Genomic DNA, 288358 nt, shown 5'->3' on the forward strand with positions numbered 1-288358 from the left:
AGCTCCCTAGCCTGACATTCAAGGTCTTCCTCAGTGTGGTACCAAGCTACCTTTCTGTGTCCTCCCATCACATCTGTTAAACCTCCTCTGTCAAATCATGTAGTTTCAATCTATATTCATCCATTTGTTCACCTACCCTTCTGTTTACTCAATACATACTGCATGCCTACTATGAGACAGAGGCCAAATATTTTTTAACTGAATAAACTATATCTCTGCCCTTAAAAAGCTCTCAATAGAGGAGGCAGACAGGCAAACCAATGATTACAACATTACGTAATAAGTGCTATCAAAGAGGTGTCAACAAAATGCCACAGAATCATAGAGGAGGCTGATATTAGCAGCCCTCTCCTTTGACTCTTGTGCCCCCAGTCCACATTACCTTATTCAAATCCTAACCACTTTCAACAGCCTACTTTCCTGCCAGCTTTTCAACCCCAGACCACAGCACTCTCTTCTTCCCTCAACTCAAAGTCTTAATTGTACATATCAGTACTTGAGACTTAAATAAAGTTATAATAATCCATCAAACATTACTTTGCAGCATCTCTCATGTTTTGTCAGTTACTTAGCTTGTCATCTGAATATTCTATCTCCAAGCTCCTTGACCTCATATTAACAAATTATATCTGCAATGACTCTATTTCCAAATAAGGTCACATTCTAAGATAGTGGGAGTTTAAACTTCAGCTTGTCTTTGGAACAAATGACACAAGCCCATAACACCCTCAATTTCTGTAGGAGTGGGAAGGACTCTTGGAGGGTAGTTACTCCCAACAGAGTAAACTTGCTTTTAATGGACAGTATTGCAAAAATTCTAAAGCGTGGTCATAGTCTGGGGCAGCTGCAGGTGGCATTCTAACCATATTATCTGGATGTTATCCTGAAGCCCCACCATGCTCTTCTGACTCCTTTTCCCTCCCTGGGGAGGAGAGGGAAGGATGGTATAGTATGACTGAGTCATGGTCCAGGAGGAGCTGTTAGTACATCATCCATGATCAGCCATATCAATACCAAGGGATGAATGTTCAGACGAGATTGTCTTACATTAGACCAGTAACGGGACAATAAGGTGGTGGATGGCTACCGCATCTTCTCTTTCTGGTTCAATGGACACATTAAAAAGATCTCTTGGACTTCCCTGGTGGTGCAGTGGTTAAGAATCTGCCTGCCAATGCAGGGGACACGGGTTCGAGCCCTTGTCTGGGGAGACCCCACATGCTGCGGAGCAACTAAGCCTGTGTGCCATAACTACTGAGCCTGAGCTCTAGAGCCCTTGCTCTGCAACAAGAGAAGCCACCACAATGAGAAACCCACACACCACAACGAAGAGTAGTCTCCACTGGCCACAACTAGAGAAAGCCCACATGCAGCAACAAAGACACAATGTGACCAAAAATAAATAAATAAATAAAATTATATTAAATAAATAAATAAATAAATAAACAAATAAATTGTGACCTTTCTCTCAGGTCACACAGATTGTAACTTAAAAAAAAAAAATAGACCTCTTTCCCCTTTTTAAGTGTGTAATATAAAGAGTATTTAATTTAGTAAAAGCATGTGGTCGGGCTAAGGAGTACTTGAGTAAACTAATCCAGAAGTCATTCTACAACACATCCCTTACCTGACAAACCTTAGAGAGTCAGATTGGCCCAAGTTGGTAACCAGCACTGTCACAGAGAGATCTGAATATATAGAGCTGGAAAAGTTCTGGCTCACTGTAGGTGCTGAATTAACTCAATGTTCTATAAAGGAATGAATCTGCTTCACTAAAAAGTATTGATTTTGGAAATTATGGAAAGGTCACTAGAATACAAAGGAATACTTTTTAAAAGTCAACTTTAGAAACCAGATGAGATCTAGGGTTCAAGACGGCAGAGTAGAAGGACATGTGCTCACTTCCTCTTGCGACAGCACTGGAATCACAACTTACTGCTGAACAATCATTGACAGGAAGACACTAGAACTCACCAAAAAAGATACCCTACATCCAAAGACAAAAGAGAAGCCACAATGAGACGGTAGGAGGGGCACAATCACAGCAAAATCAAATCCCATACTGCTGGGTGGGTGACTCACAAACTGGAGAACACTTATACCACAGAAGTCCACCCACTGGACTTCCCAACCTGGGGGTCTGGCAATGGGAGGAGAAATTCCTAGAAAATCAGACTTTGAAGGCTAGTGGGATTTGATTGCAGGGCTTTGACAGGACTGGGAGAAACAGAGACTCCACTCTTGGAGGACACAAGCAGAGTAGTGTGCCCACTGGGACCCAGGGGAAGGAGCAGTGACCCCATAGGAGACTGAGCCAGACCTATCTGCTAGTGTTGGAGGGTCTCCTGCAGAGGTGGGACAGAGGTGACTGTGGCTCACCATGGGGACAAGGACACAGGCAGCAGAAGTTCTGGGAAGTACTCCTTGGGGTGAGCCCCCCCAGAGTCCGCCATTAGCCCCACCAAAGAGCCAGGTAGGCTCCAGTGCTGGGGTGCCTCAGGCCAAAAAACCAACAGGGAAGGAACCCAGCCTCACCCATCAGCAGACAAGTGGATTAAAATTTTACTGAGCTCTGCCCATCAGAGAAACACCCAACTCTACCCACCACCAGTCCCTCTGATCAGGAAGCTTGCACAAGCCTCTTAGACGGCCTCATCCACCAGAGGGCAGAAAGCAGAAGCAAAAAGAACTACAATTCTGCAGGCTGTGGAAGGAAATTCACAAAAAGATAGAAAGACAGACAGAAAGATAGACAAAATGAAAAGACAGAAGACTTTGTACCAGATGAAAGAACAAGATAAAACCCCAGTAAAACAACTAAATGGAGATAGGCAACCTTCCAGAAAAAGAATTCAGAAGAATGATAGTGAAGATGATCCAGGACCTCGGAAAAAGAATGGAGGCAAAGATTCAGAAGATGCAAGAAATGTTTAACAAAGACCTAGAAGAATTAAAGAAAAAACACCTAGAAGAATTAAAGAACAAACAAACAGAGATCAACAAAACAATAACTGAAGTGAAAAATACACTAGAAGGAATCAATAGCAGAATAACGGAGGCAGAAGAATGGGTAAGTGACGTGGAAGAGAGAATGGTGGAATTCATTGTCATGGAACAGAATAAAGAAAACGAAAAGAAATGAAGACAGCCTAAGAGACTTCTGGGACAACATTAAACGCGACAACATTCACATTATAAGGATCCCAGGAAGAGAAGAGAGAGAAAAAGAACCTGAGAAAATATTTGAAGAGACTACAGTTGAAAACGTCCCTAACATGGGAAAGGAAATAGCCACCCAACGCCAGGGGTGCAGAGAGTCCCAGGCAGGAAAACCCAAGGAGAAACATGCCGAGACACATAGTAATCAAACTGACAAAAATGAAAGACAAAGAAACAGTAAGGGAAACAACAAGGAAAAAACAACAAATAATATACAAGGGAACTCCCATAAGGTTAACAGCTGATTTCTCAGTAGAACTTCTACAAACCAGAAGGGAGTGGCACGGTATGTTTAAAGTAATGAAAGGGAAGAACCTACAACCAAGATTACTATACCCGGCAAGGATCTCATTCAGATTCGATGCAGAAGTCAAAAGCTTTACAGACAAGCAAAACCTAAGGGAATTCAGCACCATCAAACCAACTCTACAAAAATATGCTAAAGCAACTTCTCTAAATGGGAAACATAAGAGAAGAAAATGACCTACAAAACCAAATCCATAACAGTTAAGAAAAAGGTAATAGGGACATACATATCAATAATTACCTTAAATATGAATGGATTAAGTGCTCCAACCAAAAGACACAGGCTTGTGGAATGGATACAAAAACAAGACCCATATATATGCTGTCTACAAGAGACCCACTTCAGACCTAGGGACACATACAGACTGAAAGTGAGGGCATGGAAAAAGATATTCCATGCAAATGGAAATCAAAAGAAACCTGGAGTAGCAATACTCATATAAGATAAAAGAGACTTTAAAATAAAGAATGTTACAAGAGACAAGGAAGGACACTATATAATGATCAAGGGATCAATCCAAGAAGAAGATATAACAATTATAAACATATATGCATCCAACATAGGAGCACATCAACACATAAGGCAACTGTTAACAGCTATAAAAGAGGAAATCGACAGTAACACAATAATATTGGGGGACCTTAACACCTCATTTACACCAATGGACAGATCATCCAAACAGAAAATTAATAAGGAAACACAAGCTTTAAATAACACAATAGACCAGACAGATTTAATTGATATTTATAGCACATTCCTTCAAAAAACAGCAGATTATACTTTCTTCACAAGTGCACATGGAACATGCTCCAGGATAGATCACATCTTGGGTCACAAGTCAAGCCTTGGTAAATTTAAGAAAATTGAAATCATATCAAACATCTTTTCCAACCACAATGCTATGAGATTAGAAATCCATTACAGGGAAAAGAGCATAAAAGACACAAACATATGGAGGCTAAACAATATGTTACTAAAGGACCAAGAGATCACTGAAGACATCAAAGAGGAATTCAAAAAATACCTAGAGACAAATTACAATGAAGACACGATGATCCAAAACCTATGGACTGCAGCAAAAGCAGTTCTAAGAGGGAAGTTTATAGCTATACAAGCCTACATCAAGAAACAAGAAAAATCTCAAATAAACAATCTCACCTTACACCTAAAGGAACTAGAGAAAGAACAAACAAAACCCAAAGTTAGTAGAAGGAAAGAAATCATAAAGATCCGAGCAGAAATAAATGGAATAGAAACAAAGAAAACAATAGCAAAGATCAATAAAACTAAAACAGGTTCTTTGAGAAGTAAACTAAATTGGTTAACCTGTAGCCAGACTCATCAAGAAAAAGAAGGAGAAGACTCATATCCATAAAATTAGAAATGAAAAAGGAGAAGTTACAATGGACAATGCAGAAATACAAAGCAACAAGGATGTCCACTCTCGCCACTATTATTCAACATAGTTTTGGAAGAACTAGCCATGGCAATCAGAGAAGAAAAAGAAATAAAAGGAATACAAATTGGAAAAGAAGAAGTAAAACTGTCACTTTTGCAGATGACATGATACTATACATACAGAATCCTAAAGATGCCACCAGAAAACTACTAGAGCTAATCAGTGAATTTGGTAAAGTTGCAGGATACAAAATTAATGCACAGAAATCTCTTGCATTCCAATACACTAACAATGAAAGATCAGAAAGAGAAATTAAGGAAACAATCCCATTTACCATTGCAATAAAAAGAATAAAATACCTAGGAATAAACCTACCTAAGGAGGTAAAAGACCTGTACTCAAAAAACTATAAGACACTGGGGCTTCCCTGGTGGCAGAGCAGTTAAGAATCTGCCCGCCAGTGCAAGGGACATGGGTTAGAGCCCTGCCCCGGGAAAATCCCACATGCTGTGGAGCATGTAAGCCTGTGCACCACAACTACTGATCCTGTGCTCTAGAGCCCACGAGCCACAACTACTGAACCCACACACTTACAGCCCGTGCTCTGCAGCAAGAGAAGCCACCAACAATGAGAAGCCCGTGCACTGCAACAAAGAGTAGCCCCCACTCGCCGCAACTAGAGAAAAGCCTGCGCACAGCAACGAAGACACAACACAGAGAAAAATAAAATAAATAAAATTTAAAAAACAATTTGCAAGTATTATATAAAAATATATTTATAAAAACCAAAGCTATAAGACACTGATGAAAGAAATAAAAGATGACACAAACAGATGGAAAGATATACCATGTTCTTGGATTGGAAGAATCAATATTGTGAAAATGGCTATACTACACAAAGCAATCTACAGATTCAGTGCAATCCCTTTCAAATTACCAGTGGCATTTTTTACAGAACTAAAGCAAAAAATCTGAAAATTTGTATGGAGACACAAAAGACCCCAAATAGCCAAAGCAGTCTTGAGGGGAAAAAACAGAGCTGGAGGAATCAGACTCCCTGACTTCAGACGATACCACAAAGCTACAGTAAACAAGACAATATGGTACTGGCACAAAAACAGAAATATAGATCAATGGAACAGGATAGCAAGCCCAGAGATAAACCCACACACATATGGTCACCTTATCTTTGATAAAGGAGGCAGGAATGTAGAGTGGAGAAAGGACAGCCTCTTCAATAAGTGGTGCTGGGAAAACTGGACAGGTACATGTAAAAGTATGAGATTAGAACACTCCATAACACCATACACAAAAATAAGCTCAAAATGGATTAAAGACCTAAATGTAAGGCCAGAAACTATCAAACTCTTAGAGGAAAACATAGGAAGAACACTCTATGACATAAATCACAGCAAGATCCTTTCTGACCCACCTCCTAGAGTAATGGAAATAAAAACAAAAATAAACAAATGGGACCTAATGAAACTTCAAAGCTTTTGCATAGCAAAGGAAACCATAATCAAGACCAAAAGACAACCCTCAGAATGGGAGAGAATATTTGCAAATGAAGCAACTGACAAAGGATTAATCTCCAAAATTTACAAGCAGCTCATGCAGCTCAATAACAAAAAAACAAACAACCCAATCCAAAAATGCACAGAAGACCTAAATAGACATTTCTCCAAAGAAGATATACAGACTGCCAACACACACATGAAAGAATGCTCAACATCATTAATCATTAGAGAAATGCAAATCAAAACTATAATGAGATATCATTTCACACTGGTCAGAATGGCCATCATCAAAAAATCTAGAAACAATAAATGCTGGAGAGGATGTGGAGAAAAGGGAACACTCTTGCACTGCTGGTGGGAATGTGAATTGGTACAGCCACTATGGAGAACAGTATGGAGGTTCCTTAAAAAACTTTAAATAGAACTACCATATGACCCAGCAATCCCACTACTGGGCATATACCCTGAGAAAACCATAATTCAAAAAGAGTCATGTACCAAAATGTTCATTGCAGCTCTATTTACAATAGCCTGGAGATGGAAACAACCTAAATGCCCATGGTTGGATGAACTGATAAAGAAGATGTGGCACATATATACAAGGGAATATTATTCAGCCATAAAAAGAAACGAAATTGAGCTATTTGTAATGAGGTGGATAGACCTAGAGTCTGTCATACAGAGTGAAGTAAGTCAGAAACAGAAAGATAAATACCATACACTAACACATACATATGGAATTTAAGGGAAAAAAGTGTCATGAAGATCCTAGGGGTAAGACAGGGATAAAGACACAGACCTACTAGAGAAGGGACTTGAGGATATGGGGAGGCGGAAGGGTGAGCTGTGACAAAGCGAGAAAGAGGCATGGACATATATACACTACCAAACATAAGGTAGATAGCTAGTGCGAAGCAGCCGCATAGCACAGGGAGATCAGCTCGGTGCTTTGTGACCGCCTGGAGGGGTGGGATAGGGAGGGTGGGAGGGAGGGAGACGCAAGAGGGAGGAGATATGGGAACATATGTATATGTATAACTGATTCACTTTGTTATAAAGCAGAAACTAACACACCATTGTAAAGTAATTATGCTCCAATGAAGATGTAAAAAAAACCAAAAAAAACCAAAAGAAAAAAGAAATATCTATCAATGGAACAGGATAGAAAGCCCAGAGATAAACCCACACACCTATGGTCAACTAATCTATGAGAAAGGAGGAAGGATATACAATAGAAAAAAGACAGTCTCTTCAATAAATGGTGCTGGGAAAACTAGACAGCTACAAGTAAAAGAATGAAATGAGAACACTCCCTAACACCATACACAAAAATAAACTCAGAATGGATTAGAGACCTAAATGTAAGACCGGACACTATAAAACTCTTAGAGGAAAACATAGGAAGAACACTCTTCGACATAAATCACAGCAAGATCTTTTATGACCCACCTCCTAGAGAAATGGAAATAAAAACAAAAATAAACAAATGGGACCTAATGAATCTTAAAAGCTTTTGCACAGCAAAGGCAACACAAACAAGACAAAAAGACAACTCTCAGAATGGGATAAAATATTTGCAAATGAATCAATGGACAAAGGATTAATCTCCAAAATATATAAAAAGCTCAGGCAGCTCAATATTAAAAAAACAAACAACCCAATCCAAAAATGGGCAGAAAACCTAAACAGACATTTCTCCAAAGAAGACACACAGATGGCCAAGAAGCACATGAAAAGCTGCTCAACATCACTAATTATTAGAGAAATGCAAATCAAAACTACAATGAGGTATTACCTCACACCGGTTAGAATGGGCATCATCAGAAAATCTACAGACAACAAATGCTGGGGAGGGTGTGGAGAAAAGGGAACCCTCTTGCCCTGTTGGTGGGAATGTAAATTGATGCAGCCACTATGGAGAACAGTATGCAGGTTCCTTAAAAAACTAAAAATAAAATTAGCATATGATCCATCAATCCCACTACTGGGCATATACCCAGAGAAAACCATAATTTAAAAAGACATCTGCACCCCAATTTTCATTGCAGCACTATTTACAATAGCCAGGTCATGGAAGAAACCTAAATGCCCATCGACAGCCGAATGGATAAAGAATATGTGGTACATATATACGATGGAATATTACTCAGCCATAAAGAGGAACAAAATTGGGTCATTTGTAGAGACGTAGATGGATCTAGAGACTGTCATACAGAGTGAAGTAAGTCAAAAAGAAAAACAAATATCGTATATTAACACATACATGTGGAACCTAAAACTTGGTGCAGATGAACCGGTTTGCAGGGCAGAAATAGAGACATAGATGTAGAGAACAAACGTATGGACACCAAGTGGGGAAAGTGGCAGGGTGGTGGTGGTGGTGGGATGAATTGGGCTATTGGGATTGACATATATGCACTAATATGTATAAAATAGATAACTAATAAGAAGCTGCTGTTTAAAAAAGTAAATAAAATAAAATTAAAAAAAAAAAGATGGCATCTAAAAAAAAAAAACAGGTAAATTAGGACTTCCCTGGTGGTGCAGTGGTTAAGAATCTGCCTGCCAATGCAGGGGACACGGGTTTCGAGCCCTGGTCCGGGAAGATCCCACACACCGTGGAGCAACTAAGCCCATGCGCCACAACTACTGAAGCCTGTGCGCCTAGAGCCTGTGCTCTGGAACAAGAGAAGCCCCTGCAATGAGAAGCCTGCGCACAGCAGCAAAGAGGAGCCCTGGCTTGCTGCAACTAGAGAAAGGCTGCGCAGCAACGAAGACCCAACTCAGCCAATAATAAATAAATAAATTTCTATTTTAAAAAAAAATGAGATGAATCAGATTGAAAGGATAAGATTGGGGAAATGACAGAATGGGGGAAAATGAGAACAGTTAGGATAGAAAGAATGAAATAAACCAGATGAATCAAGAATGGACACGGCATAGGGCAGCATGGAGGAAAAGGAGGAATAAAAACAAGAGGAGAGGCTTCCCTGGTGGCGCAGTGGTTGAGTCTGCCTGCCGATGCAGGGGACACGGGTTCGTGCCCCGGTCCGGGAAGATCCCACATGCCGCGGAGCGGCTGGGCCCGTGAGCCATGGCCGCTGAGCCTGCGCATCCGGAGCCTGTGCTCCGCAACGGGAGAGGCCACAACAGTGAGAGGCCCGCGTACCGCAAAAAAAAAAAAAAAAAAAACAAGAGGAGAAGGAAACAAAGGGACAGGAGCAACTAATTCATTTTAAGTGTATATTCCATGCCATAATTTGGCCTGGAGAGCATCCCCCTTCGTAGCAGAGCCAAGTCCTACACTGCTTTCTGCAGAGTTAACTTCTTCACCAATTTCCTCTCTCTCATGCTGTTCGATGCTCCAAGCTTCTTTGGAGTTTAGCCCCTTGTCATTCCAACTTCCCCGTAGGCTGTGTACATATTTTGAAATCTGAAATAAATATTGTTCAACTATTTGCTCATTATCCTAAATCATTTGCAATTACAGACCCCAACGGCCTTGATGTAATTTACAAATGTCAAATGAGAAATCCCTTATTATATGTTCTTGTCATTTCTGTCAAAGATCAGATGATTGGGAGCACAGCTAAAATCCAGATGAAAACATCAGTGATGTGGTAAAACAAAAATCCTACCCTTCCCACCCTTCCACCCTCAAGAGAGAAGTATTTCTGAATTGAATTAGACACTTTCTCCTAAAAAAATGGTTGGGCTCACCAAGATTTTCTACCCTGACTGAGGGAAGTTACATAGTGTTGCAGAAGGGTTTTGGTTTTGGGGTTTTTTTTTTTTCCTCTTTTTCAATTACAAACTGTAGGTTAAGGTCTTGTTCCAGCCAGCACCTAGTGTGTGGCTTCTGTAGCATTAGCTCCTAAATTATTTTTTTATTCAATTTTTTAATCTCAATTTGATTAAGCTGACCTACCTAAAACCTCAGGGCATCAGGTAAATGTTTATTTGCCAGGAAGTCTCCTGCCTTGTCATGTTGTTTTTGATCTCATCTGAGAATGCTACAATACGGTTGGGAGTGTTCACCAGGATGCAGGAGCCTCTCGTGGGATTTTATTGCCTTTCCCAACAGGCTAAGCGCTTCTGACTTATTGAGATGATTGCCGCCGTCCTCTCACTTTCTCGTCAAGCATAAAGGGCAGATGAGTGGATGTCTCTGCTAAGTGATCACTCAGTGCATCAATTTGAGGCAATGGGCCGAAAGGGTTTTATCTTAAATGGTATTTTTGTACTTTCACAAGTTGAATGTCACTAGAAATCCTTGAGAGCAACACCTGACAGTTACCCACAGCTGCCAAATCTCCTTTCTCAAGATACAGGCTCTTCAGCCTCACTGACTGAATGCCTTAGTCTCTTAGCAAACCAGCAAAGGATGGAGTCTATCCACTGGGCTGGCATCAGACTGGGAGAGTCATCATTCTCCACAGTCATCCAGAACCACGAGGCAGGACTACGCAGGTAGGGGGCTCTGCTTCTGGACTCTCCTTATGATAAACCCACATCAGCTGAAGAAGTCTCTGTTCCTTACAAACACACTGAGGGTAGCATGGGGCCTGATACATAGCTGGTGCTCAGTAAATCTTGGCCAACGTATTAATTATTAATTAACAACATGTACTAATTACTATGAATTAATGAATACAACATTGCCAAAGACCTAGTTTCTCTATCCTTATTCCTTTTACCACAGGAGTATTAGAGACTGTTTTGTATTATATTATAGACTGGTTTGCTTCTCAGAATTAATTTTTGTGCCCAGAGAGAATACCGCTTTCACCTTACCCTAATTGAAAGATTCCAAAGAAAAAGAAAGATTTACATAATATTTACACAGCGTTGTAGGAATAATTCTGATCAAGAATCACGAGTTAAATAAAAAAGAATCATAGGTTAAACTCTCATACATAAAACAAGCTACCTTAAGTGTTGGTTACTTGTATACACAAGGGTGCTCCAGGATTGAGAAGGATCCAGAAAATCATCCATATCTGTGCTTTCCTGAATTACGAACAGGTGAGCTCTTCACTGTGTGTTCCCACTGGGGGAAGATGAAGTGTTAGTTGAGTACAGGGACAACGTCTTCACTTGTGTATCCCCCAGAACCTAGCAGTGTTCTTAGGATGGAGAAAGCCGTATTGATGGAATTCATAAAACTTTGGAATCATAATGTTCAGAGTTCAAATTCTAGTTCCCCCTTTTACAACTGTTCTACTTCCTTCGACATGTCTAATCCTCACTTTCCTGATCTGGAAAGTTATGTCAATACTCACCTTGCAGGATCATTATATGCATTAAAGGACATGAATTATATAGATTGCCCAGTATCTAGTAGGTGCTCAATAAATATCATTCAAGTGAAATTCCCCTGGGTCATTATTTTTCCCTTCAATTGTTCTGAAGCAGGGTTCCTTCTTTGACAGAGTTTCTCATTTTGCAGTTTATGTGAGTCAATCTCATCCCATCACAAGAGCGATGCAATGTTCTCCCAAAGAATTATTGTTCCAAGAATGTGGAACCAGAATGGCTCTTTAACTTTATCTGACAGAAGGCCATTTCGATATCTGTTTCATTAAATAAAGGTCAGTAGGGTAATATTCACCCTAAATCCATTTGAACCATATGAGTTGTATCCTTGCCCTTCAAAATGGCTTTACATTCTCAGCTCAGGGCTATGAAAGTTGACATATTTATTCTGAGAATATATAATAGGCTCATTGCCACATCAGAACTTTAATTTTGCTGAATGACAAATCAATTAACCACATTTTGCTTTAATTCTCTTGCCTAAGACATTCAAGTTGAATTCTGGAAATAATCATTTCTGTTCTGCTCCCATATTTTGTAATTTTTTTTTTTACAGCCGATGCTTCTGTTTTTACCAACTGTGTCAACTTCAGAGTCATTAACAAGCATGAATAGCTCATGGATTTAATGTGCTCTTTGGCAGAAATGAAAAATGCTGGGATTTCGAGCAAGGACCCAACAATCATAAAACTCCTTTGCAGCTGCTGAGGAAGAACATCAAGTTCCACCAACATCCTAGTAGATAGACGTTGTCTTTCAGAATATTCACAAATAGATTTGTTTTTTTTTTTTTTTTTTTTTTTTTTTTTGCGGTACGCAGGCCTCTCACCGCTGTGGCCTCTCCCGTTGCGGAGCACAGGCTCCGGACGCGCAGGCTCAGCGGCCATGGCTCACGGGCCCAGCCGCTCCGCGGCATGTGGGATCTTCCCGGACCGGGGCACGAACCCGTGTTCCCTGCATCGGCAGGAGGACTCCCAACCACTGCGCCACCAGGGAAGCCCCACAAATAGATTTTTAAAGTGATAATTCTGATGGAGTGTAGCGAAATGGCCTCACTTATCTTTTACAGGTGAGTGTAAACTGGTACTCTGGATAAAATTTGGCCATATTAATCAAAAATGGATATTTAGCATCTAGGAAATTATCCTAAGGAAATTATCATAAAGATACATCTGTAAAAAATTTTGTAGTATTAATTTTAATGGTGAAATTTGGAAACATTCTAAAATTTAACAATAAAGGATCAATTAAGTGAAATGTGGTACATCCATTCAATGGATTTTCAATGGGAAAGTATCCAGTCGTTCCATATAGAAGAGCTTTCAACATAGAAGGGATTACTTCCTCTTCCTGTTTTGTTGGGACATCCTCATGAGTCACATCCTCTTGTTTCTTGAGACGATATTTGCCCTTCGCTTTCTATGAAGCTTTAATGATGAACAGATTGTATCCAAGAGGAACTAGTTTCCTGCAAAAGGATAATGAAGATGGAGACACTCTAAAAATGTGATGCTGATTACATATGTATTTTAATATTCTATGATGATGGGCACTAAACTGTGGGCAGTGGTTATCCTGGATGATGGGATTAAGGAGAGTCATTCATGTTCCCTGAATTGTTCAGATATTTTACAAAGTTTTATCAAGAGGGGGAAAATGCTTATGTTGAAATTTAAAAATGGAAAAGTTATTATGCTGGTCCAATGCACAAATACTTTGAAGCTAGAGTGATAGTAAATTAAGTATGCTAAACATTAATTGAGATCAGTGTTATTAATAAAGCAGCAGCAAGATAATATAATAACTATAAGCCAACATCTCGAATCACTGTGCGCTTCCAAGGAGTATTGCCTCAGAGACTCATCTACTATGGGTTATGTCATAACTACTGGCAATACAAGGTAATTTTGACTTAATCATATATTTCAGAAAGGATTAGTGTTAGAAAATATTCAATTATCTTTCTTTTCTTTGTTGGGTGCACATGATGGCAAAGAACTGATTTGACATGGAAATTCCCATTTCTACAATTTACAGTATGTCACATCACATGGAGAAAAACTAAGCCTCAGAGGCCTAGAAGGAAACAACTCAGTTGGCCTCCTAACCGGTGGTTTGGATGGCATAATGGTGTCCCTGAGGAGACACAGTGTTTGCATAATGACTATTTAGAGTTTATTCTGCCTAAATCACCACTACTTGTAATTAGAAAGAATCATAGCATTCTAAGTAGATCTATCATTTGAGAGAGAAGAAAGTTGCTCTTTATTTTTCTTTTTGGCCGTGTGGCATGTGGGGTCTTAGTTCCCTGACCAGGGATCGGACCCATGCCCCTGCAGTGGAAGTGCAGAGGGACCACTGGGGAAGTTCCCAAAAGGTTGCTCTTTTCAAAAAATGGACTTGACTATACTCTGGATCCAATCAAACCATTAGATTATTTTGTGGAGCTGAAATGGGTAAAGAAACTATCAAGGATTGGCAACTGCCATTTGAAGTATTTCTTAAACATTGCTTGGGGACAGAGAATCTTACCTTGCTCAGGGCGTGTGGCGGCCTTATGCTTATTCACCATTGGCACAACATGAGGAAGATGGCCTTGAATCCATTCAAGAAGCTGGGCTGTTTAAATGGAGAAATTTAGCCTTCAAAATGTTCAAGGGAACTAGGTTTACAAAACAACCTGCAGGAATGATGTGCTCATTTCTGCCAATAGCACAATCATTTACATTTTAATCTTTGTGCTCTACAGTTACCATAGCAGTGAAAGACACACAGTCAACAGGATTATGTCAATTTCAATGAGGATCTAATCAGCAGTTAAGCTAATTTGTGTCCATGGCAATTAAATTTACTGTCAGCAATAGTGCTGCTGCCTACTATGTCATTAAAGTTTTCTGTAAATGTTAACTAAAATGGCAGCCTGCATGGAAACAAAAAGACAAGATCTTATGAAAAGTGAGCTTTGTGTTTCCATTACCAGAAGACCCAGCTTTAGTCACGGCTCTTGGTGGAAGGAATGATATAAAAAGTAGAGAACTGTGGCCTAGTTTGTCTGTCTGGAGTCAGACATTTTCTTAAATCATCTTTCTGTTCTTTAACATATCAGAGAACCAGAAATGGGACCTGCATTCACACTGCAGCCGGGTACAACCCTATTGATGGCATGTCTACAGATGTCACTAGCTTTTAGCAAATCTTTTTGTTTCTGTGATAACAAGGAGCCTTGATTCTGGTTCGTGGGTTGAGGCAACAGATGTGTGAAGTGGAGAGCTGGGTGTCTTGGTCCTGTCGGGGACCTGCAACCATCACCACGGAAAGTTTTGCACATTCCACGTCAAGGTGAGCTCTAACTACACTGACCAAATTTGGCCTTTTAAAAAGTAACTTGACATGTACACACTGCTATATTTAAAATAGATAGCCAACAAGGACCTACTGTATAGCACAGGGAACTCAGCTCATTACTCTGTAATAAACTAAATGGGAAAAGAAATTGAAAAAGAATAGATGCATGTGTATGTATAACTGAATCACTTTGCCGTATACCTGAAACTAACACAACATTGTTAATCAACTATACTCCAATTTAAAATAAAAAGTAACTTGAAAACAAACTTTTATGCATTTCTTTAAGATCTCGGGACTTCCCTGGTAGTCCAGTGGGTAAGACTCTGCTCCCAATGCAGGGGGCCCGGGTTTGATCCCTGGTTGGGGAACTAGATCTCACATGCATGCTGCAACTAAGAAGTCTGCGTGAAGCAACTAAGAAGTCCACATGCCTCAACTAAAAAGATCCCACGTGCCGCAACTAAAGATCCCAAGTGCCACAACTAAGTCCCAGACCAGCCAAAATAAACAAAGAAGTAAACAAATACATAAATAATAATAATCTTAAAAAATTTCAACCTCTAACCCTGTCTCCTAGAGGTCTAAGACTGAATAAGACTCCGAGACATGGATACCACAGGGATTTCTCAAATCACCCTTGCTCAAGTCCACCCAGGAAGGATCCGTCTTGAAATCCAAGCTGCTTCCTCATTGTTTTAACTCTTTTGGGTCCAGGCAGGTTAGGACAAGTGGTAAAGAGGCCAATACATTCTCATAATGGCACAAAGCAGAAGTTCCCGTGTCCAGTGTCCCCTAGCAAACATTCCCTGACCATCCAGGTCAGAGAACTCTTCCTTCAGAGGGTCCGAGTGAACACTGCTGTGATTTGGCCCTTAAACTTAAACAAACAACTAATGATACGAGGAGCTATCCAGTATATTGTTTGCTCAGCTAGACTGCAAATTCATTCAATTAAGAGCCACGTCCATATTTCGTTGTATCTCCTGGTTCATAATACAATTCCTTAAATATATTAGGAACTCAGTAAACTCTTGTTGACTGACTGATTACAGGGATGGTTTTCTAGTCATTTTCCTACATTCAGCACATAGATGGCTTTTGCTGATTACCAGGGCAGTTTTTGAATAAATAAATAAATGAAATAATAGAATGAGACATTAGGACCTTAGTTAGTAATACCTTAGGAAGAATTAGTGAGAGAGATTTAGCAGAAAGGCCATGTAATAGAAAGAAATGAGTGCTGCTCTGGGACCCTAGGAAGCTAGATTTAAATCCTCCTCCAAAACTTAATTTGCTAAATGCTGTTGGAGAAATCATTTCACCTTTAGTCTCCAGTATTATTCTAAAGAAAATACAGGGCTTGGAATAGGTGATTTCTCTAGGACTTTAGAAGAGAAAAAACAAGGAATGGAATATGAGTTCAAGTTTTACTCAGGGCTAGCTCTACAAGAGAATGGGTCCCCATAGAGCCCATCCAGCTAAAAAAAAAAAGAATTCTCTCAATAAAGAAAATGGCTCAAAAGTGGCCCATTCTAATACACTTTTGAAATACATTGTTAGATATTATTTTATTTAGAATTTTTCACATCTATGGTCCCAAGTGAAATCAGTCTAATTTTCTTTTTTTCATTCTTTTTTTTTGCGGTACGCGGGCCTCTCACTGTTGTGGTCTCTTCCATTGCGGAGCACAGGCTCCGGACGCGCAGGCTCAACGGCCATGGCTCACGGGCCCAGCCGCTCCGCGGCACGTGGGATCTTCCCAGAGCGGGGCACGAACCCGTGTCCCTTGCATCGGCAGGCGGACTCTCAACAACTGCGCCACCAGGGCATTTTCTTTTCTTATCCTTCTTGGGCTTTGGAATCAATGTTAAATTAGCCTTATGAGGTGGGTTGGACTCAATATGTTTGTCTTTCCCTAACAATTTCTTAAACTTATCAATATCTCTGTATTTCCTCCACACAGAACATTGTCCTTAGCACAGTCTCACCCATCGCTTTTTCTGCACTTCACACACGCCCTACTGGTATTGTCTAGAAGTTTAGTTTTGGATTGTTATAGATATAATTTTTCTCTCTCTGTTTTTTAGTTCTTTCTTATTTAAACAAGAATGAGATTTTCTAATTTATCCTTATTTCCCACAACAAATAGCATTTTCCTGGTAATATATTTTTCTAAGTGGAATATTCAATCCAACTGTGTTTTCAAATATGGCCTTTGTTAATATTTCTGTGTCACTTTGGGGCTTAAAAAATTAGTTAGCTATATAGAAAACTAGGTGTTCGATGCTGTTGTATTTTTTTCCCTTCAGCATCTTGAAAATATTACTTTATGCATCTGGGGTTACTATTGAGAAGTTCAATGTCTATCCGATTCTTTTTTCTTATATGTAATGAGCTTTTATTCTTTAAAATCTTTGAGAGTTTCCTATTTATTTTCAGTGGTCATATATTTCACTATAATGTATCCCACTGAGGGCTCCTATCATTTATTTTTTGGCACATTGTAAGTCTTTTAAAACTGAGTTCTTGGGCTTCCCTGGTGGTGCAGTGGTTGAGAGTCCGCCTGCCGATGCAGGGGACACGGGTTCATGCTCCGGTCCAGGAAGATCCCACATGCCGTGAAGCGGCTGCGCCCGTGAGCCATGGCCGCTGAGCCTGCACATCCAGAACCTGTGCTCCGCAACGGGAGAAGCCACAACAGTGAGAGGCCCCCATACTGCAAAAAAAAAAAAAAAAAAACTGAGCTCTTAGGTCTTTTCTTTTCTAATTCTGGGAAATTCTCAAAACTATTTCTTCAAATTTTTCCTCCCCTACCTTGATTTTTTTCCTTTGCTTCTGAGGTTTCAGCTATATGATTTTTGGCACATATCACTTAACGTTTCTTTTGTATTCCCATCTGTTGTACCTTTTTACAGAGTGTCTTATTTTAATATTCTAATTTATTAACTTGTTCTTTTTATCCATTCTACTATCAATCTGTATTTTATTTTATTTTATTTATTTATTGGCAGCACCTCGCATCTTGTGGTATCTTAGTTCCCTGACCAGAGATCGAACTCTTGCCCTTTGCAGTGGAGTCACGGAGTCCTAACTACTGGACTGCCTGGGAATTCCGTTTTATTTTATTTTTATTTTTTAAGAGACTTTATTTGATTTTTTGGGGGGCATTGGGTCTTTGTTGATGCGCACGGGCCTTCTCTAGTTGCGGCAAGCGGGCTTCTCATTGCGGTGGCTTCTCTTGCTGTGGCTTGTGGGCTCTAGAGCTCAGGCTCAGTAGCTGTGGCGCACAGGCTTAGTTGCTCTGCGGCATGTGGGATCTTCTCGGACCAGGGATCGAACCCGCATCCCCTGCATTGGCAGGCAGATTCTTAACTGCTGTACTGCCAGGGAAGTCCCTATTTTATTTTTTTATGTTTCATATCTCCAATTGGCTTTTTCTTCATAATGGAAGCAATAGCTTCAAGTTTCCAATATTTTCCCTTATCATTTTTAGTATGTTATTAGACTAATTGTAAATGATTCTTCTCTCTGGTCCACAAATTCCACTTCGTCTGGAAAGAGTGCTCCAGTGTGTCTTTAGATGACAGTACTTACACTCCTCAGGGGTCTTCCAGTTGCTGCTCGTGAGCTCACATTGCTCTGAGATTATCTGCTACCTTGACTGCAAATGCAAACTGGGGAAGAGGGAGAACGTCTCAGTCCCTAGCTTGGATCGATCCTGTTGGGAATATATATATGGAGCTGGAAATATATTGAGGCAAATTGTTTTTGGAATTACAGACTGGACTCTCTCATTCTCTGTTACTTCCTATCTCAATCCCAAGCACTCCAGGTAAACCTCCGTCCTGGGGCCTCACAGTTTTCAACACCCTCATCTCCAGGCTGTGAGCATCAGATGGGACTGAAGGGGTGGGGGAGCCTGCCAGGGCCAGTGGGATCATGTTGGGAGAAGAAAACGCCTGTGTGCTGGCAACCTGCTGTGTTACCTGCTCCTCCCTTCAGCTGGGCTCTGCACCACTCTAGATTGGGCTGCTTTTCCGCCTCTTAGTGTCTCCGGTACAGCAGTGGTGGAGCCAGGGCATGCGGGGAATAGCACAGGCATAGCCTGGAAGCACTCTCTCACACCTAGTCCCACACACCGCTGGTGGAGGTGATTTCCCATGCCCTCCACCTCCCAATCCCTAACAGGAAACTAACCACCTTCCACCTCTCACCAGGAACTTCCTCCCAGTTTTATTTCATTTTGGGTAGGGATCCATCAACCTCTCTCTCTTGCTTTTATGGCAAATCTAAGGTAAAGTTTGAGAAAGGAGTTCAGCTGCATGTTAATATAACATCTTTTCAGGAATGGACAATTCACCAGTGATTGAATTGGTCACTAGGGATCCTAGAGGATGAATTCCTGTTTTTTTTGTTTGTTTGTTTGTTTCGGTACGCGGGCCTCTCGCTGTTGTGGCCTCTCCCGTTGTGGAGCACAGGCTCCGGATGCGCAGGCTCAGCGGCCATGGCTCACAGGCCCAGCCACTCTGGGGCATGTGGGATCCTCCCAGACCGGGGCACGAACCGGCGTCTCCTGCACCGGCGGGTGGACTGTCAACCACTGCGCCACCAGGGAAGCCCCTCCTGTGTTTTTTTTTTAATATTAAAAGTCTTTAAAAATCTTATGCTGGATACTAATATATAAAATAGATAAAATGAGCAACGCTCTCATTGAAGCAGGAGTGGGGATCAGAATTCAGCCTCCTCCCCCCCCACCCCGGTCCCATGGGAATCCCACAGAACTCTCTATGGAAGGCTAGAACTGCAAAGAATGCAGTCTGAAAAATCATCATTCTACATCTGGAGTGTGGCAGTGTCTATATATTCATTTATTTTATTTTTTTCTTGTTAATTAACAATTCATTATATGAGTGAAAGACTATTCCTTTTCTTATTAAATGCATCACTTTTTAGAAAAAAATTTATTTACTTTTGGGTGATTTGGGTCTTCATTGCTGCGCGCAGGCTTTCTCTAGTTGCAGCAAGCGGGGGCTACTCTTCATTGCAGTGTGCGGGCTTCTCATTGCGGTGGCTTCTTTTGTTGCGGAGTGCGGGCTCTAGAGCGCAGGCTCAGTAGTTGTGGTGCACGGGCTTAGTTGCTCCGTGGCATGTGGTATCTTCCGGAGCCAGGGCTCAAAGCCGTGTCTCCTACACTGGCAGGCAGATTCTTAGCCACTGCACCACCAGGGAAGTCCCAAAATGAGTCACTTTTTTTTTTTTTCTTGTTTCTACTGGTAGGAAAGAGTAAGATGAGTTGGTGGTCCCCAGGCGTACTTGCCTACTTAAGTGTTCTGTGGATGAGAAAATGTTTAAAACCTTTCTCATCTTAGCTAGATCTCAGTCTTAGACAATGTCCAAGAGTCTTAGGGGGTTAGACCCTGTAAACAACTGTAAGAGAGCAATCTACGTTGCTTTCACTTCTGGCTAATGAAGAAACTGTATAAATGTCTGCATCAGACCCAGAATCTGGCCTGTGGGGATAAAGATTGTTGATACAGAATGGAAAAATGTTCTTTCCTTCAACTAATCATCACCCGTCTAGCCGATAAAACCACCCCTCCATCAGATAGTTCCTGAGCATCTACAGCAGAGCTCTTGAAGAGTTGGGGCGTCAGTTTGCTCATTCCTGTGTCCCCCCCAGAGTCTGGCATAATAAGCACAAGGTAGGTACTCAAAAAATATGTGGGAGCCAAAGACCTTGTCCTTGAACTCATGGGTTTAGGCTGTCAGAGTGGGCAAAACTGTTCCTAAACTTCTACTGCAATTGTCAAGATAAGCGATACAACCTTGCAAGGGCTTCCTCAAAGTTAACTTATATTTCTACTGCCACAGCTAGCTGGCCTCTTGAACGAAGTGGAGACCAGCCCTGCCGGCAAAGTCCCTAAGACGAGGAAGGAACTTTACACTTGAAGACACAAGACTAATTTGTTTATTAGGTGCGTTCTATAAGTTGAGGAGGGAAATTTTTGGCAAATAAATAAATAAATAAATAATCAGGTACATGAAGGCTTTCAGGGCAAAGAAGGAGCTCAGGAAGAGGAAGGAAGCGGAGTCTTTGCATAGTTCTAAATGAACAGAAGGTGGCAGCCGTAGGCAACGTGGATTCGCGGCAGAAATGCAGCACTTGCAAAAACCAGGGACAGGAGGCTTTGAGAAGAGAAGGTCAGAAGGTGACTAACTAACTATTTCTTTATCATAGAGACCATGGTGTGGCACGTTCGTCCTCTCTACTGGGTTGCGGGATGCAGCGTCTTACATGATTTGCCTGGGCATCCCATATCCGGTCATGCCTGCCTGGGAGGCCCCCTTGTTGCTGCCCATCTGCAGGCCTATGACGTTCTGTCCCTGGCGAAGCTGCTCCTCTGAAAATCCTCTCCGATTCTGCTGGGCTTTCCTGGGCAGAGGAAGTGAGGTGAAACAATGTCATTCTGTTTTCAAAACTTTTCCAAGATATGCAGTTACACAGGCTCTTCTGGGGGTCACCAAATAGAAAGGCAGGCCTTATACAGAACTATAGTCCTGCCATGAACTATGGCCCTACCCTGAGCTATGATCCTATCCTGGGCTATGGCCCTACCCTGGCCTTGGCCCTACCCTGGGCAGTGATCCTACCCTGGGCTATGGTCCTACCCTGGGCTATGATCCTATGAAATATGGCCCTACTCTGGGCTATGGTCCTACCACAAACGGGCCCTGCCATGAAACACGACCTCTCGACATCTTAGAAGCTCAGGTGATTTTCCAGAATTTCCACAGCAGAGAACAAGTGCTGCCTCTCTGGATACTTTACTCTCAGACAGCTTTCCTGTCCCCGCTTCTCACAGTTACCTCAAGCCCTTGTGAAAATTAAAATCAGCTCTTCTTACAAATCATGTCACTAATCCTACTCCACCTTCCCTGTGTGGGGCCAAGGATTAATGTCCCACTTTAAAGCTGAGGGATGTCGGTGTTAGGAGGGGAAATTTCCTACTCTAGACCAGAGGTTTGCAAACTTTGGTGAAGAGCCAGATAGTAAATAATGTTGGTTTTATGGGCCACATAGACCATGGTAGATCACTAACAAAATGGGGGCTAAAACCAGGGTTTCAGTTGGCCGATATCTAGGAGCTTTTCAGACCAGGTTCATTTAAAATGTCACAAGCTGGTACCTTTTCTTAACTGTCAAGAAGAGGAGGGGATTAGGGGAACGAAGAGTGAATTACCTGCTACAACATGCTCTTTTCATCACTCACTGAGCTAGGGGTGGAGTTTAAGCATCCTTGCTATCCCTCTCCCCCCCAAAAAACAAGCAACAAAGCAAATAATCTCTTTAGGGAAAGGCCCTTTACTGACATGACGATATAACTCATTATCCACTTCAGGCCTCCTCCGAGAGTGACAGACAGCACTATCAATGGATACACTGGGGTGACAGGACTGTCTCAGGACTCTCCTAGCAAACAAAACATGTTTTCCCTTCGTTACGTGAGGAAAATAATTAAATAAATAAGTAGATTCAAGGCTACTTGGCTCTTAGTGAAACCAAGTTCAAATCTCAAGAGAGACATAACCTGGGCAGAGCTGGAGGATCCAGGTATCTAGTAGGAAAGGCCCAACGACTTCTGCCCTGGGTGGTATATTGGCCTGAACAGGCAGCATCCGTCTTTCCTTGCTCCAGGGGATTCGGTTATGGGGCTGGGAGTGCTTGTTGCTAGGCTGGACTTTGTGTCGAAACAGCCTCCGGGGAGCTACAAGGCTTCAGATGCTCGAACTTGTTAAACTCATCCTTTGCCTGGGGAGGAGAGGGTGTGTGGCTGGGAAGGGATTTTTACCTGTGAAACCAGGATGGCTCTCCCCGGTAGCAGCCATCATCCTTGGTGACTGCAACGCTGCCTAGAGCCATCAGGGTCCTCTGCACGGCCGCCATGTCCTTCCCTGGAAGCCAAAGGAGAGATTAAAGCCAAGCATGTGTCAGGGCGAAGGAAGAGGGAAGGATGGGGCTGGACCTCTGGGAAGAAAGTTCTCATAGGAGGCTGTAGGCGAGCACATTCAAGGGAGAGGGATACAAGATACTCCTCAAAGTGGCCTGAAGACAACCACGGCCAAGCTTCTCAGAAAGGAGCAAAAAATCTGGCTAATTATTCTCTATATGGTACATGCCAGGGATAGTGAGTTTCTAATCCATTCACAGTCGCTACATGAATAACACATTCCAAACACTGAGCAGCTCAGACAGCGATAGGTCCCTGCCCTATGCAGAGGCCCCGGCCTCGGTGGGTTCTGCAGGCGGTGGTAAGGGGAGGTGCTGTGGGTGAGCTGGCATGAGGTCTGCACAAGAGGATTTTCGTAAGGACTGGAAAGAAAAAAGGAAACCGGAAAGAAATTTACTGGTGGGTCAACTACACCAAAGCCCAGGTGGCTTCTTTCTTTCACTTTATCTGGGTTAAAAGGGTCTAAAATCACCCATGTGCATCAAATTGAGTCTTCACTTGGCTTTTTTAGGCTGGAGGCCTGGCAGAAAAGCAAATAAACACAGAGCACTCCAACATGACACAATGAGAAGCTCTTCATTTTGTGCTGCTTGAGAAGAGCTAAAGGGAGACAATAAATAAATGGCTTGTGTGTGTGTGTGTGTGTGTGTGTGTGAGAGAGAGAGAGGTGTGGTGTGCTCCCTCACACAGTGGAGGGGGACATTGTCACCCGAGGAGCCCAGGCACCCTTCATCCACTGGGCTACAAGGCAGCCTCCTCTTCCCATCCTTTCTCCCCTCCCCCCTTCCAGCGGACCGACGTGTCCTGGACAAGGAAAGGGAAAGATGCTACTGTGTGGTTAGCCCCGCAATTTAGAACCAGATCGAAGGTCCACGCACGAGTGTGGAGTGCAAAAGCTAAAGGGCTAGGTGGGGGGAGGGTGGCTGCATTCAGCCTGGCAGGGGCTGTGAAAGTCAAGGGCAAACATTGAAGGTCCTCTTGAGACCGAGTGAACCATCTGTAATCTCCGGCTGGGCTGCTGCAGCCCGGTCACCGGGGGATACAGAATTACAGGGGAAAGGCAGACAGAAAGTGAGAATGGAGCATAACTCTAACAAAATAAACAATTAGGGCCCACAGAGGAAGTCCAGGTCAGGATGTCCATTTATTCAAAGAGGAGAGAGAGACAGCAGATCCTTCTTTCCTTGCTCTCTCCCCATCCCCCATCCCACATTAACCACAGGATGATTTCCTGGATCCTGAGGCCCTGGGGGATGGATTGATGGATACAAGGATGTGAGGTTCTCAGTGCAGAGCCCCCCAGGAGCCAGGAACAGCTGGGGTGGTGGAGAAAGGAGGACCTGGGCAGCAGATGGAAGGAGGAGGGCAAAGGGATACTGAGAAGGCAGAGAGAGGAAACGCAGAGGAGGTTATGAGAATGATCTTTCTCTTCCGCAGATGAAAAGCATTTCTGTAACTGTCACTGTATTACAGGATACATTTTTTTTTTGATAGAACTGGCATGATGATATTTTGAAGGATCACCGTGGGAAGAGGTAGGAAGAAGGTTTGCTTTCAAGCAGTGAGTCATTAAAGAGAACCTCAAGAAACTATGAAGCACACGGAGGCTTAGGAAGGTCCAGGTACATCACTCATCTCTACTCTGTACGTAAAGCACACCAGAAATCTGTTTCTGGTGGTTGGAAACAGCGCGCATCTGGCATGTCCAGGATCTGGGGAAATGTGGAGCCTGGCACCTGGCAACCAGCCACAGATACTACCCTGGAGACCGGGGTGGGAAGCAAACTCTGTTAAACCAAAGACCCAGTCCCCACCGCATATGGCTAAAGCATATAGATCTGCAGGAACCCAGAAAGGACACAGGGAATTAAGTTGGGGGCAAGGGTGAGATATCCAGGCCCCCTGACCTATAAATCTCACCCCACCCTCATCCTGGGAGAGTGCAAAAGGAAGTAATTGCACCATTGGGGCAGAAGAAGCTGGGGAAGGAGGCATTAGACAGGAACAAACTGGAAAAGCTTTTTTTTTTTTTAAAGAAAGGGCCAGAGACAAGAGATTTGTTATAAATGCTAGGCTAGACACTTTATTATAAGTGACCTTGCCCCTGTGGACTTGATATCATTCCTCCCAATGTGTGGATGGGAAAATTAACTCAGGGAGGTTAATTAATTTCCCAGAGCCACCCAACAAGTGAATCAGGGCCCAGATCTAGCTCAGGTCTGTCTGAACTCAAAGCCTGTAATCAGTCCAGGAGGCCACACTGCCATCTCCCATGGGTCCCCAGCACAGGTTGGTTGGGAGGCACGGTGCTCAGTTATCAGGAATGACCTGAAGGGTGGCAGTGGCTGCTTCAGTGCCAGGCCAGAGGGAGGCACTGGAGGGATACAAATGGGGAATAGTTCTTGGGCCCCACAAAATCTGGGGCACAAACTTCAAGTGACCGTAAGTCTATGTTTTGTCTGGAATAATTTCTCAAGGTCTCAACCTAAAGAAGATGAAAGCAAAAGAAAGCAGTTGGGGCCCAGAGTCCCCCATCAGTTTGCCCATCAAGTTAAAATAATTATTGTCAAGATTCTAAATAACATAACAAACAGAAATCTGCCTTCTGTAACCAGTTCATGTCTAGTTCATTTTCTAATAGACATTCCTTGGAAAGAATTCCAGTGTTTTGGGCTAACCAAATGGGAGGAGGGTCTCTTTCCAGCCTCATTTCTCTTGCCAGTTCAGAAGCCCAGATCAAGTGCTGTTGGGTAGAAGGGGGCGGTTTGTGGAGACTGAATCCTGTAGCTGAGGGTCAAAATTTGAAATGTCTGAAGGAGCAGTGAGATGAGGGAAGATCTGTGAAGCGAACCAGTTATAAAGCAACAAAAGCTGAACTTCTTGTATCACAACAATGTGTGCCATCTGCCTAGAACCCAGCCTGCTGCAGAACATGGTTTCCCAAGCTTCTGGGACTACTCATGGGCTGGGGTTGGAAGGCCTTTTTAAAAATATGAAATTTGAGGTCATCCCTGGACAGACTGATTTGGCAGTCCTGGGGTGGGGCCTGGGAGTTTGTATTTTTAATAATCTCCCCATGTGCTTCATGCCATCAGACAACTTTGAGATACATGGGTTTCACCTGGTGACTCCCAACTGGACTGAGCAGAAGAATTACCTGAGGCTCTTGAAAATTCAGATTCTGGGACAATATCCTGCAATGATTCTGATGCATAAGGAAGCACTGCCTCAGTACTTCAGCTTTTAATTTTTAAAAGCATCCCAACGTCTGGCATGTGGTAGGCACGAAATAAAAGTTGTTAAGCAGTAATTCCTTGCTTTAGAGCTATCGTCCACAAAGTCAGAAGTCACATCAATAGTTAAAGGGCTCTGATACAAGTTGGGAGCCTGCTCAGAGCTCCAGCAGCCCGGAATCTCTTTGTTCCCTGAAAGGTACCCCCAGAAACTTGGGCAAGACAGCTTGAAAACTGCTGCTCAAGCTAGTTTTCCAAGAAGAAGAAGAAGAGTTCTAAAGAAGTACCAACTAGGTGTTGGGAATTTTCTAGATGCTGGGAACGCAGGAATGAGACTGAGTCCAAGTGGTGATCTACAGATGAGACCGCTGGCCATAGAAGGAAGTGATACACGAAAGAGAGGGGTCAAATTTACACTAACAGCTCAGGATTTCCATCAGGTTCCTGGACTCTTCTAGCTCTCTATCATGGGGGGAAGCTAATATTAGACTCGAAGTTGTAAAAAGAGATGGTGGCACAGTAGCTCTCCTTGTCAGAACCTCAGAGAGCAACTGACACTTTGACTTGACAGTACTGTATTCCCTGTTTATTGCATTATCACAAAGCAGTGTCTCCCCAAGTGCGGTCTTACACTCCAGCTACTAAATGGTCATCTCTGGGGAGAGGGACCAAGGGTTCTGCACTATAAGTACCCCTTGCCCCGACCTAGGAATTCTTAGTGCCCATGAAGTTTAAAGACTTTTACCATAGAGATACTTGAACAAGGATTTTGTTCCCTTAATTTCTTTTTATTACTTTCATGCTATCTTATACATGTCTTTGGGAAGAAAAAATAAAAAGAAGGGTAAAGAGAAAGGAAAAGGCCAGAGAAGTTACATCTGGGCGGGTAAAGTCAGGTTGGACACTCTACTTTCAATACTAAAAATCAGTCTTACATTCAAAACTCTTTGCTTTGGAGTTACTTCTATTATACATTAGTCTTGACTCAACCTTGTAACTTAGAATACTTTTTTTTTTTTTCATCTTTCTGGGACTTACAGAGAAAGCGGTCAGTGGATGAAGAAACCACTTCTTATTTCCCTGAGTAACAACTTAGGCATAGCCCCCAATTCTCCACTCAGAGTAGAAAAATTATTGCTTTGGATAAGGGAGAAATGTCAGAGGGTAGGTTGGGCTGCTCTGTGGGCTTTATGAATTTTTGTTGCTTGCCTCCCTGGAGAAAATCTGTAAGGAAGTGGTTCTCATAGTGGGGTTCCCAGGCCAGCAGAAGCAGTATCACCTGTGAATTGGTAAGAAATGCAAATTCCTAGGCCCTACCCCAGACTTAATACTTCCGAAACTCTGGGGGCTGGGGTCCAGCAATCTGTGTTTTAACAAGCCTACCAGTAGATTCTGGCACACTGCAGGTGGAGGACCACCGCTGCAGGAAGAGCCTGCCAAACTCAAGTGTGGTATGAGCAGTGCTTGCAGGAAATGCGGTGATGGCTGCACTGAGAGAAAAGGAGGCTTCAGGCGGCAGGCATTTCTGTACTATCTTGAGTCACTACAGGTACCGTACAGTATCCCAAAACAGCTCTCACGTTGGGTGAAATGTCTCTTCTGTTCTTGCTATTGAGGAATGACACATACAGTGACACCTCCCAGAGGACATATTTGGACCTTCCAGGCACTCTGCCCACCCCCCCCAGTATAAATCAGCCTCCAACACCCAGTCATCAAGGAGGGGAACAGGGAGGCAGGACAAGGCCATGTGTCCCGGATCCTCGTCAGCAGGATTATGGAGAAGAGCACTCAGAGTTGATTGATCTTTGAGTCTTGCCTGCTCTGACATTCTAGAATTCTAGGTGGCTAATGCTCGTTGCCTGGTTAGGCATGGGAACCAAAAAGGCTAGTTGCCGATGGACTAACAACAGAGGAGAAAAAAGCCAACATTTATTAGGTGTCTCTTAACCGGGCATTGTGCTAGGCATTTTATATAGTTGATTCTTGAAAGACCCCTGCAAGGGAGGTGCTGTTTACAGGGAAGGGAACTGAGGCTCTGAGAAGCTCAGCAGCTTAACCAAGGTCACGTAGCTAGTATGTAGCTAGTTTCCAAAACTCATGCTCTTTCCACAGTACCACGATCCCAGGGTCTGTAATTGACAAAGCAATACTATATCGTGGGGAAAAACATAAAGGGTAACGACCACGAGGTGGAAAAAAGTCAATAAGGAGACCCATAAAGGTGGCCCCTCGTTTTGGAGAATGGTCAATGAGGTGAAGGCACCTCAGATGTCAAGAGAGGGCAAAGGTCATTCAGGCAACCCTACCAGCTGCTGCGTGAGGCGCTTCATGAAGTCCGTCTGTTCTGAGACAGAATATGTGCCCTTCCAACCTTGCTCCTGCCGCCCTTATTTTCTATTAGTCTTAAAAAAAATAAGCCAATGATAATAGTAATTTGAACATGGCTACCATATATTATGGTCTGTTCTTTCCAGCACGGTCTTAAGCACTTTTTTTTTTTTTTCTCTTAAGCACTTTTAATGCATTATCTCATTTACACCCCATATCAACCCTGTGAAACAGACACTATTATCCCCATTTTACAGCTGAGAAAACAGAAGCTTAGAAAAGTTCATTGACAGGTGGTGAAACAGAGGTTTGAACAGAGTGGTCTAATTTCTAACTTAGGAGCCTGTACTCTCCTACCTTCAGGGTAAGCTTTCTTTGCAGGCTTTCTGACGAGTACACTCACTCACTCACGAGAGTGAGACACACACACACACACACACACACACACACACCTCCTTTTCTGTCTCCTCCCTTTCTCTCCTTCCCCCTCTCCCTCCACCAAAGAGATGCTGAAAGCTAACCTCCGTTGTGCTCTCCTGAGTCACAGCTGAGACGGCCCCGCCCACCCTTTCCAGGTTCTCAGGGCGAATTCCAAAGTAACCTGCCCCGCATCTACCTTCTCTCTTCCATGAGAAAGACCTCTCCAGTCCCCTTCCACGGCTCTAAGCTGCCCTCACTTCTCCCCCATCATTGAAGGGAACTGGTCACCCCAGCTTCCTCTGAGGGGAACTCCAGGAGCCTTGTCTATATCTCTGAGGTTGGATTGTTTTTTTAGGCCATTCAGCCCTGGGTTCCTTCTTAAAGCCTTGAACCTTTCATTCTGGTTGCCCCTGAGTCCATTCCAAACATTTCGCCTTGCATCTAAAAAGGGTTTCAGGAGAGAGGGTACATCTGGGGCGCCTGCCTGTCTAAACAACTGAAGATAAATGAGAAGGCATTTGGCGAGCCCTGGCTCCTGCGGCGTTATTCATCTGCAACATAAGAGCAGCACAGAGTCATGGGCAGCCATGGGCAAGCAGAGGCCTACTGAGGAAGATGCCAAGCAGGGGAGATGGGAGACCGAGAGCTGCTGAGCATAAAATGCCTGCAGAGGAGAAGGAGAAGTTCCCAGGCAAGGAGGGCTGGCCACTCAGAGCCACAGCCACCATGCCCACAGTGCACGGGATCAGGAGTGAATGTGAGTAATCTGAAATTTGAGGACAGCATTAAGACCACAGCCCAGGTGCAGAAGAGTAGGAAGAATGTGAGACTAAGCTCAGGGGACGGCCGGTCCAACAGCTGAGCACACAAACACGGACAACCTCACACGCGCACAGGCACGTCAACACATGCCAGCCCGCCCAGTGGCATCCCTTTGATTCCAGCTTACTCATCCCTAAATTCACGGGTGACAAGCAGCTCTGGCAGAAGGATCCAGCCTCGCACTTCTCCGTGCTGCTGTTCCATGGGTCTCAGTGCTGGGCTCGCCCAAGGCCGCCGTCCCTCCCCGTTTCTCTGCTCAAAGCAACCCACTTTCCTGTCTCTTGCTTCACTGTATGGTCACCAGCTCCAGCCTGAGCTGCAGACAATGCACTTGGGGGATGTCAAGTATCCCCTCCAGCAAATAGAATGAATCTCCCAAACCTCAATCCTGACTTGCCTCTCCATGGAGGGGGCCGCCAGGCCCTGGTGCCTCTAGAGGCCATTTGGACCCTCCGAAGCATCTGTTCTATTGCCTGCTGTCCTGCCTATAGCATCTCAGCCACAACACCCTGGGAGTGGTCTCCTTCCTTATTTCCTTTAAAGCCCCATCTTTCTTTGCCTTGAGAATGAGACCCCTCAGTGTCTGCCTTGTTCCGCTTGTTCACCCTGCCCTGGAGCCCATCTGTCCACCACCCCATCTCAGGCTCCTGCAGTCACACTGATGCCTCTCAACTTCCCTCTTCCCTAAGAGGTACCTGACACACAGGGCTGGGGCAGGTGGTATAGACTTCCACCTACTCTGCTTATCAGGGACCTTTGTTTCCTCTCCTACTCCCCTTCACTACCAGCACCTCCTGGGTGTAAAGTTCACCCGTGTGGTCTTTGGAAAAAAGGGAAAGGCAAGCAAAGCTTCCTTAACACAGAAAAGCACCCTTGGGATCCCCATCTCCCATAGTCCTCCCAGTTTCTTCCTCCTCGTATATACTTCCTGTACTTGGAGGGTCTCACTGGGACCCCTTCCATTTATACAAACCTCCAAGTACTGGGTCTCTAACCTTCCATCCCGCACAGCCCTGAATCATCCTCCCCCTACTCTTCATCTCATCAGTCACTGTTATGACTCAAAAGCACACTCACGGTGTAGGATAAGGCAACAGCATCCTGGCCAAAGCATGGCATGGCAGACGAGTTAAGGCCCTACTCTTTGGCATCACGGAGCCTGGGTTTGAGTCCTGGCTCTGCTAATTACTAGCCAGTCATATGATCTATACGAGCGATAATGGGCGAGCTCCAGTTTCATCATCTATAAAATGGGGAAATTCCTAACACCCACCTCCTGGAATTGTTAGGAGAATTGATTGGCGTTATGCAGAAAGGCACGAGTACCATGTCTAGTGTAGAGGAAAATATCAATAAGCAGCAGGAATTTTTATTAGCAAGGGAAAGTCATCACAGCTTTGACCTAAAAAGCAGGGACCAAGTCTCAACTGTGACATTCTGTGAGGATTTGGAGGCAAGTGTCCATGAAGTCCAATAGCCTGGCCTGAAGGTCTGAATATCTGAGTTTCTAAATAATGGCAAAACATTACTGATAAACTGACTGGCGTCTTAGGATTTTAACTACTCATCTGTGAAGGAAACAGGAAATGCCTGCTCTGTGTATGACATGGAGAAGGGGGTGAGGATTAAGGAGGCAATGGCTTCTTTATAAGTTGTTTAGTAGAATGGTCCTCGGCTAGAAATCTGTTTCAACCAGCATCTGAATACCCCTTTAACTATTATTGTCTTGATCACAGGAGAGAGTTAGTCCATTCTCACTGTCAACAGAGCCACTTACGTCACTGCCCTGGGCACCGTCTTGGTCGGGCCACTGATGACAGCTAGTGACAATGAGCAGGAGAGCGCAGAGTCAACCTGGCAGCCCTGCTTGGACCTGTCTGTCCCCCCAGCAGGCCCGATGTGGAACAGTCGCATGGATGGTGTGCACATTTGGGCTCCGGGGGACACTAAGCCCTAAGACCACGGGTCCCAAATTCTCTGGCGGTACCTCCATCCACATCATTTGCCCTAATCATGGTGGATTGTTAAATATGTCCAGAAACCTGATTTCCTTTTTATGCCTTGTTAGATTTCTTACATCAATTCACGACTATGAAAGAAAAAAATCATTTGTCACCCTCTCTAAGAAAATACACATCTGGAAGGTATAGTCACAAAGCTTCCAGATAATCGTTTAGTAAAAGGGTGGGGTGCTATCTATTTCTCAGATTGAATGACAAACTTGCACCAGGCAGCTTTGTCTATAAGCCTGGCTACTGGTGAGTCAGAAGCATACTCGCCGCCCCCCTCTCCTCCAGAAGCTATCACTTGTGGGGAAAAAGTACATTGTGGGAGGAGTAAGAGGAAGGAGAAGCATCTGTGTAACCGTTCTAGCTTCCTCTCCACGGAGGCTTCTGTTTACCAGTTAGTTTGCTGGGGTCCCTGCCGTGTCCTGGGGTGTGTGCTCCTTAGAGGAGGAACCCTTTCAATATAGAACATCACAAAGTGGGAGGCTAACAGTGCTCGCGGGTAACAGCTGATAATCCCCTCTCACGCACACACACGCCTGGAGATACGTGGAAGAACACTGTGGGCAGGTTTCACAAAGAGAAAAGCAAAAGGGTGGGGGGAGGGAAGAATGATCCCAAAGGCACGAGGGCTTTACCTTCCCAAAGGTCCACGGTCTGAAAAATGTCAGTGGTCCTGACGCCATAGATCTCCGCAGCTTTTAGGAACTGGGAGATTTGCTCCATCTGCTTAAAAGCCATCTTTGACTCTGAGATCTTGGGAATGGGCTCTTGTCCGGGTGGGTATAAACTGTTTATCAGCTTGCACAAGACCTGAAGAGGGAAAGGGGGAGGTAGAATCAGCATTTCCCTTTGTATTTACCGCCCCCCCCAATGCAAAGTGAATCCTGGGCCTCACAGGGCACAGCCCACGGGTTTGAGCATGGGCCCATCTTGCACCCCAGGTGCAAGATGGCCAGGCTCCCATACCAAACCTCAAAGACCCGGGCAACTCCATTCTCAGGGCTGCTCCTGACCACAGAGAGCCCGGGAGTCCTCTTCCCTCCTTTCCTTTTGCTGGGTGAGCGAAAGAAGGTTTATGGAGAGGGAATGATGTGCAGTGATGAGGCCACGATTTCAGACTTTCGATGGAGGGAAGAGTTAGTGGCTCCCGGAGAGATTAAATGATGGACTCTAATATTATTTCTTCTTTCAAAAGGCAGATCAGAATCAGGCTTCAATAACTCATCCAGTAAAAATTAATGATGTGTAAAGGAGCTGAACTGGGTGGGTACCCCCAGATCTCTATAAACAAAGCGCTGGGCATAAGCGGACAGAAGCGTGAGATAGCAGTTATGTAACAGTAAATCACAGCCTGCGGGAAAAGACGGGCTTGTTGGAAACAGCAGAGCCTGTGGTCTCCAACCAAACACACGGGAGCATCTCCTTAGAAAAGCAGTTATCAAATAAGGATTCCCTTCAGTTTCAAGAGAATCCATCCATTCGACAAACAGGCATTAAGCATCCCCAAGGCGTGTGGCTCCAGGAAGAATGGGAAGGTGGTGAGTCCTGCCCCTCCAACCCTTCTTTTGTTTTACTAAGTATCTATTATCACAACCTATTCTCCTGGGGGAAGGAGTGCCGCCGCGCCCCCCACCCCCACCCGCCAGAGGAGCTGATGCACCAAGAAGGCTGGAGAGATCTCAGGGAAATACTTATCTCTATTCTCACTGGAAAAAGCAAAAAGACTTCGAAATTGCCAACAACTCAGGAGGAACCTGTGATGTCTGGGATGGGTGGAGAGTCCTCTAACCCAGCGAGGGAATTGAACAGGGAGCCCAGACCTTCCAGTCCCGAAGAGATAAAGGCATTCCCCTCCCCCTCCCCCCGAGAAGGAGCTTGGCAAGGCGCAGCTCCTCCGGTGGCCTCTCGTTAAAAGAGGAGACCCTGGAGGGTTTCCCAGCCCACCGCCCCAGCTTCCGAGATCGCTGCCCGCCCTTACCGTCCCGTCCATTAGCCATTTCTGAAAATGGGCCCTGCCAGGGGGCGGGTGCTGTATGTCCTCGGCGCACTGCAGGATGATCCAGTCCACCAGCTTGTTCTCCAGGTCCGCGTCGTACTTCTGCTCGATCTTCTCCTGCACCTCTCGGCTTAAGCCGTAGCTCGGGCCCCTGTTAGCCATCTCTGGAAGAGAAGAGAGGACACGCGGGGCATCCACACAATAGCAGCAGCAGCCCGGGCTCCCGGTAGACGGGGTTGGGATGTGGCTGGGCCGCCTGGCCCAGCAGCAGCAAAGCCGGCAGCAAGCCGGGCGTGGTTTAAATCAAGGAGCCAATGAAGCCACTGGAGTTTCACCTACAAACGGCAAGGAAGAGCGCAGCGCCAGTGACTCTTAGAATAAAGCCCCTGCCGGTCCAGGGGGGCTGGAAGCCCCCCTCTCAGTCCCGTCTATCAATGAGACGAAACGATGCACAATGACTCACAATCAAGCCTGAAGCCCCCAGGCAGCAAGGGGGCTGGGGGGGTGGTCGTTTCTTCCCTCCTCCCAGGAACACTATGCAAAGGCAGGAACCCTGAGATGGGAAAGAGCAGGTAATTAACAGGCCGGGAGGAAGGTCCCCTTGACGTAGGGCTGCGGATGCTGCATCGCGCCTGGAAGAATGGTACACTGATTCTATTTTCTCATGGCTGAGGAGGGTCAAACCAGGGCCGTTGCTAAGAGCCGTCCAAAAAGCCAGCCCTCTCGTGTGTCAGTCTAGCCCGCCCGCCTCCCTCCCGCTGAGAGCGGCTTTCTCAGCAGCACAATTCTTCCCCCTCCTCTGGGGAACAGCCGGTTGTACACAAGGCCAGCGCACAGCTGCACACGGAACGAGGCCTGTGGGAGGGTCCATTACGTCAGCTGTCCATCTGTCAGGAGTTGCCAGACCACTTTCCCCCTGCCTGGAGGGAACAGTTGTCTGGTGGGGCAGGAGGGGCGGGGCTGTGAGCTGCAACCATTAGCTTGTTCAGCTGTCAGCCAGATTTCATCCTGAAACTTCCAACCTGGTGGGAAACTTGTGCCTCAGTTTGACTTATTCAAGGAAAGTAGCGTTTTAATGCCATTTTTAATCGAAAGACACTGAGAGTACGTTTTATCAATTACAAGGAGCTCAACGTGCTAAGAACGCTTGGAGTGAAAGGTCTTGATAGAGTGTAAAGATTTCATCTGTTTAATTAAGGATCAGAAAGGCACCACTGACACACTGTCAGTGGTAACTGAGTATTTGGTGTGAGCAAACAAGACCTCGGGAGAAATCATTAGACCTAAGTTGGCCTGAAATTTTTATAAATACTGAAGGGCTTGGTAGTTTGTCTTCCTAGACTGTAAGCCACTTGGGAGTAAAGATTAAGTCTTGATGGTGTTGGGTAAGTCTTTGGGTACTTTTCATGGGAAAAAAACACCATAAATTTTGTCCTTTGGTTCATTCAACGAATATCTTTTTTGAGCACTTAACTGTGCCAAGTTCTGTACTGGAGAGAAATAAAATATAAATTTTTCCTCTAGAACAGATTGATCGATTGACTCAGAACATTAGATAAAATGATTTTAGTACGTGGGATAGTGATCTTTGTCGCTGTGGGAAATTGATTAGAAGCTATGCGGGAAATGACCTCAAACAATTCATGTATTGAGAAAAATCTCCTGCCAGCTGGGGCCTGGACTCTTGAAAATTTAATTACTTAGTAGATATGTGGGTGGTTTGCTTGAGAAAAGACTTAGTGGTCAGTAGTTGAAGGCATAGGAGAGAGAGCTCTGTGAAAACCGGTTGTGAGAGAATCAGAGCTTTGAGGAGAGCAGTAGGTTTAGAAAAAGGCATGACAAGGGCTGACGGATGCAGGTCTGGATGCTGCATGGAATCGTCAGTTGAAGGAGCTTTAAAGGCAGCAGAGCTGGCTCCAGAGACTTGGAGCTCAGGGGCAGAGTTCAGAGCAGGGAAGTTGTCAGCAGAATTTTGGAAGTCACTCAGTTGCATCTTGGTGGCAGCAATAAGGTCAGTTACAACCTGGGACTAAGGAAACAGAAGCCCAAACAGGAAGCATGTTATTTCCTCTGTGGCTGGAATTGCTCTAAGGAAGATGTTGGTTTGTTAAAGAAAAAAACAAAACAAAAAAAACGGAAACAATTCTAAAAGATGTACATTTGCCTTTTTTTTTTTCAGACTCTGTTTTGCAGATCTTTTGTACTCGAAGATTTTTTTGCCATTGTAACAAAATATGTGGGGCACTTTAAATGAATGATTGAAATCATGGTTCTGGAGAGGATACAATGGCAAAGAGGAGAGTCCAAGCAAGGCCTAGAAGGTTAGAAGTGTCCAGAAATCCATAGGAAATCATTAAAGAAAAACCACTTGATCCCCTGGGTGGTGACAGTGGAAACTGGCTCAAACGTCTGTTTACTGAGTGCTTATAAATATTATAATTTTTTCAACAACTTTTTAAAAGGGTCTATGTATCTGAGATTTACAAAGAAATGAATGAGATATGGCAACGTGGTCTACCAGCAACATTAAACTTGTAAACCATAAATGCCAACTAGGTGTCATGCTAAAAATATGCACAGGGTACTCAGGTACATTTATATCTGGAGGAAGAGGGTAGGAAATTAGCGAAAATATTTATGAATGGGATGACTTTAAGTCTCAAAAGAGACTTAGGTGTTTTAAAAACTTAGGTGTTTGCCTAGTGAATGGGATGAGGCAGGAGGGATTGGGAACGTTGCTAGCAAAGGCAGCTTATTTAAGAAGGTGAACATGTTCTAATATCAACAAAGCATAGGGTTAAAGGGAAGAGACACAGAAATAAAGTTGGAATGTCAGGCAGTCTCCAGATTACAAAGTAGAGTGCTTGCAAATGTCCATGGTTAAATTTTCAGGAATTTTGAAAGCCAGTTGTTAAACTCAGCCGCTGTAACCACTTAAATTATGTAAGCTTACACTTAAATATGTTATATTAAAAGCAAAGTTTAAATACTCAAAATGGATCACTTCCTAATTTATTTTGCTACATTTTACTATTACTTATGTTTTCGAGGATATTTATGCTTATTGCCTCTATATGGGGTATATACTATGTAACAGTCTGGTACTGGCCATGCCTTCCCAGCTTCCTTTTATTCAATGACGTCCCAGTGGTAGCTTTAAACCAGCTATGACAAGAGTATAGCTGGTTGTTGGCAAATGCTGCAAATCGGGGGTCCCCTTCCCACTCAGCTAGTTGTTGAATATTTACTGGCCTTGCCACTGGGCTTATGTATCACGCAAATGAGCTTGAGTGTTTTCATAGAGAAAAAGAACCATCAGATCTGATTTAGGTGCAGGAAAAGGAGAGGGTCAGAATGACCCAAGGGTTTGATTTGTATAACAGGGGTCATGGTTGCACCAATTATTGTAAGGGGACCATAAGTGGGGAGGTACATTAAGGGGGAAGATAATAGCGTTTGGACTTACTGCATTTGGGAGGGCCACCGCAATCCATCCCGGTCATTCAGTTTTATGCATCTGGAGCTAAAGAGAAAAATCTGGAATGAAGGAAAGTACTTGAATCATCTGTGTGCAGAGAGCAGTTAAAACCAGGAACCTGCGTGAAGTTGCTCAAGGTGAATAAGTAAGTTGCATGAGAAGAGTGCCAAGGTCAGAACAGAAGGGAATATTAACAATACAAAGTGCGTAAGGAGATGGTGTGACATGGTCAGGGACACCTGGGGTTAAAGAGTGTCAGAACGAAGCTCCTGATCTCAATGGTCCTTTGAGAGAGGGAGGTTGGCATATAAACGGAGAATTTCCATGTAGTAAGTTCTATCAAAAAGGCCTCAGCGGAGTGCTGTTCATGAGAGAGCACAGAGGACCCATCATTAAAATTCTTGGACACAGAGATGAGGATGAGGCAGGAAAGGCTTCAGTGAGAAGCTGAGATTTGAGCTTCTTTTCGAGTAGAAGTTTATCTGTCAGTAAAAATCTGCAAGCTCAAGAAAATAAAGAGGACAGTTTCTTCAAAAGACAAATTTCGTTTAAAAAAATTACCTACATTTTTCTAGGTATGTTCTCTAAATGTACCAAAGCATCATATTTTTTCATTAAACCAAGTTATGCATATTACATGATTGTGTTTCTAAACTAAAAAGTGACTTTAGGTCTGTAATGAAAGGGGATCTTAAAAAGGTATATTGGGACTTCCCTTGTGGCGCAGTGGTTAGGAATCCGCCTGCCGATGCAGGGGACACAGGTTTGAGCCCTGGTCCCGGTAGATCCCACATACTGCGGAGCAACTAAGCCTGTGCGCCACAACTACTGAGCCTACGCTCTAGAGCCCGTGCTCCGCAACAAGAGAAGCCACCGCAATGAGAAGCCTGCGCACCGCAACGAAGAGTAGCCCCTGCTCGCCGCAACTAGAGAGAAAGACCGCGCGCAGCAACGGAGACCCAAAACAGTCAAAAATAAATAAATACATACATTTACATTAAAAAAACAAGTTGGAAAATCTTACTGCTTCTTTCCTTTAAAAAAAAAAAGGTATATATAAATTCCACCGGTCTTCTTTCTTCCTTCAGAAAATGAGTTCCTTAGTTTTTTTTAACAGTTTAAAATGTAATGAGAAGTCGACATATCCCCTTTGGGCACTGCCTTGGGAATGGTTATGTCGCAAGTAATGTTCTCTTTGCTCTGTATCTCTGTGCTTTATAAAATTCAGCCTTGCCCAAAGCTCCTTTCCTTTTCTCCTCCTCACAGACCTTTCTATTGGCTGCTCAGAGAACAGCCTACCGTGTAGATTTGTGTCTGGAAGGACCCGTAAGCTCAACAGATGCCGCAAAAGCAAATGTATTCTGTGGTCTCATTAGCCTTCCTCTCCATTGGCATTGGCCTTATCCCCTTCCACTGCATGCACTGAGATTGTTTAGAGGGGTCATGTCGCTGCTTTTAAATCAGTGCAGGGCTTCCAGAGGATAGGCACTGACGGCCTGCTGGCTGTTCAAGCATTTACCATGTCACTGAATACAAGGCATGGAGTGGTTTTAGAAAAAAAAAAAAAAAAAGAGCTTTGGGAGAAAAATAGAAAAGCACACTAAAGGAATTAACAATGTACTAGAATACACTAAATCCCACTGCTTCAAACTCATTTGGTATTTATGATGCTAACCTCTGCAAAGCTAGATTAAATTTTAAGACAGCTTTTCATGCCTTTAGATAGTCAAGTTTCCTCCCCCTCCCTTTTCCTAGCCATTGATGGATACCATACAGCTAACATTCCAATTTGGGATCTTGAGGTTAGGAAGTTCCAATCCAGTTCAGTTTCAGAAGACCTACTCACTTCCTTGCCTCCACTTTCCTTCCTAAATCCCCAAGAATTGTGCCCTCCAATTTCTCACTGGACTGTGTTTTGTGCATATAAAAGTACAAGTGAAATGGTAGTGACTCCTATGTGTCATTTTTCTAAACGTGTTGTGCTCAACCCTTACACTTTATTAAGTAGGTTTATATTATGACATTTTACAGATGAGGAAACCTCAGGGAGGTTAAGTAAATGGCTCAGTCACAGGGCTAGTAAATGGTGAGCCAGGACTTAAACCCAAGTTCTAGAGTCTGTCTTTAACCACTATATGTACTGCCTCTACAGAAATACTATGTATCTCCAATCATATTTATCACATTTTATTATAATTATGTTTAACCCTAGAAAGCTCTAAAGGGCAGGGCCCTTTCCTCATCTTTCTAATCCTCATGCCTAGCAGTGTCTGGGCAGCTTAGGCCCCGGAAGAGGCACCCTGCCATCCTCTAATAACCCACTCTTGCACCAGGCAGTGTGGCACACTGATGGTTCATGTATTTTTGGTTTGTAAATGATTTTTGTTTGGTATGAAAGATATCTCCTAGACTATATTGTATTGCCCTGTAGGGTATTAATCTGCTTTGTATCTGTGTCGGGGTCCCCAAGACCACCCCCAGGTTTGACAATTTTTTAGGAGGACTCACAGCTATGATTTATTACAGTGAAAAGATACAAAGCAAAATCAGGAAAGGAAAAAGGCACACAAAGTGAAGTCTGGGAAAACTAGGCATGAGCTTCTAAGAATCCTCTCCTGGTACAGTCACATAAGTTGAGCTTAATTCCCCCAGCAAGGCATTGTGACAGCACATGTGAAATGTCCACCAGGGAAGCTTGTCAGAGACTCAGTGCCCAGTGTTTATTGGGAGCTGGCCACTTGGGTAGTCTCTGCTTGGCACCTACCAAAATTCCAGACTCATAGGAGAGCATTTGTCCAGCACAAACCACATTGTTTGTACAGACAATTTAGGCACAGTGAGCCACTTTGATCAGTTCTGGAATTGTTGCAGGAAGGCAGACCCCCTGCAGGGCCCGAGAGTGGGCTCTTGACTAGCACTCGGAAATGAATTGTCCGAGGAGACACACGTGCTGAAAAAGCAAGAGACTTTATTGGAAAGGGGCACCTGGGTGGAGAGCAGGAGGGTAAGGGAACCCAGGAGGACTGCTCTGCCACGTGGCTCGCAGTCATAGGTTTTTTTGTTTTTGTTTTTTTTGCGGTACGTGGGCCTCCCATGTTGTGGCCTCTCCGTTGCAGAGCAGAGGCTCCGGACGCACAGGCTCAACGGCCATGGCTCGCGGGCCTAGCCGCTCCACGGCATGTGGGATCTTCCCGGACTGGGGCACGAACCCGTGTCCCCTGCAACGGCAGGCGGACTCTCAACCACTGCGCCACCAGGGAAGCCCCATAGGTTTTACTGTGATGGGATTAGTTTCCAGGTTGCCTCTGGCCAATCATTCTGACTCAGGGTCCTTCCTGGTGGCACATGCACCTCTCAGCCAAGATGGATTTCAGCGTGAGGGTTTCTGGGAGGTAGGCAGGACATATCACCTCCTCCCTCCTCCTTTCGGCCCATCCCGAATTTTCCTGGTTAGTTTTCGGTGGCAGCACCTTGTTCTTTATTGGGACCTCCTGTTGTGAGACAACTCAGGCAAGTGGTTATCATTGTGTCTGGCCAAGGCTGGCGGTTTTGATCAACAGTTCCCTAACAGAATGCTGGGACACTCCTAAAATCCAAGTTCCCAGATGCTAGCCAAGGGCGAACTTTGTAAGCAGGTCTCTCTGAGGAGAAGCAGTCATCTGCTATGTTAACTCTTTTCAGCACGGGAATTTTATCCCAACATTCTTCAGAACCTATAAATGTTTCTTCAATTGTCCTTTGAACCAGGTTTGCCATTTGCTGGTTCTCTTATTAATGAGTTAAAGAAATTTTTGACACATGCAAGCTAAATAAAGTCCAGTCAAACTGAAAAGCTAAAAGATACCAATTCAATATCAAGGTTGATTACTGCACAAGCTTATTTTAGTTATTAAAAAAAGAACTTTGGGGCTTCCCTGGTGGCGCAGTGGTTGGGAGTCCGCCTGCTGATGCAGGGGACGCGGGTTCGTGCCCCGGTCCGGGAGGATTCCACATGCCGCGGAGCGGCTGGGCCCGTGGGCCATGGCCGCTGAGCCTGCGTGTCCAGAGCCTGTGCTCCGCAACGGGAGAGGCCTGTGTACCGCAAAAAAAAAAAAAAAGAACTTTGTAGTTCCCTTTCATATTTTCTTACTATCTCTACATTTTAGAAAGCCCTCTGATTTAGATGGCAATCACTTGGCTATTTGTACTTAAGCCACATATTAATAAAACAGGAATGTTTCTGCAGGTAGGTGATAATATATAGATTCATTTCTTCTTTGGAATATGAAAATATTACATCATCGCTTAAGATGAAATTCCCCCAGTTAACTATAAGACATATAAGCCAAAATTTAAAATGATATATATCCTTTATATATCTGTAAAGTTTTGAACCCTTAAAAAAGAATAACCTTGATTTTAAGTTCAAATATAACATGCAGAATATAATACATAAAGTAATAGCTTTATTTTGAACTTTATTATGCTTCAGTCATTTCTCTAGTCATTTTAGATTTATTTCAATAAACATTTTCCTATATCTTGTAAACTGCATTTTAAAATCAGAAATAATTTTGCAAATCTCCATATACAATGATACCAAACAAAAAATAAAAAAATCAACTTTTATTAGCAATTCTGGCACAGTTAACATAAGCATTAGAAGGTAAACACCTCGTGAATAAAAAAATAGGAAATATTTTAATGAAAAAAATCAAGGATTGAAGGAAGGAGAACATTTTTCAAACAGAAGCTGGTACTTTCTTCACAATCTGAATCACTTGTGCAAATACACCATTAAATACTCACATGATACCTACAAAGTAGAGATAAGAGAAACAAACCTTCTAAATTTCAGGGTCCTTCATCTGTTATCCAGCTTCCATCTTCTGGATCCATTACTTTACATTCCAACTAAAACTGTGATTCTACTTAACTACAGTTGAAAGCTTATCAATTAAGTCATCAATAGTGTAAACCAGCAGCTGAATGTCTGCTTTTTCCTTCATTCGGTGATCACTATTCTTTCGGAGGATGACATCTACATCTGTGCTGACTACTCGGTCAGCAACCTGCATGGACGTATGCCATGGTACAATGTCATCCTTCATGCCGTGGAGCAATCTTATAGGGCAGTTCACAGGAATAGGACTATGTAACAAGCAGTAGTGCTCTGCTTCTTTAATGACACTGTACTGAATGCGATAAAATCCTTCTTCACTGTATTTTGATGGCATGGACCACACACCTTTCATCTCTATTTCCTTTTTTGCCTATTGGGAAAAATGAGGAAAACAAAAGTATTTATGCAACATTAACACATACAATAGTCTTAAACAATTCAAGAAAAGCAGTCTTTGAAGAAGGGGAAAACAGATAAAAATATAATGATGATAATTATCAGTAATTAATTACTATGTGCAAGGAGCTGTGACAAGTATTTTCCACATAGTATCTCATACGATCCTGATACTATCTGTTCTTATTTCATTTTTACAAAAGAGGATATTAAAGTTAGAGTAATACATATGTTTAAAGTTGAAAGGTAGTTAACTGCTGTAACTAGGATTCAAACAGATTTAACTAACTTTAACGTGTAACGTCTTAAAAATCAGGTATTGCTTCATTCCAACTTGAAAGGGAAAATGAAGGGGAGAAAAGTACAATAATTTCTTGGAATCAGTACAGGTGGCATTCATATTACATAAAATCAAATCTTAGGAATAAAAATTGTTTACATTTAAAAATCATGAAACTAAAAGTGCATATACGAGAAGTTACTAAAATGGGGATGGGGTGGGAGGAGAAGAATAAAGCATAGTGCTAAAAAAGAAAAATAAGACAGTGGTTATTCTGGGGCAACCATACACACCCAATTTTATCCTGAATATAAAAAAAATGTAGTTTTTGCCTTTTAGAGTTCTATGGAATGAGAAAAAATTTGTTTGTTGTTGTGGATGACAAAGAAGTCTTCCAAATACTTCCTGAAAACTGAGCATCGTATCATTTCTATCCTTAAAATAAAACGCTGGGTATTCTTTGATTCTTGAAGAATTTCTATTTTTTAGATTATAATTTGTCTTAAACAATTTTTCTAGTTAAAGTAACATATACTTATTATAGAAACGTGGAAAATATAAAAAGGGACTTCCCTGGTGGTGCAGTGGTTAAGAATCCACCTGCCAATGCAGAGGACACGGGTTCAAGCCCTGGTCCAGGAAGATCTCACATGCCGCGGAGAAACTAATCCCGTGTGCCACAACTACTGAGCCTACGCTCTAGAGCCCATGAGCCACAACTACTGAGCCCTCGTGCCACAACTACTGAAGCCCGCATGCCTAGAGCCTCTGCTCCGCAACAAGAGAAGCCACGGCAATGAGAAGCACACACGCCGCAAGAAGAGTAGTCCCCACTCGCCGCAATTAGAGAAAGCTCACACGAGACCCAACGCAGTCAAAAATAAATTAAATAAATAAAAAACAAAACAGGGCTTCCTTGGTGGCGCAGTGGTTAAGAATCTGCCTGCCAGTTCAGGAGACACCGGTTCGAGCCCTGGTCCGGGAAGATCCCACGTGCCGCGGAGCAACTAAGCCCGTGCGCCCTAGAGCCCGTGCTCCGCAATGAGAAGCCACAACAATGAGAAGCCTACACACTGCAGGGAAGAGCAGACCCCGTTCGCCGCAACTAGAGAAAGCCGGTACACAGCAATGAAGACCCAACGCAGCCAAAAATAAATAAATAAATAAATTTATTAAAAACAAAACCAAAAAACTCTACCTTTTTTAAAAAAAAAAAGCATAAAAATAAATAAATCACCATAATCCTATTTCGTGGATATAACAACCATTATTATTCTGGCTTATTTCCTTCCAGTATTTTTCTACATGTGTTTGGTTTTCATATATACAGTATGTAAAACACTTAGCTATTACAATTCATATATAGTTTTCAGCGCTGGTTTATGTATTCAATATATATATTTCTGGGATTTAAAAGATTCTATTAAAAGTTTTTAAAGGCTGCATAATTGTCCACTATAATGCATCTAAGATAATTAACTTGACCATTCCCACACTGCTGAATACTTCCATGAACATCTTTGAACATAAAGGTTTATATGCATATAATAAATTCTTTGGAAAGATTATCACAACTTGAACTAGTAAATCAAGATGTAAATAGCTTTAAGCCTCTTGCAACCATATAATATGAAGGGCATTTCTGTCTATAAAAACAGATGGACATCTTATCAAAAATAAAGAAAAATATAAGGAAAGAAAAGCTACATACAATATATTTCAAAAATTTTGTATTTACATTTTCAATGAAAACATTATGATTTTTCCACATTTAAAATTGTTGACTTATTACAAAGAGGCAAAAATGAATTTAAACAGTAAAATATGTATGACATAATCTGTGTACTTAGGAATTTTAATGTCTTTTATAAAATTCCAAAGAGATTTGATTCAGTGAAAAAGCTGTATATCTGAAACCTAGACTTCTAAATATCTATATCCAAATGATTTAAAATTAGTGGAAGTCTAAAAAACTATAAAATATATGAACCTATATTAGTATCATGGGGTACTTTGCATTAAAGCAACATATGAATCAAATATTTAAAGTAAAAATGATATTCAGTTACCTTCAAGCTACTCATGACTGTTCCTGAATTGGTAATTTCAGTAATAAGAACTTAGTCTCATTGATTATTAGATGAAGTGGGAACTATGTTAATTACTGAGACATAATTAATAATAGTTTCATTTTAAGCATCATTGCCCACCCCAACTAGCTCTGTTATCTGCTATTGAGTTGAATGAATATTGTCCATTTGAAGAACAAACTTAACTTTACAAAATCTTATATGTCTCAAAGCCTCACAAAGTACAGAAATAGCAAAAACAGTATTAATCAGAGAAAATGTACAATATACATAATTTCTACACCAAGAAGAAACTAACAAGGCAATGTGGCTGTGAAGCTTAGACTCCAACAGCTGTGCAACCTGCCTGACGCCCTCTACTGTCCAAAGAAGCAGACAATGATTAGAGTTAGTTAAGAGGTAAGTCAAGTTCCTACATAAAGAGTAATGCTGGGTCTTAACATTCCCAGGGCTAAAGAAGATAGTAAAAACCTCCACCTCCATTCCCTTGACACTGCTAGTACTGGCTGCCTATGTGGAGAAGAAGAGATAGTGGTCCTAGGGTCCCTGCTCTTTCTTTACACATGCTTTTAAGTTAATAAGGGTCAACATGTTTCTGTTTAAGAATTTTTGCTGGTCTGATTTAGGATTAGCAAAGATATACCCTGATTTGCAGGCTATAGATCTTCTCAGTCACTTACAGGGTATCTACCATATCTTCCCTCTGAGTGATGGATACACACACATAAAAATAAATGTACACAGATCTTGTCATTTACCAATAACCTCCCAAAATTGTTTAATCAATTCTTTTCCAGTAGGCCATCTTCTTGAAATAATTTCCTACCATGAGAAGCGCTGCATTATTGAGTTAGAGAACAGAGTAAGGGGTCCAAGGTTTACATGCAGAAGGATACAATGGCAGGAAAATTTAGCAGCATGAGGACATGGAGCAACCACGTATAAGAAACAATCAAGAAAGTGAAAACAATTCAGAAATAGGAGGTAAGTGCAAAGAAGATCAGCTTTGTAATTTTAGCTCTGATAGGAAATCATATGAAGAACCTGACTATGCAGACAACGCCATTCTTAAGGAAATGGAAAGAACAATGTGAACTAAGAATAAACTTAGAACAGAGAGTACATGGCACTGAATTCAATGCAGAACTTGAGGCAAATTCAATGACATTCTACCATTCGACACCACACAGGCTTTTTTTCTTCTTTTGCTTTTCCTCCCCCTCCTGCTCCCCCACTCTGTAGAGCAGTGGTTCTCACACTTCACCTGCGGGCTTGGTTAAAACAGATTACTGGGCCCTACTCCCAGTTTCTGATTCAGCTGGTCTTGGTGAAGCTCAAGAATATCCATTTCTACAAGTTCTCAGGTGATGCTGTTGCTGCTGGCCTCGGGCCTACACTTTCTGAACCACTGCTCCGGACTGTTTTCTTTCTGCTAGGGTCTTAGTCCCACAAGTGAAATTTAGAGCCCTAGGAAACATATGCCCAAGGAGAACTTAATTGATTGCAAAACAAAAAAACAACACACACAAAAATAAACAGGTATTACCCACCATTTTTTTTATCCTTGCAGACAACTGAAGTGCTTAAACGTATGTCCAATAACAAAGTATAATAAACGAATTCCCTTCCCAATTATTCCAGAAACCTTATTTCTATCATGAGTTACTGAAGAACATGCTAATGGTGAAAAGCACCTTCTTTTTTTAAAGGTGAGAATTAGGAGTAGAAGAAGAATGCTAATTTAGTGTCTAGGCCAGGAATGGCAAGTCTCATCTCCTGTGTATGACTGACAGTGTGTGCTCAGAGAACTCTTCTGAGAGTGGATCTGAGGCTTTCAGGCTAAAAAAAAAAAAAAAAAAAGTTTCATAATTGATTAGCTGTCTTAACATGGTCATAGAATAGGTATTATTTCCCAGAAGCCACAAAATAAGACTAAGAGATCCAAAAAGAGATCACGATGTATGATCCAAATAAACAAACATGGTTAATAAAATGTTGCTAAAACAAGAAATTTAAAGTGTGATTTCATTCATGTGGCTCAAATATTTGGCAAAATGATTTGAAGTGACTGTGAAAAAAAAGAAAACCTTAAACAGGAGACCAAATAGTTAAAGAAGGCAAAGAAATGGTATACAAAAAGGCAGTTAAGACAAAAGATGGGCCAGTGTAACAAGTCAAAGGACAGATGACACATGAACAAAATTCAAAGAGGGAGCAAAAGAACGACAGGAGGGATACACGGAGGTTGCCTGGGACTTACCTCAACAGGAAGCTGATTAAACTGTGTCACTAGGCTATCCACAGCTGTTGCTACGCCAATAAGAGCTACAACCTTTTGTGGCCGTGCGATTGCAGCATGAAGCATAAGCCATCCACCGAGGCTAGATCCAACTAGTATCTAAACATAAAAACATGTAGTTTTAAAGAGGAATTTCTTTTTCTTTTCTGTAAGGAAGTGAATAATTTCATAGAATGTATATACTTTCTTTCTCTACATTCATTGGCTCCCAGACTTCTAATATTTGGCACAAAGTAAAATTAAGATTATGATTACTTTTTGTTAAAGTATTAGGTCTATAATAGAGAATAAACTAGACAAATAAAATTTGTAAAATGAAAAGTAAAATGCTACCTTCGTTTTATGAGAAAGTGAAAATAATAGAACTGATTGATTTGATATTGAAATATAAAAATGGATTGTTAAGACATTTAAAATATTAAATAAATTTTCACATCTAAAGAAACAGCTCAAATGTCATGAGGTTGCAGTCAACAATTATCATCATATTTAACAAAAATAGTCACCTGTGGTCCTTCAGCTAAGTCATCAATTATAGAAAGAACATCTTTTCTCCATTTTCCCACTGTGCATTCTTCTAAGTTACCATCTGAATTTCCAACTCCTGAGTAATCAAACCTGGAAAAAGAGAAAACATATCTATATTTAGATATCTATGTATTTGCTTCTCTCTTTTTTAAGGAAGACAGCACATTGATCATTATTATAATGTCTAAAATATATTAAAGTAAAACAGTGAAGTCAATATGTATTTCAGCAAATCCTACTGTCTTAACCTTCAAAGATCTCCCATAGCCACTTACTTTCTCACCTCCTCCACTGCTGCCAGCCTGGTCCAAATCACTATCCTCTCTTGACTGAACTAATGCAACAGTCTCCTAGTAGATCTCCATTTTCATTTTTCACCCTCAGAGTCTATTCCCCACACAGTAGTCAGTGATCCTTTTAAAACAAAAATCATGTCTTGCACAAACCCTCCAAAGGCTTTGTATAATCTTCAAGTAAAATCCAAAGTCCTTACCATCCTCTAGCCCCTAACTACCTCTCTGATCTCATTGCTTACTGTTCTCTCTCCCTCCCAGTTGTATGCTTACTTTCCTTTTTGAAGTTAATGGAATATACCACCCACATTCCTGCCTCAGGAGTTTTACAACAGCTTCTCCTTCCACATGGACTACTCTACTCCAGATATCCACTCAGATTGCTCCCTCACTTCATTTAGGCCTTTGGCTCAAATGTTACATCTCCGTAAGTCTTCTCTGACCATTCAAACTAAAGTTGTGCTTCTTTCAGCATTCTCTAGTTCCTTACCCTGCTTTATTCTCTTTATAGCAAATATTGCTACCTGACAATACACATATTTGATTATTGGTTTGTGGTCTACCTCCCACACTAGAATGGAAGCTCCATATGGGCAGATTGTTTTGTTCACACTGCTTTCCCAGTGCCTAGATCAGTCCCTTGCACATGGTAAGTGCTAACTGTTATGTTTACTCAATTAGTAGAAGGAAAAGAGAAGTCCAGAATCAAATTCATCATCACTAGCTCCTCCTCTTGGTTTTCTTTCCTTCCAACTTCCTAGTTCTCCAGGCTCAAAGTCTGTTTGATCTGTGAACTTTACCTCTCCTTCAAGGTCTCAATTCAATAAATCATGAAGTATCACACCACTCCTGCAGACTGCCCTAAACCCTAGTCATACTGAACTACTCCCAATTCCTGGATAAGCCCTTTCCTAACTTTGAGACTTTGCATGCTGTTCCACTGCCTAAAAAGCCTTCCTTCCCCAAACTCCTAGTCATCCTTTAAGTCATGTCACCTCCTTTGAGGAACTTTCTTTGACAGAATGTGTCGTTTAGTAGTAGTAGGTCACTTTCTTTGTACCCAATTAACACTTTTTTTTTTTTTTTTTAATGTGGTACGCGGGCCTCTCACTGTTGTGGCCTCTCCCGTTGTGGAGCACAGGCTCCGGATGCGCAGGCTCAGCGGCCACGGCTCACAGGCCCAGCCTCTCCGCGGCATGTGGGATATTCCCGGACTGGGGCACGAACCCGTGTCTCCTGCATCGGCAGGCGGACTCTCAACCACTGCGCCACCAGGGAAGCCCCCAATTAACACTTTTCATATTGCGTGTTGTAATCAAGTTTTAAATATATGTCTCTGACTAGAATGTCAGTTCTTCAAGGGCAGACTGTTTTATTTCAAGTTTGTTTTTCCGCAGGGTATAGAACACTGCCTGCCCTGTACTATCCTCACTCTCTCATTTTTTCTCACATGCACCCCTTTCTCCTCAGCTTGGTAAGACTGGTGTCTTGGTGCAGGTCTTTCTCATCTTAAACCTACCCTATCACAGCAGCCTCATCACTGTGTCATTCTTTCTCCAAATGGACCTACTTTATACTGTCAGGTTTTGTCTGACACATTGTATTGCTATGACATTAATTTCAATGGCTTCCTGTGATATATAACATAAAAATTTAGTGCTTTAGCCTGTTTTTAAAGAACATATTTTAGTCATCTCAGATTGAACTTTTATTTCTTCTGATGAAACTACTGCTTTAGTCAAACTGATCAACTTGCTGTTCCTAAAAAAGACTACGTTTTCTGTCTCTCTTTTACGCTTCACCCATTTCCTTCAAGTGGAATATCTTCTCCCATCACCTTCATTACTAATATCCCTCTCAGAGCTTAGTCCAAATGAAATTTTGCTGGAAAGACTTCCCAGACAAGCTGAAAAAAAAAACAAACCTCTACCTAATGAAACTTGGATAGAATTCACTTTTATTAGTCACAATCATTTTATTATATCCTGCTCTATAAGACAGCTTATGTATTTGTGTCTCATCATTCCTATGAGACTGTAAAAATCCTAGAGGGGAACTACCATCATCTTATTTTTGTTTCTGCATTCTCCATAGTGGCTAGCATGTGAACCTCACACACTGAGTACTATAATACATATTAAATGAATAGAAGTAGAACGTAAAAGTATAAAGAACTATTTTATTTAAATTTAAAGTTTTCAGTATTTTTCTGATTCTTAAAATCTGGTGAAAACTATTAAATCCTAATGTTTTTCATGTACTTGAAGAATATATATGTGATATATAGTGTATACTTATTTTCTTAGAGATAAGGGATTAAAAAGTAATGGAGGGACTTCCCTGGTGGTGCAGTGATTGGGAGTCCGCCTGCCAATGCAGGGTACACAGGTTCAATCCCTGATCTGGGAAGATCCCACATGGCACAGAGCAACTAAGCCCGCGTGCCACAACTGCTGAGCCTGCACTCTAGAGCCCACGAGCCACAACTACTGAGCCCGCATGCCACAACTACTGAAGCCCGTGCACCTAGAGCCCATGCTCCACAAGAGAAAACACCACAATGAGAAGCCTGCCAATCGCAACAAGGAGTGGCCCCCGCTCGCCACAACTAGAGAGCCCATGTGCAGCAATGAGGACCCAATGCAGTCACAAATAAATAAATAAAATAAAATTTAAAAATAAGTAAATAAAAGTGATGGAGAAAGAAATTAAAATTAGGTATGAAGTGAAGTGGTTTTGGATCCTAGGGAAATAGCGTAACAAGGCAGCTACTGAAGTCTAAATCTCGGTTATTATTTCTCCTCAATCCAGGGGATATAGAAGACAGATCAGGGAGAAGAGGGGATAAAGACACCAACTATTTCTCCTTTAGCCCTCTCCGTGGGCAATCACACATCTCTACTTGCTGTATTTTGTTTACAGTTGCCTTACAACTACATGGTGAAAATGCAAAACAGATGTAGAGGGCCTTCAAAAAGGAAAATATAAACATTCAGTGATACTAATAGGTGACAATATAGTTCATTCTTGCTGAACCCTAACCAAGTGACAAAGATAATTAAAAAACATTCAGCAGTTTAAAACTTTTAAACACAGTAATGCAATTCTGTCTTAGCAGCCCCAATACTCTGGAACATATTCCCAAATCTAAAATTTTAAATTTTATTAGAAATAATTATGAGAGAAGACCAGCTCTAAAACCATGTGTTCCTGAGCTCCGACTCAATCTTATTTTAGGCATGGTGGCAGGATATTAAAAAACCATTTACACAGAACCATATGTACTATTCCTTGTGTAATATACAGAACTAACCATTTCCTCATTCAAGATCTAAGTTTCACAGACAAAATCACAACAAAGGTAAACTGAGAAATTGGGAGTATAAATAGAAGATAAAATCTCTTATAACAAGTTAAAATGCAATCAGTAGCTAATAGTGATTAGATTGCGATGAAAGCAAATAAAAAGGAACCTGATCAAATTAAAAATTGTAACGAAGGGCTATACTTTATAAAGTTTTATAAAGATGCACTTCGGCTACATTTTAATACAGTATCACATAATTGTCTGTATACATTATAATTTCATCCTCATTACTTAATATACCTTTAAAAAGAAAATTTATTTCATATGCATCCAAAATGCAGAAAACTCCCTTATATGTCCTGTAGGGAGCTAGGAACTGGTTATAGCTCTCATAGTCTCAATTTAAATTCGAGAACTGATAAAATGGGGATTTCTTGAGTCAAATTCTTTTGGGGACAAAGAAGGAGAATGGTGGCAAGTTTTCTGATATCATCATGCTTTGCTCAGGGTAGTCCTCCCCTTCCTGGATAGCTCTTCCTTCTTACCCAAATCCTAACTATTTTTCAGTGTTCCTTTATAAAGTTTTTTCTATCTACTTCGACTCCTAGTTTTCTCTCACCTTATACAATTTAGTATCCGGCTCTTTGACATAATCACATTTTGATGAATATTTCTGTCTAATTTCCCATATGTATTTTATCTTGCATTTCCCCACCCTGATTAAAAGATCCTTACAGGCAACGACCATGTTTTATAATTCTTTGTATATTTCACAGCACCAGTATAGTGCTGGAAAGTCTACCTGTAAAAAATACTCCAGAGTTCTGATCATGAAAATGAAATAATTCAGTTAATTTGATAACAGGACTAAGACAAAATTCATACAACTGACATAATTTTTGCTAACATATTGAATAGATAAAAGTCTTATTTTTAATTCTAAAAGTTAAAAAATTTTTTATTTCTAATTATTTTTTATTTTATTTCTAAAAGCTGTATTTTCTAGACCTATTGAGTGAATGTTAGTGAAACTCTTCTAAAAACTAGATAAATAGATTTTTAGGTTGCTAGTGCTAGAAAAGAATTCAGAAATTATCTTTCGTCCTATCTCCTCCTTTTTATGATGAAGAAAATAGGTCCAGCATTTATTAACTGACTCATCTTGTCAGTTATTGCTAGCATTAATTCTACAGCCCATGTTTCCTGAATTCCAGGCCAGTGTTCTTTTTACTAAACCATACTATCTCTTCTGGCAAATCAGGCACTAAATAAATGATTGTTATAAGTAAACAAATCTAATAACAATGTAAACACATGATTTTAGTAAAATAATTATCAGTATGAAATATTAGGAACTGTGAAATCAAGTAGTAAACAACACATATCCTTATTTATGCTTATACATATTCAGGCTACAGAAGTGAAAGAAAAGAAACTCAGTGGAAATGCGAATTATACAATATTAATTTTACAATACTTTTAAACACATATATTATTTTAAACTACATATTTTAAAAGGAAATAAACAGTGGTCAAATAAATGTCCTTAAGTCCCCAAAGGAAAACCACAATTTAATTACGAGATTACAAGAAAGCCAATTAGTATACTGGTTTGTTGTCATGTTAGAATATTGTTTCTAAAGAGCTAAGTTACCACTAGTTTTTTTCTGCCACCATTGTCGGTGTGGCACAAAGACCTTTATTTATTTATTTTTGTTTTTTGTTTTGTTTTGGCAGCGTGGCTTGTGGGATCTTAGTTCCCAGACCACGGATTGAACCTGGGCCCTCAGCAGTAAGAGCTAGGAGTCCTATCCACTGGACTGACAAGGAATTCCCCACAAAGACCTATAAAAAAGGCCTTTTAAAGGCTGCACTTTACAAGAACCCTAAATCACAAGATGAAAGTTTACAGACCATTAAAATAAATTAATCCATAAAAATGCTGACATTTGTTCCAGTTGGTTAGAGCAGAAGTAATTCTCTACTGCCATAGTAAATGGTAGTAATATTTTCTCTAAAATGTGTTGTTCCTACCTTATATAGGCGTGACCTAGAGATTTGCAAAACTCCTCAATCGCCAATGCTTTTGTACCATTCATATTAGACATATAGCCAGGGATGAAGATAATTCCTGGACTTTTGCCTTTTAGCCTCTTATAAGCCAGGTTTGGAAGGTCTGGTCGACTAAGGAAAGAGATTGATGTCTTTTGTCTGCAAGCTAAACAAAATACACAAAACATAGTTTGCAAACACAGTTTTTTGAAAACCATACATATTTTTAATCTTAACTTTCTTAACTCATCAAATTGATGTCAAATACTATTTCCATTTAATAGAAAAAAATACAGATGTGAAGTATTAAAGTCACAAGTCTGTGCATGTTATCTTTTAAAATCATGTCACAATCGGTGTCTTCTCTGAGCAAGGTCCAATCAGGATTCTTCCAAAATACATAATGAGAAGGAAATTTGAAGGCAACAAAAGACAGAGAGACTTGTCAAAAATGTTTTTCTGTTGCTGCTATATCATCTGTCCCAAATAGTATCAATCAACATTAAGATTTACCTACACTAGTTTTAACCCTTTCTTGTGAGATTTGTCTTCTTTAAATTTTTTTTTAATGTTTAAGGGATTTCACATCCTCTACTTTTTAGTGGGAAGGGGGAGAAACAAGTTTGGTCTGCCCTTGGGAAGTTGTTTCAAAGGTAGAGGTGCTGTGCCCCTTTTATTACTGATTCCCTCTCCACCCATAAAATCATGGGCCATGGTAACAGCCAATCGTGATTCCATATCTGCTGAGGCAGGTTCAATGAGCAGTTTCTTTACAAGTAACCTTGAATAAATGCATGATAATACCATTTTTGGAAAAAGATTTCTCATAGGACTCCCAATCACTGTGTTTTATTTGTTGGCCTGGTTTTCTGTGAATGGTACACACAAATCTTAGTTCAAGTACAAAGGCACAATGGGTAAACCTTACAAGATTGTTCCATTTCATTATTTTTAAAGTTCCTTCCCTACTGTAAAATCAATACTTGCTCTTAAAAAATGTAAAGACATTAAAAAAAAAAAAGTCATTTATAATCCCACTTTCTTCCTCCAAAGAAACTAGGCTTGTGTACTCCCTTAACAGTCTTTTTCTGGACCAACGGAATCTCTTTTTTATTACATGAAACCTTTCTCTACTTTATTGTGGCTAATTAAAACTTCTCAGTCTCTTCCATGTAAGCTAATAAAGTTTTCCTCATTTTGGATTTGAGAAGTTGATTTTTTTAAAAACTGAATTGAAGCCCTTAAAGCTATCCCTTTTATATGTAATCCTGTTTCAGAGTTTCAATGTATAGTGAAATATGCCAAATTTAAAACTTTTAGTGAAAAACAAGGCTAGTAGGAGCCAGTTATGTTGGTTGACAGATTGCAGCAGCAAAAATGTTCATTTCCCATTTCCTTAGCACTCCAAAATTCCTTCATATCCTCTCTTCGATATTACTTTCCAACAGGAAATTCTCCATGAGATAATTACAACTTGTTTAATCTTGGTGAGTTATAAGTGGCCAGGTTCTTAACATTATATCCGTGAATGATCTTCGTACTGTAAGGATTAGCTCAAAGCCTGGGGCATAAGTGTTCAATGAATGTTTACTAACTAGTAAAAGAGTGTCATATTCTAGTTAATGTAATGACATACTATACTTTGCTAGAAAAACATATATAACAGCCTTTTGGTTGTGTACAATTAAATGTAAGTTAAACTGATAATATGCTTAAAATTTTTAACTCAAAGGGTATTTGCCATGACAATTCCCATTCCAAGCACTATGCATCCGACAGCTGTCTGGCAAGGGTGTGAACACAACAAAACAAAAAAATAAAAAGACATAATTCAGAAAGACAGACTACATATATGGGGGTTGGGAGTGGAGGTAGGGTGGGACAGAGAAGAATCAAGCACAAGGAACGGAAATATTCAGGGGCTCTAATTTTTCGTCCAAATTCTAGTTTCCTTTGTAGAGTAATGACTACGGTTTTTACTGGGCTGCGATCATGGAAAAAAAAAACAAAACAAAAAACTAGAAATTAGGCTTGATGACGGCGTTTATACTTTTCCAAAGAAAATGTTCATACTTTAAAATCGCTCAAGTCAAGAGAGGGCAGGTCTAAGCATCTTAACAGTCACGATCTGTAAACCCTTTAGAACTAGCAGAGAAGAGCAAAAGCAACTAATAATCAAACGCATTAAATGAACATCTGAATGTTTCCTAATGTTGGCGCTTAACAAAGGGGAGGCGGGCAGAGAGGATCCTTAGACTGCAGAGCGTAAAGCCACCAACGGCCCGGGCTGTCCAGAATACCCCAGGGTCCGGCAGAGCTCTCCTCACAGCCTTCACCAGAATTGTCGAAAGTGCCTAGAACTGGGGTACTGAGAACCGCGGAAGGGCATTTCTGAACGGGGCGCCAAAAACGCATGGCACAGGAACTGCCGGAATCCGGGATGTTCGAAAGTACGCGTCCTACTCCAGCCTTTCGGACACTGACCTGGGAGCCACCGTGGCGCCCGCTCGGCCTTCGGTGCAAGTAACGTGCTGAGCCCACGGTGGAAGCCGAAGGAGACGGCCATCCAGCCCCACCTGCGACAAGGTACCCAAGAGGTCAGACCCACCCTCGCCATCTTCCCAACGGCCCCTGCGCCCCGCGCCGACCTACAGAAACACGCACAACGCCCAGAAACTGAGCTTACGCATGCGCCGCCCTCTGGAGGACGCAACTTTAGGTAAACAGCGCCTGTCCGAGTTTCGACCCCCGGAGAGCGCACATGCGCGGAGCGTCGTCGCTCGTCCCAGCCTTTCGCTGTTGGGCTGTTCTGTCGGGGAGGTGCGGTCTGTGAGTTTGGGATGTTTTGAGCGCCATCTGTAGGCTGCTTTCTCGGTGGGTAGATACCCCAGGACTGGAAGCGAGGAGAGGAACCCCACCCATCGTTCCCAGATAGGAAACCATCTCATCATCCCGATGACAGTAGGGAGCTGAAACATAAAGTGCTAGGCTTGCTGCGTTACAAGTAGTTCTCACCCCCTGACAGTTTTGACCTGTACCGGAAATGGTTTGAAGATCTGACCTTAATCCTGCTTGTATAAACGCCTGGAGTGGAATCGAACATTCGCCGCTCATTCGCCCTTTTTCAGTTTCTTTTAGCTCTTTGTATGCCTGACTGTTGAAATACTCTGACCCCTGTCTCATACTATACGCAAAAATAAATTCCAGTAGATAAACAGTCTCAACAGAAGAATAAAACCGGAATAGTTCTGTTCACCCTGCTCCTAGAAATGATAAGAATAAATATATAATTCCAATAAAATTGGCCAACAGCTGTGATAGGCAGTTCATATATGTAAACATCATGATCAACCTCACTAACTGAAAAATTGGAATTAAAAAAATAACCCATGCCATTTTTCCTATCCATCAGATTGGCAAAAGTTAAAAAGAACAACTATTGTTCTTTTTAACTTTTTTCCGGCAAGGAAGCTGGGCAATGGGCACTCATGTATGGTTGGTGGGAGGGTATACTGACAAACTCTTTTTGTCAAGTAACCTGACCACCTATGGCAATTTAAAATATGCATCATTTTCAATGCCCTTTGACCCAATGGCCCCAATTTGTGACTATCCTATTGAAAATACTAGTTTATAAGGATGCATATTATCTACTAGAGCACCATTTTTAGAGGCAAACAGAAGAAAAAAATGGAATGGCCAATTTAAAAAAATGGTTAAATAAACTGTGGTACAAGGCTTTCTGGATTCCTGCTCTGACACCCTTCAAAGCAATTCTTGGAGGCCTCACGCATCAACAAGTAAGGACTAGGTTTTTTTGTTGTTGTTTGTTTTCTATTTAAAAGTTACTGTATGTAGCTGGTTTAATACTGGATACAGTGAATCCAGCCTATCTTTGGAGTCTTGAGAACCTGTCCTATTAGAACACACCAGAAAAGCTGGATAAATAAAAACTTAATAGATCTCTTTCTTGAGAGGTGTATTGCCAGAAACACCTCCTTGACAGCTGCTTGATTTAGCAACTTTCTCCAAAAGCTGCTGAGCTATTTTGCTAGTTCTCCATTAAGCCTGTTGTAGACCCTAAAGGGACTAATATCACTAAGGTGATGCCCAATGCACATCACTTCAGCATCCTTTGTATCTTAACAATAAACACTTCTCCCTATGGTTCTGGATATTTGCAAATATTCCCAATCATTCCTGTCCCTGTTCTGTCCCTTTATTTTTGCAGGTCTTCTTTCATTTTATGTGCAGAAAAAAAAAAAAACCTTACTTGTTCTCATAGTGGGAAAGGCACTGCACAAAAAATGCAGGGAAACCCATGGACCATTTTCTCCATCCACCTTCATCAGTATAACAAATCAGGAAAAATTGTAGCTAGAGTCAAGTGAAGATGCTTTTACTGACAGCAATGGGCCTGAAGTAGACAAATTTGTTTCCGTTAACCTACTATCAATGTTGCCTTCATTGACAGGTGTGAAAGGACATACTGTAGAGGGCGGTTTCTTCCTCTGAAATCTGCTGCCTTGTTCAGGGAAACAAATGATGTCCCCACCAAGTAAAGCCTTAGAGCTTTAACTTCATACCTGCATGATTTTTTTCCCCATCAGAGAGAAGGATAGGTAAACACAGTCCTTCAATCCCCAGTAGTAATTGCATCTGTGCAATTAGACAAAAAGATGTCAGGTTTCTCAGGGGTTATCTCATTTTGTTAGCAACAGGAATGTGTCTAGAGATATTTCTGATTACTTCAGTTTATAAACTACAAGTCATAATGTTAGCACACAACAACCTTTATGTCGATTCTACAATGGACTTTTGCTGATTAATCCATCCCCTGTCATGTAACCAATGGGTGACTTCCTAATGAGAGATGAGTTTATTTTCAAATGTGAAATCTGGTCAATATTTTAATCCAAACTCAACATATTTTAACACACATATTGGAAAGGTTTACTATATCATGCAAGGCATAAAGTTGATTAGAATATCTTTACAGTCCTATGAAGAAGGTAAAGTACAGTTCAGAAAAGTTATATCTTTACATTAACCAACAAAAGTTTAGCAATTGTATTTCACTCTCATTACAGGGTTTAGGGGTGATCTCTGAAAAAACAGATTATAAAAATGTCTTCTGCAATTGTGATTTTGTCCTTCACTGTTCAAGTAAAATCATGTGTCATCCAGTTGCAAAATCTTATTATTGGCAACATGTATACAAACCACTGCAAATAAAAAAAAAAAAAAAATTGTACCCAGGCAGGCCTGACAAAGATTTTACAGACACTTCTAATCTAATCATTTCGCTTGTACTAATAAGTAATGTCATTATTTTCTGCTTCTATTCTTTTGCCAATGTGTAGAAAGAGTACATTCATACTTACAAACGCACACAACATGACAAACCAGGATAAATGGCATTTGAAAATCATTATAAAAGGACTTTCCTGAAGTCATTTCATTCAACAAAAATTAATTTAACTCTAAAAAACAAAGGCTAATTGTAAAGAAAATACATAATAAAATAGTACATTACAGAGTACATTAAGTTGAACTTCATTTGCCTTTTAATGGAATCACAATACTTCTGTAAATAAGGATTTTAATTGGTCTGTTCTTTGGTGAAAACAGCTGTATTTCATAGTTATGTCATGTGAGGCTGCAACAAAGAGAAATCAGATAATATAAAGAAAATCAGCTACTGGTTGCCTTTATTCTCAGTACTGGGAATGGAGAAATCTTCATCAAAATAGCTCCTAAGTATTCTCTTTACTTTAAATTGCCCAATGTGACAGAATGTCTAAGACTGCTTCTTCCGAAAACACATAGCTTTTTGTTCTTCTTTTACAAAGAGTAGTTTGCTATATATGTACAGTAGCTTATACTGGTAGATTCTTCAAGGTCAACTTCCTGGGCACTTGTTGGCATCAAAGTACCATTTTAAAATGTAGAATAACACTAACTGCAGTTCATCACTTGAAACTACTAGTGTTAAACAGAGGTGATATCAAGTCTTTGGTTCTGGTGTAGTACTTTAAAAGTAGGGCCAAACTCCTCGTACAATATATTCCCTTCCAAGCCCTTATTTGCTTATATTTATAAAATAACATTCAGCAAAATACTCCTTTTTCAGCAAAGCCAGTTGATTACCAGTAAAGTCAATGCCAATGATTTGGGTGCTAAAATAATTTTATATTTTCCAAGTACATATAGACATTTGTAAACGGTTTAGTTTATTTCACCAAAATCAACAATTGATAAAAAAGAATTTATAAGAAATGTTCCTATAAGTGATGCTATTTACGAAAATAGTGTTTTCTTTCTCCTAGGTGCTTCAATTCTTTGCTATTTATGCTCAAGCTTTGAGTTATTTATGCTCAAGCTTTGAATTAAAATCCCTTCTTTCCCTTTTACAAATGACTTCCTGTTTATATGAAAACAGTTCTGAGTATCCATAGTTAAAGGGATGGGTCTGTTGGGTCTTTCCACCTGGTGTTGAATATGGCTTTATTCTTGTAAGAAATTATTGCAGTCTGCCCTGAAGTGGACTATTGCGTTAGTTCACTACAACAAGAAGTGAGTGTAACCTTCCGCCCCAGTAACTATAACATCCATCCAGATCCGCATGGCTTCTGGCGATGGGGCCACCATATAGTAGATTCTGTCATGCGTCTTGACGCTAAAGGTGAGTAATGGATTAGGACTCTAAAAAAAAAGGAAAAGAACATAAAACAAAATCTTGAAATTATAACATTAAATATAACACAGAGATATGCGAAGGCTTCTATGTGGCTATTATTTCTGTTCTAATGTAACCTATTCCCTCGCCCTCAACACCTTTCTCAAGATTGACCATATTTCTGGCCTTTCTGCACAAGATCTCTCACAGTGAGCTCACCAATCATTTTAGCAGCTACTTGTAAAGCTCCAGCAGGGTATCTAGCTGATAGTGGGTGCTCTAAAAATAGCTCAATAAATGTTATTCTTAGCCCTACTAAGATGTTTCCTTATGATCTTCCTCATAAGTAGGTAGTAGCTCCTCCTTAGAAGCCTAGCAAAGAGTTACTTGGCAGGGTCTCCCAAACCAATATATCCAGAATATTTTCTCATTTTGTCATGATTTATTTTTTCACGAAAAGATCAGCTGCATTAATTACTTTACTTCCATGTTTACTTTTCCAACACCATTCTGATCATATCTACCCATTATGTCAGAATAACAAATCGAAATTAATTAGAATTCAAAAAAATACCTTTCCCCCTACTTAATTATGCATTCAAATCGTAGGAATCTGAAATTCAATGTTTACCTTATTAGCATTCTTGAGGTGGTCATAATATACTTCTTCAATGGCTTGGAAGTATATTACTCCTTTTAATTTAGCTTCATGCTTGTCTGCAATGGTAGATGAGTGTTAAAACAAATACTTTATCACCACTGATGGACAGGAAAACTTATAATTTCATTATAACTATCATCATTAAAATATTTATCTAGCATTTAAATTATCTAAGATTAATTAAGATAACCTAGGTTAGTACATTAGCCGCACTCTATCCTGAAAAAAGAAAAAAAAAAAAGGTTGGAATTAGCAACCCTAAACAAAAGAGACTACGTGACTTTACTCAAGGCTCTTCACAAATTAGCAGTCAAAAGGTAACCCAGAATACTGACTGTCAGGTTAGCACACCAAGTGTAAACACCATTGACATCAAGATAAATTATTTCCCCACATTCTCCAAGATAGTAGTTGTAATGAAAATATTAATATGCAGCTCTGTTGCAATGAAATTTGTAACAAGTGTGTTTTTTGATTTCTAATTTAAAATAATATTCTACTTATGTTTCTTTCCTATCAAATTTCTTGTCTAGTATACTTGATATTTTATCCTGTTCTCAACAGAGTTTCATGTCAATAATTTAATGTCCTTTCAGTGCAGCGTTTTCCAAACCGCTTCCAAAGATTTCGTCAGATTTGCCATAAAAACCAAACAGAGCATAAAACAAAACAAAAACAAACAACCAAACCACCGACCAAACAGCATCACTCTGTGATGACTAATAACACCAATATGTTCTTGAGACATTTTGTAATTTAAACTCTGCAGGGATGATAACACATGCAAGCACATTAAAGAATCTCAAAATTATGGATGAGGATACAGGAGTACAGAGACTCTGTCATACCCTGTTGGTGGAAATGCAAATGAGAAAGTCTCTTTTGGAAGTCAATTTGGTAAAACATACACAATGAAAAATGCCAGAATTCTTACTCAGCAATTCTGCTTCTAAAACTGTATCGTATAAGACCTACTCATGCACAGGCACATGTATTTGGGACCGTTAGAGCACAAGCTGCAAAAGATCTGCTGGAGCTTTAATAGGGAATTGATTTAGTTCTAGACCAGCCGTACACTGCAATCTACACAGCCACTGAAAAGACTGAGGTAAATCTGCAAGTGCTCAAAGAGAAAAATCTTGAAATACTGTTATGTGAAGAAAGGTATGAACAGAGTGCATAATTTGGTCCTAACTGTATTGAAGAAGAAAGAATACCTATATAGACTGAAACATACATGAAAAGGAATGGAGAAAGTCTGAAAGGATATTTCTGGCTTAACAGTGTTAGAAAAGGTAGAACTTTTGTGATGGCAAGAGACTTACTTTCATTATATAGACTTAGCTCCTAGGGAAACTCTGTTTTAATTAATACCATGTTCGGTGGGTTTCCACCAGTTTCTGTGAAAGAGAAGGTCAATGTGTCTCTCAAACATTTGGTGGAAAAGGTCCGGCAATAATGAATTCATGGGAAAACAATAATACTTTTTTTTTTGGAAACAGAGGTAAAATAAAATCTGGAGATAAAAGTAAACCTTGTCAGTGTTTCAAAGCAGGCAGAAAACTGGGGAAGAAAACTTTTGTTTGTAGGGCACTTCAGATATGAGAAAGAATCTGAAAAATACAAGCATAAGAATGAAATACAAATTCCAGAGAAAAGGAGCAGAAAAGAGTGAAGCTGTTTTGTCTGAGTTATTTTAAAATTTTATTTTTGGAAAATTCTGGCTGAGGTTGTCTTTGGAGACTAGCACATAGCAAAGTTTTGTTTATGCATTTTGCAGACACTGAATTGGCATTTATTACATAGGCATCTTTTCTATTGTAGTAACTAAAGAGACTGTCTCTGGATTCTTATAAAACCCAAGGTCAGAAAGCCCAAGAGAGGCAACCTGTGAGGGTTAGTAGACCATTTACTTCAGGCCACTCGCCCCTGTAGCAACTGGAACCCCACCCAAAAAGCCCCTAACTGAAAGGCATGCACCCCCTGCCCTTTCCTCACACCGATTCTGGGGCTTCATTGCCAGTGTTTCCTTTCTTCCACATGCTTCTTGGTTGCTCACACCCCTATTCATAAACATATCCTGACCTCACACTACAGATTAAATGACTGGACTGTTATTTTTTTATTACCTTGATACACTTTGTAACAATTCCCAACAATGCTCATAAATGCTGATACAGTCACCCCAAGGCAGGGTCTCTTCATAACCTCTAGTCTGATTCTCCTCTTACTCAGCAGTTGAAAAGACGGCAGAGCTATTCTTATGCTGCTAATGGACATATTTCATATGTGATCTATGTGTAAATAAGGGGCTTCTTAATAAGTAAACCTGTTACACAAATACTCCTGTATTTATAGAAGATTCAGCAGGGTATCGTTCTCATAATCCATCATTTAAAGAATCCAAAAATATTCCAGTCACTTAATAAATACTTACTTATTCACTAGTTCACTGATAAGCTTCACTCTCTGTGCTGAAATTGTCATTCTAGTGTATAAACTACAGTTGAATGACTGTCAGTTAAGCTGCCTAATTGTGTGTGACTTTAGAGCATATGACCATAGAGAAATAAATAGAAACCTTTTTTTTCTGATTTCATGGTTTAAAAGATAATATTTTGGTCTAAAAAATAAATTCCATTTAATATTTATTTGGGCTTGAGCTTATTTCAGAACTAGAATAGACTAACTCACACTTTTTAAATAACATAATTTTTATTATTTCTAGAGGAAATTCATATCAGGTGGACCATATAATCTGAATAGAAAATAATATACATCTATCAAGCTAATATTGCCATTAATTCTATTACTTATCACTCTAATTATTTATTCTGAATTTTATTGCCTTTGTTCTTTAACAGAGAATTCCTGATTTGAATATATCACTCAGATGTTTTTTATCACCCACCTGCATAATAAGAGAAGGTGCGCTTGTTCCGATCAAAAACAAACCAACGTTTTTTCCAAGTTTTAATTTTTCCACCCATTTTGATGAGGAATCCTCTGCAGGTCTTCTCTGTGATTGACACATGATAACAGGTATCAATATTGTGGCCAGCAGTCTCCACGTGGCTGCGCAAATCAAAGTCTTCCTTCCGGATAGGCAGATAACGGGTCAGAGGTCGAGCCTGGAAAAGCACAAGCCCATCTCATCTATAGCTAATTATTTGTTTTGTTTTAGGTCACAGATATTTAGAAGTGAACGTGAACTGAAAAGCCTAAGTGTTAAAATGTCCATGTGATTATGAGAACTTAAGCTAAACATTGTCATTTGGAATCTAAAAAGCGAATGGCATTTTAAGAAGGATGCTATGGTATGGGGGGGGGGAAATGTGGATAAACTCAGGCCAACAGATTCTATTCCTTGAAATGGCCCGATGAGAAAATGGAAACATGTCATTTACCTTAGCTTTAACAGAGGTACTTAGCACTTAAAAACACAGGGAAATAAGGCATGAAGTTATCTGGGCTGCTCCTTACAGATGAGGCCTCCTCCTCTGTAACGTATCCAGGAGTTCTCCCTGCCACAACTCAACAATAGTTCTCCTTAAATAACCTCATACATTACACAATTGACTGAACATTATTTAGTAAGTCCAGTCCCCAAGGATGTATGTACATGTCGGCTTGCATACACCCTGTGATAGAAATTGAAGGCAGAGATGTATGTTTTGAAAAGTGAAGCTAAAGTAAGGTAAGAAGTGGAATCAAAGCCGTACCCAATGAACTGTCCAGGACGAGACACTGAAGAGATGTACATAGATGTCTTTTATTTTACTATGCCTGGAGTAGAGGTTCATCGAATCTAGGAAGCATATATTGCCACGGGTAGTATTTCTAAAATAGTCTTTTATTCTATCCTGTTAAATAACCCCACCCCTTTGCCCTGGGGGAAAATAACCTAATCATACACTTGGAAGCAAAAGTTATAATTGGGATTAAAATAGAATTGTGCCTTTTGGTTTTGGCTTCAGATATAAAACAGGCATGGATGACCTTTACACTAAATCAAAATGTGACAGAGGTTTGGCATAATGAAATAAAATGAACAAGTTTTACTTTGTATTTTGCCTTTGATTTTGTGGTACTTTGATGTTAGACAGATGCCACAGATTTACTGAGCCCTCAAAGCACATGAAGTCTTAAGGCGAGTCTCCAACTGTTGTACTTCAGACTGCCAGCAACTGTGAGGAATAAGGGAATTGGTACCTTTTTCCATGAAGTCTAGTAAGCTTTGGTAAAACTGATTTGAACTTTAAATTACATGGCACTTAAAATTTTATTTTAGTTTCTCAGAAAACATACATTATGTAAGCAGTTCTAGTGACAAGAACAGAGACTCAGACTCTACTGACTGAGACAGGAAATCGAACAAAGTGGATGGTTTTCCTGAGTTTTGCTTGAGTTCAGGAATCCTGTGCACATGTGTGTGGACTGATGCAGCAAAGGGGAAACGTGTGACAACACAGTGGTTAGGGAAAAAAAACCCAAAACATGAACACCACCACCAAAAAACCGGGCTGGTAAAAGTATCCTGTTCTGAAGTGTTCGCTTCCAAAAGATGTCTTAATAGAATCCCTTCTCTTTCTCAACTTAGTTTGGGTGTTGTATTTGTTTTCAGTAATGAATCCAGCTGCATTTTCAAAGCTGCTCAAGAAGACATTCTCCTTTTAAATATACTCCAAAAAAAATGGGTAGAAGAAAAAGTGCCTCTCCAATCAAGATGTGCCGCATATAACTAAAGAAAAATATCATTTTGTTAGTAGTTCCCAGTGGGTTCTGAAATAAACACACATTTTTTTGGCCCATTGATGCACATCTTTCTCTCAGCCATTACAGGTCAAGGGCTAATAGGCAGCACACCCAAAGGCATCCTCAGACATAGCATGACCGTCTTCTGAAAAACGACCACCAGGGGGCAACCTACTCCAATCCATCCAGATTGACCAACCAACCTGTGCTCTTTGTTTCTCCCTTATTTTTACTTCCTTTTCAATTAACTTCTGCCTCTGGCTGGTTTCTTCCTGCAATCGTTTTTCCAGGAGTTCTCGGCGTCGTTTTTCTTCTTCCAGAGCTCGTTTCTTGGCTTCCATTTCCCGTTCCTAAATATCATTATGCAGAAAAAATTTTCAGACATACTGGTTATACTTGAATGATTCCAATACGAAAACAAATACTTCTCACTATACAATTCCTGATTTTATAGCCCAGTATATATCTAAGACTAAAACACCCGTAATCACCATTCACAGAACTTTCAAAAGCATCCTGTGCAGAAATGCAACCACTACATTTAATTAAAAATGAAATATTAAGTGAAACACAGCTTGTGACTCTATTCAGTCATTTCATACTAATGACCCCATATATTAAAAACTCTCCATTTTTAATATAAAAAAGGCTCACTAATTGTGACCCAACACCAGTCACGACTTTCGGCCCTTCTTTGATGGCCGTAGGTCCTTCCAATTCCTGTTGTTGCTCTGTGGCTTCCTGGCCGACGGTCACAGAGGAAGTGCCCAGGGAAGTTAGAAGAGGAAAGGAGGTGCCCTTTCAGGCAGGATGCAAAGGCATTTGGGGAATTCCTAAGGAAGTTCAGATTCTGGCTTGAAATACAGTCACAATAACATGGGAGTTTTAATATTACAATAGTGTCTTTACCACGAACTGGCAAGGCAGGGAGAATGCGTAAAGACCTGCCATTCTTCCTGTTCCCTGGCAGGCAAAACAAAGGCGCCATTGAAGGGAAAATGTAATACAAAGCATTCATTTCAGTTTATGTCCACACAATATACATTTTACATTATGAAAAATGGTAGTGCAGTAAAGAGCCGTAGAGAATATCTCTCTAACACCCTCACTTTTCAGAAGAGGAAACGGGGCCAGTGGGAATTCCCTGGCAGTCCAGTGGTTAGGACTCTGTGCTTTCACTGACAAGGACCTGGGGTTCAATCCCTGGCCAGGAAACTAAGATCCCACAAGCCATGTGGCACGGCCAAAAAAAAAAAAAAGAAAATGAGGCCAAGAAAGGTGGAGTGACTACTCCAAGATCACGCTGCTTACTGAAGCCTGAAAACAGTTTCCCAGTGTCAAGTGCAGGGCATCTTGAACTACTACATGAAAGATATTAGGCCTACCCTGGATTCAAGAAGCCTTGTCTTCTCTGCATGAGCCTGCTTCAAAAGTCTCTCCATTTCTTCTATTCGGGCAATATTTGAAGTGCTGGCACTGAAGAAAACACAAAAGCCTTTCAAGAATACTGCTTCTTACTGATATCTCTTCAAACACACACACACACACACACACACACACACACACACACACACACGACACGATCCGATACAATTTAAAGGATGTTACTTACAAGAATCACTGGTCTGAAGAGGCAAGTCAATTCAACTCTGAAAACTGTAGGTGAAACTTAACTTACCTCAGTTTTAAGAGATAAAACATAGGCAAGGAAAATAATACCAAGTAAAGTGCTTTACTCATAAATAAACCAAAACCAACTCCTACAAACTGTGTTCTCAAAATGTTTCCTCCAAAGTCTAAAAATTTTGGCTTGCGGGAAGTCTTCCCGTTAGTTTAATTATTCAGGGATGCCAGACCAACAACATATCACCAAAGTTCTACGTAGATGACCCCTAAGTTTGGAAGTCACTTTATTTGGTTTGGGATCATGTATCACCAGCTACTTTTTTGTTATGCCTTTTTGCTTGTGGACATTTTATTTCTTAAATGGTGATCTAAGATGGCCAATTAAAAAAATGAATTCTCTTACAGGTGCAATAGAAGGGTAGTGGCCAGTTTTGCCAATAAAGCCCATCCACCGTACGAACGAGGAAACTGCATTAAGGGATTCAAGAGCTTCAAAAGTAATGCACCTTGAGAAAGACATCACATAACACATGAAGGAAAAAACCAAAGGGAGCAAAAGCTGCAAGACCAGATAGGATAACTAACAGAGAAGGAGAAGAACTTAGAAATGTTTAACATTAAACAAAATATATTATTTTTCCCTTGTTTACATTTTATTTGACTATTCTGGAAAAAAAGGACCATGGCCTAAGTCAAAACTTATTTATTTTGATGTTCCAGCCATGGAGAACCAATGCTATTTCTCATGCATGTTTATTTGCATAGTCACTTAAATGTATCTTCTTTTCTAGACTCTCTTGGCTATAGAGAGGCTTTTGTGCCTGTATCCTCTGTAGCATAAAGCCTGGCACACAGTAGGGGTTCATGTTTGCTACACACATTCATATAAAAATTAATTCATATAAAAATGAATAAGATAATCATTAGTATAGTCTCCCTAAATCATATTGTTGAGCAACTCAAACCTAGGATGTTTGAGGGCTAAGAGTTCTTTTGAAGAGAAACATGACCACAGTAATGTAGGACATGTGGTTTATCTTAAAATCAGTACTGTGCACACATGTTTATAGCAGCTTTATTCATAAATGCCAAAATTTGGAAGCAACTAAGATATCCTTTAGTAGGTAAATGAATAAATAAACCATACTACATCCAGGCTATGGAATATTATTCAGTACTAAAAAGAAACGAGCTATCAAGCCATGGAAAGACATGGAGAAACTATACATGCATATTACTGAGTGAAAGAAGCCAATCGGAAACGCTAAATACTTTATTACTCCAACTATATGACATTCTGGAAAAGACAAAACTATGGAGGCAGAAAAAAAAATTATATTTTATATACTTTAAAAGCTACTTTGGTTATTTTGTTTTAAAATAATTAATTTTTATCCATGGACACCTACTTGTTCTCTATAGCTACACTTTTGCTATTGATTTAATATTTCCTTGACATGTAAACCACTTTTATTCAGCAAAATTTTTGCTGCTCTATGATACTGTGTTGCCACTACCTGATACTTTTGGGGGGATCAGAACTGCACCTGCAGTGAAAAGCAAAAGCAATTACTATAGAAATTTAGGGTGAAGACTTGTCAATACAATGGCATGGAACAAATGAAATGCCATTTGGCTAGCACCTGTCATGCCAAGGGAGAGCCTGAAGTCACTGAAGATACACTTTGTAATGCATTACCTGTAGCACAAGACACTCATCATTGGTTTCTCCAGCCCACCTAAATTACAAGAGGAGCAATGCTTCCTCCCATTGCTCCAAATTCTGACCTTCAGAAGGCAGGCACATTTCTGATCTCATATGTAATTACTGTATGATACTGAATAATACTGAATCACTTGGTCATTAATGGTATAAAGATGACTAGTTTTGGGCTTCCCTGGTGGCACAGTGGTTGGGAGTCCGCCTGCCGATGCAGGGGACACGGGTTCGTAACCCGGTCCAGGAAGATCCCACATGCCGCGGAGCGGCTGGGCCCGTGAGCCATGGCCGCTGAGCCTGTGCGTCCGGAGCCTGTGCTCCGCACCGGGAGAGGCCACAACAGAGAGAGGCCTGCATAACGCAAAAAAAAAAGATGACTAGTTTTGCCTCCTTTCTCTACTTAGCCATATTCTATTTTATCAACTGAAGATTACTTTTTTTATGTAACCAACTTTGGTAAAAACCCATATTCATAAAGAAAAATGAAACTTCAGTCAAGGGTACAGGAATCTAAATAGCAGATTTAGTTTTCAGTGGTGAATAATACCTTTCAGCAACATTTGAATTTGCTTTTTAGAATATTCACTTTAGGGGCAAAGGCAAAAACAGGAAAAGGAAGGAAAAAAAGTAAACAAGAACATTGTCATACAACAAACAAATAAATAAGCAAAACACAAAACAAAATTCTCCATAAAGACATAAAACTTTTCCAAGACTGCCTTCAGCATACCAATGTTGCCACTAAATGAAAAGCCAGTGTCCCAGAATATTTATTTTCAATTCATTATCTCAAGCATTTTTTCAGGTTAAGCAAATTATTACTCCTTATAAAATGTCTAATCTTTCTCTATTCAAAAAGATTAGACTATCTGGTCTCTTTGACAGCTGTCTGCCCTCCTCTGAAATCCTCTGGTTTTCAGTATCTCTTCTGAAAGAATTCCCTAGAATAAAATGCAAACACTGGGTGTTGACTAGGGTAGAAAGCAGAATACAAACCTTTGCCTGAAACGAAGGGATTAGAAGTATCTGAAATTCTGGTTGATGTATCTCTTAAAACCAAGCTCAGCCTTGGATGCCCTCAACCCCATACCCAGTCTTGTCCCCGCTCCATACACACACCGCTGGTGGGTAATAACTATAATGAGAGATCAACTTCCTTAACATTTTCTCAAAGCATGAACACAAGGTCAGGGCTTATTAGCAATGGTAATAAGAACATATAATTTTAGGTGGTATTCAGAACACTATACTCTATGAGCTCATTCAATAATTTTAGCAGAAAACAGACTTTATGAAGAACTGACCTTCAGCTGCTGTTTTCTACGACCCAAGACCTGTTTTCTTAGCTTTATATTTGTGTACAGTGTAAGTAATGATGTTGTAAAAGCAAAAACACTGTCTGACTCAAAGAACTTTCTGCTGGACACGAAAATGATGTCTCAACAAAAAGTGTAAGGCAAAGGTACCCACAACTCTGAGTAATTCGATAATTCTACCAATGGCTTTTTGTGACATAATAAACCACAAGACTAAGTTTATGTTGCTAGAACTTCAGCATGGAATTACCTCTTTAAAATGTGTATAATTTCAGGATATTTTAATACATAATTTTTTAAAAATCTAAAAAAAGAGAAAAATTTTAGTTCTTTATTTCTTTTTCTACCTGTCTTCAAAAAGTTCCCATTTAGGATGTGCTGTCATACTATACATGCCAAACATTAGTTCCCTATTACCATTTTCCTGATGTTTATCACATCATTTTCCTTCATAAAAATAGGTACAAGCTTATCTTAGGGCAGCATGAATTTTTTTTAGGTAGATGGTGGCACAAAAGAGAAATGATTGTTTTTTCTCTCTCTGTCCCTTTTATTTATACTAGACCTTTTGTAGGCATCTTCTACTTTGGCTTCAATTTTTTGACATTCAGAGAATCTGACAGCATATTTAAATAACTACTATTAGTAATTTCTGACCATGGTGATTGGTTAGTTATCTATAACTGCTAGCAGCACTGGGTCAGTTCTCTGTGAAGTAACTATGGAAAATGATCATGGCCACATGTAGCTACCTTCCAGGAATGATCACTCTGCAATAATGCTATCCTCTTAATATGGCACATTTAGTGGAGTCAATTCTCATTTTCTACCTTTGGAAACCATTTAAAGAAAAAGTAAGTAGGTGAACAAATAAAATTAAATTAAGATTTTGGTGGCCACTGTGCTTAAGTCTCTAGACCTAAACTTCTAATGCTTGGTAAATCTAACTGAAGTGGCTCCCTTTAAGGTAATTTCCTGTACTTACTGCTGCACTGTGGCTGTTACCACCTTTAAATATGAGAGATGGGGTTTGAGGAGTGATCATTTGAAGGGATGCATATTTACTTTCAGTTTTTGGTGGGGATGAAGAGGCAGGGAGCAGAAAATGGAGCAGAAAAAGCCACCAAGATAGGAAAACTATAATATAGAGTGTATTTATTTATTAAAGATGGCTCAAAAATAGACAAAAAAAAATAGTCAAACCATCAGGAGTTCACCACAGGAATACTGCTTTAAAATGTTCACAATTATTTGGGAAAGTAGTCTGATGTTTTCAAAATAACAACTTGCAAAAGTGCAGAGTGCCTAAGAAACCCCTCTGAGATCCCTATACTTGGAAATGAAACGGCTGCACTGTCAACTTTTATTCCTCCCATCATCGTTATACAATAGTTGCCGAGTTGCTGACTTTTGTTTGTGTCCTGTTATTCAAAAGTAACACATTTAATCGGTCGGTTTACTGGCATTTATGAATAAGTACTCAAAGTTCTAGGCTTTCTGTCCTGAGAACATGAGCTCCCGGCACCCCTGCATGACTCTCTGACGTCCTCCTGGGATAAGCGGGTATTACGAGAGCTCCTTCAGAGCAAGAGATGGATGGTTTGATGCCCAATTGTTCCACACACTCAAGTGTCTTTCATTTTTTAAAAAGTGAGATACCGGGCTTCCCTGGTGGCGCAGTGGTTGAGGGTCCGCCTGCCGATGCAGGGGACGCGGGTTTGTGCCCCAGTCCGGGAGGATCCCACATGCCGCGGAGCGGCTGGGCCCGTGAGCCATGGCCGCTGAGCCTGCGCGTCCGGAGCCTGTGCTCCGCAACAGGAGAGGCCACAACAGTGAGAGGCCCGCGTGCCGCAAAAAAAAAAAAAAGTGAGATACCGTATCTTCTAATATTGAATGAAGTGAAATACTAACCCTTCTGACATTAAAAAATAATGGCAGCAAAAATTTAGCTTTATTCTTTATTATTATATAACTCCTTACTTAAATTTAAATTAAATTAAGTTTTCCGTTGTAACAAGGAGAAATATCTATAATTCTCACGGTTGCTTTAGTGTTTTTCCCAAGGGACTCCTTTCCTTCTCTGACAGGATATATCCAGTAATATCAATATTTCAAACATTATGATGCCAGAATTAAAATACACTATATTTTATTTACCACAAACTGTAGCCTCTCTCCTTTTCTTCTTTTCTTCCACTCCCCAGATTTCCCGGCTATAATATCTGGTTAGATTGAGGTCTCTCATATTCTTTTCATTTATGAGACACTAACCCAAAGCTAAGTATACCTTGCTGATATTACTTTCCCTCTGTCTCTGTCACTCCTTTTTTGGGGGGCGGGGATGAGGAGCAAATGATTCAAACCTTTGTAAAGAAAGAAATGCTATATACACGATGGTAATTTTCCACCCAAATATTTTAAAATCCATCATCCTCTTGCATTCGAGAAACAATCCTCCACTTAGCAGATGAGCAAATCAGGACCGAGAGAGTTCTGTGATCTGCTTGCCGTAGCACAACAGTTGTCAGGTCGAGCCCCCAAAGCTCCTGTCCCAGCCTGTGACTTCATTGCAATAGAGCAAAGTTTTTTTTTTTTTTTTTTTTTTTTTTTTTGCGGTATGCGGGCCTCTCACTGTTGTGGCCTCTCCCATTGCGGAGCACAGGCTCCGGACGCGCAGGCCCAGCGGCCATGGTTCACGGGCCCAGCCACTCCGTGGCATGCGGGATCCTCCCGGACCGGGGCACGAACCGGTATCCCCTGCATCGGCAGGCGGACTCTCAACCACTGCGCCACCAGGGAAGCCCGAGCAAAGTTTTTTTGATGGCCATTATTCAACTAGACATTTTCACTTGAGACACACAATTGCTCAATGAACACTGATTAAATATTGGATGCTTGGGGGGTTGAACTCATAATGGTTCTCAGCCAATTGAAATAGATCAAACAAAGAAAAAAAAATCAAATATCCCGAGGTATTTATTCAGCCGACACTTACTGAATGCCTACTATGTGCCCAGATCTCTGCTGAATGTGGAAACCAAAAGATAATTAGACATCCTCCTTGACACTGAGGAATGTACCAATTAATTATTGAAGAAAAAATCTGTATGCTGCAATGTGATCAGTGATATAATAGAAAAAAGTATCAAGTTCCATGGAAACATGAAAGAAAAATGCCCTGAAAGGAGAAATTCTCATGAGTTTCCAACTTAAGTTTCAGCTTAAAGGAAGAGAAGACTTTCTCCAGGCTAAAATGGGAGGGTTTGGGGGAAGGTAAAGACATTTTGCAACGCCAGACACTCTCAATGCTCAGTAAGTACAGGTTGAGGGAATAAACAAATGAGAGGATGAATTGACTCTAGATAGTGGTGTGCTGGTAAACTAGCTCTCCGGAGAAAAACAAAACCCCTGATATGCAGCAAATGTCTATTTATGTGGAGTAAATACTCCCACCGTGGCCAATTTCAAGCTACCAACATGACATCACTGATCACAGAGTTAGGAGGAGATGTGCACCTCTGGCTCTTGCCAGCCAGTTTGAGCTGACTCCAGCTCACTGTTAACTGTAGAATATTCTATAAGGATTTGTGGAATGAATGAGCATATAAATAAAAGAAAGAACAGATTACATGAGCCCAAAGCTAGAACCAATATGGTCAAAGGCACAGAGATCTGAGAATTCTTCGCCCTCTCAATGAATAAGAAGCTCTGGGAGGTGTATCAGGAGGAGAGAATGAATAGGGAGTTGGGCTGGATCTAGAATGCCAGGCTCTGGGGTCTGACTTTATTCAACAGGTAGTAGGGCAGGGCTTCCCTGGTGGCGCAGTGGTTGAGAGTCCGCCAGCCGATGCAGGGGACACGGGTTCGTGCCCTGGTCCAGGAAGGTCCCACATGCCGCGGAGCGGCTGGGCCCGTGAGCCATGGCCGCTGAGCCTGCGCATCTGGAGCCTGTGTTCCGCAACGGGAGAGGCCACAACAGTGAGAGACCCGCGTACCACAAATAAAAAAAAAAAAAAAAAAGGTAGTAGGGCATCATCACAAGCATTTTTTCTTTTTCAATTAATTAATTAATATTTGGCTGCGTTGGGTCTTCGTTGCTATGCGCGGGCTTTCTCTACCTGTGGCGAGCGGGGGCTACTCTTCGTTGTGGTGCACGGGTTTCTCACTGCGGTGGCTTCTCTTGTTGCAGAACATGGGCTCTAGGCACGTAGGCTTCAGTGATTGTGGCGCACAGGCTTAGCTGCTCCACAGCATGTGGTATCTTCCCGGACCAGGGCTCGAACCCGTGTCCCCGGCATTGGCAGGTGGATTCTTAACCAGTGTGCCACCAGGGAAGTCCCCATCACAAGCTTTTGAAAGAGCGCTCTGACTAGATCCATATTTTAGATGCACCTTTGGCCATAATCCCCTAAGACCACCTTTGCTTGCCTCAAAGTATGAACACGAATGTGAATGGTTAAATCCTTACAAAATTTTAATATGCAGAACAGCTAATGTCTTCCTTGCAACAAAACATAAGGGTAAGATATCCTTCAAATTCTTACTCTGTTGCTGGAAATTACTTCTTTACTGAATCAAAAGTAGTCCTAATGAAGGTGGAGTCAACCAACAGAGGCAAATCCATTTTGAAGCACAGTATATGCGTGAAGTCAAATGTAAAGAATAGAGTAAAGGAGAAAATGGATTAGATGGTGTGTGACTGGCTCAGTCACACAGGATACAAAGAAACTACTTTCAAAGACCACCATGACACCCAGCCCTCTTCTCTACTGCAGAGTCTTTATGTTTCAGAAATTTGGGCTTGTACATATACATGGCCCCAAATTGATGGCTTTACTTTTTGAAACCGACAGGTGCTTTTCCAAACCAGAAACCTTCCCCAGGAATACATCTTACCTAGAGATATTGTCAGGTGAGCAGGCAGAGATGCTTGTCTCCATGCTGTCAGAGCTGTCTAGGCTCAGAGTATCAAAGGCCTGGTCCTTGTAGCTGTGATCTGGGTAGTGGAAACTGTTCAAGTAGACATTTGATTCAGATGCTGTGCGGCTGTAAAATTCAGAAGACTTCTGCCTTTGACCTTCACTCATCTGTTGGTGATTATATCCTAAGGAGAGAGCCATAAATACGTCAGTATGCCTCATTTTTTTCAGTCTTAGATCTTCTAAGGCTTAAACCAGGAACCCAAAACATCTGCCTATGAAACTGGGGCCTTGGTCTAATTTGTTTTGAAGCCAAGAAGATCAAAGAAATGGCATAATGCTCAGTGCAAGGAAGAGTTTCAAAGAAGTGGTCTTGGGAATGATCTTTTCTGTCAGCAGATCACTTGACACTTTCCTATACCATTTCTACATCTCAGCACAACCGAGAAGAACACATCAGCGCACACACACACACACACACACACACACACACACACACAAAACCAAAACAGAAACACATTTAAAGGCCGTGAATCCTCTGATAATAACTGGGTTTAAGTGAAGCAAGACGACTCTGGTGACAAGCAACACCAGGGTTTACGGGCAGTCACTTCTTCAGTGGCATTGCAATTTAAAGGGTACTGGATCTGGTCATAAAATAGGTGGATCATCTAGGTGTAGGATTTGAGAAACCTGTGTCTCACTCATATCACTCACACTTTTAATCTGGTTAATGTTCAAACTGACATTTTCCTCATCCTTTTTTTTCAAATTCCCTTGTCTGCCAGTTACTTATTTAAAATACTCAGAATCAACAATCCTTCCAATGGCTGTACTCCTCCTAATTAGTGTATATATAGCTCTCTTCTTTTTCTGCCTCAACAGTCAGCCTTCAGCTAGTTGGTGATATCAACCGTATGAAAACATAGGGATCCCACCAACAGGAGCAAAAGTTGCCACTAATAAGAGGGGTTTTCCTTACCCTGGTACCTGGTCAGCTGGCACATTAGGCCACTGGCTCGACTTTGTGTTATTCTATGGCTTTCTTCTGGTAGTTGATTTTGGGCATCACAAATCGAGTTATTCTTCCTTTCAATTCTCTATTTAGCATGTATTCGGGAATCAGGGGTCATAGTGATAAACAAATCCCTTAATTCATTAAAAAGATGTTTCTTTAACCAGTACCATAGTTTGCAGTCACTTTCTCCTTGATCAAATTTACTTACCAGACCTATGAAGAGTTTACAGTTGGACCATCTGGATTTTCCCTGTTTTCTTGTACTTTACCTACCTTTCTATGAGGCTTTTAATTAGTAATGGAATGGCAAAAAGCAGGCCAGAGGGCAGAAGAAGGCAAGTAATTCCAAACAGCTTCCTCAGCTGTTAATTAAATATTTCCATTTAAAAACGGAAGCCACATCCATGATGCTTTAACAAAGCATTACAGACCAAAACTAAATCTGTAAAATGATTAGAGTTCCATGAGGAGTTTGCATGCCGTTAGTATTTAGAGCAGTTTTACATGTCTAAGTGAAAATATGTTAGTTCAGGTTAAGGCATTTCTGGGAAGATAAGTTTCCTTGATATAAGATGTAATTATAAGTTATAAATATACACGTATGTAAAAACTACACATCACTTTGCTAAGGAAAGATGCAAAACATAATAGCACACCATGAGACTTTAGAGAGAGAGAATATTATTAATTGTAATGATTAATGCATAAAAGCATTACACAAAGCCAGTTCGTTCATAAGCATGGAGCTTGTGCCTTTTTTTTTTTGTCTTAAGAATGGCAAAATAATTCATTACTCAAATATTTACCTTTGATACTTGAACTTTTGGAATCACTAACTGCTCCTGTTAAATCGTTTCCAATTATTCATTATGAAAAAAAAGGGGGACGATAAAAAAAAAAAAAACACCAGAAATTATTTGAAAAGCTCACACGCATATCTTTCCTTATACTTTCAAAAAAGGTTCGTTGGCAAGGAAACCTTCACACTGGCACCAACGACATGGAAGACATTTCCTTGTTTTAGTATGAACAAAACATCCCTAAAAGACAGCCCTGTCATTTCAAACATATAAGACTTATCTCCTTGGTGATGACAGGTGCCACAACCTCCCTTCCCTTCAGTTTTTCGCTATGAGGAAAAGCCAGTTCCTACAATGCAATTAACACTTTTTTGGAAAAGCAGAAAAGAGGGGGAACGTATTTCTTCTTAAAGCAACTGTATGCCCTGCTTCTCAGATGTTCCAGGATTTTTTTTTTCCCCCAAAAGTACCACAGAATAAGAAAATGAACTTACCACCTTCAGGTGAGGCAGACAGTAAACTAAACTGGCTCCAAGTTTTCAGATGCGGCCATAAGGGAGAGCCGTGTTACAATGTGTGCTGTGCTAAGGACTGTGAATGTAAATTCCCTAGATCACCTCACTACGTGATTTATTTTTATTTTATTTCTTTGCTCGACGTCTGAGAAAACCTTGCATCACTCCGGTGGTAGGATAAGCACCTTGCATTTTCATGGCAACTGAAACGAAAAAGGCTGCTTCTAACAAGTAGCTTCCAAGGCAAGATTTTAGTCTCCTGTGGATCCAGTGTGAGTGGGAATGCCCATCTTATGCAGTCCCTTCTATCCCCGCAACCGGCAATATTTTACTGATCTCAGGGAACTCAGCTGTCACCTGGCTTAGCCTCCTCCCTCCTGAACAATTCCAAAGAAACAAGTTACCCCTGCAATTACAATCGAGGGCATGGACCTCTCCCTCGTGACCCCAGAATTGCACCAGCGTGATTCCTAAGAGCTGGCTTTAGGATCCAGGCTCTGGCCTGGCCATTTAAAGGTTCAGATACTTTCAACAGAAGGACACCATAGAAGCTCAGGAGACGGAAGGAGCGTTCCTGGTAGGAGGCCCAAGAAGAGCTGCTGTGCATGAAGCAGCACCAGAACAGGTGTGAGCTGGATTAAGCCACTGCTCAAGCATAAGTTATCAGGGAGGGGGTCATATATGTCCTGTTCACCACAGAATCCCCATTTGTTTAGCATTCAGATGTCACAAAATAAAGAGTCACTGACTGAATGCACTTGTTCAAGAAATTCCAAAAAAAGTTTGCTCAGGTTTTTCCATAAGATGTTACTGAAAAACCCAAATGAACTTTTTGGCCAACCCAATATATTAGTGACTAAATAAGGAAGTGGAATGCATCTACTGTTTCGGATGGGGCAAAGTAAGTGGACTGGAAAAAATGAGACTTCCCCAAATCCCTGAGACTGCTTGGTTTTAAATTATGTAGCAAGAATAATGTTCAGCAGTGGGACAGCATCTGAAAAGTAAAAAGGGCCTTGTAAATGCTCTAAATCCTTCCTGTCCAGATAGAAATGGCTGTTTGAATAGGGTATTTTATAAAGTTTATAAAGTAAGACCTGATAATATCTGAGGCTGATCACTAAGCATAGCACATACCCGGAATCCTAATCAACTCAACTCTCTTCACTGCCCCGGAAGAGCCAATAGGTTGGACGTTCAAGGCCCATTTATTATTATTATTGTTATCATTATTTTTAATGTCAATCTCTATGAATTCTGGCTAATTGTACCTGAAAAGTGCTTTGTGAGTTAACCATTGTGGGATATATAATCTTGCCAATATTTTCCAAATGTGTGTTATATACCTTAAAATGGTTATCTGGGCCTTAATACAGAAAATGAGATGACTTAAAATTATAACCTCGGTTTAAGAGGATAAAATTAATCAGTATTTCTGACAATTTCTCACCTGCTGAGACATTCATTCTTCCTAACCATAGTCCACAGCCAGAAGACGAAGGTGCAGGACAAGTCAGGAATGAGGAGGAGAATGATAGAGAAAGGGAAAAAGATACAAGATCAAAAAGGATGACAAAGGGCCAGGGAAAATAAACGTCTTCCAACATGCAGTCATTGACCGTGTTAGTAACAATACCAGCTTGACAAGGTAAGATATTCACATTTTTAGATTAAATTTGAGTTTATAGAGACGAACTCAAGAAGTTAACAAAACAAAAACAAGCTTCTGATACATGCACACAGTCAAAAATGATTTGTTACAGGAGAAAAGAATTTTTCACACATGTTCAACTAGAAAATAGGGAGAATAAAAACAAGATTATATCTATGAAACAATTCTTTTTTCCAAGAAGACATTAACAAATAGTTTTTAAGACTTAAGGTTTGTAAAATGCCATTCAATGATTTGAAGCACAGTCCATCAAACTTTATAACAAGTCAGTCTTTTAATGCCCTACATTTCTGTCTCCCAGCCACATAAGAATCATTTATTCTAGCCAGCAGTTTAGGCTGTTCTTCACTCTTTACTAAGTCTCAAGGCTTAAATGGAATGAATAGGTAGGAGCCTCCTAAATCCTTCCATCTCCTCACATAGCCTGCCGCCTGCCTTATTTATACCTGGCCTTTATAAAGGGGAAACATCATATTTTACACTTAGCCTACACACATCACAAGGCCCACTCTTTTCTTTATCTAGATCCTGAGTCTTACGGAACGGTGCTTCCGAAGCACTCGTGTTTCCTGCATGGTCTGACCTTGCAATAAAAAAATCAAAACAAAGAGGGTCATGCAGCTGCCGGTCAACGAACAGCAGCTGCACGCAGCATTCTGCTTCTAGCAAATGTGCAACAATTTTCCTCTGATGTGTAAAAAGGAATAATCATTAGACTAAAAGTCCACCATTGTACAGTTTTAAATCTGATCATTTCTTAAAGATGACAATGACCTTTCATTATTTGCTGGAAACAAAAACACCACACAGGGAGGTTGTCATACCTTTCTTGGACTTTCCTGCATGGAACAGAAGATAAAAGGACAAAGATTTCATTCATTCTAAAGCTTACAAAGGAATAGTTCACAAGTTGTACAAAAGCCAATAACCATTACAACTTTAGGATCTGAGTCCCTGGACTCTTTGCTTTAAACTCTGCTCTCAGAGATCTTTGTTTGCATGATTCACGCTGTCAGGTCTACTAAAAAAGTGCTTACTGAAGGAAGGCTTATACTTACACCATCGTCCTTGATGTATCCATTACGAATAAGCAGCAAAAAAATAGTTCATTTAAGTTAATTTGTGTAAGTCATAAAAATGATAAGACCTATTTAATTTGAGTTAATGAAAAATGTGTGAGGTCTGATTTTTTCAAAACCATGGACTTTTACTTGGTGTTTGCTATTTTAATGGAGCCAACAAGTAGTAGTGAAACACAATTCCAAATGAAATTATGAGTCATCCTCCCTGGTCCTTGTGGGCCACCTGTATGGGCTTAGTAGAAAATCCTGCCAATTTTAAAAACTGCAGTCCCTGACCCTTCCTCCTCTGGGCAGGGAAGCCAAGGGTGGCAGGCTGGCCTCACAAGATACATCACATCCTCTTGGATCAGCACACATATGAGGCTTCTCTATTTCCTTGGAAGCTGTCTCATCATCACCACATGAAACTCTTTAAGAGGAACACCACTCAGAGCTGCAGCAGGGAAGGACAGGCTGCAGACTTCTGGGATGTACAAAAGACCCAACAGTGAAGAACAGGGGCACAAAAGACAGGTCAAAGACAATAGATTTTGTAGACGGTACCTAATGTGACCTAAGGGAACTGGCTCAGTTCTTCTTCATGGACCTAACATGGGGATTCCCATTATTTGGGGGGAACACAGATGAGAAAAATAGAGATCAAACATCCCTCCAGTTTCACCATATTCTCACAAGAATCCTCTTACACAGTATTGTTTACAGGTTTGTTTGGTATAAAGGACTAGTTTTTCTTGCTCTCTATCTTAAGGCAAAAACTTTCAACATAAAGCATGGGTGCTGTGTCCAGTCCAAACTTTTATGCCTTCAGCCAGTGGGAAAAATCCATTTAAAAAGAAGTCTATAAATATCACAGAGAAATGCATCAGCAGAAAACAGACTTGACCCACAAGCGAACAGTGATTAATGAGAGCCAAAATATACTCATTTATGTTTATTATTTATATACCATAAGAGATATTTTTAGTTTATTAAGAAATTATGATAAAATAAAAGAGAAGTTCAATCAAATGTATTTTATTCAAAGGTTAACACTGTAAACCTCTCATATATTATAAACCACTTTTAGGAACACCATAGCTTCTATTAACTCTTAAATCACTCTGGTAATGATAGGAAATCCTCATTCAAGTGATATATATATAGCTCACTTATCCACACACATATACACATTAGGTATACATGCATATATATACACCAATATATAAACATATTTCTAATGGTACTAGTGATTATTCCCTGGTGACATTAGCAAAGAGGCCGAGCAGTCAGAATTGCCTCTAAGCTGGCTTAGAGGGAAGGGTTTCAATCCCACTAATGAACACATTGAGAGGCCAGACGCTCATCACTCTGTCAGCATCCCCATTCACATCCCGGGCATACATCCATCACTGCATTTACCACATTTTATTGAAAGCATCTGTTTGTTTTTCTCTTCCTCATGAGACTCTAGGCATTTCAAGGGCAAAGATCATGTAATTTATTTGTATTTTTGCTGTCTAGCACCATGCCTGCTCAAAAGTTAGGGCCAATATAAGCTGACCTAAACTACCGTGTTAACACAATAAATCTAATCTGCACGAGAAGCTCACCTCTGGAACTGCCTTACAGTATTTTCTTCTAGCCCCACAAAGACTACTTGAGAACCCCATTAGAAATGCAACATATTATTACAAAGAAACAGAACATGCTGAGAGTCCAAGTCTACCTGAAACCTAACAACCACATAGAATAAAAGCTCAACCCAGGCTTCCCTGGTGGCGCAGTGGTTGAGAGTCCGCCTGCCGATGCAGGGGACACGGGTTCGTGCCCCGGTCCGGGAAGATCCCACATGCTGCGGAGTGGCTGGGCCCGTGAGCCATGGCCGCTGAGCCTGCGCGTCCGGAGCCTGTGCTCCGCAACGGGAGAGGCCACAACAGTGAGAGGCCTGCGTACCGCCAAAAAAAAAAAAAAGCTCAACCCACTTTAAAGGCCTAAGGGAAGTCTGTCCTAGGCCACTAGTGCTCTGTGTCAGCTCAATGAGTCTTTAGCACGTGTTCAACAGGGCGGCTCAGCCACAAACCAGGCGAGTGATCTGACTTGGTTAAGTGCCTTGGTAATCTCTCAGGATCTCAGGGGTCTCTTTTTTCCTTCTCCCAATCAAATGGGAAGGTTAGTATTCTCTGTGGGCCTTTCTGATTGGAGATGTCTACTGAATTTATAAAATACAATGGTTATGTACCAGCCAAATGTGCATATAGGAAAACTTACCTCAGTACAACAATAAGGAAGTATACATATATATATCCCTCCCCTAAGTGGACACATGAAGAGTAAAGTTGACTGAATCACTTTGCTGTACAGCAGAAATTAACACAACATTGTAAATCAACTATACTTCAATAAAATTTAAAAAAAATGAAAAGAGTAAAGTTGAGGACTTAGGTTGATCCCCTCCCTAACGAGCCCCAACTCTGTTTGGTCTCCCTCTCCCTGAGGAATTCTAATGCTTGACAAAGGACATGACACTGGGCTTAAAAGGTACCTACCTCTGAGCATCCTCCGAGATTCTGAGTCTTTGGTCATGGTTGCCAGCGAGTGGGGGAGCACACTGCCACAGCTGTTGCTCTGTCCCAGGGGCAGGTGGCCCTGTGAGAAACAGGAGGAAAAACTCAGGCAAACTGCAGGCCCAATGGTCCTTCTGGACATGGTCACATCGCTGATTCCTAGCTCCTATCTAAGCGCAGAAGGCAGCGAAGGTAGGTCTTTGCACCCCGTGTGTTGATGCTAAATGGTAAAGCCCAGTCGCTGTCCCTCCCCAGGAGCTCCACAGCAGTCTCAACATCACAGCCATTCCTCCAGTGGCAGCAGTTCCAAAAGTGAAGACAGATAGGGAAAACACTGTCCAAAACCACCTTGGAGAACAACTCAAAGTCCTTCATGCGCGAGGAGCAGATGCAGGGACAAGAACGCATGCACATCATGCACAAGGACAGAGGAGATCCACACACGTTACAAGGGCACCAATTTCCATCTGCTCCAAGTGATCGAGTGGGCTGAAAACTGGAGACACGTAATATTAACTATCCCGGTGGTTTTAGCACACTTTCAAAATAGCAAATTCCTTGGAACACCAGTTTATAAAATAGATGAAAACAAAGTGATTAAGGACAAGGGAAGGACTCCGAAGTCTGCCCCACTCAAAACCTCCTTCTCACTTGCCCTTCCCCTCTTCCTGCCATGACCCCTTGGTAAGGCAGCAGACAGGCGTGAGGGCAGCTCAGGCATCAGACCACATGGATCCACTTGCTAGCTTCAGGGCCGACCAGCTTCAGGTGACCAGGTGGACCAGTCACCTAGCTTCTTTCCACCTCAGTTTTATCCATGTATACAATGGGGATACTAATTAGTACCTCTACTACCTAGTGTTGTTGGGTTTTACAAAGAAACAATCCATGTCAAAGGCTTAGCCCAGTGTCAGGCTCCAATAAATGGTTCGATAAATATTTTTTGCCATTATTCCTGGAATCCAGAGCTTATGTCCTCCAATTTCCATATCTGGGATACAGCTACGGGAGTGTGTCACATAAGTGAAGGCTACTCACCACTTGTGTGGTGGTAGAAAATACCCTGGACCAGGTGCTTCGGTCCCAGAGCGTATAATTCCAAACATCCTCTGAATAGGATAGAAAATGCAATTTAGTTATGACGTCTGCCCAACAAGCAAACTTAATGGTATATTATTTAGCATTTTCTTTAGGGGCCTTTGCATGTCAGTCAACATAAGGACAAAAAGACTCACTGAAGGTGAAGCCCGTGGTTCTCCCCATGTCCTACCTTTGGGGCGGTGCTTCTCCCCATAGTAGCACTGCTGAAATGAGGGGATATGGAAGGTGTGGTTTTCTTTCGAGGCAAAGTGTCACTCAGATAGAGGCCTTCTTGGTGCTGTTTTTTCCTTTCTTCCAGACTTCTAAAATGCTTTAAATGCAAATGTAAAGCAGAATAGCAAGACTTGACTAACTGAAACAGGTCACTGAAGTAATTAAGAGGTATGCATTTACAAAGAAGCTTTGGAATTTTAACACAGACTTTTTAAAAGTTACTCAACTTAGACTTGTATTCAGTAAGAAAATTGGGCTAGCATTTGGTAAGGTACACTGGAAGAATTTATTACTGAACCTAGAAAAATTCAGAAAAATCCACCTGTCATTTCTGTAGTAGTGCCTGCTGCCTTGGGGCCTCAGGACAACTTACAAGTTATTATGATGGTTGCCATGTGGATGGCAGAACAGCCAGTGGACAAAGCAAGTAAGCAGTTTCTCCCTTTGTCTGTCTGGACAGTTCTGTGTGATGGCACGGATCCCAGTGTGAGGAGAATAAGAAAAGGGAGAAGGAAGAAATGAAGAGAAAGCATAAACAGGGAAGTGGGTTTAAAGTTAGAATCATATTTCAATCACATAAACACACTCCAACTCCACATGTTTCCATATAAGGCATCCTTCTAGACTGAAAAAAGATCTTGGCCAAGGAGCCTCTACAGCAATCCCTCACATTTAAAAATCCTTCTGTTGACTATTTCATTTTTATTTTCAGATTCCTAAGGCAAAATTTTTGCCAACTCGAAACTTATCCAAATTTTTCTTGGCCTCCCCCAAAATGTCTTCAATAGTAAATTTATTTCCTAATTAGAGGTTCTTTAGGTTTGATCATTTTTATCCTGAACTCAAGCTTTTGAAATATGTAAAAATTAATGCAACTTTGGGTTATCAAACTTACTATCAATCTCCAAACACGCCAATCATGAAGAATATCTGCAATTTAACTTTACAATTATCTTTTTATACTAGATATTTATTAACCTAAAAGTAGTGAGGAGATACAGTCCTTTAACCAAAGGTAATAGATAGTAAAGGTAGCTGTAAGAAAGGTAAGGGCTGGGCATAGGAAACTAGAGCTCACCTACTTTGCGGTGGGGGGGGGGGGGGGGGGGGGGGGGGGGCGGGTCTATTGACTGACTCCTTAGGATCTTCTAGGGCCAAATTCACATAAGGATTTGATTATAGTGGAAAGGAGTCTCAAAATAGATTTTTTGAATACCCCAGCATGAGTATGCATAGAATGTATCAAAAGGAGGGCAACACTTCTGGAATAATAAATTCTCTATTTTAAAAAGTGCAATAAAAAACTATTGTTCTATGGACCAAATGTACTGCCTGTGGTGTTACCCTGGACAAGCTACTCACCAATGCTGAGCCTCAGTTCCCTAAATATTAATATGGAGATAGTTCGTATTTCACGGGATTGTTAGAAGGAAGAAATGAGACATTTGTAAAATGTTGAGGAAATTTTGGCTCATAGCAGAGGAATGATGTCTATTATTATGGTTTCAGTAATGTGTGAGGAAAATATTTTGTTTTGACACAGCAACTTTTTACACCATGGATTTTATAGAAATAATTATTATGGTTTCGAAAAACACCTGAAGTAAGTTGCAATATTTTGGTTGAATGGGAACTGAAGCATGAGGATGTGAAACTACCTCAAACATATCAAAAGCCAGGAGAGGACAATCAAGGTCTCAAACTTTCTAACAATCCCCACACTCTTAGGCCATAACAAATGTCCTTAAAAAAAACAGGAGTACGCATCTTATCTTTTTAAAAAATACCCTTGGAAGACCCTAGCACATATTCTGCAACCCACCTGCCACCTCTTTGTTAGGTTTTGAGTTTTTAAAAAGGGACCAGGGGGACTTCCCTGGTGGTCCAGTGGTTAACTTCGCCTTCCTATGCAGGGGGTGCAGGTTCGATCCCTGGTTGGGGAGCTAAGATCCCACATGCCCCACAGACAAAAAACCAAAACATAAAAGAGAAGCAATATTGTAACGAATTCAATAAAGACTTTAAAAATGGTCCACATCAAAAATATCTTTTAAAAAGTAAATAAATAAAAAGGGATCAGGAAAAACAAAACAAAAAAATACCTTTGGAAAAGTTGAAGAAAAGATTTCACATCAGTTAAGTTTGTTGTTAAGGTGAAACTCTAAACACCAGCTCCTAATTACCTGCTGGTCCTGTTGCTGCTGCCTTCTGTGTTTCTTAGCTGGTAGAGGAGGTGGTGTGTCATTTAAAGGAAAAGAATCAACAGATGTAGCCATGACTTCAGGCCAAGGGGCCGATGGAGGTTGAGTGATAGGATGAGGAGAAAGAGTGGAAGGAAACATAAATCCAGAACAGACAGGTGCTCTTTGCTTTAGAGGAGAAAGAAAAAATATATATGTGTCCATATGAAATGAAAGAATAAGACAAAGAAATGAAATCGATAATCTGATTGTTTTGTTTTCTTATATGTTAATCAAGAAGGCATAAATGATGGGCAGTATCTTTCAATTTAGCCTCTTGTTAAGATCTCACGCTGTGAGCAACTTGGATCCGTAAGAGGTATTTTAACTTACTATTATTTACACCTCCCCAGATGTTTTAAAGCAGCTTAATATTAAAAAGAAATCCATACTGCAAAACAAAATAGAAGACAAAATCAAACTGGAAAGGTGATTCAAACCAACAATTTTAGAAAGGCTTTTTGGTTTGTAAGAAAAGTAGGTTGGGCTAAAGTGCTAAGAGATATATATGTGTGTGTGTGTATTTATATATATGTATAGTTCATTTTTCTGAACTTACTTCTCCTAGTACTCTATACTCTGTACCATATATTTCATGGTTTCTAGTATTATCATTGGTAGAGCACTACCCCCAAATCGGTCTGTTTTTTTCATCTCACCATCACTCTTGGTCCTCTGGTCAACCAAACAAATATTTGTCTCACACACCCTTATTTTCAGTTAACCATGGGTTAATTCTTGACATGAGGAAAGCAGTGAATGAATGAAATGGCATGCCAACACACCTCTTTATTTTGTGGCTGGCTCGCCAGCACAGCTGTGGTAGGCCCAGTGGCAACAGCGTCAGCGTCAGCAGGGAACTGAGTGGAAGGGGAGAGATTCGTGGAATTGCCACATGGCTCATTAATTTCATTTACAATGATATAGCCCTAAAAGGAGGAATTCAGAAGTTAAACACAAGGAAAGCAAGAGCTGAGGCATGCGAGAGTATTAATGCTCCAGTACAATGGAGTTAGCTTAGAGCATCACAGCCAGATATCTGTGGTATTATCAGATGTTTCATTAAGGCAGTCATCAACTATTAAAATGGATTTATGGTGCTTACTCTTGAGAAATGATATTTCAAACATTAAAAGTAAATTTTCAGATAAAATCAAAATGCCTTTATTATAAATAACCCAATACCTTTGATTTACATATCCATCCATATCGGCATTCATTCTGTTGACTGAATAGGTTGTCACTACACAGCATTTAAAATCATCGCAAGCAAAAATAAATATGAGACATAAAATCGACAGTGCAATCACTCTCTAATTCAAGAGCCTTTTCCATAAATCTTTATTTTTAGATTTTCCCTTCTTCTTCTGTTTCCTGACAAATTAGAGAGTGAATAAATGTAGACTAAAGGCTACTGGTTTTTGCACTAAGACGTTTATAAAGCAGTAATTTATTCATAATGGAATCTTGCTTTTAGGTGTCTCAACAAAATGAAAATAAAAAGGACACTGTTCTCTTGTGAGCCTTCCTTAGCAAGAGAAACGTGTATACACATGTGCATACACACACACACACACAAATCCCTAAGATGAAGTTGCAGCTTGAGGATGTTTCAATTTAAGGCAGCTTGCCCAACTCCCAACTCTACCCCAGGACAGAGAATTTCCAGTTACTTCTAAATTCAATTATTCAGTTCTGGCTTCAGTTTAGAGAAAATACCCATGAATTAAAGTTGATGAGAATCAAAACTCCTGAATTTATATTTGAGGAAAAGGCACTTGTAAATTACCATGGAAAGTAATTGTACAGACCATTCATGATTTTCACCACACCAATAAAACAGTATGAAAAAAAGAATAAAAGGTATAAATTAATATCTCTTTTTTTTTTTTTTTTTTGTGGTACGCGGGCCTCTCACTGTTGTGGCCTCTCCCGTTGTGGAGCACAGGCTCCGGACGCTCAGGCTCAGCGGCCATGGCTCACAGGCCTAGCCGCTCCGCAGCATGTGGGATCTTTCCGGACTGGGGCACGAACCCGTGTCCCCTGCATCGGCTGGCGGACTCAACCACTGCGCCACCAGGGAAGCCCAATATCTCTCTTTTAAAAGTAAATTGAGTTAAATTTAACACTTGGGTTCTTCTATTTGCCCATCAATCCTTTCAAACAGTGGCTCCAGGAAAGGCAAGATATTGCTATGTTGGTGAAGCAAAAATTCCAGGCTGCAAGCAAGGTTTTCACTGAGAATTTATAATTCTGACAAAGTGGAGAAAGCCAGAGTTGACTGTTTATAAATTGGAGGTATCAAAATGCTGCTGAATTCAGTCTTGCACTTCAGAAAGGGGCAATAGATACTACGTAAAGTTTTATAAGATTAAATTGAAGAATGGAAGTTGACAACTAGGTTGTCAACTTTATTTTATCTTTGATAATGAATGACAGTGAAGAGTAACAACTTTGAGTTATTCTTTTGCTAAGTTGATAGTAGAATCTTTCAAAACCAAGGTTGGATTCTTTATATGAGTCATAACCATATATCCTAATTAATTGCTTCAAAAATGTACGTCATTTTCCAAAAGTGGGACTTGTTTAAAAGAGTTGGATATAAATTCATCACTCTTTAAAAAAAGAGACAGAATGAGAGTGAGAGAGAGAGAGAAAGAAGGAAAGAGGGAGAAAGAGAAAGAAAGGGAGAGGAAGGAAGGAAGGAAGGAAAGAAGGAAGGGAGGGAGGGAGGGAGGGAGGAAGAAAAGAGAAAACCAAAACATCTTCTGAGCCAAGTCTGCTTGACAGGAAGGAAGGAAGGAAGGAAGGAAGGAGACAATCAAAACATCTTCTGAGCCAAGTCTGCTTGACATGAAGGAGGACACACAGCCACTCAACAAACACAAGAGTTGCAGACACACCAATACAGTCAAAAAGGCAAATTGGATTTTGACAACAGGAGGGCTGCAGAGAATAAGAACAACTCTTGAATAGAAAGGGAAAGATTTTATTCTTTTAAGAGGTGAAGTGACCTTAGAGCTTATCTAATGCATTTGGAAGCCACAAGCCCTTCAAACTCAGTATGTCCAGAGTCAAACCGCACTTCCCTCTCAAATCTATTCTTTCCCCAGTCTTCCCTATCTCAGTAACAGCTACTCACCATCAACCTCATTATTCAAACTGGAATAACGGCAGCATTCTTGACAATACCCTTAATTTACTTCATCCCCACATCCAATCTATCAACAAGAACTGTCAACTCTGTCTCCAAAGTATTTCTGCATCCAGCTAATTTTCTCCATCTCTCTTCATTTGTTCAAATCCAAGCCACCGGCACCTCCAGCCTATACTATTGCAATCACCACTATACTGATTTCCCGGCATCTCCTCTTTATAATCCAGTAGAGCAGCCCAGAGTGAGCTTTAACAAATGGACCTCAAATAATGTCACTTCCCTGCTTAAAATCCCTCAGCGGCTTCCCATCCACATAAAATAAACCAAATTTCTTTAACATGACTCACAAGACCCAGCCCCTGCCCACCTCACTGACAACCTTATTCCACTACACTCCATTCACAATCACTCTTTATGCAGTGAATCTGTCGGATCTGTGTTCTAAATAACGGAGGGAAACTAGAAACTGAATGGTCTAAAAAAGTTTTTTGGAAACGTTTCACAAAATGCTTCCGAGGGACATATTATTCACTCCTATTATGTGATGAGCATTTACCTCACACACCTACACACACACACACACACACACTACTTTCGATGAAGGAATTCCTAACTCTGCTGTCTTTTTAAAGGGTTTTTTGTTATTATGAAAAATTTTATGCAGAAGCAAGCTTTTTCTTTAGCTTTTTGAAAAAAAATAAAACTATTTTCTTTCTCAGTCAGCGTTTTAATTTTCCAAATTAGAGTTAAAATATTTAACCATTATAGCAACGTAGCTCTGTAAAAAGATATTTGGGAAAGGGTGGCGGTGGGACCTGGGAAAAGATGGATGTTTGGGATAAAGAGAGTGTACAACTTAATGTAAACAGGATTTTCCGACTTAGGGGCAAAAATAGCATAGACAACATTGGGGGGAAAAGGAGATAGAGATGTTTGGGGACATTTTCACGTTCTAGAAGACAGGAGAAAGAGAAGAAAGTAGGAAAGAGGAGAAACTGAGAAAGGAAAATGGAGGAAGGAAAGAAGAGAATTTAAGACTAGCTTTGGTCTGGATCCTAAATTTTTTGAAACTTCAAGTTAACCCACAATGTCACTGTTAAGCAAAGTATACACACACACACACACACACACACACACACACACAGAGTGAATCTGCATTAGACACAAAGATAATCCCTGAAATTCTCAAAGCACAAATAACAAAAGGCAGGAAAACCATCAAAGCATTGAGTGCTTTCATAAGTCACTTCAGTTAGTGTTTTTCCTAGTCAGCTAATCGCATAAAACGGAGGCACATCTCCTGAGTTTTAAGGTGATATGAGTAGACAAGAAAAATCACAGCTTACCTCTTTTAGAGTATTGGGGTTGACAGGAAACCCTTTGCCCCCAGAGAGGCTGGAATATTTCTTTTCCAAATTACAAAGATTTTCCTTTTCCTGAAGGAACACAAAATCTATTAAACTGCGTCAACCTTGTATTTCCCTGATGACTAACGACTGAGTATTCTTTCATGGGACTTACTGACTCTTCACATAACTTCTCTCGTGAAGTGTTTCAATTCCAGTCTTTTGTCTGTTTTTTAAAAATTTATTTATTGGTTATTTATCTACTATTTTTGAGTTTGTAGGAGTTTTTAACGTATTCTGGATACAAGCCTTCTGTCATTTCCTCTTTAAGAAATCTTTGCTTACTCCAAGGCCATGAAGGTGTACTTGCACACCTGTATTTTCTAGAAACCTTTTCACCTTAATTTTTATGTTTAGGTCTATAATCCGTCTCAAATTAATTTATATGCATGGTGTGAGGATGAATGGTATTGAGATTCATTTTTTTCCATGTTTACCTAGTTGATCCAGCACCACATGCTGGACTTTCCTTTCCCTACTGGATTGTCTTAGAACCTTTATCAAGAATCAATAGACAGTATATGTGTGGGTCTATTTCTGGACTCTGTTCTGTTCCTTTGATCTATTTGTATGCCAGTACCACACCCTCTTAAATACTATGGCATTATAGTAAAACTTGCAGTCAAATAGTATAAATCCTCCAACTTTGTTCTTCCTATTCAAAGTTGTTTCAGCTACTCTATGCCCTTTACATTTTCACATACAGTCGATTCTCATTATCTGCAGTAGTTGTGTTCTATGATGTTGCCATGAACACTGAACTAGAGAATATTGAACCACTGGGTTTCTGGTCACAATATTTTCAGCAACTGATTACTGCATAACTTTGTTTTATGTGTGTCTCTTTTTAAAGACATCTTATTTAATGTACAATGTTGATACATTAACATTAAATTCATAGCCAACAGCACCATAATTCATGCCTGAAAGCTGTTTATCTAACACATGTATTTTCACCATAAGGCACATCACAGCCTTCCTGCCGTTAGGAACACCAGACAATACTTCAGCCCTTGTGAGCCACTTGAAACAGCAAAATCACCAAAAAGCACAAAAATGTGAAGACATGGCACTAAACGGTCCACAAAAAGGACACTTGTTTACAGTAAGAGAAATAAAACAAGAAGGCAGAGAAGTGCCCTGTTCACTCTCAGCTGGGAACATGCACATCCACTGAGTGACTCAAAATTTTCACTGCTCTGTGCCTGTCCATCAATGACTGCATGACAAGTACTAATTTTAGGGTTACCAATGAACTTTAGCGAGCAGATGGATTCACAAATACAGACTGCATGAATAATGAAGATCAACTGCAAATTTTAGCATCAACTTGTCAATTTCTACAAAAAAATCTGTTGGGATTTTTATTGGGCCTTTGCCAGGAAGACCCACATGCAAATAATTGGAGTTCAAAACACCAGAGCAACTGAGCCAAAATGTTTGAGAGCAGTAAAAAAGAGCAGAATATGTTTTACCTATCTGATGAAAAATATGATATTTTTTAAAAGAAGAAAATCAGAAAACATACAGATTTTTCAGAGTTTGGATTTTCACACTGTGGAAAAAGCATGAATAAAATGTCTTTGCTTGTTTTCTGTATTCTAGTTAATCATTCAGAGTATCAGCTCATTAATGTGGAGGATTAAGTAAAAATGTATATAGAAACTTCTTCCTCAAATTATAATTCACTATTCTTTATTAAAAGGTACTTACTTTGATGGAAGCAACTTTCCCTGAGTTGGAACCTGTGTTTTACTGCAACCATGCTGAAAAGGAAATACTTACTCTCTGTAACATCATTATCAGGTTATTCTTTTCTTTCACAAAATGATCTTGTTCTCTCTGAGCCTGCTGGACAATGTGATTAGCTTGCTTTTTCAATGCAGAAATTTTTTCCTGGAGGAAAAAAAAAAACGACCATAGAGATGTACATTAGACATTCAAGGGTTTTCCAGTCTGTCCTGGGAAAGGGAGAAAAAGTGTTATAACCTGAAGCACAGTGACCACATTTCATTGATGGTAGGTAGGCAGTGATTATTACCCAGAGACGATGAGCAGTTTCTTTGAACTGACAAGCTCAAGGCTTTTCTTTACCTAAGGCCAAGTGATTCAAAATCTATTTCAAGAACCTGGAAGTCAACAGGAAATCTTGTGTTAGAATATAAATGAATTTTTGGCATCATTTTGGGAGATGCCTCATGAGAAAAAACAATGGAATTTCTTATTTAAACCGAAAGCTTAAGAAGTCACCTTCTCCATCCTCTCCCTCAACTTTATCAGTTTAGTACAGAGCACAGGGGTGCGATTCTACATTCTGGAACAGGAGTTGAATTCTGGACTGGACATCCGGGTGCTCAGGGCTGGATGGAGGCGGTCATCTGCAAAGCATTCCACGAGGCCGCTTCTAGTAGTAGTAAACTATCAGCCATCTTTGAGAACTACTGGGCAATGGGAACAGAGGAATTCTAAAAGAGACTGTTCGTAGAATTATTCTAAATCCAGTTACTATGATTGCAAAAGCAAGTAATTTAAAACAAATATCTAGATTTCTGATTTTCTCTACCTTGGTTTTCACATTTATATTCATAAATGCATCTACAGCATCAAGCAACAATGAGTATAACAAGTCTCGGTTTATCTAGTTGGGAGCACCATTTGGCACGTAAATGGCAGGCTCCATAATTTGCCAAATGTGACACGTGGTTAAACACACAAAGATATTCAGATATAACAGATAGACAGACAGATGGACACACGCTACAGCTATGTTAATAATCATTATTGTCACATAGCAAGGGGTATATTTTGACTTTTCACATTGAACAACACCTGGCAAAAGTACCTTTCTAGTAACAATGTTCCGTTGATATTCAGCCACTTCACGCAGGAGCTGCTGGGTCAGGTTCTCCTTTTCCTCATCTAGACGGCTCTCACGCTCAAGCTGCTGGAATTCCAGGTCTTCAAAGTGTTTGCTCTCCACATCCAACAGATCAGCATCCTTTGGAGAAAAGGGAATGAAAACAAGACACACCAGAATAGCTGCAGCGTTCTTAATGTGAAGAAAAAATTATTAAAAGCAAAAAGACCAAAATATCTTTCCAGTTACAACACTGACCAGGGTTAGAACATGATAATCCTCTCTCTGGAGTTAAACCCCAGAGCAGTGACTTTACGATGAAATTGAAAGGTACTGGAGTAGGGGTGGGAGGGCAGCATCTATTTCACCACTGGTTTTAGACTGCTCTGTGGTTGTAGGAATTCTTGCTTTAAATCTACCAGGTGGCTTTAAAATGGATCATGAAATATAAAAAGAATTCCATAAATAACCTAAACACTATCTGCAGACCAAAGGTGTGACATAATCTCTTGAGAAAAATTCCTGTTTTCCACAAATTTTCAAATGAAATGAGACTTTAGTATAAAGATTAAATTCAATATTCCAAAGTTGTTGACTATAAAAAAAAAAAAGATTCAAAAGTTGGCATACATGGGCTTCCCTGGTGGCGCAGTGGTTGAGAGTCCGCCTCCCGATGCAGGGGACACGGGTTCATGCCCTGGTCCGGGAGGATCCCACATGCCGCCGAGCGGCTGGGCCCGTGAGCCATGGCCGCTGAGCCTGCGCGTCCGGAGCCTGTGCTCCGCAACGGGAGAGGCCACAACGGTGAGAGGCCCGCGTACCGCAAAAAAAAAAAAAAAAAAAAAAAAAAAAAGTTGGCATACATAACAGATCAGAGGTCTCTAAGAGGAATATATGTACCTCAAATGGCATACCACACAAGGCACTGGGATGTGAGGAAGGAATATTAGAGCTTCTTTATATTTTTTTTAGTTTTTCCTCTTCTTTTACAAATTCTCAATAAATGTTCTCTAATGTACTTTCAAGTAGAGTAGTATATGTACATTATTTTAAAAGAATATATATATTTTGAGCATGTATGCAATACATATAATATATACATTTATAATATAATGTGACCTATATGTATGTATATGTAGGCATGCATGCTCAAATAATTTTTTTTTTTTTTTTTTTTTTTGCGGTACGCGGTCCTCTCACTGCCGTGGCCTCTCCTGTTGCGGAGCACAGGCTCCGGACGCACAGGCTCAGCGGCCATGGCTCACGGGCCCAGCCGCTCCGCAGCATGTGGGATCCTCCCGGACAGGGGCACGAACCCGTGTCCCATGCATCGGCAGGTGGACTCTCAACCACTGCGCCACCAGGGAAGCCCTCAAATAATTTTAACGAAGGGAGGAGTCACCAAAAACATTTGAAGATTGGAGTTCTTAAACTGGGCTTCTGTGAATCCCTTAAAATTGTTTACAAACCTTTTTATTAGAAACAGTAGGAGCCAAAGCATTCATCAAGCACAAAGAATGACTCGAAAGGTTAAGCACTCGAAAGGTTAACTGAAAGGTTAAGATTATTCTAGGAATAATCTTCAGGACATTTAAGAACAAACAGAAATGACAGAAGTCAGATAGTCTAGAAGAGGCGTTCCCCAACCTATGAGATGTCTGAAGACAGGAGTGAATCTGTATCTCAGCAGAGACTGCTGTATGTTGTATGAGTTGTTCTCCCATCTACTTAAAAAACAAAAAAACAAAACCACACACACACACATAAACCTCCTTATTTTGGGAGCCTTTGACAGAACTGTAAATGTGGTATGTATAGAAGATTTTTTTAAAAATATGATTTATAAACAATTAATGACCATAAAAGAAAAAGGCAGCTAGGCTACATGGCTCTTAGCACTACATGGGTAAAAGTGCCAGGGCATTTTTTTCAACTGACACATTAAAAAGAGTTGGATAAATAAACATATGATAAATTAGATCTATATCAGTATTTAAACACACCACCCCTTCCCCTGGTTTTTATATAAGTGATAAACTTATATATAAGTCTTCTAATGAAATGGAATATTTTTCTATCTTCTGGAATGAGTTTATTCTGGGGATGATTCACAGAAGGACTATGTGCTACCATGAAATTACAACCAACACTATAGCAACAAGATTATTATGTCAACACAGACAGTGTATTCTCAAAGCCTAAGAACAGGAAAAATAATTTGAAAAACATATTCAGCATTCCTTAAAGCTCCTTTATATTTTAACTGGCCAAATGTAAAGTGGTCTTGGTTTCAAGTAACTGGGTGACATTTCAAGTTTATCAGACATTTCATGCTTATAACTTCTACAGGAATTAATGAATGTGGACCAAATCTAGTCACTGCTAAAGGAACTGAGACATAACACTAGTGTTATGTCTTGAAACAAAGTATCTGTAGTCTTAAAACATCAGTGATATGTTTATTCATACAGGCCTCCATACTCAAGTTTTTAAGGTTTTTCAATTAAACTTGGTTTGCAGCTAAAGCTTATTGAGATAAAAACTTGAATAGGCTTTTTTTTTTTTTTAGTTTATAAAGAATCTTCATTCAAAGTGGGCATATGGCTCACAATATATACACTATGCTAGTCAGTGGCTTACTCCACATCTGGTTATTGGGCAACATATGCTATTTTAACCACATGAAGGTCACAGAGCCATTAATTTATTTGTAGTAAATATTTAAACCACTACATGAAAATAATAGCACACTAGGCAGGAAAGTTGAAAATTAAAGCTTAGCTCAGCACTCAGATTCCTCTGGTGTAATCATCTGATCAAGTTATCTAAACCATTAAAACGTGTGTATATAAACTTACACTGTGAAGGAAAAACAACTTGGGAGGGGAAAAACTTTTACAAGATTTTAGATAAGAATAAGAATTCAAGAGATGGAATTTGGGGGCAGGAGTAGTTTAATTGAGCACAGAATAATATATACAGGAAGCTCAAAGTCAAGTGTATGACCAGTTGAGTGAAAATTTTCACTAAACTTCTCCACTAAAAGAACATGACAAATCTCTACTGGCTGGCAAGTTCAAAGGCCAGGCGTGAAAGGAAATAAGACAGCTGTGCTAAAGAAAATTCAAGGGAATTCCTTTTTTCCTTCCGATAACTTTTGAGAATGTATATGGCAGAAGTTTACATGTACAACTTTATGTTTTCTTTGCCTAGCAGAGGAACAGAAAGAAGAGACTAGACGTGGAATGGCCAGGAGAGATTACAGGAATAATCTTATGACAGCTCAAGGTCAATATTGAAAGCAAATTTAAATGGAGCTTAGGGTTTGTTACTATTTCTCCATCTTATGTGCTACAGTCAAACACTGTTTTGCATACTTTTGGAATTTGGAAAAAGACAATGGAAATCATGTAGTACGATCTTCTCATTTTATACATGAGGATATTGAGGCCCACAGAGGTTGAATGACTTGTCCAAGGTTCAAGGATAAACTCATTGTAGAGCTAGTGAGAAAAAAAAAAAAGGCTAATTGTAGATATCACTGAACAGAATTGTTTAAAAATCAAGAGACCGAAATCAACCATTCAGCTGAGTAAATACCAAAACACCACAATGCTATCCTAGCCAGTCCTCTCCAGTAGATGCAAGGCTCAATTTTCTTCAGGGTTTTTTTCTCACACTACTTGTATCCCAGGGAACAATTCGATTGGTGAGCCCGTTATCAACTACATTAAACCATGGGCCATGAAATCAACATCGGATGAAAACTGTATTCTGCTTTAAAGCAATGATTTAGGGGTCAGAAGCCCAGTCATAAATCCATAGTGCTGCATGGAAAAAAATCATTCTACAGTTTCGGCTTAAGTATTTGAGACAGGATACAGTTTAAGAAAATGATTTTCTTCCTATTCATGTATTTTCTATTTTGTCTGACTTGCTGTCTAATGAAGTTACTTGTAATAAAATCAACTTTATTGAATCTAGCTGAAATGCCTTGGGGAAAGCTTTGTAATGAAGTGCTATTCTGAAGTGTTCAAAGTCTGAAGGGAAATGAGTTGTGATAAGACAGGAAGTTCCAGTATGAATGGACTTCTCATGAAATAAGTGAACTTTTTACTGATTAAGCCAAAGGACTGGTGAAGAGTTATTTTGGTCATCATCCTTCCTTGGAAAACAGAATTAGTAGTTCTCTTAGTATCAGGTGAACAGAAGCTAGCACGCACCAGTTTTCTCTCCTAAGGAAAGGGGTTTTATGATAAGAATTTTGCACTCTGCTTGGAAAGGAAGAGGAAGGAGTCTTTGCCTTCAGTTAGTGGAATAGGCTGTCTGTATCATTTCCTTTCCTCGTTTGTAGTCAAAATTCTTGGAACATATACAAATTTATGAGTTACCCTATAGAATCTAACAGATTAAGCAAATTAAGTAATTTGTAACTACTTAATTACAAAATTACAAGTAATTATTCATATCATGCTGACTCCAGGTTATTAACAGAATATATCAATTTTTATTTGAAGCAATATTTATGAAGAATACAAACAATAACTGGATAACTAAAGGAAGGGAAGAACAAAATACATAAACCATGCTTCTGACTCTACATAAAGCATTATGGTGACTATGTAAAATCTTTAGCAATAAGGCAAGTTGAAAAACAGTAAACAAATATAAAAAAGTCAGTTTCCCAATCTCTTTTGTGAACTGGCATAAACACAAAAAAATTACAAGCTAAAATAATTTTACAAATACTATTCTTTTTCCAATCATTTTTTATCTTAAGACTTTCAGAGCCTTGGGACACTGAGGGACAGGAAGTTTTATCTTCTTATAGCAAATTAAGCTGTACACAATAAAATGAGTAAAGGGGAAGAAATATTTTTGAAACTTTTTTTGATCCAACATTGTAAAAAATTAAAAATATTAGAACCGTTACACTGTCGTTTCACCTATCTGTACTGGGTACTCTTTCTTCAACCTGTACAATACACTGAAAAGTTTAAACTGTAATTTTTCATAACCTAATGATACTCAGAGATATCAAACATATTTGTATTCAGGGTCATCTTAAACATTTTCAGGGGTGTGCTATCTTAACTGACTTTTTCCCATTTGCCCAAGAAGGTACAGACATAGCAATATGAATAAAACTAGTCTTCTTTCCTACTCATGTGGAAGCATAAGTTGCTGTTGACTTAGGACTAATTACTATTAGGCTCCTTTAGAGGTCCAAGACTGTTCACGACTGCCTCTCCAGAGTTACAGTCTGTCTGGACTGCTGTTTAGAGCAAATAACGCAGCTGTCAAGTGGCTATGAAATATCAAGCGGCCTTGCTAGTGTCTGCAAAACTATCTACCTAGGAAGATAAGTATCGAAGTCGTTTCAACACTGCCAACATTAAAGATCGAAGAATAACCTGATAAAGTTCAACTAGAAGATCTATGCTTCACGAAGTTTTAAAAAATATGAAGCTTGTGTGAGAAAATGTTGAATGCCCTGCATCTTGGGTCTTGTTTGATTGTTGTGATCATGCTAATGAGTTCAAGGTCACTAAGAAGAAGAAAGGAAAAGAAAAACAAAATGATGAGTGGTGGTGGGGAGCAAATCAGAGAATAGAAGAATTTGTGGACAGGAGTATAAAATCAAGAGGAGGAAAAAAAAAGAAACATTCGAGGGCAAACAGGACTCAAGATGCAGCAGAGAACAGGATGCAGGGAAAGACATCAGCCGATTTAAACTCTACAGTCTTGTTGGTTACATGTCAGTAATAGCTCTCTTTTGTTACAAAAAAGGACTTGGGAAATGTTTTTGCATTATTAATGAGGCAAAGGATTCCAACAAAGAATTTTTCAACTGATTAGCATGGAATATATATGGTCAGCATGCATATTTCTATTTAAAACGTATCTAATGACCAGAATTTATGCAAATTTATGCTATGTGAAGGAGGAAGTCATAGGTAAGTGGAACTTAATTGAAAAAAACAAAAAAACAGAAAACAACTAGCACATTCCTGTTTGCTACTGACCCTCTTCAGTTGTTGTTGCAACTGTTCCCTCATGGACTCAGGACAATTGTCCAGCTGGGTCTTCTGCTCGGAGTAAAGCTCCTGAAGCCTCTCTAGTTTTTCCCTTTCAGCATCAAGCTTTACCTTCTCCTGAAGTTCAGAAATCAGAAAATAGAAGAATAGAGATTACCTTCACACCCCAAGCAGTCGTTAGTGAACATTTCCCAAGGATAACACAAACAAGCAAGCACACACAAACTCCAGACATCCTATGAATGTAGAAACATATCTTGTTAGTGACTAGGATAAGGGGGTATAAGTGGAAGTAAGGACAAGGGGCCCCGTTTCTACATTCTCCAAACCCAGTCCACTCCATCGGGTATTGGCAACGACCCCTGTCCTTCCTTCCTCCCTTCCTTCCTGCCACCACGTTACAAAAGCAGGGGAAGCAACGGTCATATTGGTCAATGGTCAACAAAGAACAAAAGAAATGCCAACCGAATTCCCAAGATAGCCCTGCAAAGAGTCACTCGGCAGGGAACCAGACAAAGGATAGGGGGCCTTTACCTCAAGCACTGTCAGAGTCCAGTTTGCTGAAGGCATGTGTTAAGGAAGCTTTGGCAATTATTGAAATTTTGTTCTCAGGTTAGAGGCACATTAGGTGCACAAGTTGATACCCTGGTCATGTGGAACAGTTCTAGCTCTTTGGCAAACTTCAGAGCTTAAGCAATTAGAAAATCTGCTGCCTGGGAGAGCGTCTAATTCAGACACTGAGAGAGCCAGTAAAAATGCAAGACTGACAAAGCAGCAAGAGGAAGGCATATTAGACAGCTCAGATGCACCAAAGGTGTGACATTTACTGTGGAGATAAGGACTTTCCTACAATGACTGACATAAAAAATAATCGAAACATGGACCATGGAAAAAAAAGAAAGGGTCAGAGAATAGAAGAAAGGAGACGATAACACTAAATCCCTCCCAAGTCACACACTCCAAAGTGACCCTGGACATTCTCCAGGGTATAACAGGCAAATACTATAATACAGTATCACACGGTCTTCCAAGGCCACCTCTTAAACTGAGAAACAAAACTTCAATGCGTTTAGTGCCAGTTTTCCCATCTTATGTTCCGTTTACGATGCTCTGAACCCTTGAAGTAAATTTCAGACCTAATTCTCTCCTTGTGTAACAGTCTCAACCTAAACTGAAGCACTTTAGTGGAATGGAAGCACCACCACCCTTTGACCCCTTCAATAAGCAAAATATTTACCATCACCTGACTTTCTTATGTTCACTATTGATTTGGTAGAAATAAAACTGGCTTCTAAGCATATCACAGAAAAAATTTTTTAAAGGATGAAGATTTGAAGTAGCCCTATAAATTTATACTACTCTCATTTCTTCATCCAAATGGTCATGATTTCCTATGTAAACATATACATAGATTCTTTATAAAAGATGTTCGAGTTTAAGTCTAAAACTATATGACATCAATACTTACACAAGTACACTTGAATCTCCACTTTTGACTTACATTTTAAAATGTCAAGGGCATTTTAGAAATGTATATTTTGATTTAGAAGCACTTTTTTTTCTCAAAATGATTACATCTAGAAGTGAGAAAACTGAGAATCCTACTCCATATATCAACCTAAAAACGATTCTACATCTTAGAATTTAGCAGACAGTAACAAAAGTTTCCTAAAAGAGAATTCCCTGGTGGTCCAGCGGTTACAGCTTGGCGCTTTCACTGCTAAAGGCCCAGGTTCAATCCCTCGTCAGGGAATTAGGATCCCACAAGCTATGTGGCCAAACAAAAAAAAAAAAGAGGAAAGAAAGAAAGTTTCCTCAGTCTTTACTGTGAAGTGTGCTCACTCTGCACAGCTGCTGTGTAGGAGTGAGAAAAAGTGATGGCATCATTCACAGAATAAAGGATTCTCAAGTGTTACCTCACAGTAAAATTGAATATACTAGTGCCAGTTAGATTTAGTCTTTAGCTTCAGAATTAATAATTTTTTTCCCTTAATAAAACCAACAATACAGAATACCTGTTGTCTTTGGCTAAGAAAATGTGTTATTTCCCTTGCGTGCAGATCTAAGGTTGCCCTATTACACAGCAAAAGAATTTTGTCCACAAAGAGTTCTATTTCTAGGTGTTGTATCACCAGAATTTGCAGCCATTCTAGTTTCAAACAGAAAGTTAAATAAATAAGAAAACTATTCATTCCAATCAAATAGCAAAGATGCAAAGCCTTAAAATTTAAAATAATATTTTATAGAAAACACTGATACGATATTTAATAATATGGAAAGGCACTGGCCTAAAACACAGGTCTCAACTCGGAAGAAATAACCAAACTATTCCTCTGATGCTCTCAATTTTTAAATTGCTAATAATAAGCACAAATAAACAACTAATAAAAAGTACCTTACGTTTACATAGTGCCTTCCTTCTGAGGTGCTCAAAACGTTTTGCAATTCCATACAAGGGGGCAGTTAGAACCATTATGCAAGCAGACACCATCAGGACCTTCTGCAGCTTCTCTGTGGTTTATTTGTAATTCTGTGACCACTACCTGGGTCTCAGAGTGACAGCTCAGTGGGGCCGAAGCTAGGGCAAAGGAAGTGAGGGGAAGGATGAAAGAGGGACTAGTGGCAGATGGGCCCGGCCATATACCACACGGGGCCACAGATGTGATATCACTCCTACAAGAGCCAAAAGTAGACCACCTCTGAGCCAGAAAGAAATTAATATACCTCTCTTCTATTTACTGTCCAGGAAGTTTTCAAAGAAAAATTAGCTCTAGGCAAGCAGCTAATTAGAGCTGAAAGGATCACCTTCTACAGCGAAGGTAAGATAGTTGGACAAATTAGATGACATTCCAGGGTTCAGGGATTCTAGCTTTTTACATGTAAAATATGAACACTGGGTGTTATTCTCTTCCCCCCAGATTTAAATTAAAGTCACCTATTCTAACTACTATAGGCATAGCAATATTTTCCAAACATCAAATTGGTTGATGTTTTTTCTTAGGATTTTTTCTTAGGATTCATAAATTTGGTTTCAGGAAATAAATGAATTAAAATGCATTTTTAATATATTTTTTCTTAGGATTTTTTCTTAGGATTCATAAATTTGGTTTCAGGAAATAAATGAATTAAAATGCATTTTTAATATATTTAACAAATTTAACTTTGTGGAAAGAATAAGATTATAAGGAATCGGAACACTCCAGGAAGATCCAGATGTAAAGGGTGTATTTATAAAACAAAGACCAGAACATGACTTCCCTAGAAACACAGACACCTCCATCATTCTCGAATTGACTTGTCCTCTCTTGATGGGCCAGCAAAAATCCAGTTGGGTCACAAGTTCATTGTAAGATTCTGTCTATTTTGCATATTTAAGACTGAGGTTTCTGGGAATTCCCTGGCGGTCCAGTGGTTAGGACTCCACACTTTCACTGCTGAGGAGGGTTCAATCCCTGGTCGGGGAACTAAGATCCCGCAAACTATGTAGCATGGCCAAAAAAGAAAAGAAAAGACTGATGTTCCTATAGTGTATATAACGCCAAAGGTAAATTTTTCACCAGCAAATGAAAGTAAAAAGCAGTATATAAAATTGGGCCTACATCTACTTCCATGGTGAGTTGTTCATTCACTCAATGAATAAATATTTATAAGGGGAATAGGACAGAGAAACGAGGTAACTTGATCACCGTCCTCATAAAGTGGTTCTTAGCCCTGAACACATTAGAATAAGCTGGGTGAGCTTTTAAATATACTATTTCCCAGGCCTCCACTTAGAAATCTAGGGGGTATAAGGCTAGGGAACAAGCTTTTTAAAAATCTCTCCAGGTGTTCTCATATGCAATCAGAATCACTGATTTAGCCACCCAGAATAATGTGAGAGGCAAAGGCAAAATTAATTACAATTTGATTTTTGTAATGAAGACATAGGACATTAATACAGAATCTACCAAAACTTGAAGACATTTGGCCTTAGCACCTTTCCTTCATAGTATAAAAGTCCTCTCTTACAGGTAACACCCCAAATGTAAAATTTTTACTTTTAGATTAAATGCCTCAAGTAAACCAAAAGAAAAAAAGAACTGTGAGATTCCAATATCAAATATGCTTTCAGAGAGGAATGATTCATTTCACTTTCAGGGGCAGAACCACTTGCTTCTAATCATACAAATGATCAGGAGTGGTTATAAATTTACCCTAAATAATTTGAACATGTACACAAGAACTGCCAATAATCTTGAATAAACTTAATAATCTAAGGCTTTCTCAGGACCACTGATTTCGCCAGCTCCGTGGTTAAAAGACAGTAATAAATTTTCTCCTTTTTTTTTTTGAAGAATGCTCCTTTATTCATCTTATGAAGTCTATATAATTTTTTTAACATCTTTATTGGGGTATAATTGCTTTACAACGGTGTGTTAGTTTCTGCTTTATAACAAAGTGAATCAGTTATACATACACATATGTTCCCATATCTCTTCCCCCTTGCGTCTCCCTCCCTCCCACCCTCCCTATCCCACCCCTCCAGGCGGTCACAAAGCACCGAGCTGATCTCCCTGTGCTATGCGGCTGCTTCCCACCAGCTATCTACCCTATGTTTGGTAGTGTATATATGTCCATGCCTCTCTCTCGCCCTGTCACAGCTCACCCTTCCCCCTCCCCATATCCCCAAGTCCATTCTCTAGTAGGTCTGTGTCTTTATTTCTGTCTTACCCCTAGGCTCTTCATGACATTTTTTTTTCTTAAATTCCATATATATGCGTTAGCATACGGTATTTGTCTTTCTCTTTCTGACTTACTTCACTCTGTATGACAGACTCTAGGTCTATCCACATCATTACAAATAGCTCAATTTTGTTTCTTTTTATGGCTGAGTAATATAATAATAAATTTTCTTTAAGCTGTATTCTCGAAGGAACGAACTGAAATTTAACTTGCTGGCTCTATCTGAATTCCAATACGACACGAAAAATTTCTGAATACCTATAAAAAATAATTTAACTAATATTTGGTAAGCAGATGGTTCAAGGTTACCCTGAAAAGATGCATACTTCATTAGTTTATAGGGTTGCCAGATAAAATAGAGGATACACAGTTAAACGTGAATTTAAGATGAACAACAAATGATTTTTTTAATGTAAGTATGTCTTAAATAATGCATGGGACATAATTATACCAAAAAATTATTCTCTTTATTTGAAATTTAAATTTAACCAAGCATCCTATACATTTTTTCCTAATTTGGCAGCCTCATTAGCTTGATAAATATTTTCTTAAAAATTAAGATACATCTTTATAATTTCCAAACTGTACAGCATAGACTCCAGCACGCACTAGGTACTCAGGCCATGTTTATTGAAACGCTGGGTCAAGTTTGGAATTGATGCAGTGATATGTTAAAATTCATAGTACCTAAGCCATCATTTTTAAGGGTAGCCCATCCAAAGTCCTCTCCATACACCCTGAGAGTCCCCTTCCTTCCAGTTGCTGAGCCCTGTGGGGTGGTTTGAGAGGCAGGCATCCTCAGAGGTTCAACATTAGGCAATTGTTTTAGACCCAAAATCACTTATCTGAAATTCTTAAGGCCAGATGTGTTCTAGATTTCAGAATATTCTGCATTTGATAGAGGTAACACAGTTCATATAGCATATACTGTATGGCATTTCCACTGAGGTTTGGGGCAAAACCCTGTAATCAAACATGTTTCTGTGTCTGCAGCTACTTATGAATATTCATATTGAGTGTGAATATCAGTCCAAGTCAGGTTTTGAAACCAACTAAGTTTTGGTGCCAACCTTATGAAAAGTTTTTTTCCTCTACAAAACTTTTCAGAATTGCAGAGGAAAGATTACGGACCTGTGTCCCCAGACGGTTATTGCTGAAAACCCATTCTCTGCCTGCCTCTAAAGAGGCACATTTTTATGTTACTTTCCTAGGCTTTTTTTTACCATTGACTTTGACTTTTTAATTGCACAGTTGATGGATGTTTAGTGTAGAAAACATTGGAAAATCAGAACACTAAGGATTTACATAATCAAACAACCACCAGAAAAAAATCACACTAATCTAGAACCCTGTTGATTTAATCCCCAAATCCCATGATATATTTCCACTTCCTCTAACCAGGGAGCTAACTTTGAAATGTAAGAAAGAGGCACGGGAAGGGCTGGGTCCCTTCTGAACACTGCCTGTGACTTGGCAAAGATTCTGCACTCAAGAGGCATTAACATTTTGCTGAGGAATTCTGGGCAGGCTCTGTTTCTTCCCCTGGCTCTGAAGGAAAGATGGGGAGGAAGTAACAGGTACTCTGGCAAGATAATAATGGAGAATACAATTTAACCACTTAAGACACAAAGCTATATGCTTATTACAGAAAAATTAGTCAACTAATTCAAGATTTCACCCAGGAACGTGTTGCATGGCGAAGAATGATTTAAACTTCAGCTCACACCTTTAAGTGTGTTTAGCTATAAAAGTGTGCAGACCAGTATAGCTTACAAAATATCACAACCTATCTGTGTGAGGACAGATCCTTAAACAGAAGGATGGTTTGAGCTTTGTGATCACCGTCTAGGTGATGGAAAGACTCTTCAACAATACTAGGTAAGCAGAGCCTTTCCTTAACCATTTTATTTAATTTCAGTACAGCTAACTTTTCATTGTCATATGCTAAGGAGCAGGAATGAGACAGATAATCCAAAAATAGAGGAACTGAAAAACTATTTTTAGTTCTGAATTTTTTATGTAGTCAGAAATAGACAAAGACAGAAGGAAAATGTACATAAACAAATGCAGGAACACTTTCATACTTTTCAGCAGTTGCCCCAAATCAGGCTTTGCCTTGGAGAGCGGAAGTGCAGGGGGAGGGAAGCCGCTTCCAGTTTTTGCCCAAACTGAGCTTCATGGTTCTGGTGGCTTCCCCACCCCCAGTCACCAAGCCCACCAACCTAAAACAGTCTACCAGCACAGAGGTTAACAAGTCTCTCTCCTTTCTCTTGCCCTAAGAAAACACTATGGATTATTGTTTACTGGTTCAAATAAACATCCCCTCTGGGTTTATGTTCGAGTCTGATACTTTTTTTTTTTTTTTTTTGCGGTACGCAGGCCTTTCACTGTTGTGGTCTCTCCCGTTGTGGAGCACAGGCTCCGGACGCGCAGGCTCAGCAGCCATGGCTCACAAGCCCAGCCGCTCCGCGGCACGTGGGATCTTCCCGGACCGGGGCACGAACCCGCGTCCCCTGCATCAGCAGGCGGACTCTCAACCACTGCACCACCAGGGAGGGAAGCCCCCCTGATACTTCTATTTGTTTAGGGTTTATAAGTTCATAGAGATTCTATTTGTGATGTGGCTACCGTCTGAGAACACAACAGGCAGGTGGCATTTAGCTCAGAGCCTCATGGAAACAGGTGCACTGATGTTCCTGACAGTGGTCCCCATAAGGACGGTGAAAGGTCAGCCCAGGGAGCCACTGCAAAAATGTTCAACAAATACACAATTAAATACACAGTCTATATTTTATGTTGTATATGTAATTATGTCTATAGTTTATATTTTATATGGTAGCATACAATAAATAGTGGTCACCTATGAAATACATTAATTTATACTAAATATGTAAAATAGAATGATAGCTCCCAAATCAGCTAAAAGAAACAATGTTAAAGACTGGTCTTGAGAGCCAAGGAAACAATGTCATTAACTTCACACCAGGATTTGAACTCTGAGGTGCTGCTGAACTTTCTTCCTATGGCTCCAGGCCTTGTCTCCAAAAAATGAGGGCCAGGCTTACAGGATGTGCTATTGACATCTGAATTGGAGCTTCCCCAACAGGGATATCTTTTCAGGTTTTGGTTTTCTCATTCCACAGTTTATATCTGACAGCAGCAACAGGTGTATGGAAAAGGAAACGAGATCCAAAAGGGCAAAGGGCATTTCCTTCTTCTGTCTTACGCTCTGGCTCGACGGGCAGCGTGATTACAAGCCCCTGGCATGAGCACTTGGACAGACCACCCCAGCTGTCCTGAAACTTGGCTGCACGTAGCTCTCAGGCAGGTGTTTGGCTCAGTGTTTCTGTTCAGACCCAGCCAGGACTCACTGTTAGCAGGAGATCCAAGTACCATATTCCCGAAGAACATTGGGCTGTATTCTGGCACCTATTATGAGCTGGATAAACAGTGGATAACAGTGCCTGCCTCTATTTCACAGGCTAGGGAGGGAAATAAATATCTAACAAGCCCAAAACAAACATAAATTATAAAATGTGATTTGTAAAAGGACTGAAAGAACAACCGAGAGAATGTAATCTGAGCTGGAAAGGGCTAGTAGGGTTTTTCTGAAAAACTAACACTGAACTTAAGCGCTGAAAGACAGGCAACCGACAAGGCATGGAATATAGGAAAGGGAATTCCAGGCAGGGCACGCTGGTCTGCCAGGGACCTTGGCAGGGGTGGAGGGTGGGATGGATCTTTAAACAAACAGAAGGAAGGCCGCCATGAGAGTGGTGTGAAGAGGGGGAGAAAGGTGATAGAAAGGGTCAGGACAGGTACGGAGTTTAGATTTATATAAAATACAGGGGAACAAAAACCAGAGTGATATGACCTAATTTAAATTTTAAAAGAAAAATCACTCTGGTTGCTGTGAAGCAAACAGACTGAAGGGAAGTAAATGGAAATGGAACTCAAAAGGAAATTTTGATGATTTAGAAGAGAATGCTATTAGGGGAGATGCGGAGAAGTTAGAGTAATTGAAAAATAGCTTTGTAACCAATTAGAAGTGGAGGTGATAGAGAAAGCAGTATCAAGATCTACTTCCAGGTTTCTGTTTGGACATATAGGTGGATAGAGATGCTATGTCCTGGTGGGAAAACTAGAGGAAGAACAGGATCAGAGGCAGGGGAAGTGTATGGAAGGCCAGAGGAGGGATGGGATCAAGAGTTCGGTTACATCGTGTTCAGCTGGAAATACCTGAGAAATATCTCAGTGGAGATATCAGGTAGGCTACAGGATATGAGTCAGAAGTACAGAATAGGGTTGTGGGCTAAAGACATACATTTGGCAGTCACCAGCATGTACATGTTATTTGAAGCCATGGCTATAAAAGAATGTGAGAACATAAGAGAAGAGAGTTCTCAACAAGAGATGGTAGATGTTAACCAGAAATATTGTGGTGACCATTTCACAATGTATACAAATATCGAATCGTGTTGTACGCCTGAAACTAATATAATATTATATGTTAATTACACCTCAATTTAAAAAAAAAGTAAATGATTCAAAGCATATATCTTAATTCAGACCAATGAAAGCAAGCAGAACTTTTCTGTGGACTTCTGGGGAAGTCTGAGCTTGCTTCAAAAAAAAAAGAAGAAGAAGGTTCAGATCAGAGACACTGTAACAACTGGCTGGATAAAGCAGAGGAAGAAGGAATGGGAACTCGGGTGGAAAAGTCAGAGAGATAAGTAAGAGAAAGAGAAGGAAAACCAGAGGAGTGTGGTACACGAAGGCAAAGGGGTGGGGGAGGGGAAGTGTGTGGTACACGAAGGCAAAGGGGTGGGGGAGGGGAAGTGTCAAGGAAAAGACTTGTCCCTTGTCTTGAATTCTGCTCAGGAGTCTGCTCATAAGAGGGCTGAAAAGCACCCAGTGGGTGGGTTAGGCAGCACCAGGGCTTTTAGTGGTCTTAACAGGAGCAAATCTGATGGAGTAGTGGAACAAGAATGGGAGGAATGGGGAACTAAGCAGGAGAACACACAGTATACTGAGAAAACTGTTTGAAAAGCTTGGCTATGCTGAAGAGAAACTAGCTAAGGCAGGTGCTGGAAGGAACTTTATTTTTAAATAACAATAATTTAAAAAAATAATAATATTGGCATACTGACAGTACAGGTCCAGTAAAGAGGGAGAGGCTGGGGGGAGTTCAGGACAGAAGGACTGTAAACCTCTAGATGGTGGGACGGTACCCTGAGCACATCCAAAGGGACTGGTATTTGAGGAGAAGAGAGCCTTCCTTAGTTGTGAATATGAGATGCTCTAATTTCTCAGTGAAGTAGGTGGTGAGATCATCTCAGAGCCAGGGGAATGAAAGTGGACTAGAAGTTTGAACAGAGCGAAAGTATGAAATAGCCGTGCTATAAAATGGTAGAATAACTTTACTTGAGAAACAGAGAGATGTTGCCAAGCAGTAATGGGTCTCTATTTGAGTTTGGTTGTCAAGAATATGCAGTAACATCATCCAGCTCAGTCTGCTTTCACTTCCCTCATTCTCCTCTGGAATCCCTCACCCAAAGCCAGTTTTTGCCATTTTTCATATCATGTGATGACAGATGATAATCCCACCTTCCGAGACCAACTAATCCCCTAACAGCTGCATGAGCTGATTCTATACTTCAAGCCCCCAGCGTCCTCTCTCCTATGCACAGCCTCTATCAAGCCACCAAAACAATAATAGGAAGGATGGAAGTAGCCTCCTCCTTGCTTGTTTCCACTCATGTTCCTGGAGTTCTGACTCTACCTTACTTAGGTCTGGAGAATATAACACAACTGTGCCTGGGAAGTGAAATTTAGCATTGACTCAACCTGCTTCACTTTTGTGTAGAATATGATGCTAATGACAGGTAGACAAATAGAATTTATAGGTCATGTCATATGAGGGCTACACAAAGATAAACAACTACATGGATGGGGAAGGCAGACAGGTTCACAGGGAACCTGAGACCCCATTCCTATGTCCCGCGAGCTTTCCAGTATGACATAAATAGTAAAATACTAGTAAGCACCAAAACAAAAACATCTGATGCCTCCAATGAAAGTTTCTTGCTGTATCAGTGCGGAAACTTTGAAAACCATGATCCTCCTGTACAGCAGAACTAGACAAGCAATCCTTCGATGTGGTTTTCAGCTTTTAAAGAAAAATATAACTATTACCCAAATGGATTCTTTACTATTTCAAAGTCTAGAGCTCGAAGGCACATACATAAAATTTAATATGAAAAAGATGTGCATTTTAATCTTGGTAAGCAGGCAACCAAGATATTGATATGTAGCTTTTAATCTGACTTCAATTTCTGACAATATCTTTTTGAGCTCATTCTCTGGCACCAAGATCAAATGCAAACAAAGAGAAGCCTAAAAAGGAAGCCACACTGAGCAGAAATCCTTTCCACATATTACCACTGGAGTTTACTCAAACTGAATTTCTTTTCTTTTTCTCAGCTTAGTGGAGAACGTGAGGAGCAAGAAAGGAATGTGTTCAAGCTCACTAGTTTTTCTTTCTCAAACTGGAATTTTAATTTTTAATTTAGGCTTAGTTCAGTTGTAACTAACTCAGAATTTGAGAGGAGAGTAAGTGAAATATTTTCCGCAAAAAACAGACAAGCAGAAAAACAAAAAACCCAACTACCACCCTGAATTCTAAAAACTGCAAGTAATTCTTCATACTCCCTAGGAGGTATCGGCTAACATTCAGGTTGTGGCCTGAATGTGTAAGCATTTCAAAAATATTCTTTTCCAAAATAAGTGTCAGCTGTGTTTCACAGTTTTCACTCAGCAGTGTGTGAGGATCCCCTGAAAACTGCAGTGCATTTGTCAAAGAGCAGTGCACTTGCATTGAAGCCAATGGCAAGGCGAGACAGATGAAATGCATGGTTCCCATTCATCGTTTTAATAAACAGAAAAATGAAAAGAAATGAGGCAACCATATTTGAATATGTTTAAGCCACCCTTACAGGGCAATGCTGGAAAGAAGTTCCAAAGTACTAAAATGATTCTTTAAAAACAAAGCAGGATCAGAAGAGCAGAAAGCCTGATTGGAAAAAAGCAATTCACTCAGCTCAAGCGGAAAAAGCTGCCACGAATACTGGCTCAAAAACTAAACAGGCTCTACTATCTTAGCATCAGCTGCTCTGCACCTGACAGTTCTTAATTTGCAACTACTTACCTCATCTTAAGACTTTTTTCCAGTGCCGCTGTCTCCAGGAACATGACACACAAATCCAAATCCATGGCGATTCATACAACATTTAAATTCAATCAAATGGAAGCACCATTTTGCCCATAAAATTTGTATCAAATATAATTTTCTTTTACCTTGGTCTTTTCACCAACAATGTTCTTTTCCAGTTCTGCTATTTTCCGGTTTAGATGATCCAAAATCTCCTTCTCTTTCATAAGTTCAGTTGTTTCTGATTTTTGTTCTCCATCCAAGAGAGCACATTCCATATCCAACTGAGGACACAAAACAAAGCTCAGAGGTGTTTCACCTTCAGAGAAATTTTCAGCTGCCCCCTTTAGAGGTGTATTTTTAACAGCTACAAATTGCAAAAAGTATTACCATTATCAGTCAGATTATGGAGCCCAGAAAACACTCCAGAGAACCCATGTGAGACTCAGGATTCCTATATGAGAAAGTGGAGAGGCCAGAATATATTTGCTAAGAACACTAGTTATCTTCTCATTTAATTTTTCTATGATAACCCCTTTTCTGCTTACTTCTCAAGGATATTTTGCCTACTCGCTTAGATTCAAGCTCAAGTGTGAACCATCTTGGGAGCAGCCACGTCTCTGTTTGTCCCTAGAGCATGGGAAATGAAAATTATACTCGGCCCAGCACGCAAGCGCTGCATTCCTAGCAATGCCAGCAGGAGGGGCTCCCCAGGGTCTATGCATAAGATGACAGGTGAGCAGTCCCCTTCCACACATGGGCTGACTGCATCATCCGTGAGTACAGACATGCAGATCCTTCTTAGGCAGAGTTAGCTGCTTCTTCTCATTCCATGGAGGTATTAAAAAATTGCCCCTTTCTTTAATTATGTAAATCCCCCCATAGTGCCAAGATGATACCCAACTCATACTTAACATGCTCAGAAAATGTCTGTTGGATTTGAACTTAAACATCTAAATACATGGTACCTCAGCTGACAGACCTTGAAGCAGCTCAGAAAGCATACACTAGTTAAGACAAAGTCGGTTATATATGACGCACATTAAAAATGGCTTCATATGTTCACCTCATTGGATGAAAAAAAAAAAAACCCAGAAAGAAGAAAGAAACATTAAAAAAGGCATTTCTACCCCACATACGTACCCATTTTACACAGCTACAAATCGCTGGTGTTGACCTCTATGTATTCTGCCCCCCAAGGCCTGTGCCCTAATAGGCATTGATATATTTAAGCTAAAGGAAAGAAAGAAAAATGAGAGAGGGTAATAAGTGAACTTGTGGTTTATACCTCTCTGGAAGATTCCTCCATCTGGTCATTTATATCTTTGATTTTTTGTTCAAGTTCCTCGAGGTTGTTCAGAATTGCTATCCGGGACTCTTCCATCACAGTCAATTCCTGAATCCTTTGTTCTTCACTTATACCCTCTGGGGTCTGCGATTAATCAACACAGAAAAGGGCTAGTCACACTTCAATTCCAGAATTTCCCAGTTAATAAACCAGTCACAAGTCTAGCGTTTCACAGTCTGTGTCTATTTGGATTCTATAATAAAAGCATCCTTGTGATTGTTTATTTGGAACTCTGCATTTTCCCATAGACCCTCAGTACATAGGGGCTTAGTTTACCTCCTACAAACCAACTTCAGTGTACAAATTCGCGTCCTTTTAAAGCCGAAATAACTAAGAGGTTATACAGAGGAGGAAGTTGTGGTCCACAGAGATTGTCAGGACTTCTCTCAGGTTATAGACAAAGTTCAGCAGAGCAGAGAACTAGAATCTGGACTAGACTTTCAACAACCTCCTCAGGGATGTCTCTTGGGCACGCTGCTACCTTCATCATAAGCTCCATACTCTCTCCCGTCTCCAAGTGAGTACATCTCCTACCACAGTCTCTAGAATCTCTGTTGGGTCCCACTGCTAGGGTTATCTGCAAATGAGCAAGCACTCTTATTTATTTCCTTTCCAACACAAGGTGGAGAAGAGGGACATGGCATTTGGCCTCACCTCACTGAAATGTTTCCCAAAGTTAATAACCAGGACAACACAAGGCTTTATTACTTTAGTGACCCCCCCAAATGATTTAAAGCTACACACTTAATATTACTTCATGTTTCAATTTTTGCATTAGCACACCACTTATCGGTCTTTATCCTATGTAATGATTAAGACACTAACTGGGACAATGCACTTTTGTGACATGAAATAGGACACTAGCCATTATTCATAAAATTATTTCATGGAAAAACTGAGATCCTTAACAAGGAATGAGAAAGTCAGGAAAGAAATTAAGTGAGAGAGGGCATACTTATACCCCAAACAAAGTTATGACAAATGCCCGGGAAAGAAAGGAACATTTAGATGATACACACAGCCAAAATATGACTACCAATTATTTTAAGAAGAGAATACAGTGAATTGAAAACAGCTTCTTCTCTTAAGAATTTCAGGCTAGTCGTTTTGGATATCACCTCGTGGAGACCAGTCTTTCTGTAAGTGAAGGGGCACCCGTCTTGGTATATTATTTATTTAATTTTATCTCTCTTTGAAAAAGAAGTAATTTCTTTACACCAGTAAGTCAATAATTATATAATTTCACAATTGGAAATTGGAAACAGCAGCCTAGTTAAGTAAATTATTGAACATTCCTCACTAACCACCGAAAAGAATATTCAAATTAACTAAAGAAACCATTAACATTTTGTGTTCCTTACTAAATTCATTTAGTGTTTAACAATCCTAAAAATTACTGTAACACGATAGGCACCATGTTGGGTTCTTTATTCTTTATTCATATTCTTTATTCTTTACCCTACTTCGCTGCTCCTGAAGATTAAACCATTGAGAAGTCAAGTATCTCAGGTTGACTAGAACAAAGGTATGCAGGCCTTCCAAGCCTTGACATTTAGCTTTTGTTTGTTTTTTTGTTTGTTTGTTTGTTGACATTTAGCTTTTAAATTGTCATCTTAATTCCAATATCTTATGAACTAGTAAAACAACTGCTGACCTTTCTTCACATACAATGAATCTCATTGTCCTAATGCTTGGGTGCCTGTTTTAGGGCATGAGGAATGCCTACAACAGTGAATGGCATTCCTAAATCACAGACAAGTAATCCTAGCAGGAAAGCTTCAAGAAGGCCAGTATCCTGTCCGGTCAACATTTCATATTAGGTTTCAACTTCCAGCATGGTTTAAAAATATTCCTCTCATTGGTGGAAGCAAAGCATCAAAAGAAAACAAAAACTGAACAATCTGCAAAACTATAAAGATAGATAATAGTGGCAATTATAAGTATCTGTACAGCTCAAAGTTTCTAGAAAATTTATCACAATAGGTATGTTTAATAATAAACCACCTGAGAGTCTGTAGCAATAAATGTTATCTAGGCAATGACTGTTTTTTTATTGTTAAGTTGTTTATAAAAAGCAAAATCTTCAAGAGGCATTCTAAACTCTGGTTTGTAATAGACTGGGATGAGGATACTGTAATATCATTTATATCCAAACAAAAAAACAATAGAGAGCCAAGGGTGTAGTAGTCACTGAATAGCTTTAGTTTATGGTGACAGAGAAAAGTGAAATTTTGATCTATCCGGGTTTTTTTTTTTAAATAGTAATGTATAGGGTACTACTGAGAGTGACGTGTTTTAATGAAAGCACATATATGTGCATCCCCAAATATTCTGTCTTTGAGGTAACTTGATACACACACACACAGAAAGGGGAGACAGTAGGGACAAGACAGTTTGCATCAACCTTTTTTCTTTTTCTTTGCAGATTTCTTCTTAGAAACCTCTTGCAACCAGAGAAGTTTACGAGTGTGAGGGCTTTCCACTGCAGACAGAATGATTACTCAAGAAGAGAAGAGTGGAAAAGTTTTCATCACAAGGGAAAAAAACATTTTTTGGCAAACACATGAGGTGATGGATGTTAACTAAATTTATTGCAGTAATCATTTTGCAAAATATGTAAGTCAAGTCATTGGGTTGTACCCCTTAAATTTATACACTGCTGTATGTCAATTATATCTCAGTAAAACTGCAAGGGAAAAAAAAAAGAGAAGAGTGAGGTATTCTAGGCTTTCACCTCAGGTGGTGGTAGACAGGTTCACAAAAGCCAATTAAAATGAGCGTATTTCCAAGGTCATCTACATCTTTAAGTCTTAGGTAAAGCAAAGTCTAGAATGGTAAATCTCAGGCTTCCTAAATATCATTAACATCTTTGTTTCATTAAACCAGCTTAGAGTGTTTTTCACATTCCTCTCTTCTCCATTAATCCTACGAACACTGTACTTTGTTAAGTAACTAATCCAGTGAGCAGATTACTCAAAGAAGAAGAGCATCTAAAACAAATAATCAGGACTTCTTTTTCTTTTTTAAGATTCTTCCGTCTTCTGTCTCGAGGTAACATATGTCTGTCTTCAAAGGGTAATAAATGAAAAACCCATTGCCTCTCAGCTGCACTCTGTCTAAGCTGCCGTGTGGTACCCAGAGGTGCCCTTGATGTTCCCTGTGTCTAAGGGAGGCACAGTCTTCTATTGCGTGCCACAGGGGAGCTGCTCCAAGCTTCAAAGGCCTCCTATTTCACAAAAGCATACCGGAGCAATGAAAAACATCTGTCATGATCCACTCATTTACACCCAACAGCTTTCTTGTCAAAGCCCTCTTCAGGAGGAAACCTATTTCCCAAAAGTTAGATCTTAGAGCACACAGCTCACCACTTCAGCAAAAATCTGGTAGATCTCTGTGAAGGAAGAAAGGAAAAGAATTTAACACAAAAAGGCAGTGCAGAAAGCCCAATAGCTGATGACAACAGCTCAAATGTTCAAATGATGGGTCATTTACTTTGCCTGAAACCAACAACTTTTGATTTCTACCCCAGATCCTAGTTTCTAACAGTTGCAACTTTCTGGCAAGAGGGACAGATGTCCTATCAGAATTACTCTCCCTTGAGAATAAGTAAGGTAAACCTGGTCATTAGAAGAAAGAAGAATTGAACAGTCCAGAGTCCTGATGAATACAATGGGAGAACTCCATAGGTAGATAAGGATTTCTGACTAGGAACATTCAGTCAGAAAGTCCTGTTGCAGCCAAACAAACAAAAATAAAACCAAAGACACAAATCTCCCTGAATAATACTCCCTGTGATAAACCACCTGCAGAATTTAGTATGATAACATCTTTCTCTTAAAGAATCAGTATGTGTCCTCTTATAACAAAAATCTAATTAATGTACCTTTTTAAATTTTTGGCTCTTCGGGCATGACTGCCAAGAAATTTAATGGTCAGGGTTACTTAAATAAATTAATAAATCTAATTTATCTTTCAATAAATAAATTCTTGTGACTATGGTACCTGCTTTTTCTCTTATTTACTGTTTTTGGTGTTCAGACTTTATTCTAATAAAATTGATGTCTTTTATTATAAGGTCTCTTAAGTCCTTTCTAGAAAACGGGTAGGGGAATAATTTCTTTTTATTTCATAGAAAAAAACTTTCTTAACCTGTGTGAAAAATATAGCACCAAAAGATCTTCCCTGAACTCCTTTTAAGAAATCCTCAAATTTGGAAGACACTTTTAGATCAGCAAACAACTGGAAAACTAAGTAATGATTATGACTACATATAAATGTCCTATACATTGAAAAAAAATCATTAATAAAGCCAAGGGGAAGACAAATCATGATAAAAGACTAATTTCCTTACCACAAATAGCTCCTACTACTGAATAAAAACAAGACAAAACATTTTTAAAAAATGGGTGAAGAGGAAGACAAGGGAGATCAAGATGGCAGAGCAGGAGGACGCTGAGCTCACCTCCCTGACGAGCACATCAAGAATACTTCTAGTGGGAAGACATGGAGTTCGCATCTCCCCACAACTAGGGTGCCTGCCGGTTGCTGGTGGAGGACCTCAACGCCCAAGGAGATGGGAGGAACACCTGAGCAACTGGGTAGGACATGGGGGGAGTGAGGGGGGAGGAGAAGTGAAGGCTGGACAGGATCGGTGCCCCTGAGGGGTGGCTGGGAGGGGGGACAGGTTCCCACTCCTGGAGGGACCCTCAGGGGCTTGGAGGACCAGGGGGAGCACACCTAGCGTTTCCCCAGCCCAGTCGGGCCCCAGGAAGCCTGCGGGGCTCTCGGGCCAGGTCCTCCACCTTCTGAGGCCCCCTCCGGGCTGCGCTGGTCCTAGTGGGGTAGGAGGGAAGTGGGGGGAGAAGAGGAGAGGTGGATGGGAGGGGGCCTCAGGGATCAGAGGACCAAGGGAAGCACACAAGGCATTTCCCCCACCCTTTCAGCCTCAGGAAGCCTGTTGGGGTTCCAGGTCTGGTCCCCTGCCTTCTGGGGTCCCTTCCTGCCGTGTGACTCCTAGGAGCATAGGAGGGAGAGGGAGAAGAAGAGAGGCCAATGGGGAGGGGCTCTCCGGGATTGGAAGATGAGGGGGGAATGTGCCTAGTGTTACCCCTGCCTACTCGGGCCCAGTGAGCCTGCTGTGGTCCTGGACCTGGTCTTACAACCTCCAAGGCCAGAGGCACCCCTGGGCCCCTCCTGCTGAGCCTAAGCCCCACCCCTCCCCAGGGCCTTTTCCGGCCCTGTGGGTCTTAGGCATATGCCCTGCCCACTGCCTAAACCTCGACCCCCACAGCTAAGGCCTTTCCTTTTTTTTTTCTCCTCTTTTTTACTATTGTGCTCTGTTTTACATTCAGGTTGTTGTTTCATCTATATTTTTATCTTTTCATTCTTCCTAACATATTTGTTACTTTTCTAATCTTATTTTACTTTTTATTCTTTGTTATTGTTCTCCTTTTTTTCCTTGTTCTTTTTTTTTTTTTCCTGCCCCACACAGTTTGTGGGATCTTGGTTCATGAGCCGGGGGTAGGGCCAGAGCTCCAGCAGTGGGAGCACCGAGTACAAACCACTGGACTAACAGAGAACCTCAGATTCCAGGGAATATTCATCTGAGTGAGGTCTCCCAGAGATCCTCATCTTGGCACCAAGTCCCAGTTCTACCAACCAGCCTACAAACTCAGTGCTGGAAGCCTCAGGCCAAACAACCAGTAAGACAGGAACACAATCCTACCCCTCAAAAAAACAAAAAAATGAGACGACACAAAAAATATGTCACAGATGAAGGAGCAAAGTAAAAACCTAAAAGACCAAATAAATGAAGAGAAAATAGGCAACCTACCTGAAAAAGAATTCAGAGTAATGATAGTAAAGATGATCCAGAATCTCAGAAATAGAATGGAGGCATGGATTGAGAAAATATAAGAAATGTTTCACAAAGATCTAGAGAAATAAAGAGCAAACAAAGAGTGATGAACAATACAATAACTGAAATGAAAAATACACTAGAAGGAATCAATAACAGAATAACTGAGGCAGAAAAACGAATAAGTGAACTGGAAGACAAACTGCTGGAAATAACTGCCAAGGAGCAGAATAAAGAAAGAATGAAAAGAATTTAAGACAATCTCAGAGAACTCTGGGACAACACTAAATGCGCCAACATTCGAATTATAGGGTCCCAGAAGAAGAAGAGAAAAAGAAAGGGTCTGAGAAAATATTTGAAGAGATTACAGTGGAAAACTTCCCTAACATGGGAAAGGAAATAGTCAATCAAGTCCAGGAAGCACAGAGAGTCCCATATAGGATAAACCCTAGGAGAAATACATCAAGACACATATTAATCGAACAAAAAAAAATTAAACTCAAAGAAAAAATTTTAAAAGCATCAAGGGAAAAGCAAAAAATAACATACAAAGGAATCCTCATGAGGTTATCAGCTGATTTTTCAGCAGAAACTCTTCAGGCCAGAAGGAAGTGGCAGGATATACTTTAAGTGATGAAAGAGAAAAACCTACAAATGACTCTACCCAGCAAAGATCTCATTCAGATTCGATGGAAAAATCAAAAGCTTTTCAGACATGCAAAAGCTAAGAGAATTCAGCACCACAAAATCAGCTTTACACCAAATGCTAAAGGAACTTCTCTAGGCAGGAAACACAAGAAAAGAAAAAGACCCACAAAAATAAACCCCAAACAATTAAGAAAATGGTAATAGGAACATACTATCGATAATAACCTTGAATGTAAATGGATTAAATGCTCCAAACCAAAGACACAGACTGGATGAATGGATACAAAAACAAGACCCATATATATGCTGTCTACAAGAGACCCACTTCAGACCTAGGGACACTTATAGACTGAAAGTGAGGGGATGGAAATAGATATTCCATGCAAATGGAAATCAAAAGAAAGCTGGAGTAGCAATTCTCATATCAGACAAAATAGACTTTAAAATAAAGACTATTACAAGAGACAAAGAAGGACACTACTTAATGATCAAGGGATCTATCCAAGAAGAAGACATAACAATTATATATATTTATGTACCCAACATAGGAGCACCTCAACACATAAGGCAAATACTAACAGCCATAAAAGGAGAAATCGACAGTAACACAATAATAGTAGGGGACTTTAATACCTCACTTACACCAATGGACAGATCATCCAAACAGAAAATGAATAAGGAAACACAAGCTTCAAAGACACAATAGACCAGATAGATTTAATCGATATTTATAGGACACTCCATCCAAAAACAACAGAATACACTTTCTTCTCAAGTGCACATGGAACATACTCAAGGATAGATCACATCTTGGGTCACAAATCAAGCCTCGGAAAATTTAAGAAAATTGAAATCATATCAAGCATCTTTTCTGACCACAATGCTATGAGATTGGAAATCAATTACAGGAAAAAAACTGTAAGAAACACAAATACATGGAGGCTAATGGTGCGCTACTAAATTACCAAGAGATCACTGAAGAAATCAAAGAAGACATTAAAAAATACATAGAAACAAATGACAACAAAAACATGATGACCCAAAACCTATGTGACGCAGCAAAAGCAGTTCTAAGAGGGAAGTTTATAGCCATTCAATCTCACTTTAAGAAGCAAGAAATATCTCAAATAAACAATCTAACCTTACACCTAAAGCAACTAAGGAAAGAAGAACAAAGAAAACCCAAAGTCAGTAGAAGGCAAGAAATCATAAAGATCAAAACAGAAATAAATGAAATAGAAACGAAGAAAACAATAGCAAAGATCAATAAAACTAAAAGTTGGTTCTTTGAGAAGATAAACAAAATTGATAAACCTTTAGCCAGACACATCAAGAAAAAAAGGGAGAGGACTCAAATCAATAAAATTAGATATGAAAAGGGAGAAATCACAACTGACACTGCAGAAATACAAAGGATTACAAGAGACTACTACAAACAATTCTATGCCAATAAAATGGACAATCACAAAGAAAAGGACAAACTCTTGGAAAGGTACAATTTTCGAAGACAGAACCTGGAAGGATTAGAAAATATAAACAGACCTATCACAAGTAATGACATTGCAACTGTAACTAAAAATCTCCCAACAAACAAAAGTCCAGGACCTGAAAGCTTCACAGGCAAATTCCATCACACATTTAGAGAAGAGATAACACCTATCCTTCTCAAACTCTTCCCAAAAATTGCTGAGGGAGGAACACTCCCAAATTCATTCTATGAGGCCACCATCACTCGTACCAAAACCAGACAAAGGTATCACACAAAAAGAAAATTACAGACCAATATCACTGATGAACATAGATGCAAAAATCCTGAACAAAATACTACCAAACAGAATCCAACAACACATTGAAAGGATCATACACCATGATCAAGTGGGATTTATCCCGGGAATGCAAGGATTCTTCAATATACACAAATCAATCAGCGTGAAACACCATATTAACAAATTTAGGAATAAAAACCATATGATCATCTCGATAGATTCAGAAAAAGCTTTTGACAAAATTCAACACCGCTTTATGATAAAAACTCTCCAGAAAATGGGCATAGAGGGAACCTACCTCAAAATAATAAAAGCCATATATGACAAACCCAAAGCAAACATCATTCTCAATGGTTAAAAACTGAAAGCATTTCCATTAAGATCAGGAACAAGACAAGGATGTCCACTCTCACCACTGTTATTCAACAAAGTTTTGGAAGTCTTAGCCATGGCAATCAGAGAAGAAAAAGAACTAAAAGGAATACAAACTGGAAAAGAAGTAAAACTGTCACTGTTTGCAGATGACATGATACTATACGTAGAAAATCATAAAGATGCCACTAGAAAACTACTAGAACTAATCAATGAATTTGGTAAAGTTGCAGGAAACAAAATTAATGCACAGAAATCTCTGACATTCCTATACACTAACAACGAAAAAACAGAAAGACAAACTAAGGAAACAATCCTATTTACCATCTCAACAAAAAGCATAAAATACCTAGGAATAAACCTACCTAAGGAGGCAAAAGAATTGTACTCAGAAAACTATAAAACACTGATGAAAGAAATCAAAGATGATGTAAACAGATGGAGATATATACCATGTTCTTGGATTGGAAGAATCAACATTGTGAAAATGACTACACTACCCAAAGCAATCTACATATTCAATGCAATACCAATCAAAACACCAATGGCATTCTTCACAGAATTAGAACAAAAAGTGTTACAATTTGTATGGAAACACAAAAGACCCCGAATAGCCAAAGCAATCTTGAGAAAGAAAAATGCAGCTGGAGGAATCAGGCTCCCTGACTTCAAACTATATTACAAAGCTACAGTAATTAACGCAGTATGGTATCAGCACAAAAACAGAAATATAGATCAATGGTACAGGATAGAAAGCCCAGAGATAAAGCCACACAAATATGGTCACCTAATTTACGACAAAGGAGGCAAGAACTTACAATGGAGAAAAACAGGCTCTTCAATAAGTGGTGCTTAGAAAACTGGACAGCTACGTGTAAAAGAATGAAATTAGAACACTGCCTAATACCATACACAAAAATAAACTCCAAATGGATTAAAGACCTAAATGTAAGACCAGACACTATAAAACTCTTAGCAGAAAACATAGGAAGAACGCTCTTTGACATAAACCACAGCAGGATCTTATTTGACCCACCTCCTAGAGTAATGAAAATAAAACAAAAATAAACAAATGGGACCTAATGAAACTTAAAAGCTTTTGCACAGCAAAGGAAACCATAAACAAGATGAAAAGACAACCCTCAGAATGGGAGAAAATATTTGCAAATGAAGCAATGGACAAAGGATTAATCTCCAAAATATACAAACAACTCATGGAGCTCAATATCAAAAAAACAAACAACTTAATTAAAAAATAGACATCTCACCCAAAAAAGATATACAGATGGCCAAGAGGCATATGAAAAGATGCTCAACATCACTAATTATCAGAGAAATGCAAATTGAAACTACAGTGAGGTATCACCTCACACTGGTTAGAATGGGTATCATCAGAAAATCTACAAACAATAAATGCTGGAGAGGGTATGGAGTAAAGTGAACCCTTTTGCACTGTTGGTGGGAATGTAAATTGAAACAGCCACTATGGAGAACAGTATGGAAGTTCCTTAAAAAACTAAAAATAGAACTACCACATGACCCAGCAATCCTACTACTGGGCATATACCCTGAAAAAGCTAATTCAAAAGGATACATGTACCCCAATGTTCATTGCAGCACTATTTACAATAGTCAGGACATGGAAACAACCTAAATGTCCAACAATAGATTAATGGATAAAGAAAATGTGGTACATATACACAATGGAATATTACTCAGCCATGAAAAGGAACAAAATTGGGTCATTTATAGAGATGTGGTGGATCTAGAGTCTGTCATACAGAGTGAAGTAAGCCAGAAAGAGAATAACGAATATTGTATATTAATGCGTATATGTGGAATCTAGAAAAATGGTACTGATGAACCTATTTGCAGGGCAGGAATAGAGACGTAGATGTAGAGAATGGACATATGGACACAGAAGGGGACGGGGAGGGTGGGACATACTGGCAGATTAGGTTTGACATAAATACACTACCATGTGTAAAATAGCTAGCTAGTGGGAACCTGCTGTATAGAGTGGGGAGCTCAGCTTGGTGCTCTGTGATGACCTAGATGGGTGGGATGGAGGGATGGGAGGGAGGTCCAAGAGGGAGGGGATGTAGGTATGCACATAGCTGATTCGCTTCATTTTGCAGCAGAAACTGACACAACACTGCGAAGTAATTTTACTCCAATAAAAAAAAAAGAATACATCTAAATGTGGAGCTACTCTTGCCAGGCACAAACAACAGTCTGCAAGAAAGGCTCTTCTACAAACAAGGCTGTAAAGATCCACATGGCGTCAGGTAGGAAGAGAGGAGAAGCAAACAGGCAAGACCCACACATTTAGCAGGACACAGAGGAGAAGGGAGATATGATGGGCTCAGAGATACTCCCTGCAGAGTTAGCGGTTTGAACCACCTTTGGGCACACCAGCCCTGGGGTCCAACACAAGGAAGACAAGTGCCCTTAGCTGGTTTGAAGACCAATGGGACTTAGAGGAGGGTTGTAAGAAGCCGAGACTCTACTCATGAAGAGCAGGTGCACATGCTTGTCTACTCTAGGGAACAAGGGGGAGGAAGCAGATTTAAAACTGTGTGGGGTTCTGGCTGGTTTCCCACAACTACTCCTGTCTGCAGCAAGTGCCTGACCCAGCTGCTCTTGCTCCTGTGCAGCTCTCTACTAGGATGGAGGTGCTTTAGGGGGTGGGGGGAGTGCACACTTAGAGGAAATGAACCAGCTTGGACCCGACCCTCAGGGCTTCTGTTCCATCACGTTGAGCTCTGATCACACCCAGATAGGGCTGTGACAGCCACTGAGCATAAGAGAAGCTCGCTTGCACCTGGCTCTGGCTCTAGTCCCTCCATCTCCAGCCCTACCTCTCACCAAGGTGATAACCGCCTGCACACCCCAGGAGAAGATGTGACCCATGCTCACTTCAGCTTCAGCTTTCCCACCAAAGCCACTGGGCACATGCAAACTGCATAGGGACACTCCCATGCAAGGATACTCCTTCGAGACCAGGATAGGTAACTATTTCACCTAATTTCATAGAGAAAGAGAAAGTTAAACAAATAGGAAGACAGAAGAAATTGTTTCAAATGAAAGAACAGGGAAATAAACCTGAAGAAAACCCTAATGAAACAGATAAATAACTTACCAGATAAAGGGTTCAAAGCCTTAGTAATAAGAATGCTAACTGAACTTGGTTAAAAAAAAATAGATGAACACAGGAAGAATTTTAACAAGGAACCAGAAAACATAAAAAAAAAAAGAAAGAAAGAAACGGAGCTCAAAAATACAATAACTGAAATGGAAAATACACTAGAAGGAATTAATAGCAGATTAGGTGATACAGAAGAACACATAAGCAATCTGGGAGAGAGAATAATAAAATCACCCAATCAGAACAGCAAAAAGAAAAACGAATTTTAAAAAATGATTAAGGGACCTCTGGGACAACGTCAAGTGTTATAACATTCACATTATAGGGGGCCCAGAGGGTGAAAAGAGACAGAAAGGGATAGAAAATGTATTTGATGAAATTATGGCTGAAAAGTTCCTGAAGTTGAAGAAGGAAACAGATTTCTAGTACAGAAAGCACAGGTAGTCCCAAACAAATGAACATAAAGAGACCCACATTGAGACATATCATAATTAAAATGGCAAAGGCTAGAGATAAAAAGAGAATTTTAAAGACAGCAAAAGAAAAACAGAGTCACATATAAGGGAACCCCTATAAAGCTATCAGCTGATTTTTCTGTGGGAACTTTGCAGGCCAGGAGGAAGCAACATGATATATTCAAAATCTTGAAAGGGAAAACTCTGCAACCTAGGATACTCTATCCAACAAGGTTATCATTCAGAATTGAAGAAAATATGAATTTCTCTGACAAGCAAAAACTAAAAGTTCATCAATACTAAAGTGACCCTAAAAGAAAAAGGTCTCTTTAAGTGGAAAAGAAAAGGCTAAAACAAGAAGTGAGAATTTATAAGAAAGGAAAAATCCCACAGGTAAAGGCAAATATACAGCAAAGGCTGTGGATCAGTCACTTAAATAAGTGAGCATGAAGACTGAAAGACAAAGATTGTAAAATCAACTATAACTACAATAAACAGTTAAGGGATATGCATGAAGATGTAAAATATGGCATCAAAAACACAAAACATGGGGAAAGGGAGTAAAAATGTAGATCTTTTAGAATGTGTTTGAACTTGTGATTATCAGTTTAAAACAAGTAGATATAGCTATAGGTCAATACATGAACCCCATGGTAACCACAAATCAAAAGCCTACAACAGATACACAAAAACTAAAGAGAAAAGAACACAAGCATATCACTAAAGAAAATCATCAGACCACAAGGGAACAAACTAAAAAAAGAGAAAAAAGCAGAACTACAATAACAACCAGTAAATAAGTAAGAAAATGGCAATAAGTACACACCATAATCAAGTAGGATTTATTCCAGGGATGCAAAGATGGTTCAATATCTGAAAATCAACCAATGTGATACACCACATTCACAAAACAAAGGATAAAAATCACATGATCACCTCAATAGACACAGAAAAAGAATTTGACAAAATTCAACATGTATTCATGATAAACTCTCATCAACGTCGATACAGAGGGAACAAATCTCAACATAATAAAGGCCATTTATGACAAGCACACAGCTAACATACTCAATCGTGAAAAGTTGAAAGATTTTCCTCTACAATCAGGAATAAGGATGCTCACTCTCAGAACATCTATTTAACATAATATTAGAAGCCCTAGCCACAGCAAGCAGACAAGAAAAAGAAATAAAAAGGCATCCAAATTGGAAGAGAATAAGTTAAACTGTCACTATTTGCAGATGACATGACCATATACACAAAACCCTGAAGTTTCCACCAAAATTTAATTGGATTCCCCCACTGCCCCCAAAATGGGACCTAATTAAACTTAAAAGCTTTTGCACAGCAAAGGAAACCATCAACAAAATGAAAAGACAACCTACTGAATGGGAGAAAATATTTGCAATGATATGACCAATAAGGAGTTAATATTCAAAATATACAGCTCATATAAGTCAATATCAGAAAAACAACTCAATTAAAAAATGGGCAGAAGACCTCAATAGACATATTTTCAAAAAAGACATACAGATGGCAAACAGGCACATGAAAAGAAGCTCAACATTGCTAGTCATCAGAAAAATGCAAATCATAACCACAGTGAGATATCACCTCACACCTGTCAGAAAACAACAAAAAGTCCACAAATAACAAGTATTGGGAAGAATGTGGAGCAAAGAGAACCCTAATACACTGTTGGTGGGAATGTAAACTGGTAGAGTCACTATGGAAAACAGTACGGAGGTTCCCCAAAAAAGCTAAAAACAGAACTACCATATGATCCAGCAACTCCAATCCTGGGCATATATCTGAAGAAAACAAAAAACAGTAATTTGAAAAGATATATGCACCCCAATGTTCATAGCAGCATTATTTACAATAGCCAAGAAATGGAAGCAACCTAAGTGTCCATCAACAAATGAATGGATAAAGAGGATGTGGTATATATAGGCAATGAAATATTACTCGGTCATAAAAAAGAATGAAATTTTCCCATCTGCAACAACATAGATGGACCTGGAGGATATCATGCTTAGTGAAATAAGTAAGCCAGAGAAAGACAAATGCTGTATATTAGCACTTACATGTGGAACCTAAAATAAAAATACCAAACAAATGTAACAAAACAGAAACAGACTTACAGATATAGAGAACAAGCTAGTGGTTACCAATGGCGAAAGGGATGGAAGAGAGGTAAGATAGGGGTAGGGGATTAAGAGGTACAAACAGGCCTGGGGCCCCCCTTTCCAGGGCCAGCCATGGCGTGCTGGGCAGCCCCAAGGCGTGGCCCTCAGCTGAGATCAGGGAGCCCTTCCCTGGCCCCTCGTGCCCTCCCAGACCAGCAGTGAGTGGGGGATGACTTGAAGTGGGTGCTCTGTGGTGACAGCCCTCGCTGGCACAGTCTATTTCTGGACACGTTCTCACAGTCTCCCGTTGGGGACCGTTTTGTTCTTCCCTGGGCAGCATGAGCTTCTCAAGTTGCCCACAGACCGGGGCTCGGCCCATAGGAGCCAGAGTGCTGCAGGCGGCCCCACGCGGGCAGGCTGCATGCCGATCAGGCCTGCACTCCCCCTGCCAAGGACTGGGACTGGAGAGTGGCTGCACTGGCTGCTGAAGACAAAGCAGAAAGCGTTTCCTGCCTCCACTGTGTTCTGGGCACTGAGCAGCTGTCACAGGCCTTGTTGGTGCTAGGTGAGGGTCCTGAGCACTCCTGCTTTGGAGTGGGCTCCCCCGTGGAGCCCCAGAGGGGCCTGGCCCCAAAAGCTCAGGGTCCCTCCCAGCCCCCATGTCTCTGGCCCAGGCCTCAGACCCGTGTGTACAAGGCAGGGCGGCTGGCACTAGATGTGTGGGACTGGGGACTTCCTTGGGGACCAAAGGACTGCTGGGCCAGTTGGGCGTGTGGGAGTCACTAAGGGGGTGGCCCGAAGCAGGCTGTGGGGGCCACAGAGGGGGGCCTGCTTCTGGACAGGCCAGGGCTCCGGGGTTGCTCAGCCCACGTGCAGCACTGTTTCAGGCCTTGCCTGCTGCCCGCAGTGTCCCCAGGAGCTAGTGCCCCAGGGGCTGCACTCCACTGCGGGTGGGGGTGGGGGAGCAAGGGGAGAGGTGGAGTCGGCCTTCTGCCTAGGCCAGCCATCATGAGATCTGGTTGTGCTCCGTGGTCAGACGAATCCCGACCAGCCCTGGCTGAGAGTCTCGTGCTCCTGTGAGAGCTGCCGACCTGCTTGGTGGGGGTGGGTGTCTATAGGCCATTGCCTCAAGGTCTGTTTATGTTTTCCTTTCACTAAGTTTGGGTTTATTTTGGTTGGGTTGGCACTAATTCTTAAGATGCTGTGAGAACTGTTTCATCCGAATGCCAAATAAATTTGTGTTCTGGAAAAAAAAAAAAAAAAGAGGTACAAACAACTATGTATAAAATAAATAAGATATAAGGATAGATTGTCCAATGCAGGGAATATTGCCAGTATTTTATAACAACTTTAAATGGAGTACAATCCATAAAAATATTGAATCACTATGTTGTACACCTGAAACTAATATAATATTGGAAATCAACAATACTTTAATTTTAAAAAGTTAAATAAATAATAATAAAGGTGTCCTAAAGACAAAAAAATGGGTGAAGAACATGAGTGTCTCAAAATACAAATGAACAACTAAAAATATGAAAAGATGTCCAATTTTATGCATAATTAAAGGCAAGAAAATTAAAACATCATTAACTTAGCATATTAAAAATTTTCGATAATACACAACTTTGGCAAGTGTATGAATAACAAGGTGCACGGATAAACTCTTACTCAGTGTCACCTGGAAATACACAGTCTTTTGAGAGTATAATTTGGGAATATTGATTAGAATGAATAATATACAAACTCTTTGACCTACCAATTCCACTTTTAGTAAGTGATCCTACAGACAGATTTGCACAATTGTGCTGATATATACTTTCCAGAATATTTGTTGCATATATATTTTGTTGATAAAATACTGGAAACCATTTAAATAGGAGTTCCAAACAATAAAATACTAGTCAACCAAAGAATGAGGCAGAACTGTGTATAGTAATATGCAAAGATGCTCCAGACATTCAGTGAGGGAAAAAAAAATCGTACAGAACACTATACTTTTATATATGTATGTCTATGCTTATAATATACGGCCATATATGCACAGAAATACTGAGAAGGCGTGTAAGACACTTTGTGTTTTTCTCTCTCAGTTGTACAATTGGAGGGGGCAGGGAGAAGAGAAATTGTTTTTCTTTATACTTTTCTGTACTGCTACATTTTCTAGAGTGCAAATTTGTTACTTTATAGTAAACACCCTAATTTGCTGCACCTTGCTTAGCTGATTACCTCTTAAATTGAAGCTTCACTGAAAACAGTCTGGAAAACAACCAGGATAAAACCTCTAGTGTCTAGGCCAGTGCAGATGCATATGGTTCAGGTCTTAAATTTAATCTGTGTCTGTGGCCGGCTTTACCTTTGGTAGGATGCTTAGATAAGCGGACTCGCTGGAAGCTTTCAGAAAAGCAGAGGAGGGCGGTGGGGGAGTCCTGGTGAGGTCCCTGATCAGTTCATCATTCCTGGAGCTCCTGAGGGAAAGGAAGCTGGCGCTACTCTGACTGAGGCTCCCGAAGCCTGCCAGGTCTGCATCGTGGAGAGAGCTTTTCTGGTGGCACCTGTATCTGGTGTCAGGGCTCACCAGGGCTTCTTCAAACACGGACTCCTCGTCAGAGAGCTGCAGCTTCTCCAGTTCCTTATTGATTTTCTGTACATCTGCCACAGTGGTGCCAGTGGACACGTGACTGTCAGGCTTTGTGTACTCAGCACAGAGACTGAGGATGGTCTCCAGACGCTGTCTCTCCTAGAACACAGAGGAGGGAAGGTCAGTGAGTTTGTGAGAAGGAGACAACTCCGAATAAAAAGATGGAAGAGGCTGGGACCCCTGGTGAATTCAACCCACACATAATCCCACAGATACTTGGCTGGTGATGTTTTTCATCATCTTTGATGAGCCCATTTATAAATCCAGATGAAACCTAGGTTAACAATGCATGATTTTCCTCTCAAATTCAATTCTTTATTTGTATATCCCAGTGCTGATCCTAGCACATACTAGCACTCAGTGAGACCTTTCTTGATTTATCAATTCTCCAAACACTTCAAATGTTTTCGTTTAATCTCCTTTTTAAAATCTTCATCCCCTTCCCTCCCTCTACTATCCACCTGCAACAATATCTAGCTCATTCATCACTGTAGAGTTAATATTTGAGTTTAAAATTAATTCTCTAGGGCTTCCCTGGTGGCGTAGTGGTTAAGAATCCGCCTGCCAATGCAGGGGACATGGGTTCGAGCCCTGGTCCGGGAAGATCCCACATGCCGCAGAGCAACTAAGCCAGTGCGCCACACTAATGAGCCTGCGCTTTGGAGCCCGCGAGCCACAACTACTGAGCCCGTGTGCCACAACTACTGAAGCCCATGCGCCTAGAGCCCATGCTCCACAATGAACGAAGAGTAGCCCCCGCTCACTGCAACCAGAGAAAAAGCCTGCAACGAAGACCTAACACAGCCTAAAATAAATAAATTTTTTTAAAAACTATAAAAAAAATTAATTCTCTAACTTCCTTATAGAAATGTCATTCTACTGTTTAGACACACAAAAGGAAAATGCTACTCTAGAAAAGGCTTAATTTGAAAGGCATAATAACTAGGTCTTCAATTTTTTTCTTGAAATGCTTCAAATTTTTTAAAACTCTTTTTTATGTCTTGTCACCATATAAAGGTCTTTCCCACCAATTTCTCAAATGAAAAATTGAAATGATTTTTTAAAAAAGAGAATGTCACAAGAAGATGAAGAACATTTAATGTCATGTCCAGATAGAAAGAGAGCAGCATATTTCAAATTCTGAGATCATTCAATCTTTGAATCATTTAGCTGGAAAATAAAATGATAGTTTATTTGTCTAAAAAAAATTAATATAAGGCCATTGATGTCTATAATGGTACCACTGACACTTCACCAAGCTCCCCATGTAAAACACGTAGGTATTTATGATTTTTGACTTTAAGTAAACTTACTATACCTTTGTGAACAAGGAGATATAGTTTACAAAATGCTTATCATAAACCTAGACAGCACTCTGGAGTGGGGAATCTCAACATCTTCACCTTTCTCATTAGCCCAACTGCCGAAGTGAAAAAAAAATAATAAAAGAGCAAAAATCATCTTTGGTTATTACATCTACCACGTTGAAAAGAGAATTCAAAAGCCTTCCATAGAAAAATGTTTTCCAATCTAAACAGGAGGGAAATCCAAAAGGGAGGGGATATATATATATATATATATATATGGCTGATTCATTTTGCTGTGCAGTAGAAGCTAACACAGCATTGTAACGCAACTATACTCCAATAAAAATTAATTAAAAAAAAAAAAGAGAAACGTTTTCCAAACTGGTTATCAGTAACAAAATAGAAAAGTGTTAAGCAGCCCTGGGCTGCTGTTTTTAATATCTAATTGCAGAAAATTTGTAAAAACTAAATTCTGAAGGTAGTTCTCTTTATTAGCGGAAGAGTGTCAAATAGAAAAGTCAAATAGGAACAGACTAACATAATTCCCTGGTTTTCATTAAATACATCCATTAAATGACAAAATAGCATGAAATGACTTTCATCTGTCCTCTAAAGTACTCTCCCCACCCCAAAAATGCAACAGCTTGATCAAAAGGACTATTAAATGGGTTCTTATAAGCCCCACCTCCCTTTCACTGCCTGAACTTCTGGACTCCAGCTGCAGCTCCATCCTCATGGCCTCGTCCCACGGAAGGCACTCGGCTGCACAACCTCATCCCAGGCGCTTCTGCACCCTGTCCATCCAGGAGCCCTGATGCTTATTTATCTCTGTAGCCGCTACCAGCTGCCAAGCCCTACCCACCTCAGCTTCGTGGGGAAGGAGGGGGGCGGACACACAGCATTCATTGCCTTATTTTAAACTCCAACAATCTAGAAAAGTCTGCATGTGAATATGCAAAGACAACTGCAAGGGTGTATGTGAGGAAGGGGACAGGAACAAGATGTTATATCTTACCCCTTCTCAAAAGCACCTGCATTAGAGGCTAATCACCTTTCTGCCATGTAGGTGAATTAAGTTGAAGCATCTAAACTCAGTCTTTGCTAATCTTCGTAGATGACAGTGTGTATGCATTCACCTCAACATTCACTACACTTGGGATTATCGGAAAGTTGTCAGTTTCTCTTTACCAGGGCACTAATGAACAGTGCGGTCCTCAAAAGCATGAAAGGTACTTCTGCCCAGCCTGTCATACATCGCAAAATTCCTCCCACATCTCCTTCCCAAAATAGTTTCTTTTGCTGCCAATGTCATTGCTTAATTCCAGAGGGAATAAATGATCCCAGCCAAAAGATGAATGCTATTTCAGACAGTGAAACAGTATTCAAAGGCGGGTACACAGGAAGTTTGGTCTACTGCTATGTGCTTCTCTCTATTCTTATCACCCCATTCACAGCCCATCTGTTCAGGTTTGAATCACACATGGATGCAGCACTGCTGCCCACGAGTCTAACAGAATTCCAGGCCGTGCTGAGACACACTGGCCCCATAAGAACTGCATCAAAGAAAAATAAACTGATGATGAGAAGTGCGTCAGAAGAAAGTCTGCGAGGCATTTCAGAAAGCACGAGAAGCCTTTTAAGGAAACCCTGCACAGAATTTACCCTCATAACTCTCCCTTGAGCCCTCTTCATCTTTCCCGTTCATCACGCCAATATTCTCCACTCTGCATGACCTAAAACGAGGGGGGCCAGTCCACACAGGACACTTTTGAGAATCAAATAGGGCACTATTAAGAATTACGCTAGGACAGCAAGCGCAAACTGGCACTGGCAACCTGAGATGTGTGGCTCTCTTCCTAAATTTCAATTTTCTTTGAGGCTTCACCTAACAACCTGCTGAATTAGGAGCCTACCCTCTTTGACATCTCCAATTCCTACCCACCTTTCCAAACCAGCAATCCACACAGCATTCTCATGAAAAAGGCACCAGTAGAGAGCCCAAATATCTAAATGGCCCAAAACATTGGTGTTAAGGGTGTAGAACGTAGGTCCCTTTGAATTATATTATTTAAAATACATTTTAATTTTTTCTCTCTCTCTCCATTTTCCCTTTCCTCCAACTCCATATATCAAAGAAAGCTTTGAAGGGGACAAAAGAGCTTAACAAATATACCTGAAGGGGGGACCAGGAGAAGATGGCAGAAGAGTAAGACACGGAGATCACCTTCCTCCCCACAGATACATCAGAAATATATCTACACGTGGAAATGCTCCTATAGAAGACCTACTGAACGCTGGCAGAAGACCTCAGAACTCCCAAAAGGCAAGAAACTCCCCACATACCTGGGTAGGGAAAAAGAAAAAAGAATAAACAGAGGCCAAAGAATAGGGACGGGACCTGCACCAGTGGGAGGGAGCTGTGAAGGAGGAAAGGTTTCCACACACTAGAAGCCCCTTTGCGGGCGGAGACGGGGGGGTGGGCATGGGGGGAAGTTTCAGAGCCACGGAGGAGAGCACAGCAACAGGGGTGCGGAGGGCAAAGTGGAGAGACTGCCGCACAGAAGATCGGTGCCGACCAGCACTGACCAGCACTCACCAGCCCGAGAGGCTTGTCTCCTCACCCGCCGGGGCGGGCGGGGACTGGGAGCTGAGGCTCGGACTTCGGTCGGAGTGCAGGGAGAGGACTGGGGTTGGCTGCGTGAACACAGCGTGAAGGGGGCTAGTGCGCCACGGCTAGCCGGGAAGGAGTCCGGTAAAGTCTGGAGCTGCCGAAGAGAAAAGAGACTTTTTCTTCCCTCTTTGTTCCTGGTGCGCGAGGAGAGGGGATTAAGAGCGCCACGTAAAGGAGCTCCAGAGATGGCACGAGCCACGGCTAAAAAGAGTGGACCCCAGAGACAGGCATAGACTCTCAGGCTGCTGCTGCCGCCACCAAGAAGCCTGTGAGCAAAAACAGGTCACTAACCCCACCTCCCCTCCCGGGATCCTGTGCGGCCCGCCACTGCCAGGGTCCCGTGATCCAGGGACAACTTCCCCAGGAGAACGCACGGCGCGCCTCAGGCTGGTGCAACGTCACGCCGGCCTCTGCCGCCGCAGGCCCGCCCTGCACTCCGTACCCCTCCCTCCCCCCGGCCTGAGTGAGCCAGAGCCCCCGAATCAGCTGCTCCTTTAACCCCATCCTGTCTGAGCGAAGAACAGACGCCCTCAGGCGACCTACACGCAGAGGCGGGGCCAAAACCAAAGCTGAACCCTGGGAGCTGTGCGAACAGAGAAAGGGAAATCTCTCCCAGCAGCCTCAGAAGCAGCGGATTAAATCTCCACAATCAACTTGATGTACCCTGCATCTGTGGAATACCTGAATAGACAATGAATCATCCCAAATTGAGGAGGTGGACTTTGGGAGCAAGATATATTATATTTTCCCCTTTTCTTCTTTTTTGTGAGTGTGTATGTGTATGCTTCTGGGTGAGATTTTGTCTGTATAGCTTTGCTTTCACCATTTGTCCTAGGATTCTGTCCCTCTGTTCTTTTTTTTTTTCTTCTTCTTCTTTTTAATAACTTTATTTTATTTTATCCTACTTTATTTTATCCTCTTTCTTTCATTCTTTCTATTTTTTCTCCCTTTTATTCTGAGCCGTGTGGATGAAAGGCTCTTGGTGCTCCAGCCAGGAGTCAGTGCTGTGCCTCTGAGGTGGGAGAGCCAACTTCAGGACACTGGTCCACAAGACACCTCCCAGCTCCACGTAATATCAAACAGCGAAAATCTCCCAGAGATCTCCATCTTGACACCAACACCCAGCTTCACTCAACGACCAGCAAGCTACAGTGGTGGACACCCTATGGCCAAACAACTAGCAAGACAGGAACACAGCCCCCGTCCATTAGCAGAGAGGCTGCCTAAAATCATAATAAGGCCACAGACACCCCAAAACACACCACCAGACGTGGACCTGCCCACCAGAAAGACAAGATCCAGTCTCATCCACCAGAACACAGGCACTAGTCCCCTCCACCAGGAAGCCTACACAACCCACTGAACCAACCTTAGCCACTGGGGACAGACACCAAAAACAATGGGAACTACGAACCTGCAGCCTGCAAAAAGGAGATCCCAAACACAGTAAATAAGCAAAATGAGAAGACAGAAAAACACACAGCAGATGAAGGAGCAAAGTAAAAACCCACCAGACCTAAAAAATGAAGAGGAAATAGGCAGTCTACCTGAAAAAGAATTCAGAATAATGATAGTAAAGATGACCCAAAATCTTGGAAATACAGTAGAAAAAATGCAAGAAACATTTAACAAGGACCTAGAAGAACTAAAGAGGAAACAAGCAATGATGAACAACACAATATATAAAATAAAAATACTCTAGAAGGGATGAATAACTGAGGCAGAAGAACGGATAAGTGACCTGGAAGATAAAATAGTGGAAATAATTACTTCAGAGCAGAATAAAGAAAAAAGAATGGAAAGAACTGAGGACAGTCTCAGAGACCTATAGGACAACATTAAATGCACCAACATTCGAATTACAGGGGTCCCAGAAGAAGACAAGAAAAAAGAAAGGGACTGAGAAAATATTTGAAGAGATTATAGTTGAAAACTTCCCTAATATGGGAAAGGAAATAGTTAGTCAAGTTCAGGAAGGACAGAGAGTCCCACACAGGATAAATCCAAGGAGAAACATGCCAAGACACATATTAATCAAACTATCAAAAATTAAATACAAAGAAAGCATATTAAAAGCAGCAAGGGAAAAACAACGAATAACACACAAGGGAATCCCCATAAGGTTAACAGCTGATCTCTCAGCAGAAACCCTACAAGCCAGAAGGGAGTGGCAGGACATACTGAAAGTGATGAAGGAGAATAGCCTGCAACCAAGACTACTCTACCCAGCAAGGATCTCATTCAGATTTGATGGAGAAATTAAAACCTTTACAGACAAGCAAAAGCTGACAGAGTTCAGCACCATCAAACCAGCTTTACAACAAATGCTAAAGGAACTTCTCTAGGCAAGAAACACAAGAGAAGGAAAAGACCTCCAATAGCAAACCCAAAACAATTAAGAATATGGGAATAGGAACATACATATCGATAATTACCTTAATGTAAATGGATTGAATGCTCCCAGCCAAAGACACAGACTGGCTGAATGGATACAAAAACAAGACCCATATATATGCTGTCTGTAAGACACCCACTTCAAACCTAGGGACACTTACAGATGGAAAGTGAGGGGATGCAAAAAGATATTCCATGCAAATGGAAATCAAAAGAAAGCTGGAGTAGCAATTCTCATATCAGACAAAATAGACTTTAAAATAAAGACTATTACAAGAAACAAAGGACACTACATAAAGATCAAGGGATAAATCCAAGAAGAAGATATAACAATCGTAAATATTTATGCACCCAACATAGGAGCACCTCAATACATAAGGCAAATACTAACAGACATAAAGGGGAAATCGACAGTAACACACTATAACACCCCACTTTCACCAATGGACAGATCATCCAAAATGAAAATAAATAAGGAAACACAAGCTTTAAATGATACATTAAACAAGATGGACTTATTTGATATTTATAGGACATTCCATCCAAAAACAACAGAATACACAATTTTCTCAAGTGCTCATGGAACATTCTCCAGGATAGATCATATCTTGGGTCACAAATCAAGCCTTGGTAAATTTAAGAAAATTGAAATCGTATGAAGTATCTTTTCCAACCACAACTCTATGACACTAGATATCAATTACAGGAAAAGATCTGTAAAAACTACAAACACATGGAGTCTAAACAATACACTACTTAATAACCAAGAGATCACTGAAGAAATCAAAGAGGAAATCTAAAAATACCTAGAAACAAATGACAATGGAGACAAGACGACCCAAAACCTATGGGATGCAGCAAAAGCAGTTCTAAGGGGGAAGTTTTTAGCAATACAATCCTACCTTAAGAAACAGGAAACATCTCAAACAAACCTAACCTTGCACCTAAAGCAATTAGAGAAAGAAGAACAAAAAAACCCCAAAGTTAGCAGAAGGAAAGAAATCATAAAGATCAAATCAGAAATAAATGAAAAAGAAATGAAGGAAACGATAGCAAAGATCAATAAAACTAAAAGCTGGTTCTTTAAAAGATAAACAAAATTGATAAACCTTTAGCCAGACTCATCAAGAAAAAATGGGAGAAGACTCAAATCAATAGAATTAGAAATGAAAAAGGAGAAGTAACAACTGACACTGCAGAAATACAAAGGATCATGAGAGATTACTACAAGCAACTCTATGCCAATAAAATGGACAACCTGGAAGAAATGGACAAATTCTAAAAAATGCACAACCTGCCGAGACTGAACCAGGAAGAAATAGAAAATATGAACAGACCAATCACAAGCACTGGAATTGAAACTGTGATTAAAAAGCTTCCAACAAACAAAAGCCCAGGACCAGATGGCTTCACAGGCGAATTTTATCAAACATTTAGAGAAGAGCTAGCACCTATCCTTCTCAAACTCTTCCAAATTATCGCAGAGGGAGGAACACTCCCAAACTCATTCTACGAGGCTACCATCACCCTGATGCTAAAACCAGACAAAGATGTCACAAAGAAAGAAAACTACAGGCCAATGTTACTGATGAACATAGATGCAAAAATCCTGAACAAAATACTAGCAAACAGCATCCAAAAGCACATTAAAAGGATCATACACCATGATCAAGTGGGGTTTATTCCAGGGATGCAAGCATTCTTCAATATATGCAAATCAATCAATGTGATACACCATATTAACAAATTGAAGGAGAAAAACCATATGATCATCTCAATAGATTCAGAGAAAGCTTTCGACAAAATTCAACACCCATTTATGATAAAAACCCTGCAGAAAGTAGGCATAGAGGGAACTTTCCTCAACATAATAAAGGCCATATATGACAAACCCACAGCCAGCATCGTCCTCAATGGTGAAAAACTGAAACCATTCCCACTAAGATCAGGAACACGTCAAGGTTGCCCACTTGCACCACTCTTATTCAACATAGTTTTGGAAGTTTTAGCCACAGCAATCAGAGAAGAAAAAAGAAACAAAAGGAATCCAAATCAGAAAAGAAGTAGTAAAGCTGTCACTGTTTGCAGATGACATGATACTATACATAGAGAATCCTAAAGATGCTAGCAGAAAACAAATAGAGTTAATCAATGAATTTGGTAAAGTAGCAGGATACAAAATTAATGCACAGAAATATCTGGCATTGCTATACACTAACGATGAAAACTTTGAAAGTGAAATTAAGAAATCACTCCCATTTACCATTGCAACAAAAAGAATAAAATATCTAGGAATAAACCTACCTAAGGAGATAAAAGACGTGTATGCAGAAAATTATAAGACACTGATGAAAGAAATTAAAGATGATACAAATAGATGGAGAGATATACCATGTTCTTGGATTGGAAGAATCAACATTGTGAAGATGACTCTACTACCAAAAGCAATCTACAGATTCAATGCAATCCCTATCAAACTACCACTGGCATTTTTCACAGAATGAGAACAAAAAATTTCACAATTTGTATGGAAACACAAAAGACCCCGAAGAGCCAAAGCAATCTTGAGAACGAAAAATGGAGCTGGAGAAATCAGGCTTCCTGACTTCAGACTATACGACAAAGCTATAGTAATCAAGACAATATGGTACTGGCACAAAAACAGAAAGATAGATCAATGGAACAGGATAGAAAGCCCAGAAATAAACACACGCACATATGGTCACCTTATCTTTGATAAAGGAGGCAGGAAAGTACAGTGGAGAAAGGACAGCCTCTTCAATAAGTGGTGCTGGGAAAACTGGACAGGTACATGTAAAAGTATGAGATTAGATCACTCCCTAACACCATACACAAAAATACGCTCAAAATGGATTAAAGACCTAAATGTAAGGCCAGAAACTATCAAACTCTTAGAGGAAAACATAGGCAGGTCACTCTATGACATAAATCACAGGAAGATCCTTTTTGACCCCCCCTCCTAGAGTAATGGAAATAAAAACAAAAATAAACAAATGGGACCTAATGAAACTTAAAAGCTTTTGCACAGCAAAGGAAACCACAAACAAGATGAAAAGACAACCCTCAGAATGGGAGAAAATATTTGCAAATGAAGCAACTGACAAAGGATTAATCTGCAAAATTTACAAGCAGCTCATGCAGCTCAATAACAAAAAAACAAACAACCCCATCCAAAAATGGGCAGAAGACCTAAATAGACATTTCTCCAAAGAAGATATACAGACTGCCAACAAACACATGAAAGAATGCTCAACATCACTAATCATTAGAGAAATGCAAATCAAAACTATAATGAGATATCATCTCACATCAGTCAGAATGGCCATCATCAAAAAATCTGGAAACAATGAATGCTGGAGAGGGTGTGGAGAAAAGGGAACCCTCTTGCACTGTTGGTGGGAATGTAAATTGATACAGCCACTGTGGAGAACAGTAAGGAGGTTCCTTAAAAAACTACAAATAGAACTGCCATATGACCCAGCAATCCCACTACTGGGCATATACCCTGAGAAAACCATAATTCAAAAAGAGTCATGTACCAAAATGTTCATTGCAGCTCTATTTACAATAGCCAGGACATGGAAGCAACCTAAGTGTCCATCAACAGATGAATGGATAAAGAAGATGTGGCCCATATATACAATGGAATATTACTCAGCCATAAAAAGAAATGAAATTGAGTTATTTGTAGTGAGGTGGATGGACCTAGTGTCTGTCATACAGAGTGAAGTAAGTCAGAAAGAGAAAAACAAATACCATATGCTAACACATATATATGGAATCTAAGAAAAAGAAAAAAAAATGGTCATGAAGAACCTAGGGGTAAGACAGGAATAAAGACACAGACCTACTAGAGAATGGACTTGAGGATATGGGGAGGGGGAAGGGTAAGCTGTGACAAAGTGAGAGAGTAGCATGGACATATATACACTAAGAAACGTAAAATAGATAGCTAGTGGGAAGCAGCTGCATAGCACAGGGAGACCAGCTCGGTGGTTTGTGACCACCTAGAGGGGTGGGATAGGGAGAGTGGGAGGGAGGGAGACGCAAGAGGGAAGAGATATGAGAACATATGTATATGTATAACTGATTCACTGTGTTTTAAAGCAGAAACTAACACACCATTGTAAAGCAATTATACTCCAATAATGATGTTAAATATATATATATATATATATATATATATATATATATATATATACCTGAAGAAAATGTTGCACAATTATTTTCCTTACTGGTTAAAAAAAAATGTTGTGGGCCGAGTGTATGTCTTTTGACCTCAGAGCTTTCTTTATTTTTCAGAGGAATATGTCTGGCACTGACCCACTTCAGTTCACAGTTCTCGGTCAGGAAACTCTTCCATCTCCTGAACCCATCCAGTCCCCTTGTAATCAACAGCAGCCAGTCTAGGCCCTAGGACTGTGGATATAATATAGAAATACATTATGCAGAAAATCAAGTGCTGATACTTAAGCACAGGTGAAATCTTTGTTAAAATCCCTCTTTTAACAGCCACTATGGAGAAAAGTACAGAGATTCCTTAAAAAACTAAAAATAGAGTTACCATATGATCCTGTAAACCCACTCCTGGGCATATATCTGGAGAAAACTATAATTTGGAAAGAAAGATGCACCCCAATATTCATTGCAGCACTGTTTACAATGACCAAGACATGGAAACAACGTAAGTGTCCATCAACAGATGAATGGATAAAGAAGGTGTGGTGTATATACACAATGGAATATTACTCAACCATAAAAGAGAATGAAATTCATGTTGCAGCAAAATGAATGGACCTAGAATTATCATATTAAGTGAAGTAAGTCAGACAAAGACAAATATCTTATGATATTGCTTATATGTGGACTCGAAAAAAAAAGGTACAAATGAACATATTTACAAAAAAGAAATAGACCCACAGACATAGAAAACAAGCTTACAGTTACCAAGGGGAAAGGAGGGCAGAGGGATAAATTAGGAGTTTGGGATTAACATATACACGCTACTTTATATAAAATAGATAACCAACAAGGACCTACTGTATAGCACAGGGAACTATACTCAGTATTTTGTAATAACCTATAGGGGAAAAGAATCTGAAAAAGAATACATATATTACATATATATATATATATATATATATATATATATAAAGCTGAATCACTGGGTACATCTGAAACTAACAGGACATTATAAATCAACTATACTTCAATTTAAAAAAACCTCAAGAAAAAAGAAAAGAAAATCCCTCTTTTATAATTATATACGTTAGGTAATTTATTACATAAAACAAAGGGTTAACCTTTAACGGTTAGAAATAATTTAGTTGAAAGGAGATTTTTCTCTAGTTAAGAGGACCCGTTATAACTGATAAAAAAGACCTCTCTCTTCTGTTAACTCTAGGGATTCAATGTTTCCACATCTTTAGTTCAATAACAATCTATTAAGTTACTCTGCCCGGTAACATACTGGGGATACAAAGAGGAAAAAAGACAGCATTTCTACCCTCAAATCTTTAACAAGAGGCACAAATAGTCAATCGATTAAAGAAACAGTGATAACAGAGGTTTACTGAAAGCCAATGGATTCTTTTATGGGAAAGCAATGCACAAAAATTACAGAAAAAGAAATGTGAGTTGAGTCCTAAAGGATAAATAGTCTGGTCTGTTGGACAGGTGGGCAGGGCATTTCTGTAAAGGAACCATATAATCAAAGGCATAGAGTCATGGATTCTCATAGTATGCTCAGAGATCAGCAACTACTATGTGGCTAGAGAGATGGGGTTCTTTGGAGGAAGAGGAATGAGGTACATGCAAGAAATGGGCCAAATTTCTTCCTCTTTATATCAGGACTTGTTAGATCCCAATACCCTAAATAAACTTTGGGAATAAATTCATCGGGTATACCAGCAAGAGTCAGAGACCTTGGTCTAAGAGTGGATGGCAGAATGAGAAGAGCTGGAGCTGACAGCAAGGAAGCAGAATTTCTAGGATTCCACGATCAAACTCTGATGTCTCAATTAGGTAGGTCAATAAGGAGGAAAAACAGAAGCAATGGCTAAAAGTCCTTTCTGTGGGTCTATTTGTTTTTAGAGATAAATCCCTTAGGGTAGAGATAAGTCCCTGGGACTTTTAAGATCAGTCCTCTTCTTTCAGGGCACAGAATAAAATGGTTCTTCTCTTCCCAACCCCCAAACTGGATATGACTGTCAAACTTGCATCAGCCAATGAAATGTGAGAAGCAACAAGTGTCACTTCTGCCTGAACGGCCAGCACATGATTCATTACATGCCTGACTTTGTCATGGCAGCGTGACACTCCAGATGACGTTGGTTCCATCAGTCTGGGCCCTGAGTGAGGAACTGTGGAGCAGAGGCCTCATTCATCCCAAGCTGGCCATGGGGTATGAAGGAGAAACAGATCTATGTTGCGTTGAGCTTTTGAGATACACTTGCTATATAATAAAGAATTTGACTTTGCCCAAAGAGAAGTCTGCCTCTGCTGTTGGCTTCTGGAAGGTAAACTATTTCATACCTGATATGAGTGTTTTTGTTCATTAGGGCAAGTTTGGCCACACCAGATAATCTTAGGGTGGGGACTGGACACTCCAGAAACACCAACCATGTGATTTCACGTGGTTGCTTCGGGTCATGTGGTATCAATCGACCTGGAGACAGAGATTAACAACGTGGACAATCAATCAACTATGGATTGTGTGATGAAGTCCAATAAAAACTCTGGACACCAAAGTTCAGGTAAGCTTCCTTGGTGGCCTACTCCATGTGTGCTATCACACACCAATGAAAGTAGTGTAACGCATCCTGACGCCAAAGGGAAGGGACAGTGGAAGCTTCACATCTGGAAACATCTGACTCTGCTTTATACATCTCTTCCTTTGGCTGATCTTTGTCTGTAGCCTTTCCCTGTAACAAACAATAATCGTGGGTTTCAGTGGGTTCTGTCAGTCTTTCTATGGAATTATTGAACCTGACAGTGGTCTGGGGAACACCTTGAACTTGCAGTTAGTGTCAGAAGTGAGGACTGGTCTTGGAGACTGTGCCTTTTAACCTTGTAATTGGCCTTACACTTACCCAAACATTGCCCTAGTATTGTTTTCATCAGTTGAGGACAAAAGATCTGATTAAGAAACTGTATACATAAGTAAGGAGTTTTTATTGTTTGGTTTTACAAATTATCTTCATGGAAGTCAGTCTAATGTGTAGCTAAGAATATTTTATTTTACTTTATAGACTGGCCGGGAAGTCTACCTTCAGCGTTGTGGTCAGGAAAGTACTTTATCCTGCCACCCTGAGTTTAAATAGATGTGCATGTGTGCCATCAGAAGGGCTGAGCTGGAAGGAGGCACATCTGACAAACAAAAGAGTAATGGTTTTGTGTGACTGTATCTGCTCTGGAGGCACTGCAAGTTATTTAGAGACTTACTAATAATGTGACAGCTACTAATTGATCAACAAACATTTGTTATACACAGATGACCATTAGGACGTTGCATTGCATACAGCTGTTCTCCTTCCATAGTAATGGACAACTCAGTACTGAGGGAGAGTTCAGACATATGCAAATAACTAAGGCAACACTTACCACTAAGTCAGTTTTCAGTACCTGTTTCTCAAATATACTCAGTACACTCAAATGCACAAACACTGCCTAAGGAGATCAAGGCCATCTTGCTTAAACTCCCTAAACTTCCCTCCTCTATCATCTTTATCTAGCTGGTCCTCCTTTCCTCACTGTACCATAGCGGTTAAAAGCATGAACTTTGGAGCCATGCTGCTTGGGTTTGAATGCTGCTTCCATAGCTACTCATGTGGCCCTGGGCAAGTCATTTAGCTTTTCTGAGTCTTAGTTCCTCATGTATAGAACAGGGGATTACTGGAGTATCTACCTTATAGGGTGGTTGTGAAGATTTTAAAAAATATATATAGATAGCTGGCACTTAGAATGCTGTCTGGGACACAGTAAACATAATAAAAGAATTAGCTCAATTACCTAAGGAGCGTCCCTCAGTCTTTCCAAGGCAAAGCCCCCTGCTTGCGCCATTGCATCCATTTCTCTCCCACCTTGTTTGTGGCTTTGGTCTATTAATTATCTCTCCTCCTACACTCTTATTTCCTCTCTATTGACTCCTTCTCCTCTGTCTGAAAACGTACTCAAACCCCTTCCCTACACCCCCAATAACAATTAAATTATCAATTAAACAACTAATTATCCTTATCAGATGACGCAGTAGCTCTACCCTTCTACTTCCCTTCCTTCCTTCATGCCCACCACTCCACACTCCCGATCTCAAAGAAGTTGCCAATGTTGAACACGTCACTTCCCATCAACCCCAGCCCTTTGCAGTCTGGGGCAGTGTGTCCTGCATGTGTGCAGACTGGACACACGGTAAGAGAAGGGGGCACCTCCCACTTCTCCAGGAAAATTAGGGGTAAAGTGACCAGAAACAGGAGAAGCGCTTTGAAATAAAGATATTTTCACGAAGGGAGCTTGGTAACTCTCTCTGTCATCTTATATTTTAATGATCTGTGGGGTAAAATGGCTTTTCCCTCTCACAGAACCACTGGATTTTCAGGGCAGGATCTGTGTTAAGTTGGATTAAGCGGAAAGAACATTTATTTGGATTTGAAGTTCTGGACTTACCAGATCCATAACACAGAAGCTCAATCTTTCTAGTCTATTACCTGGTCTGTAAAACAGAGATTGTAAAATTAGCGCCTACCCTTAAGTTCTTGGAGAAACCGATAAGAGCTTGTGTATGAGAACATTTCATACACTTTATACTATAAAGTTTACAACTGGTCCTGAGCAGGTCCTCAGTGTTTGTTAAACAGGATTAGAGATGGTTCCCATTGTTCCCATTTCATGTGTATGATGTGAAATAGACAATTGTCTTGTGGGTCCTAGGGAACCATCTCTAATCCTGGTTAACAAACAAACCTGAAAAACAAATCCAATTGTTTTCAGGCAAAGGAAATACAGGAAAAATATGTTATGTAGGCAAATGGCTCCCTGAAAATTCACAAATCTATGGGGTTCCTTTGCCAATCTGGAAAGAGAGAGAATGCCCTCATTGCCCAAAATGCCTCCCAATGGTAGATCATGTGCCTGAGCCCAGTCGCCATAGTAACCCAGGGAAGAAGGAATTTTTTCTGTCACTGCCATTTGGTCCCTCTATCCCCACCGTTACAGAGCAACATATATTCCCTACAGCATAAGTCCAGTGGAGTAGCTTCTAGAAAGAACTACCTTCCAAAAAATCCATCTCCTATCCAGTGCACACTTCACCCTTGACGTAAAACCCAGTCCCTGGGCTTCCCTCGTGGTGCAGTGGTTGAGAGTCCGCCTGCCGATGCAGGGGACATGGGTTCGTGCCCCGGTCCGGGAAGATCCCACATGCCGCGGAGCGGCTGGGCCCGTGAGCCATGGCCGCTGAGCCTGCGCGTCCGGAGCCTGTGCTCCGCAACGGGAGAGGCCACAACAGTGAGAAGCCCGCGTACCACAAAAAAACAAAACAAAACAAAAAAAAACCCAGTCCCTGCCCTGTGAGTACATGCCTCATTCAAATACCTGAGGAGTTTATCACATCCTGCCTTTGCTCATACCCAAAGAAATTCAGTTATTTTCATCTCATTTCATAAATGTATCCTCAGACTCCTGATCATTTTTTTTTAATTACTCATAGCCCCTTAAACCTGCTTGCCTCTACTATTATTTTTAGCTGTGTCCCTCTCCTAGAAAGAGCTTATATTTAAAAAATATGTATGAATATAAGTACATGTTTAATTATTAACACATTTATAAAATATATTAGTTTCATCGCTTAATATATAATTATATGAATTACATATAATACATGTGTATGCTGAGGTAACGTTTATTTTTATTCTCATTTATATCATGGATGTCCTAAAATACTACCACTTGATTAAATTAATCCTGTTACTTTTTAATCCAAGAATGTTTTCTCAACTTGCTTTTTCTACCTCTATCTATTCCTTGCATTTGCTAGGCAGACTCAAGTTAATCTCTGACCACCTAACTAGGATCTTCTGTATTTTACTCCTTTCCTGATGCCTTTTTGGCATCATTTTGCCATTTAAAATCAACTGACAGACATGCAAGTTTTGATAAGTTTTACTTTTATAAAATATCAGTCTTGTGGTGATCTACTCTTAAAATATTACAAGATGCCATTTGAAAGAAAATGCCCATTATGAATGACTACATAACAGAAAATTTAAGGGGGAAAATAATACACTTCTCCCTATAGACTGAAAAACATTGGCTGTAAAGAAATGAAATTCATGTGATCAATGTAATCATAATTTCCACAGTGTGTAAGAAAAATATGCCAGGTATTTTTCCTCTTACACGGACAGGGTTTCGGAAGAAAATCTACATGGTGTCTGAGTCCCTTCTGTTAAAGAAATTATGCTATTGTTCTATACCATTAAAGAAAACATGACAAGACAAAAGTCCAATAGTACTGTCATTTCTTTACATCTTCACCTTGGCTTAACTAAGTTCCAGAGGATCTTTTTGTTTTGTTTTGTTGTTCTTGTTGTTTCTCCTGAAAGACCACAGTTTACAATATACAATCCATTGAAATACTTTTAGAATATTATGTAATATTTTATTTTGTTCAATCAAAACCAGTTCATGAGAGGTATCAAAACTCAATTTTCACATTCGAAAATCTATCCTAAAAGAAAATAAACTCTCTTTTTTTTAAATGCACAAACAAGTTGGTGGAGTAAAAAAGTAAGAAAGTCTAACAAGTGAAAAAAAGAGACTGGGCTATCACATATCAACTGAAAGTACTGCAATGCAACTATTGATGGGAGATACATCTCATGGGAAATACTATGTGTTAAAATTTAAAAAGCATGCTAGCGGGCTTCCCTGGTGGTGCAGTGGTTGAGAGTCTGCCTGCCGATGCAGGGGACACGGGTTCGAGCCCCGGTCCAGGAATATCCCACATGCCGTGAAGCGGCGAGGCCCGTGAGCCATGGCCACTGAGCCTGCGCGTCCAGAGTCTGTGCTCCGCGACGGAAGATGCCACAACAGTGAGAGGCCTGCGTACCACAAAAAAAATAAAAATAAAAAGCATGCTAGCAAGTTTTATATATAGAAATTCAAAATAAACAATGACATATCTTCTTTATTTGAGCTGTTAGGAAAGTAACAATATTTTCCTTTCTCCCGAGACAACTTTCAAAAATTGCAATCTCTGTCTAACATGATTTAGGCCTTGGTCTTCATGAGCTGATGGAAAAGACAAACTTTCAAAGTTCTGGCTCTGTTATTCTATAATCAAAATGAAAGAATAATACATGTCTGAAGAAACTTGTTCTTTTTAACTGTACTTTTAGCATTTTCTTAAAATTATCTTTTTTCAAAATCTGAATTACAATCCCAGAGCTGGGATAGGGTCTTAGCCATTTTGAATGAGAAAAACATCAATTTTTCCAAACCAAAATTCTTTTGTAAAACATGCCCCCACAGAAATATTTCCCCCTTGCAGTCAATTAGACTTCACCAGAGCAAAGTTCTTGGCTATTCTGAACTTTCAAAAACCAGTCTCACCGATTTCTGCTTTTGGGAAGATGGTGTAGAGGTCCTTTTCCCTATTCTTCTCACTAAGTACTACTAAGAACCTTGGACATTTTAAATATAAGACAAGCATAAGACCCTGAAAAATGGAGAGAAGGCAGCAGATCAGTTAGGAAAATAGGGACTCAAGGAAAAGCACAGAGACAGTTTCCCTGGGATTTTCTTTTGCCTCATAAGTCCCAGACTTAGAGTTGAAGAAGAGGCAACAACATCAACAACCTGGCTCAATCGCTAGAGAATTATGCAGTGAAAAAAGCCAAATGCAAAAGTTTACATAGTATGTGATTATATTTGTGTAACATTCTTGAAATGACAAAATTATAGAAATGGAAGACAGATCAGTTGTTGCCAGGGGTTGAGAAGGAGATGAGGGTAGGAGGAAAGTAGGAGTGGCTATAAAAGGGCAACAGGAGAAACCCTTGTGGTGTTAAAACTGTTCTGTACCTCGACTGCATCATCATGAATATCCTGGTGTAACAGGGAAGAAGAAATCTGACTCCATATTAGATCTGTTTCTTTTACTTCAACCTTTGTATTTTATTGCTTTTGCTACAAGTTAAGAATGTTGCCTATAGCCTGAAATACACGATAGGCCATTCTCAAGGGTCTGACTTTTAAAAAAATAATACTTTCCCATTCGTATAGAGATACAAAGTTGCAGAACACTGAATACCATTTGTCTTACTGGAGGTTTACAGGAACATCATGACTGACCTACACGGACAGCTGCAAGAACAAAGGATTCCGACACCAAGAAGCATGCAACAACCAACCACCCCCTGCCCCTTTTAGTATAAAAGAAGCCTGAATTCTAACTGGGGTAAGATGAGTCTCCTGGGCACTAGTGCACCATCTTCTCGGTCTGCTGCCTTTCTCAACAAAGTTGCTATTCCTTGCTCCAACCACTCGTCTCTTGATTTACTGGCCTGCCATGAGGCAAGCAGTGTGAGTTTAGACTCGGTAACACTGTTTGTGATACTGTACTCGAGTGTGCAAGATGTTACCGCTGGAGGAAACTGGGTATAGGGTGCACAGGACCTCTCTGAATTATCAATATTTCTTATAATTAATTGCATGGGAATCTACAGTTACCGCAAAATAGAGATTAACTTTTTTTAAAAAGTGCCTTCTAATATGTCTTAACGTACACATTGAGATGGCTGAATCAAAATTCTTCCATTGAAAAAGTGATGAATGTGTTTGATTTCTAATACTTATTTTGGACTTCTTCTTTTTTTTTTTTTTGGAAGAATCAATTTCAAACTTTAAAAGCAGTCTTCACAGCAAATATTCCCATAAATTGTTCTAGAACTAAGAAAATTTCTCATTATAAGAATTAGCCAGCACAGTCACTAAATCTAATCTTTGATGAGAGATTTTTAAAAGGCAGGTCAATAAATGGCTTTAATGTAGAAATACTAAGTAATTTAACAACAAATATGGGGATCACTTTTCCTATGAAGAATCAATAGTCCTCCCTCATCGCCCCTCTCCCATGTACCTGTTGGTATTGACATACTGTATTTTCAATGTTCATGTAGCTTGTACAATTTTCTATATTGATTTATCATTTTTACAAAAAGAATGTGACTTTTCCCACACATAGTGGCATACAGGGCCTCCTTTTAGTCTAAGTTACATTCTGTATTTCAGCATTCAGCCCAAGAATGCTAAATTATGCTACATAAGATGAACAGTACACATCCCTCAGTTCTAAGCAGGGATTTTTAAATGTGTGGCACCATCAAGAGGCAAGAGTTTGTACTGTCACTGTAACAAGAACCTAGGGTTTGCTCTCAAGTATAGGGGACTATTTTAACACAAAATTACACTAAGACTTTGGCTCAGTTTTTCCCCAATGTGGAGTCACTAGATTATTGCTAAATGCTATTTTTTCCCTTCCCATTCCTCTTCTACCCATCTAGCCCTCCAACTGAAGAAGAAAAAAAAAAGACTTTTTATTCTCAGTTAACTGAGGACAGTTGGCAACTCTAATTTGCTAAGAATTAATTCCTTCAATATTTACTGAACATCTACATTTATGCCAGCAATTTGCTATTTAAAAGATAAAGTCTTTATTCTCTAATGACCCAAGGTGATCTGACCATAGATAACAGTCTACTTTATATTATCTACTAGTTATAGACTTACTCTTATTTTATTAGAAATTAAAGAAGTTGGGCTTCCCTGGTGGCACAGTGGTTGAGAGTCCGCCTGCCGATGCGGGAGACGCGGGTTCATGCCCCGGTCCGGGAGGATCCCGCATGCCGTGGAGCGGCTGGGCCCGTGGGCCATGGCCGCTGAGCCTGCGCGTCCGGAGCCTGTGCTCCGCAGCGGGAGAAGCCACAGCAGTGAGAGGCCCGCATACCACAAAAAAAAAAAAAAAGAAAAGAAAAGAAATTAAAGAAGTTGTCTTAGAGAATGGATAGCTTACTTAGTAAGTAGACAATATTACCAATCTAATCCTGTGCTGACCAATATCCAATATATTATAATTAATTTCATGTCTTTTTTTGTAGTTTTTCTCAATGTAAGAAAATTTTAAAATACATGGTTCACATTTATGGCTCACGTTGTATTTCTGCGTCAGACTCTACAAACCATCCAAACGAGTCATGAAAGTAAAGGGGGCAGAGAACTGACTGGCTGTTTTAAACATTAGAGCTAGGAAAAGCAACGCTCCACAGAAACAAATCATTCTAAAGCTTATGTCAAGCCTGAAGATTAAATCAATTAATTAATGAATGGACATTCTGACACAGAATACAGGAAGAGAGTCATAATTTCTAAATATCCCTTTAAAAAGTGTGAGCCATCAAATTTATTTGGTTAGTAAACCAACCTGTCACCCCATTTGCAGTTTAACTGACTCGCTTCCCACTACTGCAACCCTTGTTTTTTTTTTTAAATTAAAACTATAGTCAGGATGTAGCAAGAGGAAGGGCCACATCAGGAAGCAGATGCCTTTCAAGTCAGATGGGAGTGCAAAATAGCTTTCAATACTTAAGTTTGCCTTCACATTTCAAACACATTCTTCTTAGGAAAAAAGGAAGATGGCTAGGAAGCCATAGGCATTCTTATAACACTGTCCTTTCTGCTTCCAGTGAAGAGGTGTTGTCAAATTTACAGTACAAAAAGGTCTGAATGACCAAACTGTCTTTTGGGGTCAGGAGTCACTAGGAAGTAAAGGCAGCAAGAAGCAGATATAAAAGCAAAACACATCCACAGGTAGACTAACTCTCACCTGACAATGCTCACTCTTCTTGAGTTCTGAAATTTTCCTAATTATAGAACTGAATTATAAAGCCTGTTTACTCTCTGGTCTTTAAAATAGTATCTGTCTTACCACCTTAAGGAGATTAGAGAACATACACTTTTATTTTATAAAATTCCATTTTATATAACTCCTTAAATATGCTCAATTATACTTTTAGTTAATTTTAGAAACATTAGACCTATTGTCTACTCAAAAGTACACAAGCCTTGGTTTTGTATGATTCTGGAGAGCACCAATTCTTACAAAGAATGCTACAAATCTTTCAGCATAAAGAAAAATAACTCATTCTCATCTTTTTATTTTTAATGGAAAAGTGGAAGAGAATTTTCTGTTTCTGGAAGTAAAAAGAATGCATTTATGCTGAGATATTTGCATTCTTTTGTGGAGAGCTTCACTGTTACCAAGAACTAAGTATGTAAACTTAAGTTTGAGATGTCTGGGAACTAGGGGAGCAGCCTATGGCCACAGAATAAGGAAAGCCAGAATGAATATCATTCACTCTTTCTAAAAACATGTGTACAATGTTTCCCATACTCTACTCATCTGGCTACAAGGTGGATGCACAGCAGTGAGCAAGACAGGCATGGTCCCAGCCCTTTGCAACTTAAAATTCTTTAGTTGTAAAGCACTTTCAGAAACGCTATTAGAACAAAACATCTTCTAAATTGTAGAGAATCACTGTCATAGACATTTCACCTATTCACATAATAAATACCATGGAAGTATTAGTACGTGTCTTGAAAGAAAGTCAACCTCATCCCGGGGCGGCAGAATATGTAAAAAGTTAGAAAACCTTATTCCATGGTGCCTCATGAGAGCTGGCATCATGTTACAACTTGCTGGAGAAATGAACACCAAGCGTGACCCTACATAGTTCTAAACAGTGACAATACTGTTTATCAAGGTACCACAGATGACTGCCATCAGCCAGAAAGAAAATAATGGATTGCTACAACTCAATTTGTGGGAATTTGCTACAACTCAATTTGTGGGTTCTCCACAATAGCACACAGATGCTTTTGGTGATGTAACCAAACGAATACTCTTAATAGCAGTAGGGTTTGCTTTAAGTTTTGTATTTTCCCCTTTCCTTCCTAAAATGACTTTAACTGCCCTGGACCGTAAGACGAACTAGATGGGCATCACTACCTCTGTATTACTGGAAGGGAGGCAGGTATCAAATGAGATGAATAAAAGAATATCCTGTCTACTTTGTAATGATTTCTTTAGCCTTTCAAGCATCTAGTTTGTCAAAGGATCAGCATCCCAGCCCACTAGAGGTACCTTATCCATTCCCCTACTTGGAAAACAGCTCAGAACTGGGAAGTTTAAATGACCACTGGCCAGCCCAGAAGGATGTCACAAGGTCTACGAGCTGAAGTGCACACACTTCGTGCACACAGGACCCTCTTAAGACCTCGCTTGCACCTAGTAACTCTTAGTTGGCAGTATTTTTAAACAAGTCTTGATATCTGGTTTCTAAAAATCATACATTTAAAAAAGAAGGCTGGCTTAATGACAAAAGAAAAATTGGCAGCTTAGAGCAAGAAAGAAGAAAAATTATAAAAAAACAAAACAACTCAACTAGCACAGCAGTTGGAAGCTATTTAATGTTGACTCAGTGTGGACAGTTGTACCCCATTAGTAGGCCCTTAGAGATTCATGACTAGGGTTCAGCCTTTCACACTCAATATAATTACCTTGAGTTTTCAAATAAAGATTGCACAGGTAAAGACATCCAAATGAAACACTGGGATGATCACAACTCAGCTAAAATATACTACAGAAATTATGCTTAGTGAATCAACCTTATCCTGTCTGGTTTCCTCATTAATGAATTCAATAAATTTTTGGCATCTATTAATTCTATATTTGTCTAAGAGTTGGGTTTATTTTTTGAAAATTATGCTTTGACAATTTGGAGGTCCCAGTGGACTCATCCTGTAGAGTCAATTAAACTGTACTGCTCATGAAGAATAGCTCATGGGCTGGAAGCCCAGGCACAGCTTTTCTTGGCTCCTGGAGTAAACCCCATATGGCAGTAGAACTTTACCTTCACTGACTCACTATCTTCTGAAATTTTTGTTTTCCTGCTCTGGGTTTCTGATTCGTGTCTACATTTGATCGGGGTTTTGGATTGCACACAATCGATAGTTATCCGCATTGATGGTGCAATGACTGGGAATCTGGTTTTATGATCTGACCACTTGGTGAACTGTCAGGTAGAACTGGAAGCTACCCTTGCTCTGGTGAGAGATGGCTGATCATTTATTTGTCATCATTTCTCACTTGTTTGTTGTTTTTCTATTTGAGAACTCAAATCAGGACAATTTTTTTTACCTAGTCTCTGTAACTGAGAAAAAAAAATCACTGTGTGTGAGTGAAATATTTTCCTACTTCCTGAGCATAATAATACATTAAAATAAAGGACCTCTATTATGATGGGTTTATAGAGACTAATAAGCATTTAAGTAAATCTAACATTCCCAAAATTCCAGAAAAATAAAAAGGAAATTCTAAAAATTTAAATGTGTTCTCCTTTAGAAAAGACCTTCCTCTTCAAAACTGTTGACTTCTGAAGCAGTTTTCTTTGCCTTAGAAAACAAGTTTAGATGAATAAAGTGGATCCTTACACAAATTATCAAACACTGATTTGATAATTTGGTTTAAAAAATAGCTATATGTCTTTACCTTGTCTTATCAGTGTACAGAATAATACAAGTTTAATTTCATCTTTAAAATAAGTTTGGATTAGTTTTATTATAAAGAGATTACTTTCTCTGAACTTCTTTACTAGTTTACTGAAAAGATAAGCTTCTCTATACACTTCTATATACAGTGTAAGATTAAGAAAAACATAAAATTTGTGTTCAACCAAACAGTTATAACTATGACAAACTTTTTTATATCAATAGTAATTATGTTCTGTGATGTGTCAGCTTAAACACAGTTTACAATATCTTAAGTTAAGGGCTTCTGTCTGGAGTGTCTGATTGTTCCAGAAAGTGAAAGAAGACCGTGAAGAACAAAAATTGATGGAAATTAAAAAATTAAAAAATTACATATTTGGATGTCAGGGAGATCAAGATAGTGGAGAAAGAGGACGCTGAGCTCATCTCCCCCCAGGAACACACCAAAAATACAGTTTTCTGCAGAAACTTTGCAGGCCAGAAGGGAGTGGCATGATATATTCAAAGTGCTGAAAGGGAAAAACCTAAGACCTAGGACACTCTACCCAGCAAGGTTATTATTCAGAAGTGAAGGAGAGATAAAGAACTTCCCAGACAAGCAAAAACTAAGAGTTCAGCCATACTAAAGTAACCCTAAAAGAAGTGTTAAAGGGTCTTCTCTAAGAGGAAAAGAAAAGGCTACAACAAAATGTTTATAGGAAAGAAAAAATCCCACAGATAAAGGCAAATATATAGTAAAGACTGTGGATCAACTACTTAAATAATCGAGCGTGAAGATTAAAAGACAGAAATTGTAAAATCAACTATAACTACAATAAACAGTTATGGGATAGACATGAAGATGTAAAATATGACATCAAAAACCCAAAAGTGGGGGAGGGGAGTAAAAAACGTAGAACTTTTAGAATGTGTTTGAATTTAAATGACTATCAGTTTAGAACAAGTAGATATAGGTCAACATATGAACCCCATGGTTACCACAAATCAAAACCTACAATAGATAGACGAAAACTAAGGAGAAAGAAACACAAGCATACCACTGAAGAAAATCATCAAACCACAAGGGAACAAACTAAAAGAAGAGAAAAAAACAAGAAGAACTACAATAACAACCAGTAAACAAGTAACAAAATGGCAAGAAGTACACACTTATCAATACTCACTTTAGGGCTTCCCTGGTGGCGCAGTGGTTGAGAGTCCGCCTGCTGATGCAGGGGACGCGGGTTCGTGTCTCAGTCCAGGAAAATCCCAAATGCCACAGAGCGGCTGGGCCCGTGAGCCATGGCCGCTGAGCCTGCGCGTCCAGAGCCTGTGCTCCGCAACGTGAGAGGCCACAACAGTGAGAGGCCCGCGTACCGCAAAAAAAAAAAAAAAAAAGACACAGGATGCCTGATTGGATAAAAAAAAAACAAGACCCATCTATATGCTGCCTACAAGAGACTCACTTCAGAGCTAAAAACACACAGAGACTGAAAGTGAGGGGATGGAAAAAGATATTTCATGAAAATGGAAATGTAAGAAAGCTAGGGTAGTAATACTCATATCAGACAAAGTAGACTTTAAAACAAAGTCTATATCCAAAGACAAAGAAGGGCATTATATGACGATAAAGGGATCAATACGAGAAGAGGATATAACACTCATTAACATATTTAGGTTCTCCTATATTAGTTAACATATACCTAATATAGGAGCACCTGAATATATAAAGTAAATATTAACAGACATAAAGGGGGAAATTAACAATAATACAATAAAAGTAGAGGACTTTAACACCCCTCTTACATCAATTGACAGATCATCCAAACAGAAAATCAATGAGAAAGCAATGGTCTTAAATGACATATAGACCAGTTGGACTTAACAGATATCTACAGGACATTCCGCTCAGAAACAGCAGAATACACATTTCTTTTTAAGTGCACGTGGAACATTCTCCAGGAAAGATCACATGCTAGGACACAAAACAAATCCCAACAAATTTAAGAGTCTAGAAATTATATCAAGCATCTTTTTCAACCACATGGTATGAGACTAAAAATCAATTACAGGGAAAAACACAAACATGTGGAGATTAAACAACATGCCACTAAAAAACCAGTGGACCAATGAAGAAATCAAAGAGGAAACCAGAAAATACCCTGAGACAAATGAGAATAAATACACAGGGACTTCCCTGGTGGCACAGTGGTTAAGAATCTGCCTGCCAATGCAGGGGACATGGGTTCAATCCCTGGCCCATGAATATCCCACATTTCGTGAAGCAACTAAGCTCATGTGCCACAACTACTGAGACTGTGCTCTAGAGCCCATGAGCCACAACTACTGAGCCCACATGCCATAACTACTGAAGCCCATGCACCTAGAGCCCATGCTCTGCAACAAGAGAAGCCACCGCGATGAGAAGCCCGCACACTGCAATGAAGAGTAGCCCCTGCTGACTGCAACTAGAGAAAGCCCATGTGCAGCAACAAAGACCCAACACAGCCAAAAATAAATAAAATAATTAGTTAAAAAAACACAACTTTCCAAAAACTATGGGACACAGAAAAAGTGGTTTTAAGAGGGAAGTTTATAGCAATACAGGACTATCTCAAGAAAAATCTCAAATAAACAACTTAAATTGCCATCTAAAGGAATGAAAAAAGGAATAGAGAGCACAGAAACAAACCCATATACTTATGGTCAATTACTCTGTGACAAAGGAGGCAAGAATATACAATGGAAAAAAGACAGTCTCTTCAACAAGTGGTGCTGGGTAAACTGGACAACTACATGTGAAAGAATGAAATTAGAACATTCTCTAACACCATATACAAAAATAAACTCAAAATGGATTAAAGACTTAAATGTAAAACCAGAAACCATAAAACTCCTAGAAGAAAACATAGGCAGAACACTCTTTGACATAAGTTGTAGCAGTATTTTTTTGGATCTTTCTCCCCAGGCAAAGGAAACAAAAGCAAAAATAAACAAGTGGGACCTAATTAAACTTCACAGCTTTTGCAAAGCAAAGGAAACCACCAATAAAACAAAAAGACAGCCTACTGGATGGGAGAATATTTGCAAATGATATATTCAATAAGGGGTTAATATCGAAAATATATAAACAGCTCATACAACTCAATTTAAAAATAGGTGGAAGACCTGAAAAGACATTTTTCCAAAGAAGACATACAGATGGTAAACAGACACATGAAAAGATGCTCAACATTGCTAATCATCAGAAAAATGCAAACCATAACTATAGTGAGATAGCCCCTCATGCCTGTCGAAATGGTGATCATCAAAAAGACCACAAATAACAAATGCTGGTGAGGATGTGGAGAAAAGGGAACCCTAGTAAACTGTTGGTGGGAATGTAAACTGGCAGAGCCACTATGGAAAACAGTATGGAGATGCTTCAAAATACTAAAAATAGAACTACCATATGATTCAGCAATTCTACTTCTGGGTACATACCCAAAGAAAAGAGAAATCAGTAATTTGAGAAGACATATGCACCCCAATGTTCATAGCAGCATTACTTACAATAGCCAAGATATGGAAGCAACCTAAGAGTTCATCAACAGATGGATAAAGAAGATGTGGTATATACAGACAATGGAATATTACTCAGCCATAAAAAATAATGAAGTTTTCCCATTTGCAACAACATGGATGGACCTGGAGGATATTATGCTTAATGAAATAAGTCAGCCAGAGAAAGACAAATACTGTATGTTAGCACTTACATGTAGAATCTAAACAATAAAACAAATGAATAAACATAACAAAACAGAAAGAGACTCACAGATATAGAGAACAAACTGGTGATAACATGTGGGGAGAGGGACGGAGAGGCAATAGAAGGGTAGGGAATTAAGAGGTACAAACTACTATATATAAAATAAATAAACTATAAGGATATATGGTACAGTATAGGGAATACAGCCAATATCTTTTTTTTTTTTTTTTTTTTTGTGGTACGCGGGCCTCTCACTATTGTGGCCTCTCCCATTGTGGAGCACAGGCTCCAGGCGCGCAGGCTCAGCGGCCATGGCTCACGGGCCCAGCTGCTCCACAGCATGTGGGGTCTTCCCAGACTGAGGCACGAACCCGTGTCCCCTGCATCGGCAGGTGGACTCTCAACCACTGTACCACCAGGGAAGCCCCCAGCCAATATCTTATACTAACTTTAGGTAGAGTATAATCTATAAAAATGTTGAATCACCATGTTGTACACCTGAAAGTTATACAATACTGTAAATCAACTGTACTTTAATAAAATAAAGTTACATTAAAAATTTTAGATTTGCAGAAAGGGAGCTTATTTGACTTACTTTATAATATCTGCAAATAGTTAATTCTGTAAAGATGTAATAAAATGTTAAAACTTTGGCAAAGTTTGAACAACATTGATGAGTTTATTTATGAAGTAATTTTTTATGAGAAGTATCCTATTAATGTAAAACTAAAATGCAATTATCTCTTATTGAAATTACTTACTTACTTCTCTTGGAGAAATCAGCCTATGCTTACAAAAGATAGCAAAAGTTTATTTATTTGTTTTGTAATCTGCCTAGAGAGAAGAGTTTCAGTATTTCACAAGAGTAATCTTTTGTGCCTTGTCCTAACTGGGATATATACTTGCATATTTAAAATGACCAAAAACAGCTCCTCATCTGATTATTTTAAGATTTATTGTTTATAATAAATAACTTATTCTCACTTTATTAGGTAACCAAACTGCGAACATTCATTTTTCTCAGGCATCCACAACGCTATATTATTCAAATAACATAATCTCTGATTAATATTTGATTTCACCTTCCCAAGATCAGACCTTAAATTCAGGAAAACAATTTTTTTCCAAGATACCTTCTACATTTGAACTGTCTTTAAGTTTTCCCAGAGGACTATTGGGCAATGACAAAGAATTTTTTTCTTAACCTTACAAAAAGAAGAATGCTAGAAATAATTAGGTTTATTTGTTAAGCCCCTTCTTGATAAATAGCTCAACACTATCAAGAAATGCATAGGAAGATTTGTCAAATCCAATGAGAAGCTCAGCCTTCCCTAGGCTAATTTTGTACAGGCAAAATATTATAACATAAAGTTCAGTGATTGCATACTTTACAGAAAGGCCCTGGATATATGTCAACGTCCTCACTCTCTGTAATACGTTCTCACCCTCAGAGGAAACACTGATTAAATAAGACCAACATGGGCTTCCCTGGTGGTTCAGTGGTTAAGAATCCACCTGCCAATGCAAGGGACATGGGTTTGAGCCCTGGTCCGGGAAGATCCCACATACCATGGAGCAACTAAGCCCATGTGCCACATCTACTGAGCCTGTGCTCTAGAGCTCACAAGCCACAACTACTCAGCCTGCATGCCACAACTACTGAAGCCTGCGTGCCTAGAGCCCGTGCTCCACAGCAAGAGAAGCCACCGCAATGAGAAGCCCGTGCACTGCAATGAAGAGTAGCCCCCTCTCGCCACAACTAGAGAAAGCCCGCGCAGAGCAACGAAGACCCAACGCAGCCAAAAATAAATAAATAAAATAAATAAATTTATTAAAAAAAATAAGATCAACATCTTATTGCCTAATAGAAGATTTAAATTCTCTTTCTCGTTGAAACTGTTTGTTAAATTAACCGTAGATTAACCATAGCCACTTACTTTTACCCTCACCCAGTAGTCCACGATTTCCTCTCATGCTTTCCTAAAGACTCTGCTTAAGTTATAGGTGAGGATGTGCCTTTAACAAAGAAAGACAGTCTCAGAGCCTCGTGGACAGAACTTTACCAGATACTCTTCACTCTTGATATGCAAAGAATGGACTTAGGGTCAGAGGCTGACAGAAGAGCTGACATTACATAGACAAGTATGAGATAGTACTAGAGGCTAAATCAGATTTTCAGGACTTCTTTTAGTTCAGAAATAGATAACTTCATAAAATCAAATTAATGACCCAAGGTTAGAGGAATAAGAATTAATTACATAGAACAGATTGAACTGAAACTGGAAATCTAATTTATGAATGTGGACATGTATTTTGGAAAATTACTGGCATTATCTTAATGTTCTATCTTCTGATGGGGAAAACCCTTTTAGCATTCATGCTGATCTATATCTAACCATCAATTTAGTTGACTCCGATGTTGCAAACTAAATGAAACATTCTTTTAATGTTAGTTTGTTCTCCTTGGTCCTTCAGATTCAGGAAGAAACATTTTTTTCTGAGACTTTTTAATGGCAATAATATTATTTGCATGGGCTCAATAAGAATCTGTCCTCCCTTTTACTGGAATATAATCAGACAAATAGACAATACAACAGAGGCCAAATGTAGAGTGTCTTACTTAAAAACTAGCCTCACTTCATCAGATATGACAAGCCCCTTATTAAGGAGAAAGGGTTATAACTTCATATCTGAAGTTAATACCCAAAGCTTCTCCCAAGAAGTTGAACTAGGACCTGTTTGTGGCTTACAGGGCACCAACCTTATAGGCAGTAAAAAGGTCACTTGCTGGATAGCCAGGAACCTTAGCAGATTTGGGAAAACTAGAGGAAAGAAAAATTCACCAACTCTTATAAGTGCTAAAGGTGAAACCAGTTTGGGACTTCCCTGGTGGCGCAGTGGTTAAGAATCCTCCTGCCAATGCAGGGGACACGGGTTCAAGCCCTGGTCCAGGAAGATCCCACATGCCGCAGAGCAACTAAGCCTGTGCGCCACAACTACTGAGCCTGTGCTCTAGAGGCTGCAAGCCACAACTACCGAGCCCACATGCTGGCCTAGAGCCCATGCTCAGCAACAAGAGAAGCCACCACAATGAGAAGCTTGCGCACCACAACAAAGAGTAGCCCCTCTCACCTCAACTAGAGAAAGCCCGCATGCAGCAAGAAAGACCCAACACAGCCAAAAATAAAAATAAATAAATAAATAAGAGTTTGGTTTCCTACCCTTAGAACAGAAGAGTAAATAAAAGCATTTAAGGAAGACCTCTGGAGTGGAAGCCATTGAAATGCTCTCCTAGGTAACTTAATAAATCATAGAAGTTGATTCTCTGGCTTTATCAATGACAGTTGTTCAGCACAGTATAGCACTAGATTTGCTATCTGTATACAGGAAGGCTTTTACATGCTAATTAAAAGTTTTTCTAGCTTATGTCAATGAATCAGGCCCAAATACAATGCCTTTTGTGATCATGAAAAATCTTTGGAGATTATTTATGATAACAAAGGAACTGCCATACTGGAGCACCATCTAACATCCACCCACAGAATACCAAATTCTCTAGGGGTATACACATTTGTTTTCATTCACTATTAGTGATTAGGATATTTGGAAACTCTGTAAGGATAGACATTAACTTATCAAAAACTGTGAGTGATTGGAATAATTATTTTTCTAAAATTTCAAGCAAATTCTGTCCTGTATAGATGCAAAAGTTTCTGTTCATTATAATCCAGAAGTTATAATTTTATTGTCCTGTAGGGCATTAACTAGTTTTGTATGTGATTCAGAAATCTTATTCCAGCATACTTTCTTTTAGTAACTAAAATACTTTTGATACTCCTACACTTCTGTAAATCAGCTTTACCATCCTGCAGCTTCCCACATTAAGGAAATCATTAATCATTAATGAATCAAAATAATCTTACAGGTATTCACCCTAAAAAATTATGCTTAAAAGAAAATAGAAAAATGCAGCAGTTTGTTCTTACTCATTAGTGGGACTCTCCTGTTTCCTCTTTTCTTATTATTTTCAATATTTTTTACAGTAATCATAAATCCATAGAAAAAGACAACTCAGTAACTTTTTTTGAGCATGTGTAGTTTAGAGTCACTATATGTATTAAGATATGGCTGAAGGGAGTATGGTGTGTGTGTGTGTCTATATACAGTGCAGAAAAAAGGTTGAGCACCACTGGGGCAACCTTTCAACTTTACAGACAACTTGCTATACAGAGAAACTTACTGCCTAATTTCCAATGAGTTGTCATTTCACTGATTATTACCATCATAGCATATACATGCAAATTTGATGACATAAATAATACAAATCAGTGTTTCCTCATAGTCTTAAGAGAGAAGTTTGTAAGACTTTTAAAGTAATTCAGTAAAATTCACAGCTATCTTTGTTAGATTTATCAAGAATTTATACTTGTGAGACCTCTGCAGAGCAACTTAATATAACATTAGGCACACGTAGGCCTTCAAACTATCCATTTGTGACTAATAATAGTGATCTGGGAAGAGGAAGGTTAGCAGGAGGAAATCTAGGAAGGGACCAGTGGCTGGTGCACATGGAAATTCTACGCATATATCCTTGGGGTTTGTCTCCAAGAAGTTATTCAATGAAACAGTGAGGTCAAGTCAGATGAGAAGATTACCAATCGCTCCATCTCCTGCTCCCTGAGTCTCTCCTCCCTCTGCCGCCGGTGATAATCCATCAGGTCGTCTCGTCCTGAAATGGAGCTAATGCTGCTTTTCCGTTCCCGAAGGACAGGCTGGGGGGTTCCTGAGGCCTGTCTGAGGCTGTCCGGATCGGCATCATCAAACTCAACAGACCCACACGAGTAGTTCCTCCTGGCCGCAAACGCTCTGTCAAGCTCTCCGGGAGGGAATGAATGACCTGGGCTGGTCCCCAAGTAGGAAGCCCTATCAAGGTCATCAGAGGTACAGGAGGAGGTGGAGGCCAGAAGCATCTTCCGAGCCACTCGAGGACTGGCAGGGACGCTGAGGGTGGAACTCACATAAGGATTGCCCTCAGAGGCAGAGGTTTTATAGGGTAAAGCTCCTGAGCTCAAAGAAGAAAAATTCAGGTAATTGTCATTGTCTGTGATGCTATGAGGTAGATCCTTTTCCCCCAGTTTCGTTCGTTTGTAATTGCCCAGAGAGCTTCTTGGAGGCAAACTGAGAGGTGCCAGCTGATTCTCTGTGGCTCTGTGCAGCCTGGGGAGAGATCGGCTGTAGGCGCCCATGTGACTGAGGCTGCTGCTCGAGTACTTCCTAGTTCTTAAACTGATGTTTTCAGATGCCAGATCCTTGTGTCTGGTCACCTTAGGCTGAAGTGTCAGGTTGTCCTGGATGCTTATTTTCCTGGCTTGCTTTGGGCTTGAAGGCATGCTGGCTGCCCCTGACCTACCGATGGACAAGGAGCCAGTATCACCCAGGGAACTTCCATTCCACATGGTCAAGAGTGAGCCAGATGCTTTTCGGCCTTCCAGCCCTCCGAGAAAGTAGACATTGTCATGGGATTTATTCCTTGAGCTGTATTTGGAATAGGGAGGCTTCTCTGAAAGCCTCAAGGACCTTTCAGTGTCCCGGCCTGTAAAATGATCAAAGTCTGTTCTCCCAAGTGGATATCCACTAAGAGAGGGTGAAGTGCTGCGTAAAGGGGTGGGAGGTTTCACGGAAATATTTTTGTCATTTCCATCGCAAGAGAACTGCTTGGTTCCCTGGATTTTGGCCAAGGAGGGGCTACTTCTGACACTGGTTCCCAAAGGAGAAGGGCTTCTTTTAGCAGGCACAGGTTGTGAGAGGGTTAAATAGGAACCAGAATAGTCTCCATTGGTTTTAAATCTCAGACTGGAAGAATATTTCTTCGGGCTCAGGCTCTCCATCATGTTTTGGGAATCGTTTTCGAGGGAATTCGCCACAAAGCCCACCTCTAAGCTACCATTCTGTAAATCCAGCTGCTTTTGCATGTGGCTCTGCTCTGCCATAATCTTGTTGGAATCTGTAAAGGAAAAAAAAAAAGAAATAGCTTTACTTAACAAAGAAGATTTAAAAAGACGAACCACATTTTTCATCCTACAATAGGTTTGCAGTCCAATCTGTTGTAATTAAAAAACACAAATGCTGTTTTAGTAATAAACCTAGAAAAGCTGTCCTGCAAAATGAAGATGAATAAAGACCACTGATCTGGGATGTTTCTTGCACAAAAGAAAAATAACTCAAGAGGACGTCAATGAAATTTGAGAGGAACAAATCCCTAACCAAGTACAAGTGCAAGATGAGGTTGGTACCTAAAAAAGACAATGTCCCTTTAGTTTTCTAGTCCCTGGAGGACCACCTGCTTCCTGAGTACCTAGCAAAACCCAAAGGGATGCTGCAATGGGCCTTCCTTTAGATGTCTCTGCAAGAATCATTAACCGCTCAGAAGTTAAGTCCTGAGGAAACTAAATTCACATTCTGGCAGAGAAAGAAAATTTTGTGTTAGACGCTGATCAATAACATGAGGGTTAGAAGATGATTCTTTAAAGGGGGGCTATGAGAGTTACCTTCTCAACAAAAAGACTTAATAAAGCTCCCGCATCCACCAGAGAAAGGTAGGTAATAGTAGAGGAAGGAGTGTTCCCCATATTGCTGACATATCAGGGTCAGGGTGGAGTATTTAAAAACCTGAAACTGACGCATCCTTCAAGCTCCCAGGCATCCCAGAGGCACCATGATCATCCTTGATCTAACTCTCTCCTCTCATGGAAACACCTTTCTCCTTTTGCACCCATCCGAACCCACCCATTCTTCCAGGATCAGATTAGGATTCTATTTTCCACGATGAAAAGAAAATTTTTTTTAATGGATGTACCCATAAGAATATGTTTTGGACCCTAGTTTGAACAATATTAACTTAAGAAACTACAGTTTTAGTCTATGAAAATGTCTTTTTAATCACAAATTATCACTGTAAATGTGAAGCCTTATATTTCAAATGGATAAAAATATTTTCTTTAAGTTATCATCAAAGTGAAAACACAATTTAAACATAAATTTGAACTCAGATACTGCTAAGACGGTCCTCCAACTCCTTAGGCACCTCCAACACTGGTTACTGCATCTCTGCACTATATATAAACAGTATTACTTATGGTTAGTAATCATAACGTGTGACCAAGACACAAGTTTAAGGCAGAGGGTTTTCTAGTATTTCTATCATACTCCAGCCCCTCCTGACTCCCATCGCCCCACAGGTGAGACACTCAATGAACGCAAGTTTTCAGTGTCCATCACAGCCTTCCCCACTCCCTCCCAGCCACAGATGGAGGACCTTCACCTTGCTTGGTCACCCTCAGAGATTTCCTGGGCAAATGCAGGCAGCCCAATAAGGAACTGCTTCTTACCCAGAGAGTGGGGCAAAGAAACAGTTTGGCTGCTTAAATCCTAGAGATGGGCTGAGTCCTCATACTCCTCAAAGCTGCAGCTTCCCACAGGAAGCTCTGCCTTGGGTACCTTATCCTCCAACCCAAAGGCCTACCCTGATGGATAAAAGCATGATTGTCTTTTGAAGTGGACCTCAAAAATTTTTTTGAGATTCTCCTTTAGAATTGCCTCCCAGCTGGGATCTGGCCCTGCCATCTGGCTCTTGCCAGGTCTTTCATTCCTGGGGAATGCATCCAAGACAAATGTCCCTCTCAGCAATTGTCTGCCACTACCAATTCTGACCTCGAAAGCAACACCAGTCTGGTTTGAGCTATATCTCACCATGCCCCCTTGGAAGACTGAAACCACGATGACCTCTAGTCTTGGTTCCTTCTATTCCCGACTAACTTTATCACATGTTGGTTTGCTATGTTGAAATTCCAGCAAACCTTGGTCAATTCCCTCAAGTTAAATATTTTTGAATTGAGGAGACAAGGAAGTAGGTGGATCCTGAGAACATTACCATGTTATTTATTAAAGGGGAAAAAACACCTTAATTGCCCCCGAAATAAGGGAGAAAATCAAAAGCTATAGCATATCATATGAGTGAATATTAAGCCATTTAAAATCTTATTTCAAGGTATGTTTATAGCATTAAAAATACATTAATATAATGTTAAGTAAATTTTAAAAACCACACATACAATGAGTGCAGTCTTATATATACATCCACATATACACATGGATTACACATAGATGTTCAAGCGAAAATCTGGGGAATCATCACTGATCCCCTCTATCACTATATCCTCTATCCTCTACCATCTCTACCACTTCTCTATTCCCTCCTTCCTCATTTTATCCATCAACAAATCCTATCAATATTGTCCTTAATCCATAGTCTCAATCTGATCATTTCTGGATATTTCTACTGTTAACCCCCATTACAAGCCAACATCTTCTCTTCCCTTGTCCATATGCGTATTCTATAACAAGAACAATGGAATAAAAGAAATCACACCAGTGATTTTTAATTCACCTTTCTCAAACTAGTTTGTATTTTCCACATTTTATACAATGTGTTTGGGTTACCTTAACAATGAAGAAAAAAAATTAGTGTAAAATATTAGCATACAATCTGCAGCAATACTTCATTTCTAAGTTGATTAGACTCTCATTTTCCTAAGCTCTTGCCCAATTTTTGATCCAGATATTAACTCTTCCGAAAAAGGTTACTTTAAAGAACTTTTTCATCAGACTAAATACGTAAATATTTGAAGACTTCAACATTTTTTCCAAATCTTCTAAATGACTCAGGCAAAAATGACAATTATGCAAATTTACCCATTCCATACTTCATGCATCTGAAAAAACTGCAAAATCAAACATAACACCTTCCCTAATATGAATAAAGTGAACAGAGTGGTTACAAAAAAAGTCTCCAGGGCTTCCCTGGTGGCGCAGTGGTTGAGAGTCCGCCTGCCGATGCAGGGGACACGGGTTCGGGCCGCAGTCCGGGAAGATCCCACGTGCCGCGGAGCGGCTGGGCCCGTGAGCCATGGCCGCTGAGCCTGCGCGTCCGGAGCCTGTGCTCTGCAACGGGAGAGGCCACAACAGTGAGAGGCCTGCGTACCGCAAAAAAAAAAAAAAAGTCTCCAGATGTTTGCTGAATATGGCTTAGATAATATATTTAGTATGCTCATTTTTTAATGTAGTTATTAGATTATTTCATTACTTGGAGTGATTCTGCTTATTGTATAGAAAAAAATTAAAATCCTAACAGGTAGTTTCAGGTTCCTCATTCACTGACTAGGTATTAAGTGCCTACCACGTATCAGACTTTGGCTTAACAGGCACTCGTGTTGCTCACTATTATTCCCGTTCTCTCTTTTCAGAAACAAAGCAGTGCTATTCTTCCTCATTCCCATGACATTAGGTGTGGCTATGTCCCTTGCTTTGATCAATGAAACAGGAGAGAAAGTGACATGTCAGTTCCAAGCTGAAACACCAAGAGCTGGAGCATGATTCACCGTCTCCATCCCCTGCTAAGATTACTCACTTGTATCCAAGTCTGTAGAGGCTTCCTTAGCCTACCTCCCTCAGTGAGGGCAATAGAGAGCAGGGTCTCTGCCAATCCAAGATCGTCTTAAGCCACTGAGATTCGGGAGTTGTGTGTTACTATGGAGGTGTTAATCTTCATTAAGTGCCTACTATAAACCAGGCTTTAAGCTGGGCCCTGGAAAATATGTGGTCAAAGATACCATTTCCTGCCTTCACATAGCTCACAGTCCAAAGGGGAAAACACACATACGAATAAATGCTATATGGTGTGATGCATGCCTTGTTAGAGGATTGATTGACAGATCGGTAAAGGAGCATGGAGAGGGGCTAACCCAGTGAGACTGGTAGTCTGGGGAAGTTATCATAGAAAGAAATGACAATGGAGTTAAGTCCTATTGAAGAAAGGGAATCTGATGGGTATTATCCAATGGTAGCATAAAGCCACCTCCACACCTAAAATTTTGTGGTTTTAAAAATATAAACAAAATCTCAAGCCCATCTAAGGTCAGACTACTGGTACATCCAGCAAACATCCTGTCTCTGACAGAATTAATAACAAAAATTGTGTAGGAAAAAAGCAACAGTTATTTTCTATATTTAATAACTATGTATTTCTCTCTCATAGTTCTCTAAATCCTTTCCCATCTCCACCACCATGTAAGATATGATCTCTGGGGTCCAAGTCTATGCCTATCTTAAGTGTGGTTTAAATTGGACAGCAATCCTCCAACCATTTAGGATATTTTAGATAAGGATACAAAGGGAAATCCATAAGTGAGATGTTAGAATAACAAGAAAAAAATTAAAGCCAGTTAGTGGGGAAGACTTTGGTTATAAAGTAGTGCATACAAAATAGGAAACAGAGCTAAGATAGTGCAGAGTTAGCCATCCAGAAAGCAAGGCAGAGCAGATGCTGTTTAATGGAAGTCAGAAGCTAAGCACTGAGCCCAAACTCTGCACTTTCAATATTTGCTCTAACGGCGCAGAATTGAGGGTTTATGTCAAAAAGGATACTTAAAAGTTTAATTTTTGACTCAGCAGCATAGGACATTAATGTCATTTCAGATGATAAAATGTATTAATGTATTTCAACCGGTTTGCAGTTGCAAATGCTACTTAATCACCCAAACAAAATATTACCAAATATCATTCCCTCTTCCAACAAAACTACATAGTATCAAACTACTAAAGGGTATTCTTACTACCCTACAGGGTGGCAACACTTGGCCCCTCTCTCCTCCTCACATACACTTTTTTTTTTAATCAAAAAATTTAATTATTGGGAATTCCCTGGGGGTCCAGTAGTTAGGACTCCGTGCTTCCACTACAGGGGGCACAGGTTCGATCCCTGGTCAGGTAACTAAGATTCCTCATGCCGCGCAGCTCAGCCAAAACTCGCCACCGCCAAAAAATGTAATTATTGATGCAGTTTAGTTGGCCAAACAAAATACAACACCAAAATATTCCACAGTAGTACTAGCTGAAAGATCAGCTTTACAGTCTCTAGGGAAGAGACAAGCAAGACATTTGCAAATAATAAACCACATCTGAGAAACAGCCATGCAACATTTCTCCACCACACATATTGCAGAAGAAAGCTACAGATGATCTGGAGGGAAGAACATTCCAGAGAATATTTTAAGATATTCATGTCTGATACCCTGGTTTTTCAGTTCAACCTTATTGGGTCTGTTAAGGATGTGTAAAAAGTTGTACACTTAAAGATTTATCATCAAGTATAAACATGTAATTCACTCATTTTCCTGAAGCTGAGTTTACCATAGCTGAGTACATATGTATGTATACTTGTGTCAATTTGAGATCTCTTAATCCCATAAATCAATTCAACTCAAAAGGTGGAGAATCACACAGGTGGTCTTTCTGACCCTAGGAGTGACAATAATGGTTCATGATACCTCTCTCTCCTTCCCCAGTTCCAGGGTGTTCTTTTCATTGCGAATGAGATCACACGAGTGGAGGCCTAGAGGTGGGAAAAGCATAGGGAAATGTAGAACAGGAAGCAGTAATGTACTCTGAATGAGGATGAGAGCTAAGGCAAGGAGAGCAGAGGCAGGAGGGCAGAGGATACAATGGGAGAGACTGGGTTTAATTCCCCAACAGTGAGGGAGATAGCAACGCGATGGAGCCCTGCAGACAATGTATTAGAGACTGCAGCTGAGGTTAGGAAAAGAAAGCAGAGGAAGAACTAGGGCTGTGGGAGGTGAAAGGGCACACTGCAAGAGGTGTTGTCAAAGTGACACACAAGAGAGAGGGCGGCCGGAGAGAGGTCTATGTTAACACGTGTAAGAAAGGTGAGGAATTCTCTGAGGTTTCTAGCCTGGCTTCTTGATCTCCGCTGGTGTATTTCTTTTTGCTTTCCTGTACATTTTATGTAAACAAAAAAGAAGTCTCATGGAAATTATAAAATCACTGCATTATGTTATTGTGGAAGTAAAACAGCCCCAAGGGCACTAATGGCTCCATATACTGCACGCATACGCACAGAAACAGAACCGGTGTGGAGAAGGGAAGAAGGCATCTGGTGCCCATCTGAAAGAAGAGACAACACCGGGTCATCTAAACAGGAAAGAAGTTAATGTGTGTTGAAACATTTGGGCTTACTTTCCAATCCATAAATTTAATCCCTCCAGAGCTCTCTTGTTATTTTATCACCTGAAACGTATATCATCTCATTGTCGATTAGAAAATGCCAGGAGTCATTTAGAGATCTCTGGAAGGTACCACGGAAAGTCACGGTACATCCTCCCTTAAGAAGAAAATTATTGGAAAAACTAATCTCAGGGATCATGTTTGAAAGTTTCTTGGTAGATTCTTTCCTCTTTGCCACAATGCTGGTATATGTTTTAAAATATAATTCTCCTGCTCCATTTGTACCAAATAACACCACAGTGAAGCTAATCCCATCCAAACTCTAAGTCACTAATGGTGACTTCAGAGCACTGTGATGGCCAGAGTTGTAGGGATCTTGGTTTCAAGATAATGAATACACACCCAGGGAGCAAAGTTTTAAAAAATGAACAAATTAAAATGAAGTATTTACTGTGTTGTGTTGTGTGTGTTGCATTAGAAGTAGGAGTCTTAAAGTCTGGCCTATATATGTAAATGCAGTTTTCCAGGTAATTTATACCAAGAGTTTGGAGGATTCTTAAATTATACAACACTTTACTTGTCATTTTACATCGCCGTGCACAAACACTTCTCAGGATCACCCAATATAGCAGGAATTAATCAAAGGGGGAGTGCAAGAGCAAGTGAAAGGAAAGTGGAAATCTTTTCATATGGCTGGGGAAAGGGGATGGATGTAGATTACAGAAGCAAATTCAGAAAAAGAATCTTACCAAAGAAATCAGGAGGGTTTAGGTTAAAATTTCCACTTTATGAAAAAGTTTGAGTCTCTGTTGTTCTTATGAGGGGCCTTAGAGCTGAGGTGCTGGCTCTGGGAGCATATTTTGCCACAGACAGTGGTTGATGCCTGGTGTTTCAAACTCTCCCAGCACACTGGTGGTCCACAGGCTGGCCTCTTTCAGCACTGACGTTTACGGTATGGCAATGTTTTAAAGTACCTACTGATGACACGTAATTGAATTCAGACACCAGCTTAGAGCAGTCTGTCAGAAGCAGTGTTATTGGGGAGGTGGAAGGGGGGGGGGGAATTCTGTGGTGACCAGTGGTGCCTGAGGGAAGAAGCTTTTAGAGGACTGAATAGGAAAAACTAAGAAATCTACTTCAGCCCCAAACTCCAAGCTTAAGAATGGAGAACAATGGACACAAAAACCTCCCTCTTTTCCCACTAATCCCAACATGAAAATATGATGAAGGGGGAGGGGGACTACTTAGAAGCTTCAGGAACAACCACTTCCTCCTCTAGCAATATTCTCATTTCAGACATCGAAAGCAGCCTGTTTTCCCCACCCTCCGTTACCCAAACACCATCCTCAGTGAAACAAACCCTCAGTCCTCTGGACTCCACCTTTGCAAATATACCCTCCTTTTCCACAAGTATTTCCTTTCATCACTAAATCCTCAGCCTCCTGCTTCTCTACACACAAGCCACACCTCTCCACACAACCCCACACCCACTGGCAAACACCTTCCCAGATCCTCTCTTCTTCAAATATCCCCTCCTACGCACAGGTTTGGTTTTTTTTTTTTAATTTATTTATTTTACTTATTTATTTTGACTGCTTTGGTTCTTTGTTGCTGTGCGCGGCTTTCTCTACTTGCGGAGAGCGGGGGCAACTTTTCGTTGTGGTGCGTGGGCTTCTCATTGCGGTGGCTTCTCTTGTTGTGGAGCACGGGCTCTAGGCGCATGGGCTTCAGTAGTTGTGGCACGTGGACTCTAGAGCGCAGGCTCAGTAGTTGTGGCTCACAGGCTTAGTTGCTCCGCGGCATGTGGGATCTTCCCAGACCAGGGCTCAAACCTATGTCCCCTGCATTGGCAGGTGGATTCTTAACCACTGCACCACCAGAGAAGCCCCCATACACAGGTTTTGTAAGCATCCCTAAATCTGGACCTTCCCACTGTCTCAACATCCATCCCCACAGAACTTCATCTCCCATTCATGCAACCTGGCCTCCTAAACTCTGTTCCTTTAAACTCTTCCTCCACACTCAAGATTTTACGTCTCAGCGCAGGGAAGAAAAAAACAAAAACCATAAAACCAAACTTCTGTTAGTGGACACTGAGCCCTTATTGGTTTTTTTGCAAATAAACAGAGCAGCAAATGGATTCTCATTCCTCATTCCTTGCGCCATGTTCTCTGTCATTTAAAGATCAGCCTTTTTGAACAAAATAATTATTATCTGCTAGATACATGTAGATACATTGATAATCTCCAAGGAGGGCATTTTTATCTCTCAAAAGGACCCAAGAATAAGGAGGATGTTTTGTTCTTTCAGACTGAGCCTGTTCAACAGTAAATCTTACTGTATGCAGACAGACACACATTCACAGACACACAGAGACAGACATACACTGCCCACATGCCCATAGCAGTCTAAAAGGCACAAAGACTTTGTGACTCCCAGAGGAGGCTCTTCAGAACCCAGGCAAGTTGAGGCATCCTCAGAATTTGCCAGGTGTTGGGGTGATGCATGGCAGGCTGGAGAGAAAGGGAGGACCACTGGAATGCTGATATGATCTCAGGACACTGATTACACAGTTCCTTTCTTGGTTTTCTTGTTTTCCCTTTTGAATTTTTACTTTATTATGTTCTGAAAACAACTAAAAGAAGAGGTAAGGGAGACCATTAAGGAAAGAACAAAAGTATCAGATGATGCCACAGGGAGGACAGGAGCACAGAAGGGACTGGGGCATGATGGGGAATAGGGGGAGGAAATAGGAGATGGAAGAAGTGATGACAAAAAGTAAAAAAAAAAAAAAAGTTTCGGCTTCTTCCTATCACAATAAATCAGTCTACCCCATGATACCATTCCTTTCTGTCATCTCCAGCCCACTGAAGTCTAAGCTCTGTCAAAATAAGTCCAGATGGCATCCAATGGTTCCTAAAGGTAATCACAATCAATAGCAAAAACCATATTCAAATGAGGATCTTTATCTCCTGTGACAGAGGTTCCTTTTAAATAAGTCTAGATTGTTTTATATGAGGAATTCTTAAGAATCTTACAGGACTCTTGTAAAGAGGGTAAAACATCAATAGGGATGTTTAAACCATTTTGTGCCGGTCCCTTGAATAAGACTTGTCTGCCTGAACTTTAAAATATTCTTTAGACCACCCGGGGAATTTGGCTGCACGCTTCCTGTGATAACTCTTTTCAGCCTGTGAGGAAGGCAGGGGAAGAAGGACAGAAAGCAGGAAAAACCTCAAAAAACATTTGGGTCATTCAAATTCCCTTCCTACTTGCCAAACTCCTGACTTTTATCTAAATATTCAAGATGTGACTTTTACCAATTGGACTCACATTTGTGTTTATATCATTATTAAAACAGCTTTTCAATTCTGCAGCCTGTGGAACGAAAACCACACTCACAGAAAGAAAGACAAAATAAAAAGACAGAGGACTATGTACCAGATGAATGAACAAGATAATCCCCCCCACAAAAAAATAAATGAGGTGGAGATAGGCAACCTTCCAGAAAAAGAATTCAGAATAATGATAGTGAAGATGATTCAGGACCTCAGAAAAAGAATGGAGGCAAAGATCAAGAAGATACAAGAAATGTTTAACAAAGACCTAAAAGAATAAAAAACCAAACACCTAGAGGAACAAACAGAGATTAACAATGCAATAACTGAAATGAAAAATAGACTAGAAGGAATCAATAGCAGAATAACTAGGGCAGAAGAATGGATAATTGACTTGGAAGACACAATGGTGGAATTCACAGCTGTGGAACAGAATAAGAAAAAAGAATGAAAAGAAACAGACAGCCTAAGAGACCTCTGGGACAACATTAAATGCAACAACATTCACATTATAGGGGTCCCAGAAGGAGAAGAGAGAGAGAAAGGACCCAAGAAAATATTTGAAGAGATTATGATTGAAAACTTCCCTAACATGGGAAAGTAAATTGCCACCAAAGCCCAAGAAGTGCAGGGAGTCCCAGGCAGGATAAACCCAAGGAAAAACAAACTGAGACACATAGTAATAAATTGGCAAAAATCAAAGACAAAGAAAAATTATTAAAAGCAACAAGGGAAAAACGACAAATAACATACAAGGGAACTCCCACAAGGTTAACAACTGATTTCTCAACAGAACCTCTACAAGCCAGAAGGAAGTGGCATGATATATTTAAAGTGACGAAGGGGAAGAACCTACAAACAAGATTACTCTACCCAGCAAGGATCTCATTCAGACTTGACGGAGAAATCAAAAATTTTACAGACAAGCAAAAGCTAAGAGAATTCAGCACCACCAAACCAGCTCTACAACAAATGCTAAAGGAAATTCTCTAAGTGGGAAACACAAGAGAAGAAAAGGACGTACAAAAACAAACCCCCAAAACTTAAGAAAATGGTAATAGGAACATACATATTGATAATTACCTTAAATGTAAATGGATTACATGCTTCAACCAAAAGACACAGGCTCTCTGAAAGGATACATAAACAAGACCAATCTGTATGCTGTCTAAAAGAAACCCACTTCAGACCTAGGGACACATACAGACTAAAAGTGAGGGGATGGAAAAAGACATTCCGTGCAAATGGAAAATTAAAAAAAGCTGGAGTAGCAATATTCATATCAGATAAAACAGACTTTAAAATAAAGAATGTTACAAGAGACAGGAAGGATATTGCATAATGATCAAGGGATCAATCCAAGAAGAAGATATAACAATTATAAATATTTATGCACCCAACATGGATCACCTCAATACATAAGGCAAACGCTAACAACTATAGAGGAGGAAATCAACAGTAACACAATAACAGTGGGAGACCTTAACACCTCACTAACACCAATGGACAGATCACCCAGACATAAAATGAATAAGGAAACACAAGCTTTAAATGACACAATAGACCAGATAGATTTAATTGATATTTATAGAACATTCCATCTGAAGACAGCAGATTACATTTTCTTCTCAAGTGCACACAGAACATTCTCCAGGATAGATCACATCTTGGGTCACAAATCAAGCCTCGGTAAATTTAAGAAAACTGAAATCATCTCAAGCATCTTTTCCAACCACAACCCTATGAGATTAGAAATCCATTACAGGGAAAAAAATGTAAAAGACACAAACACATGGAGGCTAAACAATACGTTACTAAAGGAACAAGAGATCACTGAAGAAATCAAAGAACAAATCAAAATATACCTAGACACAAATGACAACAAAAACACGATGATCCAAAACCTACGGGATGCAGCAAAAGCAGCTCTAAGAGGGAAGAATATAACAATACAATCCTACCTCAAGAAACAAGAAAAATCTCAAATAAACAATCTAACCTTACACCTAATGCAACCAGAAAAAGAACAAATAAAATCCAAAGCTAGTCGAAGGAAAGAAATCATAAAAATCAGAGCAGAAATAAATGAAATAGAAACAAAGAAAACAATAGCAAAGATCAATAAAACTAAAAGCTGGTTCTTTGAGAAGATAAACAAAATTGATAAACCTTTAGCCAGACTCATCAAGAAAAAGAAGGAGAGGACTCAAGTCAATAAAATTAGAAATGAAAAAGGAGAAGTTACAATGGACACTGAAGAAATACAAAGCATCCTAAGAGACTACTACAAGCAACCTATGCCAATAAAATGGACAACCATGAAGAAATGGACAAATTCTTAGAAAGGTATAACCTTCCAAGACTGAACCAGGAAGAAACAGAAAATATGAACAGACCAATCACAAGGAATGAAATTGAAACTGTGATTAAAAATCTTCCAACAAACAGAAGTCCAGGACCAGATGGCTTCACAGGTGAATTCTATCAAACATTTAGACAGGAGCTAACACCCATCGTTCCCAAACTCTTCCAAAAAACTGCAGAGGAAGGAACACTTCCAAACTCATTCTATGAGGCCACCATCGCCATCACTATCCCCCTGATACTAAAACCAGACAAGGATACTACATAGAAAGAAAATTACAGACCAGTATCACTGATGAATATAGATGAAAATATCCTCATCAAAATACTAGCAAAGAGAATCCAACAACACATTAAAAGGATCATACAACATGATCAAGTGGGGTTTATCCCAGGGATGCAATGATTCTTCAATATACGCAAATCAATCAATGTGATACACCATATTAACAAATTGAAGAATAAAAACCATATGATCATCTCAATAGATGCAGAAAAACCTTTTGACAAAATTCAACACCCTTTCATGATAAAAACTCTCCAGAAAGTGGGCATAGAGGGAACATACCTCAACATAATAAAGACCATATATGAAAAACCCACAGCAAACATCATTCTCAATGGTGAAAAACTGAAAGCATTTCCTCTAAGATCAGGAATAAGACAAGGATGTCTACTCTTGCCACTATTATTCAACACAGTTTTGGAAGTCCTAGCCACAGCAATCAGAGAAGAAAAAGAAATAACAGGAATCCAAACTGGAAAAGAATAAGTAAAACTGCCACTGTTTGCAGTTGACATGATACTATACATAGATCATGCTAAAGATGTCGCCAGAAAACTACTAGAGCTAATCAATGAATTGAGTAAAGTTGCAGGATACAAAATTAATGCACAGAAATCTCTTGCATTCCTATACACTAATGATGAAAAATCTGCAAGGGAAATTAAGGAAACACTCCCATTTACCATTGCAGGAAAAAGAATAAAAAACCTAGAAATAAACCTACTTAAGGAGGTAAACTACCTGTACTCAGAAAACTATAAGACACTGATGAAAGAAATCAAAGATGACACAAACAGATGGAGAGATATACCATGTACTTGGATGGGAAGAATCAATACTGTGAAAATGACTATACTACCCAAAGCAATCTACAGATTCAATGCAATCCCTATCAAATTACCAATGTCATTCTTTACAGAACTAGATCAAAAAACTGCATAATTTGTATGGAGATAAAAATGACCCTGAATAGCCAAAGCAATCTTGAGGGAAAAAAATGGAGCTGGAGGAATCAGACACCCTGACTTGAGACTATACTGCTAAGCTACAGTAATCAAGACAGTAAGGTACTGGCACAAAAACAGAAATATAGATCAATGGAACAGGATAGAAAGTCCAGATTTAAACCCAGACACCTATGATCAACTAATCTATGACAAAGGAGGAAGGATATACAATGGAGAAAAGTCTGTCTCTTCAACAAGTGGTGCTGGGAAAACTGGACAGCTACATGTAAAAGAATGAAATTAGGGCTTCCCTGGTGGCGCAGTGGTTGGGAGTCCGCCTGCCGATGCAGAGGATGTGGGTTCGTGCCCCGGTCTGGGAAGATCCCACATGCCACGGAGCGGCTGGGCCCGTGAGCCATGGCCGCTGGGCCTGCGCGTCGGGAGCCTGTGCTCCGCAACGGGAGAGGCCACGGCAGTGAGAGGCCCGCGTAACACACACAAAAAAAAGAATGAAATTAGAACACTCCCTAACACCATACACAAAAATAAGCTCAAGATGGATTAAAGACCTAAATGTAAGACCAGACACTATAAAACTCTTAGAGGAAAACATAGGAAGAACACTCTTTGACATAAATCACAGCAAGATCTTTTGTGACCCACCTCCCAGAGTAATGGAAATAAAAACAAATGGAACCTAATGAAACTTAAAAGCTTTTGCATAGCAAAGGAAACTATAAACAAGATGAAAAGACAACCCTCAGAATGGGAGAAAATATTTGCAAATGAATCAATGGACAAAGGATTAATCTCCAAAATATATAAACAGCTCATGCAGCTCAATATTAAAAAAACAAACAACCTAATCAAAAAATGGGCAGAAGACCTAAACAGACATTTCTCCAAAGAAGATATACAGATTGTCAACAAACACATGAAAGAATGCTCAACATCACTAATCATTAGAGAAATGCAAATCAAAACTACAATGAGGTATCACCTCACACTGGTTAGAATGGGCACCATGAGAAAATCTACAAACAACAAATGCTGGGGAGGGTGTGGAGAAAAGGGAACCCTCTTGTACTGTTGGTGGGAATGTAAATTGATACTGCCACTATGGAGAACAGTATGGAGGTTCCTTAAAAAACTAAAAATAGAATTACCATATGATCCAGCAATTCCACTACTGGGCATATACCCAGAGAAAACCATAATTCAAAAAGACACTTGCATCCCCATGTTCATTGCAGCACTATGTACAATAGCCGGGTCATGGAAGCAACCTAAATGTCCATTGACAGACAAATGGATAAAGAAGACATGGTACATATATACAATGGAATATTACTCAGCCATAAAAAGGAACGAAACTGAGTTATTTGTAGCAAGGTGGATGGACCTAGAGTCTGTCATACAGATTGAAGTAAGTCAGAAAGAGAAAAACAAATACTGTATGCTAACACATATACATGGAATTTAAAAAAAATGGTTGTGATGAACCTAGGAGCAGGACAGGAATAAAGACGCAGACATAGAGAATGGACTTGAGGACACGGGGAGGGGGAAGGGTAAGCTGGGACGAAGTGAGAGAGTGGCATGGACATATATACACTACCAAATGTAAAATAGATAGCTAGTGGGAAGCAGCTGCATAGCACAGGGAGATCAGCTCGGTGCTTTGTGACTACCTAGAGGGGTGGCATAGGGAGGCTGGGAGGGAGAGGCAAGAGGGAGAGGATATGGGGATATATGTATACATATAGCTGATTCACTTTGTTGTACAGCAAAAACTAACACAACATTATAAAGCAATTATACTCCAATAAAGATGTTTTTAAAAAAAAGGAAAAAAGACACATGCACCCCAATGTTCATTGCAGCAACAGCCAGGTCATGGAAGCAACCTAAATGCCCATCGACAGACAAATCGATGAAGATGTGGTACATATATACAATGGAATATTACTCAACCATAAAAAGAATGAAATTGGGTCATTTGTAGAGATGTGGATGGACCTAGCGACTGTCATACAGAGTGAAGTAAGTCAGAAAGAGAAAAACAAATATCGTATATTAACGCATATATGTGAAATCTAGAAAAATGGTACACATGAACCGGTTTGCAGGGCAGAAATAGAGACACAGATGTAGAGAACAAACGTATGGACACCAAGGGGGGAAAGCAGGGGGTGGGGATGTGGTGGGATGAATTGGGAGATTGGGATTGACATGTATACACTGATATGTATAAAATAGATTAATAAGAACCTGCTGTATAAATAAATAAATAAAATTTAAAAAACAGCTTTAGCAATATTTGAAGGAGACACAATATGAATGTAATAAGTATATATATATATATATATATATATATATATATGTTATAAATTAAGTTCAACAGAATGATGCGGTAGGAAAGTTCTCAAATTAAAAGCATGCTGTCTCCGGACTTTCCTGGTAGTGCAGTGGTTAAGAATCCGCCTGCCAGTGCAAGGGACACGGGTTCAAGCCCTGGTCCAGGAAGATCCCACATGCCGCGGAGCAACTAAGCCCCTGTGCCACAACTACTGAGCCTGTGCTCTAGAGCCTGCGAGCCACAACTACTGAGCCTGCGTGCCACAACTACTGAAGCCCGTGCACCTAGAGCCCGTGCTCCGTGACAAGAGAAGCCACCACAGTGAGAAGCCCACGCACCGCAACCAAGAGTAGCCCCCACTCGCTACAACTAGAGAAAGCCCATGTGCAGCAACGAAGACCCAACACAGCCAAAAATAAATAAATAAATACATTTATTAAAAAAAAACAACAAAACATGGTGTCTCCGATTACAGAAAATACAAAGAACAGAGGAATACATTAAACAACACTATGGAGAAAGTATCACTTAAATCTAAAACATGTGGAAGTCTACAGAAAAATAACAAATGTCTTCAACCAGCAAATGGCAAGGAAAAAAATAAGAGAGGGAACAGTTCTAGATTTAAAAAGAACCAGGAGATACACCAATTAACAATTAAATGCAATATGTAGACCTTGTTTGGATTCTGTTTTGAACAATCCAACTATTAAACAAAAATTTTATGTGACAATCAGAGAATCTGAACACTGACTGGAAAAAAGATATTTTAATTACTCCCATTTTTGTTTTTAGGTGTGATAATGATTTGCTGTATTTTTTAAAAATCCTAAGCTCTTAGATTTATATTTTAAATTTTTTATGAATAAAATACTACAGTATTTGGAATCTGCTTTATAACAATCTATGTCTGGGGGGAAGTAAGGTCTACAGATGAAACAATATCAGCATATGTAGGTAACTGTTGAAACTGAATGATGGGTACATGAGATTTCACTGCATTATTCTTTTAATTTTTATGTATGTTTAAAATTTTCCATAATAAAAATATTTAAAAAGTAAAAGATGTGTGCATTCCGAAAACCAATATGAATAAAAATATATGAATATATACTGACTTAAAAATGATAGTGGCTCAGTTTACAAAGAAGGATGTGTTCATACAGTGGCTCCTTGCTGATTTTTTAAAAAGTACGAAATACTAACCTTCTGTCATATTGAATTAAGCTCCTAAAAGCAGATTTTTTTTTTTTAAGTACCTTGGAGAAATCTGAAAGGAAATGCATTGTCTAGATTACAAGTATCAGGCCATAATATTTCGGATACTTGCAAGATAATGGTAGGTCACAATAGCTAAATTTCACTACTATGCATATTCAAATAAAACCCACCTCTTCAGAAAGTTAAAATGTAAACACAAAAACTGACAAACCTGCCATATCTTGAAGAATTTCAGCCTCAAAAAACTATTAAAACACACACACATACCCTTCCATATTTATGCTAAGACAGAGACCAACATACTTTATAGATTCTTAAATTATGTGATGGCTTCTCTGAAAGTGGGAGAGTTCTTTAGGTAGGATATTACAGACCCATATTTTCAGGGTTCTTTATAGAATCCTAAGATAGCTTTAGTTGAAGATAAAGGTTTCTAAAATTTTCCCAAGTAAAGCAAATATTTCCAGATGTTTCTTATTCCTGATCATTGGCATAATTCATCCCCGTGTTTAGGTGATTCTGACTGTAGCCTCTGAACAATCCTCCTGTATTATGTGATCACCACAGTGAGACAAAGCCAAGAAGCAGAGTCATGGAATAACTAAGTTGGAGGTCTTGAATGTCTGTTTGCACCTGTGCTTCAGATTTACTTCCTGAAGCAGAGGGGTACTCCAGGAAAAAGCATCCTCTAAAACCAATTTATGCAAGAAAAATATTGACTCTGGGATCACATGGGGATGAAGATGCTCTCTCTTGACCCTGAAACCACCCCTATGGGCTGGAATTGAAAGCTGAGAGTTGGTGGGAGCAAACTCTGATCTTTACAGCATCCTGTCCCCATTCCATACTACTGATCAAAATACATTCTCTTCAGAGTCAGCTTCTGTTTTTTCGAAGTAACATTCACCAAATCCAAACGTACTATTCCCCATTCCCTTACCCAATACTTGTGAACTGGGAATAGTCAGGGGATAAGTAGGCTCAGGATGGATGGAACAAACACAAGGTGGCCACATCACCCATGATCATAGTGTTTTTCCCTTTAACTCAAAAACTGAGTGGATGGGTTTTTAAAAAATACTATAACGTAAACAAAACAATAATGATACCATCTCTTCATTACTTAACTGTAGGTTATGCGAAGTGGGTGTTATAGACAATATTTCCCTTTGCTGCGACCTACCTTTTTTTTTTTTTTTTTTTTTTTTTTTTTTGGCGGTACGCGGGCCTCTCACTGCTGTGGCCTCTCCCGTTGCAGAGCACAGGCTCCGGACGCGCAGGCTCAGCGGCCACGGCTCACGGGCCCAGCCGCTCCGCAACACGCGGGATCCTCCCGGACCGGGGCAAGAACCCACGCCCTCTGCATCAGCAGGCGGACTCCCAACCACTGCGCCACCAGGGAAGCCCGCGACCTACCTTTTTTAACCATTTATTTTGCTTGGAAGGAAAAGGAAAAAGGACTTGAACCAGCAGAGGTCAGTAAACAACTGACTACACTAAATTTAATCAATGCTGTTTTTTATATCTGAACAAAAGCCCTAATAAAGGAAATGGTTACATTAGGATGTTATTTTTATTGTCATGGCCAATCTGGCACAAAAAGTACGGGACACACTGCCAGGAACATGAGTCAGGATACCCGACCCTCGTCCTGGTTCTGCCAAAATAACCAACAGAAGAAAGAGCCAGAGCAAATCCCTTGGCCCGTCTTCACCTTGTTTTAGCAGAGGTTTCTCCATATTTAAAATGGTGAGGGTGAACTAGATGTTCTTTCGGCTCCAACTTTCTAGGCTCCCATAGACACAGGTTAAATAACACAGGAGTGCCAGTTATACAACGCAGGAAATGGAAATGACTACAGAACAGAAACATGTTTTAGTGATAAGGTGGCAGCTACCTAACTGGGAAAAGATTGCACCGGTGCGGTTGCCCATGACATTCCGAGGGCATGGTAAATTATTTCAGCATAACGTAGTGGGAAGAAGGCCTGGTCAGAGTTATGTTAGTGTAATATAATACGGCTATTTGATTCTGCATGATGTATAAGAAATATTTTGTCTACATTCCCATGGCTTGCAATTTCCTTACTAAATATGTTTTCAAAAACCTACTTCTGCAATGATGTAAGCAGTGTGGCAGCCAGACCTCACTTCCCAGTCCCCTCTGAATATCTCTTGACTATGAAGCACTGCTCAGGCTGCACCTGAACTGGACAAACGAACGCAGAAGCTGGCTTTCCTTTGCTTTTACCTGCCCTTGTTTTAGCAATACGGTGCTCAAGAAACAAATCGAGGAGAAAGATTGTAACTTTTAGCGTTTTTGCCATTCCTTATGCTGATTCCACAAGCACATCGCCATCTGGAGAGGTCACATGCTGCATGCAAACAAAATATTCTAAGATGATCAACACTGATTTCCACTGAACTCTAGATTTAGCAGCAAATCTTGGAAAAAGCTGACCCTGCTTGAGGTAACAATATTAAATATAGGCAAGAACAAATTTTTCTTCCCCTTAATTTGCAAAGTAAGGAAAAGGAGTTCATCTAATAAACTCAACCCACTCACACTAAGCAAAACAAATATCTCTTGTAAAAAAACCTCTCAAAAAAGTCTCCAGATAACTCAGCCTGTTAATCTATACCTTATTTACCTGTTTCTTTGTATGGCAAGCTTCTCCAGCCCCTAGCCTTCCCACTGAATTTCAATAAAAATGATTTTTATATTTGGGTTTCCCCTGTTGATCATTAGCTGCTATAGATAACAATCTTGCCTTTAAAGCAGATACAGCACAAACCTTCTTTTCAACATCTAAAAACATTCCTAAATATCATGAAAACAACTCTGCAAATTAACCCTTAGAAGGCTAGAATTTCTGGGTGGCAGAAACAAGTTCTGCCTTACCAAATACTCATTTTGAAGGGATTTGAAAACCTGAGCTACCCTTTTTGGTTTTATTCACTTTCAAAAGATAAGAGTCACATTAATCAAATGCCAACAAATATTTCCAGCCAACAATTATAAGAAAAACAAACTCATCTTCTCTTCCATCACCTGAAAAATAAGTAACAAGAATGACTACACGACAAAAAAAAAAAAAAAAGAATGACTACCCGAAAGGTGATAATGAAAAGGGTGCTATACCCCTTTACTGCAGCACCTGCAGAGAGCAGCCCTCTTTAAAAAGTCATCACTTCTGAATCATTTCTAAATATACTACTATGTACTCGGCTTTGAGGTACACCCATTGGCTAGTTGTCAAAATGATAAGAACCTACCACAGCGAGGTTTGGAGCTCTTCCAAGAAAGGCACACTAAAAAATTCTCCTATATTTCCAGAACCTCCCAGATTTGAGGATTATAACTACCATGGCAGGACCACTTGGCACACAACTAAAATCCATAATCACAGGACTAATGGGTAATCATAGTAATGTAAAATGTGAGAGCAGCCATATGTGTACAACTTTTCTGATCGTCAAAAACTCTTTGAGATAACTCCTTTCTGTAAGCAGAGCTATTCACAAATACATGCTTTTTACACTCTCCCAGAAGATGAACAAAAACTTTATATTACTATCATTTTCTTCCCCACTAAGTAAACAGATGGAAAGATACAGACTGGGGGTTGTACAAGAAAGTACAATGAAACAGGAGTTAGGAGGTTCTCACTAGCCAAGTGAGCAGATTCAGATAAGAGGATTTCTGAGATTCCTTTTACCCCCATTATTATTTTGCCCTATTCCCCCAAAGTGCCAAGCTTGAAATGTCTTCAGATTCCTAACCCAAGTTCCACGCAAATATCACATTTCTCTTACATATCCACTCATCAGCTTATGAATATCCCTCACAACTGCCCGAAAGAATGCTCATTTCCTTCTATGCCAGATGTCTTTTTTAACTCTGTATTCAGGAGGCCTCTCTCATCCTCTCTTCTCTCCAAGACAACCTTATCCATTCATGCCCTCTACTCTTAACCCATAAGGCAGGGAGGAACAAAAAATCTCAAATGTTCTGTTTTGTACCATAGCATCTGCTATGAATGTGGAACCATCTGTTGCCCACTTTGCCATGGGAAGGATGGTGCAGGCATCAGACGTGGAGTGTCACAGGTCGCACAATAGAATTATGTTCTTCTTGGGGCTGACACACCCAGGCATATGCTCCACAGTCACCATGGCTAATGCTACCCTTCCCCCATCAAAGAGTTTATTTATTTCCTCACAGAGAATGTGACCTCTAAATTCTCACAAAGGGTCAGGTCCATTTTTTAAAAACTTACATATGCCTGAATATCAGTTTCTAACTTCTCTAATCCTGGGTTTTATCTAAAACTAACATCTGTCACTAACACACTTGAGACTTTACCAGTCACTATCTCTGGGCATCTCAGTTTTTGTGTCTATAAAACAAAAAAGTTGAGCTCAGTGATCTCTGAGGCTCCCTTGCACTGTAGCACTCCAAAATTCTGTAATTTTAAGCCAACTCAAAGTCAGTGAACACAAGTCCCTTCACATCTATGGTATATTAAGACTCTTAATGCCAAGGACAAAAAAATCTGCTGCAGACAAAAAGGTCTCTCTGTGTTGAGCAAAAATACAGCCAGTTTCTAGAAGATCCAAATTAGATTAAGATCCCTAATCTTGTTAACATATGCCCTCAAGGTAATACCCTAGTGAAGAGTTTGGGGCTAGATATTCATTGTTTGTGTGTCCTGTGCATTATAGGATATTACACAGCATCATCTGAGGCCTTTACCCACTAGAGGCCAGCCCCAGTTGGCAACTGGGGTTGTCCCCTGCCCCGAGTTGGGACAACCAAAAATGTTTGCAGACACTGGCCAATAACCACTGGGGAGCAAGTTACCCCCACTCCACCCGCCTCCATTCAGAACCACAGCTGCTGTGTATACCAGGGCTTTATAATAAAGCACATCACTTAAAAGTTGTTTTTGTTTCAAATAGATGACATTTCCACAGTTAATAAGTAAAGTACATCAAGATCTAACAGTCAGATTTATAAAGCACATGTATTCTACTTGGAAGATGTACAAAACCACTGTCTTTCCAAGTTATTCATAGAGCCAACCGCCTTTCTGCTAAGGGTTGAGAATTAGCGTACAGAGTCATAACCTCAACTGCTCTTTAAAAGTATTTAAAAGCAATCACGTTTTTCACAGCAAGTCCTCTGGTGCACTCCAGAATCAACCCCTGCATTACAGTACAGACCTCAAAAGAGGGCTTTGAGGAAAACAGCAAACTCCAGTGGTGGGTTTAATCACTTCAGTTTTTTCTTCCCTCTCTTGTGCAAAAGCCAGTAAATAAAATGTTTCTGAAAAGGTTGCTAAAGAGTTCCAGCTTTCGTCTGGTGTTCTTTAAGATAGGAGGTAGCAAGCTCTTAGGAGAATTTCCCAGCTATCTTTTCCTCCCTCACTTCAAATGGGGATCCAGGAGACACCCCCTAAAGTCAGTCCTCAGCCCAAAAGAACAGCGTCTGCCAGTTGCATGAAACAGACTGAAGCCTGCAAATTGAAATGATGGCTACTCCTAGCCCAACATCTCATTTTTTCATTTGTGAAAAAGGCTGGGATTTGCAAACCTCTGGGTCTCAAGAGGTGAAGGCTACGCTAGTCAACTAAGAGCAAAAGCTCTATTCCCCCTCACTTTTAAAGGAAACCCCAGTTATAAACGTTTTTGGGACTTTACAGAGTTTCTCAAGTACATATAATGTTTAAATTTCCACATTAAATATGTAAAACGAAAAAAATAAAATAAAACACAAAACCTTTTAAATAACTTAAGCCCAGGATATGAAAAGGGAATCATGAATAGACACAACTATTACTTTTCAAAGAACCTTAGCTCTTTATTCAAACAAATATTTACACAATTGAGGGCAATGGTGCCAGGGATGTAGCCATTCTGTTAAAATAGTGGGCAGCTCTAAAGGTTTATTTATCCCAAATCCAACTACTCTGTTGCTATCCTACCAGGAACCAAGAATTCAAGAGCTCTCAGGGCAAAAGTTTAACTAACACTCTGAAACTGTGAACTTCATTTAGACCTCTCCCAGCTGAATTCAGATGTTAGAATCTCGGAGACATATCTCAAACGCCTAAATTAAGCCAAACTAGGAAGCTTAAAGTTACGCGTCCAATACTTGATAATAAATATCTGTAATTAGCCACATTTTTATGCCTCTTCTTCTAGTTCCACTCCCAGCTGCGTCTGGCTGTGACTAGCTGTGCATTCTAGAATTGTTGAGAGCTTCTTTAGAGCAGCAGAAGGAAGACTTCTAGGGATGAGGGCAGGGCCGGGCGAGAGGATTTCCAGCCCCGGGAAAGTCTACCGACATAAAAGGCTGAGGGCGCAGTTCCCGCTTTTACATGAGAAAGGTAGATGGGTAGCAGGTTCGACTTCCGAAGCTCTTTCAAACAGGAAACCCCAAGTCTGGAAGCGACAGCCTGTCAGCCTTTTAATTTCCTGGCGGTGGCGGGAGTTAGCCAGGTCCTCGGCGCTTTAATAAGTGATGACTGCTAGAACTAAGTTATTCAATGTACCAGCAAACATTTCAAGCTGCGCCTCGGCCGTGCCAGGCGCGGGTGAAACAAGGGTTCAAAACATTCTCTACTTCCAGCTGCTATCTCTAGGGGTGCGGAGACCGCCCCAACCATAAATTTTGGGGGGCACCCAAGGCCAAGTGGGAATTTGAGTCTCTGGGCGGTTCAAACTAGTGAGCCCCACTCTTGAAACAAAGTGAGCCAGGAGGGCAGCTAGCTAGATATTTGGGGGAGGGGGTCTTTTCTGAATTCCGCGCCCATACCATCCAGCAGCGGACTCTTTCCTCCGCCCACGGCGACAAAGCAGCTCTAGCCCCAAGATCCCGATCCCTCTCTCCTTGGGTATTCCAGTCTTGTCGACAAAAGTTGCCTCAGGCTCCCCCAAATCCCGCCCGTTTCCTACAACAGTTCTGTGAGCTGCTCTTCCACCCCGCCACTCCCTCCCCAGGATCCTCTCAACCGAGGTCCACCCATTCTTGGGGTTCGGGGCCCCAGAGGCTGCTCAGCCCGGGCTCTGCTAACCCCAGCCCGAGCTTTTGTCCCTGCAGCCCACAAGAGAAGCAAGAAACTCTGCGTCCCCGGCAGCCACTCACCGTCTCATCTTCTCTCCCCGTCGCCGCTCTCCGCCGGCTCCAGCGGCCCTCGCCTGGCCCTCGCCCCGCCTCCCTCCCACCCTCCCTCCAGCCCCGGACCCCCGGCCCCGCCGCAGCTCCAGCCGCAGCCGCCCGGCCACTCAGCACGCGCTGTGCGCAGCCAGCGCGCCCCTCCTGGCCCCGGCGGCCACTGCCTCCTCTCCGCCCACAACCCTCGGCCGCGCAAACGGGCGGCGACCAACTCGGCGGCGGGGGAGGCAGCGCCCGGGGGATGCGGCCCGGACGCGCGGAGCCTGCGCAGCCCCTTCTACCCCGCCGGCCGTCGCCTCCTCCTCACCTGGCGCGTCGGCGCGGCCGGGTCCCCTGGGCGAGGGAGGGAAGGCGCGCTGCAGGCACCCAGCCGCCGGATGCGGTCCCCCTCGGGCCGCGGTGGTGGGCTCCGCGCGGCTCGATCCTGTGCCCCGGCCCCCTTCGTAACCACCGCGGCGGGCACCGAGGGACTCGGAGCAGTGAAGTCGGTGAAGGTGCCAGGCAGTTTGCAGTTGGGGCTTTTACTGCTGCCGCAGGGGTCTGGCTGGTCTCCCCATCACGGGGCGCCAGCTTCTCGGAGCCGCGTTTACAGCCGCGTGGTAGAAACCTTGTGGCAGGCTTTCCTAATGAGCTGGAAGAGGGCGGGTGGGTACACGTCCTCGAGCGACGATTTCCTCGCCCGACGGTGAGGTTTCTACCGGGAAACTCCAGGTGACCTCACCTCCTCCCGACAGTTCGCCCGCGGGCAGGTACCTGATGCGTCAGAAAAGAAGTTTTGCAAAATGGTTGGGGAACGGCCTCAGCGGAGGATTTTAAACTAACTTGTACTGATTTCCTTTCAGTTACTTCTCTTGAAAGTTTCTATATTTTCCAACGTGTTTTTCTCGTTGCTGCAACCAATGAAAACAATGCTGATGTGAACGGCGGGTGTCTCCACGGAAAGGGACCAAATGGACCCAGGGCGGCCTCAGTCGATCTCCGCACGAATGAGTGTGAGTGAACCTCTTCCAAGTTCTGGGTGAATCTCTGGGCTTACAAAGAGGCAGGTCGTCGGCCCTCGCGGAACTCACAACAGCAAGAAAGAGCACAATAAAGTGCAGACTAATTTATGATCACTATGGCTTTGGTTGGCCAAGTCGTTTTAGCTCCTAGCAACAGTGTCATTAACAGTGTAGTGACAGAGATAGCTGATGTTCAGGATGGTTAATAAGCTTCCGGATAATGTATACAAAGTCCCTGACACCACGGGTGGCACTCAGTGGGCACTCAACAAATAGCTTATTTTATAATGCACTTTTCATTTGTGCAAGTAAAAGTCTGACTTCTAATTTATAGGAAAGGCTCACCTATGAACTGCTTGGTGTTTTATAGGAATTAGTTTCCCCTGTCTTGGCTCTTTTCCCCACAGAAACGTAAGGAATCAATCCAACACTTAACTGCTTCAGCAGTTTCCCCGATTGGATCATCCCATCACCATAAAATCATGTTATTTCTCCCATCTTAAAAAACTCTCTCTTGAATCCACTTCCCCCTCCAGCCTCTTGCTCCTTGTTTTCTGCTCAGCCGCAGCAAAACTCCTTTAGACTTGTTAAGAAAAGCTGTCTCCAAGTTTTCTCTACCCATTTATTCCAATTGGGCTTTTGCTTCTACCCTGTCCCCTAGAACTCCTCCTGTCAAGGTCAAACTCCTAAACTGGAGAATTTTCTCAGGGCTCATCTCACTCGAACTATGAGCAGAAATCAATGGTGGAACATTTTTCCTCCTGGAAAACTTTTATTTGGACTTCCACAACTTTTTCATGTTTTTTGTTTTTTGTTTTTCCTACTCCATTGCTTGCTCCTTCTTAGTCTTCTTTGGGAAGAAGATTGCTTGCTGGTCCCTTCTCTTCTCCCAGTGTCTGAGCAGTAGAGTCCCCAGAGTTCGGACTTCGGATCTCTTTTCTATCTACACTCACACCCTTGGTGATCTCACGACACTAAAGATCACATATGTGGTAATAACTCCCAAATTTTAACTCCAGCCTGACCATCTCTTCTTGAACTGCAGGCTCCAGGCTATTGCCCAGTTAGATGCCTACTAGGCTACTCCCACATAACATTTCTGACACTGAAATCCTGAAATTCCTCCTTCTGTCTCCCAACCACCCTGTCCCAAATGAAGTTTTCCTCATATCAGGCCAAAAAGCTTGGTGTCATCCTTGACTTTTCTGTTTCTCTCACATTTCAAATCCAATCCATCAGAAAAATTTTTTTCAGCTCTACTTTTAAAATAAATCCAAAATTCAACTACTTAACCACCTCCACTGTTAATTAACACCCTAATTTACCATCACATCTTGACTTTATCCTTGCCCTGTTTCTAATTTTGTCCCCATGAAGGAAGTTCTCAACACACTGCCAGAGTGATCGTTTTTAAACATTGAGACAACTCATATCATTCCTCTGCTGAAGACCCTGCAGTGGTCCCCATCTCAAGCAGGGCTAAAGCCAAAAGCTATAGAATGGCCCGGAAGGACAATACATGATGTGCCATTCTTTGATTTAAGCTCCTACTTCTTTCACTTCACTCACTTAGCTCCTGCCATAATGGCCTCCTCAATATTCCTGGACTAGAGTCCTAGACAGTATGCTTCCATCCCAGGGCCTTTGTGCTAGCTGTCCTCTCTGCCTGGAATTCCTCCCCCACCCCAAGTACCAGTATGGCTTACTCTCTCACTTCCTTTAAGAGACTGCTCAAACGTCACCATGTTCCTCAGGTCTACCCTGACCACTCTACTTAAAATTTAAAAGGCGTTCCACATACTAGTGAGCTTTCTTTATTATTTTTAATGACAGAATGATCACCTTCTGGTGATCAAAAATAAAATGTATTTTTCTATTGTGCTTATTATCTGACTCTCCTCACCAGAATGTAAGTTCTGTGCAGGGAGGGATTTTTGTCTGCTCTCTCCAGTGATATAGCCACAGTACTCCTAAAACGATGCCTGGCATGTAGTTGGTGCTCAAAAATGAATGACTTTGACCCAAAGCACTATGGGTGCAAACATTTCCTGGCCTCGAACAATACCAGCAAGATTCCTGACTAGACAGACATCTCAGAGACAGTCGTTCTCCCTCTAAGGTTCTGAGGAGAATGTTTACCAACACAACACACCTAGAATGGCCATAGTTAGGTTGACAATATTCATATCTAAGAAAATATAGCTAACAGTTATTGAGAGCAATAGTTACTGTATCTGCCAGGTGTTTGTCCAAATATACTACAGTCTTAGTTAGTTTAATCCTTATAACAACGCTTTGAGGTAAGTACTGTTACTACTTCCATTTTGTAAGTGAAAAGGATGAGGCACAGAGAAGTAAATGGTCACTCAGCTAATAAGTTTGTAGAGGCAGAATTGGACACAGGGCAACCTGGTTCTAGAGTTCATGCTCTTCAGTACTCCCCTCCACCTCTTCTCTAAATAGGAATGGTATCAGAGAAAACATCTGTATAATGAGTAACTCCAAATCCCTAGACCAGAAAAAAGATGATCCTCATTGACCTTCCTTCACCATCTTGTTTTATTTGTTGACATCTCTGTCTCTTTTACTATGGCCAAGCTCCTTGAAGGCTAGAGGGGTCATTTTATTCACATTTGCGTGAACCACACTCCAAGACTTGGTGCATGGAAGGGGCTCAAAGAGTATTCGTTTAATGTGATTTTGTAAAGTGACTAAACTCAGCAAAACATCTCACTTCCAATGAGTTAGTATGGTTTTCAAGAGTTTTCATAATGCCACGGCAACCTGAAGATAGAAGAGATCAACAAGGTACAAGGGTTATATTAAATGTGAAAAGCAGACCCCAACATCTTAAAATATATAGAAGGCGCTCAGAGTTTAACACCTATTATTATTGCAATAATTGTTATTACCAGAACTTTTTATAGTTATGATGGTTTTTTTTTTTTTTTTGCGGTACGCGGGCCTCTCACTGTTGTGGCCTCTCCCACTATGGAGCACAGGCTCCGGACACACAGGCTCAGCGGCCATGGCTCACGGGCCCAGCTGCTCCGCGGCATGTGGGATCTTCCTGGACCGGGGCACGAACCCACGTCCCCTGCATTGGCAGGCGGACTCTCAACCACTGCGCCACCAGGGAAGCCCTACGATGGTATTTTTTTAAATAGAAAGAAAAAATAAAAAGAAATGAGCACTTTCCTTCTACTTCTTCCATTTCCTGGGTTCTTTGAAACAAAGTGACCTATTTAATCACGGATCCAGCCACACCTACCTCTGTTGCCACACCTACCTCTGTCTGCCATTCCCTGTTGTCCACCAGGGATATTGTGTTGTAAACTACACAGCAGAACTTCCTTCCCTGTTCCCTTCTCTAGGATCTGTAGTGGTTACAGTACCTGATGGTACTTTTCTTTAGCCACCCCTCTCAGCTAAGGAAAGGTGAAGTGTTGCACACAGTAATATGATGAATTATTTATGTATTATTTCATTTGGAATTAGTTTTCCAAACGGCTGGTTGGACTTGATTAGCTCATGTCCTGAATCTGTACATCTTTTCCTCTCTCTGCAGTAATAACCTAAAAAATCTTTGAAGCTGTTAACTTGGTCATTCTCAACTCTTGTCCAATTTGTGGAACAACTGTTTATACTAAAGTTATCTTTAATATTATGCCGATAAAAAGAATCAAGAATTTTTTATTTGCAGAGTGCAGTGGAAAGATCATTGATTTTAGAGTCAGGGAGATCTGGGTTTAAACCCTGACTCAGCCCCTTTACCAGTCAGGTAATTTGAGTGTGTTATTTACCTTCACTGAGAACCATACTTCTATTCTGGTAAATGGGACTGATAACACCCAACCCATATGTTTGTGAATTAATGTGATAATGTAGGCACCACTCTTTGCACAGGAGATAGCACCCAGGGATTACTCAAAAGTGTAGTTTCTTTTTTTTTTTTATTCTTTTCTTTTTTAATGAAAATAGTATATATTTAAGGTAGACAACATGAGTATTTTATGGACATACACGTAATGAAATGATTGTAACAGTCAAGCTAATTAACATACCTTCTCACAGTTACCTTTTTTATGTGTATAATGAGAACACCTAATATCTGCTTTCATCAAATTTCCAGTATTCAACACAGTATCGTCATGCTGTCACATTAGATCTCTAGACCTATTTATCCTTTAACTGCGACTTTGTACCCTTTGACAAACATCATCCCATCCCCCATCCCCAGCCCCGCCTCCTTGCCCCTGGTAACCACCTTTCCACACCTACCTTCTATGTGTTGTAATCCACTTTTTTAAGTACCACATGTAAGTGAGATCATGCAGTTTTTTTCTTTCTGTGCCTAGCTTTCACTTAGCATAACGTCCTCATCAAATGAGTAGTTTCCAACCACACTTGCCCTTTTCTGGAACTGTTATTAATGACATCAACCATTGTGTTGTACTGCCTTATAGACGTTGAGTTCCACTTCATAAACTCCTTTTAGAATTTAGTGCTAGGGACTTCCCTGGTGGCGCAGTGGTTAAGAATCTGCCTGTCAATGCGGGGGACGCGGGTTCGAGCCCTGGTCCAGGAAGACCCCACATGCCACTGAGCAGCTAACTCCACGAGCCACAACTACTGAGCCCGTGTGCTGCAACTACTGAAGTCCGCGCACCTAGAGCCCGTGCTCCGCAGCAAGAGAAGCCACTGCAATGAGAAGCCTGTGCACCTCAACGAAGGGTAGCCCCCGTTTGCCGCAACTAGAGAAAGTCTGAAACAACGAAGACCCAACGCAGCCCAAAATAAAAATATATATATAATAAAATTTTTTAAATTAAGAAAAAGAAAAAGAATGTAGTGCTAGGATAAATTTTCTCTCTCAAAAAAATCCAAGTACTTTCATTTCTTAGAAAAGGTATCTTCATCTATTTTAACATTGGATTTGCAATCATGGTTAAGGAAAACTGTGTAAACCAATGTTTCCCTTTGTATCCTGTTTGTAAGGAAGCACAGTGTCAAATTTACTATTAAATTATTGTACTATTATAAATTATAATTTTTAATATATAGTAGCACAATTTAATGTACTATATTATAATGCATAATGTAATAGAACTGTACTACTATAAATTAAGTTATTAAATTATTGTACTAAAGATTTTTGATTTCTACTCCTTTTTTTATGCCTTCAATGCATTCTTATTCCAATAATCTTATTGGATACTTGGATTTTACACTGTGTTCTCATATATATATTCAAATATATTAAGTATAAATAACACATTAGCTCATCAAATTAACACCAGAATATTAATCAAAATTAAAGTGGAAATTTATCCCCATGTGCTTCCTTATGTTCAAACTATTAAAAGACTGGCTCTCTAATTATGAGAATAATTTAAATACATTTGGAGCATCTGATTAATTTCTGCATCAAAATGTTTCTTTCTGATCTGTCTCCATTTTTTTCTGTGAGTTTTATTGGAATCAGGCAGGAAAAGGATGCTCTGTGTGTGTGTGTGTGTGTGTATGTGTGTGTGTGTGTGTGTGTGTGTGTGTGTGTATCCCCTTTAGATTAACCTATCCCAGCTGTGTTTATCTGGTTTACTTTTCTAATCATCTGAGGACCCTGAGTTGGTCTACTTTTCCTGCATGGCAGATTTAAAACAAGGAGTTTTCTTTGTAGCTTATCTGCTCATCACAGAAAAAAACAGTGCTCTATCAGTGGTAATCCTTGATATTGCTGGGAACTCAGTTTCTCTTCTCTGTTGATCCTGTTTAATTTTTCTTTCATCTGACTTTCACCATCCCTCCAGTAATCTCATACCTTGAATTCAAGTTCCCCTATAATATATAATATAACATAATATAATATACTATAATTTGTGTATTTATTTTGGAGCCACGTCTTACAGGGATAAGTGTTTGACGTGCCAGATATATACAGACTTCAATGCACCAGAGACTTCTGACAACTCAGAGCAGGGGCCAAGATTCAGATCATAAGGCATGTTAAACACAGAGGCAGATTTACTAAGCATCTACTCTGTTCCACACAATATGCCTAGATTGGTGGGAAGTGGAGATAAAACAAGACATTTACTGTGTGTCTATACATAAGGGATTTACTGCCTAGCATATTACTCATGTGATCATGTAATACAAAATCTAAAGAAAATGATACAAAGGAGTTCAGAGAAGGAGTATCTCTGCCCAATGAGTCTATCAGGGAAGACAATGTGTGTGGCCTTCGTATTGAGAGAACAGCCTCCCAGCAGAGGAGACAACATGCACAAAGCAGCTGGGCGGTAAAGGCAGGTTAGGGAAGTGGTGAGTAATGCAGCCTGCCTGAACCTACAGTACATGGAGGGAGGCTTGGGAGATAAGATCGAGGGAGCTGGGGGGGTACTTGCGGGGAGGGAAGGGATGAAGCCTTGAATTTTAGATTTTACATCTAATACCATTTTAATTATGTCATTTCCTTGCTCTAAACTTGCACTGGCTCCTCCTGGCCTGACAAATACAGGAAGAGCCAGTGGCTATGTGGGAAGTGGAAACTGATTATATAGGAGTAGGATGAAAGAGAAAGATGAGCTCCAGCCACAGAATTTAAACACTCCAATAAAGTGGTCCAGATTCTGTTTCCTAATATGTTAAACAAAGCTCTCAGTCCAAGAAAAAGCTGCTCAATTGAATTTTCACTAAGGGCCCAGTTAAAATACTGAATTTCTGCCCACTCCTGACTGCCATCCATTTTTTAATCTTTGGATGACTCCATAGTTACAGATCCTGTGTTCTCACAGAAATAAGTACGAAACAGGTAACTTTTGACTATTATGGTCAAGTGTTGAACTGGAAATTCAGTGACAATATTCCAGTGAACCAATTGTGTCACCTGGGACTTAGGGCTACTTGCTTGACCTTTTTATTTATTTTTTTTAATATCTTTATTGGAGTATAATTGCTTTACAGTGTTGTGTTAATTTCTGCTGTGCAACAAAGTGAATCAGGTATACGTATACATATATCCCTATATCCCCTTCCTCTTGAGCCTCCCTCCCACCCTCCTTATCCCACCCCTCTAGATCATCACAAAGCCTCGAGCTGATCTCCCTGTGCTATGCGGCTGCTTCCCACTAGCCAACCATTTTACATTTGGTAGTGTATATAAGTCAATGCTACTCTCTCACTTCGTCCCAGCTTCCTCTTCCTCCCCTGTGTCCTCAAGTCTGTTCTCTACATCTGCGTCTTTATTCCTGCCCTGACACTAGGTTCATCAGTACTGTTTTTTTAGATTCCGTATATGTACGTTAGCATCTGGTATTTGATTTTCTCTTTCTGACTTACTTCATTCTATATGACAGACTCTAGGTCCATCCACTTCATTACAAATAACTCAATTTCGTTTCTTTTTATGGCTAATATTCCTTTGTATATATGTGTCACATCTTCTTCATCCATTCATCTGTGCTTGACCTTCTTAAATATTTCACATTATGGAGGTAATTTCTCTCAGGGGAGTTGTTAAGAGAGCTAGTAAAACATTATTACATACCACCCATCTCTGACTAGATATTTAGCATCAGTGCTCAAAGAGTTCTAAGTGGTTGTTTGAAGCATTTATTTCTGAGATACAGATAGTGATGCTTATGACTGGTACAGTTCTTTTAGACTCATTTGAATGTCTGGCTATTCACAAGAACTAGGCATTTCTATGAGTTACAAATACGCCTAAAGAAGGTAATCGAAATTCATTTACTGTGTTTCTCAAATGGGAACAAAAAGAAATTCTATTCAAAAGGTCCTTCTCTGGGTCTTCCCTGGTGGCGCAGTGGTTGAGAATCCACCTGCTGATGCAGGGGACACGCGTTCGTACCCCGGTCTGGGAGGATCCCACATGCCACGCGCGGAGCGGCTGAGCCCGTGAGCCATGGCCGCTGAGCCTGCGTGTCTGGAGCCTGTGCTCCGCAACGGGAGAGGCCACAACAGTGAGAGGCCCGCGTACCGCAAAAAAAAAAAAAAAAGGTCCTTCTCTTATTGTTCATCTCAAGAGGTTGATCTCCAGGGTATGTGTTATATTTATAACGTTGACATAAGAATCTCCAGAAATTTAACGTGGGTAGATAGATACACTCTACCTTTAATGTTAATATTAAAAGTTAGCTTTATAGAAGGTGTATGAACCCGAGAACTCACAAGAGGGAAGTTACAGGTATTGAAATGAATTTGCTAGTCAAGAAGGCAAATGCGGATATGATTAAAGAGTGCATTTCCTTCCCTCTCTCCCACCCCTGCTTGCAGAAGTTTCTGTGGCTCTCCCGCTGGTTCCTCTCCAAAAAGCCCTGATAAGGTCTGAGGACCCCAACAGCTGGAGTGCTGGTGGAGGGAAATCACCTACATGCTCTTCATTCCTCTGGTCTGTTGAGCATTGATGGGCAATGTTATCAAGACAAGCCCTGATGTGGTTTATTGGTTTGCTGTCTGACAAGCTAGTTTTGTCTTTCATCCTATCTGGCTCCTGAGTAAATCGAAGTGATGATCCAGGTGGGGAATTCCTTACACAGGCAATTTTCAAGGATCCATATGGGTGGAGGGCAACATTACCTCTAATGGATAATTCACTGGTAGTTAGTCTCCAAAAGAAAGTTTTATCTCTCATGGGCTATCAGCATCCATGTTGAATTCCCTATGACTTTGTAAATAGTTGAATGCTTTGATCCTATTGGAAATATCAATCCCTTGTTTTCCATTCGAACTGCTCCCATCTTCAGTACAAGAAGGGACAGGATGAGGTAAAGGGCAGTTGCTGAGGGATTGCTCAGTATTTGAAGCTTGCACTTATGGCAGGGATGTGATGGCCGGGGATGACAGGAGTAAGCAGACATTGGAATGATAAGCTTCTGAATCAAGGCTCTGTTCTCAATAACACAAATTAAAATTTGTAATTATTTTATTTGTCTTTTTTTTCCTCCCCTCATTCCCTCACCTCCCCCACCCCTATAATTCTAAGCTTTGTGAGGTCAAGGAACTTCTGCATTGTTTACCATTATATGCCCAGTGCCTCCCCCAGTACTTCATATGTGACAGATACCATAAATTATTTGTTGAATAATTACATAAATTGGTCTTGAATACTGAAAATCTAATTTCATCACTTCTACGCTTAAGAATTCTTCAGTGACTCCTTCAAGATGTGAGATAAAATAAATCCAGAATCTTTGTTTTAGTATTAAACAAATAAACAAAAAAGCAAGTCATCTGGTTACTCCAGGTTATTTTCCTAACTAGTAGTTCACTGTTTCCTCTGCCCTCTCCCTGCAAGGAGGGGACATTTCAATCATCATAAATGACTTGCAGTTATTCACAAGTGTCATATTCGTTCACCTCTTTCCTCATAACCAGCAATAGTAAGTGCAGGAATCACACATTCCAGAAAGCTTTTCCTAACTCCACCCAGGTCTTGGTTAGGAGCTAAAGTACTTCATGTTATTGGATTGCAAATTTTCTGTTTTATCATCTGTCTCTGCTCAAGACATAAACTCCCTCAGGTTAGAGGGCTGTGATGGTTAATTTTATAGCAACTCGGCTAGGCTATGGTGCCCAGTGTTTTGGTAGAACACCAGACTAGATGTTGCTGTGAGGTGTTTTTAGATATGATTAGCATTTAAATCAGTGGACTTTGAGTAAAGCAAATTACCCTTCATAACATGACTGGGCATCATCCAATAGTTGAGACCTTAAGAGCAAAGATAGAGGTTTCCCAAAGAAGAAGGAATTCTCAAGATTTTAACATAGAAACACTACATCGCTTTCCAGAGTGTCCCCCGGAACCTGTGTTCAAGACTACAGCATCAGATCTTGCCTGAATTTCCAGCCTTTGGGCCTGCCCTGCAGATTTCAGCCCTGCCAGCCCCCACTATGTAAGACAAGTCTTTAAACCACCCTCTCCCTCTCTCTTTCTTTCTCTCTGTCTCTCTATCTCTACCTCTATCTCTAGCACTCTCCCTCTCTGTCTCTCTATTATATAAAATATAAATATATATATATATATATATTTCTCTATATACATATACCTCTCTTGTTGGTTCTGTTTCTCTGGAGAAACTTCACTAACCCAGGAGCTTTCTATTTTAACTCCTGTGTCTAAAATGTAGCACAATAAGTAAATGAAAAATTAAATCTAGCTTGAAATCACCCTCCCTTACTAGAGGAGGACTTTGCAGTGCAGAGATGATCAGCTAATCCTGGTGAGGTCAACTAAACCAGGTCCCGAGCACATCCCTGAGCACCCGCTCCCCGTCCCCTGGTAACTTGCTCATCTGATGCATATTAAAAAATAATAAGGAAAATACACACTTTATGAATCTATTTATTTTGTTGATGCTGGGGAACACATTACAAAGATTACAACCAACAATGTGAGCCCTGTGGATTGGAGAGCTACTGAGTTGGAGCCTCATCCCCGACCCTGCAAGGAGACAGTAGGATCAGCTGCTCTTCTAGAGCACCTAAAACTTCATGCCTTTCCCGCTGCATCCCATCCCACCCCTTTTTGTGTGCATCTTGATTTTTTTTTTTTTTTTTTTTTTGCGGTACGCGGGCCTCTCACTGTTGTGGCCTCTCCCGCTGCGGAGCACAGGCTCCGGACGCGCAGGCTCAGCGGCCATGGCCCACAGGCCCAGCCGCTCCGCGGCATGCGGGATCTTCCCGGACCGGGGCACGAACCCGCGTCCCCTGCATCGGCAGGCGGACTCCCAACCACTGCGCCACCAGGGAAGCCCCATCTTGATTTTTGAATGACTGATGAGCCACTGGAAAAGACCTCTCCACATCGGCTGCTTTGGCCTGCCTGTCACTCAGCATCTGGTCCAAACAAAACCTCAGCACGTGCTCAGTGGGGTAAGTAAGCACATGATCAAAGCTCCAGGCTAGAATTGACAGCCTCAGCCTATCTTCCTGGTGTTTGCTGGACTCCCGGGTTCATACTGGGAAATGCCAGGTCATTCCCAATATGCATCACAGAGAGTAGGTACTCATAAATATTTACTGAAAACCTCTGAGGATGAAGTGCACACAAAGGGAGATCTCACGACATGTTGCCCATCACCAACTCTGTCCTCCTTGGACTCTTTTCTCTGGGCATTATCCTCCTCCATCAGGATCTTCTGCTGAATCTCAAAGGAGAAACTGGGATCGATGCCAGCCTGTGCTCAGCAAGAAAAGAGAGATACCATGAGTGGGAAGCTGGAAGCTGAGGTGACCTCTGAAAGCTGAAGGTCAGCAGAGCTAACATCTGGGAAACACAAACTGCTGTCGAAATTGAAAAACAGATATCCTGGGTCATCCTATATTCCCACTGCTGACTATCCTTTAGGAGGACAAAACTTTCACACTATCAACACTAACCACCACCAACCACCACCGACAAAAGCACACTTTTGGATAAAATAATTAGAGATTTTTAAAAAAAATGGATGCTGGCAAACAATCAATGGGCAAATATTTAGGCAAAGAGAAGAATCAGTTTTTCACATAGTTTCTGCTTGGGGTTTACTGTTGCTTATTTTCTATTTTTCATCCCATGCTTATTATTTACCAGCATGTTAGGTACTTTGTCTTTATTATATCATTTAAGTTCTACAAAATCTCATATTATAGAAAAGGAAGCCAATGTCCTTGTTCTTAAGAGCTCCCCACGGAGCTCCTGACTTTTAAGTCAGAAGTCCCACATCTCTCATATGTCCAGTTTTCTCTGCAGACTCAGGGCTGCCTCAGGAGATGGTGTGGTCCCACCATCATGTTAGGGTTCCCATTTGTTTGGTACTTACTATGCCAAATATTTCTCATTTGATTTTCACGATGACTCTAAGATATGGCTTGAGGAGGGGAATTCAATTTTGGACATGTTGAGTTGGAGGATATCTGTAGATCATCCAAGTGAAGTGCAGGGTAGAGATCATGGCCATGGCTGGAGATGTATATTTGGAGGATGCAGATATATTTTTTTAATATTTTATTAAAATATTAAAGTTCCTGGGAGAAGATGGAGGGGACGAGGTCATCTTACAGTTGGAAGGTTGGTCTTGATGAGGATATATATTCCTCATTTCAAGAGTATGAATAAAGGAAAAGAGAGGGGGATAGATACCTACGTAGGTCAAGAGCTTTGTGATGAAAAGAGTTAAGAGTACAGGATATTTACATACTGAGGGCTTCAGTCTTGTCAATGAAGTACAAGGCCAACTATTCCATTGAAAGTCTAGCAACTGGAATATTTTTGTAGGAGCTAAATGCTGAAATATAGACTTCCATAAGTTACATTAAAAAGAAGCTTGAAAAACTTTTGTGCTACAAATAATACCAAGAAAGAAAAAAAACACAACCCACAGAATGGGAGAAAATATTTACAAATCATATATCTGATAAGGGACTTGTATCTAGAATATTAAAAAAACCTTAGAATTCAAAATGCTCATAGGATCTGAATAGATATCTCTCCAATGAAGATATACACATGACCAATAAGCACATGAAAAGAAGCTGAACATTATTCATTAGGGAAAAGCACTTCAATACCACAATTTGATACCACTTCATACCCACTACACTGGCTATAATGTAAAAGACAGATAATATCACATGTTGGAAAGGATAACATGCTTGTGGGGATGTAAAATGCCACATGGGAAAACAGTCTCTCAGTTCTTCAAAAGATTAAACACAGAGCTGCAATAAGACCCAGCAATTCCACTCATAGGTATATACCCAAAAGAAATGAAAACATGTTCACACATAACTTGAATACAAATGTTCATATCATCATTATTCATAATAGCCAAAAAGTAGAAACAACTCAGATGTCCTTCAACTGGTGAATGGATAAATAAAAATAAATATAAAATAAATGTAAAATAAAATGTGTAAAAAAAAATAAATGTAAAATAAAATGTGTAAAATAAAATGGTATATCTGTATAATGGAATATTATTTGGCCATATAAAGGAATGAAGTACTGACACATGGTCTGACATAGATGGACCTTGAAAACACTATGCTAAGTGAAAGAAGCCAGTCACAAAGGATCATATACTGTATGATTCCATTTATAGGAAATGTCCAGAACAGGCAAGTCTATAGAGACAGAAAATAGATTGGTGGTTGCCTAGAGCTCATTGTGGGGAGTAGTGGAGGAGGGGTAGGGAGCGACTGCTAATGGGCAGGGGGTTTCTTCTGGGGGTTGATGAAAATGTTCTAATATACACTGCGGACAACTTTATGAATGTATTTAAAAAATACAGAATTTAAATGAATGAATTGTATGGTTATGGGAATCATATCTCAGTAAGCTGTTTAAAAAAAAAAAAAAAGAAACTTGAGGAAAGGACTATTGACAAAGGCAAGACTGAGGAACACTACTGAAGACCAGATAATAATAACAGTCATTATCTTTGAGGACTCGCACTAGGCTAAGTGATTTCCCTGCATCATTTCCTTTAATTTCACCATGAACCCATATATATTAGGTCCTTTTCCCTCATTTTACAGACAATACAATTAAAGCTCAGAAAACATAAGGAACTTGTTCAAGGTCAACAGCAAGAAAGAGACAAAATGTAGCCCCCGGTCTGGGTCAGTCTGGAGCCTGTTTCTTAGTACCTGCACTACGTGTCTCCCACAGGTTTTGCTTTTCTATTTAGCTTCAACTTTCTAGGTTCAGCACAAATGCCAGTGTCTTTAGGCCAACCTCTTTCTCCCCAACACACCCACAATTCTCTGTCTACCAGACTTAGAGTGGTAGACAGCCTTTTCATCTCTGAGTTAATAAAGAGATGTAGAATAAATGCATCAATAAATTAGCACTCTCCTTACCCTCTCCACACTCAGGAGTCCTAGAAGCATGACATAGCCCCGTACAGAAAGATTTCCCCAGGCTCAGAACACTGACTAAGAGATTAAGTAGCCAGGAGCTCAACTCAGAGATAATGCATCTTTCCCTTCTCCTCTTCTTGGAGAGGGTAAGAAGAAAAGAACAAAAGCTAATCTCAACTCTTAGATAGAGAGACGACACCCACCCCTACCCCTAAGCTGGTTCTCTCAGGTTTTGAGATCTTGATGCTACCTGCCAACTTTCCTCACCTATTAACTACAAATAGACCTCAATTAGCCCCTGGCATGTAGTAGGGATTCAAGAAAGTTTATCTTCCTTTTCCATTCATTTCACAGCCCCCCACCCTGTCCCCCACATGGCACTTACTGTCTACGTGGAAACTCTAGTCTGGAATGGGGTGACTATAAAAGAAGGGACAAAATACAAAACTGGCTCACTAAGCCGGTCTGGGCTCGGTGATCATAGCAGAATCCTGGGGACCATTTAAGCTGAGGCACTGAGTGGCTCCTGAGGAGACTATGGTATCTGTTTACATATATCCTAACACTACGTTTATTTTCATAATGTGAGAAGCAGCAGAAGGAAAATAATTCTTTATAGCAAAATAGCCCAATGTTTATGTGGGCTTACATTGTGCCAGACATTGTACTGGTATTTTTTTTTAATTGAGGTAACATTGGTTTATAACATTATATCAGTTTCACGTACAGCACTATAGTCTGACTTCTGTATATGCTACAGTGTGCTCACCACTAAAAGTCTAGTTTCCATCATCACCATGCAGTTGACCCCCTTCATCCGTTGTGCCCTTCTCCTCTGGTGACCACTACTCTGTTCTCTGTATCTATGTATGTTTGTACTGGAGTCTTTATAGACATCGTTTTGTCCTCACACAACCCATGGTTCTCTTATTGGACAGATGAGGAAATAGAAGGTAGAAGAGCAGGAATAATTTCTCCAAGGTCACTCAGTCAGTAAGGAGAGGGGGCCAGAAACCTCCCAAAGGTCTGTGTGACTCTAATGCCAAGTCTCTCCATCTCTCCCTGACACCTCCTCCCACATCATTTCTGTTACCACCAAGCACCGTTTCATGGAGGCTGTTCTGCTAAAAACAGTACAGAGGAACGCAATTCTAACATGAAAATATGTTTACAAGCAATCATCCTATATCAATGCAAAAATACTAGATTAAACATTTAAAAACAGGACACAATACCACATTAAGATAATGTACCATGAACAAGTGGGATTCATTTCTGGAATGCAAGGATGATTCAGTATTAGGAAATCTATTAATATGAGCATGACATTAGTAGATGTAAGAGTAACAATCACATGACTATTCCCTAGATGAAGAAAAAAGCTCTTGAAAGATGCTTCCTGATTAAAAAAAAATTGCTCAAGAAAATAGGAAATGATGCATATTTCTTAAAGCCAAAATTGTGTTTAATGGGGCAATATTAGGGGAATTTCAAATAAGATTAGGAAAAAGTCAGGAATGTCCACTATCTCTGTTACTATTGAACACTGTCCTGGAGTTATTAACCAGCAGAATTTAAAAAGAGAAAACAATAAGGGGTACAGGAATTTAGTTAAAAGAAGTAAAATTATTTTCAGGTGATTTGGTAGTTTACCTAGAGAACCTGAGAAAATCAATGATAAACTAACACAAACGATAAAATGAATGTAGTCTTTCTAAATGCTAAAGATAATGTTAATTTTAAGATAATTTCAAACAATTTCAGAAATAATTTCAGAATAACTTCAGAAAAGCTGCAAGGATAACACAAAAACATTCTTTCTGAAACCATTTGGGGGTACGTTTGGAAGGTGGTGCCCATCACTCCTGAATAGTTTAGGACATTCTCCAGATAACCACAACATAAGGATTAAAATAAGGAAATTATCACTGACGAACACTGAATTCACAAACTCCATTCAAGTTTAATCATTTGTCCCAATAATATTCATTATAGGCTCTAACATAGGACCATGGGTTGCATTTAATGGTCATGTCTCTTTATCTTTTTCCAGTCTGGAAGAGTGCAGCATGGGTGGCCTCTCATAGGCTAATTTATCCTTACTCGCATCCCCTCTGCACCAAGGGTGCTGGAAAAGGCAGAGAGTGACTGCAACCAAATGCTATCTTGTCAGACATATAGAATGATTAACTGCCTGAGTGGGTAAGGAGATGCCTGGAAGGTATGTTATGCTTTTATCTTCTTTTATTTTTTACCATAAAAGTTTTAAAGCAGACTGTAAAAGTAGAAGTATATATAACCATTCACTCTTTGCTAAATTCTTCTGAGTTAGGATGTTCACAAGAAAAAACTGTCTTGTTTCCAAATGGTCTCAGACACTCTCTCTTAGATTAGATTTAACAGTATATCTCTTAGATCAGCATATTCTCAGGTCTCTTTTGATCTTCAAATAAATCTCAGTTAGGGAGCTTTTTCCTAGATTAAATTTTAAACAGGCACACAGAGAGCACAAATATCCCCATTGTGTTAGATTTGAGTCCTAAGTAGGTTTAAAAAGTCTAATCTGACTGCCTGAAAGTTCTGTTAGGAATTCTTAGAAATCTGTCAGATTACCACTAATTCCAAAGAAATTTGAATTTCTTTTTTTTTTGTTAGATTACTTCTCTTTGTTTTTATTTTATTTTACATATTTTTAAATACGTTTATTTATTTATTTTTGGCTGCATTGGGTCTTCATTGCTGCACACGGGCTAGTTGTGGCAAGCGGGGGCTACTCTTCGTTGCAGTGCACGGGCTTCTCATTGCAGTGGCTTCTCTTGTTGCGGAGCACGGGCTCTAGGCACATGGGCTTCAGTAGTTGTGGCTCTCGGGTTCTAGAGTGCAGGCTCAGTAGTTGTGGTGCACGGGCTTAGCTGCTCCGCGGCATGTGGGATCTACCCGGATCAGGGCTCGAACCCGTGTCCCCTCCATCAGCAGGCGGATTCTTAACCACTGCGCCACCAGGGAAGTTCCTTGAATTTCTTTATACGTAGAGCTTACAACTACTTTTGCCTAATTATATTTTATGATAATCAAATCATTAGCTTTCATCCATATTGACAGTCGACTGTCTGAAGGTGTTTGAAAGCATAACAGGTATGAAGGTAAAAGTTATGCTATGCTTGTTTGATGAATCTTTGTCCTCATTATGTTTCCTGGATAACTTACTTAGATATATTATTGGATAGTCCTTATTCCTTCAGTTCAGATAGCTTTCTTTTCCGGACGCGCAGGCTCAGCGGCCATGGCTCACGGGCCCAGCCGCTCCGCGGCATGTGGGATCTTCCCGGACCGGGGCAGGAACCCGCGTCCCCTGCATCTGCAAGCGGACTCTCAACCACTGCGCCACCAGGGAAGCCCTAGATAGCTTTCTTGAGCTAGTGTAAATAATGACATTGAGAGTTCCCAAGAAGGTTTTTTTGTTTGGTTTGATTTGTTTGTTTATAAACAGCAGATTCTAGATTTCCTTGAGTGCCTGGGGTCCATGCTTCATTAAGTCGACTCAATGGAAGTGTTTATGGATGTTGATATTCTATTTTCTAGTCATCTCTTTGGTGGCAGAATTACCCCCCCCCCCTTTTTTTGCTACCCCTCTTTGTGGGAGCCATTTTTTGGCAGAATAGGTTGGAAAGAGAGAAGGGGGTTGTGGGAGGGGTCAGTTACTCTTCGGGGCTGCCTGGAGGCAAGGCGACACCTGGGAGTTTTTTTTTAAAATACAGATTCCTTAACCCTACACCAGAATTTCTAATCAGAATCTATGGAGGTGGATCCACTAATATGTATTTTTAAGAAGTTTCCCAAGAGATTTTTCCTTGACTAACATTGAGAAGTTGTGTTCTACACATTGGTTTAGCAGAATGATCCCTATAAAAACCTAAGAGTTGGGGAAATGATGCTCTATATCTCCTTAGCCAGCCATAACTCGTATTGGCATATACATTTAAGAAAAGTCTATTTAATCTTAACACAGCATTTCTCCAATTTATTTGAGTATAGAACACACTTTTTTTTTCTTGATGCAACATAGATTACTATAGCATACCCAAAAGCACAGACTTTGTGAAATATTGGTCTAGAGAATATGACTCACCCTGTCACCCCCTCTTAACTATTAACAGTCAGCAACTCTTTGATGCTTGGCAACTCAGTAATAAATGTAACCACAGCTATTCATTAGGACTATTACACAAGGTTTCATAAAGCCTTCATGCCCAGTGTTATTCTCTGGCTCTTCCTCTGCTTAATCCTGAACTTTAGATGAAAAAAAAAACAAAAAACTGAGAAGAGTTATGGTAATTAACATACATTGATTGCTATGTGCCAGGCTCTCTTCTAAGCTCTTTGCAGGCATTATACCAGGTAATCCACAGTCCTGTGAGTAATTTGTATTATTATAACAATGTTTCAATAAGATGCTGGGGAGGGGCTTCCCTGGTGGCATAGTGGTTAAGAATCCACCTGCCAATGCAGGGAGCATGGGTTCGATCCCTGGTCCGGGAAGATCTCACATGCCGTGGAACAACTAAGCCCGTGCGCCACAACTACTGAGCCTGCGCTCTAGAGCCCGCGAGCCACAACTACTGAGCCCACGAGCTACAACTACTGAAGCCCATGCACCTAGAGCCCGTGCTCCGCAACAAGAGAAGCCACCGCAATGAGAAGCCCGCGCACTGCAACGAAGAGTAGCCCCCTCTTGCCGCAACTAGAGAAAGCCTGCATGCAGCAACGAAAACCCAACACAGCCAAAAATAAAATTAATTAATTAATTTTAAAAGAAGATCCTGAGGAACAGAGAGATTAAGTAGCCAAACCTAAGAAAATACACAGTTAGAAAGTGGTGAAGCAGGTATTACAGACATTAAATCCGACTCAGATTTAAAGCCTATCACATTAACCACTCATTATTTTGCTTGAGCTTTACTCATCCATCTTCCTCTACATGCTCCTCCCTGAAAGTCTCATTCAGCCAAAGTTTGACCTTGGCCATGGCTTCCTAAGCATGGCTTCCTTGCTCTCTCTTTTGAACCACAGACCCACCTTCTTAACTGCTTGTTAGATATCTCAGGGAGGAGCTACAGCTGGAACCTTAAGCTCAACCTATTTCTAATAGAATCTCATCTTTCGTCTCCAAACTTACCTCTTCTTTTGTGTCCCCTCTTTCCAGTCATTCATGTATGTCTTCATGTGACACATGTGAGCCCCTACTATGTGTTTGTACTGTACTCTGTTGAGGATACACAGAAAAGTGAATAAGACTTGGGTTTTTACTCCTAGTGTCTACTGCTCCATAATGTCAGTGAATGCATGCTCTATCATGTCCTCCTCCTCTTTCTCTGTTATGTCCTTCCAGATGAATCTCCAGCAGCTATTTTAGTCTCTAAATTACTTGTAAATTATATTCACTTGAAAGGGAATTTGATTATCCTGGATTATTTTCCTACAGCAGGTCACTGGCACATCCATAGGTCCTGTGGCAGATGGTATTCTAACGAGGGCAGCAGCATCCCACATGCTCTTCTTACAAGGTGATGTCAATAGTCCTTCAGCATGAGTTGGGGTCTACATTTCCTCCCCTTGGATCTGTGTGGGCCTATAGCTGCAGTGGAAGTAATACTAAGTGATACTTTCCAAGGCTGAGTCCTAACAGGCAAAACAGCTTTGGCCTGGCCCTTTAGGGATGCTTGTGCTTGGAACCCAGGCCCCAAGCCGGAAAGACTACATAGAAGGTGTTTCAGGTGACAGTCTCCACCGAGGACCCAGCTGACAGCTAGCACCAACTTCTAGACTAGGGAGTAAGCAAACTTTCAGATGCTTCCCATTCCTGGCCTTCAATACACTCTAGCTGATGCTGAGTGTAGCAGAGACAAGATGTCCCCTCTGAGACTTACCTAAATTGCAGATTTGTGATTTGTTTGTAAATATTGTCATTGTTTTAAGCCACTGCATTTTGGGGTGGCTTGTTAGGTAGCAATAGATCACCAGAACAGGTGCCCACCTTTGTTTCAGTCAGCTATTGCCAGGGACCAGGTCCCCTGGCAGGAAGCTCACTGCCTGGAGGGAGTTGTTGCCAGAGAGGCAGGCATCATGATTAAATGTCAGTTATGTTCCATGTTTTTTAAATGTTTAATGCTCTCTAGCACATAACAAAGTGTTTTACATGGAGTATATGTCAAATAAATATTTACTGAATTGAATTCAAATATAGTGTGATAGTAAGAACATGCATTTTACTGTCAGATATACTAAATTTCAAACCACAACTCTAGATGCTACAGCTCTGGGGTAGGGAGTAAATTGCCTTCCCAATCCTCAGTTTCCCTTCTTCTGAAACTGATATGACTATTAAAATACTTAAGGCATGTAAAGTGTCTAAGAGTTTGTGGTTCATGGTAGATCTCTCTCCCAATCCGTCCCTCACTCTCCAATTTTAAAATAGGAGACATAAGGATAAAATGAGAAAAATTGAAACATGATTATGAAGGATACTGAATGCATGGTTAAGGTCTATTTTTTAGGCAATGGGGATTATAGAGATGTGATATACATAAGATAATTCTTAAGAAGATTAATATGGCTCTAATGTGTAGAATGAGAAACCAGATAGAGAAAAATCACTTAGGAAGCTAAAGTCAGTGTCTAAGCATGTTAGGGTCTAAATAGTATCTTAAAAATGTAGTCAGGGTGATATCAGGTCTGGATTAAATGGCAGGATGATATTACAAAGGAAGTTTCCATAGACTGAGTTGGAGTCTACAAAGGAGAAGCATAAAGGACAAGAGAATCCAAAACTGACAACAATATTGTGAGAGCATCTATTAAAAATTATTCACATGGGATACCCTAAGATCCAGCAATGTCACGCCTAAAAATCTATCTTATAAAGAAGTGATAGCAAAAGTACTTAAAATTATATGTGCCAAGATATTTACTGCAGCCTTGTTTGTGATAGCACAACGTTAAAAAACCGAAATCACCATCAGTTAGGTAATGGTTAAGTAAACTATGGTATGTCTATGCAATGGAATCATGTGAGTAAATCTAAATAAACTGACCTGAATACGTTTCAAGTGAAAAGAGAAAGTTATAAACCAATATGCATAATGTCATCTTTTGTTAAAAGCAGAAGAAATGCCTAAGTGTCAGAAAAGAAAGACTGAATTAAAGGCTATTTGGGAAGAACTTATGTGATTTTTTCAGAGTTGCTGATCATCTATGTTATTACATTTTAGTAATAAAATGCATGTCATAAATAATAAATATGAAAACTGTAAAAAAAAAAAAGAAAAGAAACACTGAAATTCATGCTGTTTTCCTCTGGGGACTGGGAATGTAGGGGTGTGGGGTGGCATGGTCTTAAAAATATTTGAATAATTTGTATAATTTTCTGTTTTGGTATTCTTCATTTATTTTCTTTAATAAAAACTTTAAAACATTTTAAGTTTGCAAATTCCATACCAATACAAGCAAACAGTATCATTAACAGAAACAGTTGAAGATTCGGGGAAAGATGATTCCACATAGGTTAATGTGTAGTTGGTAGAAAGAGCTGAATTGTGATGGGAGTTGTGGTAGCTGTTGGCAGTGGTTGAAGGTGTACGTGAGCAAGACTTCTGGGTCCTTCTCTGGCAAGGAGCAGACAAGAGATGTGGTCCACCTGGGCAGAGCTCACAGCTAAGACTGCAGTCGAAGGCAAGACTCCTGAGCCAACATCATGGAAAACAGCACCACAGATCTTCTCTATTTCGGTCCATCCCAGAATTGGAGGGAATAACTCTCCCTGACACAGCCTGTTCATGCTATCTATGAGATGCCCTAATAATTAACTCTGGGCCTTCCAACCTAATATGAATGTTGGTAGGTAATGCAACATCTTACTGGTGAATTAGTCTTTATGAATTTATCTATCCCCAACTTGAACTTAATTATGTTTTTAACCTGGGGTACATCTATACCTACATACATGTCTATATTTGTATCTATATTTACATCATCTATATTACCTATATATCTGGCTAGATGGATAGATATAGATAGATATCCCTATCTGATATTCTCATATCTCATGTGAAATAATCAGCATTTATTCAAATTTATATTTGAACACTACTAGGTATTGGGTCATATTAAATACAGGATAAACATATTATAAAAATGGAGCATTACATCGGGCATTACAGTGGTATGTTATAGAGCCAGGGTTTTATTACAGGAGTACTGATTGCTTCTCCAGATGGATTTAAATTGACGGCTCTAAGAAAATTTTTGCCAAAGATCCCCTTCTAGCTTATCGACCCCAGAAATGTGCTTACCACTATTCCTGGGAATATCCCATTTTCCTTCACGGCTTCAAAATGCTTTGGCAAAAAAAAAAACAAACACGTATATTTTATTAAGTGAATATTATCTGACTTTTTTTTTAGCCCAATAATGACTATTTTTTTAGTACATGAAATCCTCTTTTAAAATCTGTTTAATATACCTTCCATTGGGTCATTATTAAATAATACATTAAAAATTTTTCAAATGCATATGCAAAATGATTTGGAGACGTCCCTACAAGATTTGTGATTCTACTGTCTACCGTTTCCTTATATTTATCCTATCTGAACAGGCATAGAGATTAAAAAAACCATGCCATGATGACTTTCTTTTCTGTTTTTCTTTACAAAGCTAGAAAAAAGGCATAGAAGTATAATTAGTTGCCCAAGATCCTATAGCCCTTCATGTAGACAATGATAATCTTATACTCTGGGATGTGTTGCCTCTTTTTGCTATTTTCCTTATTCGTGATGTTTAGAAACAAAAGACTTATATGTGCCCCCAAAGTTATATATATTTATTTATTTATTTATTTATTTATTTATTTATTATTTTTCATCACTGCTATGAATCCATATGCTATTTCATAAATGCATCTCAAGTAAAGAATTTTTGATTGCTTTAACTATGTCATTCTCTTTTTTTCCAAGCAGAAATACCAGCCCTGGATTTCCTGCTTGTCCTCATGCCGTATATGCTGCCAAGCTACTCCAAAGTGAAAATGGCAATTTCCTTTACAAATTACTTTGTGCTCCTGCTATTAATCTAATAGAGATATGGAAGTGGGCGAAAGAAAAGAAGCTGCTCTTCTGGCAATAAGGAACAATCCTGAGATCAAATTACACATTTGTGTAATTGGAGGCCTACTCCAAATTACACATTTCTTCATATGGTTTGGCTGAACAGTTGAAGTTGAGAGTAGACCCTGACTCTATCTCTTAGGAATTAGAATCATTTATAATCCCTGTTTCTTTTGACTAGTTCTGCCAGTTGATGATAAGATGTAAGACAAAATGAGATAAAAATAAAACAGAATTTTTAAAAAACTATTGTGAGTTTAAGATCTAGTAAAATAATGTGGGTAGTCTTCTAGAATCTAGTTAAATAAAAAAAATAAATAAAATTCTTAGAAATATAAGATATCAACATTTTTTTAAACAAAAGGACAATGGAAGATCCAGGAAGATAAGAGAGGACAGGAGTAAGTTTGATGCCTTCACGCAGGGAGGTGAAATCATTCATCCCCTAGTTTGAGTTGTTTTCCAGTGCTGATGATGGATTCGAACAATCCGTCCAAACCTTTTCACCCAGTTCCTCTCTTTACCAATTGCAGGCCTCTGCGATGGGGCAATGTGGATGAGATGTGAGAAGATAAATGACTCTCCAGAGGTTTCTGTGAACTTTATCCCTAGTATCTTGGCTCTAATGCTGATGATAGAAGAGAAAGGTCTTAAATTCTGGGTAAACAGTCACTTAACTACTCAGAACATTTGGAAATTAGAAAAAAAAGGAATATTTTTCTCTGTTCATTTTGATTTCATAAGTAACTGAGTTTCCTTTTCTCTGTCTAAGAGAAAAGATCCAGGAGATGCTGACTAGATTGCAAGCACCAGAAGATCACTATGATACACTCATCTTTATATTCTACTGTGTTTGGCACTTGTCAGGGTCTCAATAAATATTTGTTAAATTGAATTAATTGAATTGAATTAATTGAGTAGAAGAGGAGGTATAATCTTTTAGAAACAAAAACAATTTTAAAATCTTGATAAAAAGTTTAAGTACATCATTCAATCTGTGTTCATAGATCAACTGAAAAGGGGGAATTAGAGAGGGGAAGTCAAAAGATAATCTACTGACTGATATATAATTTGGGGGTATCCACTTTTCCTGTCACTTGTGGGAAATATCACCAGCATCTAAATCAATCAGTGCACGTAAGGATAATGGGGATGGGAGCACAACAACTTCCCTTAGCTCCTGTTTACAAGTCCAGCTGACATCAGTTGCTGTAACCTTCGTGGTCTCTCTCCCCTATTTGACTCACTTTGTCCCAGAGAAGAGGCATGTCTCATTAGTGCCTTTAAGAAATAAACTGGCGCTGCGTAGTTGGGAGCGAGCTGACCTCAGGCAGTACACATTTTGGTCTGCTCCTTCTGCCCCTAAGTTGTGCTGAGGCAAGTCCTCTAGTGGAAGCTGTGCTGTGGCTGGTGGGTAAGTCTTTTAGGAAGCCCGCTGTTGTCATGCGCCTAAGCCATGCATTTCTTTATTATCTTTATCAGTAATGAGGATGACATTTTAATCTCCTTCTGCCAGACTTCCATGTCTATCTTTTCATTATTTTCAAACTTGATTGGGAAAAGAATGTTACTTTTTGGTCCCTCATAAGGTACTTACACTGGCTCCAGCAACTCTACAAATCTATAATTTGCATCTGGTTATCTGAGGTGTATTCATTTATTCACTCAACCATTCATTTGGAAATAGTTATGGAGCCCCTAAAATATACCGAGTACATATATGGTAAGCCCTGAGACCCTACCCATAAGGAGCTCACATTATAGAGTATTTATAAACAATTTGACAAATGGGTAAGCACGTAGCTTCCCAAGAAGTAATGGAGTCTAAGCTGAGTTGCTCATTTTTTTGGTGTTTTCTTAACTGAGTCATAACCCAGTAGGATTTGGTCAGGCGGTAGCTGATTTACCTGATCAAATCTGGTCTACCTGGTCAGACCTAAGGGTGAAGGGGCAGGCAGGGGCTCAGTTCTGAAAGACCCTCCCTAAAAACCTAGACTCTGCCCAGCGGGTAACAGGCAAATGTGAAAGAGATTAGAGGAGTGATATGGTCAGGTTTCTGTCCATAAGGTCACTTTGATAGCTGGGAACATCTGTCTGAGGAGGACAAGCCTGGAGAGACCAATTTGCAGATTGTTCTAGGCGAGAGACTCTAAGAATGTGATTTAGCAGCACTTTTGCTTACTTTTGTTTTACCTTTCCTTTTTTTTTTTTTTTTGGCAATCTTGACATTTTGTAGGATTAGCAGTAAGAGCTCTGATGATGATGATGAAGAAAAAGAAGGTGATGATTGCTAACGTTAAGTCCTTGCTATGAACTGCCACTGGGCTAAAATGTTTCTGTGCATTAGCTCACTTTGTAGTCACTAAAAATGCATAAGGTAGATAGTATTCTTTTGCATTTTATGTATGAGAAAACTAAGGCTTCAGGGGTAAAATAACTTGCCCCAGGGTGTACAGCCAGCCAGCAGCAGACCTGGGACTATCTGACAGTTTCCAGCCTGTCTGACTTCAGCTTCCATTCTGATGACCCTGTGCTCTATGAAAAGTTTCATAGCACTTTACCAAGCGCTTTCTTATACAGCGTCTCACTAGAGCTCTAACAGGATCCTTAGGTCAACCTTCAATTCACTCCAAACAGAGTAGCTCATTCTCATTTAACAGAATCATGCTCAAGAAAATTGTTTGTGATATATTTTGAAATCACAAAATATATTGCTCTTTATTTGTACATTGATTACCGATTTAGTGCCTTTTTGACCAAATTTTAACAGTCAAATGTCTTCACCTTACCATCTAACAGATATATACGGAATGAATTTTAATGTTAACTTTAAGTAAATAAGAAAATATTCTGTAAAATATCGTAGGTGAAGTGATTTCTGGTTTATCTCTTGCTAGGGATTCATTCAACATTCAAAAAGTACTAAGTACTTAGCACGTGTTATGCACTACTCCTTTTAAGAGTATGGAGGATTATAATCAATAACTCATTCAGATTTGCTGGCGCAGAACACAGCTCAGTCCATTGTACAGAGGTCCTCAATATCTGCTTTCAGAATAAATAAATCCAGTGAAAGAAAGCAAAGGAAGTACACTGTGTGGGCCCAAGCATCAAATTAATTAAATTAAATCATTGTACTACCTTACATTTACTAGTTTTATTCCTTGGAAATCTTCGGATTAGTTTTTTTTCCCCACCCAGGTTGATAAGTTAAAGGTGATTGTGTTGCTTTACATTCACTTCGCATTAGCTTAGATAAATAAGTTAGTTATCTATTTATCCAGGATTGTGAGTGCTTCATCATTTATGTTAGCATTACTTATCCCAAACCTCCCAGCTTTAAACAGAAACCTCAAAGGGCCATAATGAACAACTTGTCATCCTTGGTGAATGGGCTTGTAATAGTTACAAGGGTGCTTCCAAACCACCCAGCAAGTTCTGGCTGGAATCAGGCCTACAATTAGAAATTGCAGATATGTAGCCTGCCTTACTCCCAATGATAGGCTGTCTCTCCCAGAGAGTGAGGGTTCTGGTTCCTCTAATCTTCACTCCCTGCCCCCACTCCCACCTCCTCACCACATGACATGACCCCACCTCCCTGCTCAGAACTGCCAAAAGACTGTGGATGGCAGAGTTCCTGCATTCCTCCCCTGGCACTGGAGCAAAATTACAGCATTACTGTTGGGCTTTAAGGAGTTCCTCTTTGTTCTACTTTTATCACGCTTTCTTGTGTTCTGACTCTAACAATTTGAGAGAAAATGTAGCGTCCAATTCTTGTTTTAGCTGCCAAGATTCCACAATGCTTAGGCAAAGGAAGGAAAAATGGCGCAGGCATTTAAATTTACCCAAACGCCTCAGAAGACTACACTTTCTGGACATGAATAAAGAGGATGTGAGTAAACTTATTCCTAATGTGCCAGGTTTATCCCTTTGAATAATTGGATAATTCCAGCAAATACCATGTTGAAAGTTTTACTTGCCTGGCTTAGTTTTGAGGCTTTATTTAAAAGACTATTTAGGGCTTCCCTGGTGGCGCAGTGGTTGAGAATCTGCCTGCCAATGCAGGGGACATGGGTTTGAGCCCTGGTCTGGGAAGATCCCACATGCCGCGGAGCAACTGGGCCCATGAGCCACAACTACTGAGCCTGTGCGTCTGGAGCCTGTGTTCCGCAACAAGAGAGGCCACGATAGTGAGAGGCCCATGCACCGCGATGAAGAGTGGCCCCCGCTTGCTGCAACTAGAGAAAGCCCTCGCATATAAATGAAGACCCAACACAGCCAAAAATAAATAAATAAAAATTAAAAAAAAAAAGACTATTTAATAAGACAATAAAGTATTAAGTTTTAATGTGGTATTAATATAGTAATACTAAACGTACTAAGGAGAGATGGCAAAGATAAACTTAAAGATAACCCAGATTTCATTCCAGGAAACTCTTTCCTAAATTAAACTTCTTAAAACTACCAAAGAGAAGCTAATTTCAACCTTCCTTTCCTTTTCCAGCTCTCTTATAGACTAATGATTTAAATGAGTTAAAAACTGAGAACATTCAAGTGAAAAAAAATCTTCATTTCAGGGGTTATTTACAAAGAAATGTGGTTTGTGTATCCCTCCCATGGAAAATGCTTATTTATCTAACTTTACTACAAGCATTTCCCACTACACCTGGCTTCATTAAGAGTTCTAGGACCTCCCTGGCGGGAGGCCCATAGGTTAAGACTCCACATTTCCACTGCAGAGGGCACGGGTTAGATCCCTGGTTGGGGAATTAAGATCCTGCATGCTATGCGGTGCAGCCCCCCTCCCCCCGAAAAAAAAAGAAAAAGAAAAGAAAAACGTTCTAAAAGATGAGAATCTCTTGAAACTAACATCTTAATGTCTCCCTACAGATCTCTCCTTTAGATGGTGTAAGAATCTTCGTCTATTATTAAAGTAGAAATGTATTGACAGAGTTAAGACTCTGGGTCCAACATATCAGAGAAAATCTCGGCCTTTTGTATGTTTGTGGAATTGTTCTACGCTGATCTGTGTTTGTGACAATTACCTAGATTATGGAAATCTGTGGGCTTAAGCAAGTCTTTACCTTTTTGGTATTTCTGTTCTCGCACCTATACATTATTGATCATGTTAAAGCTAAAAAGCCTTCTTCTCGGGAGTACACCATGGAATAGCCATTCTTTGAACTCATACATTGAATGTTAAGTTCTTAGTGTGAGCAGATGAGTCTATCAAGATATGCTACAGAAAGGTGAAGTAACTAGAAATAGAAATATAAGGAACAAATTTTCCATGGTTCCAAGAACATCCAGGCAGAATAAATTTATGCATCAATGACTAAAAAAGTTACACTGATCTGTGGCTTTTCCCCCCATATTGTACGTACTCTAAAATGTCCACTAAAGTTTGAATCTTTTAGGATACTCTCAACTCCAAGTCTGTCAAAGTAGTTTAAACCATATAGAAAGTCATTGACTCGGATAAGTGGGCATCAGTTAATGGACTCAGATGCGTTTCATCTCAGCTCTGTTGAACACAGGCTTCACCCTGAGGACAGTTGTCCTCATAACTGCAAGACAGCTGCCAGCTGCAATCAGGGATACATGCTTTTTTCTTCCACTTCCAGTGTAAAGGAGACTTGCTTCCTGAAGCATCCCCTAAGGACAAGGAAGGTTTTTCCCTGGAAATCTCTAGCAGAAGCTCGTTGATCAGTCTAATTTGGATCACATGCTCATTTCAGAACCAATCACAAGAAAAAGTTATGTAATAACCCTTTGACCTATCAGCCCATTGAGGACATGGACTGTGTCGGGAAGGAGTGGATATCTAAACATTATTATAGTCTGTTGGAAAGGAAGAAAAGACAACGAGTGCTGTAGGCCACCGGTAATGTCCACTCCAGAGTTCCTGGGAGGAACATGGCCAGACAGTAAGTACTAAAACCATTATGACCATTAACCCACAGTAAGATTGCATGTTGAAGCTACCAAATGAGTCAGATAAAAGATCTATTTCTAAGGAGAAGTATTGACCCTGATTCCCCAAGACCCCATGGTACAGCTAAGGATTTCTTTTTTCTTCATTTCTCAAGGAGAGGAGAGAGCATGTTACAAGTTGTCTGCAAAAAGGTAAGTAATAATTCTGTGACTGACCACTCTGCTCTCAAATACCTTTTGAGTCTGAGTTTTTTGCATCAGAGCTACATGTGATGAGCCTTCGATGGTTATAAGACTTGGAATTGTAAAGACAATGAGACAGTCAATAGCCTGCTTCTGGCATCTCAGATGGGATATTTGAGTCTACAACAAAGCAAGAGACTGAAAAGCCAGATTTTTGGAGGGGGAGAGAAAAGTAATTTCTAAGTTTCTTTCTTTCTTTCTTTCTTTCTTTTGTTTTCTTCAACATACCAAGAGGTAAGGCCTGGTGGATTTGATCATAGTGTTTGAGAAAAGGGTGATCTGAGTCAGGTAGGAAAAGGAAGCTAGGAAAGAAGGACACTTTCGGTCCCACTGGATTGTCGGGAGAAGAGGGAGAGGCAAATGTCTGGAAAGCTGGCAGTCAGCTGACTTCCAGAGGCTGCAAGGTGATGGAGATGCGGGAGGGGTGGGGCAATATCTGAGTGAGGAGAACCCACAGGGTCTGTCCTGCTTCCTGTTTGGGATGCTGGCAGGTGGCTCTCTCACAGGACCCAGGAAATTCCAGCTCTATCCTGTGGTGGTGTATTAGTTTCCTGGACCTGCTATAAGAAAGTACTACAAACCGGGGGCTTAAAACAATAGGTATTTATTGTCTCACAGTTCTGGAGGCTAGAAGTCCAAAATCAAGGCATTGGCAGGGCCATGCTCCCTCTGAAACCTGCACAGGAGAAACTTCATTGCTTATTGCTAGCTTCCGGCAGTTGTTGGCAACCCTTGGCATCTGTTCGTTGGCTTCCAGCTGCAGCATTTCAATCTCCACCTCTGTCGTCACAGGGCCTCCTCCCCTCACACATTTGTGTCTCTGTGTCTCTTCTTAGAAGGACACCAGTCATGTTGGATTAAGGGCCCAGCCTACTACTGCGTGACCTCATCTTAACTTATCACATCTGCAACAACCCTATTTCCCAAAAAGATCACATTCTGAGATACTGAGGGTCAGGACTTCAAATATCTTTTTGGGTGGGACACAATTCAACCCTTAACAGGTGGTCACATGAAAGTAAAAGTGGGGCAGATTAGATAGAGACAGGCTTGGAATATAGCTTTGTTCCCAAGTGGCATGGCCGGACTCAAAAACTCCCACTTACCCTGGGAGGGGTGGGGAAAGTTTGCCGAAAATCACCAAGTAAGCGCAAAATGGCCGCGGAGCTGGGGGCCATAGAACAAAACACCTGACCTGGGAACCTTTAGGGAAGAACAGTCAGACCTCAGGTGGGACATGCAGCATCATTGGTGACTAAGGAAGGATTGAGTCATCAGGAGAAATTCCTGGGCCCAGATGAACTGAGAAAACCCACCATAAATTATGAAGTACATCAGCTGTGGCCTTCAGCAGCAGATGCCAAAAGAACTGTCAGTCCAGGGAGCAGCTGAGATCAGCCACTCCATAGAAGATCCAGGCAGCTCAGCATAGCTCCTAGAACCATGCCTCCTTTAACTACCTTGAGCTACACGTCTACACTCAGATGTCATCCTGGCTATTAAAAGAGGAGGAAATGGGGCTCTGAAAGACTGAGCATTTTTGAGAGTAATCTAAGCTGAGAATAAGTTACTTAAAGAGACAGATGAGACTACTGGGTTGACATAAATCTCCAACCCCTTTCCTACCTCACCCTGCCGGCTCACCACACACACACACACGCACATGCACACGCACACGCACACGCACACGTACCCACTACACTATACCCACGCACACTGCTACCCAGAGGAAAGGGGACTGGTGAGGAACATCAGGCCAGTCACAGAGAAATCAAGAAGACATTTTCTTTACACCCATTAATGGTAAGTGAACCCAGTACACATTCTCTATGACATAATGATGACTAAGCCATTCTACAGATCCAAAAATTCATGCATACTGATCGCGATTTTACATTTGTCTCCAATAAGCTTACTGTGAATGTATCTGTCTGAGCAGATGTAAATAGACAGCCAGACTTTGCTAGGTTTATGAAAGCCTGTCAGACTTTGGTCAGTGTGGAGCTAATCCTAGTGAAAGATCTTCATGCAGTTCTAGATGTTATAGCGATTGGCTACTTTACAGAGGACTCTTGAGATCAGTGATTATCTGTCTTAAGCTCTTTTTTGTCTACAGACACACAATTCCACAATTCAATCCATGATACGTACCTTTTCTGCAAGCATTGTGATATGGCACTGCTGTATTTGAAATTTCTGAGTTGAGCTGATTCAGATGAACTAATATCTGGAAGTGTCTAAAAACATAAGAACCTATCAGGCATACCAGCCTGGGGTCAAACAAATGGGGTGCAAACTACAGAACACTTATTCCGACCTCACCCATGGGAACTGTTGGAATTGTAGCTCTTTAAATCAAGAATTCTGGCCCAGAAGAGATGAACAGGATCTTTCTCAACTCCCATTTTCCTCCTGGTCCCTGAGGCCACCTGGTCACAGGCTACTTTGGAAGTTACACCATTTGAGCACCCCAGCACCACCTGGTGAGCCCATATGCTATTAACACAACTACCGCTGCTCCTTCAACCATCTGACACAACTACTATTTCTGAGATTTCTTCCAGGAAAGTAAATTGCTTGCTGCCTTGATGCCCTTCCTATGCTCTCATACTATCCATTATATAAATCTGTTGTATTACTTAACCAGGTATATTTTAATTATGTGCATATTTGTTTGTTTTTCTCCAGGGCTAGACAGCAAGTCCCTCAAGACACAGGGACTGTGTCTGTCATCTCCTATTTGTAGTGCTTTTCCTGGTATGTAGTATGTGATCAATTAATGAAGGAAAGAATAAATGAAGAAGAGTTTTGGTGACTTTTTGTATTGGTTCCTGTCACTGATTTGGACCAAGGAAGAGAGATAAGAGTAAGAAAAGAGCTCAGGTCATCAACTTGACCCCTCAGGCTTCCTCTTCTGCAACTTGCCAATCTTTCCTAGAGCTCATAGGAAAAGGTTCTGTACCTTGACTTTGGTCTTTCTCATTGGATTTTCACTGCAGTTGAATAAATTCCCATTCTTTAAGATGAACTGAGAAAATTCCAGAAACTTGAGGTGGCTTGGAAACTGCTCAAAGGGATTTTCAGCCCTGAGAATCGATGTTACTTTATATGTCCACTGAAAGTTCCTGAGTTTCCTGACACTCCTGGAATTGAGATAAGTCTGAGAGGCATCGTTTCTACATCTGCCTTTCACTTTCCCACAAAGAAAGCGGCTGCTTGAATCCTGGCAGAACAACTTGTTTTCACTGTACCTCAGGCAGGTCATTCAAATTTTCTGAATCGTAATCTTACCTTTAAATTGGGAGAAATGACATTTACTGCCTAGTATTTAGAACTAGAAATAATGTATACATAATGTGTCTGGCAGTATTTGGCATATACAGTTGGTATTGAATCCATGCTATTATTATTATGTTTAATATTCCTACTTCGCATCTTATAAATCTCTTTCTCTTTTCTTCTTTGGTTAGTATGTATCGATTGAATGGATGGCATAGTTCCTATGACTACTAATTTGAGTGTCTATAAAGCATGGTAAGTTTTATCTGGATTCTTAAAATCCTTAGTGAATCCAGATTATTTATATAGATAGAAAAAAAGTTTCTCCACCCCTTTTATATATATATATATATGGGGAGATACTATTTTTCCCCCTCTAGTGCAAAGTAGAACTTTACTGCTTAAGGTTCTGTCTTCAAAAGGTGGGGACTGGAAAGGTAATCAGTACAGTTATAAGTAACCTGGCCTGCTTTTATTTATGGGGCTTGACATATCACCTCAATTTGCCAAATATAGGATTTCCTGACAACTGAAATTCAAACTCTTCCTGTGGAAATGTGGTCATGCCTAGTAAAGCTGTTAGCCCATGGAAGTTATATGTCTTTTCAGTACTGACATTTTTGCCTGCCAGCAGTAGAATGGAAATAAAATCTAGAGGTTTTGACCGCTAGGCAGCTTACTGGGCCTCCTCTAGGTTTACTGATATTTTCCTAGGTAAAATAGTAAGATGGACATGTTCAAATACAACTTTAAAGAATGTAATAGCACTTGGCAAACAAGGGCTTATTTTTAGAATCATTACTGCTGTTGTATCTAAGAACAGATTTGCTGTCATGGAGCCTATGATGGTTAATTTTGCTTCAACTTGGCTAGGCCACAGTATCCACATATTTGGTTAACACTAGTCTGGATGTTGATGTGAAGGTGTTTTTGGTTTTGTTTTTGTTTTCAAATATATGCCAGTTTCTTCAGTTCTCTTTGTGCTTTGAGACATGCCCATCCACATCTTTCCAATTTCAGGAAATGCTCCTTATACCATGAAGGTGTTTTTTTTTTTTTTTGCGGTACGCGGGCCTCTCACTGTTGTGGCCTCCTCTCCCGTTGCAGAGCACAGGCTCTGGACGCGCAGGCTCAGCAGCCATGGCTCACGGGCACAGCCGCTCCGCGGCATGTGGGATCCTCTCGGACGGGGGCACGAACCCATGTCCCCTGCATCGGCAGGCGGACTCTCAACCACTGTGCCACCAGGGAAGCCCATGAAGGTGTTTTTTAAAGAAGAGATTAACATTTAAATGAGTAGAGTTTGAGTAAAGCAGCTTACTCTCAATAATGTTGGTGGGCTTCATCTAATCAGTTGGAGGCCTTAAGAGAAAAAAGACAGACTTCCCCTGAAGAAGAGGAAATTCTGCCAGTAGATTGCCTGTGGACTTGAGCTGCAACATCAGTTCTTCCCTGGGTCTCCAGCCAGCATGCTTACCCTGCAGATTTTGAATTTTCCAGCCTCTATAATCACGCGAGCCAATTCCTTAAAATAAATCGTATATATTTATTATTTTATGATAAAATAAATCATATATATTTATGCCAAGTTCCTCTTCAAGGACCCACCAGCCAGCCATGAGTTGGAGCTCTTGAAGCCAGTAGCTGTTCCTTCATGGTACTTTGCCCAACTGGCTGGTGATATAGACATCAGTCACACTGGTACTCAACTCCACCACCGGCCCACAGGCCCCCTCCCTGAACCTGTGACAATCCTTGTTCTGGGACTCTTTGCAGTGCATGTTTCCTGAGAGAGCTCTGTGGTGGGCATTCCCCAGGCAGCCCCACAACTGTGCTTTTGGGAGGCAATGTGCGGGCAGGGCTGGGCCCCATGTATATGTAAATTCTATATGTTCTATTTCTCTGGAGAACCCTAATGCAGAGTCTTTACACATCTTCCTTTGGAAACTTGGAAGAGTCAATTTGTTGGGCTCCTTGGCCCAGTGTCTTGGGTCTTAGAAGTGCTGAATCTTGCTGGCCCGGAAAAAGCATGTGAAATTCACCAAGGTGGCAGGACCTGTGTTTCTCTGGGTCTTACCTTGGGAGAGTTGCTGAAGGCAGACCTGATTTGGTTCAGAATTCCACTGGAAGCTCAGAATCATTGGGGATCCTAAAATAGGACCCATGTAAGACCCAAAAGAAGACTTTCCTTGAGGTCTCCAGGGAAGGAGGACTTTAGAACTTCAGAGAAGGAGGTCTCCAGGGAAGGAGAACTATCTTGGTACAAACTCTAGTTCTGGAATTTTACTCTCTGAACTAGCATATTTTGGCTGCTAAGGTCTGAAGGTAGAATCTTACCTGACTCTGGAATTTGTTCTTGACCCTTTTTTAGCTTTGTTTTTAACTTTTCAATGTTTAGACATGGGGTATTTACTTGTACTCTTGGCCATCTGTGTCAATCATTAAAACAGTAGAGGAATTTGTGACTCAAATAAAGCTTTAGGCTAGCTGATCGCTCAGTTCCCTGCCAACTCTGATTCTACATGTAGTGGTTAGAGGCAGAAGAATATGGTCAGACTCCTCTAGAGAGCCCAAGAAAAACAAAGAGGAACAACCTCAAGCCACTAGGGCAAGGATGGTTTGACCTTAGTCCAAGTTTCTTTTGGTTAGACCTTCTACTTGGACACTGCTTTTCTGCAAAGTTTCATAACCACTAAGGCCTGAGACACACTTCATACCATGACAGATGTGGTCGTTAAATGAGATCTGAGCCCTCACCAACTTTGCTTGGTTTCCAGCTCAATAATTTGAGAAATATGGATGCATCTTGAGAATTAAATTCACAGACCCCAGTGAGGTTTGTTTATCTTTGAGGTACACAGATAAAAGAAAATCAGAATGAGCTATGGTATGATAGTGGGGTATATTCTAAAGGATAAACAACATAAGGGTTGAGAAAATAGTGGGTTTGTTTCCTGAAAGGAATTATAGTATGCCCATAAAGAATGTACTAATTATGTTTCTAGGACACCCACTTTGGCTTTTTGGACATTTTAAGCAGCTTCTCAAAATTCCCTACTACATAAATTCTCCAAAAGAGAACAAACAAACAAACTAGAATTTGAAATGAAGTTCTCCTGTACCCAGTGTCCCCTTGATGGGAAGCAGTCAGTGTAGTGGGACATCTCTGGCTATGCCATACATTAAGGATGCAAATAGGTCTTCCACTTCAGATGATAATACATGAAAGATTATGTGGCCTTGAATTCAGATGGGCTATCTAACCTGGATTTTACAGATCCTCTTGCAGAAGAATGAGTTGAAATTCTACATGCCTGAAGTTAAAAAGATTTTTTATTATGAACTAGGATGGACATGAACATTGAAAGGTACATTGGAAGGGAAAAGCAACAAGCTCTGTAAAATAAAACGAACTTTAAGGAAAGAAAGCATCTAGTCTAGTGACCAAAGTTCAAGATGTATAGGAAGGATGTGGCACAGCATGTTGCTGATGCCAGAATTTCCTTGGGATTCAGCTAGTCTGGACTGGTGTCAGCTTTGTGGAATATGACATAAGAGCTACCACATTGGAGCCTTACTATTGGGTACCACTGTAGCACTAGCAAAGCTCCAGCTAGCAAGGGCATTACTACAAAGAGATGTTAGACTCTGTAGGACCCACCTTCAACAGTGAAAGTGTATGATATTGAAAAAAACCTGGCTGTAGTTGTCCAATGAGACTCTTACCTGAGAGGTAGAAGCAAGACTAACCCACTTGGGCTAAAGTCAACCCCTAGAGTTCTTGGATAACGGAGTTAAGTAGGAGACTTGAGAGTTGATGCTAATGGGAGAAAATGGACTCAGTAACCAAGAGCCCATATTGGGAGAGAAGGTAAAACAAGAAACAAAAGAAAACAAACAAAACTATGTGACCATATATTGTGAATGTATTTGTACTGAGTTTAGAAAGTAGATTATATCATTTATTTAATATATAGCCTCCAACGGACTTCCCTGGCAGTCCAGTGGTTAAGACTCCACACTCCCAATGCAGGGGGTACGGGTTCGATCTCTGGTTGGTGAACTAAGATCCCACATTCTGCATCGTGCAGCAAAAAAAGGGGGGGGGGCGACCATATCTCCATTTGCAAGGCCACTACGCTTCTTTCTGATACTTTACAGAAGAGAAACACAAACAAACACACAGTTGATTTTTTTACTTCTTTTCAAGCAAGACTGGCTTCCCAAAGCCCATTTCTATGAGTCAGCTTGTACTAACAGGAGCCACACTTTCCATCAAAGGCTTTCACACAAGAGCTCAATCTCAGAGATGAACATTACTGTATAAAGTGAGAAAAAAAATCACCAAATAAAAATAAGGCACAATAGCTCATCAGAGAAGGAATAAAGGCCTAATGATCTATAAAACTCAGTTTGTTGTGTACTCACTAACTTAAATAATCTATTACCAGCCTATATTCTCCCCTAAGAGACATTCCTAATAAAGTGGACAAAATTCACTATCCTTTCTACTCATTCTGAATCAATTCTTATAACTCAGTCAGCTAAACAATGTTATTATTAGCATGTCTATAAAATTTGAGAAGACAGGGTCCCCAGGAGTCCAGATATTCTGAGCCTATTCTTAATGCTGGGCTCCCTCTACCAGGGGAGTCATGATCCTGAATACAATGGACTATGAGATAAGATTTTGGAAAGACACAATATAAATGCTAGAAAATATGGGAAATGAATTTTGGTCAAGGGATCAAAGTTGTTCTCCGGCCTAATTTGAAGAGTAAAGAATTAAAAGGTGGGAATTGGGAATTCCCTGGTGGTCCAGTGGTTAGGACTCAGTGCTTTCACTGTCGAGGGCCCGGGTTCAATCCCTGGTTGGGAACTAAGGAGTTCTAACGGGTTAAACATTCTCAGAATGATTCACTTCTAGTACTAAATGACTCAGTGATTCACTTCTAGTACTAAAAAATGGTAAAGAGCAGAAACTATGCTAATTCTAAGTAACAATGGAATAACAAGTCCACATTAAGCACTTTCTATGTGTTGGGCATTGTGCTTAGTTTTCAAATATATGTATATATTTAAATATATATGTACATATGTATGTATGTATTATGTATATGTAATTGTCCCAAATTAATAAGCAGCAAAAGTAGCTCACGTCCTTAATCAATAAACAACTCTTGGGTTTTGCCGTTGTACATATGGTCCCTAGAAAAAGGAAGAGGTCTTTTGCCTCCCCCACCATACATATAAGACAGCTGGTATGGAACCTCATTCATATCATGTATCCAAGGAATCCTAAATGAACTGCTGCTTTTGTGTATAAAACCACATAAGACACCGATGGACCAAAGTCAGTATCGTGGGACACAATACAAAAATCTGTTTTCTGATCTTACTCTAAGGATTGCTCTAACCTGCTCATAGTTCTTTATCTAGAACTAGATACTAGAGAGTTTTTCTAAAACTTAGTCATTCATTTGTACCCTTCATGATTTTTGCCATAGCATATATTACCTAGACCATTATTTTTCTTTAAATCAAGTTATTGTTTAATATTTAAATTAACAAAAGGAAATTTTATATCATTGTATAAAATAAATCAAAGGAAACAATAAAAATACACAGAAAGTCATGAAATTCATTCCATTCTAGTTAAATATTGTTGCTTGAGAAAATTGTAGCCTGAAACCTACACTCTCTTTATTAAAAAAAAAAACAGATTGGGAAGTTCTAAAAGACACCTAGCACTATTCTGAGACTTATTCCTTGATGTAATCAGAAAAGTTGAAAGAGAATCGAAAAAAGATGCAAGAGGGAAGAGATATGGGAACATATGTAAAACTGATTCACTTTGTTATAAAGCAGAAACTAACACACCATTGTAAACCAATTATACCCCAATAAAGATGTTAAAAAAAAAAAGAATCTCACTTTGTGACTCATTGTTATTTCATGCTACATGAGTGTGCCATTTAACATCCTCTCTCCCGGGCTTCCCTGGTGGCGTAATGGTGGAGAGTCCGCCTGTCGATGCAGGGGACACAGGTTTGTGCCCCGGTCCGGGAGGATCCCACATGTCACAGAGCGACTGGGCCCGTGAGCCATGGCCACTGAGCCTGCGTGTCCGGAGCCTGTGCTCTGCAACGGGAGAGGCCACAACAGTGAGAGGTCCGCGTAACGCAAAAAAAAAAAAAAAAAAAAAAAAAAATCCTCTCTCCCACTGTCAACAGCAAGTGCCTTACCTTTTGGGAATCATTGATGTGAGCCTATTACCTATTAATTTGAAGTATTGGTTAGTTAAGCTTTAAACTCATCACAAGATACTACAGTTACACTTGGTTAGGTACCAGTTTCTGTGCTAGGTTTTTCAAAGTTCAAAACAGGTTTAAAGTTGATCCAGTCAGGGTATTTTTCAGGCCATGGGAAAAGATGCACATACATTCTAATGGGGCTTGAAAAGTGGTAAAAGCAGAGGCCTGCTCTAAGACCCCCAGGCATTTTTCTCAGCCCACAGAAATGCTGCCCATAGTTTAAGGCCAGGATTCTCAAGCTTTATGTGCCCAAGTATCATCTAACGAGCTTGTTAAAATGTGAATTCCCAACCTCACTCCTACAGACTTTGATTTGGAAGGTCTGGTGTGAGGGAGCTAGTGATTCTGATGTAAGAGGTAGAAGAATGATACCCTGAAAAACCCAGGAGAAGGGAAAAGTAGTTTCCAATTTGGGAGTTGGTAGCAGGAGGGAGTCAGATGGCAGGGAAGGAGCTGGTGCTCTGAGTGTAGGTCTAATGGATGCTGCAGGGGAAGAAAGAAACAGAAATTGAGAGGTGGAATTCTGGACAAATATGGTCTTGCCTTTTAAGTGAGCTTCAAAAGCTATCTTTTACTACATTGAGAAGAATTAGGTTAAAGAGGAATGTCTCGAGGGACTCAAGGTATCCAGGTACCAATGTATACCAATCTGTAAGGCTTCTTGAAATAAAAAATGTTCAGGATAAAGTAATAGGTTATATTCGATGGAGATCTGAAGGAAAACACAGTTTAGGTTAATGTTTGGAATAGAAGAGTCAATGTTTAGTGAGAGGGTTATCACAGTATGCTGAGGTATTTGTATCTCCTTAAAGTTTACTGTAAATTGCTGCAAATAATGACAACCTTTGTGTTTGGTGCTTTATCTATTTGGGCTTCCTATCAGCCCAAAGGTAAGTGCTGCAATGCCAGTGTCACAGATAAGGAAACTAAGATTCTGAGCGATAAAGTAATTTGTCCAAAGTTACATAACTGTCTCTCTTTATGATCATTTTAGAAAATGCTTTCCTAGTGATTAATTTGTATTTAGGTAGCTGTTTGAATAACTAGCTCTATTTTTAATAGAAGTATCACAACTAGGCAGGGAAGGCAGGCTTAGCTTGGCTTCCTCTTATCTCAGTTATATGAGCTGCACCCCTTTCAAACCGAGGGGATGTGGCTCAACAGTTCCTTCCATGGGATAGAGGGTCATTCAAATAGGAGGAGATAAAAAAGCACATGTGTTGATGAGATCACTCTTATAAACACAATGAGCAGACATCTGAGTGCTGTAATGTCCTATTTAGCAAGGGTGTCTCCAAGCTTTAGACTGGCCTCACCCACTTCCTAAGCCAGTGATGACCAAGCCCAACCCATGTGAGGGCCCCTTTGGATAGATTAACTTCACCTCCTTCTCCCATAGGTTCTCTGAGTCGCCCACTTCCATTATGTTATTCTCCTGGTCTGAGCCACAGCTGGTTGTTGTTTTCCCTCTTCTCACCAGTTCTCACCTCTCCTCATGGCTTGCCCAGAGAGACCAGGTCCATGTGCTTCTTAGATGAACGTTCATGGGTTACAATAACATGCTGCATGTCATCCACTCATTTACTTATCCATTCATTGATTGACTGCTGGCTACTATAAGACCAGGTCAGATGGTGGGGATACCACTGTGAACCCCATTCCTTCCCTTAGGGAGTTTAGAGTCTAATTAGGAATATTAAATAAGTAATAACAATGGTGCAATGGGAGCTGTGAAAGAGGAGGCTGTGAGACCATACGCCAAGGGCACAGGTGGAGACAGAGGGGAGTTTAAGCTGAGACCTGAACAATGAATAGTAAAATTTAACTAGACCAGGGGAAGGTTTATAGGAGGAGAAGTTCTTTGCAGACAATAGTAGCATGGGTAAGGTGTCTGTGAGGGATGCATAGAGAGCAATTTTATCAACTGTCATGATTTCGGTCACCACCAATATGCTAACAACTTCCAAAAACCCATTTCCAGCTCATATCTCTCTCATCATATTTAATGTTGAAAGATTCCATAGGAAGTTTTGCTTATACATTCATCTTCCTCTAAAATAGGAGTAGAGATAAGATACTAGGTGATTTTGAGTTGTGAGTTGTGTGGGAAACATCTGGGTGGAAGGGTAGGTGGCAAGGCTTTTATCCCATTTTGTGCCAGTTGACCATGATGAATGGATTTCATAGCAGATGTACCATGACAGATTGCATTTCTTGAGCCATCCATTCTCATCCCTTAATCACCTTCTTCTGTCATATTATTCATTTCTGACCATAGATTTTGGATTATTTCTGCTGTTTATGTTCTTTCCTTCCCCTTCTTTAACCATATGTGGCTAAACCAAGGGGGTTAGTATCCCTTGGTTTTCAACCTCTGCTTCCCCTTGGCTAAATTTTCATCTGATCTCCTTGTCCTGCTGTATTCAGATAGCCTTCCTTACCCTTGCAAATTCTCAAGCTCTTCCCTTTTCATGAAGGCATTGTGAGGCTACTTCTTCCTAACTCATATTTTTGGCTTTCAGGGAAGGACCTAGACATGTGTAAAGTCTTATACCACCTTTGCCTCCCATGATTCCTTGCATCAGGAATGAACGTGTGTTTGTTGGGGCAGAACTTCTAATTCTTTGATCATTTTGGCTAGTGGTTCTGTTTTGAAATTCTATCTTGTTTTTTAAAAGATTTATTTTGTTCATATTGACATACCACCTATAATATTATTTAACTGGTTCTTCGTTATACTTAAATTTATTTTTAAAGAAAATGGCATTATTATAAATGAAAAACTAGTATCATTTGCAAGAAATAATCTAAAAATAAATACAATGAAAACGAAGTAACTCTATTTAATTTAAGCTACATTAAAACCTGTGAGCTAGAGTTCTGTTATGTAATACAATGAAAGACTAATAACTGTAAGAGAGGAGATAAAAACAATTTAGCACCTAAATCCAACTTTCTCCTTGCTGGGATGTTATTTTATGCAGTGTACTTTGTTCTTTGAGACCCCAGATCAGATTCTCACTCGGTCATGTATTCCACCTCTTGGGAAACACTGGTCTGGGCCGTGTCCTCACAGCTGGGCTATGAACGGGTGTGTTTGAAGCAGACTTATGTTCACTTCCGGTTGGCATAACATGGGAGCCCAATTAAGATCTCCCCTTGAGCAAAATATGGAATATTTTGAACAAAATACACAGAATAAAAAGAAGCCCCTTAAGTGGATGGAGAGTAGAGCAAATATATGTGTTAGGTTGTCTGAGACAGACCTGGTTTAGTGTCCCCTTTCATTTGCAAAAGTGTCTCAGGTTGGATGATAAATTATAAGTTCACCCGAATTAAGTGGAGTAAATATCACACTCACATAATGAATCACAGGCTTCAGAATACATTACTTCTTTATTCAGTTCAAAAGCTAATGGCAAAGAAGAGAAACTACAAACTAGGTTGGAGACTCACGTGTGCTTTAAAGTTTTTCCAATAAGGCTACAGTTATTAGCAATTTCTGGCAAACGTCCCTTTTCTTTAGCAGTTCTTTCCACATCTTCATGTAATTTCCAATTTTGTGTACTACGCTGTTTTGGACTTGCAGTCAAATCATTTACATTCTGTTAGAAGGAAAAACGTCATAAAAACATAAAGCCTGATAGGTTTGCTTGAGCCTTAAACCATGAATTATTTTCCTCTCACTTAATTATTTTATATTTGTTAGAGAGGAGAGGAAACCCAAATATACTGAAAATGCCACTTCCTTTCCCCGTTTCCAAAAATTTCTGAGTTGCCAAAACACCAAAAATGTCTTGCACACTTTTAAAATACTTGAGCAGAAAGTTTCCATCCAGCAGGAGTCCTTTCACTTGAATCTGCTACAAACTACCTTTATGCACCGAAGCTCTCTGCTAGACTTAGATCATTGGAGACTAGGTCTATCCTGTAGAGATGCTCCCAGTCTAATGAGTGAGTTATATATTTCACAAAGCAATATGATAAGGCTATTAGAGAAGCTTCCTGCCAGCCTTTGTACTGTTTTCCTCACAGTTTTAGGGCCATTTACCTCACTTCTGTATTAGGGCTCCAAAGGTTGCCCAGCTAGTTTCCCTCTCACCAGTCTCTCTAAGTTTTTGGAACACAACTTAAAAATAAACAGAAAATGTAAAAAATTAATTTGTCTGACTCTACGCTATATTCATGAACTTTCTCTCCAGAAAGTCAAAGGCAAGTGGTATTTGATGGATCCCCGGTCTGAATCCTTTCCTCAGGGACCTGTCTCCATGGAGTTGCTTAGAATAGTGGGGGTAAAACCAGGCAACAAGTGACCCTCCGAGGATGACCCATAGTAAGTGAACTCTTATCCTAAGCCTAGAGATGGGTTCATAGAGTGGAAGGGACCAACGAGGATGCCCTAATGAAGTCCTTATTTCTCCCTCCTTGACTGATTCCATCTAAAATTGAGCAGCTCCATAATCCATAAATCTTGGATTATGAAAAAAAAAAATCAGTTCCCTGGTCCGTCCACTGGATCATTGATTGAATTCGGGTTTCTTTACACAACTCAGACACCATGCATTTATGCTGTCCTTCTCCATTCCTCTTCCAGAGTGCTTTCCTCACAAAGTACTAGCTTTTGTGCTCACTGTGTCTTTTCATAAAGACACAATCCATGTGTACCATCCCTCCCTTCAAGAAAATGATCTTCAGTTCTATTCAGATTAACTGAAAAAGAAATACTGATCACAGAAAGATGTCCTAGACATACAAATGATGTTCTAAATGACTTGGAATGTCCTAGAAGAGGATAGAATGTTAAAAAGAACCTATCTGGCCTGAAACACATTAGTGACCTTGGAAATGGAATTGGACATAATGGACAGCAGGGAGACCGTAGTGTCTTATTTGAGGACTGGAATTCAGGTTCTAAGACCTCACAGGGACATGGCTGGTGGTAGAGTGAGAAGGAAGAGAGCAGATAGTGCTAAAGGAATATTCCAAGTCTTTTCCCTTGGGGCCTCATTTTGAACATAGAAATGAAAGTGGAAAATCACCAGCCCTCACAGGATGAAGGCTGCAGAAATGAAAGCTGCTCAGGTATCATAACTTCCTCTGTCTCCTGGGCTTTATCACAATGGCGTGGTCCAATGTGTTTAGAGTAAACAAAAGATGCTTGTTTTTAATAATTCTGATGCAGATAGAAGGTCAGTAATGTAGGCCTAATACCACACGTTGCTAGCATGAACCCGAGAAACACAGACTTACAGGATATGAAAGGGAGAGGATTTTAAAGATCATCAGTGTTTTCTCAAAGTGTGTGGGTGTGGGGGGGGCATCTTGATTGTCTGTATCACAATCAACAGGCTATCAGCAAACAAAGAAAATTCCTGTTGCCACAGAATAACAGAATCAGATTTTGCGGGGGGAGCTACAGGTCAGAAAGCCTACATTTAAAATAAACTGTCCAGCTAATTCTTATATACATTAAAGTTTGAGGCTCACTGGCCTAATTCACCCCTTTATTTACTCATCAGTAAACTGGGCCACTTCTCCAGTAAAGCTAAGTGGTGGCAAAATATGGATGAGACCAGAGTTCCCCTGATCCCAGTCCAAGACAGTTGCTTAATGATTTGATGAAAAGACCTGGATTCTCCTACAGCACAAATTACATCCTGTTTGCAAAGCTTCCAGTTATGCAGGTACTTTGATTTTATTAGTAAGATCCTAAAGGGTGTACATTCTTGCAAGAGGCTTTAACTTGCTAGACCAGTTGCTTAAATCCCCCTGCAAGTACCCTGATGACTCAGGATGAGACACCCTCTGGCGGATTCTTTTCATGCAGTCAGGGTCATGTTGGCTGCACTCTGTTGCATGATAACCACAGAGGTACAGCTGCTTTTACAGATTCTCCTGTGTGATAGGAATGAAGAAATTTCCCCTGGGGGTTTCAAGGTATGTGCCCCTTGAGCTATTCGCCCAGGATGGCAGCTCCTAGAAATCTCCTATGTGTTTTCTCATAGAGCTGCTTTGGTGCCAAAACAAGTGTCCACACCTACACAGGTTGAAAACATTTTCCAACCTCACCTTCCAGTACATATTTATTTACAGTAGTCCCCCCTAATCCAAGGTTTCAGTTACTCGCCGTTTTAGTTTCTTGAGGTCACCTGCTTAATTCCAGAAACAAACAATTCATAAGTTGTAAATTGCATGCCGTTCTGAGTAGTGTGGTGAAATCTCACGCTGTCCCACTCTGTCCTGCCTGGGATGTGAGTCATCCCTTTGTCCAGCATATCTAGCCTGGTAGTCACTTATTAGCTATCTGGTTATCAGATTGACTATCGCAGCACTGCAGTGCTTGTGTTCAAGTAACCCTTATTTTCCTTCTTAATGGTCCCACAGCTCAAAAGGCACAGTTATCTGGCACTTCGGCCATGCCAAAGGGAAGCAGTAAAGTTCTTCCTTTAAGTGAAAATGCAGAAGTTCTTGACTTAATAAGAAAAAAAGTCATGTACTAGGGTTGCTAAGATCTACAGCAAGAATGGGTCTTCTATCCGTGAAATTGCGAAGAAGGAAAAAGGAGTTTGTGCTAGTTTTGTTGTCACACCTCAAAGTGCAAAAGTTACAGCCACAGTGCATGGTTAAGTACTTAGTTATGACGAAAATGGCATCAGATTTACATAATAAGATATTTTGATGGAGAGAGACCACATTCACATAACACATTATAGTATATTTTATAATTGCTCTATTTTATTATTAGCTATTGTTGTTACTCTCTTATGGTGCCTAATCTATAAATTAAACTTTTTCATAGGTATGTATGTATAGGAAAAAACATAGTATTTATAGGGTTCAGTACTATCCATGGTTTTAGGCATCCCCTGGGGGACTTGGAATCTACCCCTTAAGATAAGGTGGGCACTACTCCATTTATTTATTTATTTATTTATTTTTTATATCCTGGATATCTTTGTAAAAATTTATTTTGGATAAAGCATTCTGTTATCAAAAATAAGGCATTTGTAAAATGTTACTCTAAAGAGTGAAAGTGATTTTTGCCTTTGGGGATATTCTGTGTGAGTTGCTGTGTCATGCTACAGACTGAATTGTGTTCCCCAAAACTCATCTGTTGAAGCCTTAATCCTCAGTGTCACTGTATTTGGAGACGGGATTCTATAGGTAGTTAAGGTTAAATGCGGTCATATGGGTTAAGCCCTAAGAGGACTGGTGGCCTTGCAAGAACAGGAAGAGAGCCCGTCTTCCTTGCTCTCCCTCTCCACAACCTGAGCATGCAGTGAGGGGAGGTGTCTGCAAGGCGGGAGGAGGGGTCTCACCAGAGATCCCCTGTGCTGGCCTCCTGATCTCAGACTTGCCGGCCTCCGGAACTGTGAGAAATAAATATCTGTTGTGTGAACCACCCGGTCTACGGTATTCTGTTAGGGCGGCCGGAGCAGATTAAGGCAGTCATGAGAAGAGGTCTGGTTTCAGAAATGCATGGGGAAACACAGAAGTCTGGCCCCAGATAGACCCTTTCCTGGAACACGTGTTTCCCTTCTCTTTGTTTGGTGTGTGCAGTCCCTGTTTGAGACATCCTGGCAGTGGGACAGTAACACCCCACTGGGTTCTCTGGGCTTGCCAGCCATGACATGATGCACTGAGTTGTGCTATACTACATTCTTTTTTTCAAACCTCTTAAAATTTTTAAAGTGTACAGTAAGGTTTGTTAACTACAGGCATAGGGTTATACAGCAGATATCTAGAACTTACTTATCTTACATAAGTGGAATTTTACCTTATATTCTTAGGGCAGTATCTAACCTCTTGGATTTGTATACTTTCTTTAATTACCTATTATCCTCAAACCTCTACAAGTGACTAGACCAATGAACTTAAGGTGACTCTTACTGCAGATAAGTTATGTCACTGACCCTCCTTTCTTTTAACCTCGTACCACCAGAAAGCAGTTTCTCTATAACTGGGAGACCTGCCAGGCTGTGCCTTAGAAATTAGGAAGAGGAATCTTGTTAAAGTTATTTCAGGGGCGATGAGCTGATATTGGCATTAAAGAAAGAGAATCTTTCTTAAGAAAGGAGGAAGCTAGTGAGTATACAGGTTTTTGTGGAGAAAAGAGGAGGAAATCAGGCCAGTGTGGCTGGGAAGTGGTCTATTGCCAAACTACAGAGAGGCTCTCCAGAATTACTGACATGCCACAAAACCACAGGCTTGGAGACAGCATTCTCATAAGGAAAGAGGTTGAGCATAAGGTCACCCAAAGGCAGAGGAAAATATTTACTTTACTATTTTGAGTTGTTTTCCTTTTTTTAAACAAACTGTCCTTCAATTCCATAGCAAAAGCTTTCTTCTGGTACTTCTGGTTTATGTGGATTTATTAGTGATTTACCTAGGAAGATGCAGCCACACAAAGGCTCTTAATCTTTTCACCAGGTAATGATTAATGTCATATCACAACTTTGCAATATTGTAGTTGACCAATTAGTACATCAGTTAGGGTTCTGTCATTACGTTATCTGTCAGGGATAGTAATTTATTAATGTAGCATTTCCTCGATTACATCTGTCAGTTCCTTCTGGAAATTAAGTGCTGAGCCATTGTCTTTCTTGGGAAATGTAATTTAAATATACTACTCAAAGATCAAATATATCACTTATGTGTACGTGCTAATGATTTTAACAGAAATCTAAACCCTCACTTTAGGAGTTGTTCAGTACTAGTAACAGAGTCGTAAACGGGACCCTAAATGAAAATTTGCTCTTATTGTATTAGCTATGATAACTGCAACCATTGAATCACAGTAACTGTGAATTGAACTCCATTAATTTCATAAATAAATACTTGGAGACTAGAGAGGATAGAGGACTTCTCCAGGCTTTCTGGGTATTTAGGGCTTTTAAATTAGAGCAATAGTCCAGGCAGATTTTGTCTCCTTATAATAGTTACGCATGCAAGATGCACACATATTGTTTAGGAATATGTGTTAAAACCCAGTTCTGACTGAGGATTGAAAGGAAAAGTGGCAGTGGAGGTGGAGGTAGAGGACAGCCTCCCCTTTCTGAGCAGAAATAGCTAATGTCATTCATACAAAGCCTTCACACTTGATTGCCCAAACCTCCAACTCTGCTTAGAAAATTGAGAAAGATCATTTGTGGATGGAACATATGGATGGGGGCATGCAGGCTCTGTGGTTTGCCTCTTCCTAAGGTGTTAGAAGTGGTATACTCTAGAGACTGTTTAATCCACTATTTTGAATCGGTTCCCTAAATCACAGGAAATAAATCAGATTCTTAGTTTGGCCACGGTTTTTTCACAATGGCTATACATTAACATTGCCAGGGGAACCTTTAAAATCCCCAGTGCCCAGACAGCTCCTCAGACCAATGAAATCAGAAGTTCTGGGCTGGGACCCAGGCACTGGCAGCTTTTAACACTACCCAGGTGATTCTTATGTGCAGCCAGGACTGAGAGCTATTGAGTTAGGCATAAAATCAGGCCAAAAAAAAAAAAAAAAAAAAGGATTATTCATAAAATGTTCTTCCTACTAACGAAGCAAAACAATGTTTCAGTTAACTAGGTTGAGCAAATTATTCTCAGTTTTACTGGCACTGCCTTTGATCTGTGGAATTCATTTTTCTTTTATATAAGTCAATGCTTAAACCCTAATTTTCAGTTACAACTTGCATTACTTTCCCTCCCTAGGTCCTTTTTCTCAAGATGGAATGTGCTTTAATGATTTCCTAGTCAACAATAATGATCATTTATTAACTTTTTAATATTTGCCTGGCCCTGTCTTCTGCACTTTGTACACTTAATTTATTCCTCACGACAGAGTTATGCATTAGATTTTGTTACCCTCATTTTATATATGGACAATTTAGCCTTAGAGAAGCTGCTAGTTGCCTCAACTACACAGCAAGAGATAACAGCAGATCTGAACTCCTGCACCAAGGTTTTTTCTATCCTGGCACACCCTGTATTCTGGCAATAGCATGGCATCATGGAAAGGCCCTGGACTAAGAATCAGCAAACGTGGGCTCTTGTCCTGGGTCTGCTACATAACTATACATTTACTAAAAGTCATCTATCTATACACTTGCAATGGGAGAAATGGTATGTAAATTACCTCTCCATCAAGCTATAGAAAATGGTGCTGGGACTTATACCACAAATACTATTTGTGGCAGTTTCACAACTGCTAACTTTCACTGCTGTATCTTTATCATTCTGGCCTACATTTTTAATGCACCCATTTTAAGTTGATAACTCTTGACAGAGGTAACCATCTAGGTAACCACTATTACAAACAAGATATAAAATATTTCCATCCCCCCCCAAAAGTTCCCTTGTGTCCTTCCCAGTTACCCTCTACTCACCAACCCTGCCCCGAGCACCACAGACTGGCTCTCTGTCGCTATACATTAGATTCATCTTTAACAGAGCTCCATAAAAATGGATTCAGATAATGGGCACTCTTTTGTGTTTGGCTTCTCTCACTCAGCGTATTGTTCCTGAGGTTCGCCTATGTTGTTGCATTTATCAGTAATTCATTCTTTTTATTGTTGAGTAGTGTTACGTTGTATGACTATATCACAGTTTACTCTTGGCTATTTATGAACAAAGCTGCTATAAATATTTGTGTGCAAGTCATATGTGGACTTATATTGTCATTTCTCTTGGGCAAATACTATAACTAGGATTCGTTGGATAACATGGTAAGTGTATATTTAACTCGTTAAGAAAATGCCCAACTGTTTTCCAAAGTGGTTGTATCATTTCGATTTCCACCAGCAGTGAGTATATGAGAGTTTCAGTTGCTTCACAGTCTCCCCAACACTTAGTATTGTCGTATTTTATTAATTTTTATATTACTACCTTGAATTTGACTAAATTTGGTATTGTTCTATTATTTACGCTGACAAAATTCCATTTCTCATTAAAATTTTTTATTGTAAGATTTTGAGGTTTTACTCAAAAAAATAAGAAATACACCCTACTTTGTAGAAGCTTAGTGTACAAATGAAGTCTTACCAATTGTCCTCAGAATTATTTTAAAAATTCAAATAAAGCCTGCAGTTTAGGAAAGTTCCCCCATCAAAACTTCAATTATATGCACTAAGATGAAAGTGGTACCAGCTGTAATTTTAAGTGGGGAATAAAAGTTTAAAATGGGGCAGAGTCTGGACATCTTCATAGAGTAGAGTTAAAACCATTTAGTCAACCGACGTGGGATGAATTTTTGGAGGTTTAGCCCTATTATCTGTGTACTCAAGCTGCAGATGGCATGTCACAATATCCTGAGTGGAGAAGAACACATCAGAGGGTTAGGGCCTAGCAGCATTTAATTTCTTGCACCCCAGGCTTCTTTCTTTATTTCTGACATGTTGACCTGGACCTTGGTGGCTAATCATAGGAAATAAAAAATCTGCTAAAACTTGGCTAACTCTCTTGTACTTCTATAGTTAATGAGATGATAGGAAGAGTGCTCCGAAATAGAATCCAACATTGTCTTCCTCCACAGTCTTTAAGAAATATCTCCTCATAAATCCTCAGTTTTATAGAATAGGCCATCTATCCTCAATGGAGGCAATATCACCCCCAAGGGGATGAAAATTGGTTCTTGGGCGGGGGGCGGGTGAAAAAATGTGCTCTTTCTATGTAAAACAACACAGATATACATGCAGTACATAATCAAGTATAATAGTATATTTGTGCTATTAAATTTCATGGGAGAGAGAAGATTTAAAAAATTATCTATAAAGGCTCTTTACGGGTGTGGTAATGAACAAAAGGTTTAGAAACATCGGAGTAGACAGAGGACAAGAAAGTCCATGTAAAGAGTTTCAGGGAACTAATTAAGTCAAATGCCTTCTAATGAATACATGTATTCATATATTCTGGGATTGATCCCTCAGAACCTTCCTACTCTCAAGATACTGCTTGGCCTGACTGAAGTCATTAGCTTTGTAAAAGGAAGGAAGAAATCTAAGATTTTTTAAGAAATACTTGTAAAGTGAAATGTTTTGTTCTTTTACCTCATTTTCTTTTAAAACAATGCTTCTAAAGAAAGATACTGACATCATTATTGTAGATGAGGAAATGATGGTCCAATGAGATGGACACTTTCAAGTTTTACATAGGTTACAAGGCAGAGTTGAGATAAAGTTCTGAGTTTGTTGGATTTCAAACCCGTCATATCCTACACTCCACATGACAGCCACTGGTTGCTGGTGGGTGGGATGTTGTCCCATTCAATTATCTGAGTTCACTGAAAATTGGTTCAAGTGCCTGAGTCAAGGCTGACTAGCAGGTGGAGGGGGGGTGGCACTGTCACTGAGATACCCCAGGAGTTCTGTGAGTGGGTGAGGGATGGTCCCCAGGGAGGCTCAATGGATCGGCGCTAAGAGGAATCCAGGGGATTTGGTTAGAACAGAGCTAATCTCAGGATTGCAGAGAACCTGTTAGTCACAACCTTACATTCCATCCCATATTGCTCAGTGAGAGAGAGGCGCTCCAATCCTGACCAAAAGTTGAAGAATCACATAAATTTTGGCTAATTGCCTGTTATTCCTGCTTCACAGCTTGAAGGCAGACCTTTTGTTCTCTATGTTCTCCTAGATTCTACTCCCAGATAACACATGCATCAAGGAATGACTGCTGATTTCAAAATTAGAGAGATGACTATGTAACAACAATGAACATGTAGACCACATTTCTGCTGTTTCTTTTGGGCCTAGAGGTAAGTATACAACTTTTTGTCTAAAACCTCCTACACACATGTAGAGTTAAATCTTTCATCTCCTTGGTGCTACCTGATACTACATATCTGCTTTATTTTATATTTTTGCTTTTCCTTTCCTTTTCCAGTGCCATGTTGCCATTTTAACTATGATTGATTATCTGTCTTTGGGAGTAGGACCGTAACGTTCAACTTTTCTTGGGAGGACAGAAGCCACATGTCCCCATCACCTACCTCCCTTATAATTCACTCCAACCTTTGCGCAAAAAAACTAAGTGTAAGAAAGTCTGCTTGATCCCGTTAGTAGGAAAGAAGAGAGGAAAATAAACTAGGAGTTAGAAGATGGAGGTTTTAGTGCTGTGTTTATTTCCTTTGCCTTAAAAGAGAGACAGAAGATGATACTTGCCTCAGTCTGTTGTAACACATAAAGGCATGTACAAAATAAAAGAAACCTTAGGAAACTGTCACATATAACCCACAAGCAAGGAAAAGCTGTGATTGTTGTTATTTTATTATTAGCCAAATTAATAGGCTTAACATACATCCTGAAGGATAAACACCAAGCATTCACAAGAGGTTATGGGTCATCTTGTTCTATGCTAGCCTAGAAATAAATTAGACTTGAGAAAACAGGAAATGAATATTCTAAGGTATCACGGAATACAGCAGAGGCACCATAGGGATATTGCTAGTTATTCTGGATTCTCAAGCAAGACCTGAGATACAAGGGCCACTGGGGAGATATCAAGGAAGACGGAGAGAAAATGAGGAACCTCTTGGAAGGAGCTCTCCCCTCATTCTTTCTCTCCTCTGCTTTGTGCTATACCACTCACAGACCAGAGCTTCTGGAGTCAGAGTGCAGCCTCCACTGGGTTAACACCTTGGTCCATGTGGTCCCTGTGTGTAAGTCTCATGTTTATGGCACCTGAGAGAGAACTAGTGGTGCTCTGCAAATTTCTGGGTGGTAGCTTGATAGACTGGGAAATGCCCTAGGTAGGAGCCGGAAGTCTTGATGTTAGACTCAGAATTCCACTAACTGAATTTGTGTGTGTGTGTGTGTGGCTGTGTTGGGTCTGCATTGCTGCACGTGTGCTTTCTTTAGTTGCGGCGAGGGGGGCTACTCTTCATGCGGTGTGCGAACTTCTCATTGCAGTGGCTTCTCTTGTTGCGGAGCCCGAGCTCTCGGCACGTGGGTTTCAGTAGTTGTGGCACGCGGGCTCAGTAGTTATGGTGCACAGGCTTAGTTGCTCCATGGCATGTGGGATCTTCCTGGACCAGGGCTCGAACCCGTGTCCTCTGAACTGGCAGGAGGATTCTTAACCACTGCTCCATCAGGGAAGTCCCTTACAGAATATTTGATCTTTAGCAAGTTAGTCACTCTCTCCATCTTGGTCTAGTTTTTTAAAAAAATTTTTTTAATTGAGCTGTAATTTACGTACTACAGTATCCACCCTTTTTAAACTGTACAATTAAATAGTTTTTAGTATACTTACAGAGTTGTGCAACCATCAACAGATTCTAATTTCAGAACCTTTTATCATATTAAAAAACCCAAACCAGGCTTCCCTGGAGGTGCAGTGGTTGAGAGTCCACCTGCCGATGTGGGGGACACAGGTTCGTGCCCCGGTCCAGGAGGATCCCACGTGCCATGGAGCGGCTGGGTCCATGGGCCATGGCCGCTGGGCCTGCGCATCCGGAGCCTATGCTCTGCAACGGAAGAGGCCACAGCGGTGAGAGGCCTGTGTACCGCAAAAAACAAAACAAAACAAAACAAAACAAAACAAAACAAAACCCAAACCACCCATACCCATAAGGAGTCACTCCCCATTCCTTCCTCTTCCAAGCCCCTGACAACCACTAATCTACTCTCTGCATCTATAGACTTGCCTATTCTGGACAGTTTATATAAACGGAATCATACAATATGTGGCCTTTTATGTCTGGTTTCTTTTACACTGCATAATATTTTGTAGTTTCATCCAAGTTGTAACATGTGTTAGTACTTCACTCCTTTTTGTGGCCAAATAACATTCCGTTGTGGTTCTTTATTTAGTCACTCATTCATCTGTCATCACTCACTTTTAGTGAACACCTATTGTGAACCAGCCTTGTCCCAGGCTCTTGGCGCATTGATTCATGTTTATTCATGTTTATTACACGAATAAATGAAGGCACACATTCATTCATTTATATAGACAAATCATTATAAGACCTTCCTATCCCCTCAGTTAAAAATAGTTTAGGTTAATGGATTATTTATGAGTTTTTTAATTTTGAGAAGTGTTTGTCTATATAGGTAAGGGTTGAATATACCATCAGCCTTGTTAGAAGCATGCTTTTCCTTATTCTGTAGGGCTTTTTCTTGTTGTAATCATTTTTTAAAAGCAGCATTATAAATTCATCTTTTTTTATAGTATGCAAAAATGAAAAAGTGAAAGGCAGAATTCACGACCCACTCCATTGCTTAAAGGCCTGGATTATTTAGCTATTTGAGCAACTGCTGCAATGTGATTTTATACATTTCTTAACACAATTGTACAATTGTGCACAGGAAAGATTTTAAAAGCATGATCCTCTATACATGATATTGGCATTTCCAGTTGAATTGGTATTTGTTCTAAACCTGAAGAGCACAGGGCATGAAACAGGGCCTGAGGAGGTCTGGGTTCTTATTTACATTCTGACTCTAGAGCCTTCTAGGAATTTAGGTAAGAGGAGGGAGAGAGGCCTGCATCACTGGCCTGAGGACCATGTGGTAGTTGCACAAGGCCCCGTGCTCAGAAGGGCACATGCTTGATTCAATGCTTTGTTGTAGCTGTCTTGAAATTTTTAATCATTTTGAATAAGGTACCTTGTAAATTATGTAGCTGGTTCTGGAGGGAAGGAATGTCTACTCTGTACTGATCACTTAATCTGAACCCCCAGCCCTTGTTGTTTTAAAAAATAATGTTTCTTCATTTTTAAAATAGGAGGGTTACACTTCATATTCTTTTAAGGTCACCTCTACGTCTAAACTTGTCTAATTCCAGGTAAAATGTTCTAGTGAAGGTAGTGGCGTTGTACCAATTATTACTTTTTTTTTTTGAGATTCATCTTAACTGTTATGTTTTCCTAAATCTTCCTTGATCCAGTATAATTTAGTAACTTTTCTTCTGTGTCCCACTCTCCCTTTGTATTAAGAACTTTTTGGAACAGGTTATATAGAGTAAAACTAGTTTCTATCTCTCCCACTTCATTTCACACTCCTTAAAATCAGGTATTTTGTCTTAATCAACTTGTAACTTGCAAAATGCTACATATGCAATGCTATGTCCATAAAGATAGGTTAAATGAATGATTAGCTGAAAGACTAAGGATCCCATACAATTTTGATTTTGAACTTAAATTTAGAAGGAAGCTTAAAATCACTATTTTAACAGATTTCTGTAAAGAAATCTGAAAGTGTTTCTTAAAATAAGCAAGATTAAAGAGTCCAGTAGCAGAAATGAAAATTCAGACTTGCCAGCACATAATATTATTAGAAATGGGGCAAGCTAGGGCAAATGCATAGCCCACAACAGTAACTGGGATACAGAAACTGAAGATACACAGTGCGAAAAGAAGCCAGGGCATTTTCCCAAGTAACTTCAATCTAAAAGCACTCTAGCTTTAAACTGATATATGTGTAATAGTATAAGAATCTAATAACAAAAAGTAATACCCATTCATGATTAAAAGATAATCAAAAGGTACAGAAGAGTAAAAAATTAAAAAAGTAAAAGTTCTCTTCACCCCAAGCCACACTTTCATTTCCCAAAAATATCTGCAATAAGAGTTTCTTGAATATCCTTCCAGAAATGCTTTCTGAATAGTATATTATATAATTTTATTTTTGTACAAATAGGATTCTATTTATGCATAGCTTGTCCTTTGCATCTTCATTAATAATATTTCTTAGCCCTTCTCCCATGTTGGTACTTGTAGATCCCCCTTATTCTTTTTCAGGAGTGTATAGTATTATATTCCATAGATTGGACATGGTTGATTAAAACAACCTTTTCTGATAAACATTTACATTGTCTTCAATTTTGGGAAATTACATGAAAGCACAATGAATATCTTCACATAGGAATGCATCCACAGGATAAATTCCCAGCAGTGAGACTGCTTGAAGTCTCTCCGATTTGATATGAAGGAAAAACTAATTCAGTTACCAACTTAATGACTTAGAGGCAACTACAAATATACTTGTTTATTCTTGTCCTAGAACTGTTTTTAGAAATATTTTCCAATGGGTACGACTTTTTTTTTTTTGTAACAGAGTAATTCCTAGTTTTCAAAAAAATAATTTCTAAACAATCAGTCTGTATACTTTTAAACACCAGCTGAAATTTTCTGCTTCACCAAAGTGAAGAATTGGGGGGTAGGAGTGGAAAGGTGTTATGGAGGAGACTTGGTGAAAGGGGAAAGATTGCAGGATATCCCCCAAGAGGCTGATTCTTCTTAAAGTTGATTAAGTGCAAGGACAAATATTCCTCACTTTCTGCTTGGAAGTAAATACATTATTCCTGACATATGTTCCTATTATTCCAGTTTGTAAGTATATTTGCCAGATTTATAGCGGTCTCCCAAGCATTAAAAAAAAAAAAAGCCACAGATAAGAAGGATGAAAAATGGCACAGATTGTAGTAAATATAGAACTAAGGCATTTTTGCCTTTGTCTCATGACTGACTGTCTCATGGAATCCTTGCACATGGATTGAATTGCTTGCAAGTATGTCAGTCAACAGTAATGTGAAACAGAAAGGCTGTAACAATGGTTGGGTTGGGCCTCTAGTTACTCAGTTTCTGAACCGAGAATTAGGAGAGGGTGGGGCTGTTGAATAATCCACAACTACTGTAACTACTGTGTGTGTGTGTGTGTGTGTGTGTGTGTGTGTGTGTGTGTCTGCCTAAGTAGAACTTAAGCCACTCAAGGTTCTCATATCTTTCTCTTTCATTCATTAATTTCTTCAGTGTCTACTATAGGCACTAGAGATACGTGGTCAGGGCCAACACGTAGATAACGATGAATTGTGAAACTACCAAGAAGGATAGTAAAGGGTATAAGAAGAAATGAAAACAGGATCACTCATTTAGATTTTGGAATCAATGAAAGACATCTCTGCGGAAGTAGCATTTAGCTAAGACCCAAGGCACAAGCAAGAGGTAGACAGGAAAAGATTTCAGGCAGAGGGATAGACTAAGCCTGCGGTAGTGGAGAGCCAGGGAGAGTTTAAAAACAAAGAAAGAAAGAAACAAACAAAACTGTTTGTGTCTAGCACCTAGAGAAGAGCAGCAGGGAATAAGCCTGGATGGCTTATGGGCCTTGTTCTTGATTAGGATTTTTAATTTGAATACATTATTAGTCTTACTGTTTCATATCTTACTAATTAAGGCTGTAACACAATCCAATTTGTGTTTTTAAAATCTCCCACTGTCTGCTCTGTGGAGAATACATCTGAAGAAAACAAGGGAGATTTGTTTATATTTGTTGTAACAGTCCACATAAGAATGATGGTGGCTTGAATTAGGTGACAGCAAAGGAGCTGGAGAGAAGTGGGTAGATTTTTGACATACTTTGAGGGTATGTTCACTGGGACAATGTCATAACACCTCTGGAATTTCTTGTAAGATATCAGTTTACTTTGTCTTCACTACTCTAGAAGACTCTGGAAAGACCGAAAGATAACCCCTCAGGTAAACAGGCCTTTATGACAACCAGGCAAACTGAGGCAGCCTGAAGGATAATCCAAGAGGGAGAGGAGCTCCAAGGGTTGGAGGAGGCGGTGTGAGTGGGAAAGAAACTGGGATCTCCCAAGACTTGAAGATGTGTGGAGGTGAGTGATTTTATTGAATACATATTTTATTTCAAATAGATATGATGGGGGCCAAGTTCTGCTCTCACGGGGCTCACTGAAGACGGACAGATCTTTGATGGAAGCCCTTGTGGAGGCCAGTGTGATGAGCCTCAACGATAGGTCCCCAGCTCCAGCTTTCCACAGAGAGAATACAGGCAACTGCGTGCACACGGACACGAGCTTGGACCATGTGCACTTCGGCGATGGACTAAATTTTCTAGTTTGAGTACCATCTCCTTTTCAGCCACTTCTATTCTCCTACCATCTTTGGGAGGGAAAGGGGCTCTTAAACATTGCTGAGATGCAATGTCTCATGACTGGAGGGCAGAAGGCCTAAGCATATTTATCTGATTTAAAAATAAATAGATAAATACAAGTATATGTATTCTTATTTATATACCTGACACTTCTGGCATCTTAAACAAAAACCAGACATTAGTTGCTACTGTTAATGATGGTAGTGATGGACAGCAGGCAGTTTTTAGAACAGTACTGGCAAATACATTTGGAGAAAATATTGCTGAAACGGGGCTGTGGCTGGAGTAAGCAAGGAAACAGCTGGGGAGCAGGTGGTTCCCTTCACATCTGGGAGTCACTAAAAACAATGGTAATAGAGACATTTCATATGGCTCCACCCCTAAGCCCAGCGCTGTATAGGCCATGCTTCACATCCCATCTTCCAGCGGCAGACCAAAATAGTCAGGCTTTCAGCAAAGATGAGACCGGTAAAGGTGAACCAAATGCCTCCCCATTAGGGGATGGGGGACAGAGGTTCCCATTTCATTCCATACACCGTGGCCCAGGTGCATTCAATCCAATCGCTTTAGCACTACAGAATAATTCAGGACACTGTGAAATAGGCACTCATACATTTTGGTGGGAATATAAATTGTTTAATCTTTCTGGAGGGCAGATCTGGTAATATTTCTATATAACCTTAAAATGTACATTTTCTCCCCTATCCTCATTGGAGATGAATTATTGGTAATCTTGACTCATTACATATACGTGGTCTTCTTTTGTTTGTTTACTTCCTTGTTTATTTGTGATAAATCCTTAGAATGCACCACCCTAAACAAATGCTCTTATCTTGATGATAACTGACCTAATAACCATAAGGTCTCTGGATTTCATCCTATTGCTTCCCTCCTCTCTGAGGTAACGTGAATCTCTTATTCATCATCATATAAATGCTTTCTCTTTTATACAGATCTCTTGGGAGCATTTGTATTTCTAAAATTTTATTGTTGGTATATATGTGTATATATATGTAAATATGTGTATTTAATCATTACAAAATTATTTTTTAATTTAATAATATATTGCTAAGATATCCATAGTGTCACGTGATACTCTGATGAACTCATTTTGGCTGCTGAATTATACTACGTTGTATACAGCACAGCTCATTCATATCCTCTCCTTTTGATAGGCATTTGGGTTGTGTTCAATTTTTGTTGGCTCAACCCAAACATCAGAATAGAAAGTAGTCAAAAGGTATAAACAGGCATTTCGAAGGAGAGGAAAAAAATAATATATATATATATATATATATATATGGCTAACAAAAATATGAAACGGTATATAACATCAACAGAGATCGGGACATGTAAATCATGATTTTAATAAAATAGGATTTTACAACCATTTGATTGAAAAACATGAAAAAGTCTGACAGGACCAGGTGTCAGAGAGGCTGTGGATCCAGAGTGTCACTTTTACATTATTGGGGCAGTTTGAGTCGGCACAACAATTTTGGGAACAGTTTTGCATTATCTCTAAAAGGAAAGCATTCATCTACCCTATGACTAGGATGACTATCTATACATTGCCTAAACCAAGACACTTTTAAAAAAATAATTTATTTATTTATTTATTTATGGCTGTGTTGGGTCTTCATTGCTGTGCGCAGGCTTTCTCTAGTTGCGGTGAGCGAGGGCTACTCTTCGTTGCGGTGCATGGGCTTCTCATTGTGGTGGCTTCTCTTGTTGCGGAGCACGGGCTCTAGGCACACAGGCTTCAGTAGTTGTGGCACGTGGGCTCAGTAGTTGTGGCTTGTGGGCTCTAGAGCGCAGGCTCAGTAGTTGTGGCGCACGGGCTTAGTTGCTCTGTGGCATGTGGGATCTTCCCGGACCAGGACTCAAACCCATGTTCCCTGCATTGGCAGGCAGATTCTTAACCACTGCACCACCAGGGAAGCCCCAACCAAGACACTTTTGAGAATAAAAAGGGTCACTAAAAGGGTGAGTCCCTGGATCAGCAGAAATTAACTGGGACTGCCTGGGAAAACTGAGCCATATGGTCCTTTATCCAAGACCTGGAAAGTCCAATCCCAGGAGGAGACATATGTTGCATCTATTCCATAGGAGTCTTGCATGGAATGTTCAGAGCAGCCTTCTTCATGTGAACAAAATCCTGTGCAGAGCCTTTCACTCAACAAATACAATATCTTGGAACTTATTGTAAGGAAAGGATACTGACTAAGAACAAATATTTATCGACTATGTCATTCATCAAAGTATTTTTGTAATACTGAAAATCTGGAAACTATCCAAATATTGACAATTCAGCCTTGGTTAAATGATTGTGGTACATTCATAAAATGGATTATTAAGCAACCATCTAAGATTAACTGTATATTTAAAGAGACCAAGAGGTTGTCTTTTACAGCATTAATATTCATGGATTCCTAGGAAACGTTTAATTTTTTAGTTTGCTCCTCTATATTATTGTGATTTCTTACAATGTTTGTTTGTTTATCTATCTACAAGTGAAAAGAAGCAAACCAAATGAAAAAACAAATCCTGTCATAGCAGAGGACTGCCAGGTCTGGAAGCTGTTCTGTTATTGTTGCTTTCATTATATGTCATTTTATCCAGAGTGCCCTGGATAGGCAACTTTTCTTACACTATGCTCAGCTCACCAAACAAAAGTTTCTACTGCATCCATGAGAGGTTATCTCTCTTCGTCAAAACACCACGGCTTAGGTGGCCACAAACATAAATTAGTTTACTGTCAAAGTCTGTCTCCTTAATTGCAATCACTCAGCAACCCACTGAGAAAGTCCTAACACCTTAAATGCTGTGAAGAGGATGTGAAGAGACTATTATGGGGATTAGAAACTTCTGGAAGGTAAGTACTAAACTTTTCAAGGACTTTGAACGCTTGGCTCCTTGTCAGAGGAGAGACATTTACCTGAGGAGTTTGAATAAGTCTGTTTAGAAAGGAGACATTCAGAGCCTGCCTGGAGTCAAAGGGCAACAGAGTGAGTCCCCATTTCCTACAATAGAAGGAGTTTCTTGCTTGGCCTATCTCTAGATGGAGAGCTGTCTTTATTTTTGATGGGGGAAGCTGAATATTCAGGCTATGGTACAAGGCCTTCAGAATTATGAACACCTGGGGTATGGCCTATTTCTGGTTATGAATAAACACTAGGAGGCTAGGCTTCCACCTCCCGGTGGTTGACTCAGCTGAAACACCTCTGAGGCAACGGTAAGATCCAGGGAAGTTAGAAGCCTCCTGCCCACAACCTGCCTCCCTGCCCAACCCCATTAAGCTCCTCAAGCTCATGGAGACACCACAGCAGCTATTCCAGTGATGGAACTCCAATCCAAAGTTCTGAAGTGGTCTTGGCTGGATAGACTCTGACTGGCCAGTTCATAGACTTCACAGTATGGTGGTAGTGATCATCAAAGAGGTCATTGTTCCCAAGATCTTTTGGGGACTCCATCTTACATTGCTCAGTTGGCTAAAGGTAAGTGTCAAACAAAAACACTCAAGGCACATAGCCCCTGTGAAGGTAGCTTGGCCAATCTTGGCACAATTAGCAATCAACACCAATATATTAACCACTGTTTATTGATGGAGCCCCTAAAGGGTCAGACATTGTATGCATAATAAGAACATAATTCACATTATCTCATGCAATTTTTGACAACCCTACAAGGTAAGCTATTATCATTTCCATTTTATAGATGAGAAAACTGCATCACAGAAAGGTCAAATAACTCCCTAGTCTGCAAACCTAGTAAAGAAATTTGAACTCAGGACCATCTGAACCCAAAGCTGTACTCTCCAAGACATGGCTTCCCATGTGTATATGGTAGAGCATTTAATTCTTTCTCTTTTTCTATGGAGAATATACTTATATGTACTTAGGGCAAAACTATTTTGTTCTTTATAGCCTTTAAAATCATCCAGACAGGGAGATATATGCTAATTGTGTAACCAAATATGAATGCTGTTTCCTTAATTGTTGGTTGACCAAATGACTACCTAGTTCCAATAGAAGGTGTATAATTACACGTTCTAAGAAAGGGCTAGTAAGGAGTTCTATTGAAGACAGCAATCTTTTCTTCAAAGGAACTCCTAATCTGATGCCAGGAGTCTGATAGAACCTTGAACTACGTTCAAGGTTGTTGTTTAGCCTTTGCTGTTTAGCAGAACCCTCTTTGGTTGTGAGGAGCATTGCTTTGTCCATTGCTTTGTTCTAAAACCTGCAGTGATGACTGGGGAAAATAGAGTTAGTCTGCAAAAGAGTCGCAGACAGATTTGATGTGTAAACGCTTGGTGCTCCTTTCTCACCAATTTGACTCCAATGAGGGGAAGAACCTAATGTAGCTCTCATAACAACACTTCTCTGCTCATGATCTTGCGATGCTTTCTCTCTGCCAACGAGGAAAGAAGGAGTTCTCTATTGAGCATCTACTATCTGTCTGCTGGGTGTTTCCTCATAGGTTATCCTTTTAATCTTTAAAGCATCCCTATGTGGTAGGTTTATCCATTCCAATTTTACCACCTTACCTCAGTCATTTTTAGAGAGAAAGAATAATAGGTAGCTAGAGTGGAGAAGTAAACAAGAGAAGAGTCAAGTAAATGTTTTAGAGGTGCCTTTTCACTTAGGGAGTATCAAATTAATGTCATTTAAAATAATAGTGACATATATTTTCTCTTCTTGAACTTTTTTCTAGCCTTTAGAAGATGATGACCTTGACATTAAATAGCAGGACTAATGCCTACGAATTTGAGTTCTACTTCTGATCTGGCCAAGTCTATCTGGATGTCAGTTTCAGTTTTCTGTCGGAGGAGGGGAGTCACACATATCTATCCCCATGGCTTTCAAAAGACACAAAATAACACCTATCCAAATCACAGTTTTGAAATTATATTAAAAAGAAAAAAAGGGGCTTCCCTGGTGGCACAGTGGTTGAGAGTCCACCTGCCGATGCAGGGGACACGGGTTCGTGCCCCGGCCCGGGAAGATCCCACGTGCCGTGGAGCGCCTGGGCCCGTGAGCCATGGCCGCTGAGCCTGCGCATCCGGAGCCTGTGCTCCGCAACGGGAGAGGCCACAACAGTGAGAGGCCCGCGTACCGCCAAAAAAAAAAAAGCGTAGTGATTCTCTCTCTCCGCTGGTTTCTTGGCCTAAGGTCCTTTCTCTTGTTCTTTAACCACATCTAAGGTTAAAATATCTGACCAACTGTCTTCCTGGAAACCAGTGACCTGCTCGGGTCAGAATGCATGAGGTGATCGTATTGGTTTAAGTGAGAAGCCTATTTGTGACCAAGAGTCTTGGTGCACTTTCCATTCATGCTTCCATTCCTGTCTTTGCCAGATTAGAAGACTCCTAACCATCTATTTCTAATATACTTAGAAAAAAATTACTTGTTTATTCTCAAAAGTTTATTTTGGGGACCTACAAAGTCTATGTTTATTTAAATATTGCAGAAAAAGAAGAATCTGGTGTACATTTAACTGGATGTTTTATTTTAGAGAAATATGCAGTAGGGTTGGATCCACCCCAAAATAGCCTGGGTGGGCTGCCAGCGGCTCTACCCTGGGGTGACACTTTCTTCTTAGCTGTGTCTGTGGAATGCCTCCCCTTTCTCCCATGGGGGCCTACATCTTCTTTGAGGTGAGGTGGACCAGAAGGGAATGGCAGGGCCAGAAGCAAGGCCCAGAGAACAAGGGAAAGTCCAGAATCAGTCCAGGTTTCCAGTCATGTTTTTGGAAATGGATACAAGCAAATGGAGCACTACAGTTCCAGCTTGAAAGTGCTTTAATCAGCGGCATATGCTTGGCCACAGCCACACGCCATGACAAGTCAGGAAGGGTCTGTGGATGACACTGTGGGGAGAGCCCTTACTTCCAGCCTTTGAAACCCAAGAAAGTATCCAAAGATAAAGAAGAATCTTTCACTTATAGGGATCACTTGATTTTAAATTAACTGCTCTCTAAAGAAATTCTGATAGCATAGCATGCTATAAAGAATATAATAAATACCCACACTGGTGAACTATTGAGCTGTTTAAATAGACAACACATCCACCTTGAGTAACTTGAAATCACGGAGATAAGAATTTCTTAAGATATGAAAGCAACCTAAGTTTCTATGAACAGAAGAATGGATAAAGAAGATGTGGTATATATAGACAATCGAATACTACTCAGCCATAAAAAGAAAATGAAATTTTGCCATTTGCAGCAACACAGATGGACTTGGAGGGCATTATGCTAAGTGAAATAAGTCAGACAGAGAAAGACAAATGCTGTATGATATCACTTATATTTGGAATCAAAAAATAACAACTAGTGAATATAACAGAAAAGAAGCAGACACACAGGTAGTATAGAGAACAAACTAGTGGTTACCAGTGGGGAGAGGGAAGGGGGGAGGGGCAAGTCAGGGGTAGGGGATTAAGAAGTACAAACTATTAGGTATAAAGTAAGCTACAAGGATATATAGTACAACAATACTTTATAATAACTATAAATGGAGTATAATCTTTAAAAATTGTGAATCAGTATACCATACACCTGTAACTAATATAGTATTATACGTCAACTATACTTCAATAAAAAAATAATAAAAAAGAGAATTTCTTGGAGTTTCTCAGGTTATCCATGGAGTACTTAAAGGCCCAAGAGCTCAGCTCCAGTAGTCATGATCAACAACAAGAAAACAGGAGGACTAGGATATTCCTGAGGAATGGGAGAAACAGCCACAGTCTGAAGTATGATATCCTGACGGTTTGTGTCCTTGTCTTCTCCATGCTGATTCATATGAGGTCATTGGTTCCACCTCTTGTGGATGCTATCCACTTATACCATACATCAAACATCATTGATCTATTCACATCTTTTCTTCTGGCCCCAGGAAAACTCTTAAGACTGTTTACTTCCATTCTTTTCCTTATTGCATTTCTGAGAGATCTCTCTAGGGAGACCCATAGTAGACATAGAGGCCTGGCTTGTCTTGGGAAGTTCTTTGAGATGGGAGAGCATTTGTCAAGTATCAGCTATCTTCTAAGGCAGTGGTTCTCAAAGTTTGGTCCCTATACCAGCCGCAGCAGCATCACCTGGAACTTACAGAAATACAAATTCTTAGGTACCACCTCAGACCTATGTGAATCACAAACTCTGGGTTGTAAGTCAGCATTCCATGTTTTAATAAGCCCTCCAGGTGATTCTGAGACCACTATTCTAAGATGAGCTTTTCTCCCTGAGCTGCTGCATACCTGGGGTTGGTTGTGTTTTTATTTGAAAACTAGTAGTGGGAGAAGCAATCACATGTGTCAGGATCCTGTTGAAATGTTCTGTTCTGTCAGTTGATGTATTTTCTCTTCCTCTGTTCTTAATCAGGTTCTGTCAGGTTATTCCTAATGAAACAAAACCTGGAGTTTCATAATGTGGGAGTCTGAGGGCTTAGTGCTATACAAAATATAATGTGAGAATCCTGCCCCAATAGTTTACAGGCTCTAAGAGGCAGATCATATAACTATCTCTGCAAAGGTCAACTTTAGGTACTGGACAAGCCACAACCCAGACATCTCTTGTATCAGTACACTTTGCCAATACAACCACAGAGGTATGATTAGACCCTTCCCTAAAACAAAACGTGCCTTTACTGGGCAGGTTGCTAAAGCATAGAAAAGATGTCCCTTTGAGTTTTATTTATACCATACTTAGATGAGCCAGCAGTATGGAAAATGCCCACAGAAGGTCATTGTCAGGAGGGATATATAGAGGCTGTCTGTGCTTTGCTTGATTGAGACTCCAGAGACATCTTTAGTCTTAAACAGGCAGTTGTGCTTGAGTCTTTGACTTGAGCCTTGGAGGCATTGCTCAGCATCTGTCTTTACACAACTACTGGTTAGCTCTGGTGAAGTGGGTATGGCAGGCTAGTCTGATTCAGAAGCATGTTGAAGAAGCAGAGCAGGAAGAGTGTTTAGACACTGTCTAGACCTACTGTTTAGAGACTTCCTAGAAGATGCATGTCTTTGAACCTATGGCACTTAAAGACACTCCACAAAATTATCACATCATATTGTAATTGTTAGTCTACTAGGCTCTCATCACTACTAAACTGTGAGGTCTTTGAGAATGCAGACTTCACTTTAATCATGTTTGAATCTCTGGTAACTAGCATAGTGCCTGGTACACAGTAGATTCTTAAAAATTTTGACAAATAATGAATGTATGAATCTTGGATTTAACCTCTGGATCTGCCTGTAGTGGCTCTCAATAAGATAAGGCATTGAAATGATTGAGGTTTATTAGAATAGGCATCTGGGTTTCTATTTGGAAACCTGGTTATGTAGTTTATTCCACCTATCTATTAAACATGGAATTATAGCATCTTAGACTTTGATGGGATATTTAGATTATCTTGTAACGATATCTTCCTCCACTTCACTCATTTTAGAATGACAAACTGTAGCCCAGGCAAGATAAGCGATTTGCCTAAGGTCCTATTGCTTATTACTGGGTGGTGAGGTCTGAGCTAGTGCATAAATGCCCAAAGTTAATGCTCCTGCTCTCAACTGATGCTCTGTCTTATCTTCTCAACTTAAGTCATTTTCAGAACTCAGGCCTAAATTTCTGAAAGGAATACGGGTTACTTACTAGGCCATTTTCTTCAGGCAGGTCAAACATAGTCCTGAATGGTAAAATCTTAGATTTTGGGAGGGCCTTAGAGATTTTTGGTCCAACCCAGGAAAGGATCTCCTCTACAAACTTCCTGATAGAATGACATTTAGTCATTGTTTGAAATCCTTCAGCAGTGGGAATGTCAATACCTTATTTTTGAACAGATCTAATGGACACAGAATTCTTCCTTTTATTTCAGTGAAGTAAGCATTGCTATACATTTTAATGCAGCAAATGCTGACATCTAGAACTACACAGAATGAATCTAGTATTCTTCGTGGCAGTTGTTCTTGAATTATTCTTCTAAAACCAGGTTTTCCAGACCTCTATCATTCTGTCGGCCCTTCTCTGATTATCCTCCAATTTGCCAATATCCCAGTTTAGATGTAAAACCCAAAACTAAATATTTTAGATGCAGTCTAATGGATATAGGATGCAGTAGAATTGACTTCCTTTTTCGTGTGTCCTGGATTTTCGTTAAGGAAGTTTAAAATTGCATTAATCTGTTTGTCCGCCTCACTACTTGCTTCTTGTTGTGTTTTATGTCAGTTAAAAACTCCAGGTCCTTTTTTGAGTGGGGAAGAAAAGATTCTTTTATATTTGATATTCGTAAATAAATTCCAGATGGATTAAAAATGTACATGTAGGGCTTCCCTGGTGGCGCAGTGGTTGGGAGTCCGCCTGCCGATGCAGGGGACACGGGTTCGTGCCCCGGTCTGGGAAGATCCCACATGCTGCGGAGCGGCTGGGCCCGTGAGCCATGGCCGCTGAGCCTGCGCGTCCGGAGCCTGTCCTCCGCAACGGGAGAGGCCACAACATGAGAGGCCCGCGTAACGCATAAAAAAAAAAAAAAAAAAAAAAAAAGTACATGTAAAAAATAATAAAAGTACTAGAGAAAAATATTTTATTTGGAGATTTGAGAAGATATTTTAAGTTTGACTTCCAAGACATAAGTCACATAGAAAAGATTGCTATATTTTGTTAACTAAAATTTATAACTTCAATATGGGAAAAATCATAAATAATATTAAAAAATAGAAAACTGAGAAATATGTTTGCAAAAAATATGATGGGGTTAATAGACTTAGTATCAAATGACATCTTGTGAATCAACTAAAATAAACAAAAGAAAAAGGCTATGAATAATTGAATAACAAAGAAATAAAACGGCCCACAAGCATGTGAAATGTTCAAACAAACTAGCTACCAAAAGTGTGGGCAAAATTAGACTGGTAAAAATGAAAATAACCAATATCCTATATAGAAAAATATCTGGTGAAACTGGGTTTCTCACACACAATTGGTGGGACTATATGTTTGTATTAGTTATTTTAGGATAATTTGAAAATGATAATAAAAGCCCAATAAAGCAATAACCTTTCTTCTTTTTTTAATAAATTTATTTATTTTATTTTTATTTATTTTTGGCTGCATTGGGTCTTCGTTGCTGAGCCCAGGCTTTCTCTAGTTGTGGCGAGCAGAGGCTACTCTTCGTTGCGGTGCGCGTGCTTCTCATTGTGGTGGTTTCTCTTGTTGCGAAGCAAGGGTTTTAGGCACACGGGCTTCAGTAGTTGTGGCATGCAGGCTCAGTAGTTGTGGCTCGCAGGCTCTAGAGCGCAGGCTCAGTAGTTGTGGCGCACGGGCTTAGTTGCTCTGTGCCATGTGGGATCTTCCTGGACCAAGGCTCGAACCCGTGTCCCTCGCATTGGCAGGAGTATTCTTAACCATTGTGCCACCAGGGAAGCCCAATGTTTCTTCTTATGATAACACTCTCTTAAATTTATCCTAAGTAAAATATTAAAGATGTGGTAAAGAGTGTCATTACAGTATTAATTATAATATAATGGGAAAAATTAAGTTCTAACAGTAGGGGATTGGTTGAATAATGAGTTTAATGTCCAAAGTTATAAAATTGATGTTATAGAAATATATTTACCTCACAATTTAATGAAATGAACCAGTATGTTACAAATTAGAGTGGTGACACTTTTATAATTTATGTGTGTACGATACATACGTACTAAAATTGTACTGGAAATAAACACACCACAAACACATCTCTTCTCATCTTTTTGTTCAGAAATACTAGTTTTATCAGTCAAAATAGGTTAGGTTTTGTTGCAGTAACAAATAATCCCAAATCTCAGTGACTTAATACAACACCCAAATCTCAACAACAAAAGATTAGTTCTTGCTCAGGCTACCTACCAATGCAGGCTCTGAGAGGGGGCCTGCTCACCATACCCACTTAAAGACACAGGCAGATGGAGGCTCCAGAAGCTTCCAATATCACTGAGGCAGGAATAAAGGATAGGACAACTTGAACACACTGCATGACTCTTCTGTTATTTTACTGAAAGAAAATCACAAGGTCATTTCTCCCTTCAAAGGGAGTAAAGAAGTATAATCTTACCAATGAGCTTGGAAAGAGCTGCAGTTTTTGTAGATTTTCTGATGACTACCACACTGACAGTTTTTTCTTCCATTTGCTTGTTTGTATTTTCTGATTTTTCTAAATCAACCTATAGAATACTTGATTAATAAAAATTCCTGTTCAGATATGTGTCCTTAATCATAAGTTTGTGGAATGTTGACAATTAAATTTATTGCCAGTTAAAACATTTCTCAATCTTGATCTTGATTTTATTAATCAACATATTTTCTCTCCCAGCTTGGTGCTTTTGGCAGTTTTAAAAAATGTCAACTAAATCATCAACATGATACCAGGCAGGGTGAGCCCTATGACATGCCAGAGAGACTATTCCTTCCAAAGGACTTGGATCCACTAAATAATTCCCTTTAATAGATTTGTTCAATCAACTCTGAATCTACCACACTGTGTTTCCATATAGGCCTCAGTTTACCTTCTGGTTCTTCATGATATGATAACAAACTTTTATCAAAAGCTTTACTGAAATAAAAATTGAATTCCTCTTTGGTATTCACCTGATGTAGTGTTTTCAGTCTGGCAAAACTTAATTTTAACCAACTCCTTTGGGACCAAGCCAAGATATTCTGACCCGAATGCCCACAAATTGGTGATTTAATGTTCAATTCTAGAATCTTGCTAAAGATCAACAGCAAGTTTATTAATCTCTAAATCAGAAGGACACTTTTCTGTCTCTGGAATGCAGGTACATTCATAGTTATACATGTTTATCTCAAACATTTTCTCTCCCTGGGAGTCCCCTGATTGGTCTGCAAGTTTGTTCAGAATAATCTGTACCCGAAGACTTGAACACACTTAAAGGAGATGTTTTGTGTTCTCTCCTAATCTTGCTCCTGCTTCAGTTCCTTCCTAGCAGTGCTCCTTCTATTCTTTCCTTTTAAAGAATGTGTCACTACTAAGAAAAGTAGAAGTAAATTTCCAAAACAAAGTGGACATTTTGGATGTAACTGCTTGTTGAGTTGTTCCATTTCAGGGAGAAGTATTCTAAGCAACGGTGATCAAGAGTTAGCTCTTCTACTATTACTCAGTAGAGGATTTGCACATATTCACTGGAGGCCTCCAGGAATCTCCTCTTAAACCGTAAGGATTTTCCCATGACCTTGATGCTGAAGCCACAGACCTCAGAACTCCCGCAAACACAGTTTTCTAGAAATAAACATGTAAAGCAAGAATTCTCAAATTCTGAAGGCCAGAGTGCATTGGAATTTTAGAAAGTGCTATCCTGGAATAGCCACTGGGGACAGAAGAGGGGAAAGCAGATAGGAACTAAGAAGAAAAATGAAAAACAAAACTGGAAGTAAGACAAAAGTGTATGTAACACAAGGTTAGTTTGTAAAGATTAATTCAAACTATGTAATAACATGCAAATATATATAGATAAATAGATAGCCTTAAAAAAGGACACTGTCTATAGAAATATTTCAAAATTTCCCTTCTCTCTGAATAGGCTGAGAACAAGAACAAATTTCTAGATATCACCTTAAATATGCTAAGCACTTGTTTAAAATGGTGCAGAGTAATATTCCATTGTACATATGTACAATATCTCAGCCAATAAAAAGGAACGAAACAGTGCTATTTGCAGAGATGTGGATGGACTTAGTGATTGTCATACAGGATGAAGTAGGTCAGAAAGAGATAAACAAATATTCTATAATATCACTTATATGTGGAATCTAGAAAAATGGTACAGATGAGCTTATTTGCAAAGCAGAAATAGAGTCACAGATGTAGAGCACAAACTTATGGTTACCAAGGGAAGAAGGAAAGGGTGGGACAAATTGGGAGATTGGGACTGACATATATACATTACTATGTATAAAATAGATAACTAATGAGAACCTATTGCATAGCACAGGGAACTCTACTCAATGATCTGTGGTGACCTAAATGGGAAGGAAATCTAAAAAGAGTGGAGATATATATACTGATTCACTTTGCTGTACAGCAGAATCATGGTGTAAAGCAAATATACTCCAATAAAAAATAAAATAAAATAAAATAAAATGGTGCAGAAAATAGAGAGTCATTGCCTTCATGGAATTTACCATTGATCAGAAAGACAGACAATCCCTGAGCAGGAACAGATGTGTCATAATAATCTGCCAGGATCAATACTTGGTGCTACAGAGGCTCCAATAGGAGGTCACCGAGTTTAAAGGAGAGTAGGGATCATCAGGGCAGGGCTGTGTGGCGTAAATGATGTTTAAACTAAAGCCAAAAAGATAAGCAAGAATTTGCTTTGGTGAAAAGGAGGGTGGAGAACACTCTAGATTTAAGAATAATAAGAACAAAAACTTAACAAAATCAATTGACTATAAAAGCTTGAACTTGAGCTCTTGAGCTCAAAGAGTGGTCACCATTTCTGGGGGCTCATGCAGACACAGAGCATCTCTCCTTTTTCCCACGGGGGAACAAGAGCTATGGACTAGCTCAATGTTTGACACAGTTGCCAGGAACTTGGCTTCCTTTCCAAGACTGGCCATTTAACTTAGAATAAGAGGTTCCATATTTACCTAAGTAGAAATCTGGACATTTGTTATCAAGTGCAAAGGCAGTCATTGCCTATCTCCAAATTCTATTATTATTGTCACTTGGTTGCTAATAGTGTGTTTTATCTTTATAATTTCTCTCTCCTTCAAATCCTCTCACCATATCTTGGTCCTGGTCCTTGGATCTTGCCCCATTCCTGAAATACTAAATGAGTAAACAGAGTTTTTGCCTGTGGGAGATAGAACTAAGTCATTCTTCCCTTGTTTAATAAATTCAAAATAGGCAGGTTGCACCATAGCTCTTCGACCGGAGTAGTTTGGTGCTAGAGGAGATACTGTCTCGGTCTACAGCTGCCACTTCAGACTTCAAATACAGAGGACTGTATTTCCTCTGCACTAAAGGGAGTATTTGAACTACTTAAGAAAAGCTTGCCAAGTTCTTTTGATTCTTTTCTAAATTAAAAAAAAAACCCTCAAAACTTCTGTGCTTACGAATTTGAGAGTTGAGAGTATAGGGAGAAAGGAATGCCTCTGCATAACAGAAGCTGAAGAAAATTCTTGCTTTTAAATTGAAACATATTTGGAAGATTACTGATCATTTCTACCAACCACATGAGGCTGATCTTTTTGTGACTATCCACAAAGGAGAGATTCAGTTGTGACTTGACAAAAATACTTCAAAAGTAGAAGCAAAGGCTCCTAGAAGAATGGGCTCTTGGGAAGGGGCTGTTGTCATTGGGGAGGCCTGATAGATCCCCCAAATTAAGTTCAGTACTGGGGCAAACCATGAGTATTCCAAACTCTTCTGGCAACCCTGTCTTAGGAGGGCCCTTGATAAGGAATTTGTTACAAAATTTGGAAGAAAAGGGGAAGGATAGAAAATGATGGGGCTCCATGTGGGCTGCAGCTGCTGGAAAGAAGTTTTCCTGGGAGTGTCAAAAGAGGTTTGGGTCTGAGGAAAACGGGTGGAGAGAGACAAGGAGATTTAAAAGAAGTGATCACCAGGATCAGTAGATTTCCTTTATGATTCTTCAGAAATAAGTTATTTTGAAATTTTTTTAAGAATTAGACTTTTATTTACTTGTGATATCACTGTCACTGTGCCACAGGAATGTCAACTTGAATCATAAAAGCTGAAAAATGACTTCAGAGCAAATTCCATACATTATGACGATGACAGAGATAATACCAGTGGAAAGATTCTAAGTAACTACACAAATGTAAAGGATGATAACCACTCATTCATTGATCAAATTCTTACAAGTATCTATTATGTGTTATAGCTCTATGCCTGACCCAGGGCGGAAACCAAGATTCAGTATGTGTAGGGAAACAGACAGACAATCTATTTGTGAGGACACAGATAATCCTTGATTAACACTCAATTAATATACCCACATATAAAAACATTTATCAACATCCCTTATAGATTTTTGTCTCTACTTCTGTTGACATTGCTTCAATCAGGCCCATTCCCTTCCTATCAAAGCTACGAGTCGTGATTTTACCTAAAGAATCTCTATGAGATGAGAGGCAACCCAAGTTAGAACTAAAAACATGTTTCTCCTTTAGCATGACACTCTTCAACCTTCTGAGATGTTATAGTTTCTAGTAATGTATAGTATGATGCCAACATTTGAGAACTGACTGCGACAAATATCTGACTTATAAATAAACTTTTAGCCCACATTTTACACTAGACATGTCAGAGTCCTTGACTCCTGGCTCCACATATAAAATCTACAGAAGGGGTATTTCAATATATAAGCAAAGGAGGATCTGAGTCAGATCTTTTTTAAGATTATAGACTTTGGGAACCTGAAAGCTTGTAGATAAGTAATCAGTGAAAACTGAAGCAGAAATGTCATATTATATAACAGTGGTTCTCAAAGTGTGGTCACTAGACCAACAGCATGAGTATCACCTAGAAACTTGTTAGGGCTTCCCCAGATCTACTGAATCAGAAACTCTGGGAATAAGGCTTGGTAATCTGAATTTTATAGACCCAATCAAGTGATTCTGATGCCACTAAAGTATGAGAACCACTATTGGAACAGTAGCCAAAGAGAGACTGCATGAGTGACCTAATGGACACCATGGAAGATAAAGTGAGTCACTGAGGAACTCTGTGTGAGCAAAAGAAAATTATAGGGAAAGGAGAATGGATCTGATGGCAGAAAAGAACCGAAGAGAAAGCATGATCTCCATAGATTCCTCAGTTCCAGTTTTTGCCCAGGTATTGTCTACAAAATTGTTATGTTTTCTTTAGGGGTTCAGAATGGATCTTTGGGTTTCTTAGGACCAAACTGGCCTGCCTTGAGCCCTGGGTAGTAAGTAGAGATGCTCTGTACAAGGTACTCTAAGGCCACAGACACCATAATGAGCGCTGAAGCACATTTCACATGAGACCATGAATTGTCTCCTAATTTCACTGAAACTGGTCAAATACAGTGTTCTAGGAAGGGCAACTTCAGAGTCCTGAAGCTGGATTGGACATTTGACATATTTTCTAGAATCCTTAATACAGCCCAGTGAGGTGGATCTATAATACTATCGGTATTAGTTGGCTAGAGCTCTCATGGCAAAGGGCCACAAACTGTGTGGTTTGAACAACAGAAATTTATTGGCTCACTGCTGTGGAGGTAGAAGTCTGAAATTAAGGAGTTGGCAAAGTTGGTTCCTTCTTAAGGGGCTGTGAGGGAAGGATCTACCCCATCCTTCTTTCCTTGGCTTTTAGACAGCCATATTTATGTTCACATGGTGTTTTTTTTTTGTATGTGGGTTTGTGTCTAAATTTCCCCATTCTATAAGGACATCAGTCACATCAACTTGGGCCCACCCTAATAATCTCATTTTAACTTGATTGCATTTGTTAAGATCCTATCTCTAAATAAGTCACACTAGGAGACATTGTGAGTTAGGATTTCAACATATGAATTTTTGGGGGGGACATCATTCAATCCATAACAGTATACCTATTTTCAAAATGAGAGGTTATATGACTCCTTCAAGGAAGTGGGTTGGTTGTGTGATGGAAGGCAAACCCAGAGCTCTCCACAAGATTGTGCTGACTCCTATGCTTATAAATATACTTTCTAAGGCTTGTCAAGTTGTCTGGATTTGCCAAAAGCCAGTCTCTTTACCAGGAGAAAGGGAGAGCAATGATGTAGAAGAACATGTAACATTTATACTTGGGTAAAAACACATGTTTCACATCTGAAACTAGTTGAAGGATTTAGCACCCGTGACTTTTGCCCAGTCGAACGGTGCCATATATTTCTTTGGAGGGGGATCAGATGATGTGATAGGACTCCTATTTCTGTTCTATTGTGTTAAACAGATGGCATCAAACAATACGTTGTGAATATGATGCATACAATGGGGTGAGGGGGCGGGTACCACAAGCCAGCATCCTTCTGAAGAAAAAAGAAATGTGGCACATAATTGAAGGCAATCACATAAAGATGAACAGAGAACGAAAGAACTGTTTTAGTAATCTGGAACCAGAGTGCCTCTGACCTCTTTGTTCTTCTAAATATTCGCATTTGAGAGAGGACTGGTCTGATTTATGATACTGTACTAAATGTCCCTTTGTTAGAAAACAAGAGGAAAGAAATACTCAAATTATATTCTTATGTTTTGGATTGTTTTATAAGGTAAAAAGAAAGAAAGAAAAGAAATAAGCATAAATCCTTATTAAGGAAATCATAATGGTTCAATTTTAATCATTAATTCCCTATTAGTATTGTACAGTGGAGATCTCTTTCACTAGCAGAGATCTCTTCCACTAGCAAGAACCACTGTCTTCATAGAGGACTCGTTTTCTCAGGACTTGCTGTGGCAAATACTGCTGCTTCTCATAAAGCCCTTCTGTCTGAGCTTCCTGTGTCATCGCATGTGACTGCTTCTTGGCTTACCTTTCTGTCTTCTCTTTTTTATGCTGCTTCGTGGCTTTTCTTCTTTTGGCTCCTAAACTGTACACTCTTTCCAAATTTTCTTAGCTTGACCATAAGCTCTTTAAGGCTAAGAGTCTATCTTCTATTTCCTTAGCAGTATACAGGCATACCTCGTTTTATTGTGCTTCGCAGATACTGTAGTTTTGTTTTTTTTTTTGTTACAAATTGAAGGTTCGTGACAACCCTGCATGGAGCAAGTCTATATATGGCATTTTTTCCAACAGTATTTGCTCACTGCATGTCTCTATGTCATGTTTTGGTCATGAAATTCTCATAGAATTTCAAACCCTCCACCAGCAAAAAGATTATGATTCACTGAAGGTTCAGATGATGGTTAGCATTTTTTTTTTCTTTTTTGCGGTACGCGGGCCTCTCACTGTTGTGGCCTCTCCCGTTGTGGAGCACAGGCTCCGGACCCGCAGCCTCAGCGGCCATGGCTCACTGGCCCAGCCGCTCCACGGCATGTGGGATCTTCCCGGACCGGGACAGGAACCTGCGTCCCCTGCATCGGTAGGTGGACTCTCAACCACTGCGCCACCAGGGATGCCCTGGTTAGCATTTTTTAGCAATAAGGCATTTTTAAATTAAGGTATGTACGTTTTTTGAGACACTATTGAAACAGGAGGGAAGGGGGCAGGGAACAACCTTTAAAAGAATGAGAAAGCCATAGGACATGACAAAAACTGGTTAGAACCAACTAGGTCCAAGATGGCAGAATATTCGACTTCCAGGGGACCTTGAGCCTCATCATATGCTAATTATAATATATTAGCATATGCTAAATAACACATCCACCAATGCCATGACAGTTCTGAGCCTAACCATAAAAGGCCAAAAGGTGGGCTGTGGCCCAATTCCTAGAAATCTCTGCCCCTTCCCTGAAATAAATGGGATAATCCTCCCACTCATTAGCCTATGAAATTATCCAGCCCATAAAAACTAACCACCCCATGTTTGGGGGCATCTTGCCTTCTGAGATGGCCCACACTCTGTCTGTGGAGTGTGTTTCTCTCTAAATAAATGCACTTCTTGCCCATCACTTTGTCTCTCACTGAATTCTTTTTGTGACGAAACACCAAGAATCTGAGCTTCACTAAGTCCTGAGACCAGGTGTGTAACCTCAGTTAAAAAACTGCGGGTTCAAGTCCCAATCTGGGTGGCACAGTTTCACTATTGCACACTTAGTAGACTACAGTAGAGTGTAAACATAACTTTTGTATGCATTGGGAAACCAAAAAGTTCGTGTGACTCACTTTATTGAGATGTTCACTTTATGGCATTGGTCTGGAATCAAACCCGAAATATCTCGGAGGTATTCCTGTACTTAAATTGTCTTCAGCCTAAAAGCATCTTTGGACAGAATATATTTCTATCTTCTCTTCCTGAGAAAGACTGGAAAGGAGCAAGGATAATAATTACCACTGGCTCCAGGGCCAACTGCCAAATCCAAAGGAAATGCATATTGTTAAACTTCCCCAGGACTATGGGAAGGTGAAGGTTATATGCAATTTCGAGGGTTAACTGTGCCTACTTTGTACTCTTATGCTGGCCTAGATTCTTTGAGCTCTACATCCAGGTGTATGAATCATTACAGAGTCCTTCCTTCACATTTTTCAGTTTTCTAAGATAGGGTGCAGTTGATTTAGTATTTTGGCAAAGAAAGATTTACGCTCAGGAAGCCAGAGTTTTGGGGATGCTGTGGGAGATCCCCACTGGATCAACTTGGAGAGTGAGGCGTAATTGTAGGAATGTGCACTCAGATAGTAAATTAATACTTGGTTTATAAAATAGATATCAAAGCCCATAAATCATAAATACTTTGGAAATACGTTACAAGAGTAGAAAGGGACTTTCCATACACGGAAATGTCCTTTGCACCATACTAATTGCTTTTCTATCTTCCTTCTCCTGCTTCCTTTCCTCTCCCTTAGTCCCTCTTAAATGACAAAGAGAGACTTAGAATAGGAGGACTCAGGAATGTTTACATAGTAAAGGGGATTCTTGCACAGATCCAGTATACTCCAAGTATATAGGTAATTCCCCAGTCCACAGTTAAAGAAGGCCTATTCTTCAAGAGCACCTTCTCAAATAGCAGTTATCAGGATTTCTCATTCCAGTTATTCATAAACGTCAGCCCAGGGGCTTGCTCTGTGCTGTACACTATGCTTAAGGATCTCCTGCCTTCGGCATTGCTGTGGAGGAGCTCAGTATCTCTGAAAAAGAGCTAAATTTGTCCCAAAGCTTGCATTAGTGGCTCTTCAGGGCTAATTTTACAGCAAAGCAATGAAGCATACTTAAATACTTTAATTGAGAAATGAGTACTCATTTCCATAAACTCAATGCAAATTCTAGGTTCTCATTAATTTAGCAACAAAGTATAAATGTAAATGCAACTGTAGAAAAATCTACCAATTGTGTTAATTTATACAGTAGAGAAAAACATATCTAAAATAATTATTCTCTGGGTTAAATTTCAAGCGAAAGTTTCATTACATCCAGTTCTATAATTACCTTTCTTGATTGCTCTACTCTCCTTTTTATTTAACCTTCCAAATAAACCAGATTCCATGCACACGAATTGGATAACATTAAAGAACTGCACATTAGAAGACAATCTGGGTGAGGCTGCCAAAAATCTGGATTAGTTATCATGTAAGGGTTTCCAAACTCCTTTTCTAACACATTTTCTGCTATCAGAGTGCTTTGAGCTGTATCAAATTCCGGTCACACCTTCAGCATCCATGCTCTCCATTTTCCCACTCTTACTTCGTGACTCACTAGCCTTCCCAAATTATCATCTACATGCCCTTCTATGATTTTCTTCCACGGTTACTCACCTTTTTAATCTATGGGGGGCAACTGTCTTGACTAAATATATTAGACCAGCATTCTTAATGTTTGTTTTTTAAGTGTGTGAACCAATAATGCATCTGGCAAATGATAGGTCAAGCCATCTCCCTTTGATCTGTCTGCTCTTTGTTTTCATTTATAAATGATGATGATGGTGTCCACTGATAAGGCTGTTGGGAGGGTCATATAGCTATAAAGTCACCAGAGTAGCGCCCTGCAATAGAGTGAGTGCTCAATAACTGATAGCTATAATTATCATCATTATTAAGAGTCCTTATGATAAAGCCCTCATATTTTCTTTATATCACACATAATGAGGTAGGACGTAGCTGGGCCCCTGGGCTGGACAGCTGGTGTTTGTCAAGTGGAGTAAAATTGAAGCCTTTGTTCTCACCCAGACACTCCAAGAACAAAGCCAGTGGCAGAAGCTGAGCTCTGCTGAAGTAAAGACGTCAAGCAAAACTTCCTTGTCTGCACATGTGCAGAAAGTCTCCTTGAGGGTCAAAAAGAGAGGGGGGCGCCATGCATAAGAAGTGTGGACATGCACCCACGGGTCTCTGGGGTGGGATCCATCCGAGCAAAAAAGTTGCGCACGCATCTTGGGAAGGGCTCTAGGACCAGTCAGGTGTAAAAAAAGAAACAAGATAATTGGCCAAATGTAGGTAAAGATCCAGAAGGACTGCCCTATATGAGTGATTTAAATCACCTCTTTACTGCACTCCTCATTCAGGACACCCGCACTCTTCTCTGGGTGTGTATTTCTGCCTTGCTTTTGTCTTTCTTTCTTTCTTCTTTATGGCTGCGTTGGGTCTTTGTTGCTGTGCGCGGCTTTCTCTAGTTGGGGCGAGCGGGGGCTACTCTTCATTGCGGTGCACGGGCTTCTCATTGCGGTGGCTTCTCTTGTTGTGGAGCATGGGCTCTAGGCACGTGGGCTTCAGTAGCTGTGACTTGTGGGCTCCAGAGCTCAGGCTCAGTAGTTGTGGTGCACACGGGCTTGATTTTGCCTTAAGTAAGCAAACTGCTTCTCTGTGTGCTTTCCCATATGTTGTGTTGTGCCTTTAATAATAAACTTTGTACCTGTTTTTACAGTTTTTGCCTCCTTGAAACATTTGTGCTTTCAAACGGGGGAAAGAGCCAGGGCCACTTTGCTTCTAGCCTCTAGTCCCTGGGGGTCTAGTGGTTAGGATTCCTGGTTTTCATCCAGGCTACCCAGGTCCAATTCCTGGGCAGGGAGCTAAAATCTCTCTTCAGGACCGCTCACTGCTGTCTCTCCGAGATCAATAACACTATTAAGTATAAATTTTAATTTGGTCCCCCTGTTTCGGCAACTCGTTCCTTACGGTGTGTCTCTCACATCACATGCAGGTGGAAGCCAATCAATCGAGAGTATTTTCCCATTTCATGGCCATCGTGTTTGGTTTCCTAGCAGCACAGAGGGAAGGCCAGCAGGGGAATGAAACCACACCCGAGCTGTGGAGTTGATAAAAGAGCTGGATAATGAAAATATTTCTCTTAGGGCTAAGTTTGGCAAAACCCTCTGTTTAAATTAAAAACATTATGAAGTTTGGCCTAGTAAATTGAATGTTCTTTGAAATAAAAAGAAGTTAACATGATAAAGAATGTGCCAGAGTTAGGATATACACATGACTAAAATTATTTCAAGTCAGCTTTACTTCAGCTTTTTATTTTGGGGGGATGAAAACCACCCCAAGCCCTGGCGGCAGTGCCCTTTCCCAGGACCCCATATTTCTTCTCACATTTCTAGTCCTGGCACTTCTTCAGTCAGCCCATCTCGAACCAGATGTGCCAAGCCACTCAGCGCTTTCATCCCCAGCATTTTCCTGTCCAATCTCCGTCAGTTTCCTGGGGCTAGGGTGTTGATTAGTCTCAGAAGTTATGATCAAATGTATTTGTTGCTTTCTGACTTTATTACTTTCCTAAGCCACTAAACCATCCCTGAAGGGTCACTAGTCTGAGGGTAACTCTACAGCCTAACAGCACGTTTGGCGAAACACCTAGTGTGAAATGCATTCTTACAGCACATCACCCAGATGCCTCAGCCTCTCCCGGACCCTACCTGAGAGCTTCAGGAGCGCTCAGCAGGGAGGGAGCAGAATCAACAATGGGGTCGCTCTCCCAGGCACTGGCTTTCTCTTCTCTGCTGGATCTGTAGTCCCTGTGCGCTTGAAGCAGCAGCATATGCATAGGACCGCACCATCATGGTGCCGGGTGCCGTGGAACTGGCGTTCCTAGACCTTGGCTAAATGGAGGGGTCGCTTTTATACTGAATACAGTCGGCCCTCCATATCTGTGGGTTCTCCATCGTGGACTCACACAACTCTGGGTCAAAAATATTTGAAAAAAATTCCAGAAAGTTCCAAAAAGCAAACTTGAACTTGCCGCACACCAGCAACTATTTATATAGCTTTTACATTGTATTAGGTACTATAAGTAATCTAGAGATGGTTTAAAGTATACAGGAGGATGCGTGTGGGTTATGTGCAAATACTACACCATCTTATGAAAGGAGCTTGAGCATCCATGGATTTTGGTTATCTGAGGGGGAGCTGGAACCACTCCCTTAGAGGATACCTAGGGATGACTGTATACATAAACACTTTGGGGACCTTTTTCTCTAATTAGGCCAGTTTGGCTCCTTTGAGCTACCCAATATCAGCATAGCTTTTCTAATGAGGAGTGAGAAGAAAAGAGGGCACGTAGATGAGTTTCCAACTCAATAGATGTTGGTGGCAGCATTTGTGATAAAATTCTGTTATGGGATATTAGGAATAAAGCTAAAGGTCCAACCAGACCTGGCCTGATATTAAACCTATACTGTAGAAAAAAACAACTCGGTAGCTTATTGAGAACAAACATAAACTTTTTGCTTGCTAGTTTCCTGATGGATAAAGCAGCTAGGTTTATATATTTAATCAACAGAGGTTTATTAAGCAGGCACTCTGCCAAGCAAGGGATATATAAAGACATAAAGATAATAAGCCACTGTCTCTGTCTACAAGAGAAATTCATGTAAATTGATCATGGTAATTCATTGGCACAGATGATATTAGAAGTGCGGCAGGAAACACAAAGGTACAGAAACACACTTTGCAGAGATCTCAGGAGTCAAGGAAAATCCTGTCTAAAATGCAACTTACTTGAAAGACTGATTTCATTGCTCTATAAGGGACCCTCAAGTACATATTGGAATCCACATGCACACAACCCTTGGCTGTCCTCACGTGCATTTGGGTCATGAAGTGGTTCTCGTACTTTAATGTGCGTTGAAGGCACCTGGGAAACTTGATAAAAATAAGATTCCTGAGTTCCCACTCCAAGATTTTTTGATTATTTTGGTTTGGAGCAGAGCCTGGGAAACCTTGTTAATTTTTATTAACAAGTTTTGCAGGAGATTATGCTAAAAGTAGTTCTCAGACCGTACTTTGAATAACACTGTCAAGAACATTGAATTTCCTGGTCTCCTTCACCAAGGACTCTTCTCAGACCTTTACAAATTCAATCCTTGCAGCAAAAAAGCAGCTTCTTACCTGCTTACTGCATTGTTTGCTTCTATGTTTAAACCCAGGAAAAATATGCTGGGAATCAGAAGTGTCTGATTTGCATGAGTGGGACTGGATAGAGGAAGGGTTTTTGGCCTCATCTTAGAGATCTCATCTCTCTGTGGAGAAAACCCAAACTACTTTCCTTATACACCCCAGCCCTCCTTCATGGGGCAGAACTGTGGGGCATCTGAAGAGATCGTGAGGGAGGGGGTCTGGGAGGTGTTTCATTTATGATATCCTGTCTTTCCCTGAAGCATGTGGACATGCAAGGCAAACAGGTAAGTTCTCGGGTAGAGGTAAGCCCTTGGATGAAGAAAGCGACCTTGGATATTCTCTTGAGGGAATTTTTACCTGTGAGTTTGAACCAAGAAAAATGCTAACACAAATGAAAAAAGGGAGTTTAGACTTGGCTGGGTCCCTGGCTCAAACTTTATAAGAAGAATGTCACTCCCAGTGTCTGGCTAGGACACGGCTAATCTTGTCACTTATCAGCCCAGAGAACAGACAGCTGGCAGAGCTTAAAAATCCACTAGCTTTGGGGTGAACCCACAGTCACAGAAACCTGTAGCCTTTGTCATTTATATGCTACAGACTTTCATGACTTTCCTCCGTCTTCACCTTTTCTTTTCCTCTTTCCCCTTTAAAAAAAATTCTTTTACCTTAAAAAGTATAAAGATAATTAATTTTAAAAAATATATTAGAAATATAAAATTAAATCCTTTTGAAGATACAACTTGTAGAACTTTCCAATATCACGTAGGAAAAGACTTTCTTCTGACCAGAATCTCTTTTTAAATGATAACAATAACAATTATAATAATATCATAGATTTTGAGCCATCTTAAGTATATTTCTTGTTCTTGGTAATATGAATAGATGGAAGTTCATAGTTCAAGTAAGAGAGAATAAATTCTTGTAATGATGGTAGCCTTCTATTTTAGTAGAGCATTTTTCTTTCTTGGCGGGGGGTGGGTGGTGAGGGTATTCTATACCAAATTCAAAGGGTCATTTGTTAAAATGTACAAAGTGAAAAATGACCTAACAGAAAAAAAATTTTCTTTATAAAAAAGATATGTTTTCATTATGTAAGATATTCATTAAGATAATCGTTATGTTTGAGGCAGGTGAAACCAAATTTAAGGATGACTTTTTGGATTAGGAGAAGCTTTCCAAGAAGAAACATTTTCTTTCTGTTATGAATTGAATTACACCCCCCGCAAAGATGTTGAAGTCCTAATTTCCAGTACCTGTGGAAATGGGTTATTATTTGGGAACAGGCTTTTTGCAGATGATCAAGTTAAAATGAGATTGTTAGGGTGAACCCTAATGCAATGTGACTGGTGTCATTATAAAAGGAGGCATTTGGACAAAGAGACAGACTTGCACCGAGGAAGTGTGAAGATGAAGATATGAAGATGAAGACAGAGATCAGGGCGATGCACTATAGGCTAAGGAGCACCAAAGATTACAAGCAAACCACTGGAAACCAAGGAGAGAGGCATGGAAAGGATTCTCCCTCACAGCCCTCAGCAGGAACCAGCCTGCCTGAACCTTGATCTTGAAATTTTAGCCTCCAGAACTGTGAGACAAATTTCTGTTGTTTAAGCCACCCAGTCTGTAACCCTTCGCTACAGCATCCCTAGGAAACTAATACATTTAGCTAGACACAGCATCTTCTTTCTCAATGCCCTGGATTGCCCAGATACTGGTTTGAGTGGTTTGAGCTCTACCAGAATTGCCATCAAAAAAGGGACCACTGGGCTTCCCTGGTGGCGCAGTGGTTGAGAGTCCGCCTGCCGATGCAGGGGACACGGGTTCGTGCCCCGGTCCGGGAAGATCCCAGATACCGCAGAGTGGCTGGACCCATGAGCCATGGCCGCTGAGCCTGCGCTTCTGGAGCCTGTGCTCCGCAACGGGAGAGGCCACAACAGTGAGAGGCCCACGTACCACAAAAACAACAAAAAAGGGACCACTGTACACAGATGTGTGAGGGGTCTTGGGGGAAGGTTCTTGGTGCCCTGAGGCTGTTGGGCTCCATTTCTTTGCTCACCCCCACCAAAGCCCCCTCACTCGCCTTTGCTCTGGCTTACTGAATTTGTACCAATTATTGTTTTGTTCTCCTCTCTGTAGATGATCAGATCCTCGACTAGCCCATGGGGACTAGGATTTTTATCATTGCCTCCCTTTGTTCATCTTCCAGAAGGAGGCTTACAGCATAAACTGGCAAGTTCCTGGGTTGAGATGTCAGATTTTCACTCTTGGTTTCCAATTCCATCTTTATGATACAAGAACTATGTAATATTGGCAAATCACTTCATATCTTTGAATAAATTTTTCCATTTGTGAAACGGGTATACTAACATGAGCCCTCTCATAGTATTCCTATAATAGCATAAGCTAAAGTATCTTGTTCACTGTACAACATTTTCCCAAGTGTTTTCCTTTGGTCTTATAACCTGGTGTGTATGTGTGTGGTGTGCCTGAGCCAAAAGAATTGTTATTTCTGGAAAGAAAATATAGCATGAAAGTCACAGAGTCTCAGAGGGCAAGCGCTTAATATTTGCATTAAAAATAATAACAGGGGCTTCCCTGGTGGCGCAGTGGTTGAGAGTCCGCCTGCCGATGCAGGGGACACGGGTTCGTGCCCCGGTCCGGGAAGATCCCGCATGCCACGGAGCGGCTGGGCCCGTGAGCCATGGCCGCTGAGCCTGTGCGTCCGGGGCCTGTGCTCCGCAACGGGAGAGGCCACAACAGTGAGAGGCCTGCGTACCGCAAAAAAAGCCCAGAAAAACAAAAAAACAAAAAAAAAAACAAAAATAGTAACAAATAATTGTCAGGCTAAATTTACAAATTCTCACTAATTGGTAATTGCTGAGAAAAAGGGTACCTACACATATACACACACACTGGGAAAATAGGAGAAAAAGTGATGAGCAAAGAGAGATCTAAATACTGGCTGAGGGATGGTAAACGCCTCCCCAGACAGAGTTTCTACATCCCAAAGGAGCCTGGTATCTGGAAAAATACATTGATGATGTAATGGAACCTTTCCCAGAGGAAGCACCTTCTACTGAGGGAAACATGGGCCTCTGGACACAACCAGTGATTTTCAGCTGTATGGCTCTGGTCTGTCTTTCTCATTACCTCAGTTTTCCGCTTATGAACTAATGATTCTTCTCCTTTCTCTAAAATACTACATAGGAATATTGGAAAGTGAAGTAAATTTTGTGAAATTATATGAGAGGCTAAAAAATAAAGTAGCTAAAATTCAACAATAGATTTTATGGGTGAATTTATCTTTATCTTCTAAACTGCTGAAATACTGTGGTAATCACTAGTCAAATATACCCAACCCAGAAGGGTTCTTAATCTGTCTGTCTAAACCATCTGTGTTTCATCAATTCTCATCCATCTGCCCAAACACTTACTGAACAGAGCAGCTAAAAATCATACAGCCTCAAGATGGAACAAAACACAGGGGGTGGACGGGAAACTTTCTAAAGCAGTGAGGGAGCTTGCGATTGATATGTATATGCTACTATATTTAAAATAAATAATCAACGTGGAAAAAAAAATAAATCAGCAGGTTGTAGACAGTGCTGCACATCCGGGATCCTAAGAGTTTCTCTACAGTTTTCACAAGTGCATTTTCAACCTGGGACACCTTGAAGGTGAGAAGCCAATTCTCTAACATCCCTGCCCCCTAAACATGCTTGAACATGCTTCAGCATGCCATCAGCACTTTGGCTGTTTTGTTTGGGAATATATTGAAGAGACTCCAACAAAAGCTTGATCTAGAGCTACAAAATATTCAGACTGGGGAAAGGCAGACGATGAAATTTGGTCTCAGTGGCTTGTGAGATAAAAGAGCTTGTCTTTATAATCTCTGGGATGTTGGAATATGTGGAGAGGATGGTGGCCAGCAACTTGGCTGAGGAAGGCTTTGGACTGAGGTGAAAATGTTTCTTTGGGAGTTGGGTTCCCTCCCAGAGCACTAGGCCCTAATAACTTGGACTGGCTTCCCCATCCTCCTTTCAGCCTGGGTGCTTAAAAGAACTTAGGGGGAACACATTTTTCTCTCTTCCACAGACCAAGCCACATCCAAACACATAGGGCTTCACACAAAACATTGAGATCTCTTACGTACTAAACAAAAGTCCAACCCACAGGGTTACTGATGAGTGATGCCCTTGGGTCATAAATAAAAGTGCTGTTCCATGTGGATGTTCACTAACAATTTCCATCTGGCAACACTCACGGCTGCATGTCTGACCATGGGTCAGAGGTGAAAGGGAGACAGCCGTTCACTGAAGGCATTGTTTTCATTGGTCCATAATTAAAGACTCGAGAAATTGCTCATTGGCGGCCAGAGGGCTTCTTGGGCGTTTGTGAATCTCCTCCTCCAGCAAAAATGAGAGTGGGAGTTAGTTGGATGGTATGCTGAAGCATTCCAGTCATGAATCTAAGTATTGTCTCTGAGGATCTTTGCACGTAGGCCGAGCTAGACAATGCAAAATAAGCCGGCAAGACAGAGCACACTCTAGGAATGTAGGTGGTTTGGAGTGATGAGGGTTCCCAGGAAGACATTTAAATCCCTGGCAGTTGTATGGAACTTTATTCAGCCATAACATTGCAATGACGGTGATTCATGTATTTGTGGCCAGATCAGAGGGTGTTGAGGTGGGGACTGACTGGCTAGCTGATGGGTGGACACGCAGTCTCCAGATCTCCCCGACTGTCCCCGAATTCTTGTGGCTGACGAGTTCCATTGTTTTCATTCATGGCTTAGGGCTTAGTCTAAGAGAGGGAAGGGTCCTTTTCAGGTCATCTTTTTAGCACCAGAACTCTCACCAACTGTCTCTTACACTGTCTTCCTCTACAAACGTGTCATAACCTGAGTCTGCTGTTCACAGAAAATAATAAACTGACTTCAATGTGGAAAAACATTTGTTACAAACTACATATACACGTAGGTAACTCAGCCATTGAATCCAGGTTGACTCAACAGGGTTTTATGTTAAAATCTCTTAGTTCTCCTCAACATATAGCATCATTTCCTAATTCTGCTCCATACAGAAATTCTATTGTATTCCTGCAACCCAGTTTCTAGTCATAATCCCCTAAAACTAAATGAGATAACTTGCCTTGGACATTACTCAGATTATTAGCACAAATTATTTCCCTAAGTCCTTTCTAATAGGGGACGGTGTACTCACTTACTGCTCTCTGCTCTTGCTTCTTCCCAATTTTCTTTCAGGCGCTCCCCATCAGGTCAATCATCTCTCTTTCTGATTCTCCTTTTCTAATTTACCTTCTGATCCTCACCCTTTAGTGCATCCCAGCAGCTCTTCCCAAATGCCACCTGCTTCCCCTATACAACCCAATTTATATACCTCTCAATCTGGAGCTTAAAAAAAATCAAGCCTGGGCTTCCCTGGTGGCGCAGTGGTTGAGAGTCCGCCTGCCGATGCAGGGGACACGGGTTCGTGCCCCGGTCCGGGAGGATCCCACATGCCACGGAGCAGCTGGGCCCGTGAGCCATGGCCCGTGAGCCTGCGCGTCCGGAGCCTGTGCTCCGCAATGGGAGAGGCCCCAACAGTGAGAGGCCCGCGTACCGCAGCCCCCCCCCAAAAAAAATCAAGCCTAAGTTATTACAAAAATTAACATCTCTACAGACAAATTAGTAGCCATATTAAAAAATGATTCTTGGAGAATAGCAGTTACAACAAAACATATTTGCCATTGCTGGTAAAATCAATGGGTCTGTGACAAAGCGAAGGATATAGCTGTTGAGGATGGGACCAATGAAAATGATAATCGGTACCATCTGCTGAGCTTTCACTGAGTGCCAGCCACAGTTCTGAGCCCTTTATACGAAAGAAGTCATTTAATTTCACAACAACTAAATGGAGTCACAATTATCATCCTCATTTTCAGATAGGGAAAATATGTTTTTTATGCTTCACCAAAGTAGAAAGTGGTAGAGTGATTTAAACCCCAGACTGCAGGAATTTAGAAGCCAAAAAAAATCCAAACATAAGAGCACTCTGCTCAGAGTGAAAATGCCTGTTTCTGATTTTGAGTTATGTCACCAGAAATATTTGATTTGCTAGTTTGGCAGCAAAAACCTACAAGAGGTGTACTTTGTAGAATGTGGGAAAATGACAAATGATTACAGATACCCTTTCACTGGCATGAGGGGTATCAGACAAGCAGACCCCAAAACCATGAGGAGTTGTGCTTTACCCAAAACTGAATACAGCTTTCCTCCGCTTATCTGCACCCAAATCTTTTGGTGCATCAAGTCCTGGGTAAAAGAACACCTTCATAGACCTGGGGAAAGTCCCTTTTGTGTAGCAGGGGGAGCTATACTCAGTATTTTGTAATAACCTACAAGAGAAAAGAATCTGAAAAAGAATATATATATATACGAATTGCCATGCTGTATGCCATACTGTATATAATAATATAATTACTATTATATTATAAATCAACTATGCTTCAATTTTTTTTAGTGGTTTAGAAAAAAGAGTCCCTTGACTTCTTTGTATATGATTTCCCTGTCTCAAAACAGAGGTGACCACTACCCTCAATCTAACTAGAATAACCAGATGGGAGCTTTGAGGTCAGATACCTTAGTGAGGTGACCTTCTTCATTTTTTTTTTTTTGTCACGTGCCTTGCAGGAGATTATGTTTAGTTCCCTTACCAAGGATCGAACCCAGGTCAACAGTGAAAACACTGCGTCCTAACCACTGGACCACCAGGGAGGTCCAGAGGTGAACTTCTTAGTTAATACAATACATGTGAAGGAGCTTCTTTGCTTTAATACAGGATATCTGTGCCCCTGAAGCCCCCAGTACCTACTAAGAGCCCAGTATGGGTTTATCAAATAAACAAAGTTTATGCCAAGGAAAATGGTATACTTGTCCAGGCTGGAATATTCCATATTTGGTGAGCACTTTTAGAGTGGGTAGTAAGTGGGGGTCTTCAGACGCTCTGTGAACCCCCTGAAATTATATGCAAAATTTTGTATCTACATGTGGGAATTTTGGGGAAGGTCTTTAGCATTCATCAAATTTTTAAGAAGGTTCTTGAACCAAATTATTTAAGAATCACTGCTTCATGGTTTGCAAAGCAGTTATGCTTCATTATTTTGTTTGATCTATACAACAATGCCATGAGAAAGACATTACAATGATCCTTAATTTACAGAAGAAAATGTGAAATTGAGAAAGATGACACAGGTATTAAATTTTAAAAACTGGTATTCTGGCTCCAGACTTGTGTTCTTCCCATTTGCAGTGTGTGTGTATGTGTTTGCAGAAAAAGAAACAACAGGGAAGTGTTAAGTGGATTCTACATGACTGATTAGAGATAGGATCCCTTCCCCCTCAAGATTCAACCAGTGGGTTCGTGTCTTCCCACCCACCTATCAGCTTCAATTCTCCGGGAGCTGGCTCTGGTCAGCGCAAGTCCTCATGCCTCCATAGATTGTCCAACCCGGCAGAGACGTTTAAGAAGGAAAGAAGATGCATCGCCATTCACTTTTGAGCCTTAGCTTCTTCATCTATATAACAGTGTTTACAAAACCACTTACTCTGACCTGAATACATTTCTCTCTCCTTCTAAAGGCAGCTGAAAGCATAAGTGATTTCTAGATCGATCGTCTTTCCTGGATGCTTTGTACTGCCTGACATCTGGGACTCATTTCCTCATCTGAAAACAGAGGGCTTTAGGAACAGATTATTTCATGGGTGGCTTTTAGCTCTAAAGAGCTCTGTCTATAATATTGCTGTGGAAGAAGTAAGATGGGGGAAGGGAAAGTATAAAAGCACAGAAACAGCTGCCTTGTTGACGTTCCTGGAGTCGTGACTTTCCACTGGTGTTTGGGTTCATCCATTTTTTGCTCACTGCACCTTGAGTGCCAACATCACTGCATTCTTCCATCTCTTCAGGAAACCCGTTAGTCACCTTCAGGTGCTTCAAGCACAGGTGCTGGTGGAGGGAACCAAGAGCGAAGAGGCTTTGTGCCTGTGCGTTTCCCCCACCATCCTCCAGGGAGAACCAGGGGTTATTAAACACTAACGCTTCCTGGAAGCCATTGCCAGAGACTATATTTTCCTATTGACAAAAGGCAAACCAGAACTCCACTGGCTCGTTCCTCTGGAGCACTGGAGGGAGTTGGCCTGATGACTTGTGTAGGCCTTTCAACTCTCAGAATCGGTGATTCTGCAACTCCTCTTGATTATATCACCGGGGGATTAACACGTTATCACTCAGCAAGGATAAATTAAGGTTTGGAAGACTGAGTCTGACTCATGAAAAGTAAGGTGGGGGGGCGAGTAGAGCCCAAGTCTGAGCAAGTGGGCCTTATTTCCTGTGCTTTGGGGTCAGAGCTATCCTGTTGCACAAATGCGGGCGGCACCCATTCTGTTCTATTTTCTGTTAAAGGCATCCTTGGAGCACAGTTTTAATACAGTGTGGTAGGAGTACTGCCCCCTAGAATTGAGCGATGTTACTGCCCTTCCTGTGATGCCTCAAGCGCCTTCATTCCAACGCACAAAAAGTTCACATCATCTGGAGGTTGGAGTCTGAAGGTTCGGGGAGTACTTTCATCACAGTGCTCTTATGAAACCTGGCAAAATCCCCTACCAGCGTGCATAGGCAGGGACAAAAATGGGATTGACAAGAAAGAGGCTAGGTTGGGGTTGGGGGCGATGAGTAACTTCTAGATCCAGACAGCTAACCAAGTTTACCACCAGAGACAGAAAAATGTACAAAGGACCATTTTACCCTACATTCTTTGACATATATATATATATATATTTTTTTTTTTTTTGTAAGAATCTTAGGTGTTGGAATTATTTCAGTCAGTTATATCAAGTAGGGAAGTTGTAAGTGGTTCCGAGGTTAATGGGTTTCTTTGTTCCTGTGACCAGTTTACAATATAATAAGTACTGTTTTCTGGCTGCCAACGAATGGCCAAGTGCTTCCCAAACATCGCTTCACTGAATTTTCCTAGTAACCCTCTGAAGTAGGTGTTATTATTTCTATTTTATAAAAGGAAAATTGGGTTTCCACTATGTTCATAACTTGCCCAAGGTCACACAACTTAAATAGCAATGTTGGTGGCCAAATCAGATCTGTCTGATTCCAAAGTTGTGCCAGTTACCAGAACACCAAACTGCTTCCTATTTAGACATTATGTTTTCTAGAGCAAATATAGCCATAGCTGTTCCTTTACTTGCAGTGGCAGTAGTAACAGTAATAATAGCAACATATGTGGAGCTTAGTATGTGCCAGGAACTGTCCTAATAATTTAGGACTTTATAATTTATTAAATAACTAATCCCTTGTAAAAGTTTACAATGTAGAGTCAAGCCCCATTTATGGATGAGGAAGACATGGAGAGGTTGAGAAACTGGCCCAAAGTCACCCAGCGCGTTGGTAAGGGGCAGAGCTGGGAATCAAAGCCAGAAGATTGGGCTCCAGAGCCTGTGCAGGCCACTGGAGACTAGAGTAGGTTGTCAAAGAGATAAGTCACTCAGTGACTTATCAGAAAACCCACTGTCCTGTTGAGACTGGTCCGGGCTTGCATTAGACAGAGTTTGTGAAGAGTTGACACTCTAGGAGGGAAGAGTGCTAGTGAGTCAATGAGAGAAACCTCTAAGTCCTTGGTTTCCATTACCTGCTTGGCCAACATACCCAGTTTCAGGCAAGGTCATAAATCCCAGGGCAGCTATGCTCTCCTGTCTTTCCTTGCAGGGTGCCTGTGGGGTGCTGGCTGAGGGGCACAGGAGGAGAAGTTGGGCTTGCAGAGTGATATATCCTGCATCCAAAGAGAAGGTAGTTTTAATTTTCCCATTTCTCTTGTCACTTAGTTATTGCTCTCCTTTTTCAGAAAAGTGAAATTAATTCTTCAGAATTCTTAGGAACCAGAAGGTTTTGAATCTGTGATGCTTCTGTATCTGCTGAGAGCACTGGGAAGTGAGGCTTCTTTTTGTACATGAAGTCATATTTTAACCCAAACCAAAGGAAAAAAAAAGACTTGAGAGTCTGTGGGGATCAGAGCTGGGTATTGTGTTACAGAAATTTTCCATTTCAGACACAAACTACATACAGCAGTATGTGGGCCAAAAAGGCAGAGAGAAACCCCAGGAGGGCCTGAAGAAATAATACCTCCTCCTTTAATCCTGAGAGGAGTGTGGCCAGGTTCTCAGGGAAGGCTGTCCAGAGGGTCTGGATCAGATCACACTTAGACGTCTGGGATTGGAATGATGATGATGGCAGCAGCATCACGGGGCATAACTTCAGAGAGCTCCCTAAAATGCCCTTGGGCAAGAGAGGTAATTTCTCAGTGACTCAGTTTCCAATATCGGAAGATGAGATAAACACCTCAGAATTTGTTGAGAGTAGTAAAAAATGATATGAATGATGATATGATAATGCTAGCTATAATTTTATTAAACAATACTTATCACTAGCATTTACTGAAGCCTTATTATGCATGAGCCACTGTGTTAAAGCTTTTCTAAGCATTATCTCATTTAATTCTCACCACTCGATGAGATCAGTGGTATTATTTTTCCAGTTTTGTATCCAAGGAAACTACAGTTTAGAAAAGCTAAAGGTCTGACTTGAACAAGCTCATAACCTTAAGTGATGAAGGTGGGTCTCAAATTTAAGTCTAGTCTGGCTCCAGTGAACTGATACCTTATCCTGCCTCCCCAAGGACAGGCCAACCTTGGCCCACACTGCTCTGGTCCTGAGCTGAATCTGGTGAGCGGGATAGGGGACATCACTTGATTGACAGTGTGTTCCGTTGACCCCCTCATCCTATTTTTTAGCAGTGCCCCTTTCAGGTTAACATGGAAGCACCTATTTAAAAGAAATGTTGGGATGGTTTTCCAGGTAAGTAAACTGGTCTTGGTCCCTTGGGCTCAACTCTGAAACGGGTATTGCCTGCAGCAGTGGTTCTTATAGTTCAGTATCCTCAACTAGCAGCAACAGTGTTACCAGGAAACTTGCAAGAAATGTAAATTCTCTGCCCCTGCCCAGATCTGCTGAAATCAGAAACTACGAGGGTGGGGCTCAGCGCTCCGTATTTTAACAAGCCGGCAAGCTGATTCTGATGCGGCTAAAGTTTGAGAGCCACTGGTCTCTGGGGTAGATAAAGGCGAGAGTTAAATCAGGAATAGAGGTCTATGATTCTTAACAGCTGCTAGTGACTCACTCTCCCCAGTCATTCCCTTCTGGGTTTCTGTCCTTTTTAGGATGAAGGATTTGCTCGCATCCCATCGTGTATGATAAATTTCATCAACAGTGTCCATTCCTTTCTGAATCGATGTGCATGAGACTGGGCTTTATCCCCTCCCATGTGTATGCATAGCCCCTTCCGTTTTTGGCACCACTCGTTCATTTTCCAGTCTGGATGATTAGCTTCAAGTTACCGTTATGCCAGAGCACCAAAATAAGGTTTCATAAAACCGTGGTTCCAGGTTGAATTGAACAATTGCAGAACTGGGGCTGGGTCTCCAAATGTGCTTAGTTTTGAGGGTTCCGAATAGTGCTGCTATGTACCAGCAAGTGGCGCCCGGTCCCCCTCTCTCCTCCCCACCCCACCTAAGATTCGTGACAGAGGGTGAGGCCCCTAAAGCTGAAAATGGGGAAAATCACTGCTTCAGTTGTTAGTGTAAGCTCTGACTCAGACTTTGTCTGCCTCCCAGGCTCACAGGTCCCACGTGGCTCTCAGTGGGAAAACGAAAACTGAACGCAGATCGCAGAAGCAAGAAAATGGGAAAGGTTTTCTTCCCTCTAGTTCTTTCTCCAGAGACTGGTGTAAAATGGGTCTCCAGTCCAACACAAATCCCCCTTTTAAACATAACTTTCAATAAAGATTACTCCAAGTTTGCTAGTTTGTTACAAAAGCCTTTCTTGTTATCTGAGATGCTACTTTTCCTAATTGAAAAATAGTGGGAAATTTTATTCAGCTTTGCCAGAAAATGGAAACAGTGGTTGTTGATGTGACCTGTATTTAGCATCTTTGGGGTAGAAGGGCATTTTCTTTTATCTCAACAAAGATTTACTAACATTATGTTCTGGTTGGAGGGGTCTCTGGAGTCCATCTTACATCTCCAAATAAGGTAAAACAAGAATTTAAAAAATGTGAACATGGTTTCTGTTTTCGGAAACTGTTTTTGAGTTTCAAGAGAGTTTTGCTCAGCACTTTGTGTTGCTATCTGGCCTTATTTTAATTCACTGCAGACATACTGAAGAATTTAAGTCATGAGCATGAGTTAGCAACACACAAATGAAGGCAAGATGTGTTATGGGTGTTAAACCCTGACCTAGTGGAAGTGGAGACTCTGCCTAGCAATGCCTTTCCTGAGATGCGTTTACAGAAATGTCACGGCTGCAGAATAATTCAATAAGGGAGAATGACAAAACTGGGACTTCCTCTGCCCTTTCCTGCTTGACAGATACACCAAGTTCTCTGCCCTAAAGATCCTTGTGTTACAAATTGCATGTTGCTGCTCTTGTAAACCAACAATAAATCTTTTATCTCAACATAAAATTTTGATTAACAATTTTGGAGAGAGATAAATCCACGTCCAGTATCTGACTTTATTTCTTACTATCAGTGTGCCCTTGGACAAGTAAGTTAACCTCTTTGAGACTACTTTCCTCCTCTATAAATTAGGGATAACATAAGCACCACACAGAGTTGCTACGAAGACTGGTTTGGATAATGTTTAATGTTGCCATTTAGTAGCTGTTATTATTATTATTTTTTTTTGCCATCTTAAACTCAGCTGGTTCAAACAGTAAACTTACATGTTAAAACAAATATTCCCTGCTGCATATATATATATATATATACTCATATATGAGACAAATATATAATAAATAGATATGTAAAATTACATTTTAACTCCAATCAGCTCTGAAAAGCAGTAAGTTTTCCCTTTTCTTTCTTCCTTGAACTTCACTGTGAACTCTGCAGACTTACTCCTGGTGTCATGAGTGATGTTTACAACCTAAAGATGGCCCGGGCCGGCCTCACATTGATAAGATCCATTGGAAAAGTGCAGGTTGTTGCCTCTGTCTCACTGGTGTCTAGTAGATTACAAAACCATTCTCATGGTTTCATCATGATTGTTTACTCACCCATCCGATGGATTCAATCCTTTGAAAAATGTCAAGCCATGGTTTATTCAAGCTATACCCACGGCAAAAAATGCATTTGGAATATATTGTTAGAAAAGAATTTAATGACAATTTGATGTTTCTAGTAAACTCTGATTCTGGTATTTAAAATATATATACTCATAAAGTCAAGAAATAAACTATTAATGTCATAACATTATCTATTTTTTTTGTAAATCAACTTCTTATTGATGTGCCTCCCAAATTCAATATTTAAAAAGTGGGGATTCTGTGGGAAAAGAGGATGGTAGAATTTTAGAATGTGTTAGGATATGAGTACAGGCATTTCTTTGGTAAAAATAAATGCACATACATATCTACACACTAAACTTTAGTAACTCCCACCGACTAGAGGAATGCAGAGAGAACCAGGGCATGACGGCGGTGAGGGTGGGAGCTGGTGGAGAAGCATTAGGTCATCCATTCCTCCCTGCCACAGTGAGATTATCCCCCATACGGTGGTTTATGTTTCTGTGGTTTGCTGAGGGCTTGAGCTAGTTTTAAGTAATTTTCTTCAAGGTCCTCTAAGCCAGTTTAGAATTATTTTGTGAACAATTCATTCTATCACATGCTTTAGCAAAATCTACCACAATCTAATAAGCATCTGGATATGTTCTCTGAGATGCAGCTCAGAGGTCCCTTTCCTTAAATTTCAACTTTCTACCTCGTTGCTGCAAAATCTCTTTACCTCCTTGGTGTTTAAAGGTTTCCTGGGCACTGAATGTTTCGACCCAGTCTTGCTACACAATCCATAAGAGACTCTTTAAGATTCACGATCTGTGTCTCCAACCAGAGGTTTTACAAAATGAATTGAACATAGGGTGGTAATAAATAGGTCATGAAATGCTTGAGGGTTACAGCTTGCTTTGTTCCTTGCTTCATTTTCAATTCAGCAAGTACAAAGTATTTCTTGAGGGTCTATTATGTGAAAGACACTGGGCCAGAGCTCTTTGGCCCTGGACCTTGGGCAAGTTTTCTCTTCTTATGTAATCCCGAGGGGATTACTATTTGTCTTACACACACAAGCACACACACACACACACATATACACACACACACTCACATATACATCTGTGTCTCCATCTGCTTTTTTTTTTTTTTTCTTATGTTTGGTATTTGTTTAATGTTTCACTTTCTGAGATCACAAGGTTGACTTAGAACAGTTTTTCCCAAACTTCCCAGTTGAAAATAATCACCTGAGGCATTTTAGAAAAACAAATAAACAAACAAAAATACAAACAGTTCTTGGGCCCTCTGAGCCAGTTTAAAATGATTTAAATATATGTAAAAGAGGGCTCATATATTCCCTTGCATATCTGATTCAATAGGCTTGAGGGAAAGACCAGGAATTTCATTTTTAGGGGGTTTCTCATATGATTGTTTTGAACAGATAAGTCTAGGAAGCACTGGAATAGGAGGTGATCTCGCAGGTCTCTTCGAACTTTAACAGATTACTCTTCAGACAATCCTGATGGCTTTTCTCAGAAGTCTTGGTTGATAAATTCCAACAACTCTCTTCTTAAACCTCTGGCCCTTCTTTAACCCGTTCAGCAGTTCCTCATGCACTAACTTCTTCAAATGCCTCAAACTTTCACTTAGATCTTTAATTATATACATTTTTTATATATTTATTTATTTTATTTTTGGCTGCATTGGGTCTTTGTTGCTGGGCTCGGGCTTTCTCTAGTTGCAGCAAGTGGGGGCTACTCTTCGTTGTGATACACGGGCTTCTCATCGCGGTGGCTTCTCTTGTTGAAGAGCACGGGCTCTAGGCGCTCAGGCTTCAGTAGTTGTGGCACGCAGGCTCAGTAGTTATGGCTTGCGGGCTCTAGCGCGCAGGCTCAGTAGTTGTGGCACACAGGCTTAGTTGCTCCACAGCATATGGAATCTTACCAGACCAGGGATCGAACCCATGTCCCCTGCATTGGCAGGCAGATTCTTAACCACTGCACCACCAAGGAAGTCCCTTTAATTATATTTTAACGTTTCAAAAATTTTCATGCCTACTGAGACTATGGTGGACTCCTTAAGAGGAGGGACTACATTTTATATACTTCTGTTGATTCTTCATTTGTATTCACACAATACTTTGCACTCAGAGAAATGAGGTTTTGTTTCTAATTTAATTTTCCCTTTAAATATTAATATCTCACTGCACTGGTAAAGAATATATCTTTTCACTCCATATACCAAGAAGCATACAATTCTGGAACCCTAGTTTTAGTCTATCTGGTGCAGCTGTTAGGTACTCATATACCCCCTAATCCTTTATAAAAACTTAATCAGACAGCTGTCTTGATAATATGCAGTTTCAATAACAGCCTCTGTTGAGGAATATAATATCCCATTGTAGTAAGTTTCACAGATTAATGATGTTTCTCTGCAAAAAAAAAAAAAAAAAAAAAGTCTAATGGACAGGGTTTCTCTAAACTGGGAATCAAGCTACAAGCTGAAAAAACATCACCTTTCATTTCTGCTGTGAGATGGAAGTGTATTCTTTGGTTTAGCAACTATTGGTATCTTTGTTATATTAATGGCTTAATTAGACTGTTTCAGGGTGGTAGAACAGCTCTTTAAAAGACTTTCAACAAGGACTCTATTATTAAAGCAAAACAGCTCTTTCATTTGAGCTGTTAAAATCATAGGGGGAAAAATGAAAAATACCCCGGCGACATATTTTTTAGTTCAGCTGTGACTTCTCCAACCACATTGCCAAAAAGCCTCTGCAAGGCAGTTCTTGTTTATACAGAAGTTTGATCTGGATCCTTGTAAAATTAACGTAGATTGACAAATTAAATTTAACACCACCACCCTCCAGGATGTTGTAAATGTAAAGGAGACTAAACTAGACATTGGGAATGTTATTGTAATAGGGCAGTGTGAAGTCAGACCCAATAAAACATAAAAATCTTGCTTAGGAATATAATTTAGTACAAAGAATATCAACAGTTGACATTAATTATTTTTATACACACTGACATCATATTTCATACATCACTAAATCAGATGTGTTTGTTTCCCCACAGATTGTTTTTTACCAGAATTTACCAGCGACATCTATTGGGTTCTTAAGTGAAGCAGTTCAGTGTATTTGTACTATCACAGTTTAAAATCTTCAACAATTCATAAAATAAGCATCTTACACTGTTTGTGGTTGATTGCATTAGACCATTCAGCCTCTCTGAATTTATCCTCAGAATGGATTTTCTTAAATGAAAGAAACTCACAGGTAATCTGCAACCTAAGTCCCAATAGAATTTAGCAGGGAAGACTCCTCAGCCTTGTCCAGGTTTATTTAGAAGTACAAATAAAAAGACACTAAAGGGCTTCCCAGGGCTTCCCTGATGGCGCAGTGGTTGAGAGTCCGCCTGCCGATGCAGGGGACACGGGTTCGTGCCCCAGTCCGGGAAGATCCCACATGCCGCGGAGCAGCTGGGCCCGTGAGCCATGGCCGCTGAGCCTGCGCATCCGGACCCTGTGCTCCGCAACGGGAGAGGCCACAACAGTGAGAGGTCCGCGTACACCAAAAAAAAAAAAAAAAAAAAAAAACTAAAATTTTAAATGAGAAACTTATGTTTAAAATCTGACTTTGAAAGAAATAGAAAGTACATATTATATAAATATAATTAATCCAACATAAATATCCTGATTTGCAAACTGCTCAGTTTAATGAGAGCAATGAGGTAACAATAAAGAGGAGCATGAAAAGCTGCTCTGGTAGAACCACAGAAGGTCACCAAGTGAACTGGACTTTCCTGATGTTTGCCGGCCCTGCTTCCTATGTCAGGGAATTTCTGTAAGGAGACCCAGGCCCAAAGGGCCATAGGTTTCCTTCTCTAGATCACAGGCAGCTCAGGCTATCAGCTACATCTGCCCAAGACTTTGAGTCTTCACTGAGGAATGCAAATGTCCAGGGCCTTTAGAGATTATGGTCGGTGCCTCTGATGGAAGGTAGAGTCCAGGTGCGGCTGGTGGAACTGTAGCAGGCTTGTGTGGTGACAACACCAGTGTCAGCATCTTGAACAGACTGTCCTGGGGTGCCATCTTGGCTCTGTTTTGCCTCCTCTGTTTCCTCCCTGTGCTTCTCTCCAGCCTTCCTAGCCATTCTGTGAACTATCTGACATACTTCCAATAAATTCCTTTTCTGCTTAGAGCTTCAAAGTTACTGTCTGTTTGTGGCACCAAGAACCCTGACTATAGGACCAGAAGCTCCAGTGTGTCCATGTGCCCATAGGTGATCAGGCTCCAGAGGCTGTGAATCTCACAAGAAACTGAGATTAGTGTGACTAGTATTATTTAGATAAACTTTTCCTCACTCCAAATGAGATTTGAGATTACACAGAAAGATGCAACCTAAGAAGATTTAAAAAGTAGAGGGAAATAGGAGGAAGTTAAAATAAAGATATTGACATGTAAGTCATATCAATGCATCACTATAAGGAGAAATGGAACTTGTGGGCAAATGAGAACACTCAGTTTAACTGGTCCTCACATCCTCTTCCCTGCAGGAGGGGTTACCTGGGGACCCAAAAGAGTCAGAAGCTTCCGTGGAGAGGGCGATGGATATGGAATCTAAGTAATGGAAACTCAGCCACCTTCAGGGGTGGGTCACCAAATAATGGTCCCTGGGCTCCTCTGCCCTGGCATTGCTGTGGCTGATGAGTTCTTGCTTTTGGTCTGCAGTGTTCTTTAAGTCTTTTCTTTTAAAATCTAAGTATATTTGGAAGAGATAAGACATTAAGTCATTTACTTTAGCAAAATGTCAGTCATTCATGCGCTATCATCACAATCCTGCCGTATTCATATATTATATTTTTTAAAAAGTTTTTATATGTAAATACCTACAATACCTTTGTTCTAAATAACAT

The 288358-nt window shown here is 40.3% G+C and overlaps 3 protein-coding genes and 2 long non-coding RNA genes across 12 annotated transcripts in view; 1 reads left to right on the forward strand and 4 right to left on the reverse strand.

Annotated features, from left to right (window-relative positions):
- Positions 1–12944: 12944 nt before the first annotated feature.
- TAGLN3 (transgelin 3) lies at positions 12945–35929 on the reverse strand. Of its 4 annotated transcripts, XR_004349765.1 has the most exons (6): positions 33909–35918; positions 32566–32740; positions 22957–23059; positions 21402–21539; positions 14291–14377; positions 12945–13226 (listed from the first exon to the last, which is right to left on the reverse strand). XR_004349765.1 is itself a non-coding variant. In XM_032631458.1 (5 exons), the coding sequence occupies exons 1-5, from the start codon at positions 34086–34088 to the stop codon at positions 21211–21213; spliced, it is 678 nt and encodes a 225-aa protein (XP_032487349.1). In that variant the 5' UTR covers positions 34089–35929; the 3' UTR covers positions 21057–21210. The 4 variants fall into 4 exon arrangements, 3 of the variants coding, with proteins under 3 accessions (XP_032487350.1, XP_032487349.1, XP_032487351.1); XM_032631458.1 differs by lacking the exons at positions 12945–13226; positions 14291–14377 and adding an exon at positions 21057–21292 and having other exon boundaries at positions 33909–35929; XM_032631460.1 differs by lacking the exons at positions 12945–13226; positions 14291–14377 and having other exon boundaries at positions 21057–21539; positions 33909–34090; positions 34390–34741.
- Positions 35930–41855: 5926 nt separating this feature from the next.
- ABHD10 (abhydrolase domain containing 10, depalmitoylase) lies at positions 41856–56182 on the reverse strand. Of its 2 annotated transcripts, none has more exons than XM_032631455.1 (5): positions 56016–56182; positions 53514–53697; positions 47858–47969; positions 47313–47450; positions 41856–42656 (listed from the first exon to the last, which is right to left on the reverse strand). In XM_032631455.1, the coding sequence occupies exons 1-5, from the start codon at positions 56146–56148 to the stop codon at positions 42312–42314; spliced, it is 912 nt and encodes a 303-aa protein (XP_032487346.1). In that variant the 5' UTR covers positions 56149–56182; the 3' UTR covers positions 41856–42311. The 2 variants fall into 2 exon arrangements, with proteins under 2 accessions (XP_032487346.1, XP_032487347.1); XM_032631456.1 differs by having other exon boundaries at positions 41995–46519.
- A 1603-nt stretch (positions 56183–57785) lies between these two features.
- On the reverse strand, positions 57786–188817 carry PHLDB2 (pleckstrin homology like domain family B member 2). Of its 4 annotated transcripts, none has more exons than XM_032631450.1 (18): positions 187946–188817; positions 162522–163870; positions 129861–130244; positions 113070–113213; positions 111928–112065; positions 99838–99966; positions 93797–93952; positions 92740–92850; positions 90895–90984; positions 87177–87320; positions 84108–84248; positions 82820–82919; positions 75185–75392; positions 67012–67102; positions 65830–65976; positions 63783–64002; positions 60842–60927; positions 57786–60236 (listed from the first exon to the last, which is right to left on the reverse strand). In XM_032631450.1, exons 2-18 carry the CDS (start codon positions 163854–163856, stop codon positions 60096–60098), a joined length of 3765 nt encoding a protein of 1254 aa, XP_032487341.1. In that variant the 5' UTR covers positions 163857–163870; positions 187946–188817; the 3' UTR covers positions 57786–60095. The 4 variants fall into 4 exon arrangements, with proteins under 4 accessions (XP_032487341.1, XP_032487340.1, XP_032487343.1 ...); XM_032631449.1 differs by lacking the exon at positions 187946–188817 and adding an exon at positions 187609–187681; XM_032631452.1 differs by lacking the exon at positions 99838–99966 and having other exon boundaries at positions 187946–188067.
- Positions 188818–208758: 19941 nt separating this feature from the next.
- On the forward strand, positions 208759–212555 carry LOC116753574. Its single transcript, XR_004349768.1, has 2 exons — positions 208759–210395; positions 211514–212555. It is a non-coding gene; the product is annotated as an uncharacterized LOC116753574 (long non-coding RNA).
- A 44059-nt stretch (positions 212556–256614) lies between these two features.
- Positions 256615–288358, reverse strand: part of LOC116753572 — a 48576-nt gene continuing 16832 nt past the window's right edge. The window contains exons 2-3 of the long non-coding RNA XR_004349766.1: positions 288103–288200; positions 256615–256757 (exon numbers count right to left, since the gene is read on the reverse strand). This is a non-coding gene — a long non-coding RNA (uncharacterized LOC116753572). The remainder of the gene's footprint in view (positions 256758–288102; positions 288201–288358) is intronic.

The sequence above is a fragment of the Phocoena sinus genome, chromosome 4 (assembly GCF_008692025.1).
Source record: "Phocoena sinus isolate mPhoSin1 chromosome 4, mPhoSin1.pri, whole genome shotgun sequence".
NCBI lineage: Eukaryota > Metazoa > Chordata > Mammalia > Artiodactyla > Phocoenidae > Phocoena > Phocoena sinus.

Bases quoted from the DNA above. Each gene is read 5' to 3' on its own strand.
- TAGLN3 (XM_032631458.1), bottom strand. From the start codon at position 34,088: ATGGCTAACAGGGGCCCGAGCTACGGCTTAAGCCGAGAGGTGCAGGAG. The intron at 23,060-32,565 runs GTAAAGCCCTCG...TTTGGCTTCCAG, and splicing joins GACCGTGGACCTTTGGGAAG to GGAAGGACATGGCGGCCGTG. The intron at 21,293-21,401 runs GTAAGACGCTGC...CTCTTCTCAAAG, and splicing joins GGGATGCCCAGGCAAATCAT to CCTCCTGTCCCTGGTTTTTG.
- ABHD10 (XM_032631455.1), bottom strand. From the start codon at position 56,148: ATGGCGAGGGTGGGTCTGACCTCTTGGGTACCTTGTCGCAGGTGGGGC. The intron at 47,970-53,513 runs GTAGGAACAACA...CTCTTTTTCCAG, and splicing joins CTAGGTCACGCCTATATAAG to GTTTGATTACTCAGGAGTTG. The intron at 47,451-47,857 runs GTGACTATTTTT...TTTTATGTTTAG, and splicing joins ACTTAGCTGAAGGACCACAG to ATACTAGTTGGATCTAGCCT.
- PHLDB2 (XM_032631450.1), bottom strand. From the start codon at position 163,856: ATGGCAGAGCAGAGCCACATGCAAAAGCAGCTGGATTTACAGAATGGT. The intron at 112,066-113,069 runs GTATAAACCACA...TTGTGTCCTCAG, and splicing joins TGGAGGAATCTTCCAGAGAG to TTGGATATGGAATGTGCTCT. The intron at 92,851-93,796 runs GTACTTTTGCCA...TTTTTCCTCCAG, and splicing joins GGAACATTGTTACTAGAAAG to GAAAAAATTTCTGCATTGAA.